Here is a 288,358-nt window from a genome sequence, read left to right as displayed (position 1 = left end):
TAAAAGAGCAATCAGAGGCGGGTTCAGGTTTTGAGGTGAGAGAGGGGGCGTAAGACCAAGCAAATCAGGCGAGGGGTTTGGGGGCGCCCAGGCCCCAAGAAGCTCTTGAATAAATGGTGCTAAATCCTGCATTCTCAGGATTTCCAGAATATATAACTGAAGCCATTTAAGGATGTTTATTTTTTGTTTTCACGTCTAGTGTCATATTTTCAGTTTTGTTTTTATTCCTCCATTTTAAGCTCACCTGGCCCGAAGGGCCAGTGAGCTTTACGTTATGGCGCGGCGCCGGCCGGCCGTCCGTCAACACTTTAAATCGCTACTAGTCATAGAGTTTTGTATGGAATGTAACCAAATTTGACCAGAAACATCCTTTGGGGAAGGGGAACAGTGTTTGTATAAATTTTGGCTCTGACGCCCGGAGGCAGGAGGGGCGGGGCCAAATAGAGGAAATAGAGGTATAAATCCTTTACATGGAATGTAACCAAATTTGGCCAGAAGCATCCTTTGTAGAAGGGGAACAGAGTTCGTGTAAATTTTGGCTCTGGACCCCCGGGGGCAGGAGGGGGCGGGGCGCAATAAGGGAAAGAGAGGTAAAGCTTTAAATTGCTACTTATAGAGTTCTGCATGGATTAACCACATTTGGTCAGAGTTTGTATAGATTTTGGCTCGGACCCCCTGGAGCAGAAAGAATGGGTCCCGATAGGGAAATTAGAGGTTAATCGTTAAATTCCTTCAAAAAAGAAACAATGATCCTAGCCTGTATTCAAAACATTACTTGGCATTACAATAACCAGGTGAGCGATACAGGCCCTCTGGCCCTCTTGTTTTACTTACATAATTGCAATACCAAAAATCTTATTATTTACATTATCTTCATTTAAATTTTTATTTCAGAACATTTATAACCCCGAAAATATGTCTTTATCACATGTTTATCATAATTTCAACTGAAATATATATATGGAAATATATCTCCATAACATAAAAAATCTATTTAAGTTAATCCTTAAATAACAATATTTTTAAGGTGTTAACGAGATTAAAAAGTGTCCGTATTTATCTGCAAAGTATTTCGTGTTGGAAGGTAAATACGGACTTTTATATTTGCGAAAAACATATGTTATTTGATATTTTGAATGTTATATTTTATTTTTACAAGACAAAAAAATCAATGGTTACATTATATAAACCATTTTTAAATCTCTTAATAATATGAATTTATCTATAATATATATTGTATCACACAGTACATATTTTGTTTCAAATCTTTGCTAGAGTGTTTAGTAATAAAAAGCAATTTCCTCTTGCAGGAAGAAAAAAAATACGTTTGTAAGGGCAAGGGTCTCTATGCCAAACACAATTATGAGGATATGGAAAATGCAGTAAAGGCTGTCCAAGATGGAACCCTTTTCAGCTGCTGAAAAATTCGGTAAAGCACGGTCTACATTGGGTGATAGGGTGTCGGGGAAAACAGACATTCATGCTAAAAGTGGTCGCAACAGTATCCTCCCTATCGACATCGAAGAAAAGATTGTCAACGCTGTAAAAAAAGTCTGAAAAGGGCTTTGGAGTTTCCCGTCGTCAGCTCCTTACAAAAATGGGTATTCTATGCAAAAAAGCAAAAATCACGGCTTTTTAGAAAATAACTCTATCCAAACATGTGTGGGACAGTTTGCGTCAAAGACATCCGGTGCTTACCCTGAGGAAGCCTGAAAAGCTCGGAAGCGTCAGGGCCCGGATGCTTAACCCCACAGTGGTTCAGAACTGCTTTGCAGATCTCGAAAAGATTGTAAGAGCTCTTAATTTGAACAATTTTCCAAAAAGTGTTTGGAACTGCGATGAAACCGAGAAAAACCTAGAACACACCGCAACACATGTAGTTGCCAGAAAGGGATAAATAATGTCGTTGGCAGAACGGGCAATGATCGATCCAACATAACGATCATGGCATGTGTCAACGCCTCCGGAGAGAGAATGCCGCCCATGCTCGTAGTACGGGGAAAGACAACCAAGTCTCTCTACGGCTTCAATTGTGACGAGGCTCCGCCAAACACTGTTTGGACATACCAAGAATGTGCTTGGATGAACGATGAAGCTGCAGAAAATTCGTTTGAAAATGTGTTCCTGAAGAACTGTGGTCCTGAAAGGCCACAGTTACTTCTTCTTGACGGCCATGGCTCCCATGAGTCTATTACCCTTTCAGAGCTGGCCCAGAGAAAACATTGTAATATTAGATTTTCGCCACATACGATCCACCTTCTCCAGCCGCTAGCAGTCTTCGGACCAATTAATAAGCAATACAATAGTATTTGCTCAGAGTTTCTTAGCTCTGCAGCTTTCAACATTGTGAACGATTGGACATTCCCTGGCATATTTCGTCAGGCGTGGTATCTTGGCGTAACCAAGGAAAACATTGTAAGTGGGTTCAGAGGTTGTGGGATTTCCCCATTGAACCGTGAAGCCATCCCTGTATCGGCGTACCTTCCGTCTGACCCTTTTGATAAGCCATTCCATGACAGAAGAGCCAATGAGAATTAGGGACCGTTTCAAGACTAGATGCTTAAATTGAATAAATATACCATAAGGACAGTTTGTGATACATTTGTCAGGTGCGCATTAGGATTTCTAGGTTTAAAATCAACTTTGCCAGCCAGTGTTATTCACTTCTCCTGTTTCAGAAAGAGTATCGTGTATCCAGATAGATCGTGTATGCCGCGTAAGGACATTTTTCGAAAGAAAGCTTGCATGTGTACTTGATTAGTTTTACGTCAGATATAATTCAAGAATTTTAAATCTCTGTTTGCATGACAAAGGTTTTCTATTTACAGTAATAATAATAAAAAAACATGATAATGAGTCGAAATCTAAATCTTCCTATTAGTGTACATATGTGCGGTGACTGAACCACTTGTGTTATACGAACCTGCAACTGAATATCATGGTTTCAATTTACGGTACAATATCTTGTCAACTATGTTTTTCTCGTTAGGTGCGACCACACCGAAATAAAATTTTTAGGACTAGGATAAACAATGTGTATTTTATTTCATTGAAAAAAAAAAATGTTCCACGGTAGAAGTTGATCCTCCGATATGCGCTCTATAAAAAATCGTGAAAACTCCTACTAAAATTCGCAAATCGCACGACTTTGCAACTTCGCTGTCGTGTTATAGATTATTTATTGGATTTAACAAAGTGCCTTTTCACAAATACTTTGTAGATCATTTATATACATGATGTAAAGTATTTAAACATATGTATTTAGAAACCTCATATTTGACATTTACTTTTTAGTTAACTTTGATAATGGTCACCTATACTAAGTCGAGACGGGCCGATATCACGTGTGGAACCATGCCTCTTTTTAATTTTCAGTGTTTGTTTTCTTATCTTTTTTATTTCCTGTATGTATAGGAAAATGTTTAGTCCGCTAAATCTGCCTCATATATCATAAGGCCTTTTAATTTTTGTCTAATATATATATTTGGCAAAAAAATACAACACCTAATTAATAATATAGACAGGTTTAGCGCACTAGGAAATGTGTACCTAGTCTAGTTTTGGTGTTCCGTCTTTGCATATTACAGAGTTAGTTCCCTTGCGCGTAGGTATCGATTGTTACGTCATTATTTTGTGAGCGCAATTCACGTCGTTTTCACCGAAATGTATGACGTTACGCTCGCAAATCGATAGCTACCTTCAAGGGTAGATAACTCTGTAATATGCAAATACAGATTTTTTTTCTCTTCACCAGGTCATCTCTTGGTCAGTACTTGGACAATTTTTTTCATCAAGCACTCATTGGAAATATAAATCATTTCTCTTTAAGATAATGTATGCGTCATATATAAATGTATAATGCCCGATAATGTGGTTAGAGATTCTTGCCGTGCCGACCATCCTGATCCCGCTGAAATTGTTATGGAATTCAGCCATTTTGGATTTTGAAAATTGAAGTTTGTTACCGCTGTGAGTACTGTAAAGGAATAGTTCACATTCCAGTGAAGCATGGCGTTCTTTCGTCGACAACAAACAACGCTTCTTTTAATATTAAATTTTTAATAACAAGGAAAAATATTTAAGAGACATTCTTTGATCTGAAAATAAGGAAAGTGTCGAAATTAAAAACATAAAATGATAAAAACATAAAAATGATAAAAACACATAATGATAAAAACATATATAATGGTTTTTATAATGAAACGAGAGACTCATTTCTGGTTAATGCGGGACTAAAAATTACGCACAAACATTTTATTTTCTATTTTAGTGGTTTGGTAGGGTAATTAGCGATAATGTGGATAGAAGACATGAAACTTTGCACCGTGCAAAGAAAGTATATTGTTTACCTTCATTTATACACCATAACACTTTTTCTCAGGAAGGAATGTTCAGCATCATACGAGTTACCTCCCATAGTCTTATTTCGCACTGGTCACAGGTAAAATCAAACCTATCCAAACGCTCTATAGTTACTCGAAATAGAAAACAAGATTTAGCGAAGATTCTTCACGGTGATTACACAATTGCTACTTCCAGTTACTATAAGACCCCCCCCCTCCCTCTCCCCCCCCCCCCCCAAAAAAAGTCCCTCGAAACATCAGGTTCATTCTTTCAAGTTATTGTGACATTGATTTTTAACTCAAACATAAATCTTATGGGTTTGGCTTACTTTAATGAACAGGTAATTTATTAATCTATAGTGTATCACAAGTTTTGTCCCTTAGTATCCTATTTTAAAGATGCTCCATCGCCGACAAAGCATAAACGATACTCATCATTTTAACAATAGTTGTTTACTCATGTAAATTTAGGTCTTATTAACACAAAAATAATAATATAAAATGGTTTGTTTGATTTTGATGGATGTTCGATCAGTACTTCCTTTCAGGGCATAGTGTCATGTCATGGACGTTATCTTAAAGTGAAATAAGAAGCCTTTCAATGGTGGTAATAGTGTAATGTACAATGTAAGTAACTTTTGTAATTAAAGAAAATTACTAATTTGTCGGCTCATGATATAGAAAAAATATCATATATCAGCGGTGTAGCATCTTTAAGCAAAGTCAGTATTCACACACACACACACACACACACATATATATGTGTTATATTTAAAGATGCTCCACCGCCGACAGAACATAAATGATATTCATCATTTGAACAATAATTGGTGTTTAATCGTATATATATATATATGCCTTATTAACACACAAAAAATAATATAAACTAATTTATTTCGCCTTTGGTGCATGAGCAAACATTACTTCATTCTATATATAAGATATAGTGCCACGGAATTTTTTCGGGATGCAATTTATTATTTTTTTCATATTTTTAACTTGAAGTAAAATTAGAAGCTCAAACTTTTCAATTGTGGTAATGGTGTAAAATAAGTAACTTTTGTAACTGAAGAAAAATACTAAATCGTCTGCTCCTGTTTTTGATAGTGAAAAAACACTATTTGTCAGCGGTGGAACATCTTAAAACTATTAATAAAATTTAAAATACTTGCTGTTTACTCTGTCGTTTCCTACTTTGTGAATTATACTCTATAAACCTAGATTTCAGTTCTACAATTCCTGATCAGATTTAGATACATATTCCCATTCTCGCTCCTTTTCATAGAGGATTCTATGACCGCAGACGATAATGTTTTGCCAAATCCAAATTCTGTTAGAGTCAACATGGTTACTTGGGCGTTCTATGGTATCAGCAAATCGTACAATTGGTTCCACAAGTATTCAGAAAAAAGTAAATTTGAAATATCATACATATATAATTACAAATTTCCCTTTCATTCCATCTAATTAATTACACATGCGAATCAAAGAAATGATAAAACATTTCTCTTAGGAAAACAATTCCCCGCATATACAGTGTAATCGAAATGCGCAAAAATCTTTAATGATGATTATAACAAATGGTAAATGGACGGACTTTGAAAAATGTGATTGAAAAATATATTATCTATGTATTCATTACTAGATATAAGCATTCTAATATATATTCATACAGATATGCATATACATTATTAAATTTCCCATCATGTATATAAACATTTGTTGATATATATGTACTTTTAATGTACTTATATACATCGTATTCAAAATGTTGTAATGTCTAGATCGTAAGCTCCTTCAAAGCATTGTTTTAAAACACAATTGATATGTACAACAATGGGTCACAGGTTAAATTATTTCGAATCTCTGACAGGATATTTGATATGATATAAAATTTGATTCGACCAAATACAGAAATATTTGTAAAATATTGTGAACCTAATACACGATAAATTAAAATGAAACACATTATTCTCACCTATGCCCTTCATTTCTTAAGGATTTCTTTGATGATTAATTAGACTAATTTTATTTTATTTGTTACCAAAATAGGAGAATATGCTATCGAATCTAAAAGCAAATATATATTTAAAACCCTGATTCTGCAATGGTAAAATGCGTGCCGAATGCTAATCAATGCGTGCTTGTGCATCATCAGAAGTCAGACTACACATCTTAATGATCATATCTACATATTTGTATATATTTACATGGGACGCCGCTTCCTGGTGGAAGCATTTTCAGTGATTCATAAAGCTAATAGAACCCGAAAATATATCAATAATAGAATTAAATAATTAATAAACATATTACAGGGCATCCTAAATTCGCCAGTGGTAACTGTCACTATCGTCATACCCACCATTTGATTATGTCGTAGCAAAACTGCAGGCAGTTCAGAGGAAAACAAGCCGACTAATCAAAGCCTAAAGAGACTACTTCTTGTGAAGATTACAAAAAGCGATTCCCATCTTCACAGCCACACAGCTAGCAACAATGTACCGGTATTCATTTCTTTTGATGTGCATCAAAGGACCAAACTACCTGTCTCACGTGTGCTGACACACAAAGCCTTCAGTTTTGCTATGAATTGTTTCTGGGGTGAATATAACGACAGTGATAGTAACCCCTTGAGTATCGAGGATGATTACAGGGTTATATCAGGAACTTAACTATAACTATGATAGAAACGTATCCGTAAGAAATTGGAAAATCAAAATTGATCAGAAATAGAAACATATTATAGGGCTATCTAGTGATAACTTAAAAAAATGAACGAAGTACACTAAATAAAAGTATAGAACCCAATAAAAAGGCTGGATATTTTTTTTAACGTTCTGTGGAAGTATTCAAGATTCATATTATACATGTTACACTTCCGCTATGTTCAAAACGAGAATATTGCAGGGGACCGTTTAGAAACTTTCTTTCTGTATATGCAATACTTAAATAAAGTTATAAGAAATAGTGCTATGGATAAGTATCAAGTTCTTGTGCAAGCTATTTACAGAACACGTTCGGATGCGCACCTTACAATTTAATACTCAAACCTATTACTATTTGTTAGTTTTCAGCAGTAATGACACAAAACCACACATTCTCCATTGCGCGTCCCCGTCAAACTTTGGTTGATGCCAGAACCAGGGCATATTTCAACAACTGATAAACACTATTTACTATTGTCAGGGCCAAAGTAAATATATTTTTCATGGTAGCATAATGATAATTACCTGTCCACCTTAGCATTTTGGCAACGGTATAAGTGCCTAATATGTTGACAGAGTTCTGAACACATAGAAAACATCATTTAGCAATGATGGTCAAAAATTAAATTTCTTAATAAAAATAGAAAATGAAATTGCTTATTTATGAAAAACATGTTTGATAGTAAGGCTTAAATGTAATTAATGGATTTTGTAATTGATGAAGAATTAATTTGATCGCAAAGGTTCATATAATTTGTAATATATGAAGAACTAATTTGATCGTAAAGGTTCATATAATTTGTAATATATGAAGAACTAATTTGATCGTAAAGGTTCATGGTATCTGTAAATGATGAGTCAGCAGAGTCAAAGGAAATCAATGAATCTTGAACTTGGTTTATGGACTTTTTGATTGATGAAGAACTAATTTAATCATAAAAGTTCATGGCATTTGTAATTGGTTCATGGACTTTGTAATTGATAAAAAAACTAAGTGGATCGTAAAGGTTAATATAATTTGTAATTGATAATGAACTAATTTGATTTTAAAGGTTCATGGACTTTGTTATTGACGAAGAACTAATTTAATCATAAAGGTTCTTACGATTTTGAATTTATGAAGAACTAATTTGATCGTAAAGGTTCATGGCATTTGTAACTGGATCGTGAACTTGGTAATTGATGAAGAACTTATATGATCGTAAAGGTTCATGACATTTGTAATTGGTTCATTGAGTTTGAAATTGATGAAGAACTTATATGATGGTAAAGGTTCATGACATTTGTAATTGGTACATGGATTTTCTAATTGATTAAGAACTTATATGATCGTAAAAGGTCGACGGATTTCCTATTTCTTTTTGTTGGCCTGTCCTCGACTACTAGCGGCCGGTGGTGGCGCTGCCCTCGGCGTCTTGCCGCTCTCCTTTTCCTGTAACTTTTGTTCTCGTTTAGCGCGTAACATTTCCATCTGTCTTTTTCTCTCCTCTCTCACTCTCTGGTTAGTCTCCTTCAAGCCATTCAGAAGTTGTGTTGTCTCAATCTTATGTTGCTGAAACAAACAAACAATAACCATTTAGAAAACAGAAAACATTATCAGATTAGAAAACAACGTCAGAAAATTGACATAAAATATAATTCTAGTGCACCTTGCCAACGTTGTGTTTCAGGTCATGTTAGCATAAAAGTGAAATTGTACAATCAATGGTTGTTGCATTTTAGAAAGCTTTTAGATAGAAATATACGCAAAAATGTTTATACAATTTATTTAAACTTAAAACGAGATTTTATATCAGAATTGTATATTATTTAAACCGTTTTAAATTTGAATCAGACTATTTGTGTTCAGCTGATGGAAACTTTATCACACAATAAAAATAATCAGAAATATGACAGCTACCACAATAACCACTAGATATGAAAATATTTTCCTATTTTTTTTAGAAAACAAAATCTTCAATATGAACACATAAAACTAAGTTGGAATAATTGATTGCTACCTCATTTTCGGCAACCTCTATTTCGACTGGTGTAAGCGACGTCGCACTTCCGTCGTCTAGTTTTTCTGAGATCGTATGTATCCTTTCCTGTCTCAAACTTTCTATATGGTTCTCGTGGACTAACTGTGACGTCTGTCGCGAAGCACTCAAATCGGGATTTGTACTGTTCGGGTTACCCGATTCTTGACCACACGGTGGTGACCTTTTTACACTGACAGCGTCCAGTTCGGAGAAGTCTTCATCGTTATGTTTCTTCTTTCTCCGAAGTTTATCCAAAAAGTTTGAAGACTTTTGGTTTTTAATAAATATTTTCCTTTTTAGTTCTTTTCTTTTGTGTGCTGGCAGCTTTATCCTGGACTGAGCATGGGAATAATACAAGGTGAAGTTATTTACCACGATAGGCACAGTAAAGGCAACCGTCAGAACCCCACACAGTACACATCCACAACCTATGATGTACCCTCCCACTGTCTTGGGTACCTTGTCTCCGTACCCTACCGTTGTCATGGTTACGAGTGCCCACCAAAACCCTATAGGTATGTTTTCAAACGTATCACTTTCGACATAAAAAATCACACTTGCAAAGATCAACACCCCAGTGAAAAGGAAAATCACCATTAGCAACAATTCTTTGGTGCTGACTTTGATGGTGTAAACAAGAATGTTAAACGCACTGTAGTGCTTCATAAGTTTGAATATTCTCAGAATCCTGACGGTCCTTAAAGCTAACATTGATTTGAAAAGCTGACTCGTACTGTCGTTCGGGTCAATGGTGACGAGAATAATGGCGATCAGATGCGGAATTAAACACAGTATATCTATCACATTCAAAGGCTGCCGTAGAAACTCAAACTTTCTTGGAGCAAAGAAAAACCGGAACACATACTCCGCTGTGAAATATGCCGCACAAATGTAGTCCAACACCTGCATCACGAGATGTGGTTTTGTGTCGGCGAATGAGTAGACGCCGTCTCCACCTCCTGTCTTTACACAGTAGTCCCCCACAGTGTTGAGAGACAAAGACATGCTAGACGAGTTCTTCTTGACGGCTCCAGTCACGGGTACTCGGAACCACGTGTATGTTTCCATGGTGAATATTCCAATAGACAAAACAACAAATGACATCGAGATGAAAGCGAAAATCTGGAAAAAAAGTATAAATTTAATCACGAAATTGATAAACAAGTTCTATGTGTGACAATGTTTGAAGAAACATACTTGTATTATATTCAGTCCATCGTTTGATTCTAAAGCCATATCAAAGTTATGTACAAGTAATACAAGTGGTTTTTTTATATTCTAACATGTAGGCCTATTTATTATCTGACAACGCAAATTGTAACTAGTGGACGGATATACTAATTGTGACGTTTCGATCAAATGCATTGTTCACCAGACATGGTATTGGAAAAGTGCAAACAAATAGACAATGCCTTTACTGATGGAAACTTTAAGTGCACATGCATTAATTGTAGAAAAGAAATCTATTCTTTCATTACTTATAGCAAGACCGATGTAGATAGCAATTTGTTGTGGATATTTCAGAAGAACTGAATAACTATACCATTTGTTTAGGATACATGTAACGTTATCGACTCAACAATTCTATCAATAAGATATTGGTTCAAATGAAATAAATAGCCTCATTAATTCCAATCTATATTTCTATATAAAACAGTCATTATAGTTGAATCAAGGATGTACTAAATATTTCAAATAAAACAATTTAATCAGTAAATAACAGTTTTGTTAATTTGATAGATTTGAGGGCCAAAAAGTCCCTAATAAAACATAATAGTCCTTTAACTTTTCCATTTTTAGTTAATATCGTCAAAATATTGACCCATGAAAATAACAAGCTACATGGTATATATATATATTTGACCAAGAATGCAGCCAACCTTGGCGCCTCGTGTTGAGCCTGGCTCCTCCATAAACTGCCACATCTGCCTTTTGAAGCGGTTGAGATTGGACGGTTTATCTCCCCAGGCATCTATGTCCATCTCCGTGGTAAAGTTATCGTCCAGGGCCGCCAGGGTCTCCTTGTGGTCCTTAAACTTACTGTAATGTCCCCAACAACATGGCTCTATGTCTAACTCTGTCAGACCCCAGAAATCCAGCTCCTGAAACAAGTTACAAATAAGGTACACAAATATATGTATTGCGCATTGTGGTTTAGAGCCAGTTTTTTTTTCAAAATAATTGTTTTGAGCTAAAACAATCAAATAAAATTTTATCAATGTTATCCTGCCAATGTGAAAGTGTACATGACATAATTGTTAAAATAGTAAGTAAAATTATTTTACGGCGTTTGATTTATGTTATCAGTTTTTGATAAATATTCTCAGCCTACGTTTTCTTCTTCGGAATTCTTCAACTTCCGTACTATAGCAGTAAACATAATCAATTTTCGATGAAGAGATAGTGTCTATGAAGGGTTTCTACATCATATAAATGTCATATAATAAAACAGTTGTCGTCCTATGTTTTCATGTCTCTATTTGATTAATCGTCTCGGTTTACATCTTCCTCTCAAGGCGTTCTTCAACTTCCGTGCCATAGAAATTAAGTGTTCCTGCTTGTTGTACTAAAATTTATTAACCCTTGAAAGTGTGAATCGGCTTATACATTCAAAAGGTATACCTAAGATACATTTTAAGAGATAAACCAAAACATCAAAACATGAAACCCTTTAAAATATAAAAAAAATATATTTGTACAATTATCGTGGGGCGGGCCTTTTTGTAGGGATATGAAGAATTTTCAACGGAAAGCTCTTCAAAAGCATGAACGCTTCTTAAAATTAGCATTTTCCGGCAATGCTTGTTTTTGAGAATTTGAAATATTGTATTCTTTTATGTACACTTTTGTGTAAAATCTCATATTGAATATGAAAACCTGGTTATTTTGATATTGAATTGATTAGTAAAATCAGATCATAATAAATATCTTGTCCACCTTTTCGGATCAGAATGATTCACGTCAGAAACAGACTACTAGATAGTTCTGCTACCAAATGGGAAAATAATTCAAATCAAGTAATATCTTATTCTTGCAAATATTACAGGAAAATAATTTTATATCAGCAAGTGCCAAAGCAAATCAACTCTAATACCTGAATGTAACTCAAACCGACTACCAGTTCATTCGGAGTACTGGTACTGCTACCCGGCATGGGTAAGATTGTATTCAAGTTCTCAATTTAATGCATGCATATTTTAGTGTTTATTAGTCTTGATGCCATCTAAACGCAATGGTTAAGATAGAAATCATGTTCTCAAATTAATCTATGCATATTTTAGTGCTTATTGGTCTAAATGAACGACTCTCAGGCTAATACACACTGATTAATTATTCACTAAAAGCTTTTAATTTCAAGTCGTAAAATGCATGACTGGCCTGGTTGTCCGACAATGACAAGTACATCAGTGCCAGTTCTTGTTGCTGCTTAAAATCGGGAATATAGAAATGTCAATGATAATTTTAGGGAAAATTCTAAAGACAGTAAAATATTACGATATAAAATACATGTAGCCATCACACTTATTATCCCTAAAGACCTTTAATAATTCAATAATGTTGTAAATGTGTGGTGTTATAGTCATGTCTGTTAAATCATATACAGTATAAGCCACTTTTTCAAGAACGTTGAATGATTGCTACCGTTGAATTGAATGGTATAGAGAGCATAATCATCGCATAGTTAATCAAATCAACTACTAACTCTTATATTGTTCCATTTACCTTGGGTATGTAATAACTTTCAACATTATATCTCAAAGTGTAGAGAAAAATACAAAAATAACAATTTGGATCATTGAAGAATTTGCTCTGGTGAAAAGTAAAAATTTTCGGATGAATAACTTTTTTTCTAATATAGATTTTTAGAAAAAGTTATTCATATCAAAGTTCAAAATTTAATATACAGTGTGCTTGATTTTGAGTTATTATGAATCAAAGATAGCGAGATCTATTTGACATAAATTGTAATTTTACCGGCATTTCAATGTTTTGAGCATACAGACGACAAAATAAAGAAATATTTTGCAAGTTGGTTGTCTGATAAGAATGAAAATTTTCAAAAATAATGTTTTCTTTAAGAAAATTAATAGTATCACACAGTAAACTCATTATTTTTGACCAGAACAGCTCCTAACCCCTAAATTTTTAAGATGAAACTTCCGCGGTTTTTTTTATTTTGGCAAATTCAACGCGTCACAGAAAAAAAAAATTGATGACTAACATTTCTAATAATTTATCAGTTTAAAAGAAAACGAATGGCAAAAATCAGTTGTTCTTCAATCAAAATATCTAGAAAAAAAAGTATTTCATCCTAAATATCATTGAAAAAGATGTTCATATTATTTTTGTTTTAACGGTTACTGTTATTATGTTCAATATCAAGAACATATAATGTATTACAATACATCAGGTAGCTTAAGCATTCGTGTAAATAACATCTTCTTACGAAAGGTCTAATAGATATTCGTGAAATAACATCTAAGGAAATGTGTATTATTGTTAGTGTAAATAACAACCTCTTAAGAAAGGTCATTGAAATGTTAGTGTAAAAAAAACTTCTTAAGAAAGTGAAAATAACAACTTCGTAAGAAAGGTCAATAAAATGTTAGTATATTTAACAACCTCTTCAGAAAGGTCAATAATATCCGTGTAGGAATATCTGTGATGGATTTCATTATATTTTTAATGTGAAAATGCGGAAATTATAGCAACTAAAGAAATACGTTATGCTCAATGATATATCAAAATTCCTACTGTTTATAAACTCGAATGTCTATGTAATATCTACAATATTCAAGCTATGGATATTTTAGTATTTTTTAAAGAAAGGTAATGGAATTATACTACATTGAACTTTATTGAAACATTATAACTCTATCTTGTCATGCATATTTCCAAATATGTCCACATGTAACACATTTTCATGTGTCTGAGTGAACCAATGAAATAAAAGAAATCTTGAATTCGTGAAATCAATCGATGATACTATCTGTGAATTATGGTATACACGTGTATACTGTATCAGTGTAATTAGACAATAAAGTAAAACCTGCTTTAGCGACCATCTCTGTATAAAGACAACCTGCTTAATAAGGCCACTTTTCTATGGTCCTAAATGACATAATTATACACAATAAACACTATTGAATCCGTGTATAATGACCACCTGGCTATAAAGACAATTTTCCCCTTTCATTGACTGGTCTATATAGAGAGGTGTGACTATATTAAGAGATAAAATAACCGTCTACTAGATGTAATTAGCAGTATGCATTGTATTCAATGCCAATTTCTCATATTGATACCCATACCACGGTATGGTTACGTTAAATCGATGCTATTTCCAATTGATTTCTTTCTGAAAACAGAACAAGCCTCTACTTCGTTTGTGTTAGATGATGAGATAGTAAATAAGTTTCCATTATCCTATTGATCCGTGCCTTGTTTTCCGGCAGCTTCAAATTATTTTATAATGTATTATGTAATACATAAGCAACACATCAAAGTGGTCATGAAATCACCTAGAGTGTCGAACACAGGAAATGTTACTCGTATGTCATTGTGGGATCAACTTGATGCTGATTACGTGCTTTAGTCGCTAGACCATGTTTCTTAATCTTGATTTATTGCATACGGACGAAAGAAAAAATGTAAAGCCTCTTTCCTGTTATTTTTTGAGAAAAATTTCAAAACTAAAAAATGATTATTCATAAAGAGATAATATAACGTCAAGAAATTTATGATTTTTTTGAAATGTGGGATACTGGTCGAAATGCTATGCTGTGAGAGAAAGGAAAACGCAATGCATTTAAAGTATGCTATAAATAGTGATGGCGATATCTATATAGAAGCCAAAAACCCCTTTCTCCCACCGTTTGTTACCCACTTTGAGGTTAAGGAGCAGATATCTTACTTTATTCTTGGCGTCGTTAATGCCATTCTTATGAGCTAGCTATGATAATAATAAATAGAGGATCTTACATGAGTGGCTACGTGATATGGAATTCATCAAACGAGTTCAACAATTTGATATGCCACGAGCCTTTAGGTGAGTGATATATCAGATTATTTAACGAGTTTGATAAATTTCCTGTCACATAGTCACGAGTGTAAGATTCTATTTATCACATAAGTTTTATTAATAGAAATATAAGTAAAAACTACATGTGACGTCATAATAGTGTTATTACACATGTGTCTTACGATATTTATGACATGACCGTATGACATGACTTAACGGGCTAATTATGTGATAATAATAATTTTCTTTAATGTGTCTCTTTGATATCGAAATAGCGAAATATCCCCCACCTTCCTTTATCAGTTGACTATACAGTGACGTGTAGATGGGAACAGATAAGACTCGGTGTCTCAAAATACCCAATTAACTGCCAGAATCATTGAAGTCCAATTATAAGTATCTGTCGGATTTTTTTTCTTAATTAAGAGTCAGACGAATGTTGGAAAAAGTGATGTTAGAAATAGAACTAAACAGAAGTCAAGATGGGAATTGAAATTGAAAAGATGGGAAATAATGATTCAAAAACTTCTGATGCAAATTCAAATAAACGTTGGACACAGCTAAGTGGGTCCTACTTTTTAAATGAACTGAAGTTAGTCGACATTGTTACGTCGTTGCCAGGAACACCATTTTACTACCGCAACTACGTGACGTTTTTCCTTCCTCTACCGAGAACGTTACGACTTCCGTTCAGTAACGACGTAACATCAATGATGACCAGTTGAAAAGGCATGTTTAAAACAACTGATATACCAAATTTACTTAGAAATCATTATAGTTTTTCAGGATATAGCATTTTTCTAATATGTCGGGACATCTTAACTACTCAGCCATCGCTGTAGCACTTCGATTGACGATCTACTATGACAAACACTGACCTATTGCTGAGTTTGTTCTGAGTGCGCACAAATTCATTCATTAACAAAAGAATCATCTATCAAGAAGACCCATATGGCATGTAAAATGAATGAGAGACAGCAGAAACATAACTTAACTAATATTGTTGTTTTTAAATTTCGTATATTTAATTTCCCTTAATGAACATTGAATTTTCTCTACATTATATTAATATTGATACATCGCTCGATGTAGGTGTTCCCTCAATAATCAAGTGCAAAGCAAACAAGTCAATCAGATCGATTTCTTTCTCGAATATGTTCCGCCGTAAAACGCAGTATGCCTCTGTTGAGAGATTGTCCGGCCATCAATACTATTGAACATTTTCTAGGATGTTTTTTTTTTGTTAATCGATTCCCACTTCTTCTCAATAGTGGTTTGATAATGTTTGGTGAATTAATGTTAGACTCAATCCCTTAAAGTGTTTTCAAATGATTGTCCAATCGAATTATTCTATATCGACATCATCCGCACTGATGGATTTCTATTGATTTATGGAAATATCCACAATAAAAGCCGACTTTGTTTCAGAAAACAGCATCCGTTTTGATCGTTAAAAAGATATTTCGACTTCCGGCGGATATAAGCTACGCCCCTATTCCAGAACAATGATAGAGTCTTATAAGAAGAAAAGATGTAACGAAATCCGAACATATTAAATGAATGGCGTGTCAGTATCGAATACGGTCGTATATCAGAGCAACATAACTTATATTTAGTAAAGCAACAGGTTATAGTTTAGATTAGATTATTCCCTACTTAATCTTCGAGAGAGAAAAATGGTTGGTATACACTTCACAAAAACACTACTATGTTGTGTGTTATATAATTTAGTGCCGAGAGATTAAATAGAAAATAATCTATATAATCTCTGTAAATATTGAGTTTGTTCAAGGTTGCGTTCTGTTGTTTTTTAGACGAATTACTATGTACATGTATATACAATTAGATTTTGTGTAGTAAGTTACTTAAGAAATGTGCGATTCAGTGTTATTTAATTCAGATTCAAAATATGTTATCATTAAAAGAAATTGACAAAAATAACTATATTAATTAGAATGACACCTGCTGCCCCTTTTGCATGATCGCAAAAGGCGACTAAATTTAGGATCTTATCTTTTCTCTTCTTTCTAACTGACTTTATCTTTCCTAATGCCTCCCTTGGCACCGCCTCACTTTTGGCCTTGAGTTGAGCGTTCGCCCCTGTGAGGAAGGCTCTGGGTTCTGTCCCCTGGCCGAGACACACCAAAGTCTATAAAAGTGGTAGTTTCTGCGCCTGCTTAGCGCTCAGCATACAGGGAGTGGGACGACTGGTTCGCCCGTTGTCAGTATAATGTGATTGGGTGGGGTGTGTTGCTTGGTGTCTTCGGCGGCATTCTTCAGTGATATAGCACTATAAAAAGGGCAGCAGTTCTACTATTAAAGAAGACACAACATGAATATACTGCAGTCTCCCAAAACAAGCACCTCACACAACATACAAGCAACACAATGCATACATGGGAGGCCGTCCTTACATGACCATAGCTGGTAATAGGACGTTAATTAATCAAACAAACAAACAAACAAACTATATTAAGTAAATAATTGTATCATCATTTATTTTATTTATTTGTTTTGAACAAATGTGGATGACTGAGTTGTTAAGAGAGAGTGGTTTAAGTTCGTCAAAAATAAAATAATGAAAATATGGAACATGGTGTGAGAGCCCTTCTACGAAAGGAAAATATATTGTTATTTACATTTTTATCAAAATGCCTTTTGGAAAAAAAGATTCAAAATAATTTAGAAAAAAACAGATAATCAAAGGACAATATTCTTACATAATGCAAACTTATCCTTTCTCTAATGAGTCACTGGCGTTTACCAATACATTTATAAAATAGTCTACGGCTGACGATGTTTCCTTATATAGTGAGAGATGCCGACGTTCCAGAATGAACGTAGTCAAAACATTTTACAAATGCTATTTATTTTAATACTTAATGAACTGAAATGGAGATAATCTGATTTAGGATAAAGATAGTATATAAATACAAGTGTACAGGCAATGCTTGACAGCCATTTGTCGTTTTCGGTTAATACATTCTAGAATGTAACTTGCTAATGTTGAATTATTCAGTGAATGTTTCACTTAATTATTCATTAACGTTAATGAACAAATGTTGTTTATGTAGGCCGGGCTATCATGAAGTCTCTTTGAGGTTTATTACCAACTCAGTGCGGCTGTTATCTACAGTCATTAAGTAACGGTTAGCTTAATGTACTTTATAAAATATCAAACTCGTTCAGTCAATTTTTTTTACAAAAATCTGACAATGCAAGTCAAAAAGCTTTCAATTTAGATTTAAAATATTAAAAAATCAGGAATCGTTAATGCGAAGACCGCCATTTTCTTTCTCACTCTCAGTATTCCAACGTGCTCGTCGACCCCCATTTAAAGTACATTGTACATGAATCATTATTTTTATCTAGGCGACACTCAATCATGCATGACATTGTTTGTGCCTAGAAATTGGTAAACATAAGAAACACATTATAGCCGGTTATTTACGCGAGACAAAATTTTCTCGATTTTATGTAAAAACGAAAAAAAAAAAAAAAACCCAACCCGGTTTTAAATGTTCGCAACAGGCTTTCGTGGTCTATATAATTCAAACATTTCGTAATATTTCGCAGAATAAAATTAATTTTCGCAATTTGACCGATATCTTGCGAAATCGCGAAAATATCATCCCTACGAAAATATTCAGTGATACTGTAAGTTTATTCTGAAGCATGCGTTCTCCTTTTTATACAGGCACCATTCACACATCTATATTCCTGAATAGTATAGAATACACTAGGGATGAAAGTGCCTAGTCATACTCAGTGTACATATTTACCATTCCTGGTATCCTCTGGAGTACGGACATCAATGAGAATAATATGGCACCAATCCATAAAAAACCGCCAGGTATCAAGTTCATATAAACACGAAATACGTCAATATTCTATAAACCATAAAAATCGAAGATTGCATCAACGTTTTATATGCCAAGTTTATTGAAAATCGGATTGAACATTTCTATTCCTGTTGCATAGGCCAATATTCTATTGACGGCACCATGACATCGAAAATTACATCAACATTGTATGTGCCAACATAAAAAATGGAGAATATGAATTTTTAAAAACGTTATATAAGTTATTCTACAAATTCATTCAGAAATTAGAGTTAATATAGGAAGACGATTTATGGTACATGTATGAGATTACACTTCAAGACTGTCAAGTTTATACTTTTAAGATCATTAAAAATATTCAGGTTTTGGATGAAACTTGCAGAAATTGTATTCTAAAATCCTGTTATTAAGAAATATTAGAACACAAATTCGCATGTATTGAAATATCGATTATGAGTTGTATAGAATAGGTTTAAGTTATTATTTTCAAATTAAAAGTGTATATAGCATATTATATATAATAAAGACTGTCTTCAACATATAATAACATCTTCTAAATGCTTCTTTCACTAATATCTTTACCATGCATTTGGTTAACAATGTCATGTAAGAAAACTAATTCGTACTTTGTGTAACTTAATGTGAAATATAAATTACATTTAGATTTAAAATGTCCATGTTACTCAGATATCAGAAAAAATGGAAACAACTATTAGATAAAAGTGTTAAATGATTTAGCAAAATGCATCAAAGCTTTTGCTAACGTAAAACGATCATTGTTAATTTAGCTATACCCTCTTAAATGTAGTACTGTATACATTTATGTAATGTTTTGAATGTCATGTAATGATGATGAATTCTATTTGTAAATGTCCCACTTGTCAGTAGACGCAAAGTCATTAACACTTGGACTTGAACATGAACATTCCATTATGATGCAAAACCGAGCACTATCGATGTTAGTGTATACAAACATTATAGATACGATAACTTCCTTATCAAATGCATGCTATCGGGTCAGGCATTGAAACTTCTAAAACTATTTAAATACTATTTCAGATTTGTTTATCAAAGGGCATGTTGATTCTGTGTAGTCATGACAACTTCTTAACTACCAATGTCCTTTTGCAAGAGAGTATATATTTATTCAAAGTATTTATAATAATAATGAACAGACGAGGACAAATTATTATCCATTTTACATACAAACAAAAGTCCCATAGCCTTTATAAATATAAATTAAATTCACTAAATGTCTAAATATTAAAATTCTTTTAAACATAATGGAGGCTTAATATACAATTTGCATAAAAGTCTTTCCGTGTACTGGGACAGCTTCTGTTTTACCCTTAGACTATCACGAACAAACAAGGTCACTGTGTGTTGTTCACAGATACTGAATTTCAACTCAGACGAAGTTTATCATAAATGCTGGTAAGAGTACTTTCTACCCCATCGGAAGAGATATCTGTCCTTTCCGTGAGATTTCTCTGTATTATCCAGGACCAGGGCAAGATAAACTATAGCCTGCACATGTAGAGCATATTCGGGTGATAAACCGGAAGTTGTAAAGTATCATATGCAAATAAACATTAAATATCACCATTGACCTTGTGTCCGTGCCGTGCTTTGACCAAATTATCATCATAGTCGGAATTCAATCTGCCTTCACATACTTTGTTGATATTTTTGTTGATATATTTACCACAAGAAAACATTGTTTAAAAATGCATTTGATACAATACACGTTAATGTTTCTTGGATTAAGTATTTCAAAACGATTTAGAGTTTTGTTTGTGGAACGACTTTTATAAAGGTTTTGACAAAGTAAAATAAATGTTCATTTTAATGCAATATTTGTCTTGCTTTTAAAAAAAATGCATATTGGTATTTTTTGAACAATTTTAAATTACAGGCTAGAAAGGATAACTCCCGACTTTTAGAGTAGGACATAGAATTTTTACCCTCATGAGAGTGAAACCCTCGGCACACTTCGGGTTAGACAATCGTGAATTTCCTACTAGGATTGGGATTTCTCCGTCCTACCATTAAGGTAGGGAAGTATCTTATTAATATTACACTGGATTGCTTACAAACATGGTAACTAGTCTGTGACATCTCTAGAACCGTACAGGTTAATAAATCATTATTCAATTGAAACAGCGATATGAGCCGTTTTCTTAAAGCCACGCCATGTAACAATATGTAGTTTTCAAATTATTTCCAAAGTTTAAAAAACAACACTTTTTTCTTATAAAACCATAGATAACATGCATGCGTCTTAATAACTAGCACGGGTCCATAAAGAGAAGGTTAAGGAGATAAAATAGTTATCCGATTACACCAGATTACTAGGTTTCAGACCAGCTTGAAGACGATGCAGGAAAATAGAAGTGAACAACAAACGTAAAGAGGATGAGATGTAAAAATAAATGATGATTAAATGTTTTAAAAAGGGCAAGTGTATAAAAGTCCAGATTGTAATCTAAATTAGGATTAAGCAGAACACATCAATGCATTTCGTTATTGATGTAGATTGCTATTGGATAGAAGACATATATTGTCAATGCCTGATATGTTATGTCTTTGGCATTGTCAATAAAATTGTCTGAAATTAAATGTCGTTATTGATATTAACGTTGGATTCTTCTGAGGTTTCAGTCCCGTTGAAGTCTCGTTTCCCTGTTGAAGTCTCGTTTCAACAAAGATATAAGAAGTTATGAGATTTTCAAAATAAAATCTATCAATATTTGTAGTAAGTTTCCAGTTGCAAATTTTGTCAAAAAATTACATTTCAATTATAAGTAGATTTTTTATACGGGGTTTTTAAGAAATGGCCCATTTGGCGGCCATTTTGAAATTGGGTCTTTTTTCGCTTTGAGTAGAGCCACAGTTTTACCATTTTTTACTGTAATTGTTTTTACTTAAATCATCACTGCGCCAGTATTTTAAGCTGTATCGAGCTAATTTTTGCTGTAAAGCTTTACTGCGTTCGTGGCAATTTAAATATTGAGCATTAATGTGTGGAAACATTTAAAGGTAATTTGAGCACTTTTATTTTTTACTCTAAATTACTGAAAAATAACAAATATTCAAGTGGGGCAAAAAGTAAGCACACGGACCCCGCATTTTTCTGCCTGATTTAGAAAGAACAAACCCTTTCCATGTTGATATGCAAAATATTAACAAAAGTTCAATACCAGAACTTTTTTTATAAATGGTTAGCTTTGGCAAAAATGGCTGAAAATGGTGCATTTTGTAGCTTAAAATTAAGGGGTAAGGGTAGCATATGTTGTTATTCTAAGAAAAATATTAGTCTTATTAGTCAAAACTGGTATATTTTTAAAGAGAATATTGGAAAATAAATTCAACAAACACCCATTCATATCAAACACTTCATTAAGACATTATGGCTTTAATTTCTTGTGTATATGACCAAAACGGCAAAATTCCCATAAAATCCAATATTTTGTCAGCTAGCTATCTTTGAGTGACAATAGCTCAAAAACGAGCACACGAAAATATGGATTTTTTTTTTCATTTTCTTTTATGGCATGAACTCCTATTTCAAAAAATCTATATGAGACAAAAAGTTTAATACAAGAAAATGTTGACTTCTCAGAGGAGTACATCCTTAAGAGACACCTTTATATCTAGATTGACATGTTTATGTTGTAATAGTGATTGCCACGAATGTTTGCCATTTTCAAGTCATTCATTTTTTGATTCATTACGCACTTTTACATATAATATAATTATATATATATACATATCTTTCTAGAAACAACATACGCCATTAAAAAGTATTTCCCAAAAGAATGTCCTTCGTTCAGTTATGCCCCTGGTCATTTCAAGTACGATCATACATATATCTAGTTCATGCATAACCTGTTCACTATATCTATACCTTATATAGAACACGGTTTGTTACATGCACGACACACCAATGGCGATTTCCCGAGAGTTTTTATTTTCATAATCATGTCAATGATATAAGAGGTTTTTATTCTTCACTATTACTGGCATGTTGCTGCTGTAAATCAGTAAGACTATCATTGTACTGATCAGCCCGCGTCCTAATGCGCCTTCCACGTACGTCACTGGTTACGGTCTATCGACCACAACCGCCTACCGGAACAAACACCAACCATAGATCGATTCAGAGACATGTTGTGTACCATTCCGCAGTAGAGCTGGCTGACAGGGAATGTTGTTATACCAAGACCATTTTATAGATCGTGGGATATATAATTAATGAATAGAATAACAGCCAAACCAAGTCGGATGTCCGATGTCCGTGGCATTGTTGACGAGATTTGTCAACAGACTGGATATGGATCTTTCATTTTATAGCGGTTATGAAGTTTCAGTAAAACAATATATACATCGTACATTTTTATATAAACAAGTAATTATTGTAATGGAGGACCATTACAGATGTCCCCCAAACGAACTGTGCAGTAGGAAATGATCACAAAGATCAGATTGTGTGATATATGAACAAATAAGATTTTATGGCAATGACAAGCAGCAAGCTTGCAAAATGAAGACATAAAGATACAACGTAAAATTTGTAATGACTTATAAAGTAAGTATTGAGGATCCTTCGTTACGATGGTAAAAGAGCTTAGCAACACAGCTATTCAAAGATGATGTCATGTTGTTCATCATACCTCATAACCATTGTGTTCAGATTAAATCTAAATTTCAACCAATCAGATGCCTCCATTAGGTAACCATGACAGCACAGCTTTTCAAAACTGATTCCATGTTGATAAGCATACCTCAAAACTCATGTACCAATCAGAGGCTTATATTTCGTTATCATGGCAACTGAACTTTTCGAAAATGCTGCCATGTTATTCGGTGTCCCAAATAACCACTATATCAAATTTTCATCGAAATTCCAACTCCAAAATCTCAAAACCGGAAATGGGCTCTGGCGGTCATCTTGGACTTCTGGTTGGGGAAAAAACCTTTATGCACAATCCCACACCCAAATGAGTATGTATGCGAAGTTTCGTGATAATCGTCCAAGTAGTTTCTGAGAAAAGCTGCAGAAACCCGCCTGGCGGAAGAAAGTGGAAGAAAAAATAATAAAAATAACAATATGAAGAAGAAAACACGGAGCAAAAACAATATGTCCCCCCAACTTTTGTTTGGGGGGTACATAATTAGACAGGACAACGGTAATTATGGTTTAATTGGAGGACATACGCTTTGTCACTATGCCTCATGATTTAATTGGAGTACCTGCGCTTTGTCAATATGCCTCATGATTTAATTGAAGGACAAACGCTTGGCACTATGCCACATGATTTAATTGGCGGGTAAACGCTTTGTCACTATACCTCATGGTTTAATTGAAGAACAAACGCGTTGCCACTATGCCTCATAATTTAATTGAACGACAAACGCAGTCACTATGTCTCATGGTTTTTTTGGAGGATATACATTTTGGCACTATGCCTATTTAATTGAAGGACATTCGCTTTGTTGTTATGCCTCATGATTTAATTGAAGGATAAACGCATTTTCACTATGCCTCATGATTTGACATACACTTTGTCACTAATCCTCATGATTTAATTGGAGGAAAAACGCTTTGTCACTATGCCGCATGATTTAATTGAAGGACAAACGCTTTGTCAATTTGTCTCATGATTTAATTGGAAGATATACGCTTTGTCACTATGCATTATTATTGAATTGGAGGACATACGCTTTGACACTATGCTTCATGATTTAATTGAAGGACAAAAGCTTTGTCACTATACCGCATGATTTAATTGAGGGACCGCATGATTTAATTGAGGGACATACGCTTTGTCAATATGCCTCATGATTTAATTGAAGGACAAACGCATTGTCACTATGCCTCAATAATTTTATTGAACGACAAAGGCTTTGTTACCATGCCTATTTAATTTAAGGACATAAACTTTGTCATTATGCCTCATGATTTAATTGTAGGACATACGCTTTGTCACTATGCCTCATGATTTCACTGATGACAAACGCTTTGTCACTATGCCTCATGATTTCACTGATGGACAAACGCTTTGTCACTATGCCTCATGAGTTCACTGATGGACAAACGCTTTGTCACTATGCCTCATGATTTCACTGATGGACAAACGCTTTGTCACTATGACTCACGATTTAATTGGATAAAACCTATTTCAAAATAATGAAGAGAAACTCTACATCAGTATACCTAAGTGAGTTACATCTTCTTTAGGGTTCTATCCTTGGGCTCCATGTGTTCGTATTTTTTATGATTGACATTGTTAAAGACATAAATGTTATTATCAAATTATTTGCAGACGACACTTCATTGTACATTGTTATTAATTGTTATTAATTCCCCAAGAACGGATGCTGAACGGATTTCAAATAATTTATCCCACGAATGGTAAATTTTAACCCTGCCAAAACAGAAACTGTTTTAATAAGTCGAAATTTGCTGCCAATATCCACTCCTACATATGTACCTCTTATGCACACTACTGTATTTGCTGAAGTTACCACGCATAAACATCTTGGTTTATTTCTTTTCTGGTGATAGTAGATGAATTGATCATATCAAATATATTCAATGTAAATGTCACCAAAAATTAATGTTTCAAGAAAATTCAAGTTTACACTAGATCGAAGAAGTTTCAAGCAATGTATTTTTCATTAATTCGACCTATATTAGAGTACGGTGGTGTTATTTGGGATTGCCTCACTAAATGTCTGATTTATTGAAAGATCTCCACTTAGAAGTAGGACTGACTAGAAGTCGGTTGACTAATAGAGTCAAACTACATATTTAAACTAGTTGACTGCCTCTAGAACAAAGACGCAAATGCCACAAAACGATCCATGGTGGAGCACCAATGCACAATAACTGTATTCACGACTACAATACACGTATTGGTTATAATTGTCCTCCTATTGCTGTCCTATTCTTTGTATTCCTTGTCGCACAAACCTTTATAGCAAATCATGTTTCCCCTCATTAACAGAACTTAGGAACTCCTTACCTAAAAATACTATATTAAAACGATCCATCAATTTAAAAAAAATCCTGTTTGATAATGTACACAGAGTTCCACCATTTTACTACTCGGGTAGCAGGATTGGGTAGATCCATCAATCGAGATTGAAAATGGAGTGTAGCTCATTTCGATATGATTTGTACCGTGGCAATCCTATCGATAAACCATTTTGTGCATGCTTTGATAATGGAGAGACAAAGGAGCACTATCTATCACATTGTAGCCCCCCTTCCTAAGTTTTTATCTAAGCCTTTGCTGCTCTTTCTATCCATTTTCATGTGAGTTGCTACTTATTGGCGAGAATTTATCAAAAGTGTTCAACATTTTGTTTTTATTCTATTTTAAATTTCTAACGATTTGAATAATGGTCTATATTACAGAACACTTGTCTGGGTCTCTTCACTCATACGTATTCTTGATACTGCATACATCATATTACTTGAATAGTATATGTATGAGCATCTCACCTCTCTGCTACCCTAACCCCATCCCTCTGTCTTCATATGAAATATTCTCAGTTCTGCTATTCTTTTGTTCAAATATTATAATAGTTTAGTTGTATTTCTGCATAGGATATGGTTTATTTAAGTTTTAAACTTGTTTCCAAATCCTATTTTTTCTTGTTTATACTTTTGACGCTTATTTTGTTATTTATTGTATAGGAAAAAGACATAAAATGTTTATGTTAATATTCCTTATGATTGAACTGGGGGACAAAACATCCGTCAAAAATTTAATACTTAAATTGTATGACAAAATCTTCGTCAATATATTTAATGACTAGGTTTCGCCACTACCCATATCATTCAAATTAAATCAGTAAAATTTGAGGACAAACTTAATACCTAGATAATATTAAGGTGTGCGGTTGATTTTCACATTAATTTGTATCATATTTCTCATATGATCCGTTAATGTATACGCACATTTTGATAATGATTTGTATGGAAATTCCAATATCTCTTCTTTACATAACCATACGACAGATATGACTTACAATCATGCCTTTTGCAGCAGCTATTTATCACAAACGAATGATAACAAGATCTGCACTAAATCGAACCTCCCCTACATGCTGACAGACCCAGTGTACTCTAAATACATTTTACCATTGATCAGAACGATTGACGAGAACAAACAAGAACCATTACATCGGGGATTAGTTTCCGTGCTTTTCAAAGCTATCGCACACCTGACTGGTATTCCAATAGAGCCGGCACGTAGTGCACGGTTCACTTCATTACGGGGGTATCAACATCAATAGCCCAATAAACTATTCACATATGGAATATGTACTATATAAAGATTCATTGATTTAATGTTAAAAAATTGTAGATTGAGTAATATAAATATATATGTAGGCGTGGCAGCTGTCTGGTCAGGTGTAATGTGAGTACCAATGTCACTTATAACTAGCGTGATTCGATTTTCATGTCATAGAAATGTAACTATGTAGCAGTTTTCCGTCAATATAATGTTAAAGCTATATACAGTAAGAGTATCAAGTTTTGTATAAACAGATGTAACAGACATGAAACTGAAATATCAATTTAACAATTGATATGTAATTTCATCACATAATTTCCCCGATATCCGGTGATTTCGTCCATGTAATATTTTTGCGTATGCCACTAGTGTAATATGACCTGGAGCGATTTTCATCGGCTGGAAATTCATGTGACGCCAGACAGAAACAATAAAAAGACGTCAGGAAAAATGACGTGACGTCACGATTACGAAGACGTTAGGACAAAATGGCGGTCGGAATACATTTTGACGTGAAATTCTTTCTTATGCTAGGTTTACACTATGTTCCCGGCAGCCACGGCAGCCCCGTTTCAGATCACCGTGGACAAAACGTGGTGACCGCGAGACAACGTGAGACAACGCAGAAGGACGTGATAGACAAACGTGAGCGGTCGTGATTACCGTGGATGCCGTGCCAGATTTTTAAAACTGTCAAAAAATTTGCCACGGCAGTCACGGTACAGATGGTGAACGCCACAGGACGTAATAAAACGGCATTGACGTAACAAAACGTAACAGCGCGTACGAGGCCGTAACAAAACTTCCAGACGGTCCGTGGTGGAACGGGCAGCAAGCACGTTCCCGGGAATCTCACGGTGATTTCAAGTTTTGTGACGTTCTGTTGCGTTTTTTCCACGTTTTACCAAAGTTGATGCAGATTGGCTGCACGTTTTGTGCCGTTTTGTCAAGGTTTGTCAAGGTTTTGACGGCAAGCCAAGGTGGATGATAACCGTTTCGATACGTTCTGTCAAGGCACATCACGGCTTGTAGCGATTGAAAGCCCGACGTGATACGGCGTGTTACGTCTTATTACGGTCTTACGTTGTAACCAATACCTGATGAAGTATCATTGCCTGGCCTGGTGCATTTTGCTACTTTTTGGAATTATTTGTTTTAATAGATAGAAATAGTCATTATCAAACACATTTAAACCATCAAATTATACGAAACCTATTATTGTAAAAGGCAGATTAAGTGATAACAATTACAGAAAAAAAAATGCGTAGAAACACTTGGCTATAATAATTATATATTTCTTTTAACACATTTTGTAACTAAACGTGTTTGAAATGACATTTTCGGCAATAAATATTGTTTCATTTGCTCCAAAAAAGCCCCGTAATCAAGCTTTCATCCTTAGTAAGCCTTGGCGGACCGTGAAAAACGTATCGGAGCTTGATCAAAACGTGTAAAACGTAGCAGACCTCATCAGATCGTAACAGGCCTAGAGAGAACGTAGTGGTATCCTTGATAGACCGTGCTAAAGCCGTAGTGTACCTTTAACCTCCGGGAACAGCACTTCCCTTATATCCACGGTCCACAACGTAATCCGTTAAAAGACCGTGGCAAAACTTCACAAGACCTAGCTCAACTTGAATACAGAGACAAAAAGTAGCCCAAAATTCCACGGCGCACCACGTTTCGGGAAAACGGGGCTACCGTGGTCGCCGGGAACATTTTGACGTGAAATTCTTTCTTATGTAGGTTTTCGTAGTTATATGATAAAAGTATCTTAAATTTGTGTTTCATTTCATATGAGATTTTATGAAACTCGTTTCAAAGTTTTAATTTTTGCTCGCAAAGGCCCGCAAAAAAAACACCAAAAACACAAAAAAAACTTCTTAGACTCGTTCATAAAATCTCACATAAACTAAACACTCATGTAAGATCTTACATGTATTAAATTTAGTATAAAAAATGACACAGATAAACAGTTGTAACTTGAAGTAAGTATACTATAATCAGAAGTATAACAGGTATAGGACTTTAGTTTCATTTAGTATAATTAACATAAACAGGACTATAACGAATAAATCAGTCATAGTATTCAGGAAATCGTCACGCATACGGATTTTTCTTTTTATCATCATGTAATATTAATTTTTTAAATTACATTTTTTTGCAGTGAAATGTAAGGTTTTACGGTGAATGTTAATGCGATATACTTCACTCCAGTGAAAATCGCTTTTGACCAATCGCAGCATTGACAGTGAAAATATCATTTTGATTGTTATGTTATTAGTTTATGCACAAAAATGACGTCATTTTTTGTGTAAAAATATGACGTTTGTTCACAAAACTGACGAAATAAACGTAATAATCGCAAGGGCAAATAAAATGTAAAATGCAAAGGCGGACTAACATTTGGCGGAAATAATAGTGATGGTCTTCTGTAAATGGAAGCGAAAAAAACAAATGTAATAAATAGAGTATTCATATTTCATCTCGTGAATATCAGTATTCATATTTCATCTCGTGAGGTTGAAACTTCTACATTTTTATCAAAGTTTCTACCTCACGAGATGAAATATAACTGGTATTCATCAAGAAACAGAATATCCTCTAATTATTTTCGACGAAATAGAAAAAGTATTGAATTCCATGCTTTTAGTGACTCAGTGTTCAAATTTTGCAAGGCCTTTCTCTTGGGATGGTATTCAATGTATATTGATAACAAATTCTGAAATATGTGTTCCGAAATTATTAGATTTTTTTGTTAATATACAATTATTTCATTTTAGCTTTTAAGGTCCCTAGCGTTAACAACCGTTTTAGGAGATATTTAAATAAACTTAATCTGGTTATATAGATATAACATTGACAACACATCAGAATTTAACTGTGAGAACCAGGCCTGGCAGGTATTTTTAACAAAATGGATTTCAAATAATCGTTTACTGTTTATTTCAAACCTTTATATATAATTACGTAGTATGACATTGGCAGACTGGAAGAAAATAATAACAATGTGAAAAGGGATGAATTACTTTAAACATAAAACGTTGCAAATAACGCCTGGTAGATATTGTAAATATATAAAATGAATTACAGTTACATTACCGTATAGTCATACTGTATAACCAGATTAAATAGCCAGTGTGTCTCTGGAATTAATGTTACATTATGCTGTATGGTAGTAACACTACGGGACTCAATAGGCCAGTTCCTTTGTCCGTGGGAAAGGAAGTGATTGATATTGGAAACCAATTAGGATTCTCCTACGCTACGTTATACAAGTGTTGTTAATGATATAAAAACTCTTTGGTGTTACATTTAAAAAAAGGACAAAGCGAAATAATGGCACTAGTTCCCAAACTAATACGGTACCATATTATGTACTACTGATTTACTAAATGCTGATCTTTCGAAGTATAGAAGTAATTAATGAAATTCTACTCTTTGGTGTTTAATCCCGAATATTAAAGCGGCTTATATTTACGTTGACAGACCAAATTACTATTTTAATTAATTTTAATTTTATTAATTTTTAAATTGTAAACATGGAAAACTATTTTAAAAGATACTATTTCATTGATCAAATCTTAACACTTTTCTATTGCGCAATAATTTACATATAATGGAAAATGTGTCAAATCTTTGGGCAATGTCCAGTAAAATATTTTACTTTCATACCAAGTTTTATTATTTTATTTTTAATTTTGAGTTGGTGTATGACATGAGAAATCTTTTGAAACTATCACTTGACTACCAGAAAAGGAATTCACTGAAAAATATCCTACGATCAGATTTTGATTATAATTTTAAAGGAACTTTTTTATATATAGTGTATTGATGTCTGTTTTACAAATTAGCGATATAATGCTTATATACCTTACACAAATCCTGCCCAAAGTAAGAAAATTCTTTGACTAATCATCAAAAACAGTAACCTTTTTATTAAGCATGTTCGTGAATTCTCATTTTTCCTAAATTGATTTTTCTTTTCAATCGATTAATTAAACGATTTCCAATAAATTAATATCCAATGGGTCAACATGTGTACTTATAGCCTTATACACTAATTAATTAATTTACTCATTCATTAAATTCATGTGCTCTACTTTTTCCTATAAACATGCCCCAGCTTAATTGGATAAACTGAGTATTATATGTGATCAGGTTACATTCCCCTAGAGTACTCCTATAACCATAGTGTCAACGGTTATAAATTCTGCCATAACTTTACACAGGGATCAGATATTCAGAGTGATCATTTCAGACCGAGGTACCTTGCATACGATTGGATGTCGTCTAACAATTATTTGAAATTCATTACGATGTGAACTGCGATAAGAGCTAGAGAAAGTGTCGTGTAAATTGTGATGGCGACATATGTGATAAATAGGTGATATGGATGATAGTATTAGTACTAGGATGATAAGTCTGGTGCTGTTTAGGAGGGCTTGGAAAGTACAATGCTAATAAGTTTAAAGTCTCCTAAACACCTAGGTGGTTAGATTCTGCACACATTCATGTGCGCCAGGCTGGTGTGAATCCCCAGCATATAGTCAGGGGCGTAGGAAGCGGGGTGGGGGGGGTGGGGGTGGGGGGGGTGAGGGGTATGGGGGGTGGGGGTGGGGGGGGTGGGGGGCAATTGCCCCCCCCCCCGTTCCGTAGGACGGGGGGGGGGGGCAAACGTAATTTTTAGCCCCCCCCCCCCCCATTTTGCCGAGTGAAATGTTCTAAAAATGCATATTTGAAAGAAAAAAGAGTCCTCCTGTACATATTTGCACTTCATTTTAAAATTTTCCGCTGCGCGGCGCGTTTCCTAAAACGTTCAAGCACGTAATGCTCAAACCTTTAATAATAAAAATTCAATATACTCGAACTACACTAAAAATGTCCACCAATGAATTATACTATTTCAAAAAATGTTTCTTAAAAAAAGAAAAATTACTTAATTTGTTTCTATATCTTCAATTCATTATTATTTTGAGTTACACAACAATGTGCCGATGGTGTGAATCCGGTATGTTCAGATCGAGCTGGGTTACAAAATGGTATGACGAAACTCACAAGTATCATTTCTTAATGCGGTTTACTTTAAATCGAAAAATTACCGTGAAAAGCTTTAAAATCATCAAAATACATTGAAAAACTCATCTCAGCCATTCCAAATCGTAATTTTTTTCTCGGGGGAGACCCTCGGACACCCCCCCCCCCCCCCCCCAACAAATTCTCTCGCGCTTTCGGCGCTTGCAAATTCATCAAAATACATCGTAAAACTCATCTGATCCATTATAAATCGCATTTTTTTTTCCGGGGGAGAACACAAGACCCCTCCAAACAACAAAATCTCACACCTTTAAAATTCATCAAAAAAACTCATCTCAGCCATTTCTAAATCTTAAATCCCCTCCCCCTCCAACACCAAAATCTCGCTTCTTCGGCGCTCCCAAATTCAACAAAATGCATCGTAAAATTCATCTCAGCTATTCTAAATCGTAATTTTTATTCCGGGGGAGAACACAAGACCCCACCCAAACAACAAAATCTCACACCTTCAAAAATTCATCAAAAAAAAACTCCCCAAAACACCAAAATCTCGCAAATTCAACAAAATGCATCGTAAAATTAATCTCAGCCATTCTAAAAGCGTTATGTTTTTCCCGGGGGAGACCCCCCCGGTCCCCCAAACACCAAAATCTCGCGCCAGCGAATCTCTCAAAATCAACAAAATGCATCGTAAAAACTTATCTCTGCCATTCTAAATCGTACATATTTTTCCCGGGGAGACCTCCCGTCCCCCGAACACCAAAATCTCGCGCCTTCGGCGCTCGCAAAATCATCAAAATGCATCACAATCATTTTAAATCGTAATATTTTTTTCCAGTGAACACCCCGGAACCCCCAAAGTCGCACGCTTATTTGCGTATTCATTAATTTCCTGTTAGCGACGCCACTGTCTATAGATGTGTATAAGGATTATATGTAATGATATATGAAAAAAGTATATCAAGTATCTCCTGTGGGTTCGGGGTGCGCGAGGAGGGAGGGGGTTACGAAATATTGAGCACCTTTGCCCCCCCCCCCCCCCCCCCCCCCATTACGTTTCATCTTCCTACGCCACTGATAGTTAACTTGAAGGTAGTAGTTTAACAGCTTGTAATCAAATCAATGGAAGATACTCAAAGTGTAATATGAAAGTGACTGGCTGTCGACACTAAAACTAAATCTTATGGAAAGTTCAAAAATATGAACGGGTACATCGCACAACCTAACTGATACCTTACCTGTGTTCGGACATGCAACTAGAAACAAAGCCTCAGAGGGCAACATGTAATTACTAAGAACGTACCTCACAGACAGCATGTAACTAAGAATGCATTACCCAGAAAACAAGAATGTACAAAAATTCCTCAGCATATAATTGGCAACATGTAATTTTAAAAGAACTAAACTGCCTGTCAACATGTAACTGAGAGATCACCAGGAAAAGCATGTAATTAAGAACTTACTTCTAAGACAGCATGTAACTTAAAGCTTTACTGCCTGTCATCAGGTAACTAATAACTTTCCTTTCAGAAGATTCGCCCCTCGAACAACATGTAACTTATAATTTAACCCCGGACAATATGTAACAAAGAGCTTACACTCAGGAAAACATGCTAAACCAACTCACCCCTCGGACGATGTTCCCACAAATGTTCTGGTCGACGTGTAATTCCTCTGTCCGGTAGTAGTGCAGAATCGAAATAAAGGCCCCTGCATGCCGATCGAAGAAGAATTCGTCCCTTTCCTTATCCCAGGATTCGTCTGCCTCCTGAAGGTGGGCTAACAAGGCTAGTCTTGTCCCCGGAATTCGTTCTAAAGTGGACACCCAGGATTCGAAAATCTCTCCACCGATATTCAACTTGACTCTTTTGTCAGATTTCTTGCTTTTTGAAGTTTCTCTGTCTCGTTTTATAAACTCCATGGTCGTTGAGATGTATGGTTAAAACATCATGTGTACATCACTGATTACCCAACACTTGGTCTAATAATCACATACTCACGACATCACATTTTCAAATATGAAGGATAGCGATCACATCTTCAAGAACAAATGCAATCTGCACCTGAAACAAAAATGTCCATATAGATTAATGAAGAGATTGTAACGAAGCATTGACGAATGAGACATTATATTGACATCAAATCCATCCACGTAACTACTTGTACCATAAAATTGTTTCAATCCCCGAATACTATTGCATATATTCCCAAACTGTGAAAATGTTTTATAAGGCTATTAATTGTTGAATAAAATCATAACATCAATGCCTTTATTAAGCTATGTCAATAGGCAGAAACATTGTTAAATAATGTTTATCTTCATAAAGCTTAATGCATGACCAGAATGTCTGTAAAACACTGAAATGGGGACAAACTACCTTGTAGTTCATATATATGATATTGTATTGGAATATTAGTTGATAAAGCAGAGAACTCACAACTTATCGTATAAAAACAAATCTTCACTATTGAAGCATTAAAACAAGCGTCATAGTAAAAATTCATATCGCAAAACTTTAAGTAACAAGTATATCCAAAATTTTAAAAATGTTAATATATAATATCCGAAACTATAAAACTATAGTACAGCATTGACCATTATATACTTATGTATTAGTAAATTCTTTATTTCAATGTAATATATGTTTAAAATTAAGAAAATATAATACGCTTTTTCAACATTTAATTATTTTTCAAAATATTAATATGTGATATCCAAATGATAGCTATGTATTGTGCGGAATTGACTATTGTATACTTCTATACTGATTAATAAGTTCCATAGATTTATAAATATAATTTACCTTTAACAAGTTTGGTAAACATGTTAAAATTTACAGAGTTTACATGTAGCATGTATGTTTGAAATTAAGAAATGTCGTATGCCTTTTCAACATTATTTTTTAACAAACGTATGCAATGCATTAATACCTAGATACAGTAGTTATATCCAATACATATTCAATATATTTAATTTTAAAGCAGTAACTCAGCATCTTTTATTTAAATGTATATCAATTTTGACCTTTCTTATTATATATTTTCTTATTCACTAAAAAACTCCAATCATTCATCAAAAGGTACGCACTGTATTTAACAATTTCACTGGTGTATTCCAAAATTGTGTTATTAATGTCTTATGTGTTATTTCTTATATCTTACATACACAAAAAGATCAAAAAGACCCTGAGTCAATACAATAGCAGAACAAACATAATCAATATATAACATAATAAGTTAAATTAATTTACCTGATTCTTATACCATTTGTTTCTTTAACCATAGTTTCAAAAGATGCCAAGCCAAAGGTATATAGAGACAACTTAGGACTTGGTGAACATTTTCCAGTTACATCCAGATATCAAAGATATTAAGAGATGCATGTCCACCCTCGTAATATATTTCTATAAAAATGATTTAGTCATTTTGATCTCGCCATTTGATAACACTGGATTGAATCAACATTTATGCGGGTTTTCACGTCTTGACACCTTCATAAAAAACTGTGATCCTACTATATAATCAACTAATTAAACCTGTGTTCGGTTTCACACATTTAAACGTCTTAATCAAGTAAATCTGTCTATAATTCCAAACGCCCAATCAGCATAATCCAGGATTATGGTAATATTGTACAATGAAGTTAAAACACATTACTCCATTAAAACGTTTCCGGTTATACCTCTTATCTAATAAATCCAGGAATTATCCAATGAAGTAACGCTGAGTTCGGTTTTACGCTCCTAAGCAGGACTATCTCTCAGTGTGACAGTACTGGACTTCATTCTACCTGCGTTTTACACGGTGAAATAACCCTAATGGAACAATCGAGAGATAATTGATATGATATAATAGTTCCACAATGGTGAAGTCGATACAATAGTTAGCTTATTGAGCCTTAATGTTGTTTTGACAACCAAAAGAGCGAGCATTACATGATGGCACCGAAGTGTCAGCCACTGTACCAAATACACCGTGACTGCTGATCAATTATTTATGCCTTCGTTTGACAAATTCAAGTGTTCGTGTACATTTCATACCGACCTGTTCATTTCATCCATTAACTGATGAAATGGATATCACCGAGTCGGTATAATAATCGAATATCTCGTATTCATTGTTTGTATTGTCAGTGATTCCAAGTTCACCGACGGCATAAAAACTGACCTATAAACGACTTGTAATAAGGTTTCATGCAATCGATTGATCTGCTTTTCACTGGATACTTCAATTTCATAAGAGTTTGTTTTCAATCTTCTTTCAGCAATAGAGAGCGTATTTGATATATATAATGGTTTTCAAACAGAGATCCAATCAACCAGAACGTATATAACAGGACTGTACCTTAAAGGCCCATTACCTTTCCAAAACGGCTTTTGATTTTTTAAATGGGAATGTAAAACGAGATCGATAATTTTGTAGAGTCACAAAAGTTATTATTTATCGTCAATACTACATTTATCATCATCTTCTGAACAATTTAATTAAAATAAATAAAATGTTAATCTTTATAACGCGGATCGTCTTATGTTTCCCGCCGTCGTCCTAAATACCGCGCGATAGTTGACTATCACTGCGCCAGACGTCAAAACAGCGAATTGACTCTCCACTGCTTTCATATATTACACAGCAAATCTTGCATATGTTAGGTGTTCGGAAAGGCAGTGGGCCTTTAAATATAGTTTGATCAGAGAATAGCACAATTAGGCTATCCTTTAAGGATTGACTTGATGTATTTTTATGCTATGATATATAACACAGAATTCTAAATGTACTCTATAAAATAAATTCAAGGTAATCCATATAATTTATTTTTTACCTGTAACTCTTACTTTTATTGATGGACTCTTTTCTCTTTGAAATCATTACTCTGCCTACCAATCAACCAATCAAATGCGGCGTTATAAATGGATTCGTCATTTTTACGCTATGCGTTGATAACATAGTTTTGAGCCAATGCAAATGCTTGTTGCAAACAAGATAAAATCATGGTGTTTATTCACTGTATCATTGTCATATAGTTCTATATTTAATGGCGTTTGTTCTGTGTATCCCGTCAGAATATGTCTGTAAGTAGTTGTAATGTTTTAAGCATTAAACTATCTTCCTTATCTATGGTCTAATAGATGCTCTTTATAATGCGCGTTAGCGCATTATGAGATGATTGTGTGCAAAGCTCTGGCATCTATATAAACCATAGTTGCCAGAGTAAGATAGTTTAATGGTTATATACATTATCAATTAATTTTAGGGTCTCTGTATTAAGATTGTTTAAGCTAGACCAGGAAAACCGTTTATCAACGATGGTTTAATCCACAGGATAGAACAGCATTAGTGATGTCATAATGGTCACGTTTTGGGTGTCAGTTATACCGTCATATACTTCACTTTGCCTTGTTTAGTTTATATAGTAGAAGTGACAAGTAAATGTAATTATCTCATTATAAATGGAGCCGATACCTGCTCCACAGGTTCTTAAATTATAGAAAACATATTGTCAACCCGTCAATGGGGGCGTATGTTCTACACAGAAATATATCGATTTTATTCGGGTATTTTTGTATCTGTATCATATTTCCCTGATCAATATTTTTCTATATTAGTTTGAAAATCAGTCAAAAATAGAACTGTTGTGGATATTCATTATAAGTCATTTGTGTGTGAAACGACTATCTCATTGTTTATTCTGTTCTGGATCATAATATGTGAATAGGTGTTGGTGTTTTTTTATAAATTGAGGGTAGCTCATTCTATCCTCGGTATGTTTATTAATAATCGATAACAATTTATTGATTTTTACTATTTATGCTTTTCAATGTTGATTTAACAGCATGATAACCGTGGCTTTGACCTATTATACACAGAAAATCATTCGATATACAAAATGTATAAACGATACAAACTTGTGTAGTTTTAATGCGGAATAAGTTGTAAATTACTTAATTACATTAATTGGTTAATTAAAATGTAGGTTGTAATTCACATATCAAGGCACATGCATATAATATCAGAATAATGTGCCCCATACCTTGAAACAATCATGCATATAAACATGGCGTGTGTATCCCCAATAATGTTTCTTACAAAATACCATGATTTTAATACATTCAAGAAATTTGATTTAAAACGTATTTTGAAGCCAGCACCCCTCTTCTGAGAACACGCACTACCTTTTTGGCCTTTTCTGACGGTTTCAGACGTCCAAGCGGTGCAAGAGCGATTAAAACCTAATCTTTCTTAGTACATATAATAGTAAAAATATCATTACTATTTAGATTTCTGTTTCTAACAGTTTTCGTTTCTGCCATAGTTCTATTGATTTTGGTAAAACTTGTGATTTCATCGGCATGTTTGTATGGCTTATTTGTTTTAACATGTAATAATATTTACACAGGGCCCCAGCTCACAGTAACAATCACATTAGAGAAATTCTTAACGCTACAATGGCTATCTCAAAATCTAATTGATTTCAGGCCTCAAACGCTAGTTTGTCATTACTCAGGTGAATGTGGACACGTGCCATTATGTTATATAGAAAAATAGAATAAAAATTTCTAATATATTGTTATCATTATTGACACAGTTAAGTATCTACATACGTCGATGGTTTTCTTATCTTTTCTTGATGACATATTACTAACAGTTTTTATTTTTATACATTTTTTTCTGTTAATGAACTATATTCGCTTCCACATTGTGCTAACAAACCTTGTATGGAACAAGGGACGTTCTCTCTCAGATATTTATTTTCCAACATCTCCGAATTCTGTTGAATTGTATTTTTGTTTAATGTGTTTTGTTGTATTTTGTTTTTAAACTTCAATAAATGTAAAAATGTAACGTAATATTTTGTTTCAAAAATTACCTATAACTGCTTTATCACAAATTTGTTCTATATATATTAAGTCGATATTTACCGTGCTAGAATCTAAATTCATTTATCTTACAATGCTCCATGTGTGACGACAAACATAGTATAGTAGTCAGGAAATGCAATTATATGTGCTATATTTAAGCAAACACAAAACACTATTAACATATGTTAAGTATGTTTCATTTTTATGCAGATATATTACGTTGTGTTATCGATATCAATCAGAAATTAGCTTCGGAGTACAATCATTATTAAAACTATTGATATGTGAATGAATCTCCATATTGTGATATTCCGTCTTCGTATATTACAGTGATACCTCCGTTGCGGAAACGTAATCATTGTGACGTCATTATTTTTGAACGAAATTTGCGGCGTTTGCTCTGAAAAGTATTACGTTACGCTCGCAAACATATGACGTAACAAACAATGCCTACCCACAAGGGCTGATAATTCTGTAATATGTAAATGCAGAATTCTATTCAACTCACCTTTTAAGGATTACGATGTCGAGAATGGTATTCCAATAAATTTTGAAGTCGAAAATCAAATGTGTATGTGAAGGTAAAGTCTCGTTCTAGGTTTAAACATCGCGAACACATTCAGTTTTATTAAGGTAAACTGAAGAAGGCGAGGAATCTAGAAATGGTTCTTTTGACGTACATCCTTTCTCCGATATTCTGGTTCCAGTACGTCTTTCGAACTCTGGAAATATGGTATGTTGTTTCTTTAATCAGACATTAAACTGTCCACTTTTCTAGGCGACACTTTTCTCCGAGAAAATAACGGTAGGTCCTACTTGATTATAATAGGACGTCCTTTTTAAAGAGGACAACACTGTCTTGGTTAACTAATGACTCTCCTACCTTGCTGATTTTGGAACGTCATATTGCAGTAGAATAGTATTGTTGTATACAGGTAAATTGTCGTCGCTATAATAGGATGTGTTATTTCAGGTGGAACATTGTCCTATCCAGGTGGTAATAATAGAGGTGATATTCCAGGTAGAAAATGCTATCCCAGCCAAGTAAACCACGTGTGAGCACCCTGCAGCTACATGTCCTGCTCGGAGACTGAGAGAACTAGTCAATTCTTCTGCCGTTAGATGTAATCAATTAAAGCGACGGTCGTTATTCAATGTACTGATGCTGAAGCCTGGCACAGCGAGGGACAGGCCTGGTCCAATACATAATGTTTTATTGTTGACAGTGGCACAAATTATGTAATGTTAATTGATCATTTTTTATTGATCCTTCGGAAGTGTGTCTGTGTAAAATATGAAATCATTATAATGTGGGATAAAAGAAGCCAAAACAGTATTAAATGGGAAACATTAATGTTGGAATCGATATCGGTAATTTTAAAATGTTATTATGAAATGTCTACAAAAGAGAAAAACCTCAAGTAGTTTACCTTGCATAACCGTATCCGTCTTTGCATATTACAGAGTTACCTCCCTTCCGGGTAGGTATTGATTGTGACGTCATTATTTTCTGAGTGAACTTCCAATCTCTGAACTTCACGTCTCTGAACAATCTCTCCTAGGATGCATTGCGGTCGCCACAATTTCAATGAATGTGGGTAGACTGGATTACCTACCTTAGTACCAATTCTCTCCGTTAGGCATCGCTCCTATTGTATTTTCGGAGCGAAACCTAGCGTTGAGTATAAAAACTACGACAGGCAATCCAGTCAATGAATGTGGGGACCGCAATGAACCATGAGAGAGATTGGTCTCTGAAAAGTATGACGTTTCGTTCGCAAACACGTGACGTCACAATCAACATCTACCCGTAAAGGCAAATAAATCTGTAATATGCAGACACATAATACATGTCAAGAAAGCACCAACTCAACTTTGGTAATAATCCAAGTTGTAAAATAATACCCATCCATGCATTGGTCAGTTCCCGTATATTAAGAACTCAGCCACAAAGGAAGAATGCATCTGACAAAACGGTACAAAAACATTGAATGTCAAATATGGCAATCAAACACTGTCACAGTAACAGTCAACAGGGTTGTGATAAGTAAATGTAAAATGTTCATTGCAAATGTACTATTTTACAAAAAAGTCTTTTTTTTTAGATTTTGATCCAATTTACAATCTGATAAAATAAAAATTTGATATCCATCATAGCAGTAATGATAAAAAAAAATATTCAACTATTTTAACAATTTCATGTTTATAGCAGGTTTTTAGTTATTTTAAAATTGTGTCTTCTACCCATTGCATGACTGTTAAAGGCGACTAAATCTGGGACCTCTTTTCTATATAGCTCAACATAATAATAATAATAATGGATTTGTGTCTCATGCTAAACTAAAAATCAAACACTATAAATACATCCTCAGGAACGCTTTCCTTCAATTTTCAAAGAAATCCACTTTCACATTCTACATTAAATGTGCTTACATCGGTTTTTGTTATCCTCTACAGTAATCTTACTTTTTGTTTGTTATATAATACTTGTAAACTCTTTGTCTTCTTCTTACTTCCAAATCAGTCTAAATCTTCCAACCATGGCCAATATATCAAGGCACGTATTGTATGTATATATATAAGTTCCACAATCCCATATAACCGATATCATTAATTAAAGATCGATCAAAACCAAGTACATCACCCAAATGGACATGTGAGAAAATAGCACTGAACCCAATTTAACCGTTCAATAAAATCTCAATAGGGTTTTCATGCTATATGTTTCATATGTAAACAGTGGCCTAGACACAATCAATGCCTTCCGTACAGAGATTTATTGGAATAAAACAATAATCTGTTGACATTGTTACTAGTGAAGTGGCCAGGTTACCATATCAGGCATGCTCAAATACACCTACAAAGTAAAATAGAATTTGGACTACTCTGAAAGTATTTTTGACATTAACAGTGCATGTAGTTATCAATAATTGGACGTGTATACGTTGTGTTCTATCAAATGTGTATTGTTCCACCTCAGTGAAAGATAAGGATATTGTTTTTCATTGTTGGATAAATACTGTATAATTTCATTCAATAAATCATCTTTATGGGGATATTTTTTCTTCGTCCGTTTTAGGATTCATGAAGCCTTCCTTCATCAAACTTGTTGTTGATGGGTTTGTTTTAACGTGGCTTCCTACATTATGCTCTGGTGCAAGTTTCTGTTTATAAGTCAAAAGAGTTTAATTAGGACGGCATATTTATGCTGTCATTCATTGATGTAATATTATGTAACAGTTGAAAGATGGAACTTTCATCAGTCAGACATATCATTTCTATATTAGCAACCTAAAATAGCGACTATCTGTGTGCCAATAGAGCAGAACAAATGGAACATAAACCAAAGACTTCTTAGATCGGATAGAAATCTACGATATCCCTTCATCAATAAAGCAGGTAGTGGCCTAATTATTTACAAACATCTTGCTAAAGATGATATAGACATTTATCTGGTGGCTTCACAACTCACGGTATTTGAATTTTTTTCACGGCAGTGCCTCGTCGGGTTTTCACTTCAATTCTATCAGGTAGGCTCCCCCCTTCCCTTCGGCTAGGTTTAATCTATATTGAACATTTATCATGTCGTAACTCTGGTGTATTTGGCATACAAGAACATTTCCCTCACAGTATACCTTAAGTGGTATTAGATATTTTTGACCATTTAGCTGTTACCATTTTCCCTCTTGGTAAATATTACCCGATGATAAACTTAGGCGGTGTCAGACCTTGATGCACAGCTATCCGTTACGAGGGTTGACATGGAGTGAAGAGAAACCAAATGATGAATTTATTATTTCCACATTACCATCGGTCTCCGAGGAGATATTGTTGACTATCAGTACCAAAGCAGAGTAGATATGTAAATGATTCAGTGTCTGGATCGATAATCTCCCTTGACAACGCTATCTATTGATTGGATAACGACAAATGTCATGTCACCTTTCGTTTTAAATACACAATGATATTACATTATATTATTATATCCTATTTTAATTATCGTGCATTAGTTAAATGTCATGAGGATATTGTTGTACAAATAGCTGTACAGTTATTTATGTTAATGTTACTATCATAACCAGTTCGTATTACATCGAAATCACGTAGACCACTATTGACTTCAGAAATTGCTGTTTTTATTGCTTTCCATAAAGTGTTGTTTTGTAGAAATCCGTGGTTTAATTTGATAATTGCATTCATTGGAAAATGTTATCGAAAGAAGTATTTTTCCACGATATTTTATCGAAATTAAAATAAGATTTGGCAGTACATACATCTTTCTTATAACCCCCCCCCCCCCCCCCCCCAAAAAAAAAAAAAAAAAAAATTTTACCGGAGTATAAAATGCAAGGACAAAGACTAGCATTCATGTTAGAAATTTCCATAATCTAAAAGACAAAATTCTTGACAATGTAATAATATTGATCATAGAACAATATTACTCAACTAAATGTAAATACCCGCAGCTATAAATCAAAGTTTAACGAGAGAGACTCTTCCATTGAAATCACAAAAAGGTGACTATGTACACAAAGGCTGATCCTACATTCCGTGAAAAGACAATTTTCAAATGCCTGATCTAGTGATAACAGTCTGCTGCGCACGTTTCAAAAAGGTGCTTGAAACCGGTGAAGTATGAAAAGTATGCAAGTTTGCTATGCATATGGCCATGCGTGTTAGAATTACATAAGTAGGTCAATAGGAAGATTTATTATATAATCCACCTAATATCCTGTGATTTCCAGTCATATCCGGTGACGTCATGACAGAAACAAATGACGTCAGGAAAAATGACGGGACAAAATAGGTGCCTCCAATGGACTTATGAAATACATGTAGACGTGAAATTCTTCGAAATGTAGGTTGTTGTAGTTGGGTTCTCGCCAAGGCTCGCAAAAATAGAAAAGAAAAAAAAAATTCTTATACTCGTTTCATAAAATCTGATATGAAAGGAACATCCATATAGTCCTATTTATATTTTTAATGGATTTTATCATTTAGTTTTTATGATCAGAAAATAATAATCTTTCTGAAAATGCGTAATCATTCGCATGCTGTGTTACCTACATTGTAGTTCAAAAACAACAGCTATACGAACGCTCGTCACTTGAATGTATAGCTTAACTTAACGATTGGTCTTGTGGAACGTGTGGTCCATACTTTGGTATAGTCTGGCAACCTATCCTAACATATAATAACATAATGCCAAACAATTTAAATGTTACGTATAACATATAAGCCTTTTGTTCACGTATTTTCCAATATAGTTCGATCAAAACGACATGTTTCGTTCTTCAGGTGGTCAGATGTCTGGTGGTGCTATTGGACTTCTCTAGAGTACACAGGAGCAGTTTCGATTTCATCCCATGGATAAAATTAATGCAATTGTAACCCAGATGATAAACTATTTATCAACGTGCACCGTAAAATGATATAACATCAATAAGGTCTTTGACATCGCATCAGAAATAGCACAATAGATAAATCGATATAGTGTTGATTTCGAACAGCCTTGATCATAATCATACATCCGATTTATACAACATAAATTCTAACAATAACTCAAACACAATGACTGACAATTACATCGGGAATATTACATTAAAATTCTAGTGACCTTCTGTAGCTAGATCCGTTTTGTTATTCAATAATATCATCATTTAGTCGCAACACATTAAAATTTTAATGCATCAAGATCAGCTGAACTTGTGTTCCATATAACACTTTGTAGAACTGCTTTGTATTGGATTTTTTTTATCTCCTTCACTCGTTGTTTTCCTAGAACTCATCAATTTTCTGAATAAACTCATTATTCACGGTGGTACAGTGTTTACCTCATCCGTTACTAGAAAACAGTGGCTGTTCGGCACAGGAAGTCAACATTAAAGAACTGAATACAACTGCGATGATACTGTGATACCACTGTGAGCATTGAACCTGGTCTAGAACCTACAAATCGAATCCTCACAGTTCAATCATCCTCGCCATAGGAATCTCATCAAATATTGCTATATATGTTTACCCGCTTTTTATACAGACAGTAAGTCCTTTGTTCTCTTTGAAATGAAGGACACATTGATAGACTTTATGTTCTCTTTGGTAGCCGGGTGCTAATGCCTATACAAGTCAGACAATCGATATCCTCTGATTATTTCAGAGAAATTTCAAACTAGAATTATTGACGAATCGTGATGGATGGTACAAAAGACACGATATATACTTGTGTCTTTGAGATATCAGATCGCACCATCACTCTACAACTATATTGGTCTGATGTGAATAAGATGGCATAACTTACTAACTCGCATATACATCAAAGTTTAAAATCATACAGAATGTGCACAAAATCAATATTTTTTTTGTATGTAGAAAATTGATCATTTGAATTATTTTCACTACTTTAATCAATTTCGTCAGACGTTAGTGTTATTGCACCTACATTTAAAGGGACATGAACCTAAATAAACCATGTAAATTTGAGTAAAATACATATTTAAGACGTGTCAGATACCTTACTAAGTAATATATTACAGGTATTGTGTAAATGTGTCAAATAAAATAATTATAATGGAAATTCCATCTTCCTGTATTTTGAGCCGGCCCGGTCGAATTTTGTAACGATAGTATAGAAGTGTTGAACTTTAGTGACCTCCCACAATGCACTGCACAAATATAAACAAAATGGTGGGTCAAAAACGTGGGTGAAGCGAACACAAACGAATTCTGATAGAAAACAGTGTACATTTACGTCAAGAGTCAGTTACGTACGCGATTTGAAAAGTAGGTAAATATAAATGGATCGCTGAAATGCAAGAGACGGGAGCAACTCCCCACTTTATACTTGCGTAATGTACATATGTGCAATAAGTCAGGAACCTCACTTCGCGGTGCCCTGTCGAATAAAAAGTCTCGTTTGACTTTTGACTTATCATTCTTACGCTATATATAAATCGTTTAATAACAAATATAGCTTAAACTTCATTTGTCAACCATCGTAAATTAGAAAATAATCTTAAAATGTGGAAAACAAATATTCCGTGTCATGTTAGCAAGTTTGTTAATTGTTCATTATAACCTTGCTTTCGGCCAGCTTTCGTTTTGTGTTCCAAAAATAGAATATGTCGGTCTATTTTTATCATTTTTGACGTAGGTATTCCCCATGTTTTCCTGTCGTTTTAGATAACCAATCATTGTGATAAAATATTCAATAAACATCTGAAAACCATATCTAAGCATACAGAACAACTTATTTAAGGTTCATGTCCCTTTAACAGTACCCTGACCTATATAGCTTTAATATTTTTATATACCTGTGTTATTATTTAATGTTTAGTAAAAAAATGTGATATTCGTTTCCATGATAATTAACAAGGGGAATAATGACTAGAATACTGAGCATTCGCTACACAAACAAGTAACATTGATTTGTAAACGATGATGATGTGTCTATAGAACAACTAACATTGTAGATAATAGAACACATTACATCCTATTTACATGTCATTAGTATGAGGCAGGGAGGACAATGACCCCGCTGTATGTTAGTGACGACAAATAAACACCTTGTCCAGGTACGTAATTGGTATTTGAATGACTACAGCGAATGTACATATAACGACTTTATGTTCCAATAGACTGTATTTTTTCACGTTTGAATTCACGGATTTATCTCATCTCTTAGGGTTCTGTGTGGTACTGTAAAACATTCAACAAAAAACTCTACGGTTTAAATTCAATTCAATTCAATTCAATTCAATTCAACTTCATTGCCCCTTACATTCTTACAAAATGGATCGATAGCAAAAATGCATGTACATAACACACAGTAGATCAAAACAACAACTTAAACATTTATCAAGCCAGCTTTCCTCAGTTCAAATGTCTTTTTAACACTTTTAACTACTTGTTCTCACTGTAGAGCTAACGGAACACTTAAAAATAACGTGGGTTTCATCCCCAATTTCATTAAAAAAATTGCATAACCGCAGAGGAGGGGGATCTTTTTTACCCTGTCCACCTCGATTCTAAACTGTGGTTGTTAATTCGCAGTTTTGCGAGCAATTATCTTAGTTCAAAATCCTTAATAGAAACATATGTTTCTTCCTTGTAGTTTTGTTTAAATTTACTTTACGCAAAAAATTATTGTTTTTATCTTACTTATTTATAAAACGGCATTGACATTTTCAAAGTATAAAGATAGATAACTCTTTCACAATTTTCGGAGGAGTAATTGCTGAGCGAAGGTCAAATTAGTTGTGAGGTATGGATTTAACACTACCATGTTGTGTAACTCTAATTAAAAGCCTAACCAAAAACCTGAGTTAAAACTGTATTATCTAAGTAGTTTTAGTACTAACTTTAATGACAGATGTATTTATTGATGAGTAAGTGTTACATTTCCGCACAAACGAACAATAAAATAAATTAGATTTTAAATGTTAATGCTCGCTTCGCAAGCGGCTATTGATATACGGATACTTATCATGATATAGTCATTGAACTGAAACAATCCATTCGTGTTCATTGGTGCATGAAGTTGTAAAATGAATACAAATCACATCTATTTACCATAAAATGCATGTCGAGCGCAATACAAGATTCAGAAGAGAGATATGCGACCTTTCTTACCAAAATTGATTTACAATTTATTTGAAAATGATCATGTAAATTACTGCAAATGTTTTCATTTGTATTTTCCCAAATATTACATGATCTTTAATTTACACACTTTATATTTTGTATTTAGTATTGACTGCCACTTTGTGATTTCTGTTATAATTTACTGACACTTTGGAAATTTTGTGTTTAAAAGTGACAGACACATTGCATGTTATGTATTATAAATGATGGCACTTTTGTTGTCGGCCTGAAATATACAAATTTTCACCTCAATTTCATATATAATTAAACGTCCTTTGCTCCATATGTCGTGCATTTCTTTAAGGTTCAATTATTTAAAATTAACAAACAAACAAAACTTACTAAAAGAAATACTGATAAATGTATGTGCATTGTGTATTAATAAGCGTCAATCTTATTAGAAAAATATATCGTGTCTGAAGGAAATTTTGTCGGACAAGACGCGTATCAAACATTGTGTGAGAAAACACAATTCATACTTTAACTCCTATTTGCTTCCCAATAACCGTACAACCGAAAAAAGACTTATACTCCATCGTATCCTCTATTGGTTCCGTCAACTATTGAGTAGCTAGGTGTTAGCTGTTGTCCTTGGTCTTTTTTGGGGGAAGCCAAGTCATCCACCATCTTTGTTTTGTTTTTGCTTTTTATTAGTTAAATGTCCCATTAACAGCCAGGTCATGTAAGGACGTGCCAGGTTTGTTGGTGGAGGAAAGCCGGAGTACCAGGAGAATAACCAGCGACCAGCGGTCAGAACCTGACAACTGACCCACATTGGATTCGAACCTGAATCCCAGAGGTGGAGGGTTTGTGGTAATATGTGGGGACATCTTAACCACTCGGCCACCGCAGCTCATCATCTACACAACACCAAAGACAGTGTTGATAGAATAGAAGCCCATCATGTGAACTCTGATAAGAAATGCGTATCTTTCGACGTAAGTATCGTCAAAGGAGAGTGGTATGTTATAGTTTATTTTGCAATTTATTTTGTCACCGGGGACTAGTGTCATAACATCATGTAAACTATATCAGTCCATCCTGAGTTTTATTGCTTGTATGTAAAATTTTAGCCCTGGGAAACTTTTTATCTTAGCATGTATACCTCATCATGCATATTACATCAAACCAAATTATAGGGAATATTTCCCAGTAACTGCCAGCAGTTATTTTGATGTTGATCGCCAACATTTATAAAAAATAAAGCAAACTTAAACCGAGCTTTAACATTTATTTTCAAAATGACAATAAAGGGATTTGCATTACAATGAGAACGGATGTCCATCATCACCGGGCGTCTACAGTAGATTGATTTCTCTTGTTTAATAGGATCCTGTAATTCAAAAGATTATATCACAATTAATGGAATATGTGTCCTAGGTCGCTTTCAATATAAAAAGTACATAATAACTCTCTATGATATGAATAACTGTATTTTCTTTATACCGGGATGTTTATCACATAATGTAGAAACTGATAGGGTTCTTACCTACTTTTGATTTGCGTCTGACATTAATGAAGGACATTCCTCCTCTGCGCATTCCTCCCATAGCTCCTCCTCCCATCATTCCTCCACCCATAGCTCCGCCTCCCATAGCTGCTCCTCCCGTCATTCCTCCTCCCATAGCTGCTCCTCCCATCATTCCTCCACCCATAGCTCCTCCCATAGTACCACCCATTGCCCCACCTCCAATAGCTCCTCCTCCCATCATTCCTCCTCCCATGCCCCCACTGGTCATTCCACCCATAGCTCCTCCCATAGCTCCTCCCATAGCTCCTCCCATAGCTCCTCCCATAGCTCCTCTTACCATGCCCCCACTGGTCATCCCGCCCATAGTCCCGCCTCCCATCATTCCTCCACCCATAGCTCCTCCCATAGCTCCGCCTCCCATTATTCCTCCTCCCATGCCCCCACTGGCCATTCCTCCCATAGCTGCTCCTCCCATCGCTCCGCCTCCCATAGCTCCGCCTCCCATCATTCCTCCCCCCATGCCCCCACTGGCCATTCCTCCCATAGCTGCTCCTCCCATCGCTCCTCCTCCCATAGCCCCGCCTCCCATAGCTCCTCCTCCCATCATTCCTCCTCCCATGCCCCCACTGGTCATTCCTCCCATAGCTGCTCCTCCCATCGCTCCTCCTCCCATAGCCCCGCCTCCCATAGCTCCTCCTCCCATCATTCCTCCTCCCATGCCCCCACTGGCCATTCCTCCCATAGCTGCTCCTCCCATCGCTCCGCCTCCCATAGCTCCTCCCATAGCTGCTCCTCCCATCATTCCCCCGCCCATTGCTCCACCTCCCATCATTCCTCCTCCAATTCCATATGTTGGTATTCCCCCAGTTGAGCGATAGAATGTCCAGCTGCTTCCCGGTATCATGGTACACATTCCGGCAGATATTCCGCTACCTATCCCGGAAAATGGGATTGCAGTACTGCTTATCATGCCAAAGTCATCACCACCAGTAATTCCACTTCCGCCTGCCATCATTCCATCAGTAGCCATTCCACTACCACCGGATATCATTCCGCTACCAGAAATCCCACCGCTGGTAATGATACCAGTACCGGAAGAGGCAGGGATCATTGCGCCACCGGATGCTCCTGATGATGCCCCGGATAAGATACTAGTCATTCCTGGCGAACCTGTGCCTAAAACAGAAACATTTATGATATTTACAATAGGCAATGGCGGTGAACATTGACCTTAACAGAAAACAAGTAAGAGTTGATATTTGCAATAGTCGTCGTTAGCAACCTTTGACCCTAGTAAGCGAAGATATTTAAAATTGTCATTGCTGATGAATAAAACAGAAAACAAATGTGTTATTTATAATAATTATGCATTAAAAGGTCAGCGTCATCCTCGATAATCCTGTAATGAATATTACGGCAGTGAAAGAAACCACTGAAATATTGAGGATGGGGCTGCGTAGATTTATTTAAAATTACTACGAAGGTAAACGTTGGTTATTTATTTGATATGAGACTCTTTTTCCTCCATTGGTATGTGTTTTGGAAGAACCGTTTGACTGAATGTCACCAGTTCATAGAAGAAAATAACTGTGCATTGTGAATAGTAAAATAATAAATGTCGAAATATGTCAAATTTGGGAGGGATTTGTTCATAGATATATATACCAACATTTTGAAATTTAGATTGCTCTTGTCCATTTTACTATAATTTAATTGTATGTGTTACGCTCATTTATATTGGTTAGTTCTTTGAGGTTAGTTTTCCATAAACCGAAAGAATTGTACGTCACGTATTGTGACGTCATACGTACAAAACTTTTTCGCGGGGAATTTTAAAAGCGGCACAATCATTGGCCAAATTGAATTATCGGAAAAGATATCAATGCGCCACAACTCGGTTTGTTTTATGGGAAAAGTAAGTAAAATTACTGATATTTATGCCTAATTAGTACCAGATTGAGTTATCTGAATTAAATTATAAGCATTATTCTCAATATCTTTTGGGGTTATAAAGTCATTGACACAAAAAAACAGACGGACATTCTTTTTCAAGACGTTTCGCGTCTATGAAGAATGTCCTTCCGTTTTTTGTCTATGACTTCATAATCCCAAAAGATAAGATATTGAGAGTAATGCTTAACTAATTCATAATTTCTGCGATAAATTACATGGTGAATTTGTCTTATTTTTTCTAAACTTCAAATATTAGACACTACTATTATTATTCATATTTTCAAACTCTTCGATAAATAATAAGATAGTTTATCTTTTTTTTTCAGAGCGTCAAATATTAGACATATTATTTTCATTATTATTATTTATATTTCCAAATTTTTCGATAAATTACCGAATCGTTTATATGTGTCAATGTTTGATAATTATAAGCTTATTTTCCCCTTCAGATGATAATTCCTTTACTTTCTACATGTATACAATTGATGTACAAAATTGACTTACCAATTTTACTGATAAAATACATACATGTAAAATTAACTATAGCTTTTTTATACATATGATGTGTATAAAATATAGTTTTGACCTACTTGTTACCATGACAACATATTTACAATATGTATAGATATAATTAGTACTCACCTCTGGCAAGGTCAACACATACTGCTGCATAGTAGAAGAGTACAACTAGTACCGAATGGCACCCCATTATCTAAAATTAGATAAATAAATAAATCATTTTTGTTATGAAAATAGCATTACCAGTAAAAATTTTATAAAATGCGATAATGACATCCTGATTACGGACGCTAATATAAGTGGAAAATATTTTCCGATTTAAGCATGAATCCCGACAAAGACAATGTCTGTGAAAATCAGCTGTACACATGACACCACTATACTTAAAACAATGAATGTACTGGTTACACATCAGTTTATAATAAATAACAGCAATGACATTACCATGGAAATAAGCAATTCATTTTCTAAAAAAATAAACACAATGGGATTCGAAGACAGAATACGATCTAATCACAGTTGGATTTTAAACATATGGGACAATTAGATGAATTAGGATTAACATATCTCTGGAATGGTACGATAATGGATGATAAAGTTTCTTATAAAATTATTGAGAATAGATCGTGCGATGTTTATATACAAGAACGAGTAAAATCCATTAATAATGCACATAAGAAGACTATTGCACGTTCAATGTTAAGTTCACATAATTTAAATATGGAAAAAAGTGAGATTTTGGAATCGTCAGGGAATTCAAAGGTTGTGTGAGGTATGTAATGCTAATGATATTGAAGATACTTTGATGTAAGAAAAAATATTTCAAATCATATTATTACAGAAGCCCTGGTGTGTTTAAGTTGGTACTTTAATTATCAACCGAGAATATAGGGGAATTCAACAGAAGAATGCATAGATTCTGCTTTAAAGCGACGAGATAATTTAATTTTGAATTTAAGATAATTAATATTAACATTTGCAAGATTTTAAACATGCATTATGAAACAATTGATTTTATGTCTGGTAAAATGGTTTAAATACATAATTAATAATATAATGTACCTGGTTTTTTATGCAAAATGTAGTTATATTTTTGTCTAGCACTAACTACTTTGTTATTGTATATGTTTATGTCAAATCTCCATAGTGATAAAACAAGGAAATAAGATAATCTGAATCTGAATACACAGTTAATTGAATAGGATCATCTACAAAACACTATTTCAAACATCGATGGGTCTTTCTATAAAGATATCGTAATGGTAACGAAGCTTACTATAATTAAACAATAATCATACGTAGTACTAAATTAATACTATACAAAAGTTTGCTTTAGTTATTACTTATTAAGGTAGCATTTAAATACCTTACCTAGCTCTCCGATAGACGTCCCGACAATGGTGACAACTCATTGAAAAAGAAAAGATTATTTATATGAACAAACAAGGAAGACATTTTCACAAACGTAATTTCATGCTGTATCGAAAGCATAAAACATCTATAAACATGCATAGATTCTGTTTTTCCTTCACCTTTCTGCCTACCAGACATGTTGACCCCGACTGAAACATATAATTAACTGAGCATAACTTTTAATATGGACAATTAATCCTTATCTATTTCATATGATTCATCGCATTTTAGTCGTTTTTGTTTCAGTCTAGAGACATGCAGTATACACGTGTAACTGTAAGCTCATATAAAAAGTGGCATTCTGCTACAAGCGATTCAATATATAAGTTCGTGCTGTACTTTTTACGTCCTTAATTGTCTTTTCAACATCAAGGGTTAAATGATAAGCAGATGTGTGGATACGCATTACATACAAGTCATTTAAGCTGGTGACAGACAGTGTGGTCTGATGAATAGCTAAAACCTGATTTCCTAGAAATATGTTTTTTTATGATGATCAGTTTCTTTTAGATAGTGGAATATCTTAAACAGCAGATTAATGTATGCATGTTTTTGAAGGTAACCATTGCAACTAGAGCGGCCATAGTAAACAACTGTCATTAAAGCTAAGTTGAGATATATATATTTTAAAAATCAATAACGTAACATCAAACACTCTATGTTTTATTACGCCAAACGTATAGTAAAGAGACACAAACATCCATCACAGTCATTATTTGTTTTATTTATGGATTTTCACATTTAGTCAGTCTAACTTTATTTTTTAAGTTATAACTATGAACTTTTCCACACAGACGATAAAATGTAAAAAAAAAAATCTGTTCCTTTGTTTTCAAGAAATTATTTAAATGTTTCATTTGACTTTGAGACAAGAGACTTTGGGAAACGAAAAATTTTGAAAATGCTGCCATAGAAAATGATCAGTTTCTTTCGGTGTACAAACATTTGAGAGGAAATAACAATAGACAAAATAATTGAAAACACAAATATGAAGTGTATGATTTAAAAAATAACACTCACGAACATTTCTATCCCTTGACCGTATACACAGTTCTCTCCTTTCTTTTATTGCAAGGATGACAATTCTTGTGCCACATTACCATGTCATATGCTGTTATTTACAATTATTGTGTCACATTACCATGTCATATGCTGTTATTTACAATTATTGTGTCACATTACCATGTCATATGCAGTTATTTACAATTCTTGTGTCACATAACCATGTCATATGCAGTTATTTACAATTATTGTGTCACATAACCATGTCATATGCAGTTATTTACTATTCTTGTGTCACATAACCATGTCATATGCAGTCATTCACAATTCTTGTGTCACAAACCATGTCATATGCTGTTATTTAAAATTCTTGTGTCACATTACCATGTCATATGCTATCATTTACAATTCTTGTGTCACATAACCATGTCATATGCTATCATTTACAATTCTTGTGTCACATAACATGTCATATGCAGTCATTCACAATTCTTGTGTCACATAACCATGTCATATGCAGTTATTTACTATTCTTGTGTCACATTACCATATCATATGCTGTCATTCACAATTATTGTGTCACATAACATGTCATATGCAGTTATTTACAATTTTTGTGTCATATAACCATGTCATATGCAGTCATTTACAATTCTTTGTCACATTACCATGTCATATGCAGTCATTCACAATTATTGTGTCACATAACCATGTCATATGCTATCATTTACAATTCTTGTGTCACATCACCATGTCATATGCAGTCATTCACAATTCTTGTGTCACATAACATGTCATATGCAGTTATTTACTATTCTTGTGTCACATTACCATATTATATGCTGTCATTTACAATTCTTGTGTCACATTACCATGTCATATATGCAGTCATTTACAATTATTGTGTCACATTACTATGTTATATGCATTCATTTACAATTATTGTGTCACATTTCCATGTTATATGAATTCACTTACAATTCTTGTGTCACATTACCATGTCATATGCAGTTATTTACAATTCTTTTGTCACATTTACATGTCATATATTCAGTTATTTACACTTCTTGTGTCACATTACTATGTCATATGCAGTTATTTACAATTATTGTGTCACATAACCATGTCATATGCTATCATTTACAATTATTGTGTCACATTACCATGTCATATGCAGTCATTTATAATTCTTGTATCACATTACCATGTCATATGCAGTCATTTACAATTCTTGTGTCACATTACCATGTCATATACAGTTATTTACAATTCTTGTGTCACATAACCATGTCATATGCAGTCATTTACAATTCTTGTGTCACATTACCATGTCATATGCAGTCATTTACAATTCTTGTGTCACATTACCATGTCATATGCAGTCATTCACAATTCTTGTGTCACATAACCATGTCATATACAGTCATTTACAATTCTTGTGTCACATTACCATGTCATATGCAGTTATTTACAATTTTTGTGTCATATAACCATGTCATATGCAGTCATTTACAATTCTTTGTCACATTACCATGTCATATGCAGTCATTCACAATTATTGTGTCACATAACCATGTCATATGCTATCATTTACAATTCTTGTGTCACATCACCATGTCATATGCAGTCATTCACAATTCTTGTGTCACATAACATGTCATATGCAGTTATTTACTATTCTTGTGTCACATTACCATATTATATGCTGTCATTTACAATTCTTGTGTCACATTACCATGTCATATATGCAGTCATTTACAATTATTGTGTCACATTACTATGTTATATGAATTCACTTACAATTCTTGTGTCACATTACCATGTCATATGCAGTTATTTACAATTCTTTTGTCACATTTACATGTCATATATTCAGTTATTTACACTTCTTGTGTCACATTACTATGTCATATGCAGTTATTTACAATTCTTTTGTCACATTACCATGTCATATGCAGTCATTTATAATTCTTGTATCACATTACCATGTCATATGCAGTCATTTACAATTCTTGTGTCACATTACCATGTCATATACAGTTATTTACAATTCTTGTGTCACATAACCATGTCATATGCAGTCATTTACAATTCTTGTGTCACATTACCATGTCATATGCAGTCATTTACAATTCTTGTGTCACATTACCATGTCATATGCAGTCATTCACAATTCTTGTGTCACATAACCATGTCATATACAGTCATTTACAATTCTTGTGTCACATTACCATGTCATATGCAGTTATTTACAATTCTTGTGTCACATAACCATGTCATATGCAGTCATTTACAATTCTTGTGTCACATTACCATGTCATATGCAGTTATTTACAATTCTTGTGTCACATTACCATGTCATATGCTGTCATTTACAATTCTTGTGTCACATAACCATGTCATATGCAGTCATTTACAATTCTTGTGTCACATAACCATGTCATATACAGTCATTTTCAATTCTTGTGTCACATTACCATGTCATATGTTAACATTTACAATTATTGTGTCACATAACCATGTCATATACAGTCATTTACAATTCTTTGTCACATTACCATGTCATATGAAGTCATTCACTATTCTTGTGTCACATTACCATGTCATATGCTATCATTTACAATTGTTGTGTCCCATTACCATGTCATATGCAGTCATTTACAATTCTTGTGTCACATTACCATGTCATATACAGTTATTTACAATTCTTTTGTCAAATAACCATGTCATATATGCAGTCATTTACAATTCTTGTGTCACATTACCATGTCATATGCAGTCATTCACAATTCTTTGTCACATAACATGTCATATGCAGTCATTTACAATTCTTTGTCACATTACCATGTCATATGCAGTTATTTACAATTCTTGTGTCATATAACCATGTCATATGCAGTCATTTAAAATTCTTGTGTCACATTACCATGTCATATACAGTCATTTTCAATTCTTGTGTCACATTACCATGTCATATGTTAACATTTACAATTATTGTGTCACATAACCATGTCATATACAGTCATTTACAATTCTTTGTCACATTACCATGTCATATGAAGTCATTCACTATTCTTGTGTCACATTACCATGTCATATGCTATCATTTACAATTGTTGTGTCCCATTACCATGTCATATGCAGTCATTTACAATTCTTGTGTCACATTACCATGTCATATACAGTTATTTACAATTCTTTTGTCAAATAACCATGTCATATATGCAGTCATTTACAATTCTTGTGTCACATTACCATGTCATATGCAGTCATTCACAATTCTTTGTCACATAACATGTCATATGCAGTCATTTACAATTCTTTGTCACATTACCATATCATATGCAGTTATTTACAATTCTTGTGTCATATAACCATGTCATATGCAGTCATTTAAAATTCTTGTGTCACATTACCATGTCATATGCAGTCATTCACAATTATTGTGTCACATAACCATGTCATATGCTATCATTTACAATTATTGTGTCACATTACCATGTCATATGCTGTCATTTACAATTCTTGTGTAACATAGAAATGTCATATGCAGTCATTTACAATTCTTGTGTCACATTACCATGTCATATGCTGTCATTTACAATTGATGTGTCACATAACCATATTATATGCTGTCATTTACAATTCTTGTGTCACATTACCATGTCATATATGCAGTCATTTACAATTATTGTGTCACATTACTATGTTATATGCATTCATTTACAATTATTGTGTCACATTTCCATGTTATATGAATTCACTTACAATTCTTGTGTCACATTACCATGTCATATGCAGTTATTTACAATTCTTTTGTCACATTTACATGTCATATATTCAGTTATTTACACTTCTTGTGTCACATTACTATGTCATATGCAGTTATTTACAATTCTTTTGTCACATTACCATGTCATATGCAGTCATTTATAATTCTTGTATCACATTACCATGTCATATGCAGTCATTTACAATTCTTGTGTCACATTACCATGTCATATACAGTTATTTACAATTCTTGTGTCACATAACCATGTCATATGCAGTCATTTACAATTCTTGTGTCACACATTACCATGTCATATGCAGTCATTTACAATTCTTGTGTCACATTACCATGTCATATGCAGTCATTCACAATTCTTGTGTCACATAACCATGTCATATACAGTCATTTACAATTCTTGTGTCACATTACCATGTCATATGCAGTCATTTACAATTCTTTTGTCACATTACCATGTCATATGCAGTCATTTATAATTCTTGTGTCACATTACCATGTCATATGCAGTCATTTACAATTCTTGTGTCACATTACCATGTCATATGCAGTCATTTACAATTCTTGTGTCACATTACCATGTCATATATGCAGTCATTTACAATTCTTGTGTCACATTACCATGTCATGTGCAGTTCTTTACAATTCTTGTGTCACATTACCATGTCATATGCAGTCATTTATAATTCTTGTGTCACATTACCATGTCATATGCAGTCATTTACAATTCTTGTGTCACATTACCATGTCATATGCAGTTATTTACAATTCTTGTGTCACATTACCATGTCATATGCAGTTATTTACAATTCTTGTGTCACATTACCATGTCATATGCAGTCATTTACAATTCTTGTGTCACATTACCATGTCATATGCAGTTATTTACAATTCTTGTGTCACATTACCATGTCATATGCAGTCATTTACAATTCTTGTGTCACATAACCATGTCATATGCAGTCATTTACAATTCTTGTGTCACATAACCATGTCATATACAGTCATTTTCAATTCTTGTGTCACATTACCATGTCATATGTTAACATTTACAATTATTGTGTCACATAACCATGTCATATACAGTCATTTACAATTCTTTGTCACATTACCATGTCATATGAAGTCATTCACTATTCTTGTGTCACATTACCATGTCATATGCAGTCATTTATAATTCTTGTATCACATTACCATGTCATATGCAGTCATTTACAATTCTTGTGTCACATTACCATGTCATATACAGTTATTTACAATTCTTTTGTCAAATAACCATGTCATATATGCAGTCATTTACAATTCTTGTGTCACATTACCATGTCATATGCAGTCATTCACAATTCTTTGTCACATAACATGTCATATGCAGTCATTTACAATTCTTTGTCACATTACCATGTCATATGCAGTTATTTACAATTCTTGTGTCATGTAACCATGTCATATGCAGTCATTTAAAATTCTTGTGTCACATTACCATGTCATATGCAGTCATTCACAATTATTGTGTCACATAACCATGTCATATGCTATCATTTACAATTATTGTGTCACATTACCATGTCATATGCTGTCATTTACAATTCTTGTGTAACATAGAAATGTCATATGCAGTCATTTACAATTCTTGTGTCACATTACCATGTCATATGCTGTCATTTACAATTCATGTGTCACATAACCATGTCATATGCTATCATTTACAATTGTTTTGTCACATAACCATGTCATATGCAGTCATTTAAAATTCCGTCTTTGGGGATTACAGAGTTATCTTTTTTTCGTCAAGGTATCGCTTCGTGGTCAAACAAGACGTCGATTTCTCAGAAAGAAATCTGACGTTACACTCATAAAAACATTACGTAACAATTAATCCTGTCCCAGAAGGGCAGATAACTCTGTAATATACGAATACAGTTAATGGAGTGTTACCATTAGTTTGGGGAATTTTATGTTGTAAAACACCATTCTAATCATGGATTTGTAATATCTGTTGTTAAAGATACTCCACAGCCGACAGAGCATAAATGATATTCCTCATTTAAACAATAATCGATGTTTAATAATGTATATATATATGTCTAATTAACTGAAAAAAATAATATAAAATAATTTATTTTGCCTTTGGCGAATGCACAATCAGTACTTTATTCCATATAGGATATAGTACCACAGATTTTTTTCGGGATACAATTAATTATTTTTCTATATTTCTAACATAAAATTAAATTAGAAGCTCAAACTTTTCAATGGTGGTAATGGTGTAAAGTAAGTAACTTTTGTAACTGAAGAAAAATGCTAAATCGTCTGCTCCTAATTTTGATAGTGAAAAAATACCATTTGTCAGCGATGGAGCATCTTTAAGGTACGACACTATAGAATAATAAAAAATGTTCCGATTTCTAATGTATGGTTTTATCTCATGAACTAAACAACTAATGTAAAGTTAATGAAAGTAAGAATTCAAAGCACAAGTAAGCTCTTTCTTTATTTCCCCGTTTTACCATCTATAGTAAACCTTGCTGCAGTTTGTTTTTCCTTTAAAATGAACAATACATTTGGTATTACTATACCAAACAGATTGCCAACATCATCTGCAGGTTTTCAAACGACTCCAATCTTTTAATCAAATTCAATTCATTTTAATTTGTTTTCCTTCGCGATCGATGTATAGATGTTTTACAACATTATACATTGTTTCGTTTATAAAACAGAACAAAAATGTTCCTCACCTTTCTAAATCACCCAATTGACATTGCATTATTGGTAATAAAATTTATTTATAGAACAACGTTACAAAATTCCTTTAGTCAGGTTCCAATTCATATCACAATTATTTCCGTTTATGAAATGATATAACGAAATGCATTCGTCTCACACTTCGACACATGTCAAAATATTTCCTATGTTTCTCTTTTTTTTATCTTATAAATCCTTCAAGCAAAAAAGTGTCGTTCAGAAAGTTATTCTGATTGATTTGATAATTGTACGAAAAGGTGAGAAAAAGAAGTATTGCTTTTTTGACATAATTTTCACTAAATCTATGTAAGACGAGCTTCGTATGTCAAGGTGATAGATATATACAAGTTTAACCTCAATCAGGTTACAGACACTGGACACTGAATGGTTGTTAGTGAATACACGTTCCGTACCAGGACACAGATAGTCGTGAGAGTGAAACAAAGCACACATGGAACGGGAACAATGGATATTTGTTAAAATTGTGTGCCAAGTACATTCTAATTCAGATCTACTAAATGAACTGTCACTATCTCTCTTTTTATATATATCATTAGATGATACATTGTAAACACAGGGGACATATCATTCATACTAAGCCATCCCAGGTGGAAGAATGTTGTTCATTGGGATTTCCGCTTGTCAGAGTGTTGACGTTTCCACGTTCAATAAAAAGAATATCATTTAATCCCTTACTTGCAATACAATTATCCTCAAAAATAAAACAAGCGAACTAAAACAAATCATATCGCGGTGTGTAATCAGACGTTTCTTTATGAATACGATTTCAAGCATTTTAATAATAAAAAACATATTTTCAAAATTATTACCTCACAAATAAGTATATAGTCCCATCCGATTAAGTTTTCTTTATGTGTAAGGATTTACGTGACGGGGGATGTTAAACGTCATGTTCAGTGGTAACAGATCTCTTATTTCGAAAACAAATCAAGCACATTGTTTTTATGATATATTGAAAATTAACTTTTCAGATTTTATTGGCCTTTTCTTTTCTCCAATATGTTTTGCGTTCTTATAACTTAATCGTCTTACCCGAATGACATTATGTCATGATATCCAGTAAATATGGTAACAGAAAACTAAACGTATTAAAGAAATAAACTCAAGTGGAATGCGTCATACTGACATCAAACAAGAATGATTTAATGAGAAACAATACAAAGATACACTAAAGGTCAGCCATCTTGTTGAATTCCGCGCCAAAATTGACCAAAATTTGCATAAAATTCCTATTATAAGATAAAAAAAAAATACTGTTAGTGATATTTTTACATGTATCGCGCCTCTACCTTCCGTTTCCATCAACAGGGTCAAAAGGTATGACCTTTATAAGCCACTACAATGTGGCGTTTACAGGGCCATACTCATCATCACACTAATAAATGATAACCGTAGTAATACATTTAATCAATATGGTATACCGCTGTTACAATATAATATTATATTACACTGTAAACGATATGACAAATCATCAACATTACATTCTGCAGCTCTTTTTATACGATAAAATCGTTGGGTATTGATGACAAGGTACGAAATCCTACCTTTTCATATCATTTTAGAGCCCTAATTGAAATGTAATTATTGAGTTCAGATTTTAAAGGAGCTATCGTTGGTTGTTGTATGAAATACAGATAAAAAGTCAGAACACATCAACTCATATTGTCGGAGTACCGAGGTGATTGTCTTTCCACACTGACAATGTTCCCTGTATTATCTATGGATTTACACAATCATAAATTGCAATTGCCCAATTTTATGTATAGATGGTAAAAAAGATATAACTGTCGTGTCATTATTTTTATGTACCATTAAAACTGACCGTGTTTCCCTCTTTGTTCTTATCAATATGTTGATGCATTCTTTCCTGTTACCTCTTGTCGAGAAATATCTCTGATCCATTGCTTTCTAAAAGGATCCGATTTCTCACAAATTCCACACCGGTAAATTATCCTGTATTTGCATATTACAGAGTTGTTTGTCATTGTGGGTAGGTATTGTTCGTGAAGTCATGTATTTGCGATTATAACGTCATATTTTTCAGAGAAAACGATGTGAATATCGCTCACAAAATAATGACTTCACAATGAATATTATCCATAAGGTATCAATCAGGTATATTCAATGAAAAATTGTAATAATGCATAGAATATAAGAAGAGGCAAAATAACTGCATGGAAAATGTTTGGATCCTTTGCATGAAATGTAAATCTGTAATATATCATATGATCTGTCGGTATTCCTGTGAATTCACCCATGACATTTTTTTTAAATGATACTAGTGTAATATGATGTAGAAATCTTATTAGTGTAATATGACCTGGAAATTATACTAGTGTAAAATGACTTGGAAATAATGCTAATGAAATATGACCTGAATATGATACTAGTGCAATATCACATTGAAATGATACCGGTGTAATATGACATGGAACGAGTGTAAGGTAACGATGTGAGTGAAGAATCTACGATTGACGGAGTGACGAATGGCTACCTCTACTACATATTGTGATACTTTGTTTTAAAATATTGGTTTTGAGATTAATTGATGCAAAGTATCTTAGATTTGTGTTCACTTCATATGTAAAGGTTATTGCATGGCTTTTGATTAATAAGGAATTTATTACACCCGGGCGAAGCGAGGGGGTAATAAGTCCCGAGTGACGAAAAATCATGCAATAACTGACTTCCTGCATCCTTCTTAACCTCGAATCGAACAAAAAAGACACGTTGATTTGAAAATTTTCACCTTTCCATCCCCATACCCCACTCTCTGATTGTTGTCTGTTTTATTTAGCTGTACAGGATCATCGTCGGAGACCCACGAGTGATCGCACTACACTACGCTACACTTATCAACGTTATATTAACGTTAGTGTATATATCGCCTGGGTTACCGATGATGGTACAGGATATGCTTGTGAGTACTTTTTCCGTACTAGAGAGTTCTTGGCTCAATGTTAACACATCAGTTTGTCAATACCCATCGTAAGAAGCACAAGGATGATTGTAATGTGTAGAGATAAAAACTTTCACTTTGCGAAATGCTGCACCAAAATGTATTATTGAATATGAGCAGTATGAAAAAATTGGATTATTATCAAGCTCTGTTTAACGAATCGAAGGAAAATGGTTGGTATATGAATTTATAAATTTTCGGAAGATCTAAATGTGTAAGTAAATTGTTTTTAAAATTAATTTCATCTGTTCAATTAATGGAATACATATATTAATTTCAAATTAATATTTCTTGATATAAAGGTTCCTAAAGAGTTAAAACTATCATATACAGCTATCATATGATAATTAAAAGAAATTAATTAATGAAGACTTTTGATGTTCATTTAAATTATTGCATTGTATCTTAAAAATCTTTTCAGCAATAGTCAGTTGGTCTATTGATTGACCTAATCATTAGAGCGAGATAGGTAATGATTTTCCCCCTTTCTTACAACAACTGTTACCATGGTCGACTGCACACATGTCCAGTCCCTTTCGTGATCATGTAATCCTGATTGGCCAAGAAAGGGTATTGTGGGTTGGCTAAACTGTGGTAGCAATAGATTTATTGGACACACTTTTCCTTTGTGAGAGTTTGGAAGTATGCAGTGAAGGGATGTTATGAAACTCTTCTCACAGATTTATCTTTTGTAACAAGTCCAGTAAAATAAAGACATCTAAGTCTTGTTTCATGAATCGTATATGAAATGAACACTCATTTACAATTAAGTCTTCGAAAAATTGAACGTTTATTTGTTGTGATTATGCAAAATCATGAAATAATAAACATGAAATTGAATTTGAGTAAACGCTATTATAAAACAATGATAGATATGTGATTACTCAGTTATTACAATTATCAGTTGTGTCGTAAAATTTCCATGGTGATTTCAAAATAACACTAAAATATATCCTTCGGAAAAAACCACTTAGTTATTCTGTCGATATTTTACCATGTTTCCACGGAAGTATTAGTAAGCAATAAATGTAAAGTTTAATCGGTTATATCACAGTCAGATAGACATTTTCTATATTGATTAGCATTTATTATGATTACTTTGAATTTGCGTTTTAACAGATATATATTTGGTGACATTATGATATTTCAGAGTGACTTCCCTTCGTGTCACTCCTTCAGTACTGACTGTGTGAAATGAAGTGAAGCAACTCTTGGAGATCAGGTTGGTTAAGTGCTATTTGATTTCGTATAACACAAAAAAGTAGCTTTCAAAACGAAAGCTGTCATTACTTTTACTGGTTCGTTCCATTCTCGTTGCTACACTGATTTCATTACTGTCGCTTGTAGCGGACGTCAAGTGAATGGCGTAACTATAATATAGTAAATGTATACATGAACTACTATAACGCAGTGATTTTTATGGCAATGACGTTTATTTATAATAATTTAACTGGTATTTATAACATGCACAAATCTAATGACAGGGGATTATAATTAGGCAATGCTTGTCTTCAACATCAGGGCGTCGTTTCTTTTCTGGTTGAGAGAAGTCCGTATCTCATTTTAATAAGAACCTGTAATGGAGAAAGTATGTTGATGTATTAGTTATAACATTATAACAGTTCCTCATACATCTGGTGTAGCCATTTTAAAACAATGTAGGCATAACGATATGGTCCTCACCCAAGTTATTTAAAGTGATTTTTAATTCTTAGATCAATGAACTACATCATAGTTACCTCTTTTTTTTCCACCTCTTCCGATGGTTGCTCCAGCTGAACCCATGCCACCCATTGAACTCATACCGCCCATTGAACCCATACCACCCATTGAACTCATACCGCCCATGCTTCCCATACCTCCCATGCTTCCCATACCGCCCATGCCTCCCATACCTCCCATACTTCCCATACCTCCCATGCTTCCCATACCACCCATTCCGCCCATGGAAGACATCCCTCCAGTAGCACCCATACCACCCATGCTAGACCAGCGTGCAGCACTTCCCATTCCGCCCATACCACCCATAGAGCCCATACCTCCCATTGAGCCCATTCCACCCATTGAACCCATACCGCCCATTGAAGTCATGCCACCGGTAGCTCCCATACCTCCCATAGCTCCCATACCTCCCATAGATCCCATACCTCCCATAGCTCCCATTCCTCCCATAGATCCCATACCTCCCATAGATCCCATACCTCCCATTGAGCTCATTCCGCCCATTGAACCCATTCCACCCATACCGCCCATAGAACTCCATCCTCCAGCACCACCCATACCTCCCATAGAGCCCATGCCACCCATTGAAGTCATACCACCCGTAGCTCCCATACCGCCCATGGAAGTCATTCCTCCCATAGCGCCCATACCACCCATAGAGCCCATACCACCCATAGATCCCATACCACCCATAGATCCCATGCCACCCATAGAAGTCATACCACCTGTAGCTCCCATGCCGCCCATGGATCCCATACCTCCCATTGAGGTCATACCGCCCATTGAGCCCATACCGCCCATTGAGGTCATACCGCCCATTGAGCCCATACCGCCCATTGAGCTCATACCGCCCATTGAGCCCATACCGCCCATTGAGCCCATACCGCCCATTGGGTATGTGGTGGTATAAATGGAAGAGATTACGGGTTGTCCTACGGACACTGAGTGACGTTTGTAGTATGAGGATGATCCGCCACTGATGGGCATTTGCCAGGGTACACTACTAGCGCTTCGACTGCTGTACCAATTAGAACCAGACATTGGAGACGTCATTGTTGACATTCCACTTCCGCCACCTATTGAAATGATCAAATATTATAATTCATTCTTAATAAGATACTTATGTTCTTCAACGAAAGGTTGTAGGCGGTAATATGGAAAGGTTTGATAGCTCAAAGCATAGTTTCTGTTTAATACAGCAATACATTTATAGCAATATTTTCGTTGGGGTTCCATCTGTTTACAGATGACTTACAGATTTCAAACTCATAAGCTATTTTTGTATGAAGTAATCGTTTCGAAACCAACATTAACTAAAGCAACTTAGTTTTAGTAACAGTGACCTTTGGGTTGATATATTGACTTCAAATTCAATTTCAAGTTTTGCTCCATCATAGGCAACCATTACACAAAGTTTCAACAAAACCAATCAATCAGTTCTTAAGTTCTCGTTTGAAAATAACATTTGCAAAAACAATCTATTTTAGTAACAGTGACCTTTGAGAGACAGTTTGACTGCACATTTATTCCCAAAACTTTCCCCCTCATAAACAACTATTCTAGGAGGTTTCAACATAATCTATCCCTCCGTTTTCAAACTATCATCGGGAAACCAATATCGGACAGACAGTATTAACATGTAGTTACTCATTTTAGTACAATATAATTTTCCGAAAATACAGGAATAGATAATAACATTCTGCTTTGCATTCGCATATTTTGTAACATCAGAAGTCGGTTTTTTTTCAATCTTAACATAAATAAAAAGTTAAAATATTGTTTTGTATAGTGTTATAAGGAGGAAGGATATGGAATATAGGACAATAAATACTTACCCCAAAACGTGCCAATTCCTGGCTGGGCAGCATAGCAGGCGAGAAGTACGGCCACAATCAGCAGCATTTTCTAAAAATAGAACAGGCCAAAGTAGTACATACCTTGTATGTTGGAATTGTGTAGGGTTATGTAGGTAAAATAGTTATAACAATTGATTAATGTCTCTTCAAGTGGTTAAAACTGTTAACACAAATGTGCACTCTCTCCAGCATTAAGTGTCATTATATTTAACTTCATTTCAGAACAATTTATGACAACACAAACATGACAGTCCACTAAATGTCCCATGTCATTAGGGCCGGGCATTAGCATTGTGTACATTTTATACGGAAAGTGCCATAGCAAATATACAAATAACTTTAGTATGATATTAGGTAAGCCACGTATTCTTTCAGCTATGTACAAAACCATTGTGTAGGTGTTTTTTTTCAAAATTAAAAAAAAAACTTAATCAGTTATTATCGGAGTGAGCGTTTTATACCATCGAGCTTTACATAGGTTTAATTAGAGTTCTGGTTGACGATTTGCTATTAAAAAATTACTGAACAACATTTTCTACAAAGTTTAGCGATTTTGGTTGCACTTATTAACATGGCCCTGATCATATTTATTTTCTTTAAGTCAATGTGTGAATTAAATGAACGATCCGAATAACGACATTTAAGCTTTAAAAATGCTTCATTTTATAGTTCAATAACAGAATCAGTTGATTAAATGATTAAATTAAATAACATCAACTGGCTTTATAAAATAAAACTTATTGCAGACCAAACCATGAAAACAAAAAATGATATAATTATAGGTTGAGATGTAACTTCTTAATATTAATCTACTTTCATCTATAACAAATATATTAACTGTTTTGAATATCATAATGCCATCTTTTTCTGATGGCGAAAAAACATTTTTGTTCCTCTGAAAATTGATAAAACTTGACTCCAACATTTATCTAATTATTCTAATTCAATGTGTTTAGATGTAATCGTTACCAAGTATTCTGAACAATATAAATATCTGTCGATGATAAATGAATTAAATAAGATAGATAAATGTTTAACAAAATAAGTCATTACCCTGAAGATCTTTACGATAACTACAGACACCTTACCTTGATCTGGAGGGGTTCGGATTGCCAGTGGAACTGTACCTGTCTCCTGGGCACCTTCGCCTTTATAGGACCCGACAAGGAAGGACCTCTGCAGTTATGTTAATTGCTACTTGTAAAATATCTGTCTGTAAACGTGTAAAGCAGTTGCATCGATGTAGCTTTTTGACCTGTGAGTAATGTTAATCATGTTTACTTGACAATGTAACAGGCTGGTTTCATTGTTGATTCATAGGTGAAATGTCAATGAAATAATGCAAATATAAAGATGACGTTAATATGCAACAGTTAATGTTTTTGGCTTTTGTTAAAAGAAACATCGAATGATTAACACATGAAATTTACAAAGAAAGGAAACGTCTGTTTGCTTTTTTATCAGGGCTCTCGAGGGAGTACTCAAACTAATGATGATTCATTTAACAGGACACAGCTTGACCTGACGTCATCAATTCAATCATATATCCTGTGATGCTAAAATATATTTCATTGAATGGATGCATCTCTGTTGTTTTGTTCAGTGATAAAATAAGTTATATTATAATACATACCAAAGGATATTTATGAATTTGTTTTTTCTTAACTATTATGCAAAATTATACTTAAATTAAAACATCTTAAAGACAACCTAACTGTTAAAGGTAGGTCGCAGTGACCTCATTTAGAATAAATGCCTATTACATGTATACAAAACGTTAAGACTATTTGGTGCCTAAATATTACAGTGATACCTGCGAGTATTATAATATGTATAATGATGTGTTACATTAAACAATGTCATGAATTTATTATAAGAATGCATTGAATTTGAGGAAACTGGGGCATAAGAAGACATGGTGGAGGTTAATGTATATGTATAATGTATGTTATTGCAAACTTAGATTCACTTATTTACCTATAACAGTTATCATCCTAGGAGATTTCATTTGAAAAATTAAGCACTCATTTGACCTTTGAACTGAATGTGTAAAGTTGACAGTGACCTGAGAGTAATACAGAGTATGACAACATTTGTTTGCTGATGCTTAAGAGATAAGAAAATACACAATGGGCAATAGGTATTTTTCAAATATAGGTCACTGTGAGCTTCTTTTTTATAGTATCATTTTTTCAGTTTTAACATATATTTTTCTACAGAAAATCAATTTATTTCTTTAAACTTAAAAAACAGATACGTATAATTGTCATATAGTCACTTGACTCATTCCACGTCCACCTTGCATACATGTAAATACTATTATTAAATATAAACAAGTTTTGTTTAGCATTTTAATTTCTCATTTTCATACTTAAATCACAAATATATTCATGGATTTTTATTGTAATTAAATACATTTATAATATATGTGAAATTACAACTTTTTGCTAATTTTGAAAAAGGAAATACACATATAAAGCAAAGGGAAGTAACTCTATCATAAAAAGAAGAAAGAAATTCTTTATCACAATTGTGATTCCTCGATAGATTTACATTAAATTACGTTGTTATTATTTGTATCTGTCTAAAATGTACACACAACCAAATTTCAAACTATCTTAAGTGATATTATTTGTATAAAAAGGAGATACTTGTTTAATACATGTATTATAATCATTATCATATTAGAAAATTAGTGCATGTAAATAAAAGTTGTAGTGACAGGGAAGAAAATAATGGATATAACCTTATCTTTTCTATACTCTCTGATTTTCTTCTTCCTTCCGTCTTCCTTGACACCGCCTCACTTTTGGCCTTGAGTTGAGCGTTCGCCCATGTGAGGAAGGCTCTGGTTCTGTCCCCTAGCCGAGACACATCATAGTCTATAAAAGAGTTAATTCCTGTTCCTGCTTTGCGTTTAACATAAAGGGATTGGGACGATTGGTTTACCTATTGTCAGTACGATGTTCATGTAGGTGTCTCCAGCGGCATGGTTCAGTGGGATAGTAAAATCAAAAAGTAAGAGTTGGGATGGGGCAAATTTGTTAGTCGACAAGATTTGTGTCTTTATTATACCCCTTTTATAACTCTTTTTGGAGACTGGTGGATTTGTTGAGATTGAGTTCATAACAATTTTTCTTAAAGTTGATGAAATAGGTGGGCAAATCCTCGAGTTTCATCGTTTTTCTTATCCAAATCCTTTATTACCGTACTTGGTCTACTTGACTAGAAGATGATCTAGTCATCAATTTTTGTCGTAGTCTTTCTACATCCCTGTGATAAAAGTAAATAGAAAAGCGTTGGTAGTTTATTTAGCCTCCGAGGTTTGTCATTATCTGTAATACGAATAAGAATTGATGTCACTGGTTTTTTTTTTTTTTTTAATTTCATCGGGATATGAAAAACATATTTGTTTTGCAAATTTTTGTGACTTCTTTCATGAAGAATGGAAGTCCACTAACCAATTTTATTAAAACTGAATGTTATACGTAGCAAAAAATAATGCAAAGCCTTGATATACGTTTAAAAATTCAAAAGTCCCAAGGGCCTGTGCTATGGCCAAATTAAAATTGCCCTGTAGATGTGTATGACAGGGTTCCCGTTTTGATCCAAAACAGTATCAAAATCATGTGTTACGTCGTCAAACTGTATTATTTTCTGAAGAGTATGAAAAATTACATATTATGATCACAAATATGTAGACAAAATGTAACAACAAAAAATTTGGCAACATTTTTAAGGCAGAATATGTCGAAATTTCGGGCGCTATTTTTGGCCATGTCAATTATTAACAAAGGGGATTCACCCACTTTCAGTTAGAGTGCACCAAATATATTTTTTAAAAAGTTGGCTCATTACCTGACGTAAATATAGTGAAAATTTTAGAAAAATCGTGGACCGGTAAATTTGTCGATTAAAGGTCCTAGTGAGGCAAGGTCTATTTTAGTAACGTTTCAAAATGTTATGAATATGCTTATTTTAGACCATTAATCACGAATCTAACGGTGTCAACATCAATATTTAATCCAATAATTATTTGTTAAGCTTGCTAAGATTTCAAATTGATTTATTTAGTAATATTTTGTAGAAAAATTAAGTTTTACACAATCAAAATTACAAACAATTTGAGTATTTTAAGACCATTATAAACTGTTTTGCATTTGATGTTGCTTCACTAACATGTCCCGTTCTAATAATTTATGTGTAATTATAGCACGCATTTAAATTGAAGAGAGCGGATATAATGAGATTCTATAATTGTGCGGTTTGAGAGTTACCAGGTTAAAGGGGTCAGTGTTACAAACCTAGTTCAATTATTTGCAGGGCTATACTAATATTTGATACAACACTTCATACTCCTGATAGATTGACCCTCATGTTGATTAATTCTAATAATTTAAAAACTTATCACTTTCACATCTTTATATAATTATTGTTTAAGATTTTAAGTTTAATTTGGTCAGGTAACTCATTTATGTATCATTGTTGATACATTAATGACAAATACTTCTTTAATTTGCAAAATAACTAACTGAATGTAGGCGCTTTTAATGATGAGAACACGTTAAAAATCGTCAAAACTTGATCTTATCTTCTTATCTGCGTTGTCAATAATCATATTTGAATTCCATGTCAGTATTATTTGATCATTAGAATATTAGATAGCTTTACATATACATTAGTTTTAGACACAAAAGAAAAAGGTTTTGGTCGCAGTATATGGTGTACATGTATATTCCAGTGATAAAGTGTGTGGCGATGGAACGTTTTATCATTTCATTCTACTCTGTATAAACTGACTTTGGACTTATATAATTACAGAACTTATATTAGTTTTATTAGTAATTCTGAAAGAAATCCTTATGAACATAAACACTGAGTTTCTATAAATGTCAATTGGGGATATACGTGTAGTATTAATCATACAGAGATAATGGAGAAATAGTCAAACAGAAAATGAGAGTGTCCGATCTAATTGGAAATCTACACATCTACTGTATGTTAACCCCAGCATTGTGTCATGTATAAATTAATTCATTTGGCTCCCCCTAACATGTATATTTCATAACAAAAAATACAAGATAAACAAACATAAACCATTTTGATTGATAGTAGAATGTGTTTTTGATACACAAAGATAATTCTGAAAAATAAAACTGTGGCCCCGAAAACTATTGACTATATTGTGTATTTCATTAACCATAAAAAACACAAAATCAAACTTCAGTAATTAATAATATTCTGAACAAACTAAATATTTAACTGCTAGGAAATATCAAATATGACAAATTTATTGCAATTTTGAAAAAAAATCATGTATAAAATTTGTGTTTGTTTTTTATCACATAAAAAACCTGAAATAGTGTGATTTGATGTTATTGCCAACATTTTGACAGCTCAGTATTTAAAAAACGACATTAAACATGTACAATATAGTATATATATGTGTGTGAAAATTGGTAAAAACTTTATCCTAATACAAAATAATCTTCTCTAACCAGTTTTTTTTTTAATTCAAATTTACCGGTCCACGATTTTTCTCAAATGAGTCAACTTTTAGAAAACATTTTTGGTGCACTAAAACTGGAAGTGGGTGAATCCCCTTTGTTAATAATTGACATGGACGAAAATAACACCTAAATTTCGGCATTTTCTGTCTTAAAAATGTTGCCAAAATTGTATATGTTACAGTTTGTCTACATATTTGTAATCATAATATGTAACTATTTATGCTCTTCAGAACACAATACAGTTTGACAACATAAAAGAAGATTTTGATACCGTTTTGGATAAAAAAGGGACACACCTACAGGGCAATTTTAATTTGGCCATAGCACAAGCCCTGGGACCTTTTGCACTTTTTAAATTTATTTCAAGGGTTTGCATTTATGTTGCTACATATAACATCAAATTTACATTGTTCCCAAAAGATGTCCTTTTATAAAATATGTTTAATAAACATGTACCACTATAGTGATCAATTTGTAACGCCAATGTCTCCATTGTGACGTCACGATAACATTGGGGTTTCGCGCCAATTTCGGATATTCTTTTTCATAGTGGTATGCAAAATATTATTGACCAATCAGAAAGCCAGATTTATAAAAACAAGGAAAAATTTATTATGTGTATATCAGATCATTTTGGACATATTTTGGGATGTAGGTACTGAGGGTCTTCTCGTTAATGATGTTTCCAGTGTGAGTTTACGGTTTTCATACTTTAATTCATGTGTGCTTTGTTATTTGTTTAATTTATTCTAGGATACGTTTAACACTTTTCTATTAATTTCTGATAAAAGTATTTTTGCATATTTCCCAATCAGGTTATTATTTATATTGTCTTTTTAGTAAGATAAATGACATAAGCAGGATTAAGATATTAAATCCTAAAGGTTTCCAATTTCAATTGGCCCCAAATAGTGGAAAAATCAGGTTTCCCATTTGAGACAATATCATAATTATACATAACTGAGTAAATTGTTTCTGATGCTCCATTACATTCTCCATTTTCGAGAAGTTTTTCTGTTTTTGTTTTATTTTTACCTCTGGGAAGTCAAAATTGTACTGTATTAATTTTTGTCATATAGTATATATGGAAATAGGAGTTCATTCCATAGAAAGAAAATGGAAGAAAGAAAGCATATGTCCTTGTTCTTGTTCTTAAGCTATTGACACTCGAAGATACCTATTGGTATAATATTGGATTTCATGACATTTTGATCATATACACGATAAATTAAACCATATTATCTTAATAGGTTCTTTAATGCGTATTAAGTTTGCAGAATTTATTGCACAGGGGTTCTCTTTAATAATATAGCAATTATGTTTGATCCTCAGAAAAGCAACATATGCTACGTCTACCCCTTTATTGTGAGATATATAATGCACTAGTTTAAACAGTAAAATATAAAAATGAAGAGACAACAGTGTATCTGCTTCAACATTATTACTTAATATTTCAATATCAAAGAACCTAGTGAATTTTTACTGAAAAAAAATAACCCATTACAGCTAAAAAGAGTGTCCTAATGATAATTTAAGTAAAAGTAATTGAAGAGTAAAAACAGGTGAAAAATTGGCACTACTCAAAGCGAAGAAAATCATTTTTTCAAACAGATCGCCAAATGGGTCATTTCCTGAAATCCCTGTGTATAAGCAATAGAAGTCTAATTTTTTGATAAAATCTGCAAATGGCATCTTGCTTCAGATATTGATAAATTTTATCATTGATGTAGATTGTCTATAAAATAGCTTTTGGGACTACAAGGATTTTTATCGTTGTAAACATCTTTTGTTTTTTCTGTTGTTTTATCCATTAAGGTCTTTCATGTTTTCTGTTCGAAAAATATTGTCTTCTTCGTATTGACCATACCCCATATTCGCCCCAATCAATTTAGCTTGAGATTTTCAATATTTGTTTTAAGTCAGAACATTTTTCAAAGATGTCAATAATGTAAAGACCTCTTTACAGATACTGTTTATCCTCATCCATTATAAGAGTCGAATCATCTGCATAGTGACTCATTAAATACTCATTGTATCAACTATTATCCCTGGGTCCAGTTTCTCGAACATCCATTTCCATAGGAAATCATTACAGATTTTGAGGAAGGTTCCTTAACTTAAGAATTGTTTCCCCTTTTTGTAATGCTTTTCTATGGGGAAATTTAAGTCATGAATGTTGATGAAACTGGGCTCTATATTATCAAGTTCATAGTTTAATGTAGACTTAAAATTTAAATAAATATAATGAATAGATATGGGACAAGGAAGTAATTACAACCGTGTGGACAAAACAAAATTGTCAAATTTTCGAGGCGATCTGCGCCTTTATCAAGACAAACAAAACGAACACGATTACATAATAGGATACGAACAGTAATGCGGAACAAAGTAGACAAATATTAAATTATACAGCACAATGGAGCGCCGCAATTTAACCTTCGGCAGTGGCTGCCGAAGGCCGGATCTACAAAAATGTATCCATGTTGTTCGGCAGAACACTAAAATATGATAAATAGATAAGGAGAGAGAGGATGCTTTTATCAAACGCCATGACTTACATTGAAAACAATGGCGAGGTACCATTGTGTTACAACAAAAGCTGTTACATCAGAACATAGAATTTCTAAAACACTAATCAATAAAATCACTTAAATCGAAGAAATACATTTTGTCTTTAAATGACCAATCGAATTCATTTTAAAAAACCTAATATTAATAAAATACGCGGTACATTAATATCCACTAATTTTCTAATGATGCCATGAATTGTCTTGTACACTACGAAATATATATGACCTTTTACAAACCTGATTAACTTGAACTTATGATATATGGTTTAAAAGGTTTAATACTATACTAACCAACATTCAAAAGTGAAACTGGCATCAATGTTTATGAATAGTTTGGATTTTCCTTGTTTTGGCTAACATTTTATAATCCTTGGGGTTAACATGTTTTGTAGGTAAGTGGGTTAATAGAGTTTAAAAGAAAATTTTGTATAGAACTTCACGGTAAAGCCACCAAGTCCTGGAGACCTACCATTGTTCGTATGTTTCAATGAATCAAAACATTAGGAATAGGACCATTCATGGAGATACTTTGTCTTGATATCAACTTATTTATATATTGTTATTAAAGAAAGCTTCCTGATTAGCCACGTCAAATACAGAACCTTTTGAGTTATAGAATTAAAAAAAAGAGTATTGTTCATTTACAATATCATTTAGATCACTTAACATATTGCCATTTTTTGTCAAATGCGTTTGAGTCTAAACCACAAGCATATTTGGCTCTTTTTTCAACCTTCTACATTCCATCCTACCTTTGAAAAGCAGCAAATAAAATTAGAAATTAAAAAAAAATATATGATAGGCAAAATTTAGCCCTTTGATAGTGACCTTATCAATGTTGTTTTTATCTTAAGATGCTGCATTGAATTATTGTTATATCGCATTATATCATGGAGGTAGAGGCTATTCTGCACACAGAACAGGTGTATTACATAAATGAGTCCCCATAAGTTATTTTTACTATATTTTACCTTTTTTCAATAGTTCTTCCTGAATTTCCGTATATGTCAATTTCAACAAAACTTCACGTACTCAAAAGCAATGCTATTAATTCACTATTCCAATTATTGTTATTTTCTCTCCGCTGACCACAATGGGAAAAACAAAATACAGTACATATTTACGGTGATGCAGTTTTGGGTAAGCCTATATACGTATAAAGCTTCGCAACATTTTTTTTATTGTTTATCACTTTATTTATAACCGGTGATGCAATATCATATGAAAATATATTGTTTAAATAATATTGTTTTCCATACACAAAAGTAGCTTGAAATTCATCCAAGAGTAAAGATATGATTTAGTTTATAAAAAAGGTTCACCTTTAGAACTCAACTGTACTTCTTCCAATTTTGAGGAAACTATAGAAAATGAAACACATTTATTATTTTAACACTTGATATCTACGACAATTCATTGCATTTTTTTAAAATAAACTGCCATACACGTTTCTATAAAAAGAGCCGTTAGTTTGATAGAACGGTCAGGTTAATACAAACATACTAGGTCATATATGTTTTCATAAACTGTCTGTTATTCTTCAATAAGCTCGTGTACAGTAAAACTCGTTTATAACGAATTCCAAAGGACATGGAAATTCAGTTCGGTATACACGGAGTTTGGTGTATAGATGGATCGAAATTAAATAATCAAACAATTTATTTTTTATACGAAAACATTGTACTACATTTTGTTTAAAAAAAACCACCTTAAATATAAAAGATTTTCAAATTCGAAGAAACTTCAGTACATTGTATATATTGTATTCACAAGCAAACAGCTTTCTTTGTCTCTCTTATAAAACCAAAACGTTTTTGTTTAAAACACCAAATAGATAAAGCTTGCATATGCGAAATAAGGTGAACGGACGCAAGAACGAGTTCGTTATGAACAATATATCGATATATTAGTTATACAAATGGACATATTACTAATATTATGTAGTTTCAGAATATTTTATTGACTGATGTTAAAGAAAATCGGAATTGGGCAATAGGCAATATGCCTATACACTCCCTCTCCTTACATATTAACAGTACATACAAATCAATATATATATACATAGATAATCTCAATTGCTATTTTTATTTAATGATGATGATATACTATAACGTCAAGCTAGATATTGATAAACATCATATACAAAATGTCTCCTAGTTCATATCATTACTAATAGAAAAAAAAGATTTTACAAGATATTCAACGAATTCAACGAAATCCATTCAACAAAATTCAGCGAAATACATTGGTATCCCTGACAAAGCACTGAACGTTAACCAATATAGCTTTATTAATGTTGATATCGTGTCTTTCAGAGCCATGTAAAAATGTTTGTGTTGTCAGTGGTATATCATTGTCAAGTTCCAAGATAGAATTAAAAAGGAGCCGTCTTGGGTTGACGTATAAAGGACAGTATAGAAAATAGTGTTCACAATCTTCGTTTTGAAATCCACACTGGCAGGCTGGACTGTCACTGAGATGAGAATTAAAGAGATCCGTATTAAGGTTACTAGCAAAATTTCTCAACTGAAATAATAAAATGTTTGACATACGATCACCATTAAAGAAATATGTATTTCCTGTAAAACTTTTGATGGCTCTAACAGATGACATTGTAGGAAATGGACAGGACGGTTCATTCCACTCGGTCATAATAGAAGTGAGGAAGCTGTTTTTTTATAACTGGGTTCTAGCAGCAGGAACATTTAATAATCTGTTACATGTATGTCGGAAATTGTAATTATCACGAATATTTAAAGAGGGTTGTAATAATTCATAAATATAAGAAGGGCAATTTTTATTAAAATATTAAAAAAGTTATATTCGATGTAGATGTCTTCGTTTAATAAGTGATACTTGGCCAGATTCTCTATAAATTATAGAGTGACTTGTTCCTCTTCTTAAACCAGTTATAATGCGTGCTGCTTGAAGCTAAATTGACTCCGAAATATCACATTCAGATTGGTTGCAATTATTATGTAATGCTGAAGTCTGGGTCATTTTTCATTCCATTATACATGTACATGAATATTCGATTGTTACTGTTGTATCAAGCGTCCGAGTGAAGACATGTTCTTCCGGATCGTTCAACTCTTTATCTTTTCTTTCTAATTTTGACTTTATACTCTTTCAAGGGCCAATGCTTTGGTAATCGGGATCACCGCTGCATCCTGAATTAAACAAAAGCTCTATGAACAGTCAAATGAATGTTGCAGTTAGTTTTAAAAACGTGCTTGACATCTTGTGTATTTGGTGTTTAATCTGTTATATTTTTTTTTATTAATATTCAAAACTTTTGAAATGGGATGAAATGTCATACCGTTTATCAGTGTTCCCTCTGTAAACAGTGATTTACGCGTATATCTGATCAAACATATCTGTGGTCTCCAAGCTTGTTCTTTACTCGACATACATATATAATTGATGTAATAAAAACAAACAATTTGCAAGCATTCATTAATTCAAACTATTTTATTCAAATTACGTCATTTTCGGTCGTCCTCATCATTATCACCTGAATACGCGGACCCATCCCATCCTCCAGATGAAAACGATCCCCCACTTCCACCAGAAGTACCATGTCTTCCTCCAGATGCCCAGCCACCACCGGAACCTCTGCCCATACCTGAATTCCATGAGCCAGATGAACCAGAACCACCGCTTGAGCCCCAGAGACCTCTACCGAATGAACCACCGCCACCCATCCCAGCAGATCCTTGTGAACCCCCTAAAAGTGCTTTTAAAATCATGGCGTTGGTTCCGGATCTACTTTCAGCCTGCTCCGCCCGTGAATCTATCATACTTGATAGAGCTTTGTAAGTTAATAAATTAGTTAATATATTATTTGAGTTGAATATTCCAGAACTGGCTTGGTTGCCTCCCTGTGCTCGTCCAACGGCAGAAGAGGTACCGTGAAACCCAGGTGATGAACCACTATTAAATGCATTGGCTGAACTTGAAGACCAACCACCATCCATTCCCCTGTTCGCAAATTTTCTATGTCCCTGCAAACCGTCATTTATTCCTAAACGATTATGCTGCATACTAGATGTAAAAGGGGCTCGATTTATAGCGAATCCACCACCAGTGAACCTATCATGTCCACCTGTTCCGAATCGTCCGCTATAGCGTTGCCACCCGTCGTAACCAATGTCCCTTCCATTGCCAATGTACATGCCGTTATTCAGGTAATAAACACCACCGTCATATAAACCAGTACCCATTCCGCTACGGAGCTTCCATTGATTTGGCCCCCCGTTGGCACCACGACCAAACATAAATCCATTTGGATTATATCCACTCATACGGAATCCCAGTTTACTACCTCCGCTTCCTCCCATAAATCCAGTGTTCCTATTCCACCTTTTACCACCGGTAAATCCTGAAGGAAATGTTACACCTCCACCAACACCACTACCTCCACCTCCTCCTCCTCCCCCTCCGCTTCCACCACCTATAATATCAACGGTGACACCAGAACCGATTCCCCCAGGAAATCCTGTGAAACCACTTCCACCACCACCACCACCACCTCCCCCTCCGCCTCCACCGCCAATAATACCAACGCTGACACCAGGTCCAACTCCTCCAGGAAATCCTGTGAAACCACTTCCACCTCCACCACCACCTCCTCCCCCTCCGCCTCCACCGCCAATAATACCAACGCTGACACCAGGTCCAACTCCTCCAGGAAATCCTGTGAAACCACTTCCACCTCCAGCACCTCCAGCACCTCCAGCACCTCCAGCACCGCCACCTCCAGCTAAAAGTATTCCGTTTCCAACGCTCATTCCAGATACATCTCTGGGTACTTTTCCGCCAAATCCTCCCATAGGAAAACCTCTAGAACCACTACCGCCACCACCGCCGCCGCCGCCGCCGCCACCGCCACCGCCGGCGCCACCAACTCCAATACCAATCCCTCTGCCACCCTGCATTCCAGTCGAAGGGATACCTGTAAGCCCACTGCCTGATGATTCCAACAAAGCTCGCAGACCTCCTTGTTTCTGAACTGGCGAACTCTGAGAACTACTTCTCGCATCAGAACTTCCGGTGGCACCCGCTCTTTGTACTCCACTCATATCGCTATTACTTTTAATGAAAAAATTGTTGTGAACTTGGGTGGGACTGCTTTGCGATTGTGGCAGAGGAGGCGGCATCGGTGGAAATGGCGGTGACATTTGGGGTATCTTTGGTGGTATTGGTGCCGGCATTTGAGGAATGGGCGGTGGCATTTGAGGAATAAGCGGTGGCATGGAATTTGACGGCATTATCATATTAGTATTTTGTTCGCTATTTTGCATGATTTTCTGAATGTTGGGACCCTGTGGAAATTGTTGTCCCGGAAGAGTCTGTGGTAGTTCATATATCTGTTGATAGACAGTCTCTTGCATATTTGGCAGTGTTGCATGTACTGGTATGTGAGAACTGAATCTGTTTTGTAACAGAAATTTACGGTCTTCAGGTATCGACGTCATGGCTATTGGTCGGATGTTTTTATCGACTAAATCTACAAAAGAGAAAGCGTGACCATTACATCAAAGCGTTTATAACGAAACTAAACGAAAGATAAAGATTGATAAATTAAACTTATTGGTAATGGAAGCTACTTTTGCTGTTTTGTTATATAAGTATAGGATTATGGAAACCCTTTTTAATACAGTTTTTTTATAGATATAACGTTCCATCCTCACTCAATTTTTAAAAAAATGGACAATGAAAAGAAAAGCATTCCAGAAAAGCGTCTATATATGACTTTGAAAAGGGTTTTTTTCTCACTCAGTTTAGCAACAGGTACGTATACGATTCCTTCAAAATAATCTTCACAATAATGTCCAACTTACCCGATAGTACTACTTTGGAGTCGACCATTGTGATGTGATATACAAAACATAGCACTAAAAGCAGGGATGGCGACGCTTCCCTAAAATATATAAAACATTTATTACTATCAATTCTACTAAATTACCAGATGAACTTGAAAGATGTTACACCGCTGACGAATGGTTTTTTTCTCTATCAATAACAGAATCAGATGAGTTAGTATTTTCTTTAGTAGCCAAAGTTACTTACTCTTTTCACTATTACCAAAGTTTGACTTTCTTATTTTCCTTTAATATAAACGTATTTAACACAATTAATTCCTTTGAAAAACTTCACGGCACTATGCACTATATTGAAAGGGGTACTGATTGCACAGACACCAAAAGCAAAACATTTTTATGTTTTTTTTATGTATTTTTTTTATTACACACACCTTAATGCAAGGAAAAGAGTTTCATAGCGAACAAGGATGTGAATAATTTCCTCGTTTCCTTCGAAGTATTCTCGTTTTAATGTTTGATTATTGTTTTTGTCGATAGCATTTTCATTCAATTTCTAAATTGTGTCGATATACAAAGATAAATGATGTATTTGATCTGATTATAGAAAAATCTCGCTATTATTTGTATAACAAAATCAAACATAGCGATATTTTTAAGACTTTTTCATGTAATCAATGGCCTTCAGCCATATCTCTAACATAAAATATTAAAGGCACTTCTTGGTAAAGATTTGCAAGAAAAAAATGTATGAAATGTATGAAAAAGTACGAAGATTGTACAATTGCAAATGTTAAAAAATGGAAAAAAGATCTAGGTTTTGTGATTTTAAAGTTTGTCGTATCTGAATTTCGGTGTTATATAGGTACATTGTATTTTACTTTTCAGTACGTAATTAGAATCTTTCGATTAATGGTCACTAAAGAAAGCATCAAATTGGAGTTTCTATACCAAGCTCAAGCTTTCGAAGTTATTATTATCTATTTGAATTAATTTGAAAATATAGCATCATTAAAGATGCTCCATCGCCGACAGAGTATAAACGATACTCATTATTTGAGCATTATTTGTTTTTAATCGTGTATGTATATGTCTAATAAACACAAAAAATAAAATAAAATAATTAATTTGCGGTTGGTGCATGTGCAGTCAGTACTTCATTCCATAAAGGACATGTTGCCAAGGAATGCAATTAAAATGTTTTGATATTTTTATCTTGAACTAAAACTAGAAGCTCAAACTTTTCAATGGTGGTAATGGTGTAAATTAAGTAACTTCTGTAACTGAAGAAAAACACTAATTTGTCTGCTCCTGTTTTTGATAGAGGAAATCTTTAATATTGAAATAATTTCAATGGAACAACAATATCGAGTAAGAATTGTTAGAAATCTATTTAATCTTTTTATTGTTTCTATACAAATCTTATCCGGAACATAAGCAAAATAATAAAATGCTTGATTTTAATATTTTCAAAACATTCGATGCATTAAAAAACACATCATTTTGGATATAAGATATTCGCGAAATTTTGTATTAAAACAAAGGCTTGATAAAGAGTAATAAAGCTTAATTGACTTACCTCATGTTTTCGCCTGGATCCTGCGACTAGCCTCACGAAAACACTGTCAAACTAGTGGAGAAGTTTTTTCTTTAATGCCATATTATAATGGTACAACAAAAACATTCGTGGACGTTGTTTGGGGCTGTCTTCCGTGTGTGGTGTAGATGTGGTATTTAGTTGGACGTGAGGTGATTTTAATCAAACGGAGACAGACATGACAGATAGAACAACTACACACATTTAAAAGACTGGTTAGCTTTCAGGGCATTCTAAATCAAATTCTAATATAACACTCAAACAAAACTCAAGCGTACAATACATTAACTAATTTCAAAGTTGTATAATCATTTATGATAAGTAAATTAAAGAAGCTAATTATGAACTGGTCGAACAAGGAACAATATACCCAATTAATGCCGTTTCTTTTAAGGCAAATAATGACAAATATTTCGCATCGGAATTGTTTACTAAAGAATAGCACATACTGTAATGATATTAGTCATAATTTCATGTTTCAGTAGAAAATCAAATTGAATTCTAATTATTTTGTTTTGAATTGACGTGGCGTGTAAATATCAACAGGTTTGTATCATTTATTGGTGAGGTACATGTAGTAGGATCCAGTAGTCTTTATTCAGTGAGACAAAGATTCCACGAGTCTAAACCTGAGTTTAATTAATTATTCTAAACAAATCGAACTATGCAAACATCTAGACCTTTATAAGATATTTTAAATATGATCTAATAATTCATGTCACATTCGTGCTTAAAAGGAACAAATTACGTCGCTGTTTGAAACATCGCTTCTGATTGGCAATAGAATGATTTCATAGAAATAAGTACATTTTGAGTTCATGAGATAATATACAATGGTTTCCTATTTAATAGATGTTTTTCTTTTACATATTGCTTTTGCTATTTATACAAGATTATATGATAATATGATTATATGATTAATGCGTTCGTAAACGCATGCTCAACTTGTTTTACGGTCAATAACCACGTTTGGCCTACTTCTATAATTGTATTACAAACTAGGCCCTATTTTGTCAACATTTCTTAACTTAAAATTTTCCATAGGAAAGCATTACAGAAGTTAAGGAAAACTTTTCTTTGTAATGTTTTCCGGTGGATATGTTGTTTTTTTTTTTTTTCTTCAGAAATTCCTTAAAGTTAAGAAATGTTCATGAAACTGGGGTCTGTTAGAGTTAATGTCAGCACATATCCATATTAGTATAGTTGGTCTTTGTCTTATCAGTGTGCTCAACATCTAGGCCTAAAATATACCTTTGTTATACAATTGTAGTGTCAGATCTAACTGCTGAACACACCCTGTATAAATTATGAGTCTGTCACAGAAACACCAGTTTCTACCTTAACACCCACTCGTTTGACCGTTGTAACTGGGATCTCGCTAGACACACACCATCGTTTTACTATCGTAACCTTTTCACGGGACTTTCAGAATGTAATACTTTAAAATAGACTAGATGTAGATTATAAACAGTAATGGCTATCAATGTCAGTGATCAGCATTCTCTGTGCTGTAATCATACAAACGTGCACCTTGAGATACCAGAACCAGGACTAGAAATGTCAGTTTTTTGTTTGTGTCACTCCATCATTGACGCGTCATTAGTTATTATGTCTATGTATCATACTGATCAGTGTGTGTCACTTAAACAAGATGCGTATGTTTAATGGACTTTCCGTGTCTTTTTAAACAATTAATAACCCAGTTACACTGGTAACGAAAAAGGAAATTGATGAGTATAAAATTTGATAATTCCTGATTAGCATGCTATAAATAAAATAAAAAGACTGACAAGTAGATATTTTTAAAAATGTTTTATATTTCTGTTTGATTTGATATCAGCAGAGTAAAAAGCTTACATTTAAGCTTTTTCACCAGATTTGCATCGTAATGATACAGCCTTTGTCTGCCATGTTATTTTTTTTTATACATTATGTAGTTAAGTCACTTTTAATCTATGTGGATTTAAACTTCATCATAGTTACACATGAAACGGAAGGAATGTTAGAATAGTGCGTAGATAATATTTACTGTCATTGTTTCATTTGTGTGTTTGTTTGTTTGAATAAATTAATGACCATGATCATTTAAAGGACGGACTCCCATGTATGTGGCGTGTAACGTGTATTGTGCATGTTTTGGGAGAATGCGGTATATTGGTATTGTGTCTTCTTGTACACAGGTACACCCCACCCGGTTACATTAGACTGATAACGGACGAACCATTCGTCCCACTTTCTGAATACTGAACGCTAAGAAGGAGCAGAAACTACCACTTTATTAGACAATAGATGGTGTGTCTCGGCCAGGGGACAGAACCCAGAGCCTACATGTACCTCCCATTTTAAAATCTACTGGGGTGATTGAAAATGTAACACATCTTTGATTTAGTGTGATTTTGTTCAGATATAGGACTTTTATGTAACATGCAGTTAAAACATAATTGTTTTGATTATATCAATAACGCAAACAGAAGTAATAATTTCATTATGTAAAATGCCGAACGTTATTCATCGGCTTCCACATTTTTTTTAATATGTATAAATTATCATTCTTACATTGTTTTAACAGACGTTTTTATAGTTGAATTGCTTTTATGACTAGTTTATGTACACATTTCATAGGCTTTAATATGAATTGGATTTATAATTGAGCGATATCTCAGTGGCGTAGAACAAGTCCATAAATTCAATACTTATATGTAGTATCATTGGTTCAATATAGCTATACCGATGTGAATACTATTGAAAGTCGTTTTTATCATGCAATAACAGAACTATACCTCTAGACCTCAAATTGCTCAAATCATTGTATTATAATGTACCGATATCTTTAATGGTCTCCTCTGTCGAAGTTTTAGCGTCACGGAAGTCTCGTTTCAACATTATTTTTTTTTTTTTTGTGATTTTTAAAACAATAATTTGTAGAATTTGTCATATAGAAAAATGGACTTCATTAGCTGGTAGAATGCTTAATACGCAAAAAAAAATAATTTGGCAACCAATTTGAAAAATAGCGTTTCTTACGCTTTGTAGAAAGGTAAAATTTCACCTTTTTTTAACTTCAAAATATTCAATCAAGGATCTGCTCTGGTGAAAAGTCAAATTATATAATAGAAATTCCAACCAAAGCTAAAATTATAATAAAAATAATATTATAATTATAGTATAATAGTATAATTTTGAGGTATTATTAATCAAAGATAGCTATTTGGCGTATTTTACCGGCATTTCACTGTTTTGAGCATACACACGACAAACTAAAGCAATGCTTTGTAAATTATTAGTCTGATAAGTATGAGTATTCCAAAAATTGACAAAACCAATGTTTTCATTGCAAAATGATATCAAACTCTCAACTCATTATTTTTGCTCAGAACAGCTGTATATGTTCCCCTTACCCACTAAATTTTGAAGATGAAAATACCTTGTTTTTTTTTTTTTTTTACAAAATTTGACAGATTTAACGCTTCAGAATGAGAACTAACTTTTTTTTATTTTGCAGTTCCAAAAAACAAAAATGTTGCTGTTTCTAAAACCATCATAAAAATACCAACCGTTTTGCTTTTGCTTTTGAACAGAAAAAAGGCCATAGCAAAGGTTAGTCAATAAAAAAAATATGTGAAGCATTGAATCTGTCAAAAATTGTTATTTTCATCATTTAAAATTTTGTGGTAAGGGTAACATTTAGTTTGTCGTATCTTTGGTCAAAACAGAGAAATTGCGATAAATCACAATTTGTATCAAATAGCTATCTTTGATTCACAGTAACTTAAAATAAGCACACGACAATATTATTATTATTATTATTTCATAATAAACTTTGGTACGAACTCATATTTCCATAACGTAAAAGACAAAGAAGAGATCGTCATAGGAAAATGTTTACTCGTCAGCACAGAAGATCATTAAGTTTGCAACTACATGTATACTGCAAAGTTACTTATAACTGATGCCTGATAATACATTAACTTGGAAAACATTCACTATGCCAAGAAATATAAGAGCTCAAAGGAAATCAAATTATGCACATGCGAGCCATAACATTGTTAACTGTCTCATGAGTTCGATGTCTTGACTTTTACTGATTCCTGTGGATATGTTTTATGAGTTATGTTCATTTGGCATGTGGAAGAAAACTTTAATTTGAACTTGATTGAAATCGTATGTTGTGACCAAGATCATGTGATGCTGGAAAGGAAGAAGTTTCAGTGCGGGTACGCGTACGTGATGCTGGAACGGGAGAAGTTTCAGTGCGGGAACATGTGGTGCTGGAACGGAAGAAGTTTCAGTGCGGGAACACGTGATGCTGGAATTGAAGAAGTTTCAGTGCGGGAACACGTGATGCTGGAACGGGAGAAGTTTCAGTGTGGGAACATTTGATGTTTGGACGGGCCAATTTCAGTGTGGGAATGCTGGGATGAACAATATACGAGTTGTCTTACTTTGATCAGACAATTTCCTCTTCTTTACTCTACTTGTACTTATTGTCACTCCCACAACGCATAACACAGGTAATGTTTACATAGTGTGTCAGTAGCAAACCTGAGGTTGGGTGGAGACTGTTTATTTTATATCACATTACATTAATCTCGTTTTAAATGTGTGTGTGGTTTTTACGCACATATCAATGCTGGGAAATCATATTATACAGTACATTGTATTGTATCTCAATTAATTTAATCTTTTATATATCTAATGTCCGTAGGTGGTTATTTTCGTTCTTTGGAATATTGAGAAATAATTTATTGTGCTAATGATATTGTCCCCTATATCAGTGGTTGTGTTGTCCACATTTTTACTCCTGGCAAACATTTTCCGTGGCGTTTGTTAATCATTTGCGTGCGTCCGTCGTTCACATCAAATTTGTGATGTATAAATGTATGAAAACTATATATACTGGGTATAAGAGTCCACATAAGTGAGTTTTACCTATCAAACCAGGTCAATGGCTCATACTCAGTTGGGGGAAAAGAGTTAATTGTCTGGACTCGATCACTGTACTAACCATTGCAAGACATTGAAACTCCATACTTCGTATTTGGGTCACCATATGATGTCTGTATCATATACCCAAAAGTCACTGGGTCACATTAGATTAAAGGAAAAAACTTTGTCATAACCCATCCTCCTGTACAACAAAACATTGGAAATTCATACTTGGTATCGTGTTAACATACGTAAGACGCTATGTCGAATACCAAAACTAGGTCACTGTGACCTATATTTTGACCTTTGACCTCAACTCAGGAAAATGATCATGTAAGTGTAATTTAAAATAGTTAATTAACAATGTTATAAGTATCTGGCGTTTAATCGTAAATTGCTTGGTACATTATTTATGTCCCACAGGATGTTCCTTTTTTACCCTTGTTTTTCCACAAAAGATACTCTATTACCTTTTTTCTAAGCAAAATCATTTCATTTATATATAAAGATTAGTATTCGAACATGTTTAAACAATATTGACAGTACCCTGATGACTAATGTACACGTACTTTAATCACTTACTTTTTTCGGAAACAAAATCTTTTTTTTTTTTGGAGTTTTTCTCCATTTCCAGTTTGTTTGTTTGTTTGTTTGTTTGTTTGTTTTTATTTTTTTACGTATGCATACTAAATCAAACATTTTTTTTGTAAAATATAACATCTAATACGACTAACAATTTGTAATCTAGTAAGAATTAGAATTTAAGGCGGAAAATATTATTATACAATGTGCATATTTCAAATAAATTCATTTTATTTCAATTTGAAGATCATTTTAAAAAGTATTCTCCATTTCACTATCAAATCTAAATATAATTTACAAGTCGTTCACTATGATATTAAGTAAAATCAGTCGGATATGTCATTACATAACATTTTTTTGTTTTGTTTTGTTGTGGCGACTGCATGTTTACACTTTTACCCCTAATGTGCCCCACGATTGCCTTATTTACATGTTTTCCAAGATGGCCTCCAGTTTAGGGTCAGAGATACCGTGCAAGCGTGACAGGATTGTTATCTGTGGATATTAATCAATCAAAGTGAGTATAGAACATACATCGTATATAATTTTAATTATTATTCGATTGGGTTTTGTTTTGTACGACCAAATGAGTCTCAAATCTCCAAGACTCGCCCTCACTAGGCCGATTGTGTGACACGTCCTAGCTTTTCGGTGCACGAGATGTTAAAGATGACGGAAATGGGTATCATTGTTGTTTAGCCTTAAATGTTGCTTGTCGAGGGTAAACTTTTATTTATTTGAGAGACAATAACGACAATATTACACTCGAATCCTATACATTGATTCATATTTCAGACAGAGGTCAGTAAACATGGTTTAGATACTTGCACTTTCTTCATCGCTCCGTTGCTAGCCTATCGTCGATCTGCATCCCGCTTAACTTGTTTGTGCCAATATTTTCGTTTCTACTACAAACTATGTCAACTTTTATCTGTGACATATGAAAGGAACATAAATACAACAATTTAAAGTGTAGTACCAAATAAAAAAGTGGCTTAAAAGTGACAATTCTGTCTTTTTAAATAAAACTTACCTGTGTAAACAATTTCAGTCAAGAGGCTCCCCACAGGGAAATTGCATAAAAAGTAAAAGCGAAATTTTAGTCAATTGCATTTTTTCTTGCTTTCTAAATTACTAATGACATCAGATAGGCCTATATGTCAAGCCTAATATTAATTCGTCAAAAATGGAATTTATAAATCTCTATTTTTTTGCTTTATAATTAATTTAATTTTCAGACCACTGATGTAGTAGTAATACATAAAACTTACACATGTACATTGGCTTTTTATTTTTTCCCCAAAAATATACAGGTGTCATGAAGAATTGAATACCTTTTTAGATATATGTAACGATCACATACTGTATACACGTATAATTGCTATTTTTTTGTTTTTATTATTTTTTTCACACAATATCGTTCATCAAAAGGACATAATCATATATACTATCAAATTCATATAAAGGACCTCTTTCACGAACAATGGAAATTTGCCCACGAACCAATTTTTCTGAAATTTTCACAATATTTACTTCAGGTATATATAAATGAGCTATTATTAAAGGGACAATTCATTCTACAAGAACATTAAAATTTATATATATCGGAAAACCCCCAGTTCTAATGGAAATTAGATCAGTCGGTTTTACTGTGGTATGTCAGAAAATCCCATGGTGGTGAAATGCGTGTGAAATGTTCAAACTCACTCGCTGTCCGCCATTACACATTGTGGTCGAATATCTTGTATGCCGAACCCAGTCCCTTGCTCGTAGAGTAATGCTACTTTTGTCTAGAACAGCTCAAATCGCTCTGACAGAAGTGTGTTTACCTTATTAGGTGAATTTTCTTGCCTAAAAAATCATTATATCACCTCCACAGTGGTTATGTAGTTCAATTGTTTAACGTGAGTGACTTTGGCTCGGATATTGGTACAGCGTACATATTGTACCTGCTTAATCGTATTGATCAACGATTTGTAATTACAACGGTATCAATTACAATACTAAACAATGACATGGAATTTGTCAATGTTTTATGTCATATGTTTCATAAGAAATGTAGAACAATACATTTATGCCATATTTTGCTTCTTGGTTATGTGAAAGAACTAGCGTGAGTGAATTGTCCCTTTAACTTTTTAGAAAATATTTTTGGTACACTCAAACTGAAAGTGGGTGATCAAATCACCATTGTTAACAATTGACATGGCCGGAAATAACACCCAAAATTCTGATTTTCAGATCAATATATTAAAGATCAGAACTAAAACAACTGAAAAATGAGTTATGAGACTTCAAAATAGAAATTCAATTGTAAAAATAATTTTTCTTTTAATAATATTAATTCTTTTATGTTATTCTTGGATTATTGATGATTTTAAATTAACAAATAGACTTGCATGTATATTAGTTCTATAAAGGAAAAATTTAAGAAGTTTAATTTGGATGAAATTAAATTAAAATTAACATCAACATATCATATAAATCAATCAAAATGCTGTAAGTTCATATATAAACATGTATATAAACTACTTCTGAGAGAGGAATAATACATTCAACAGATTCAGGTAGGAAAGTAATGTACCAGATCTTGACCTGTAAGTACCTCAATAATATTGCATGCAAATTCATGTACCTGAATAGCTATATATAGGTAGATATAGATTATAAACTCAAAAATGATTGTTAAAGCGTTTTGCTTTTGCAAGTTTAGGTATTTATCTTGGTTCTACTTCACTGACTAGTTTTGTTATACCTGGTACAGCTGACGTGAATTGATATCAACTTTCTCTGTCATTCTGTTCTGTTAGTCAAATATAATGTGTTATGGCCCATTGATGATCTGCTGGTGGATTATGGGCATGGCGCTCTATATGACGCTGAATTTGTCTATTCCCATTTTCAAACAAACTCTGAATTTAAATTTACAAACAAATTATAAAAGGTGGAAGTGGGTTTGACTTTATTTTGTTTTACGTTAACAGCCAGGTTATGTTCATTTAAGGATTACCAGGTTTAGGAGGTGGAGGAAAGTTGGGAATAGAGAAAACCACCAACCTAATTATATATAATGTCAGTGATAGTCAAATTGACCTAGTTTAACCTTTAACCTTTGCTCCTGTAGCTCTGGTTCACCATCAATACATGTACACAATAAGAACATATCTCTCTGAGGGAGCTAGGATACATGTATATTAGAAATTTAATCTGATACATAATAACCTACTGATTACAGATCTACATAAAAAGTGTTGACAGTGACTTGCAATTGGTGCAAAACAGAAAACTAAATATTATATATATAGTGCCAAATTAAGTATCCTAAATCAAGTGATTTTAACTGATTAAGGGCAAATTTCAGGAAATCTGCAACGAAGTTTGCTTTGAAGCTAGCTCCCTTATTTGAGCTAGCATATGTGATATGTATTTATATGTGTCTGTTTATTTTAGAAGGCTTTGGTATTTCCTGGTGTGTCTGTTTCCATTTGTGGAAACTCTTATCTTGGCCATTTAATAGTGCTAAATATATGATGGGAATTTGAATCGGTTTCATTTTCAAAATCGATAATTGGAATGTCAAAATTGATTAATTATCGATTATAATCAGTTTTCAAACTCGGAAAATAATTATGATGGATACTGTACTAAATGGGAACAATGTCTATAGGGTAATATAAATGGGCAAATTATTTAGTTGAATTATGATAAACAAATATTTCTTGATACAAATCTAAAGATTCAAGACCACTTTAAAAACATTCTGATTAATTGGTTTTACAAAACCGATTTTACAATCGATGATCATTTTTTTTTATTTTTTTTTTTTCAACTAATTTTCGAATTTTTTCGATCATCATCAGCCTATCACTAGTTATAGCTATATCACTGAAGCATATGCCTCGCCAGAGACACCAAATAACACACCCCACCCAGTCACAATATACATATGCCTCACCAGAGACACCAAATAACACACCCCACCCAGTCACAATATACATATGCCTCACCAGAGACACCAAATAACACACCCCACCCAGTCACAATATACATATGCCTCGCCAGAGACACCAAATAACACACCTCACCCAGTCACAATATACATATGCCTCGCCAGAGACACCAAATAACACACCCCACCCAGTCACAATATACATATGCCTCGCCAGAGACACCAAATAACACACCCCACCCATTCACAATATACATATGCCTCGCCAAAGACACCAAATAACACACCCCACCCAGTCACAATATACATATGCATATGCCTCGCCAGAGACACCAAATAACACACCTCACCCAGTCACAATATACATATGCCTCGCCAGAGACACCAAATAACACACCCCACCCAGTCACAATATACATATGCCTCGCCAGAGACACCAAATAACACACCCCACCCAGTCACAATATACATATGCCTCGCCAGAGACACCAAATAACACACACCACCCATGCCAGTCACAATAAAATACATGTAATGACAATGGGCAAAACAATGGTCCCACTCCCTTTATGCTGATCATCAAGTGAATGGTAATAAGCAGAAACTACAGTACTGTAAGTGGGGGCCAATAATATATAATTAGCTCAAAGAATCTAAAAGTTATACATGCATGGCCATAAAATTGTCACATTCGAACCACCTACACTTTAATTTCATGCAAACTAATTATCTGTTAATCTATTTGTTCCACAATTTGATCATTAAAACAATGTTATCATTGTTCTTTCCACTTAATTTATAATCATGCCCATCACTTTGTTTGTTTCCTTTATTTGGAGTGAAGAACGTATTAGGCCTGTTGAGACAGATGTACAGTCAGGGTCCATGGACGTGTATCAGTAATTGAATGTAGATTGTTATTCTATGTAACATATGGCACTAAGAACTGTCGTGTTTGTAGACCATTTACCTCTGATCAATTTCTTTTTGAAATTGAATTATTCATATATATATACGTATGATGTGCACAATAGGACTCTTACATTTCTGACTGTCTGCACACTAAACATTTATAAACATTGGATGAAGTACGTAATAAAACTCACGGAAAAAAACAGGATGCGACGTAAGAATCTTCACTGATAAAGGAAATGAGTCAGTGTCTGATGATAGTATCTGAAGTGTGATGTTAAGACTGTACAGATGAAATGATCAATATTAAATCATTTGTTGGAGTATGTACCCTAATAATCAAAACTCACGGAAGGACGTCATGAAGATGTGATTGTAATGAAACATTTACTGAAAACGACTTGGCCTCTGAAGTGGTGAGACGTACGTACGTACAGTTGGCTGTATGGTACATTATTCTATTAAAGTGATGGAAAGGATAAAATATATATACCTCGATATTCTTATCATTGAATGATGAGAACTTGAAAAATCTTTAATTACTTGGTTTATATATACCATAAACTTTGTAGAACTTTAATTACTAGATGTCAATATATAACAGTGTCATCTGTCCTTTCCAACATTTCAAGGTCATAAAGTAAGGTCAAGATTAAAAATTTTGGGTTATTTAGCTAGAGGTTATGTGGTCATTTGATAAAAGTACTGGTCATATAGTTTATAGTTATTAACAAGATTTTTGCACTTTAAATTACTAAATTAAACCTTTGTTTTTGGCATTTGATTAAGAAAAGCTTTTGTTTTTGATTGATATTAAGTCAGAACAAAAGTTCTTAAAGCTAAAACAAAAGCTCACCAAGGTAAACTATTTAATGTTAAAATCGGGCCCTAATAAGACAAAGTTAACACTGTTCTAGTCTAGTATAATGTCCTGTTATATAATATGTGCACTCTAATGCAGTTTCAAACATTTCACTACTGCATATATACCCGGTAATATTATAACCGGAAATGGTGGTGAGGGGATGGGGCTCTATCATACCGAAATAAAGTACAAAAAAAGTACACTAAAAAAAGGTCAAAAAAAGCATGCTTTTTTTGACTCAATTTGGAACCGAACTTACCTCCCGGTTCCAAAATGAGTCAAAAAAAGTACAAAAAGTACTAAAACAGGCTCATAAAAGCATGCTTTTAGTACACTCTATTGTTTTACACCATACAGAAAAAGTACAAAAAAAGTACTCTGTGGGGGGAAAAAAGTACAAAAAAAGCACACATGACCGTGGCATGTGTACTTTTTTTGTACTTTTTTTCATCCAGAAAAAGTACTATAAAAGTACAGTACTTTAATAGTACTTTTGAAGGTAGGCCAAAAAGTACTAAAATAGTACAAAAAGTACAAAAAAAGCACACTGTGTACTTTTTTTGACCTTTTTTCATCTAGAAAAAGTACTAAAAAAGTACAGTACTTTTTTTGACCTTTTTTTCATCTAGAAAAAGTACTAAAAAAGTACAGTACTTTTTTTGACCTTTTTTATCCAGAAAAAGTACTAAAAAAGTACAGTACTTTTATAGTACTTTTATAGGTAGGCCAAAAAGTACTAAAACAGTACAAAAAAAGTACTTTGTGTCGGGGAAAAAAAGTACAAAAAAAGCACACAGTGTACTTTTTTTGACCTTTTCTTTTGTCTAGAAAAAGTACAAAAAAAGTACAGTACTTTTTTTAGTACTTTTCTATGTAGACCAAAAAGTACTAAAACAGTACAAAAAAAGTACAGTACTTTTTTAGTACTTTTTAACAAGCTCAACACAAATTATAAACTGTATGAAAAATTTACTACTGATGTTGGTGGAAAAGTAACAAAATAATTAAGAATACAATATGAAAACCCAGGTGTACTCTTTCACTAATTTCAAATACTATGATAGAAATCTTATTTATTGATGGTTATAGGTGCCTCAGCTCACCTAGATGGACCTATTAGTATCTCTTATAACACAGAAAAAGTTTAGCAATGTTTTTCTTAAATGAAGATGCAATTCAAGGTTGGTTTTTTTGTTCAAATAGACTTGTCTTAGTTAGTGCAGTGTTTTTTATGTGACACACAATCCAACCAAGATGGACCCACACATCAAGTTTAATGATAGTACCTGGACATGGTAATGCACAGAAGAAACAAATAAATTAAGGGCCACACTCTGTTCAATATTTACAACACAGCATTGTATTCAGAGATAAAACATGTGTAAATTGTTGAACATTGGCATCAGGTTTTGTCACAATGTTGTCTACAATATAAATTTCAATATGTCAATGCAATGAAATCCTGTCCAAATCTTTTCCCCTTGATCACTGTCCAGTGCAAGTCCATTACATGCTGTTTTTCATTCCATTTTCCTGGCAGTGAAAGCCTGAAAAAAGACAAAGACTTGTGCTGGAACAATAATGTTTATGGATATATTAAAATGTCTTATTTTTTGTTTGGCTCAAATAAATCTTTGCTTTAATTTTATACCATGCCATGTGTATGTATGTAACAACGTAAATTCCTCCATTTATTTTTCGAAGCACCCGCCTATATGAACGTACAATGAAGCCAGATACACTCCACACAGGATTACTGAGTTTTAGTGTCTAAAATGGCATCCATATTTTTACATAATTGCTAGTAATAGCAATCTGAAACCAGGATAGATTGAAATATTTACCTGCAAAAGTGGCTTGATGACAGCTGTGGATTTTCAGTCTCTTTGATGAGGTGCATTCATTTTCAGTCATCAGCTCTTCTTCATAATTACTGTATTCTGAAAAGAAAGAAAAAAAATAGGATGTGCAATATGGATACAGTGTGAATGCATATGGTACAATAGTATACTCATAAAAAGTTCACACATGGCTAGATTAATTAATCAAAAATAAATTTACAGAACTAAATTATTTAGGTGTTTTTATGTACGCATGGCGCAGCGCCGTGCCCTTTTTACCTGACGCCATGCCTCGATCTATAACCCAGCCCTGTTTGTCCCCAGTACAGTTTTACTAAACTACCAAAATACCAGGCAGTCGCTTGATAATTATGTAAACAAAAGAGGTGTGACCACTCCCTGACCCCTGATCAACACCCCAGTGACCCTATTGCCATTCTGATAAATGACATTTTTCTCAGAGTGTTAATTCACTTAAATTGTAAGTCTCAATGAAATATTACTTAACAAAAAAGGAATGCAAAGGTTATGTTTAGATGGTAAAATAACTCTTTTTATAATGTTCATACATTGTGTATATCAGTCATCTTAAAATATTTAAATATTCACATGTTACCACCATCCTTTTATTAATATTTACCTGTTTAAATTAGGCATATTAATGTTATGTCTTTAACCAGTCTGCCCTCGATCATTATCACACACTGATCTGCAATTTGCCTGAAAGGAAAAATATGAGGTTATATATACATGACCTGATTGTATGGAAACACATGTATGAATGTGTATACACATTTAGATTTAATTGCAGGACTTCATTGACTGATGGACAGCAAAATGTAAATATGATAGGATTACATCATTGAAACATCATACCTTCTTGTCAAAAAAATGTCGTGAAAACAACGATATAATTGAATATGAGCATCCAAATCACACTCACATATTTAAGTTAATAATGTTATTTCATTACCCATGTTTTCAAGAAAACAAATATTATTTCCCAATCTAATTAATCACGATGAATAAAAGTAAAGTTTTTAAAAAAAAAAACATAAAATAAATTATGTACCACAAAACGAAATTGTGGACGATAATGAAGTGAAAATGATATGGAAAGTTCCATAGTTTTTTTAATAAAACTTGTGTCCAGATACAATTTGTTGGATGTTGAATTGATTTATAACATTTAAACCCCCCTGCCGTGTAAATTTTCTTGTGATTTGAAATTGGAAATGATGTTGAAATTTACAACTGAACGGCAATGAAATAATTGCCAAGTCCATTCAAAAAGAAAGCACAGCTATGTAAACAAAAAATGATGTCTAACTTATTTCATAAACTGGGTGTTTTAATTGCATCCAAATGCTTTCAGAACGAAGTAAACAAGTAAGAGAAATGAACTTACCGTAACTCCATCCTCCATCGGTACTGTGTTCACCAGCTAGAGTTTGAGGAGATCGATGGTATTGTAACAATAAACAAAAAATAAATAACCTCGTGTCTCTGTGCAAACATCCTACCTTTTTTCGATGTTGGCCCAGCAGCCAGTTATATTTGTTTGTTTACATTCTGCAATCAGCTGACAGACGTAAACAAATATGGCCGCCAGCCAGCTGTTTCACATTCTGTGTTTCCCGCTCAAATAATCACGTGACAAACACATGTGTGGCCGCTTACGTCTTTCACAAAGGAATGCTGTACTATAATATTTCTAAACAAAATCTCTCAGTTCCTCACGTTTTATTATTAACTTAGGACAAGGAATAAAAAAAACACGCAAACAAATGAACTGGTGTGCTGATAAATCCGCATTTAGTTGCTGTATTACAAACAGACACCTGTAGGCCTCTTACGTGATTCAAAAGAATGTTGTACGATCCTATCTTCTAAACCAAACCTCTTATTCCTAAATTTTTGTTGAGAATTTGTTATAATATATCAAAACAGAAAATATACGAACTATTATATTAATAAATCCACCTTTTGACGCGAGGTGTAAATCAATTTATAATCACGACAACAGAGTATTTGTAATAAGAACCATTTCCGGCATGTCGTGAAAAGATCGAGATTTTTATATAAAAAAAGATAAACAAAACCCTTGTTTTGGCATGGTTTGGAGGAACTTTTTAAAGTATCAATTTCATCGTTGTGATGCTTTGGAAAGATTATATAGTCACAAGCTATTTATCATCGTATAAGACCATGTGTCTGACCAGAAACATCCAGGCCTACGTAAACATGAGCCGTGAGTGTTTTGTTGGTTAGCCTACTATGATGTCCGAGTCGGTGTAAACAAATGAGTTGATAAAATTCCATTGACAAATTCATCTATGATAGCTTGTATTTCCTTTTACATATAAATCAGACCAATAGCATATTTACGTCAACAGTGTGTGCAACGGAGTATCCCCGGCATGTCTATTTGTTTTGGTTAGTTTGTTGAGATTTTATACTGAAACCATTTAATCATTATATGAGGATGGAAATACTTTCACAAACTATTTATTATCGTATTGGACCATGAGTCTGACCCAGGGGAGAGTTTTGTTAGGTCCGTGCAGAACGACTTATGTACATGTGTTGGCTTGTTTACCTGGTTGTAAATCGTTATTGTGTGTGAAACCACTGGTCAGAGACAGGCGATTTGTGTGTCAGTGTGCACGTGACTGTCGATAATTAAGACTCTAATTTTAATGCATCTTATGCTGATCACATAGGCATTGGTTTTATGTAACATATATGTACATGGGCCTAGTGTATACTACTACATTTTAACTCATTTAGAGAGAAAGGGAATTGGAAACACATTTCAATAATATTTTAAGGTGAACACTTATATAAACACATTTCAACAATATTTTAAGGTGAACACTTAAGTGATTAGAAATAATTTAAACATTTATGGTAAAGAAATGAAAATAAAAACTTAGCATTAAGAATGTAAAATTATTCAAAACATCATCCGCAACATTCACTTATTAAATAAACATCTTAATTACCGGTAGTTGAATTATATTTCTTTCTAATGTTCAGTTGTAAACAATTTTTAATTAAATATATAATTTTGTTAAAAAAACTCCCCCTAAAAAAAATTGGAGTAGAAAAAAAATCAAAATAAAAGTACACTGAAATGGTGATGCCTTATGAAAAATTCTAAGTCCCAAAAAAGTACTAAAAAAGTACACAACATTTTTCATACTCTGTGAAAAATTCTAAGTCCAAAAAAAAGTACAAAAAAAGTACTCTGAACATTTCTCATACCATGTGAATAATTCTAAGTCCAAGAAAAGTACAAAAAAAGTACTCTGCAAAATGACTAAGTCCCAGAAAAGTACAAAAAAAGTACTCTGCAAAATGACTAAGTCCCAGAAAAGTACAAAAAAAGTACTCTGCAGAATGTTTAAGTCCAGAAAAGTACAAAAAAAGTACTCTGCAAAATTTCAGAGTCCAAAAAAAGTACAAAAAAAGTACTCTGCCCTGATGGTGTGTCCGGAAAAAGTACTAAAAGAGCATGCTTTTTTTGTACTTTTTAGAAAAAGTACTAAAATATGTCACTAAAAGCATCATAAAAGCATGCTTTATTTCGGTATGGGATATAATATTATTATAAGTCTGTAGTACACTGATTACGCCACCATTTATTGCTGTGCTAAGATAACTGGCTGTTGATTTATAACATGATATATGTATTACGAAATTAAACCTCATGTTAAATATTGGTCTTATATATAATTACTATATACCTCTTGTTAGCACGAAGGTATTTATAACTTCCAAACCTCACGTTTGGTAGAATTACCCAACCTCGTATGATCAGATATTGTGAAATAGGTACTTTCAGTGCAATGTATACGTACTCGTCACTAGGTCACGTGCACAATGGCAAGAGACGGATGGACTCATGTGTGGGGGTGGGAATTGATTGTGTAAAGGGCTACAAAATTCCAGTATGTGTATTCTCTCCTATATATTACTAGTCCATTGATAAATGATACCAGGGAGAGATTAGTTTACTAATCACACTATATATGTGTGTCCTTAGCTTGTGTCACTGGTCTGGAACTCGAGTAAGTCACAAATTCACACACTATGATCATGACTTTGTAAGTATAGAGGTTTTAAAGCTAACTGGTGTATCCACTAAACACAAAAGTCGATGGAGATAGTCTTTAATTCTGTAATCTGTTGAATATATGAATGTTGCCAAAATTACATTAATAAATTTAGCTAAGTGATGCCCCACTCCTATGTTATTTTATAAATGGATCAATCGTGATTGCTTTGTTTTCATGAATTTTAAATGGATTGATTACATATCCCCCCCCCCCCACTCTTTCCCTCATCCCTTGGGTAATTCAACCAAAATGAAAGGATAGAATAATGGAAATTTAAAGCCAGTGAAATAAAACTAAGTAGTGCGACCCCTTTAGATATCAACTTAAAAGAGTTGGAACTGTAAGTAATTTGTATAGCATATTTAGTAGATAAATTTACAGTGTCAGAACACTGATCACAATAGACACATTGTATTGTAACAACCTATTTAATTTTTGTAATAGGATTACATATACAAATCATATGTATTAAGTTTGAAGACATTTTTGGCGAGGATCACCTCGCCATTGTGATCGTGGTTGCAAAATTCTCTTTCAGTCAATTTCCTCAATATGATTGGCTTAGAACTTGCTCGCAGATACTAGCGCTCCTAACGGCAGTGTATTCAACAACTTTGATTTTACCGGGAATTTTAAATAGCAAATTTTGAATATGAAAGTTACTGAAATAAGCGTATCTGTAATGTTGAAATAGGAGAAGTAGATAACTGCTTTCATATCCTTACCATATACACTATCCAAATGATCTTAGGTTGGAAAATTTTCACTTGAATTGTTTACAATGTATCTAGACTTTCCGTCCCGAAAATGTTGTTAACAATGCATGAAGACGTTTCGTCCCGAAAATGCTTCGCTTCGCCCCCACGCGTTTTGTCCCTACTAGTGACAATTATCCCGCAACGGAAAAAATGAAATCAATGTTTCACCTCAAACATCAAAATTTTTACAATAATGATTTTTGTAATTTGAATCATATTAGTTCGGGAGCAAATAAATCTCAGGACGAAATGGAGATTTGTTTATCACGGCTGCGTTATGCCACATGTGCGTGTAAATCCACAATGGAAGAAAGACAACTCTAAGAAAATTTAGGATAAACTTTGTAAACTGATCAAATAGCGCGTGAGAGACGATGAACATTTTCTAAATGTCCAAGCTGGCGTAATCTTCCAACTTACGGCAGTTAATAAGGTATGAATATTTACCACATCCATAATTATCGATAATTTTATAAGCACATGTATACATTATCAGATTATATATACATATTAAAGCACGTATAGAGGTTGTCACTAAAAACATTTTAGCCACTTTCATCACATGTAGGCCTACATGAGCTTGACGTTCTGATATGTATAACGTATTCAGTAAACTACGTAATTAACGAAGTATTTTTGGTCCGAATGACAAAAATCATACATAAAATGTTCGTATAACTCGAAGTGAGATTTTTTTGGACTACTTCATTTGTAGATCGATGAAAATGCCATTTTCATTTTCATAATTCTTCCGTAGAACGGCACTTAAAAAGCCGTTTCAATCTACAACAAACGTGGAGAAAACGGTTAAATGTTTAGCAATTATCCTGAGTTATATTTTATCAACAATCATCAGAGATTAGTAATTAAAACTTACATAAACATACTCCCGATTCTCACTTGCATTGTGTGATCACTCGAGCGGAACTAATCTCTACCACCTGGCACAGTCTTACAAAGGGGTGTTCTCTTAACGCCAACATATTTATCAACAACAGGTAGGTGTTGTTTTAGGAAACAATAGGAAGGCAATTATATACTGTTTCATATAAGCTGTCTTTATTTTCACCTGTAAAGTCACTTGAGATTTACCTGTATTTCAATCAGTATCATAGGTAACATTGGTGGGTTTTGGATAAAAATTCCTTCAATATATTCCGTATTATATACAACGTAAATTATTAATCAAAGATAATCAGTGCTTTAATATGCTAAGAATTAATATGGAGCTACATGTGGATTATTAAGAACGATGCATTTTGAGTTCCAGGTGAAATATTTTTTTACAAATCATATCTCAATTTTATCAGAAAAACAGGTTTCTTGATCAGTGTATATTCTAATGTAACAGTATTCTGTTTTGACATAGGAGTTCCAGTAGGGCTACATGTACATTCTTAGCCAACTTTCATTTCTTGTGACCGTGCATAGTTGCGCATGATTTCTCTTATCGCATAGACGTACACCGTGAAGTATTTGGTTAGGAAATGAGTGGAGAAAAACAATATCACAAAAGTTCAAATTAATATTGTCGGAAATTTTGACCTGTTGATTATAGTTTAAGTTGGTAATCTATTGAAGCCGACACAAACACACATTATGATGTTTTATAAACATTGGTAATAATATATCATTATGGTTTAATGCTCTATATGTATTTTTGATACAAAATATTTTTAGAAGTCACTTAATAATGTAAAAATACTAAATGAAATGAGATTGAAGACTGTTACTTAGGGTCTTAACCATATTCATTTTAATACACATTATAGATGTTTATGTTGCAATACTGGCAAAATTATTTCAAGTCCATATGTTGAAGGTCTTGTAATTCTCAAAATGTTGCAAACTTTTAGTGCTCAGAATACCAAATTAACAGTTTTCTAATTTTTTCTGTTTAAAGATTATAGTACATATACCAATTTGTATCTAGTAACAATGTTTGACCAAAATTCAACCATAGGAAAGAAATTTATATGTTATTTCTAACATGCACAAAAATATATAATTTTACTGCGCTGTTAACAGACAACAGTTTAATTATTGGGTGCTCTTTTGCTATAATGATATACAAATGTACATGTACATTTACATTATAATGTAACATCATGCTGATCTAGAAATACCATCTTAGGATAAGAAAGCAGGAAAATTATATAATTATGATAAATGATGCATCCTAATGCAACTTTCAAAATATATTGTATGTTCTGTTAACTTAAAAAGGTCAGTCAAGTACAAGTAAAATTTGGAAATCATATTTGACATAAATTCACTTACTCTTTGGTAGGTTATTAACGCAGATGTTACATGTACATGTACTATATATGTATATAAGGTTACTTAACAGACATATATGGAAGACCTTGTGGAAATATATCACTTTTCAACAGGCAAAAGGCTTATATTATTTCAAACTTTTAATCAAATTAGTGTTACACTAAGTTGAAACTGGATAATTCCTTTTTGGATTTTTTCTTTGATATTACTGAATGGTAAAGTTTCTTCCATGTGAAATAAGTTTCAAAGAATTTTGCTTGATTTTAGTATCAATCTATTGAAAATCTAATGAGATTTATACCAGAGATTTTAGATATATCAAGGAAATCTTTAAAATTCTTGAAATAAAATCATTGTGAATTTAATTTAATTTCATTCATAGATTCTATTGTTATATTTTCATAGATATATGTATCTGATATTAAATATGAACACTTATTGAAATGAAAATTAATCAATATACACTTAGATAAGTATCAACACAGGTAACTTTTACAGGTAAATTTACCTGTGGCATTGGGTCTGCCTTTAGGAAAAAGACTATAACCACTGTCACAACAAACTACCCTACAGCTAAATCCAAAATGTTGGCGTTCAGAGATACACCCCTTACAAATGCAATCACACAAAAGCCTACACGATCACTGTTTTTAGTGCGATTACATCTTTGAGTATGAACAATACTAGTTCTTTGAACTTTTTACTCGGCAAAATAAACTTATCACTGTGCCCATGCACACATGCATATGCATATACTTATACTTCTGTGTGCACATTATCAGATACATTATATGACAACTGCTGTATTACAATCAATTTATGAAGGACAAAACTCCAAAGAACAGGAGGACAAGAACAACAGAAAATAAATTTCAATAATATTTACTCTAAACTGGTATTGTTATTTATAAAAAAAAATGTTTAATTATATGATATTAGCCTTTTCGGTAATTACGCTGTTAATACATTTATTGTTTTCTTATGTTTTACAGAATGTCTACATGCAAGTATCATTTCAATTGGAACCAGTCCAGGAGAAAAAATGTGTGAACAAAATGAAAGAAATCATTTTCAACTGTGGTAGCTTAATACTGTAATAGTTTTTGATATGAAAATAATTACTATCATCATATTCAAATTCCACATATATAATACATTTAATGTTGTAAACATTTTTGATCCAAATAATTACCATCATCATCTTCATTCCATATATACAATACACATTAGTGTTGTGATTTGTGAATTTTACTTTAATATGCATATACTTGGTATTTGTTTATTTTCTATGACATCTACATGCTTGAAATAAAAAAGAATAAATAAAACATTAAATTTATAACACAATATGACATTAGTTGTTAATATTTTTAGAAAACATATTAAGATTATTGTTAATAATACACTAATCATCATCTTCGGCATACTTTATTCAAAATAAATTAGATATTAATTTGCATAACACAGGTTGTCTTATGTTTTAATTCCCTCCTTGACTATCAATCTTCTCTGATCACTCTGAAAATGGTGATTTTACCTTTTTCGGTCGCCACATGAACTGCCTTAAATCAATTATATCCAATGCAATGAGACAACTGCATTTATTATAACGCTGTAAGGCAATTCTGCAAGATCAGCTTACATTGTTAATTTACATTGAACATATACATGCACAGTATGGTACCTTATTTATATCTCCTTTCCTATTTTCAATATACCTTGATGACTTGGAATCTTATCTGGCGGAAAAAGAATGTTAATTGTCTGACAACTATTGACAAATTATTTACAGATAATATTGAAATGTATCCCAAACTTTTATCATTTTATATGGCAATGACACTGTTCTACAACAAATGTTAAACGGATTTGAATAATATTGCATTACATTATTGCATTACATGGAAATTATAATCTAATATATCAGAAAGATAAAAGTTGTAATATTCTCAAAACGTAAATTGGCCCAACAACACCAGTTTACGTTATGGGATATAGAATTATTTTGATAAGAAGGGTATACATATCTATGTATATTTTTTAACATTAATGGTAGCGTTTTTAAAGAAAAGGAAAAAACTGCTGAACAAACAATTAAATCAGTGTCTACTATTTTTAAGAAACAAAGGAATGTATCCCTTCCTGTTGATTTTAAACTGAAAATATTTTAGTCACTTGTAATGCCAGTTTTATTATACTCATCAGAAGTATGGGGATTTGAAAATACAAATATTGTAGAAAAAATCATTTGTTATTTCCTCAAGTTAAAAAAGTGTATAAAACAATTCATGGTTTATGGCGAGCTAACAAGATACCCAATTGATATTGGAATAAAATGTAGAATGATTACTTTTTGGCATAATGTATACTTAACATGAAAATAGACCAGACGTTTTTAGCTCGCCTATTCGAAGAATAGGGGGAGCTAATGTTGTCACCCCGGCGTCGGCGTCAGCGTTGGCGTCCCATTTCACGTTAAAATTTTTGAGCAAGCTTCTGTTTCGTCAATTGTTTAAGCTTAAGTCATCATAAATGTTTCTGATTTTATTTTCCTAATGTGTATGGATGCTGAATGTGATAATACAACCAATTTTGGGCCCTTTAGGGGTTTTTTGAGTCTGTTAATTTGTCATATTTCACGTTAAAGTTTTTGAGCAAGTTTCTATTTTGTCTATTGTTTAAGCTTAAGTCATCATAAATGTTTTATGATTTTATTTTCCTAATGTGTATGAATACTGAAAGTGATAAAACAACCAATTTGGGGCCCTTTAGGTTTTTTTTAGTCTGTTAATTTGTCATATTTCCATGTTTAAATAGTAAATACTTGAACAACAACTTCTTCTGAATAGGCGAGCTTTGCTGTTCTCCGACAGCTCTTGTTTAAATGGCTGTAAGATGTTTAAGATATTTGATCAGAGCTAGTTTAAATCATGTTTGGATATATCAATCAACTTGCTGTTTTACAAAAGACTAATTACAAAAACTTGTTAAAAGTAGACCAATTGACCAGTTTATTCAGAAATGGTATGACTATATTGATAAGTCTTCTTGAGGACTGACATATTCTATATTTAAGACATTTTGGCATAGAAAAATATGCCTCTTGTCTGTCTCTGCTGCAAAACAATACTTGTTAACTGATACTTTGGTCCCAGGAACTTAATGAGAATAGCAATTCAGAATGGATATTTTAATTGACATCAAATTAACAAGGAAAAGGTTAAAGATGCTATAAAGTCATTTGGCATATAACACCATAGGAAATATTAGAATGGGCTCCTAAGAGTTTAGTATATGTTTCTTATTTAACACCTTGGTGTCCAAGGAATCCTCAAAAGTCCAAACTGGAAGGAACACTAGCAAACTTTATTTCTTATTGTCCAAAAAAATGTTGACTTTAGAAATATATCCTCCAATCATTGAGACCGAGCCATTTAGTACTTTCAGTACTTTGATTCCTATTCTTTATAATATCAAAACCAAATATTTTAATGTTCCGTTTAGATACAAATACTTGTGGTGATGCCAGGTACCTTTATCGCCTATACTAAATCCTAGTTCTATAAAACAAGGAAACACTGCCCATTATTGAGATTTTAATGGGGGATAGAAAAAGAAGGGAGGAAAATTATTAGATACTTTTTGACAGTGAAAGTTTTCTGTAATTTCTAGTGGATATATATATACATTTTATGTGCATGAACACAACAGGTCAAGTCTGAATTGTTTCAATGATAATTATGGATTCTGTGATCTACAAGATATATAAACAGTCTATGTTATGACACAAGGAAGGTTATGATGTTAATTCTGTTTTTCTTATACATATGATTGAACGTGTATTACACATGTATATAATCCTCATTTTTAGCTCACCATTACAGATTATGGGCTCTTCAAATAGGCTTTCATCCAATACCTTCCATCTGTTTATAAATTATTCTTGTTATCGCTATTTGTCAGGAATTACATAGTAGTTTATAATAGAGGAAGAGATTTTTCTCAAAGTTTATGCATAGGTTTCCTTAGGACTTGATCTAGTCATGCATATATTGCATTTTAGGATTAATCAGTCTACAAGATGGCTGACAGGCAGTTATTTTAGACTTTCTAGTTTAAAGATGCTCCACCGCTGACAAATGGTATTTTTTTCACTATCAAACGATTTATTATTTTTCTTCAGTTACAAAAGTTACTTACTTTACACCATTAACACCACTGAAAAGTTTGAGCTTCTTATTTTACTTTAAGTTCAAAATATAAAAAAATAATGAATTGCATCCCAAAAAAATTATGTGTCACTATATCCTATATGGAATATAATACTAATTGCGCATGCACCAAAGGCAAAATGAATTAATTTATTATATTTTTTGTGTTAATCAGGCATATATAAACACGATTAAACACCAATTATTGTTCAAATGATAAATGTCATTTATGCTCTGTTGGAGGTGGCACTATTATTTCACAGAAAATGTTTATAAGGGATTTGTCTCGAACTTCAAATAAATGGACTCCCCATGGACCCTATATATATAGTTAGCTTTGCATAAATGTGATGAATTCAAGGGTATATTATATTATTCATATAAAGTCAAAATTTTCTGGAATGTTTGCATGTTAAAATACGCTAAGAGAAATTCTGATAACATGCTCAATTGACTTCAAAAGACCTCGCTCTATCTTTTGTCACTACATGTGCCTTATGGGTCAGTTTCTTGTAGGGGGTATTGATTCCAGCCAACCAATTCCAATGGTCAAATTAATTCAGCACAAGCTTAAGGCTGATCTTGACCAGTCCCGTCTCCAAGGCGATCTGCATCCTGTACACAGGATCTCAACTAATAGTATCAATAGTATAGATGTGAAAATAACCTCAAGGTACTATGTTATATTTAGTTGCTGAAGAAACCAGAGCAGTGTTATTCAAAAGATGTTATGATTGTTAGCTGTACTAGCTTGGCTATAGCTAGGTTTACCATAGTTATATATATATATGTATACAGAGAATTCAGGTTGAAATATCTATAGCTGCCGCTGTCACTGCATACGCTGGCTGTCGCTGTCACTGCATACGCTGGCTGTCGCTGGCATAGAGATAAGTTTACTTTGGGGAATATTGTCACCCTAACATTTACTCTGAGCCTTGAGTCTGATGGACATGATTATAGATACAATAAAATATCAGGGATCATGGCATAAACAACTGAACATTGAGCCTTGACATTGAAAGTTCATAATTACAGGTACAATAAAATGTTACAGATCATATCACAAGCAACTCAACATGATTCTGATCAAATTAACAGGCATGATTATATATATAATTATTGAGACATGAAATATAGTCGGCCACAAAAGCAAAATATCATGAGTCGGCTGCCACATCAGCAACCCCAATAAATATTACTCATGATCAATTAGTCTTCAAATAAAATTTATGATAGCTATGGACTATAAGTAGAGATTTTTCTTTTCTGTAACTAGCTATATAGCTCATACACAGGCTTCATATCCTTATTGAGATCAATTTTGTATCAGTCCGGTCAATTTGTATAATCTGTTGAAGCCTTGCTATTATTTGAAATGTCTTATAAAAATAAAATTGAATAAAAAGATAATACAAGCAACCGAGATTCCATACCTCAGTACATTACACTCCTGTAAAAAAAGATATTACTACTGGCCATATATAGGTCTCTGGTTTTGGAAAGAGAAATATACCATTGCATTAAAATTCACCTTCAATTGTGATAAAAAGTTTAAAGGCTTTAAAAATTTGTGTTTAATAAACACAATAGTATAAATTTCTGTGCAAAAATCAGCAGCAGTATATTGCTTGGTGTTTTTGGCAGCATGCTTCACTGATATAGCACTATAAAAAGGGCAAAAACTCCACTATACAAGAATATATAACACAAACATACCATAGTCTCCCAAAACGTGCACCTAGCAATACATACATACATGGGAGGTTGTCCTTACATGACCCTGGCTGTTAATAGGACGTTAATTAATCAATGCAAAAAAAAAAAAAAAAAACATGCTATAGGCTACTGCTGATAATAGTCGTAACATGTATATTTGCCAGGTGATCATTTTGTTTTGATGAATTGTAAAAAATTTCATTTCATGTACTGGTACACAATTTGTGAGTTACAAAGAAAATGCTATAAAAATTAATATCTTTCATATGATTAGAAGAAATAGAAGTAAAAGTCTTTTAGACTTTATAGAAAGTTTTTAGAATGTTTGCTTGTTAACAGATCTAGAGTTTATTTGTTTATTTTTCTATTTTCAGAAGCTCTATGGCTTGAAGGATGAAGTGACGTCTTGTAACAGATATTTGTAAAGTTGTACAGGTGAGGCTTAATTCTGATGTTTATGCTTATCCAAGAAAGTGAAAATAACTTTTTGCACGGTATAGATTCCTACATGAATAAAAAACATTTGATAGAGCATCTAATTTGTCTCTGTTGTCTACATATGAACACCTGTATGTTGTTTTCTGTCTTTGCATATTACAGATTTACCTCCCTTGTTTGGAGGTATTCATTGTGATATCATTACTTTGTGAGCGAAACCCCTATAAAATAGTTTCTATATAAACTCTATTGACAAAAATGCCAATAAATGAACTGTTCCGTTGAGCGGTCCAAAGAACTGTTAAAATCGACTTAAAATTTGCTGTTGGACCGGAATGACGTCACAATGGGGTATAACAAAACAGTTAATGAGTTATCGACTGGGTTCTCGGGCAACAGATGATTTGTTGGACCCTCACACAAACTGTTGCCCTCAGCCTTTGGCCTTGGGCAACAGTTTGTCTTCGGGTCCAACAAATCATCTGTTGCCCTCAACCCAAGTCAACAACTGTATATTGTTTTCTCTCAAAACTTAGATGTTACACTTGCATACATATGACGTCACACTCAATATTTAACCACAAGGGTAGATAACTCTAGTCTGTAATTTGCAAATACAGAATTGTGTATGATAGCATTACCTGATGGACATACTCAAGAACTTGATTAAGACTTATAATGGTAATACTTAGACAAAATGGATGATGTTTTAAGAATAATGCTTTAGAAATTTTAGCAATGATTGGCTTATTAAGATTTGTCAATGAGTATCTGCATGGTTACAGATTGACTTAGAATTATTAACTCTGTTTTACCATTCTAATCAATGTTCAAGCATCCTTAATGTCGGTCGTTTCCATAGCAAACAAGGATAAACATTTGTTTGGACAATTGAAGCTCTATATTTCGATCAATACAACATATGTAGAGCAAGGTATTCTCCTAATACCGTTTTTATCTGGCATGTGGATTAGACAGGGTTCATCGGGTGGCATTGATTGATGTACCTTCTGCAGTAGGTATAGATTTGTAAGTTAAATGCTTTGGAAACAACTGAATAATAAATGCTGTTACTATGTATGTAGTCGTCAAGCAAACTATCCCAAGAAAACAAAGAACTCTACCACTTATCTTGTTTATATATGTAATATACAGCAATTGTGTTGTATAATCTAGGAAAGATATACGTGTATAAAGATAAGTACACAGGCAATTGTTAGTCCTACATATAGCGACCTATCAAGGTTCATGTAAGACTAAATAAATACTTACTTATCAAGACTATCTATACAGACATCTACTCAAGCAAGGCCAGGTTTTATTAGTTAATTTGTCTACCGAAAGGGACGACTGGTTTCCCTATTATCAGTATAATAGGACTTAGGTGGTATGTGTGGTTTGGTGTTTTGGCAGCAAGTATCAGTGAGATACTATAGAAAGGGCAAAATGGACCCACTATCCCAAGGAGAAAAGACCATCAGTTATACTGCAGTCAAACAAACGTACAGAATATTCATTCACGTAACACATGCACACATGATTTCAGCTTCATCTAGAAGGTGTGAGGTTGGGGTGAGAGGGGGTAAGGTACTAGGATGATTTCAGCTTCATCTAGAAGGTGTGGGGGTGGGGTGAGAAGGGGTGAGGTACTATAGGATGATTTCAGCTTCATCTTGAAGGTGTGGGGGTGGGATGGGAGGGAGTAAGGTAGCTAGAATGATTTCAGCTTCATCCTTAAGATGTGGGTTGGGAGGGGAAGAGGGTAAAGTAGCTAGGATGATTTCAGATTTAGGGCTGTAACGAGTATCCGAGTACTCGAGTATTCACGAATTATTGAGAAAGATCGGATACGAGTATTTGTTACTCCTGATATTTGTGGATCGCGATCTTTCAAAAGCAAAAAATAATACCTTCTTTAATGCTGTCATAGCTCAAAAATGTGAAGGAATGTACACTAAAATCTGAATATCATCGATGTTTTCACTTTGAAGTAGACCAGAAGTACACAAGAGCTGCGTGAAGTAAAGCTAGCAACATGTTATTTTCGTATCCACGCTTCGATGCAGTGTTGTGAATTCTTCATAAAATAATAATGATAAAACATAATTATTGAATTCTAGAGATGTAAAAGATGATAATTGATTTCGTTTTCATTACGGGTCGGAAATATGTAAAAATACAAATATATTACATTAGGCTACTGAGTATGTAGATGTGAACCCCATGTCAAAAACGAAAGGTAGGCTAATTATGAGTCAAAATCATAAATCACTTGATTAAAAATAAAAACTATAGGCCTAGAACCAAATTAAATTGTAACTGCTCTTGCAGATTTAAACATTTTTTCTTAATCTCAATGTTTATTCTGTATTTGATCAAAATAAAAGTAACAGTGAAAATATTTTCATATGGTTATTTATGCCTTACCATGATGATTTCATGCCGTAATTGATGTGCAGTAGTATTTTTGAGATGACGTCATTTCAAAATTCAAATAATTTGATTTTTTTTTATAGTTACAGTGACTGAATCCTGCTGTACTTCACCTGTAACTCTATTGCTTAGTGATAAGGAATGTAAAATTGCTAAAAATGGTTTTTATAAGAGCATTATTGATTTATCAATAAAAACAGTTTCGACTTCAATTGAATCTTTTGCTTGTATCTAACTGGTGATTCGTGGTCCGATCTGTGAATCGTCAAACTCGAATCGTGGATCGGATCGGATCGCCACATGTTAGACAATCTACAGCCCTATTCAGATTCATCTTGAAAGTGTGGGGGTGGGGTAGGTGGGGGTAAGGTAGCTTGGATGATTTCAGCTTCATCTTGAAGGTGTGGGGGTGGGATGGAAGGAAGTAAGGTCGCTAATAGGATTTCAGCTTCATCTTGAAGGTGTGGGGTAAGTGGGGGTAAGGTAGCTAGGATGATTTCAGATTCATCTTGAAGTTGTGGGGGTGAAATGGAAGAGTAAGGTAGCTAAGGATGATTTCAGCTTCATCATAAAAGGGTTTAGGTGGAGTAGGAGTGAGTAATGAAGCTAGAATGATTTCATATTATCGTAGTCTATAAAGTGTATAGCAGTGGGTCAGGATGTATATTTATAAACACTTGTGTTGACCACTCTAAACATAAGTAGGGATATACTACAGTAAATCATTAGGTGTCATAGTGTAATATACCAGGTTTTGTATATTATGGTAGGCTATTTTCTAGTTTCATAATCGAAGGATGTGGAAATTCCTTTAGTTTTATACATATAGAACTTGATCCTGTTACTTTTTACAGTCACGTTTTGTGCCTTTCCCTTGAGAATTACCTGAAGCTAAAGTAAGTACTTGTTTGTTTGGTAGTCACATACCAACCGAGAAACAAACCAGGAATTCTGTTGACTGTATAAATAAGTCTTCTTTTGAATTCCCATAGTATTGATCAGACCTTATAATTACATACTGTACCAGACTCAACCCAACTGCGATAATTTGTTACAGAATGTGATTTTCTCTGATGTAGATATTTAGTCCCTTGTCAGTTTGTGTTGGTAGGGTAGGGATTGACAAGGGATGCTTATTCTTTGCCCAAATTTACCTCCCTTGTCCCCAAATTTTATCTCATTCCCTCCCAAAATTTTAACTCACCCCCTCCCAAACCTCATCCCCGCCCCATTCACCATAGTTTTGTGAACCCTAGAGTAGGTCTGTATCCATGGTCTCCATCAATTTTGTATGAGAACTAATAATTTACTGAGTGGTGTTGTCAGGGGTGATGTCTTTAGGGATGGTGTCGTTATATATATAATTAGGGCTGATGTCTTATTTTTGGGGATGTAATCTTTAGGAGTGATGTCATCGGGGATGGTGTCATCAGCGATGTTGCTGTCATGAATGGTTGCATGCTTTTATGCATTCCCAGTAAGGTTTCCTTCTGTGCCATTTCTCATGTTTCTTTTAAATATCTGGCTTTGGCCAGTCAAAATAACTTCCTTTCAGCAATATTGGGGTTTATGTATAATTAGTTAGTAAAAATTTGTTTATTCATCCCTGACCTGTTTACCACTGATAAATCATGACCTACTTTATGTTTCAGGTAGAAAGGATCCATTAATATTTTATTGACTTACAATTATGAATATGTAAAAGTTACAAATTATGACATAATTCTGTTTCAGGCAGAAAAGATTAATTCATGACCTATATAATATGAAAAATTATAACCTACTTTATGTTTCAGGTAGAAGGGGTTGAAAATGTGGCCAAAGAAAGAAAAACCTGTAGGTCTGTATATCTATTCATCTTTTATATCAATAACATTAGTTATATCGTACCAAGGCTGTACTGTTTGGTATACCCCTTCCTTCTATCCCCATTGCCACCATAAAGTGTACAAAAAGCTTGAGGTGGTTTTATAATTAGTGATGGGCCGATGATTAGAAAGAAAAAAAAAAATTAAAACTGATTATGGATAAAAATTTTTAAAACCAATTAATCAGAAATTTTTTAAAGTGGTCTTAAATTTTTAGATTTGTGTCCGCAAATTTCATTTATGAAAATTAAATTCAACTGAATAATTATAATTTGCCAAAATTTTAGGGAACTCATACTGCAGTAATATTTGGGATCATCAGGATATGTAAAGGGAATCAAATAATCAAATTAGCCCAAATAATGATAACATTGTGTCCCAACCTCATTCTGACTGTGTCCTGATAGAGTGACGTCTGTATAAGTGGTAGGCCAATGGTTTGTAACTACAGTTTCAGCTCACATGCTACTTACAATTGATTTTCAATTAGGAAGAATTTTCGCCCAAATTGTCTGCCATGGTGTTACATATACACGTATCATGTCTGTTTCAATATCACATCTGCATTATTATCTCTAAAGGAAGCCTTCGCCAGTGCTTCAGGACACGTTAGGGTGCTATTGAAATGACTTTAAAATCAAGTAAAATACCAGACAAAAGTAGAGATGTTCCTATGATGGGTATATATGAATAAATACAGCTGAACCTGCCCATAAAGATTAAGTCACCATAAAAAAGAAGAAAAAGATTATAGCTATCTAGGTAAGTGGTCTTTATACACAGGTAAAATTGTGTTGAAATTGACCCTTCAGAGAACAATGCTCATATACTTAGTAAGCTAAAGCAGGTGGTCTTTGTACAGAGGTATTTGCTAAAGCATGTTTGACTGTATAATATCTTCTTAATTGGAGTGATTCTTGAATTCAACCTACTTGTACAATACATAAATCTTCCATGCTCCTATAGAATACAGTTTGTTGTCAAATAGCCGCTGTACCTATGATCATTAGGTCATCTGACCCGAAGGATCAGGATGACCTAGCTAGCGCTATAGCCATCGTGTTTCCTCCGTCGTCGTCAGCTGTGCGCCTTGCGCCATTCGTGAACTGTTTACATTTTAAACTTCTTCTCAAGTTCTACCACTGCGATTTGGCTGAAACTTGCCTGAAATAATCATCACATGGTCATGACAAAATGTTGTTATTTTTCGGGTCAATCCGAAATCCAAGATGGCCACCACATTCACCATCTTGAAACATATTTTGAACTTCTCCAGTTTTACCAATGTGATTTTGCTGAAACTTGCCTGAAAAAATTCTGACATGACCATGACAAAGTGTTGTTACTTTTTGAGTCAGTCCAAAATCTAAGATAGCCGCCATCTTGAAAGCATATTTTGAGCTTCTTCTCCAGTTCTACTTATGCGTTTTGGCTGAAACTTGTCAGAAATGATATATCCTGACATGGTGTTGACAAAATGTTCCTGGTTTGATCCCAAATTGAAGATGGCGACCATGATACCATATCCAATTAAATTTAATTTGGGGGCTGCGGTGGCCGAGTGGTTAAGATGTACCGACATATTACCACATGCCCTCCACCTCTGGGTCGCGAGTTCGAATCCCATGTGGGGCAGTTGCCTGGTACTGACCGCTGGTAGGTAGTTTTTCTCCGGGTACTCCGGCTTTCCTCCACCAACAAATCTGGCACGTCCTTAAATGTTAATAGGACGTTAAACTAATTAAACCAAACCAAATCCAATTAATTTGCTTTATATGATTACTGTCAAGCTTAAGATAGTCAGATGACCATTAAGGCCCTTCGGCCACTTGTTATTCTTCAAAACAACATTGATGCAGAATTGGTTTCACACAGTCACCCCCCAAAACAATAACAGATGCTTTACTGGTACTGCCATTATGTGCTGTAAATTCTTTAATTGATCCTCCATCATAAACTGTAGTTTTAAAGTCATTAGATTTTCAAAGATTTTGGAGAAGCAGTTAATTGAATGGTTTTAATTGTTCCGTGGAGATATTTGTATTATACATTGAGGATCGATAAAGGAATCAATCTTTCTTGGTATGAGACATTGTCAGTTGTTATTGTAGGATTTAATGATACAATTATATTAAGGGACATATCTTTAGGTATGAAATCCCATGAAAAGCAGAATAAAACGGATCTGTTTGAAATCTGTTATTGTGATATGGAATCTGAAATTGTTTATAAACGTCAGACAGAAGCTCTTGTGTGATCTTCACAAGCTCAGTTCTTATACAGCTTTGTCAGAGAAAATCTCCCCTGGAGGACTTCAGAGTTGATGTGACAATTACCCCTGCTTAGTTGGCGCTTTATAATGATAGAATAAATCCTTCAGAGCTACTTAGGACAAGATATTTTCCAGATGGAATTTTTCCTGGCATTCCATTGTGGTACTGTAACACATGCATGGGTGATCTAGGTCCAAACAACAGACTTAATGACATCCAATATTATAATAATGATACAATATATAGACCTAACTCGATTGGTTTACTATATTGTAGACCTATAAGCTCACTCCCCATCTTGTGTGACTCTAGGTCCAAACAACAGACTTAATGACATCCAATATTTCATTTTATAAGTAAAAAATGATGAATTGATTCTTATTATGATACAATATATAGACCTAACTCGATTGGACTACTCACTCCCCATCTTGTGTGACTCAGTTTACAGTAGCTGTATAAGTAACTTGAGTGGACTACTCACTCCAATCTTGTGTGACTCAGATTACAGTAGCTGTATAAGTAACTTGAGTGGACTACTCACTCCAATCTTGTGTGACTCAGGTTACAGTAGCTGTATAAGTCTTGTGTGACTCAGTTTACAGTAGCTGTATAAGTAACTTGAGTGGACTACTCACTCCAATCTTGTGTGACTCAGATTACAGTAGCTGTATAAGTAACTTGAGTGGACTACTCACTCCAATCTTGTGTGACTCAGTTTACAGTAGCTGTATAAGTAACTTGAGTGGACTACTCACTCCAATCTTGTGTGACTCAGTTTACATTAACTGTATAAGTAACTTGAGTGGACTACTCACTCCAATCTTGTGTGACTCAGTTTACAGTAGCTGTATAAGTAACTTGAGTGGACTACTCACTCCAATCTTGTGTGACTCAGTTTACAGTAGATGTATAAGTAACTTGAGTGGACTACTCACTCCAATCTTGTGTGACTCAGTTTACAGTAGCTGTATAAGTAACTTGAGTGGACTACTCACTCCAATCTTGTGTGACTCAGGTTACAGTAGCTGTATAAGTAACTTGAGTGGACTACTCACTCCAATCTTGTGTGACTCAGTTTACAGTAGCTGTATAAGTAACTTGAGTGGACTACTCACTCCAATCTTGTGTGACTCAGTTTACAGTAGCTGTATAAGTAACTTGAGTGGACTACTCACTCCAATCTTGTGTGACTCAGATTACAGTAGCTGTATAAGTAACTTGAGTGGACTACTTACTCCAATCTTGTGTGACTCAGTTTACAGTAGCTGTATAAGTAACTTGAGTGGACTACTCACTCCAATCTTGTGTGACTCAGATTACAGTAGCTGTATAAGTAACTTGAGTGGACTACTCACTCCAATCTTGTGTGACTAAGTTTACAGTAGCTGTATAAGTAACTTGAGTGGACTACTCACTCCAATCTTGTGTGACTCAGGTTACAGTAGCTGTATAAGTAACTTGAGTGGACTACTCACTCCAATCTTGTGTGACTCAGGTTACAGTAGCTGTATAAGTAACTTGAGTGGACTACTCACTCCAATCTTGTGTGACTCAGGTTACAGTAGCTGTATAAGTAACTTGAGTGGACTACTCACTCCAATCTTGTGTGACTCAGGTTACAGTAGCTGTATAAGTAACTTGAGTGGACTACTCACTCCAATCTTGTGTGACTCAGGTTACAGTAGCTGTATAAGTAACTTGAGTGGACTACTCACTCCAATCTTGTGTGACTCAGTTTATTGTAGCTGTATAAGTAACTTGAGTGGACTACTCACTCCAATCTTGTGTGACTCAGTTTACAGTAGCTGTATAAGTAACTTGAGTGGACTACTCACTCCAATCTTGTGTGACTCAGTTTACAGTAGATGTATAAGTAACTTGAGTGGACTACTTACTCCAATCTTGTGTGACTCAGTTTACAGTAGATGTATAAGTAACTTGAGTGGACTACTTACTCCAATCTTGTGTGACTCAGGTTACAGTAGCTGTATAAGTAACTTGAGTGGACTACTCACTCCAATCTTGTGTGACTCAGTTTATTGTAGCTGTATAAGTAACTTGAGTGGACTACTTACTCCAATCTTGTGTGACTCAGTTTACAGTAGCTGTATAAGTAACTTGAGTGGACTACTTACTCCAATCTTGTGTGACTCAGGTTACAGTAGCTGTATAAGTAACTTGAGTGGACTACTCACTCCAATCTTGTGTGACTCAGGTTACAGTAGCTGTATAAGTAACTTGAGTGGACTACTCACTCCAATCTTGTGTGACTCAGGTTACAGTAGCTGTATAAGTAACTTGAGTGGACTACTTACTCCAATCTTGTGTGACTCAGTTTACAGTAGCTGTATAAGTAACTTGAGTGGACTACTTACTCCAATCTTGTGTGACTCAGTTTACAGTAGCTGTATAAGTAACTTGAGTGGACTACTCACTCCAATCTTGTGTGACTCAGTTTACAGTAGCTGTATAAGTAACTTGAGTGGACTACTTACTCCAATCTTGTGTGACTCAGTTTACAGTAGCTGTATAAGTAACTTGAGTGGACTACTTACTCCAATCTTGTGTGACTCAGTTTACAGTAGCTGTATAAGTAACTTGAGTGGACTACTTACTCCAATCTTGTGTGACTCAGTTACAGTAGCTGTATAAGTAACTAACTTGAGTGGTATAAGTACTGAGGACACTACTCCAATCTTGTGTGACTCAGATTACAGTAGCTGTATAAGTAACTTGAGTGGACTACTACTCCAATCTTGTGTGACTCAGATTACAGTAGATGTATAAGTAACTTGAGTGGACTACTCACTCCAATCTTGTGTGACTCAGTTTACAGTAGCTGTATAAGTAACTTGAGTGGACTACTCACTCCAATCTTGTGTGACTCAGATTACAGTAGCTGTATAAGTAACTTGAGTGGACTACTCACTCCAATCTTGTGTGACTCAGATTACAGTAGCTGTATAAGTAACTTGAGTGGACTACTCACTCCAATCTTGTGTGACTCAGTTTACAGTAGCTGTATAAGTAACTTGAGTGGACTACTCACTCCAATCTTGTGTGACTCAGATTACAGTAGCTGTATAAGTAACTTGAGTGGACTACTCACTCCAATCTTGTGTGACTCAGATTACAGTAGCTGTATAAGTAACTTGAGTGGACTACTCACTCCAATCTTGTGTGACTCAGATTACAGTAGATGTATAAGTAACTTGAGTGGACTACTCACTCCAATCTTGTGTGACTCAGTTTACAGTAGCTGTATAAGTAACTTGAGTGGACTACTCACTCCAATCTTGTGTGACTCAGTTTACAGTAGCTGTATAAGTAACTTGAGTGGACTACTCACTCCAATCTTGTGTGACTCAGGTTACAGTAGCTGTATAAGTAACTTGAGTGGACTACTCACTCCAATCTTGTGTGACTCAGGTTACAGTAGCTGTATAAGTAACTTGAGTGGACTACTCACTCCAATCTTGTGTGACTCAGGTTACAGTAGCTGTATAAGTAACTTGAGTGGACTACTCACTCCAATCTTGTGTGACTCAGATTACAGTAGCTGTATAAGTAACTTGAGTGGACTACTCACTCCAATCTTGTTGTGTGACTCAGGTTACAGTAGCTGTATAAGTAACTTGAGTGGACTACTCACTCCAATCTTGTGTGACTCAGGTTACAGTAGCTGTATAAGTAACTTGAGTGGACTACTCACTCCAAAGTAACTTGTGTGACTACTCACTCCAATTTGTTGTAGCTGTATAAGTAACTTGAGTGGACTACTCACTCCAATCTTGTGGACTACTCACTCCAATCTTGTGTGACTCAAGTTACAGTAGCTGTATAAGTAACTTGAGTGGACTACTCACTCCAATTGTCTTGTGTGACTCAGATTACAGTTGTACGCGTGTATAAGTTACTTGAGTGGACTACTACTACCAATCTCAGTGTGAACTTGTAGATGTATAAGTAACTTGTGTGACTACTCACTCCAATCTTGTGTGACTCAGGTTACAGTAGCTGTATTAAGTTAACTTGAGTAACTTGAGTGGACTACTCACTCCAATCTTGTGTGACTCAGGTTACAGTAGCTGTTGTATAAGTAACTTGAGTGGACTACTTACTCAATCTTGTGTGACTCAGTTACAGTAGATGTATATAGTAACTTGAGTGGACTACTCACTCCAATCTTGTGTGACTCAGGTTACAGTAGCTGTTTAAGTAACTTGAGTGGACTACTTCACTCCAAAAGTTTTTTTTTTTCTTGTGTGACTCTGGTTACCAGTAGCTGTATTTAAGTAAAATTGAGTGGACCTACACTTAACTCCAAACTTGTGTGACTCAGGTTACAGTAGCTGTATAAAGTAACTTGAGTGGGACTCAGGTTACAGTATCTGTATAAGTAACTTGTTTGACTCGGTTACAGTAGCTGTATAGTGACTTTACTCCTCCCTTACCACAGAGTGACTACTTACTTGAGTTGCTGTAATACTTACTCCAATCTTGTGTGACTGGTTTAGCTGTATGTAACTTGAGTGGACTACTTACTCTCCCTATCTTTGTGACTACTTACTTTCCTGTATGTAAGTAACTTGAGTGACTGACTACTCCCAATCTTTGTGTGACTCAGGTGAGTTTATACTACTATGGATCTACTTACTCCAATATATACAAGGTTTGAGTGGACTACTTACTCCTCCACTCATTGTGGACTCCAATGTATATAGTGTGACTAAATCCAAGCTTGTGTGACTTTACAGTATCTGTCCATTAGGACTACTTACTTTCCCATACACTTGAGTGTTTTCTATGACTGACAGTATCTCAGTAGCTGTGGACTACTTACTCTAATTTATGAATCATTCTGTACAATAGAGGGACTATCATCTTGGCAATTGTGTGACTCAGTTCACTAACAGGTCATCTGTACTACTTCTTCCTCCCTAAATACAAAAGTATGTATAGATAACTTTCAGTCTCAATCAACTTGTGACTTAACAGTCCTCCCTGGTGTCATACTGGGACATGTACTTACTCATGAATAGTACAGTTTTGGAATAGATGACTCAGACATAAAAAACTAAAATCTTTGTCTGAACTACTATAATTTTAGATCTGTTTATCAGTAGCATAATTAATTTATAACTTTATGTGGAAATGTGAATCTGGACTTCAAATACTCTTGATATAAATGTGTTTGACTCAATTCAATCAAATCTTGTGTTTGACTCAGATTTACTGTAGTAATCTAGTGTTACATTGACAGTACTTAATATTGGACTATTGTCTTGACCATGGACTGAAGTAGCTTAAACTCTACTTACTTGTTGTGTATAGTTACTGTAGCTATATAAGTAACTGTATTCACTGAGAACTTTTAGGATGTGACTAGCTTATCTCTGATAAGTTTCCACTATACAGATTAAACTTTTGTGTACAGTAGCTGTATAAGTAGACTCTGAGTGGGACTTACTCACTCCACAATTCTTGGGATGACCCAGTTTTAAATTAATAGTATAAGTAACTTGAGTGGATACTTACTCCAATCTTGTGTGACTAGAAAACAGTAGCTGTATCAGTACTTGAGTGGACTACTCAACTTCCAATCTGTGTGAATCAGATTACAGTCGCTGTATAAGAACTTGAGTGGACTACTCAAACTCCACATATTGTGTGACTCAGATTACTCAAGTAGCTGTATAAGTAACTTGAGTGAGACTACTCACTCCAATCTTGTGTGACTCAGTTTACAGTAGCTGTATATTATAAGTAACTTGAATGGACTGCTCACTCCATTCTTGTGTGACTTCAGATAACACGTAGCTGTATATAGCGTAACTTGAGTGGACTACTCACTCCAATCGTGTGGTGACTTCAGATAACAAGTAGCTGTATAAGTAACCTTGAATGGAACTACTCCACTCCAATCTTGTGTATGACTCAGATAAAACAGTAGATATATAAGTAACTTGAGTGGATACTCTATTCCAAATCTTGTAGTGACTCAGATTACAGTAGCTGTATTAGTGACTTGATATTGGACCTACTCACTCCTATCTTGTATCGACTTCAGATAAACAGTAGTGTATAAATTATAAGTAACTTGAGTGGACTACTCACTCACATCTTGTGTGACTCTGATAACAGTAGCTGTTTAAGTAAATTGAAATGGACTACTCGCACTCAAATCTATGTCGTGACTCAGGAATAAATGTAGATATATAAGTAACGTGGCGTGGACTACTTAACTTCATATCTTGTGGGACTCAGATTACCAGTCGATGTATAGGTAACTTGAGGTGGAGCTACCTCACTCCAATCTTGTGTGACTCAGTTTACAGTAGACTGTATTAGTAATTTGATGTGGACTACTAACTCCAATCTTGTGTGACTCAGTTTACAGTAGCTGTTTATAAGTAACTTGAATGGATCTACTCACTCCAATCTTGTGTGACTCAGGTTTACAGTAGCTGTATAAGTAACTTGACTGTGGGACCCACTCCACTCACTAAATCCATTCCTTGTGTGACTCAGGTTATAGTCTGCTGCTAATAAGTAACTTCGAGTGGAAGCTACTATCACTCCAATCTTGTGTGACTCAGTTTACAGTAGCTGTATAAGTAATTTCTTGAGTGAGACTACTCACTAACCAAATCTTGTGTGACTCAGTTTACAGTAGCTGTTTTAAGTACTTGAGTGGACTACTCACTCCACTCTTGTGTGACTCAGTTTACAGTAGCTGTTATAAGTACTTGAGTGGATCTACTCACTCCAAGTTTACTAGTGTGACTCAGTTTTCAGTACGTTGATGTATAAGTAACATTGAGTGGAACTACTCTCTCACTCGTTAATCTCGTGTGGAACTTCAGGGACTACTTACTCCAATCTTGTACTCAGGTTACTGTTAGATGTACTAAGTCCAATCTTGCGTGTGACTCAGGTTACAGTAAGCTGTAGTAACTTGTGGATACTCAGTAACTTGAGTGGACTACTCACTCCATATTCTTGTGTGACTCAGGTTTACAGTAGCTGTATAAGTAATTCTTGAGTGGACTACTTACTCCTCCAATCTTGTTGTGACTCAGATAACAGTAGATGTATAAGTAAACTTGATGTGGGACTACTCACTCCAATCTTGTTGTGTGACTCAGATTACAGTAGCTGTATAAGTAACTTGAGTGGACTACTCACTCCAATCTTGTGTGACTCAGGTTACACAGTAGCTTGTATAAGTAACTTGAGTGGACTACTTACTCCAAACTCTTGTGTGACTCAGGTTACAGTAGCTGTATAAGTAACTTGAGTGGACTCAGGTTAGTCAGTAGCTGTATAAGTAACTTGTTTGACTCAGGTATATAAGTAACTTGAGTGGACTACTACTCACTCACTCAGGTAAACAGTAGCTGTATATAAGTAACTTGAGTGGACTACTCAGGTGTACTTAGTTTATTGTAGCTGTATAAGTAACTTGAGTGGACTACTCACTCTCCAATCTTGTGTGACTCAGGTTACAGTAGCTGTATAAGTAACTTGAGTGGACTACTTACTCCAATCTTGTGTGACTCAGATAACAGTAGCTGTATAAGTAACTTGAGTGGACTACTCACTCCAATCTTGTGTGACTCACCAGTTAACAGTAGTGTATAAGTAACTTGAGTGGACTTCTCACTCCAATCTTGTGTGACTAGTACTACTTACTGTGTGACTAAGTAGTAGTGTATAAGTAACTTGAGTGGGACTACTCACTCCAATCTTGTGTGACTAGGTTTACAGTAGCTGTATAAGTAACTTGAGTGGACTACTCACTCCAATCTTGTGTGACTCAGTTTACAGTAGCTGTATAAGTAACTTGAGTGGACTACTCATACTCCAATCTTGTGTGACTCAGGTTACAGTAGCTGTATAAAGTAACTTGAGTAGCTGTATAACAGTAACTAAGTGAGTGGACTACTCACTCCAATCTTGTGTGACTCAGTTTACAGTAGATGTATAAGTAACTTGAGTGGACTACTCACTCCAATCTTGTGTGACTCAGTTTTACATTGTAGCTGTATAAGTAACTTGAGTGGACTACTCACTCCAATCTTGTGTGACTCAGATAACAGTAGCTGTATAAGTAACTTGAGTGGACTACTCACTCCAATCTTGTGTGACTCAGTTTACAGTAGCTGTATAAGTAACTTGAGTGGACTACTCACTCCAATCTTGTGTGACTCAGATTACAGTAGCTGTATAAGTAACTTGAGTGGACTACTCACTCCAATCTTGTGTGACTCAGATTACAGTAGCTGTATAAGTAACTTGAGTGGACTACTCACTCCAATCTTGTGTGACTCAGTTTACAGTAGCTGTATAAGTAACTTGAGTGGACTACTCACTCCAATCTTGTGTGACTCAGTTTACAGTAGCTGTATAAGTAACTTGAGTGGACTACTCTCTCCAATCTTGTGTGACTCAGATCAGTAGCTGTGTGAGTGGACTACTACTCCAATCTTGTGTGACCAGTTTACAGTAGCTGTATAAGTAACTTGAGTGGACTACTTACTCCAATCTTGTGTGACTCAGTTACAGTAGCTGTATAAGTAACTTGAGTGGACTACTCACTCCAATCTTGTGTGACTCAGATTACAGTAGCTGTATAAGTAACTTGAGTGGACTACTCACTCCAATCTTGTGTGACTCAGATTACAGTAGCTGTATAAGTAACTTGAGTGGACTACTCACTCCAATCTTGTGTGACTCAGGTTACAGTAGCTGTATAAGTAACTTGAGTGGACTACTCACTCCAATCTTGTGTGACTCAGGTTACAGTAGCTGTATAAGTAACTTGAGTGGACTACTCACTCCAATCTTGTGTGACTCAGTTTACAGTAGCTGTATAAGTAACTTGAGTGGACTACTCACTCCAATCTTGTGTGACTCAGTTTACATGTAGCTGTATAAGTAACTTGAGTGGACTACTCACTCCAATCTTGTGTGACTCAGTTTATTGTAGCTGTATAAGTAACTTGAGTGGACTACTCACTCCAATCTTGTGTGACTCAGTTTACAGTAGCTGTATAAGTAACTTGAGTGGACTACTCACTCCAATCTTGTGTGACTCAGTTTACAGTAGCTGTATAAGTAACTTGAGTGGACTACTCACTCCAATCTTGTGTGACTCAGTTTACAGTAGCTGTATAAGTAACTTGAGTGGACTACTCACTCCAATCTTGTGTGACTCAGGTTACAGTAGCTGTATAAGTAACTTGAGTGGACTACTCACTCCAATCTTGTGTGACTCAGTTTACAGTAGCTGTATAAGTAACTTGAGTGGACTACTCACTCCAATCTTGTGTGACTCAGTTTACAGTAGCTGTATAAGTAACTTGAGTGGACTACTCACTCCAATCTTGTGTGACTCAGTTTACAGTAGCTGTATAAGTAACTTGAGTGGACTACTCACTCCAATCTTGTGTGACTCAGTTTACAGTAGCTGTATAAGTAACTTGAGTGGACTACTCACTCCAATCTTGTGTGACTCAGGTTACAGTAGCTGTATAAGTAACTTGAGTGGACTACTCACTCCAATCTTGTGTGACTCAGTTACAGTAGCTGTATAAGTAACTTGAGTGGACTACTCACTCCAATCTTGTGTGACTCAGGTTACAGTAGCTGTATAAGTAACTTGAGTGGACTACTCACTCCAATCTTGTGTGACTCAGTTTACAGTAGCTGTATAAGTAACTTGAGTGGACTACTCACTCCAATCTTGTGTGACTCAGTTTACAGTAGCTGTATAAGTAACTTGAGTGGACTACTCACTCCAATCTTGTGTGACTCAGTTTACAGTAGCTGTATAAGTAACTTGAGTGGACTACTCACTCCAATCTTGTGTGACTCAGTTACAGTAGATGTATAAGTAACTTGAGTGGACTACTACTCCATCTTGTTGACTCAGTTACAGTAGCTGTATAAGTAACTTGAGTGGACTACTCACTCCAATCTTGTGTGACTCAGTTTACAGTAGCTGTATAAGTAACTTGAGTGGACTACTTCACTCCAATCTTGTGTGACTCAGATTACAGTAGATGTATAAGTAACTTGAGTGGACTACTCACTCCAATCTTGTGTGACTCAGATTACAGTAGCTGTATAAGTAACTTGAGTGGACTACTCACTCCAATCTTGTGTGACTCAGTTTACAGTAGCTGTATAAGTAACTTGAGTGGACTACTTGACTCCACTCCAATCTTGTGTGACTCAGTTACAGTAGCTGTATAAGTAACTTGAGTGGACTATACTTACTCCAATCTTGTGTGACTCAGATTACAGTAGCTGTATAAGTAACTTGAGTGGACTACTCACTCCAATCTTGTGTGACTCAGTTTACAGTAGCTGTATAAGTAACTTGAGTGGACTACTCACTCCAATCTTGTGTGACTCAGGTTTACAGTAGCTGTATAAGTAACTTGAGTGGACTACTTACTCCAATCTTGTGTGACTCAGTTTACAGTAGCTGTATAAGTAACTTGAGTGGACTACTCACTCCAATCTTGTGTGACTCAGGTTACAGTAGCTGTATAAGTAACTTGAGTGGACTACTCACTCCAATCTTGTGTGACTCAGGTTATACAGTAGCTGTATAAGTAACTTGAGTGGACTACTCACTCCAATCTTGTGTGACTCAGGTTACAGTAGCTGTATAAGTAACTTGAGTGGACTACTCACTCCAATCTTGTGTGACTCAGATTACAGTAGCTGTATAAGTAACTTGAGTGGACTACTCACTCCAATCTTGTGTGACTCAGGTTACAGTAGCTGTATAAGTAACTTGAGTGGACTACTCACTCCAATCTTGTGTGACTCAGGTTACAGTAGATGTATAAGTAACTTGAGTGGACTACTCACTCCAATCTTGTGTGACTCAGTTTACAGTAGCTGTATAAGTAACTTGAGTGGACTACTCACTCCAATCTTGTGTGACTCAGTTTACAGTAGATGTATAAGTAACTTGAGTGGACTACTCACTCCAATCTTGTTTACAGTAGCTTTATATACCTAACTTGATTGTACTATTCTCCTCTTTGTACATGTGACTCACCTGTCAGCAGCTGTGTACATTAAAGGAAACAGTTTACTGTCAAAGGTATGAAATATTTACTTATGAGGACAAAACAGGTGTGAGCTGGTGTGGTTTATAGGTACATACATATATAGATGTAGGAGACGAAGTGAATCAATAATTTACTAGTGAACTTATGTTTTTTCTGGGAGAGAGATTCAGTGAAACTGAAAGTGAGATTATGATGAAGAAGACTAACTGTTTGAATAAAATTGCATTATTCTTACAAATAAACTAAGAATATCAAGTTAGAAATTCTGAAAATCTAGTTGATCAACTTTCTGATTCACTAAGAATTGTGATATTTCAGATATAATAAACTTGTCTAGAAAGTGTCATGATATTTTATGGATATTTTTAATTTGTACTTAGCTAATTGAAGTTTGATTGACACATTTTGTTTGAAAATGCTATTTTCTCTAACATTCTCAGAGTTACGGGTTTCGCTTTTGATGCTGAAGTAGCAAGTTCTTTATGTGAATACCTAGAAGGAATATCTCAGGTTTAAAAAATGAAATCTAACAATAAGCTTAATATGTATTATAACTGGTGTAGCTATTTGGTTTGACATTTCTATAGCTGAAAAAATCAATATGCTCAGTACTTATATTGGAAAGATAAATTATGTCTGTCTAGTAAATCTGGGAATTCTTCATTGTCGACCACTTATGTGGTCTGTGCCAGTAAATCCACAGCTTGCTCATCCTCAACCAATTATCTTCCATTAGGAATGTGATTGACATGTCGTGTATATTTCTAAATTGTTGTTCTCCGGAGGATTCATACTAAGTTAAAAATCATAATGGAATATCACACCAGAGGGAGCTCTCATCAAATGGCAATGCTCCTCTGTTACCAAGGAATCACTGAAGGCATCGTCTGGTTCTGTTAAATACAAAAGTGATGTACCAAAGATGGTTTTTTCAGTCATCATTTTCAAAGAAACTTTGATAATGTTTGTGTCATAGGCTGAACATGGCTGTCATGTTTCATGAACTAGTACAGTTTAGGAATAGAGTCACAATAAACACCAAATGAAAAAAAACCTTTGAAAATCCAATGAATTTTAGGTCTGTTTATCACAAAGCACATTTATTCCATTATGTGGAGAATTCGCTGAATCTGTGGTCAAATCAAGGCTTGATTCCAATGTGTTAAATTGTTAGCAGTCAATTCAAAAAGCTGAATTTACACTTTAAATTTGAAGAGACTTTACTGAATCTATAGTTAAAGGACAATACTTCATGATAGTGGAGGATTGGCTGAATTCAGGATTACTGACAGCCAGTAAAGGAGGCTGCTTAACCTATTCATAAAATACTTGTAATGGAACTATTGAGGATTAAAGCTATCTCTGATAAGGCCACTTTTAAGAACCGGGATACAGATTCCTATTTTGTGCTCAGAGAAGTTCTCTTAGATAAGGTCCCTTCCCAACAGGACACAGAGATAGTTAATGTGACTGCTTTTAAGTGATGGTTATTGTTCCATGATTAGAAATGCCTGCATCTTGTTGTTGTTGTGATGGTGGAACAAGAGTCCAAGATATTGGATATGGTTGGTATATTTTCTTTATTATTTAGGATCTGTATTTAATTTGTGCCAAGCTTGATTTGCCTTGTCTTCAGCTTTTGAAACAATAGATAATGCTAAGAAATTTTAAAACATAACCTACATAGTTTTGCTGTTGTGTTGGCTTCAAGTGTTTAGATTAAAAAAAATACAACTTTTAATATTTTATCGTCTGTTGTCTTTTCAAGGTCCTTTTGTATATAGAGACATTTAAGTTGTTTGTGTTGTTTCATGGAGCTCGGTATTGATTGATGCTGAGATCAAAGTAACGACCCTATCTGTATGAATGTCAGAGTTTTTCTACTATATATGGAACAAATCTAGTACTATTCTATGTGAGCATGATCTACTGAATTGTATTTTATCAAACCTGTTTATATAACACTAATCACGGGGCCATGATGGCTGAGTGGTTACGATGTCCTGACATTACCAAAAACTCCACCTTTGGGTTGGAAATTTGAATCCCATGTGGGGCAGTTGTCAGGTACTGATTGATGGCCGATGGTTGGTACTCTAACTTTCCTCCACCATCAAACCTGGCACATACTTAATAAATGACCCTGCCTGTTAATTAATAGGACGTTACACCACGAACCAGTCAACTGCAAATGCTTAGAGTTACAAGTTTCCTTACCGTCAATTATTTGACTTGTAACGCAGCGAGAATTCCTCTACCGTGTATCGAAACACTTATCAACAGTGTGGCTATTTTTAGATTTAGTTTTCATTAAACAAAAGCTTGCTGAATTACAGACTGTGATTGGTCAATACCAGCATGCTGACAGGACGGCGCGAAACCGAAAGTAAACAGACCATCATTTTGATTCGAGATCATTAATTGACAGAAATGTTGACATCAACATCAATGGTCATCTTTATAAAAAGGGAAAAAACCGTTTAAACCATAACAGTAGGAACACTTGCATTCTTCTACGTGATTCAGGACTGCCATATTCAAAAATTTCCAAACAAACCTCTGTGTCGGACTCAACTTGTCACAAGATTGCAACGCATAAATCTAAAATAGCCACGCTGTTGATAGAGTGTTTCGATACACGGTAGAGAATTTCTCTCTGCGTTACAAGTCTTAGAGATTGACAGTAAGGAAGTTCATATAACTCTAAGCATTCGTAAATGACTGATTTGCATTGTAAACTAATAAAATCCAAACCCAACACCATTTATGGAACAACAAAAAAATGGTCTCTATATATAACCAAGAGATCTTGTGTTGAAATTAATGATAACATTTGTAACCAAAAGGAACCGATCTTTTAAAGCAAGTAATTGGTATACTGAGTTTGGCTATAAGGTGTATCAACTCATTAATTACCGTTACCATATTCAGCGTAATTAGAGCCAAGAGAGCTTAAAAATGGTGACAAATGGGGTGCTTGTTAGGAAACCAAAATCTTAGTCATCTTTTGTACTCATGGAACATTATTCTGTCACGTACAATAATCATAAACATATGCATGCCTTCTTTCATGTGAAACAATATATTTATGTTATGGTATGTGAAAGACTCATAAGTTTATACTCTTGTCATAATAGGAAATTCATGTAATAGAAGAATGCTGATGTAATAACCCTAACACAGTTGTAAACCTTTGTTTAATCTTTGGGTGGAGCTGTTTATAGAACTCAACTCTTTGTCCAGAAGAGGGGAGGGGACCTTGTAGGGGAGGGGCACTTATTATGATAAATACAGTATATATATGGCCCTCTACCTCTGCATTTCAAGTTCAGATTCCACCAACTGGCAGTTGCTAGCTATATTATAGGTACTGGCCGTAGCTTGATGGCTTGTCCCAGGGTACTCCATGACCAGCTTTCGTTCAGCTCCTAAACCTTTTGCATATCCCTTTTAAATGTGTTACTAGGATATAAAACAAACAAAAAAGAAAATGCTTTAAGATATCTGTTTTCTATCTGACAAAAACTCCTCATTATAGAAGTGAATCAAAAGAAAATGTTTCTGAATTTGTAGATTTTAAAGAAGTTTTATAAGCGATATAAATTATCATACAGTACAGCTTTTGTAGGACATTAATTATGTTTGATTGAAATAATTTGCTAATGGATTATTGTATTTTGATTAAATTTTTATCTTTTTCAAACTGTTCTAATTTATTACAAGAGCCTAGCAAAGGTCAAGCCAAATATGGATATTAACTTGTAATTAAAAATGAACACAAGCAAATATGGATATTAACTTGTAATTAAAAATGAACACATATTTATCGTAGATGAAACAAGTTTTAAAGTTATTTGCTGTTTATCAGAAAAATGTATTAAACATATAGCTACACATGTGATCATTTTCTACTTTGTTCTTTTCTGATTTCAGAATTGGAGAGGCATATTAGGGCCAATGACCCAGAAAACAATAAACAGTTTATGTATGCTGTAAGTAACTGTGACCTTTTATAAATCCAATTCAGTACTAGTTACGAGTTGTTTCAATATTTCAATAATTATAGACTGTTGAAAATGGAGATTCAGTTGAAGTTATATAATATATAAATACAGTCAAACCTCGATGTATCGAAGTTCAAGGGACCGTCAGAGAAACATCGAGACTTGGAATTATTCATGGTTGAAATTAGACCGATATTTTTTTTTAACATGATCAACTGTGATAGTTGTGTACATGTCGTCTCCGTTCCGTAAACTTTATAATCATTATATTTACCACAAACAAAACAAAATAAAAAAGAAGTATGCAATTAATCACATGTATTGCTATCGTTAGCAATACATGCATGTATATTATAAACAAGACTGACATGTACTAGGCCTAACCCATGTACATGTGTACGTTTGGTGACTATCTAACCGATGGTTAATATTACGGAATGAATATGAAAACGAAAACGTGTTGTAAAAACGAAACTAAAAAGGAGGAACCGAAAGCACTACAACACCTACAAAATACTTCGATTTAGAATGATCAATTTGCTCAAGTATTTATGCCAAAGTTTTGCGATATAAAAGTTTTGAGTATGAGTTACTAATAATGTGGCTCGCTATTTACCTTTCCGTAAATTATACAAACCGCTACCAATGGCGGCGGCGAACATCAAAAACGACTCACCGTATCTTTGCCGTACTAATGATTTAATAATGCAGCTTGTAAAAACAAAGCACTGGGTATCGGCCTGATCAGTGATATTAATTATCGTGATGATATCAAACAAGCAACACAAGCTGTCATAATCCCTATTGTCCAGCGAAGTTGCCGCCGCGAGACAGACAGCATGCCGCTGAGTATCGGCGAACACCTGATCTGTTCAGGTAAATTTTTATTCGAATCATCGAGTGTCAGTTACCTATGTTTCTATAACAAATGGTCCATGAAAAAAGTTCGATACATCGAGAACTTCGATTCATAAAACTTCGATTCATACAAGGGTTAGTTAGTAATGTTATATAGTGAAGAAATTTGGGACCAGACAAAAAGTTCGATATAGCGAGAAATTTGATTCATCAGAGTTGGAATCATCGAGGTTTGACTGTATCTCATATCGACTTAGGATATGTTTACATAGTTAAACTTTTCAATAAGATTTATGTTTTAGGCCATCATATGTAAACAAATGTTGAATTATTTACAGCTTTAATTTAATCATGATGATTTGTTTAAAGTAAGTTTTAGACAACCAGATTTATCACTATTTCTCTGAAAGTACTGACAGAATATGTGTTTCTATGTGTATCTAGGGTGTTCATTTGTTTGTGTCAGTACTCAGTTATTTACTTATAAAGGCCAAAGAATCAGCTTCTTCAAATATAAGTAATTATCAGAATTCTTCTCAGGCTGTTAGAAGTGGAAAAGATTTGTTTAGTCATTGGAAAGAAAAGAATTTTCTAAACATATGCTATCTACATTGAAAATTTGACTGTTTTCTTTACAAAAAACTTTGAATACTCTAAATCAACTGTCTTTCGCAGCTACTAAATTTTGCAATTTCCATCCGGTCATTTCAAGTATAGTGGCGGAGATTTTGAAAGTTTCATGGATTTAGAATTAAATTGAAATGCCTTTCAATTATGGGAAGATATCATTTTGCTGAGATAAACTTTCACAAGCTAAACTTTATCACAAAATTTGCAAAAATAAATCACTTGAGAAAAAATTGGTTGGCAGTAATTGAAATATAAACTACCTTTATTTTACAGAATAACTACATACGAACGACAAAGTACAATGTCTTCTCCTTCTTCCCTAAGAATATGTTTGAACAGTTCCAGCGATTGGCCAACGCCTATTTCTTGTGTCTACTAATCCTACAGGTGACTGATTCTATTCTATTGTTTTAATATGGCTATATTTAGAATGAAATTTCTCTGTAAAGTTGTACAATCGTATTGATATAAAATGTCTTGATTTGCATTGAACTATTTAAGAATGAATTTGCTTTGTTAATAGCTGAAATAGCAATAAGATGTTATCAGACAAGAACAAATCTGAATTCTAAAACCTAAATTCTCTGAATCTTTAAAATTAGAAGATATGAGTTGTAAAATGAACAGAAAATTTATTTATCAATTTGTGGATGAATTGTTATTGATTTTAGATTTGTTTGAAGTGGACATTGCATTATTAGCTAATATTGGATAACTGTTTGACATTTGTAGATCGAAATTTTGTGTAATATAAGTTATCAAAATATCCAGATCAAGCTGTTTGTCGAAAACAATACATGTTCATGTATCAAAGGAACCAGAAAGGCATAAGGCCAGTAAACAAAACTGCTTCAAATCACTACGATATTTGTCCATGAAATAGTGATTTCCAGGTATTACATGGCATACACACATACTTATAACAAGCAATGCAGTAAGAAAGTGTGTTCTGTCGATCTCTGATAAAAGTCTTACCTACAAATATGTTTAAAACCCATTCAGTAGTACATGATCTTGTAACAAGTCAAGGGAAAATTATTCACAATCCATTTATTGTAGTAATTTGTTGTTGCCATGGTGACAGTGACACATCTGGGGATATAAGGATTTATAAAAAAAAAAGTAAATCTTCGATTAATAGATTTAATGTTTAGGGTTTTGACCTACTACCTTGGTATATTCTTTGAGATGTTAAGTAAAAAAAAAAAAGACAAGTCACATTTTACAAAAAATCAATTGGCCTATTTTATGTAGCAAGATACTTTCTATAGCACTATGAGAATGGTTAATTATAGAATATAAACAATGTAGTAGATTTTTTCCTAGAAGATACAACATTTGTTCCTTAATTACTGTTCCATACCTCAAAAATATTTTTACATGCTTCATCTAGATGTTTAAATGATGATTACTATTCAGTTCAGGTTATAGCAATGACCCCACACATCAAGCTCTTTATAAACATCTGTTCCCATGGGTTGTTATCAGCTTTTACCATCATACACATATTATCGGCTTATTAAACAAATTGTTGATTTCCAATATTTATGAAAATTTTCTATACACTCACGTTTACTACACTTAGTGAATAATTCTAACATTATTATTAAATATCGAAATATTCAAAATAAAAATAAAATATCTAAAATGAAAGAGAAAGCTGATTTATGATAGAAAATGTTTTTTCATCAAAGATGCCCCACCGGCGACAGTGCATAAAGGATACCATTCATTTTAACAATAACTGATATATAATCGTGTTTATAAGTGTCTAACACACAGATGTATATAAAATAATTTGTTTTGCTTTTGGTGCATGCACAATTTTTGTAACTGAAGAAAAATACAAATATGTCAGCTTCTGTTTTTTGATAGAGAAAAATACCATTTGTCAGAAAGCACTGAAGGGATCTTTCTCAAATTTCATATGTAGGTTCCCCTAGGACCTAGTTGTGCATATTGTATTTTGGGGACTGATCGGTCAAACAAGATGGCCACCAGGCAAGCCATCTTGGATTTGATAGTTAAAAGTTTTGTTACGCGCTATTTCTCATAAAGTATTGAAGGGTATCTTTCTCAAATTTCATATGTAGGTTCCCGTAGGACCCTAGTTGTGCATATTGCATTTTGGGACTGATCGGTCAACAAGATGGCCGACAGCCGCCATCTTGGATTTTGATAGTTAAAGTTTGTTACCGCTATTTCTCAGAAAGTATTGAAGGGATTGTTCTCAAATTTCATATGTAGGTTCCTCTTGGACCCTAGTTCTGCATATTACATTTTGGGACTGATTCGGGTCAAACAAGATGGCCGACAAGCAGCCATCTTGGATTTTGATAGTTAAAGTTTGTTACGGCTATTTCTCAGAAAGTATTGAAGGGATTGTTCTTCAAATTTCATATTTGGATAACAGACATAGTAGATCGCATAATTTTTTGGGAATGATCAGTTATCAACAATGCCGCCAGATGTACTTTTTTTGCAGCGAAAGTTTTTTATTATTACCTAAAAGCACTGAAGGGATTTTTCTCAAAACTTTCAAATCATTATTTTTTCATATTTCTAATAGTGTTTGCAATTAATCAAACATCGCAAACAAAAATGAGTGGTAAGAAATCTTGTCGATTTTGATAGGCTTTAAAGTTTGTACCATAAATTTTCTCTTAAATTCAGTATACTTTCTCAAATAACAAGTCATATGTATTATTCACAATCCATTTATTGTATAGGGCATTTGTTGTTGCCATGGTGACCACAAGATCTGGGGATATTTTTATATATGAGGATATTGATTCAAGAGTGTTCAAAATAATCCCTATGCAACAGGCCACAGACGCAAGATACTTTCTATAGCACTATGAGAATGGTTAATTATAGAATATAAACAATGTAGTAGATTTTTTCCTAGAAGATACAACATTTGTTCCTTAATTACTGTTCCCTACCTCAAAAATATTTTTACATGCTTCATCTAGATGTTTTTATTGATGATTACTATTCAGTTCAGGTTATAGCAATGACCCCACACATCAAGCTCTTTATAAACATCTGTTCCCATGGGTTGTTATCAGCTTTTACCATCATACACATATTATCGGCTTATTAAACAAATTGTTGATTTCCAATATTTATGAAAGTTTTCTATACACTCACGTTTACTACACTTAGTGAATAATTCTAACATCATTATTAAATATCGAAATATTCAAAATAAAAATAAAATATCTAAAATGAAAGAGAAAGCTGATTTATGATAGAAAATGTTTTTTCATCAAAGATGCCCCACCGGCGACAGTGCATAAAGGATACCATTCATTTTAACAATAACTGATATATAATCGTGTTTATAAGTGTCTAACACACAGATGTATATAAAATAATTTGTTTTGCTTTTGGTGCATGCACAATTTTTGTAACTGAAGAAAAATACAAATATGTCAGCTTCTGTTTTTTGATAGAGAAAAATACCATTTGTCAGCAGTGGAGCATCTTTAAAATAGGTAAATTAAATTTTGCAAGTCCACTAATAAACATTTGGACTTCGTTATTAAGGTGATGAACTATTATACAAGTTAACTATTGCATACTTCCTTGTAGGTCCCTCAGGTGTTTTGCTTGCTGTATATAAATATCCACAGTGAACTGGACCAGACAATGCAATCATTGATATTTTACAATATTGTCAGATATTTAAGAGTTATGTATGAAAATGTGTAAATATTTCTTTAAAGAATGTCTTTTCCATAGAAGTCTATGAAAGCTGCAAAGCCCATGCAGAAACGACCATTATTGTGTACCTGATACTATAAACCAGCTTGTTTTCAAGACAACATAATTTCAACTTTTCATGCCTAACTTCTTTTTTGCAGTAATTTAATTTTATTCTACTTAAAACTGAAACTTTTTCGCGGTAATTCATTTTTTCGCGATTTCTAATTGTTTGCAATATAATCGAAAATTAATCGCAAACAAAAATGAGTTGGTTTATAGTATATTGGCTTTAATTGTAAATTTCCTTAAATTTATGGTGTATATATATATTGTTGTATAGGGCAAGATGGCTGACCAGCTGATTATTTAAATAGTACATCTCTAAGCTTGTTTACAGTAGATCTGGCAGTTTGTCTCTGGTATCCAGTTATTCAACAAGTGCATTTTGACTAGTTCTTGTATTGATCGATTGTATTCTAGAAACATTTCACCGAAATTCCATATTATCATACATGTCACCTTCTTTATATGTTGTCAGACAGGTTATATAAAAGACCAGTCGTTGACAACTTTTATTTTCACCAATTAAAGTTTCTGGCAGCTGCACTATTTTTATGTATATACATGTAATATTTAAAAAAATGAAAGATATCACATTTTGTCTTTAGGTTAATAAATGATTATTATAAAGAAAGATATTATAAATAATAGAGCACACAGAAAGTTTAATTTACATCGAACTAACAAGTGTATTACTTAATTTAAAAGAAATGAACTTGACAGATATTTGGTTATCGGTTCCTTAATCTACCAGGTATACGCTTGACCGAATTTTAATAACAAAATTGGAAATGACTTTTGATGAATAATTCAACATCCTGGCTTTATAATTCAAAAGCTGTTCCTTTGGAGGCTGTAGGGTTTGGATGATAGTTAAGATACTGTATAACCATGGTAACGCCAGCGATGGCAGTACCAGTGGTACATTGATGATATAATTGGTCACATTTTGGTAATGTAAGTCCGCATTGTGCTTCTACCCCAAAGGTATAACATCGGATAATTTCAGTAATTAATTTTCAGTGTTAAAAGCTGTGAAAATTTAACATATTAAGATTATGTGAAATGTGAAAACAATTACTGAGGAGTTATTAATTTAAAATTATTCTGCACCATACAAAATTGTTTGCTATGAGCATAATTTATCATCAATGGCAAGTCTTAATATGTAATATTTCTTTTATAGACTAGCCATTTATGATTTCAGAAAATGCAAAATGACCATGTTTTTTATTCAATATAATATTATATCATTTTGAAAATTAGGTTTCTTGAAAAGCAGGAAGCAAACAATATTTTTTTTGTTTTAAATCACATTTGCTTTGCATGATATCCTGTGCACATTTTTTGAGAATTTTTAAGCTCACTTAACAAGCCACATCATGCCCAATAGTCCTGATAGAAATTTGGAAATGTCTTCCTGCTTCAAATGGAAAAATGAAATTCTTTATCATTAGTTCTATTTGTAAAGGCATGGCTTTCCTTATCAGATACACAAGTTATATATAATTATCAGGAAGTGTTGACTCAGTAAACCAATCTATTTTCGTAAATGATTAGATTTTGTATATTTTACAGGTAATGAACGTTAAAAAAATTACGCGCTACAAAAATGTGTAGTCATATGCATAGAGAGTTTTTATGATTAAAATCATGGAATTTTGATAAAAATTGCTGTCAAAAACAGATGTGTCACAGAAATATAAAATTAAGCCGCCAAGGAAATATCAGACATGTGTCGACATTTTATCACACGTAGGTGGATTCTATGAAGCACTTACAGACTATATGTATACCATTTCTGTATGGAATAATGTGCACGATTTTATGTTGTTTTGTTATGCTAATTTCAATTTATATTTTATTTCAGATTCAAATTTATACACAACTCACTCATGCAAATTGATAGTTGAGAGGAATCCAAAACTTTATCCAGTTAGGCTTTTATCCAAAGAAAAAGAAATAACAGAAACAAATTTGTGTTGTGATTAATTTGATGCTCAGGCATTGTAAATTGATGAATTTGACACATGATTTGCTATAAATGTATGTGTAAATGTGTAAGTATTTTATATACTCAGGTGATTCCGGCGATTTCCTCACTGCCATGGTACACTACCCTTGTGCCTCTGGCATTTGTGTTAGGAATCACAGCAGTAAAAGATGCAGTTGATGATTTTGTAAGTTCCAGAAAGTTTGAAATCATCCCGGTGACTAGTCCTAACCTCTAAAATGGTTGAAATCCTTAATGTGATTTTGGAATCTCAACTGTGCTTAATTAGCTTATTAGATTTCTAATTTGTTTTATTTACTGTTAAACACCATTCAGTCACTGACAGCACTTTCTTTGACACTTCTATAATAATTGTCACACTAGACCTTATAGTGTAAACTGATGTCCAACATTTGAAAAACAAATTCTGATTTCGAAAAACAACAATGAGCTGAATATTAGTAGCAGTACGGTCAGTTACGGTCATAAGTACACATATTTCTTCCAATGTCTAATTTCAGTGCATACTGCTATGTATAAGGTCGAACAGATACGATCGGATTTGAAGCAGACAATTAAGATACAGAATAGATACAGAATAGATAATGTATGAGCAACAACTAGAACTCAGGAGTAACACATACCAACACGTTGATTACATATATCTAACAAAACACTTAGTCTGGGAATTACGTCAGAATCTTTCAACATGCTCAAAATCTTCCACCAAGTGGTACACTTATATTGCTGGATAAATGAGTCAACAGATTAGAATATTGGTCTTAGTACATGGGCCGCAGTGACCAAGTGGTTAAGATGTCCCGGCATATTACCACAAAGCCCTCCACCTTTGGGTCGCAAGTTTGAATCTCATATGGGGCCTGCGCAGTTGCTAGGTACTGACTGCTGGTTTTTCTCCGAATACTTCTGTTTTCCTCTTCAATCAAATCTGGCACATCCTTATATGACCCTGGCTGTTCATAAGCAAATATTAAGCTAAGCAAACCAAAGTCTTTGTACATCAGTCAGTGCTATATGGTACAGTGTGATATATAAAGGATATCAGCAAATGTGTTCCTATATAGATGATGAACCAAATTGGTTTTGACCTCATGCATCAGTCATGTTCAGAAATATCTGACATTCTCATTAAGTAGAATCTGGTTGTACTCATTGGATATTTTAATTAAGTAGAAATTGGTTGTACATATAGTTATCTTTGCTTAGGAAAGTTTGCTGATATCTATTTTTTCTTCATTGAAAATAAGCACTATATGTATACTTACTCACATTTTCTGATTTTCAATTTGGTTTTTTTAAACAACTCTTTTTTTGAAGGAAAACCTCATGCTTCTGCTTCTAACAATTTTGTGTTTTTCACTTTTTCACATGGTTGTGGTTTTTTATGATTTTTGATTGTTTTCAGATCTCTAACAGTAACAATATATACAGTAATATTATATTCCTGTACAACTGTACAATATCGTAATTCTACCTTATACAACACTGCTTTGTTAACGGTGCTTTATAATTAAGCAAAGGCGGATTTTGGTGGACAATTGGAAAAAATGCTCAACTTTTACTGAAATAGATATTTTAATGAAAGAAAGGAAATTAAATTAAAGATAAAGTAAAAATACATTAAATATACCATATGTCAATTTTTTCCTTTTCAGTATTAAAAAGGCATGATTTTTTTAAATCCAGTGTCTGAACTTGACCTTTTGTCCTCAAAAAACAAGAATCATACAAGTTATGTTCTGTTTGAGTGTGAAATACAATTCCAAAAAATGAACTGAAGAAATCTATCAGTGTAGCATATTTCATTTGTCCACGAAATATTATATAATGTGATGATTCATTATGCTTTGGACTCTTTCAGGAAGCAGCTTATGTGATAGTTTGCGAGCTTTTCCTCTCTCCATTATAGGCTTCAGCTAAGGTTCCTTTACTCTGTTTGTGATCCTGAAAGCAGCTGTCTATTTATTATAAGGTCTTCTGTGTTCAAGGACATCCTGACATGTCTTTGATTGAATTTAAGTATTTTACTTCCGATGACAAATTAAAACTGTCATGAACACTCCTTGAACAACACAATTTTGATTCTGATTGCATGTATTTCTGCAGATGAAGGGGTTTTGGAAATGTTTAATTTCTTTCTATGTAGAATAACCAAACAATTATTAAAATATTGATTAGACAATTGCTTCATGAAGTATTTTTCTAAATATTTTCTAAATGTACATTTATCAAAGATTTCATTAATTTATGATATTTTATGAAGTCCATTGATAAAATGTTCTAACCAAGAAAATATGGTGAGAATGGAAATTTGTTTTTCTTCAGATTTTACTGATACTAAGAAATTTTTTTATAGTTTTACCACAACATAGAAACACAGAAAGATAATCAATTAATAAGCATAACATGGCAGATTTCATATTTTCTTTATTCATAATAAAAAAAAAAAACTAAGGAAGTGACATGACAGTTTTGTAATTGTCTCCCCTGACGGAAGTCTTCGATGTCTATTAGGTGTTATATCTTCTAATGTTTCCCTATAAACCTCCGGCTACAGCTGATACCAGCGATATCCTCCCTGACGCCCCTCACCACCATCATCCCTCTGGTTGCTGTACTAGCGGTTTCTGCTCTCAAGGATGCAGTTGACGATTTTGTGAGTGAGGTTTTGCACTGATAAGAAGCATGAAGGCACTGCCTCAGTGCCTGGTTTATGTTTCGTTTGGGATCAGGATTGGTTGATTTGTCTAGTGAATGGCTAGGACATGCTTAGGCCTCCTATATCTAATCCTCTGTGGCTGACTTTGTACTCACTTATTTGTCATTTGACACATTTAATTTATTTATCTTTTCTTTGAATTTATTGATTGTAGATTTGCATGGCTAATCTAACCATAATAATTAAAACAAGCATTACGAATTATATCAAATATTATAACTCTTCATGAGATTGTGAATGTTTAACTCTTCATGAGATTGTGAATGTTTAACTCTTCATGAGATTGTAAATGTTTAACTCTTTATGAGATTGTGAATGTTTAACTCTTTATGAGATTGTGAATGTTTAACTTTTCATGAAATTGTAGATGTTTAACTATAGATGAGATTGTAGATGTTTAACTATACATGAGATTGTAGATGTTTAACTATACATAAGATTGTAGATGTTTAACTTTACATAAAATTGTAAATGTTTAAATCTGAATGAGATTGTAGATGTTTAACTATAGATGAGATTGTAGATGTTTAACTATAGACGAGATTGTAGATGTTTAACTCTACATGAGATTGTAGATGTTTAACTCTACATGAGATTGTAGATGTTTAACTTTACATAAAATTGTAAATGTTTAAATCTGCATGAGATTGTAGATGTTTAACTATACATGAGATTGTAGATGTTTAACTATAGATGAGATTGTAGATGTTTAACTATAGATGAGATTGTAGATGTTTAACTATAGACGAGATTGTAGATGTTTAACTTTACATAAAATTGTAAATGTTTAAATCTACATGAAATTGCAGATGTTTAACTATAGATGAGATTGTAGATGTTTAACTATAGACGAGATTGTAGATGTTTAACTATACATGAAATTGTAGATGTTTAACTTTACATAAGATTGTAAATGTTTTACTCTTCATGAGATTGTAGATGTTTAACTCTTCATGAAATTGTAGATGTTTAACTCTACATGAGATTGTAGATGTTTAACTCTACATGAGATTGTAGATGTTTAACTTTACATAAAATTGTAAATGTTTAAATCTACATGAAATTGCAGATGTTTAACTTTACATGAGATTGAAGATGTTTAACTATACATGAGATTGTAGATGTTTAACTTTACATGAAATTGTAGATGTTTAACTATACATGAAATTGTAGATGTTTAACTTTACATAAAATTGTAAATGTTTAGATCTGCATGAGATTGTAGATGTTTAACTATACATGAGATTGTAGATGTTTAACTCTACATGAAATTGTAGATGTTTAACTATACATGAGATTGTAGATGTTTAACTCTTCATGAAATTGTAGATGTTTAACTTTACATGAAATTGTAGATGTTTAACTATACATGAGATTGTAGATGTTTAACTTTACATGAAATTGTAAATGTTTAAATCTGCATGAGATTGTAGATGTTTAACTATACATGAGATTGTAGATGTTTAACTCTACATGAGATTGTAGATGTTTAACTCTACATGAAATTGTAGATGTTTAACTATACATGAGATTGTAGATGTTTAACTCTTCATGAAATTGTAGATGTTTAACTCTACATGAGATTGTAGATGTTTAACTCTACATGAGATTGTAGATGTTTAACTTTACATAAGATTGTAAATGTTTTACTCTTCATGAGATTGTAGATGTTTAACTATACATGAGATTGTAGATGTTTTACTTTACATGAGATTGTAGATGTTTAACTATACATGAGATTGTAGATGTTTAACTCTACATGAAATTGCAGATGTTTAACTTTACATGAGATTGTAGATGTTTAACTATACATGAGATTGTAGATGTTTAACTCTACATGAGATTGTAGATGTTTAACTTTACATAAGATTGTAAATGTTTTACTCTTCATGAGATTGTAGATGTTTAACTATACATGAGATTGTAGATGTTTAACTCTACATGAAATTGTAGATGTTTAAGTATACATCAGATTGTAGATGTTTAACTCTACATGAAATTGTAGATGTTTAACTCTTCATGAGATTGTAGATGTTTAACTTTACATGAGATTGTAGATGTTTAACTATACATGAGATTGTAGATGTTTAACTATACATGAGATTGTAGATGTTTAACTATACATGAGATTGTAGATGTTTAACTCTTCATGAAATTGTAGATGTTTAACTTTACATGAAATTGTAAATGTTTAAATCTGCATGAGATTGTAGATGTTTAACTTTACATGAGATTGTAGATGTTTAACTTTACATGAGATTGTAGATGTTTAACTTTACATGAGATTGTAGATGTTTAACTCTACATGAAATTGTAGATGTTTAACTATACATGAGATTGTAGATGTTTAACTCTACATGAAATTGTAGATGTTTAACTCTTCATGAAATTGTAGATGTTTAACTTTACATGAAATTGTAGATGTTTTACTTTACATGAGATTGAAGATGTTTAACTATACATGAGATTGTAGATGTTTTACTTTACATGAGATTGTAGATGTTTAACTATACATGAGATTGTAGATGTTTTACTTTACATGAGATTGTAGATGTTTAACTTTACATGAGATTGTAGATGTTTAACTTTACATGAGATTGTAGATGTTTAACTCTACATGAAATTGTAGATGTTTTACTTTACATGAGATTGTAGATGTTTAACTTTACATGAGATTGTAGATGTTTAACTCTACATGAGATTGTAGATGTTTAACTTTACATGAGATTGTAGATGTTTAACTCTACATGAAATTGTAGATGTTTAACTATACATGAGATTGTAGATGTTTTACTTTACATGAGGTTGTAAATATTTAAATCTACATGAGATTGTAGATGTTTAACTATACATGAGATTGTAGATGTTTAACTATACATGAGATTGCAGATGTTTTACTTTACATGAGATTGTAGATGTTTAACTCTTCATGAAATTGTAGATGTTTAACTTTACATGAGATTGTAGATGTTTAACTTTACATGAGATTGTAGATGTTTAACTATACATGAGATTGCAGATGTTTTACTTTACATGAGATTGTAGATGTTTAACTTTACATGAGATTGTAAATATTTAAATCTACATGAGATTGTAGATGGGCTGATTTAGGTTCTATATCTTCATTGAAATATTGTCATTTAAGTTGTTACTGGTATACTGAAATAGTCATGATCAGCTGCTACCAAAACATAGATAAGGGGAGGATAAATTCTCAAGGTTATTTTTCTAAGTGATGGTTTTAGGATGACATTAGAATTAAATTTAAAGGTTTTCTGCATCAGATGTTAAAGGTAAATTGTAGTATGTGGTGGTTCTACTGAAGGTCAGGGTCATTGTCATTCAAAGAGGTTATAATCATACTATATCATAGGTCAAGGTCATTGTATTTTATGGTTGAATGATATGATGATAAATATGATATGTGATTGAAGTTGATGATGTCCAAACTCAAAATTAGGGTTATTGTAGGTTTGACTCAAATTACAATCATGCAACTTTTCTTAAATGATAAAAAGATATTAACAATATCATGGTTGTTTCATTGGTTTGTAAATAGTATTCTTTGCTATGGTCTTACCTAGGATATCAATAGGGCCGGTGAGCTTATGATGTAAGTCTTTAAGTCGCTACTAGTCATAGAGTTCTGCATGGATTCTAACCAAATTTGGCCAAAACATCCTTGGGTGAAGGGAAACAGAGTTTGTATAAATTTTGGCTCTGACCTCCCAGGGGCAGGAGGGGCAGAGCCCAATAGGGGAAATGAGGTAAATCCTTTAAATCGTTACTAGTCATAGAGTTCTGCATAGATTCTTACCAAATTTGGCCAGAAACATCCTTGGGGAAAGGGGAACAGATCAAGTTTAAGAAATTTTGGCTTTGACCCCTTGGAGCAGAAAAAATGGGGCTAACAGGGAATTTCAAGGTAAATCTTTAAATTCCCTCAGGAAAGAAACAATGATCCTGTATTCAGAACATTACTTGGCATTACAAACCAGGTAAGCGATACAGGCCCTCTGGGCCTCTTGTTTGGATTGATCTTGCTAGAGGTTAAAAAAATATGGTATTCCTATTTCTAGACTACTAAAGCTAAATAAGACAGATATAATTCATTGAGTACCATTTAAGCCTCTTGTTTTGGATATCTTGTTTAGATACCAAATGTTGTAAGGTACAAATGTATCTGAGATTATTGACTTTGAATGATAAATTTGATTGATTTGTGCATGCTCCGATCAGATATCAATAATCTATCAGGGAGAAACGATAGACTTGGCTGAAATCTTTTAAAAGGCACGACTGATCCGGCATGTATAAATCATGTGAGAGCATGTGTTGTAAACTAACCAATGGCATGTGCTATAAATGCTAACTAAGGGCATAAAATCATTGTAAAGATTTTGAGAGAGGGCATGAAACCATAGTCTAATAAATCTCACAAGAGTTTTAACAGAGAAATGACAAAATAGATAATTGAAAGGTCTTGCATGCAGGTAGTCTTGGGGGTGATGAAACAGATATTGTTGTCTTTGAAGGAATAGATATGTTTTATAGAGCTTTTGATATTATTTTGTCAGACTGCTTTGATTACATATTGCTTTTGTCACGTGCTTGTCTGTGTGTAAATTCCAGGGAGGTCTAGGCAGACTGCGCAACAAAGAAATGTCAAGGATCAACGTTTTATTTCAGTGTTAAAGCTTAAATATTGTTAACTTCTCAGATACTTACTGAATTATGATGTTGAGGGGAAACAATTGAAAGTTGTTGTAGGGGTTTGCTATGTACTCTATGTATGATTCACTTGTGATGCTGCATGCTCTGTACACTAACATCTGTATTGTATTGGCCTATCTCATTGTCTGTCTGCCAGGCTTCTGCATTCTCTCTATACACAATCTAGGCAAGGCAAACAAATTCTATGTTTTCTATGACATCACAAATTTACTGGTATGAAAAGTATTGAACTAGCTTGTTAATAACCAGATTAAAGTTCATATTTGACAATATTGTTAATTTTGTCATGTAACGCTTTTTCACTAATTTAAACATTTGGAAAATGAGCCAGTTTTGAATTCATTTTTAAAATTAACAATAAAAATAATGAAAGTTTCATTGAATAAAGTTTGATATGATGAAAAGTGAATTAACTGTATGCATTCAAACTCTATTGTTGAAAAAAGAAAGTATTTTGTGAAATGTTGGTTACAGAGACGACATCGTAGTGATGGACAGGTTAACAATCGTCTGTCCTTTGTACTTCGCGACGGTAAACTGGTGGAGGAACGCTGGCACAAAGTTGTTGTTGGGGATATCATCAAGATGGAAAACAATCAATTTGTGGCAGTATGTAAAACTTAAATGATCAAACTACTTAAATCGATGATGGTCAAAGGACAATTAAATATTTCACCGATGTGTATCAATTATTTAACAATAATATATTAACATTTATAAATGATTGTGGTTTGATTTTGTTGCTAGGCAGCTACCTCACTTCTTTCTACGAGTAAGCCTGATAGTTCATGTTGCAATTGAAAAAAACATAATGTTTGACACATATAAATATTCCTGGTTTGATTTTGTTGCTAGGCGGACCTCCTTCTTCTGTCTACGAGTGAACCTCATAGTTTATGTTACATAGAGACTGCTGAACTTGACGGGTAAGTTTTCTTATACTGTTAAAATAATGAAATCTTCTCTAGTGATGATGATACTTAGGCTTTACCATGGTAACCTCATGGAAATAATAATGAAGGTTTCTAATTATTCAATATTCAGATATTTTAATAACTTGTAGGCCTAGAGACCTGATATTAATTAGGCCTGTAGCATGCTGGGATAAAAGGCTACAACATTTGGTCAAATAAATGACCTTGACCTTCATTCAAGGTCACAGGGTTAAGATAGTCTAAAATCTTTAAATCATTTTCTCTATAACTGGATGACTAAGTGATTTGATATTTTGTGTTTTAACAAGTTCATATAATTTGATATTTTTTATAACAGTGAGACAAATCTCAAAGTGAGACAAGCCCTGCCAGAAACTGCTGAGTTAGAGAATGATATTAAAAAGTTAACAGATTTTAATGGTATGTTTTTTTGTTTTTTATTTTATATATTATATGTATATATTTCTTTCCCCATAAAGTTCTTTTTTCTTTCGTACGGCAAAGACTTCCATAAAATGTATATCTACAATACTTAAATGATTGAATCCCAATGCTTTTACAACGAAAACATTGTGTATGAAAAAAAAATCATATTTACTAGCTTCATTTGAATCTGAAATATTACCTGTAAACCCTTAATTAATATGTGATATTTTTTCAAACCTTAATATGAATTGTTTTCTACTTGTAGCGGAGATTGTATGTGAAGCTCCTAATAACAAACTAAGTAAATATGAAGGCACAATGAAGTGGAATGGTAAGACATATTCATTGGATAATGATAAAATGTTACTTCGTGGCTGTGTCCTTAGAAACACGCAGTGGTGCTATGGTTTGGTGATATTTGCTGGTCAAGACTCAAAGCTGATGATGAACAGTGGAAAGTCTATCTTCAAAAGGACCCACATAGACCGGCTACTAAACATTCTCATTATAGGTGTAAGTACAAGGAATTCTTATTTATTTTTCTTATACAAGACCGGGTTATCTCCCATATCTGACAGGGTTATCTCCCATATCTGACAGGGTTTTCTCACATAGCTAGCCATGTAAGATAGAGTTGTCCCATGAAAGACAGCTATGTAAGATAAATCTATCTTACATAGCTGTGACATCACAATTGAAAAAACAATGAGATGACGTCATGTCAGCCAAAGTTGACATCATTTTTCTTCTATTTCGTCGCCTTTTACGATCATGCAATGGGTATAGCAGATGCAATTCTAACGCCCTACCTGAGACGATGGCAACATTGATGGTTCCCTTTAAATAACAATGGGCAAAGGACACATACTGTCTTATTATAACCTTAATGCTTATACAGTTTCTGGAATGCAACATGGCATTGTGTATTATGTTAAATCATAACTGTCAGTTTTATGTGTCCCACTGTTTCAAAACGGATAAGTAGAATTTCTGAAAAATATTATCTAAACATGAGTTTATGATGATAATTTCAGGGTTTGGTCGAAATACGCACCTCATCATCACATTCTAATCTAACAGTAAAGTCGGTAATATTAGACAGTGTACTCTCAGTACTTTGATATCATGGTTAAACAGGGGGTAGACGAAATAAACCTAAAAAAACGTGGCATATCCAATGATTCATCAACTTGAGCTGTTTATGGTGAAACGATGATAACCTGAATATAATTTTAAACATCAAAATTTTAGGGTACTCGAGTAGTGCCTTACTTATTCTGGTGCTCGAACGAAAAATTGAAAACTTCAAAAAGTCGTATTTTCTGTCAAAATTGATATTTACGTTCGATTTGTGATCAAATGATATTGGATACAGCCAAGTGTGTTATGTCGTTAAAAAGGCAATTTTATGTGGTATTTTTAATCACAAGAAAAATGTGATTTAATTGTTTTTACTATGACTTATGCCAGGTAAAAGGCCCAATGGACATTAAATTTACCAATGTTAATGTAGGGGGCGCTGTAGTCATAATAATGGTCCAATCGGGTTCTAAGTATTATAAACATATGTGTATTAATGCAATTAACTAATCTAAATTCAAAAATAAAAAATTTATCGTGGCTATATGCAACACCTCCTTTTGAAGAAAAATAATTTGATAATCTGTTTAATTTTTCAGATATTCATATTTTTACTGTCCTTGTGCCTAGCCATGACGATAGCCTGTGGTATATGGGAGACATACACTGGCCAACATTTCCAGGCTTATCTCCCGTGGGAGACATTTGTTCCAGGCACGCCTTCTAAGGATGGAACGGTCGCGGAGGGCGCCACTGTTATATCTATGCTTGTGTTCTTTTCCTATATCATCATCTTTAACACTGTTGTGCCCATCTCATTATATGTCAGGTGAGTCTATAGGAAATCTAGAAGTGTGTTTATGGAAATCGTTATATGATGTATCAAATTATTCATACCTAAACATAGATTAAAGGAAATCAACTGTTGTTAACTAATTAGTCAACCTGATATTAGTACCAGAATTTTAGTATCAATTTTGACACCAGTCCATATAAGGCCTATACATTTAATCGGAGAGTATTTTCCAAAACTGAAAGTAAAGACTTGGTTATACATAGCTTCAATATTTTTCAAAATGAAATATGATCACTTGTAAATAGAATGGTATATGTGTATTAACCCTGTTTTTGTATTTGTATAACAGTGTAGAGATATTCCGTCTGGCCAATAGCTTCTGGATCAATTGGGACGTAAAGATGTACTATAAAAAAGTAGACACACCTGCCCGGGCTAGGACTACAACTCTTAACGAAGAGCTGGGTCAGATTGAGTACATCTTCTCTGATAAAACAGGAACTTTAACACAGGTAATACTTGATACTATTTAACCCTTTAAGCGCTTGTCACCGCAAATGTCGTTCCGCTAGTATCGGTCTCGTAATGTTGGTCACCGCAAATGTCGTTCTGTTGACAACCTTTTTCACACGGCTCTTAGGTATTTCCCATCCACGTGTTTATAAATAAAAATGATTCTGATTGGTTGTTTAGGCCCCAAACTAGCATAACAGCGTGTATGTACTGATACTCTCGGCGGGAGTACTATGATATGCTATGTTGAACAGGCCCCGACAGCAAACGTAAACAATTCGTAAATTCCATCATGGCGGCCGCTTTTGACTCAGACTGGGACAGTGACGAAGACGATAATATTGAAAATATCTTCAATGAAAATAGTGACAGTTAAACTGAATTCAAAGGTTTTGGGCCCGAGTATATTGTTAGGAATGGAGCAGTAATTGCTCACATTGATATGGATGATTTCTCGCCCGAGAATGACGACGAAGACAACTCGGACAAAGCGGAGGGTTGGATGAAATCATCGGGGCCACCTTTTTGTGTCCCGTTTACAAGGGAATCAAAACTTATTATTAATATGGAAAATCAGGAACCTAAAGATTTTTCCACTTATTTCTAAATGACGATTTTTTAAATATTGTTGTCCAACAGATTTATATGCCGACCGCAAAATATCAAGGTCGTCAAGGAAATCACTAGCGTATCTTCGAGTGGAAACAGGTGTCACTCGAGAAGATGAAAGTATTTTTGGCGAGGGTCACCTCGCCATTGTGATCGTGGTTGCAAAATTCTCTTACAGTCAATTTCCTCAATATGATTGGCTAAGAACTTGCTCGCAGATACTAGCGCTCCTAGCGGCAGTGTATTCAACAACTTTGATTTTACCGGGAATTTTAAATAGCAAATTTTGAATATGAAAGTTACTGAAATAAGCGTATCTGTAATGTTGAAATAGGAATAGCAGATTACTGCTTTCATATCCTTACCATATACATCATCCAAATGATCTTAGGTTGGAAAATTTTCACTTGAATTGTGTACAATGTATCTAGACTTTTCGTCCCGAAAATGTTGTTTTCAATACATGAAGACGTTTCGTCCCGAAAATGCTTCGCTTCGCCCCACGCGTTTAGTCCCTACTAGTGACAATTATCCCGCAACGGAAAAAATGAAATATATATTTCACCTCAAACATTAAAATTGTTACAATAATGCTTTTTGCACTTTGAATCATATTAGTTCGGGAGCAAATATATTTCATGACGATATGGAGATTTGTTTATCACGGCTGCGTTATGCCACATGTACGTGTAAATCCACAATGGAAGAAAGACAACTCTAACAAAATTTTGGACAAACTTGGACTACTGATAAAGTAGCACGTGACAGACGGTGAACATTTTGTAAATGTCCAAGGTGGCGTATCTTAAAACTAACGGCAGTTAATAAGGTATGAATATTTACCACATCCATTATTATCGATAATTTTATAAGCACATGTATAAATATCAGAATATATCTATATTAAAGCACGTTCAGAGATTACCACTAAACCATACTTTTAAAACATTTTAGTTATTTTCACCACAGGAGCTTGACGTTCTGATCATATACATACAGCATATTCATTAAACTAGGTAATACTAAGTATAAATTTTTGGCCAAATGACATAAATCATATATGGAATGTTCATATAACTCGAAGTGATATTTTTTGGACTTCTAGATCGACGAAAATGCCGATTTCTTCTTCATAATTCTTCCGTAAAACGGCACTTAAAAAGCTGTTTCAATCTGTAACAAATGTAGAGAAAACTGTTATTGTTTAGCAATTATCCTGAGTTATATTTTACCAACAAGCATAAGAGATTAGCAATTAAAACTTACATAAACATATTCCCGACTCTCACTTGCATTGTGTGATCACTCGAGCGGAACTAATCTCTACCACCTGGCACAGCCTTACAAATGCAATCGCACAAAAGCCTACATGATCACTGTTTTTAGTGCGATTACATCATGTTAGTTTTTTAAATTTTTACTCAACAAAATAGACTTTACGCTTTTCATGATCAGCACCATAATTTTCTGTATAACTTATTAATTTACCACTGTACCCATGCATACGTGTGTATTTATACTTCTTTGTGCACATTTTATAACAACTGCTATAGACTGTATATTACAATCAATTTATGAAGGACAAAACTCTTACATGTAAGAACAGGAGGACTGAAGAACTGCGTGAATTAACTTCAATAATATTTCCTCTATGCTGGTATTGCTATTTATGATTAAATGTTTAATTATATGATATTAGCCTTTTCAGTAATTACTCTGTTAATACATTTATTGTTTCCTTATGTTTTACAGAATGTCAGCATGCATGTATCATTTCAACAGTCTAGGAGAAGAATTGTGTGAACAAAAAGAAGTATTTTTCAACTGTGGAAGCTTAATATTGTAATCATTTTCAATCCGAAAATAATTACTATCATCATCTTCAAATTCCTTATTGTGAATTTAACTGTAATATGATTTAAGCATATACCTGATATTTGTTTATATTCTATGACATGTACATGCTTGAAATGAAATGAAATGAATAAATAAAAGATTATTTAAATTTAAAACACAATATGACATTAGCTGTTTATATTTTTTGTCAAAAACATATTAAGCTCATCGTTCATAACACACTAATCATCACCTCCGAAACAATTTAATGAAAATCAATTAAACATTATTTGTATAACACAGGTCGTCTTATGTTTTCCCCGCCTTGACTATCAATGTTCCCTGATCACTCTGAAAGTGTTGATTTTACCTTTTTTTCGGTCACCACATGAACTGCCTTTAAATCAATCACACCAATGAGACATACATTTACTGTATTCATTATAACACTGTAAGGCAATTCTGCAAGATCAGCGAACATTGTTGATTTACCTTGAATACATTGTATCTACATGCACAATATGGTACCGTATGTAACAGGAGAGGAGAAAATGTAGCGGCAAGACCGGGATTCGATTCCGGGACTCTCCGAACACTAGCTGAGTGCTCTACCGACTGAACTACCTGGTCATCGATAATCGACCCAGTCCAGTCCCGCTACACTCCTCACTCCTTTTTTGAATACATACGAGACCCTTTCAAACACCACAACCGTTGGTTATTTAGTTGGGTGCCAATTCTGTAACAGGAGAGAAGAAAATATAGCTCTTCCGACTGAGCTTCCTGATCACCGATAATCAACCCAGTCTGATCCCGCTACAAATATTTATCTGGTTATTTTATCTTCCTTCCTATTTTCAATTTACCTTTATGACTTAGAATCTTACCTGGTGGAAAAGAATATTTGTCTTACAAATCTTGATAAATTATGCACACTTTGATTGTTGCAAGCTAAACTACGTATCCGCTAGCTGATTGCTGTTGATTGTTAATGATCTCAAACACACTAATTACTTATTGTGCCAATTTAAGTAAATATATTTTACTTTTTTCAAATATTCCTGATTACTATTCATTATGTAATATCTGAAAACATTGACATGTGCACGGAGTACGGCGGACCAGACCGCCGATGTTTTGGACATCTGCTAGATATTTCAGTTTCAGGTTACGGTGGCCAATAAAAGAAAACAAACACAATGCGGTTTTCATATGTTATTTCTTCTAAATACAACACTTTTTGTGCAAGTTGTCAAGCATTTATGGGGAACATTTTGCATTGAAATTGTCACCTTCATACATCGGTTTTGGGACTCCCTGGACATTGTTTTCCCCATTTTGTTGATGCGCAAAATATACTGATAGTAGATTTTTTAAGCATTTTCAGCCCTAAAAATTACCTGCGCAAAATTATACCAGTTTTTACGGTATATGATATTGGAATGTATCCCAAACTTTTTATCATATTATTTGCCAATAACACTGTTATGATATCTGATGGTCTACAACAAGTGTTACATGAATTTTAACAATATTGCATAACATGGAAATTAGAACTTAATATCAGAAAGATAAAAGGTACAACAACACCAGTTGATGTTATGAAATACAGAATTAGATTTATAAGAATTGTTTACATATCAAGGTACAGAAAATAATGTTAATGGTAGCGTTTTTAAAGAAAGGGAAAAAACCTGCTGAACAAACAATTAAATCGGTGTTTGCTGTTTATAAGAAATAAAGAAATGTATCTCTTCCTGTTCATCTTAAACTGAAAATATTTGATTCACTTGTAATGACAGTTTTATTATACTCATCAGAGGTATGGGGATTTGAAAATAAAAAATGTTGTAGAAAAATTCATTTGTAATTTTGTAAAACGATCCTTAAGTTAAGAAAGTGTACAAACAATTTCATGGTCTATGGTGAGCTTACAAGTTATCCGGTTTGAATTGAAGTTCGGATACAATGTATATCAATCAACTTGCTGGTTTACAAAAGAATAATTACAAAACTTGTTAAAAGTATACCAATTGACCAATTTATTAAAAAATCACATGGTGATATTGATAAGTCTTCTAGAGGACAGACATATTCTATATTTAAGACATTTTGGCATAGAAAAGTATGCCTCTTGTCTTTCTCTGCTGCACAACAATACTTGTTAACTGATACTGTGGTCCCAGGAACTTGATGACAATAGTCATTAAGAATGGATATTTTCATTAACATCAAATTAACAAGGAAAATGCTAAAGGCGTTATAAAATCATTTGACATATAACATCATAGGAAATATTAGAATGGGCTTCCATTTTAGTATGGGTCTCTTATTTTACACCTTGGTGTCCAAGGAATCCTCAAAAGTCCAAACTGGAAGGAACACCAGCCAAATTTATTTCTAATTGTACAAAACTACAGTAGTATTGACCTTAGAAATATATTCCTCCTAATATCGAGACCGAGCCATTTAGTACTTTCAGTACTTTGATTTGGTCTTGTTATAGCGATGGGATTGTCCATAAAACCGATACTTACTGGGCAACTGAGAACGTTATTTTTACTCCATTTTTCGGAGATAAAATGTCTAAAGATCGTTTCCAAAATATTCTCTCAAACTTACACCTGTGTGACAACGACACCTTCATACCTTTGTATATTATCGCCAGGTATTATTACCTGCTAATGACAAGGACTCTGATGAAATATCTACCTCCTGAATTAGTCCTTCAGAACAGGTAAACTCACAAGAAATGTGTGAAATAATAATCACAAAGTCAGAATTTTACAACATACTTAGTTTTATTTCATAATTCAACGACAATGTTTACCTGATCATAATAACAACTAGAGCTATGAACCGTTTAAACGTTCCCCAAATTTGCGTTTTGTTTGCGTTTGCGTTATTTCCGTTAGCAATCGTTTACCGTTTACAATCGTTTGCGTTAGAAATCGTTTTGCGTTAATCGTTAGCAGGACCCACTTCTGCTAACGTTAGCCACTAAAAATAGAACCAAATACCGGTGGGATGCTTTGAGGACGATCCGGATATGATATTTACGTGTTCACACATTTTATATCTGAAATATGTGGTTGAAATAAAATCAGTACAGTAACAAGATCGCATATATGACGTACACTCCTATCTTGTGAAAACGTTCTGAAATACTCGTATTTAAATGACATTTCAAAACTTCATGTAGATTATCACTTTTTTTATTATTATTATCAGAAACATATATCATATATATGTTTGTAGTTATTATGATTTCTGCGAAATGCAATTCAAATATTAACGAAACTGTCTTACAGAATATTAATGTCAAAAGCATTACATGTATTTTACAAAGAATCCACGACAACTGAAAGATTCCACAAAATGAAAATGTGCTAAAACAGATAATGAAAATATAAAAATGTTATTACAGACACCCTGCATAATATTCTTCTTGTTATGTTAAATATTATCAATGGACGAAGAACGCAAAAAAAAAAAAAAACTCAGGAAGATTTGTAAATAAATTCGTGAACTTTTAAAACCATTGATATGACGAACTTTGAACACGGGGAAATAGGTGAGATTTGCATTTACATGTACATATTTTTTGAAACGCAATTAATTAGTACTTGTATCTATAATGAAATTGAATAAAATGATGTAAAATGTTTGCAATGTACAGATGTATACATACTAACTACATGTAGAACATGTGTAGAGAAATTAGAACTGTGCAGGGGTACGTTTACAATTGTACCAGCCTTTACAACTATACTGTAACGTATGCGTGGTCAAATCAGGCACGGATATACAGTAACGTTTTAAGCTTATATCAATAAAAACATGGACAGTCACGGGCACCTTCATCACATGTGTTGGTTGTTATCTGTAACTGGAATCTTTTCTATTCCCAGCATGACCGCGCACACGGGGGTATTTTAACTTGTACAGGTATATAGGTCACGACTGGTGTTTACCCTTGTGTCGACCCCGCAGTAGCTGGCCACGGGCGGAGTTCACCTGTAATTAACACCTCCTTGGGAGGGAGATTAACTTTAAACCCAACTTACCTGTGCCCCATGCAAAAATGTACACTGTGACAGTACAATTCATAGATAAATATATGTACTGGATGTATTTCATAATCAAAGTTTTAGATGTGTTGCAATTATTGCTTTCTTAATAGAATTACGTTGAATGAATTATCTTACACTTATATAATATTGTGTGAAATAATTAATTTGCTAAACTTAGTAAAAATTGAAGAGTTTGCTTGATGTGAAATGTGATCAATAACTCATATTTCTCTTACACCAGTTTTACAAATAAACGTAAAAAATTCGTCGCAATGCAATTTTACAGTTATCTTCAGTGTACAAGTATATACATGTATGCATCTGCAACACTATCTTCATCGTTGTTGTCATCAATGATTATGCATAATTGACTTAATTTGAATAGATTTAAAATAACTGGAAGTGAAAATATTTTCATTCTTCATCTCTTTATTAGGATGCATATGAACGGTAAAATGAAGAACTGCAAATGGCGAAACACGAATTCAAATGTTCAATCTTTATTACAGTAGCTGTGGCGTATGTACGTGCATTTGTAAAATGTTACATGTACGACCCTAAAATTGATGTCTAGTCAATTGTAAGCAATGAGCTTTTATGAATGCACACCCTAGTAAAATATACAGCGTGTAATCCGTTATGAAAACAAATATTCCGAGAATACAATTTTCCCATGATAAGCGGAAGGAGCCTTTCGACGATCTAAAAAAATCACTGAAACTTGTGATTGATGCGGGAAAAACACTATAAGATGTTAATTATTACCATTGTTGATGTTATGAAACAGCGATAATAGAAATCAAACATATAGATGGAAATTTGATTTACAGCATTTTAAAATGTGTGTGTGTGAAAATGTTTCCATTTAAGTACATGTACCAGTATACGCCTGATCGCTTCACTAATTAAAGTTATGACATTGTGACGGTAATATTATCAATAAAGTGTTGTTGTAACAATTTGTTTGTTATTTCTTAAAATGTCGGACAAATATGACACTTAGAATAATACAATTCTCTCTTATACATACGGTTGTACAAGTAATTTGTTAAACGTACGTGTGAAGTGGAAACTTCGTATCGAGTACAGTCGTGTTTTTACTTCATTGTGTGATTATCAGTAAAGAGATGTTTGTAACTATTTGTTATTTCTTAATATATCGGGTAAATATGACACTTTAGAATAATACCATTCTTTCTCCATACATACAGTTGCACATGTCATTCATTTTGTGTAAACGTACATTTTGTACATGGAAACTTTGCATCGAGTACTGTCGTCTTTGACTTCATCGTGTCCATAAAGTTTTCATAAGCAAATGTTTATATGATATACAGAAACTTTAATCCCGAACATACTCCAGTTTTTCTTGTACTTTCGTTTGTATTTCAAAACATCAAAATCCGTACTTCATTTACCGTCAAGCCGTGTCCGTGATTATACCAATGGTATTTCCGGTTTATCATAGCCGATCATTTTGCGTTTTGCGTTAATCGTTAATCGTTAGCCGGTATTGCGTTAATCGTTAATCGTTAATCGTTAGCGTTAGCAATCGTTAGCGTTAGCTAACGGACGATTTTTTTTGCGTTGCGTTTGCGTTAGGCTGGGAACGTTAAACGGTTCAGGTACTGTATATTATTGTGATTTAAGTAAAGGGAAGACTTCAAAGGAAAGATAGGAAATCCTGCGTAGTTATTGTGACTGATACGTAAAATCAAAGTATTGAAAGGCCTAAAAGAATGTAAAATAAAGGAAATTTTAACTATAATGACTGAAGAAACTAAAAAAAAATCTTTCTAGAATATTTTTATTATTAATTTTTTTATTATTCCTGAATGTTCCAGTACACGCCAAAAGTTGATTTTTCTGACAACCCGTATTTCGAGTCAAGTTTTGAGTTTTATGACTCACAGCTTTTGACTGCTATTCGTAATGGAAACCGGCAGGCGCATAGGTTTTTCTACATTCTGTCACTCTGCCACACTGTCATGCCGGAGGTAAAAGATGGTAAGTGGACACTGTATACATAATGCTCTAACCATATACTGCTATATCTAAATAAAACTTATATTACGATACCAACCCTGTCTGACAGTTTTTAGTTAATCAAGTATAGGTGTGAATATGGCCTTTGGTAAATAAAAATAATGTGTTCAAGACAAGGCTGTTGTCTTTGGAAAGGAACCATTTAGAAAATACTTAAAATTGATCAATCATAAAAGGTTTCGGTTTCAGAAATGTGAAATTTTTTAGAATTTCTATTCACAAGTGAAATGCTACGTAACATTTAATACTGTAACATATATGATTCGTGATGTATAGGGGTTCATTCAGAAGTAAGTGACTACATGTACAATATAAGGTCCATGTAGTATAGGGGTTCATTCAGAAGTAAGTGACTACATGTACAATATAAGGTCCATGTAGTATAGGGGTTCATTCAGAAGTAAGTGACTACATGTACAATATAAGGTCCATGTAGTATAGGGGTTCATTCAGAAGTATGTGACTACATGTACAATATAAGGTCCATGTAGTATAGGGGTTCATTCAGAAGTAAGTGACTACATGTACAATATAAGGTCCATGTAGTATAGGGGTTCATTCAGAAGTAAGTTACTACATGTACAATATAAGGTCCATGTAGTATAGGGGTTCATTCAGAAGTAAAGTTACTACATGTACAATATAAGGTCCATGTAGTATAGGGGTTCATTCAGAAGTAAGTGACTACATGTACAATATAAGGTCCATGTAGTATAGGGGTTCATTCAGAAGTAAGTGACTACATGTACAATATAAGGTCCATGTAGTATAGGGGTTCATTCAGAAGTAAGTGACTACATGTACAATATAAGGTCCATGTAGTATAGGGGTTCATTCAGAAGTATGTGACTACATGTACAATATAAGGTCCATGTAGTATAGGGGTTCATTCAGAAGTAAGTGACTACATGTACAATATAAGGTCCATGTAGTATAGGGGTTCATTCAGAAGTAAGTTACTACATGTACAATATAAGGTCCATGTAGTATAGGGGTTCATTCAGAAGTAAGTGACTACATGTACAATATAAGGTCCATGTAGTATAGGGGTTCATTCAGAAGTAAGTGACTACATGTACAATATAAGGTCCATGTAGTATAGGGGTTCATTCAGAAGTAAGTGACTACATGTACAATATAAGGTCCATGTAGTATAGGGGTTCATTCAGAAGTAAGTGACTACATGTAAAATATAAGGTCCATGTAGTATAGGGGTTCATTCAGAAGTAAGTGACTACATATACAATATAAGGTCCATGTAGTATAGGGGTTCATTCAGAAGTAAGTGACTACATGTACAATATAAGGTCCATGTAGTATAGGGGTTCATTCAGAAGTAAGTGACTACATGTACAATATAAGGTCCATGTAGTATAGGGGTTCATTCAGAAGTAAGTGACTACATGTACAATATAAGGTCCATGTAGTATAGGGGTTCATTCAGAAGTAAGTGACTACATGTACAATATAAGGTCCATGTAGTATAGGGGTTCATTCAGAAGTAAGTGACTACATGTACAATATAAGGTCCATGTAGTATAGGGGTTCATTCAGAAGTAAGTGACTACATGTACAATATAAGGTCCATGTAGTATAGGGGTTCATTCAGAAGTAAGTGACTACATGTACAATATAAGGTCCATGTAGTATAGGGGTTCATTCAGAAGTAAGTTACTACATGTACAATATAAGGTCCATGTAGTATAGGGGTTCATTCAGAAGTAAGTTACTACATGTACAATATAAGGTCCATGTAGTATAGGGGTTCATTCAGAAGTAAGTTACTACATGTACAATATAAGGTCCATGTAGTATAGGGGTTCATTCAGAAGTAAGTTACTACATGTACAATATAAGGTCCATGTAGTATAGGGGTTCATTCAGAAGTAAGTGACTACATGTACAATATAAGGTCCATGTAGTATAGGGGTTCATTCAGAAGTAAGTGACTACATGTACAATATAAGGTCCATGTAGTATAGGGGTTCATTCAGAAGTAAGTGACTACATGTACAATATAAGGTCCATGTAGTATAGGGGTTCATTCAGAAGTAAGTTACTACATGTACAATATAAGGTCCATGCAGTATAGGGGTTCATTCAGAAGTAAGTGACTACATGTACAATATAAGGTCCATGTAGTATAGGGGTTCATTCAGAAGTAAGTGACTACATGTACAATATAAGGTCCATGTAGTATAGGGGTTCATTCAGAAGTAAGTGACTACATGTACAATATAAGGTCCATGTAGTATAGGGGTTCATTCAGAAGTAAGTGACTACATGTACAATATAAGGTCCATGTAGTATAGGGGTTCATTCAGAAGTAAGTGACTACATGTACAATATAAGGTCCATGTAGTATAGGGGTTCATTCAGAAGTAAGTGACTACATGTACAATATAAGGTCCATGTAGTATAGGGGTTCATTCAGAAGTAAGTTACTACATGTACAATATAAGGTCCATGTAGTATAGGGGTTCATTCAGAAGTAAGTGACTACATGTACAATATAAGGTCCATGTAGTATAGGGGTTCATTCAGAAGTAAGTGACTACATGTACAATATAAGGTCCATGTAGTATAGGGGTTCATTCAGAAGTAAGTGACTACATGTACAATATAAGGTCCATGTAGTATAGGGGTTCATTCAGAAGTAAGTTACTACATGTACAATATAAGGTCCATGCAGTATAGGGGTTCATTCAGAAGTAAGTGACTACATGTACAATATAAGGTCCATGTAGTATAGGGGTTCATTCAGAAGTAAGTTACTACATGTACAATATAAGGTCCATGTAGTATAGGGGTTCATTCAGAAGTAAGTGACTACATGTACAATATAAGGTCCATGTAGTATAGGGGTTCATTCAGAAGTAAGTGACTACATGTAAAAATATAAGGTCCATGTAGTATAGGGGTTCATTCAGAAGTAAGTCTACATGTAATATAAGGTCCATGTAGTATAGGGGTTCATTCAGAAGTAAGTTACTACATGTAAATATAAGGTCCATGTATATAGGGGTTCATTCAGAAGTAAGTGACTACATGTAACAATATAGGTCCATGTAGTATAGGGTTCATTCAGAAGTAAGTGACTACATGTACAATATAAGGTCCATGTAGTATAGGGGTTCATTCAGAAGTAAGTGACTACATGTACAATATAAGGTCCATGTAGTATAGGGGTCATTCAGAAGTAAGTTACTACATGTACAATATAAGGTCCATGTAGTATAGGGGTTCATTCAGAAGTAAGTGACTACATGTACAATATAAGGTCCATGTAGTATAGGGGTTCATTCAGAAGTAAGTGACTACATGTACAATATAAGATTCATACTGTATATGGTTTATGTACAGGTACCCTGGAGTACCAGGCCCAGTCTCCTGATGAGGGAGCATTAGTAGGAGCTGCCAGGAACTTTGGATTTGTCTTTAAGGTATGTTTGACAGATAGCATTTGGTTAAATTGGACACGGTTATTATATCTATACTGTACACATGCATCAAATCCTTGAAAAAATAGCTCACCTGAACTATTGCCATATCATGGTAAAGTGAAACCTGTCTAATCTGACATCCTGTTTATTTTGAAACTCATAGTGTATTCCCCTATACCAGTTTTAGTCAACAATAATATCTGAGTTTCAACAACCTTTCTTATCTGACCAAAATGGGTAATCCCCCATGGTGTCATATTACACAGATTTCACTGTAAATCAGTATCCTTAGCATTCTACTGGACTGTCATGTTGACTACTTTGATTATCATAAAAAACAGAAAGGGCAACTGGTTACACTGGTTACAGAAATGATCATTCCCTGTTCTCTTCTTGTAAAGTTTACTGTAAATAATCAGTTGATATTGAACTGATCAATTGTTCTTTCTTTGGGTTGATTTGAAACCCAAGATGATCAATTCAAAACACTTGCTTTGCTCTTTATGCCATTTACAAAGAATCTTAATGGTAAAACATTCTCACTTTACTACTGAAATCTTGATATTGATTGAGCTTGTTTATATTTACAGTCTCGGACCCCACAAACTATTACAATAGAGGTTATGGGCAAAGAAGAGGTCTATGAACTGTTGTGTATTCTCGACTTCAACAATGTCCGTAAAAGGATGTCTGTGAGTATAGTAGGATATTGTTCTGATCATGAAATGACTAAATTAGAGGATGTTGATGTTATACATATAATATGAAATATTTGTGTATACTTAATTTCATTCTCGAGACTCCAGGGGTTCCGATCACTTAAAAAATCTACACCCCTGGACTATCTTATAGTGAAATTGAAGGCAGCTCAGCAGAAAACATTTGACCAATCACAGGCTAGCAAAGATTTCCTTTGAAGACTACAGAGAGAGCGATGCCTAACATCAAAGCCACACAGTTAACCACAGTGTGCCGTTATACGGCTCTTTTGATGTACATCAAATGACTAAATTACCTATTCTATTCTGTTGCCTCCAGTTTTACTATGAGATAGTCCTGGGGTGTAGAGATCGTAAGAGATCGGAACCCCTGGAATATCGAGGATGACTTAATTTGTGTTTTAGAGCTTTGATATAATTTGTAGAAAGAAATATTCATGGTTAATATCTGATGGAGCAATAGTGACAATGATATACAGTAAAATCTAAATTTGTTGTTTTTATGTTCGTGGTTTCTCAGCAACAACAACAAACAAAAAAAAAAATTCTACACAACGTACATTTCATGTTATACAAGATCATCCAACAATTCTACAGCAAGTAAAATCATATCTTAGAAAGTATGATCTATTTCAAAAATAAAGGGGTTGGAAATTCCGCATGCGTTAGTCATTGTAATTAGATATTATTGAACTATGCTTGAAGCAGTTTTTATCAAATTTTTATTAATGTCTTGTTAGTATGTTACTCATTGGTGACGTTTTTTAAGGTCATCGTAAAAAAAGATGGCAAGATCATGCTGCTTTGTAAAGGTGCGGATTCTGTGATCTATGAGAGACTACACTCCAGCTGTAATAATGATAAGGAACTGACCACTCACCATTTAAATGTAAGTGATTCATTCCAACTGTGATAATGATAATGAACTGACCACTCACCATTTAAATGTAAGTGATTCACTCTAGCTGTGATAATGATATGGAACTGACCACTCACCATTTAAATGTAAGTGATTCACTCTAGCTGTGATAATGATATGGAACTGACCACTCACCATTTAAATGTAAGTGATTCACTCTAGCTGTGATAATGATAAGGAACTGACCACTCACCATTTAAATGTAAGTGATTCACTCTAGCTGTGATAATGATAAGGAACTGACCACTCACCATTTAAATGTAAGTGACTCATTCTAGCTGTGATAATGATAAGGAACTGACCACTCACCATTTAAATGTAAGTGATTCACTTTAGCTGTGATAATGATAAGGAACTGACCACTCACCATTTAAATGTAAGTGATTCACTCTAGCTGTGATAATGATAAGGAACTGACCACTCACCATTTAAATGTAAGTGATTCACTCTAGCTGTGATAATGATAAGGAACTGACCACTCACCATTTAAATGTAAGTGATTCACTCTAGCTGTGATAATGATAAGGAACTGACCACTCACCATTTAAATGTAAGTGATTCACTCTAGCTGTGATAATGATAAGGAACTGACCACTCACCATTTAAATGTAAGTGATTCACTCTAGCTGTGATAATTATATGGAATTGACCACTCACCATTTAAATGTAAGTGATTCACTCTAGCTGTGATAATGATATGGAACTGACCACTCACCATTTAAATGTAAATGATTCACTCTAGCTGTGATAATGATAAGGAACTGACCACTCACCATTTAAATGTAAGTGACTCACTCTAGCTGTGATAATGATATGGAACTGACCACTCACCATTTAAATGTAAGTGACTCATTCCAACTGTGATAATGATAAAGAACTGACCACTCACCATTTAAATGTAAGTGACTCACTCCAACTGTGATTGACAGGAAGTGCTTTAAAAATGCATATTACAGAAAATTACAGAATTTGCTAGATAATAAATGAGGATCTCTGTATTTACAGGAATTTGCTCAGGATGGCCTCAGAACTCTATGTTTAGCTGAAAAGGAAATCCCAGCAAATGTTTGGGAGAGCTGGAAAAAGAAACATCATGAAGCGAGGTAACCATTCGGTTAGAAATAGTATTTTCTAGGTCCTTATAGGCTCAAATAGTGCAGTACATGTACATGTAAGTTTTTACTAGAATATCTTTGTTAAGTACTTACCTGTGCGATTTCTAAGGGGGGGGGGGGGGGGGGGGGAACAGCTAAAATCCTTGATTTGTTCAACAGAAAGAAATATATGTTTTGGAATAGAACAAGAAATTAAAAACACTGAAAAAGAATAAACATGTCAGTAATCTGGCAAATATTGCCACTTTATAACAAATGTAGTGCATGGGTCATTCTACAGAAATTGCCACTTTTAAGCATAGCTAAATGGAAATTTAAAAAATTTAAAACTTGAAGCAAATCAATTGCTTTTGTCACAGTAGAAGGAATACATTGAATTTAATTTAAAAAAGGCTTGTATCACCGTTTTCATTAATTTTGAAATTATTACAAATTATGATATGCAAGGTCAGTGTCAGGCATGGGGTAATTGTAATCGTAATCGATTGTAATTAATTACATTTTCTCAGTAATCGACAGTAATCAGTAATCGAAGGCTATATCGATTACTTGTAATCGTAAGCGATTACAGTAAAATTTTACTGTGTAATCGTAATTACATTTCGATTACTTTTCAATTACATTATACCTATTATGAAGTTGAATTTAGCAGCCAGTGAAAATATCAATCCTGTTACTGCTTTTTAAATTACTAGAGAAATTATTCAGATAACTCAATATATAATCTTTATACTGTTTTCCATGAAATGTCAACATAACTTATCAAAGGATACTAAAAGAGCTCAATTAAAATAGATATAATGCCGATTTTTATCATTCTTATGTTAGGAATTGATTTTAAATTGAAAACTAGGATGTAACATTTTGGATATTTTTGAAAAATAATTGTCAAATGGTTGATCAAAAGCATATAGATTGTCAATTTTGTTCTCTTATTCCAATAAATGAAGGCGATAGCTCTGTTATGAAACTAACCATTTATCTTAAAAAATGGTATTGGTAACAGGAATGATATCCAGTAACAGGAATGATATCCAGTAACAGGAATGATAGATTGTACTTAAGTATCCTCATCTCCTTTCAAAAAATAGAAATATCTATTTTATTAAGTAATTCTTAATGTTAATTCTCTAGTATTGTAGAAAAAATGTGTACTTTATGCATAAATATGAAATTTACAATCAACCAAGTAACAGGAATGACACAGCTACACATGTCATTCCTGTTACTATTTCAAATATGATGGTCATACTCAAAATAAAACACACATTTAACATTGCTCTTCATAGAATTTCAATAAAATGGAAATTTCTTGAATAAGGTTCAATCATGATATACAACTTTCATCTTTTTATATCAGTTAGACTTTTTTGTTGCTACTTTGTCATTTCTGTTACCAAATGTCATTCCTGTGACCTGATTTCAATTCTGAATATTTTCATAGTCATACAGTTGTACAAATATTTTTGTTGCTATCATTTGGTTATGATTATTACTTATTTCAAATTAAGAATATTATTTGAACAAGATGATATTAAACTAGACCAATGAAAGTTAATTTTATAGAAATAATCATTCCTGTTACCAACTTCTTGTCATTCCTGTTACCATGGATGAAAAGTTGACCCAAACAACTTCTTATACATTACTATGCATTTTAAATTTGAAATAAAAACTTTTAAAGTCAAAACAGTATAATGATCAACAAGATCATTTCATAAACAAGAAAGGTATGGAATTTTTACATCTTAATTATCATTCCTGTTACCACATTGTGTAATTCCTGTTACCTTTTCAATGGTAACAGGAATGACAGTAACAGGAATGACTGAATCTTAACGTTTTCACTCATTCTAATATAACCTTCACATGTCATATCAAATTAAGTTATATTTCTCGAAAATATAACCAACTCTGAAAATTATAATTAATAGTAAATTTCATAGTTTATGTACATATACTTATGAGATGCCCATAGTAACAGGACTGACATGTAAAAGTGATTCTTTCCTTATCTGACTTTATCGAATCAAAATCCTCCCTAAAAAACACTTTCATCTACATCTAAAGCTTATTTTCTAGAGAGGGAGTGAATACACTACTCAGCACTAGCATATAACAGTTCTAAGGGAGGGGAACTTTTCTGTTATGGACAATTAAAGAACATTAACAGGAATGACTGCAATATTGCGGACAGATATAAATGCAGAAAAAATATGTATATAGAAAAATTCTTGTCAATATCTTTTATATTTTATTAAAATCCCTACATCACTGCATTTTATTCAAATGTGTTACCTATTTGTAGATTGTCTTATGAATATTTTTTTTTAAGCTTTAAAAAGTTATATAGCAATGCGGACATTAGAAATTGGTCATTTATAGGTGTTGAAATTGCTGTAAAATGAAAAATTTTAACAATAATCACATATGTCTTGATTTACCATTGAAGAAGACTTTGATCTACTGTTATTAAGATCAAATTACATTGCTCTAGCTGGTCCCTTTCTACAGGGACCAAAGCGGACAAGAATATTACTGTTCTGTAGAATGACCCACATTTTGTATCAGCCTTTTGTGTGACGTACTTCATGAACTTTAGTTAAACGATATTATACTATCATTACTCTGCATCTCAGAGGAGTTCACCTACTGGTAGTAAATCCTGAAATGTTTAAATTGTCATTGAAGAATGGCTTTCAACAATGTGACTCTTATTACTGATTGATTTGATGAAACTGACAGTAACATTAAAGAATTATTATTTTCATTTTCCTATGCATGAGTCTGAAAATCCCTTACTGTGTAGATGCTTATATATACAGGAGTTTTAATTTCGCCGAAATTACAGATTCACTCGAAGTTGTGAAATTTGATATCCCGCTTTCAAATTGTTTTACATGTTAATCTCTATCCATTGAATGATAGCAATGAAGATTCACTAAAAAATGATTCCCTGCAACTAAATTACAAACAGAAAATCTCAAAATTTTACACTTGCAAATTGTTCAACTATGCACTAATCCATTTGGTAGTAACAAATGAAATGGTCAATCATTGTATACCTTCATATTTCAGTACATCATTACAAGATCGGGAGGCAAAAGTTGATGAAATGTATGAAGAAATAGAGAAAGATCTGATACTAGTTGGAGCTTCAGCCATTGAAGATAAACTACAGGATGGGGTCCCTGATGCCATCGCCAATCTGGCCGATGCTGGGATCAAAATCTGGGTCCTTACTGGTGACAAACAAGGTACTGGCTCTGGAATTTTATAGGAAAGTGGGTCAGGGGTTTGAATCCAGGGCCTAAGAGAATTTTAGTGTAGTCGTTTAACCCATGTTCTTCTTGGAATCCTTTGAATTATTGATTATGGAAAGCTTTATAATTTAAGGAGATTTGATGTCCGTAGATCAGACCAAATTTGATCCTGAATGAATGAATTTTAAAGTGACTTTGCTCCAAACAGCTTCACAATTTTTTATTTGCAATCCAAACTAACCGTTTCTCTGACTTGTTGCAAGGCAGTTTCCTTGCAGTCCTAACTTTTTTGAAAATTTTATGACATACCATTGATAATCTGTTTTAAGAAACTAGATCAACTTTTTATGTTGTTCTTGTTTCAGAAACTGCTATTAATATTGGCTATTCCTGCAGACTGCTAACAGATGAAATGGAAGATATTTTTGTGATAGATGCCGAATCTTTTGATGAAGTTAAAAATCAAATGTCTAAGGCATTAGAGGATGTGAAAAGAATAAATCGTGAAAAGAAGGAAGCTTCTGATGAACATGATGTACGAATAGCAAATGGTGGTGAACAGTTTTATAATGGAGGAGTGAATAATGCTGTAGCAGACGACAATATATGTAACGAATTCGCACTGGTTGTCAACGGCCATAGCTTGGTAAGTCTACATAGTAAAGAATCACTTGTTGTCATCGGCCATAGCTTGGTAAGTCTAGATAGTAAAGGTTGTCAACGGCCATAGCTTGTTGTCATCGGCCATAGCTTGGTAAGTCTAGATAGTAAAGGTTGTCAACGGCCATAGCTTGGTAAGTCTATATAGTAAAGAATCACTTGTCTTCGACGGCCATAGCTTGGTAAGTCTACATAGTAAAGGTTGTCAACGGCCATGGCTTGGTAAGTCTAGATAGGAAAGGTTGTCAACGGCGATAGCTTGGTAAGTCTACATGGTAAATGTTGTCAACGGCCATGGCTTGGTAAGTCTACATGGTAAATGTTGTCAACGGCCATGGCTTGGTAAGTCTACATGGTAAAGGTTGTCAACGGCCATAGCTTTGTAAGTCTACATGGTAAAGTTTGTCAACGGCCATAGCTTGGTAAGTCTACATGGTAAATGTTGTCAACGGCCATGGCTTGGTAAGTCTACATGGTAAATGTTGTCAACGGCCATGGCTGGTAAGTCTAGATAGGAAAGGTTGTCAACGGCGATAGCTTGGTAAGTCTACATGGTAAATGTTGTTCAACGGCCATGGCTTGGTAAGTCTACATGGTAAATGTTGTCAACGGCCATAGCTTGGTAAGTCTAGATAGGAAAGGTTGTCAACGGCCATGGCTTGGTAAGTCTACATGGTAAATGTTGTCAACGGCCATAGCTTGGTAAGTCTACATGGTAAATGTTGTCAACGGCCATAGCTTTGTAAGTCTACATGGTAAAGGTTGTCAACGGCCATAGCTTGGTAAGTCTACATAGTAAAGAATTGTTTGTTGTTATTGGCCACAGCTTGGTTTGTTGTCAACTGTCACAGTTTGGTTTGCCTACATGGTAACAAATTTCACACTTTTTGTCAATAGTTACAGTTTGATAAATTACATAGAAACAATATAAAATAATAACGATTTCAGATTCCCAAATAATTATACAAAGTAACAAAGCTGCATTTAATGAGAATATTCCTGGCATTGAAGATTTATTATGCCCCGCCCAACGAAGTTGGCGGGGGATATACAAATGGGTTCCGTCTGTCCGTCCGTACGAATGGTTTCCGGAGCATAACTCTAAAACCAGTAGAGATGTTTCCACGAAACTTCATACACACATTGGTAGTATGGTCTAGTAGTGCCTTTTGCTATTTTAAGGTTTTCATTTTTTGCATTTTTTCTGTAAACCATGGAAACATTGCTGAAAATATCATATTTTTGTACCAGGTTCGTTTCCGCAGCATAACTCTAAAACCAGAAGAGATATTTCCACGAAACTTCATAGACACATTGTTCTTATGGTCTAGTAGTGCCTTTTGCTATTTTAAGGTTTTCACTTTTTTGTACTTTTTTCTGTAACCATGGAAACATTGCTGAAAATGGCAGATTTTTGTACCAGGTTCGTTTCCGCAGCATAACTCTAAAACCAGCAGAGATATTTCCATGAAACTCATAGACACATTGTTCTTACTCTAAAACCAGCAGAGATATTTCCATGAAACTTCATAGACACATTGTTCTTATGGTCTAGTAGTGCCTTTTGCTATTTTTAGGTTTCCAATTTTTGCACTTTTTCCGTAACCATGGAAACATTGCTGAAAATATCATATTTTTGTAGGTTCGTTTCCGCAGCATAACTCTAAAAACCAGAAGAGATATTTCCACGAAACTTCATAGACACATTGTTCTTATGGTCTAGTAGTGCCTTTTGCTATTTTAAGGTTTTCACTTTTTGTACTTTTTTCTGTAACCATGGAAACATTGCTGAAAATGGCAGATTTTTGTATTAGAATCGTTTCCGGAGCACAACTCTAAAACCAGCAGAGATATTTTCCACGAAACTTCATAGACACATTCTTTTTATGGTCTAGTAGTACCTTTTGCTATTTTTAGGTTTTCATTTTTTGCACTTTTTCCGTTACCATGGAAACATTGCTGAAACTATCATGGTAAATGGTAAATGTTACTTTGCAAAACTCCACCCATCTTTGTGTATATTGTCTAATATAAATGTCAAGGCTGTATACCTGATTCAACAATTGCAGCCCCGCTCTACTTGAATTATACTCCATCTTTCTTTAGCTCAACTTCCTTTTTCCTGTTTTTTTTTTTTTCATACACATAAGTCTCCACAATCAAACTTACTTCAGCTTTGATATCTCCATTGGCGGGGGATCTGAATGACTATGTCCTTGTTTACTGCTTGTAACATATTGAAACATACATATAATATGAATTAATGCAGTTATTAATTTGCTAACATTTTTTTTCTCAGATCCAAGCTCTGAAGCCAGAGATGGAGCAACTACTACTGGAACTTGGCTGTTCATGTAAAGCTGTGATCTGCTGTCGAGTAACACCTCTACAAAAAGCGTTAGTCGTTGACCTCATTAAACGAAACAAGAAATCTGTCACTCTGGCAATTGGTGATGGTGCTAATGATGTTAGCATGATAAAAAGTGAGTTTGACACAAAAATTTAATTCATTTAACTACCCCTTTTTTCCTCAGAGAAAATTTCAGAAGGAGGGAGGTGGGAATTGTTTCTACACCAGGTGGATCCATAGCAAAGGCAGTGATGAAATCTATCTAAAAACATCTGCTACATAATGTGTAAATTCTAGACAAATTTTAATTGGAGGTTGATACATAATATTTTTTATTGGGATGATCGAACAATGACTACATAAGGTGCAGGAGACAAATAAGTGTTTATATAAAGTGATCATTAAGACAAGTTCAATGTCTCTAATTATGTTAAGTAGGATAAGTTTTTATGTAAACTCTCTCATTTACAGCGGCACATATCGGTGTGGGTATCAGTGGCCAGGAAGGACTTCAGGCTGTCCTAGCTAGCGATTACTCCATCTCTCAGTTCAGATACCTCGAACGGCTTCTTCTGGTCCATGGACGATGGTCATACTTCAGGATGAGCAAGTTCCTTAGATACTTTTTCTACAAGAATTTTGCATTCACATTATGCCATCTGTGGTTTGCTATCTTCTGTGGTTTTTCTGCTCAGGTAGGTTTATCTGACCAGCACAATAAGTTATTTCTGATTTCTAAAATGTTGTTTTTAATCAAGACAATGCAATAACAGAATTGTAAATACTGTAAAGTTAATGAACTTCAGTATAGTCAAATTTTAACGCAAATGTAAAAAATAAAATGGAAATAATGATTTATTAACGCAGATAAGAATTAGTTCAATTCAAAGGTTTAATACAAGAAATTATCCAAAAAAAATGAAGTGCTGTATATGAATTAGCGCTTCTAAAACAGTGCAGAAAGCGCTAAAATAAACTACCACTAAATTAAATACATTTTACAGTATTAAGTTTTAATTATTAGTCTAAGAGTAATTTATTTTTCCCATCGATGAATTTAGAAATGAATTGAAATAAATTTACAATCTAGAAATATGTGTTGCTTTGAGTAAATTTGGTTGTAGTTTTAAATACAGACACAATTTAGTATCTGTAGCTGAAAACTTAAATTTTTCTACTGCATATAACAATCTTATCATTCAGTTTTAATTTTGAATTATCGTTATCGACAAATGTGAAATATCAAATGTTCAGACAATGAAACTAACACATTAGAAAAAGTGGGTTTGTAAGTTATGATATTTTTGTTTTTCAGACGTTGTTTGATCCTTATTTCATTTCCTTCTACAACCTGTTTTACACCTCAATGCCGTGTCTATTTATGGCTGCATTTGACCAGGTAAGGATGGCTCTGTATTCAGTAGTTACTAGGTAATGTCAATCTGTTCGACTTGTAAATGGCCTATTAACGGAACCAAAAAATGCCTTGTTCAATTGGAAAATAAAAAGATATGAAATTGGAAAACAAAAAATAGGAAATAGAAAGAAGAAGAAAAACAGATATGAAAGAAAAAAATACTATGTGGACAACTTGTGTGCAATGGCCTTTAAGTTTTTTTCTTTGTATTGTTTTGGTCAATTGTGTATATTCACACAAAAATGTAAACAGTCATAGTAATCAATGGTTCTTGGTTTGATAGATGTTTGACTTACATTGCATCAATAGTAGTTGTTAAAGGATATGTAAATTGTTAAATTGCCATGGTTTCCAATTCTCTATACGCCATGCCTTACTGAATAAATGTGTTTTAATTCATTTACAGGATGTCAATGACAGCTATTCACTGCGGTACCCAAAGCTTTACACCCCAGGCCTTTCTGACATGCTGTTTAATAAGAAAGTGTTCCTGTTAGGGGTCTCAGAGGGTTTCATCACATCCCTCATCCTCTTCTTTATCCCCTACGGAGTGTTCCACTGGGCTACCAACCCCTGGGGCACGGACCTTATCGATCATCAGTCGTTTGGGGTTGTTGTGGCATCAATTTTGGTGGTGGCAGTTAATTTACGGGTAAGTATGGAAAGTTGGTTGTGTTATAGAAGATGTCAGATAAGTTTGTTAAAAAGTTTTTATAGCAAACTGTAATCTTACTGCAATAATGTGAAAGGTGGGAGATGATGGAATCAGGCTCAATTAGCATCTGTAAATTCAATTTGTCTGGCTTACTAAGTTTTCAGTAGATTGATATATGATATAATATACATGTTCCTTATTTTGTATAATAACTTTTTGCTTTTAACCTCCATGAAAGAAGACGCTAATTTGTTTTATTGACCATGTATTCTCTATTTATTCACAGTGTGCCCTGGACACTTCCTACTGGACAGGCTTTAACCATTTTGTGATATGGGGGAGTATAATCCTCTACTTTTGTTTTATTCTGACCATGTATTCCGAGGTGTTTAACTACACATATATGGGCACGGCCTACCAGGTCTACTCTACTGCTAACTTCTGGCTTTGTCTTCTCCTCACCATCACCATCCTCCTCGTTCCTGTCATTGCATATCGTTTCTACTATCTCGACACCCAGCCCACGCTCAGTGACCGAGCTAGGCTCAAACAGCGTATCTCCAAGTCCAAATCGCGTTCAGGAGACATGGTTATGCGACGTCAGTCCACATTGCGTCGCAGCACAAGATCTTTACGCTCAGGTTATGCCTTTGCCCACCAGCAAGGTTTTGGTGAACTCATTACAAGTGGCTTGAACATGCGGCAGCGCGTTGAACAAAGTGAGGCTAGAAGTAACCCTGTGCAGTTAACTAAAGTTAAACGTATAGACAGTTCTAATAATTCACAAAATGGGAACAGCAACTCGGAAAGTTCGCATGTGAATAACGTGACTGAACATGATCACAACAGGCATGTAGTTTTTAGTGAAAAGCTGTAACAAAACAATCAATTACAGCAGGAAGCTGTGGGCATTGATGGAGAAAAATCTGTGATTTTGTAAATTTTAACTTGATTGTAGTATTATATGGTTCCACATGTATGCTATGCTGTTGATTGTTTTTTTAGAAACAAAATGAACATCGCAATGTTTTGTCTCCTTTAATACTGTACTATGTGTACAAATGTAGATGTATGGATGTTAGATTTTATATGGGTAAAGAGGATCACAGATCATCACTTCAGCCTTCACAACAAACGTACCTGGTACAACACTTGTTTGGGTAACCATAGATACTGCAAACCAACTCTATTTTGCATGCATATTTTTACAAGTTTCGCCTTATTAAAGGTAATTTCAAAACAGATTATCTCTGCAAATTATTAACTTTAATATTGTTAAAAGATATTTCAATTCAGGTTTAGGATCTGCAAAAATCAATATCTGTGATTTTGATTTGAAACTGAAATCGCGAAATTAAGTAGCCAAGAAAAAATTTGGTGTATAGTTTATCTGTATCTTCTTTCTGTATTCCTTGTCCTCTCATCAGATTTCATCTCTAGTGTTTCCATCCGTCCACACTGGATTCATCAGTGGTGACCAATCAACGCCACAAAGGTCATAAGGTCATAGCCATAGTTTCTTCACTACTGCCATGATACATTTTAAGAGTTTAATGTTATAGTATTCATCTGTTAATTCCAAATGTTTTACAATTTCTAAAGAATTTTTAAAGTTGAATGTATCAAGGAATGTTTAATTAATTGGAAAAAAGTAGTTTTGAAATTGTTTGAATTGTGTTTGTTTGATTCCATGGAAACTAACCATAACCTAGCCAAGTTGATTTGTTGTGTTACATCTACAATTATTCATCTCTGTAATGGTATGTCAATTTTGACCTTTTTATCAGCTGAACCATAAAGTTACCTTTTTTTTTGTCTTTTACAATTTCACTGATGAAGAAGTGAACAGGATGAGACATGATTTTACAACATGTATATCAATGAGGTAGCTGTGTTCTTAAAATATCCTGAATCTTTTTATTTCTTTTGACAATTTATATGTTTAACTGTGCCGAGAATAGCTGCTGTAATATATATAACCTGCTTTATACATACAGATTTCTACTTTGATCACTAGTCATAGATATCATATAGTGTTCATATTTCTTTATCATCTAGTAATGCTTTTGTTGCTTTATTTTCTTAGTTAATAGTCGCTTTTTCGTAGAATTGATTGAAATATTATTTCATACTTTGTCCCAAGAAGAAAACAAATTTTGGGAAAAAAATACATAATTGATCTTAAATCTAAAAATGTATCTTTATTTACACAATTCTCTCTAAAAAATTATTAGTTTCAAGTTTTCATTAGATTTAAAAGTATGCATATATATATATACATGTCAAATTGTTTACTATTTCCACTCGTATTTGGATAATGTTTAATAACTCAGTTGCTGAGTTTATTATAATACCAAGTTTTAAAAGTGAATTTTTTAACTAGTTTATCTCCCCATTTTTAGATTTGGGGCTTAAATCTGCCATAAAAGAGTCTTATTTTTATACAAAATATGACATACCGGTATTGTAGGGACCAACATCATAAAGCTCAATAAATATGGATAATTCTAATATTTTACAAATTGATGACAGTTATGTATAAAAATGTGTAAAACAAGACAAATTCTTGATAATAGGAATGCCTAAATCACATTATTTCTCCTAATGCACAAATAATAGCACTGTAGTCTTTCAATCATAGAATAGAGCTGAATTAAGATTGTTCTTGACTTAGTATTTATTGCTTACAATTTTAAAATTGTGTTGAAAATATAATATTATATAGTTTCATTCTAATATAAGAAGGAGTAACAAATCTATTGTTAATGAAAGTAGAATATTTAGGTGTTGAAATACAAATAATTTAGTGAAGATTATAAATATTGAATATTAAATATAGATAAACATTTGCTTCTTTGAAAAATATCTTCTCATTATCTCCTCTTAATAGGAAAACTACATTGTGAAAGTTTTGATTTTGACTCTTGATTTCCGATTGTGAAATTGAAAATATCATTCATTTGTCTTGTTTTAATATAATAGTTTATTGAGGTGTGTGTTAATTGACTTGACCAATAACTGCTCATTATTTATGCTGAATAGGATACAAACATCAGTACTATTGTTTATTTATTACTGTATTTAAGTTGTTTGTCTGGAATTAGATGAAATCTCTTGTGGAACAGTCAGTCCTTCCATTGAATGGAAAATGTTTTAATTTATGTGACATGAAATCTTTTAAAGATTCCCATTATTTTACCTGTTTTACCCTTACCTCTTTATTGTATATAGGATAGTAGAGCTACCCTAGTCTGCCCCATCTTGTCCAATGGTAGCCCTTGTCTATAATCCATCAAATTACCAATCTACTATTCTACCCACAACATGGTAATCAGTACAACTAACGAAGTGTGATTCACTCTCCTCTTTTTCTTACACCTTTTCTGGATTTCTAGAGTGAACCGCGATGTTATGTTATTTGATAAGATCATTTCACATGGCGCCAAGGATACCATAACATTTCCTCTGAGAAAGTTCAGCAGTGAGTGTTGAATTACACAATGGACCAAATTAATTTCATTCGAAGGGATTGAACTTATCCATCAAATATCAATATGTGAGTTTAATGTACTTTAAGCTAGCAAAATGGCTGAAGATCGACCATCTAGTTCTAACATTTCAGATCTAGATCTGTATCCCCTCAATTCCCCTCATGTGGTTATGCAAACTAATTCGATATATTAAATATCAACAATTTTCATTTGTGGGCAAAAAACCTAATACAATGAGTGTAACTTTAGATGTTGTGTTGGAATCATACACTGTTGGACACTGCCATTCAATAGATCTCTCATTGTTTTATTCAGAGCAAGGATCAAACTGTAAAGGAAATACTTTTTATTCTTAAGTTATCTATTTTTTTGTAAAGTAAATCTTCTAAAAAAAAGTTAATAAACCTACCCGTATACGAAAACTCATCTACTTTAGTATCTGAAAGCTTACCAAGATAAACTTACCCTTATATATTACCCAGATTTCCCAAAAGCTGGCCTTGATAAACTTAGCAGTATATGAAAGCTTTTCAAATAAACTTAAAAGTCTATATAAAGAAAGCTAACGTTAGATTAAGTTACCTGTTTATGAAAGCTTTCCAGATTAACTTACCTGCAAAGTCAGTATAAAGAAAGCTTACCCTAGATTAACTTACCTGTTTATGAAAGCTTTCCAGATTAACTTACCTGCAAAGTCAGTATAAAGAAAGCTTACCCTAGATTAACTTACCTGTTTATGAAAGCTTTCCAGATTAACTTATCTGCAAAGTCAGTATAAAGAAAGTTCACCCTAGATTAACTTACCTGTTTATGAAAGCTTTCCAGATTAACTTATCTGCAAAGTCAGTATGAAGAAAGTTCACCCTAGATTAACTTACCTGTTTATGAAAGCTTTCCAGATTAACTCACCTGTAAAAACTATGTAAAGAAAGCTTACCCTAGATAAAATTACCTGTTTATGAAAGCTTTCCAGATTAACTCACCTGTAAAGACTATGTAAAGAAAGCTTACCCTAGATTAACTTACCTGTTTATGAAAGCTTTCCAGATTAACTCACCTGTAAAGACTATGTAAAGAAAGCTTACCCTAGATTAACTTACCTGTTTATGAAAGCTTTCCAGATTAAATTACCTGCAAAGTCAGTATAAAGAAAGCTTACCCTAGATTAACTTACCTGTTTATGAAAGCTTTCCAGATTAACTTACCTGCAAAGTCAGTATAAAGAAAGCTTAACCTAGATTAACTTACCTGTTTATGAAAGCTTTCCAGATTAACTTATCTGCAAAGTCAGTATAAAGAAAGTTCACCCTAGATTAACTTACCTGTTTATGAAAGCTTTCCAGATTAACTTATCTGCAAAGTCAGTATAAAGAAAGTTCACCCTAGATTAACTTACCTGTTTATGAAAGCTTTCCAGATTAACTCACCTGTAAAAACTATGTAAAGAAAGCTTACCCTAGATAAAATTACCTGTTTATGAAAGCTTTCCAGATTAACTCACCTGTAAAGACTATGTAAAGAAAGCTTACCCTAGATTAACTTACCTGTTTATGAAAGCTTTAAATTTCCAGATTAACTTATCTGCAAAGTCAGTATAAAGAAAGCTCACCCTAGATTAACTTACCTGTTTATGAAAGCTTTCCAGATTAACTCACCTGTAAAGACTATGTAAAGAAAGCTTACCCTAGATTAACTTACCTGTTTATGAAAGCTTTAAATTTACAGATTAACTTATCTGCAAAGTCAGTATAAAGAAAGCTCACCCTAGATTAACTTACCTGTTTATGAAAGCTTTCCAGATTAACTCACCTGTAAAGACTATGTAAAGAAAGCTTACCCTAGATAAAGTTACCTGTTTATGAAAGCTTATGAGAGAGATATACCTGTATAACCTGATAAACTTCCATAGCTACTGTAGTGCTACTTAATGGTATAATATGTACTACCTTAATCCAAAGACCAAACCGAATCCAAATTTTGCATGTATATATTCTTATATGTTAATATTATTGGTATGTTATATTAGAAGAGATATCTCCCTTAAAATTACTGATAATGTTTGTTTAAATGGGTGACAGAAGGTATTCTATTATGTATATATGATGGTGACAGAGAGGGGCTTACGGGTATTTTGGACAGGTATAGAAATATTCTATATTTAGGTGAAAGTGAAATCAGTAGAGACAAGGTGAAAATGTAACGAGTTAAAAATATAATTTCCACTCTTGTAAAATCTGTGCAGATGAGCAAGTTTTATATATGATATATATATATGTAGGAAATGCTACAAATATTCATAAGTACCTACAAAATTTCTTAAGATCTTTAACAAATATATATAGATTTTTAAGAAGATATATTGTGCAATCCAGTTTGTAAATAGATAGATGATAATGAAATATAATATCCAGCTCTACACATGTGTTGCTGTAGGAGAGAGAGATTACCTAACATATAACTGTCTGTTTTATTGCGTTTTATGTAATAGCTAGATTTTCCACCATTTCTTTACATTTTGATTTGGAGCAATACAGAATATCTTAAGATGAAATATACATCATATTACTTTTGTTTGTAGAATTTTACTGCAGGGGCTATGTTTCAATAGAAATGGTCATTAAGTTATAAGCCTAACTCTGTAAAAACAGGATTTTGTTGCATATGTTTTGGTGAATAAGGGCTAGAGTTAGTTTTAATTTGGTTCTGTCCGTTACATATTGGATATAGATACCGAATTAGAGCAACTATGTAATCTCTTTTAAAGATGATTGAAATATCGCTAACTTTGATTTTTGTTGGAGACCTCTACTGAGGCTATAATTTTCTCAGATATAGATATAATGCAAAAATTATTCATAAATTGATATTTACATAAACATTTTATTAGATGAAAGATTTTTTTCAGGTTTACTTTCACAGATGATATATAGCTTATATTTAATTATTTCATTTGTTTATAATGATGTTTATTCCATATATAATTTTGATTTTACTGGAAATGTGTTCAGGTATAATCCAACATATCATAGCGTTAAACATACAAAATGTAATTAATATGTACAAATGCTCAGACTTTATTCTGATTGCTTGAGGTACTGCTGTATAGAGTATACATCTTGTTCAATGGTATTGTCATATCTAGAAATGTACAAAGCTTTTATTTAGCTGCCTTAAAACTGTTCTGCTGTATCGTCCTCGACAGATTATTCTGATTCTGTATGTTTTCTACAGTACATAGGACTGGGGAGTTTTAGAATGATTATATGTCAGATTGTTCTTGATTATTGTAGTTTCATATTAAAGCCAACTTTACCAAACTACGTGTATATTTAAAAAAATCTTTTCTCACCTCCTAAATTCTTTTCCTGTCAGAAGAGGTAAATTACATATATATCCCCAAGCCTATAAATTATAATCTGTGGATGATAAAAGCCCTATAACAGTCTGTAATTTAGACTTAATTCCTAGACGTTTTCTGATCACAATGTTAAGATCTATAATTTATCGCTATACACTAGGGATGTTACCATGTGCTCAATATTAATGATAACAGAGAGGACAATTGATTTTTAATGTCTTTTGGTGTTGATTAATGTCTGTAGTAATTAAGTTTGTTATGTTTCGTTACATGTGTCATTGATTGTTACATTAAGATGTACAGATTCACAGACATTCATTTCTTTTGTACAGAGCGTTATTGATATTTTCCTTTTATAAAATATCAATATTTTTCTCACAGAATCGACATTTTTATCTTATGTTCTATTTTACCTGAACAAAAAGATTGGTCTCTTAATATTGAGATTGATTGGAGTTAAAAGGGAAAGAAACTTTTTTTGTGTTTGGAATGATATGAAATTGAAGCTATGTCACAAGCTTATGTGCATTTAGAAGAAAAATGAAATTTTTAAACCTTTGTTTGTCTGAAATTATTTCATGAATCTAATGTTAATTGGAAAACACTTTCTCAGAAATAAGGTAACTATTGTTTATTGGCAAGATAATGATCTAAAAGGAGGTGCCAGCTTATAAGCTTGGTATGGGCCATTTTTGATAAGAAATAACTACCGATAATGGATCAGGGTAGATCAGAAAATTCTTACTAGCTTATACTATGATAAAGGTCAATGATGGATAAAATGATTCAGAAATAAGTCTTTGTATTTTATGCCAGATGTATATGAGATCAGTGATGAAATCACTATTTTCTTATGGCCCTTATAAGGTAAGAAATAATTAGGTCACTAAGGCTGTTTATGGTTCAGATTCATGTGGTTAGAAATAAGGTCATTAAACCCCACATGTTACCTAAGAAATAATGAAGTCACTAGCTTACTGGTCAATGATTATGATCCAAATAAGATGTAATCAGAAATTGTGTCTCTAGTTTGTTACAAACAAGATGCTGTCAGAAAGTAGGTCAGTAACTTGTTATTGACCCAATAAGATAAGAAAATAGGTCACACGCTTGTCATGAACCAGATGAGGTCAGAAAGTAGGTCACTAGTTTGTTATGAGATTTCTTCATCTTAACTACTGATATTGCATTTGATGTATTGAAAGTAACTCCCAAAAAAAACACAAATCATCTGGAATTTTTTCCAATGCTAAATAATTGAATTTGTTATTTCATGACATAGGTATAAAAAAAAAATTCAAAAAAAATGTCACTGAATTAGGAAATAGCATTTCTGTTTTGTAAACTAAAGGCCTATGTCAGATTATGAGGGAATAGCACTGCTGCACGACTACTAACTACAATAATTAGTTAGTTTCCTTAGATCAGACCTGTTTACAAATTACAATAATAACTACACCGGTTATGTATATAGCATACCCATTTAGGGAAATTATTTAATTGTTTTCTTGTTTTTACTATTGATGATTTTTTTTCTCTGTTTAAGAAGTTTGGGGTCAGTTGATGCCCAGAAATGTGTCTATGCATCTGTAGATAGATGTTCCTATTGTTTACTACAGAATTATTATATACTGTTACAGATCAACGGTCCAATGATTCTATATATTATACATATGTGATTATAAAACATTTCTTATGTTAAAAGCAATAAATTATCTATTTTTACCATCACTTATTGTTTTGTTCTCATTTCATCAACTCTTATGCACATCTATATGACTTCATCAAAATAATGGGTCATCCAGCAAGAAGATTTAGAATACATGTATTGAAATATACAGTCTCTAATTTCCAACTATTTGGCTACCGTAAAAACTTGTATAATTTGCGCACCAGTGTAATTTGCGCAGGTACTTTTTAGGGCTGAAAATGCTGAAAAAAATCTACTATCAGTATATTTTGCGCATCAAAAATTTTGGGAAAAAACGATGTCCAGGGAGTCCCAAAATCGTTGTATGAAGGTGACAATTTCAATGCAAAATATTCCCCTAAAATGCTTGACAACTTGCACAAAGAAGTGTTGTATTAAGAAAAAATAACATATTAAAACCGCATCGTGTTTGTTTTCTTTTATTGGCCACCTTAACCTGAAACAAAAATATCTTGCAGATGTCTAAAACATCGGCAGTCCGGTCCGCCGTACTCCGTGCACATGTCAATGTTATGAGATATTACACATGAATAGTAATCAGGAGCATTTAAAAAAGATTTGAATCTATTTGTTTAAAATTGTCACAATAAGTAATTAGTGTGTTTGAGATCATTAACAATCAACAACAATCGGCTAGCCGATACGTATGTTAGCTTGTAACAATCATATATAGCCTTTGTCGAGGAAACTTTCTGCAGCTTACTATCCAAGTCACCATCTTACTTTACATAACTGCATGGTAAACACTGCACACTATTCACTAGTAAGTGAATCTGTTGATGTATCCACTGGTAAGATGAAAATTTTATCTGATTATACGCCTTGCAAGAGGCTAACTTGGCCTGATGTCTGTTATAATTATAAAAAGGCTGTGTGAAGATGTTTTACTAGTATAAATTTCTTTGAAATTGGACCATGAACCAACCTGGTAGGCCTTCATCCACAGGAACAACATCAGAGACTTCTTTAACTATAAATACAAGTGAAAGTCATTTAGATGAAGGTTAACATAATCTATTTTACCAATCTTAGACCCAATACTTGGTGACTCCTGATGACTGTGATATGGCTGCATTCAACTTCTCATCTATGAGTTACTTCTTTTTGCATAATTACTCTCCTTACAGATCAAAATGGGATGGCTTTTGATATCTTGGGATGACTTGATGATAATACATTTGCTGACTTTACGTTAGGTATAACTTGTTGATATTCAATAGTAAATCTTAGATGATTTACTGATCAATATATGGTGACTCAAGGAAGGTTTTGATATTCTGTGTATTTGGGACGACTTATTAATAGTTGGTGACCTTGGGATAACTTGTTGGTATTTGTGACCTTGAGGTAACTTGTTGGTATTTGAGACCTTGGGATAACTTGTTGGTATTTGTGGCCTTGAGATGACTTGTTGGTATTTGGTGACCTTGGGATGAAATTATATTTGGTGACCTTGAGGTGACTTGATGATATTTGATGACCTTGAGATGACTTGTTGGTATTTGTGGCCTTGAGATGACTTGATCATATTTGGTGACCTTGAGGTGACTTGATGATATTTGATGACCTTGAAATGGCTTGTTAATTGTGTGACTCTTAGATGACAAACTGATAATTTTGTGTCTCTGGGGTCGATAATTTGTTTGTCAAATAATTTATTTTTCAACTACCTAGCAGACTTGAATTATTTAGTCAATTAGAGGTACAAGTTTTGTTACTGACCCCGATCAGATGCAGATGAGGTTATTAACATGTGCATTTCCTAGTTTCCTCATCCTATTATCTTATTGGTACATGTATACAGGTACAACAAAAGAACTTTTGATGAACACAGGTTTTTGTTTTCCTTTTTGATAAAATAATCTACAGGGAAAGCCAGACTATATTATCTTAATGCTTTTTACCTTAATTTAAAAACAATATTATATTTTGGATGGAAACATTTTTATTTTTATTTCACAATATATACAGCTATGTACAAATTAATAATAACTTCAGTAAATTATTATTTACATTAATTCACTGTGTCATCTGAGGACAACAATGATGTTTCCATTACAAGGCATTTACAGGGATGTGATGTAAGTGTCTTATTAAAGTGATACCTCCATACAGGTATACATAATGAGTTATAAGCTAAAATATAATGGTTGTACAAAATGAAACAAAAATATTTCATGATGAAAAAATGTTTTAAGGTTGTTATGGATGTTGTCACGAAGTAGCAACTCATCACTTTATAAAACCTTATTTTAAAACAAAATTGTTTTTAAGAACATGAATCCATTTTTCAATATTAGAGGAAAGCTCAAGAATATTTTAGATTCTCTTAAACCCTCTAATCTCTACAGACTATGGACAATGTGTAATAAGAATTCCATTAGATTAGTACTAAATAGGAATATTTATTTAATTTTGTACAATCATTACAATATCACAGACATTACAGGGACATATGTCCCTCAATTTATATATGTATTATATGTAAATGTCATACATCTGTATAACAAAATAAATCGGCCTGAACTTGGAATGCAACAATCTATTGGTACATGTACAATATGGTACCTCTTTATAACCAGACTAATTATGCATGTTCACTCAACCATGTATAAAGTTATTCAATTTTTCATAAATGTTGGCCCAAACTGCTAACTCAAGATGCAGTGAGCCCTGAACATGTCTGGATATAGTTAAACAAGCACTAGCAGTTATTGATAATGTTCATGAGTAAGCTTACCAAAACCTCTCATGTGTAAAAAAAACCTTATTCTATTAAGATGAGCATTAAATAAGACAGACAGGCTAGCTTTTAACAGTATTTAATATTTAGTTTAGTAATAATGAGAGCATGATACTATTGTCTGATCAAAGTCACACTTGGCTGCTCTTTAATTGACATGATTTGACACTATAAATAGAATTTAAATACTTCACCAACAGAACAATTTACTCATTATTTATCAACAGTAAGTAATACAGAAAACTAAAACAAGTTAATTTTAGTTTATTGCCACTAGGTCTCCTGAGATTTAATCCCAACGTTGCACAGTAAATTAATTAATTTATGAAAAGTAAGAAAAATACATGCAACTTACGACTGATAAATTAAAAAAATAAAACAATGTATTTCAGGACATCATATCATTTCGAAGTAATAGCAAAAATAATATTTTAAACCTTAGAAATATTTCTTCTTTATCTGAACCTACTTATACAAAGTAAACTTGTTGTATGTGTGGAAAATGTTTTATAGTTTCTTTTCTCTTACACAAGGTTGAAAGTAAAATAGATAATAAAAACTTTCCACCTTTTTTTAGAAATAATTTCTTTGTTGCAAAAGATCATTCATTAATATTTAAGAATGAAGAACATTTGTTGAATTGAGAACAGATGTGAGATTTGGCCGATCACTGCTTGTTCTGTTGAGCACTGCGAGCTGCCATAGCTCTGCGCATCGGATGAAGTTTATCATATTCAGGACTGTCCAGACAATCCATGAGTCGAGCTTGGTACTCGCGCTCGGCCTGCATACCAAGACGGAATTCCTCCTCCTCACGTTGCAATTCAAGGTCACGGAGATGGTTGTTGTACGCAATTTGTCCTGAGAGGTCCCGTTGATAAGCACGATTTTTATTCCAGTTCTTCTCCATTTTCTCTTGTTCAAGAATCTTATTTTCTTCAATTGTCCGTAGAAGTTCTTGGCGTTCTAATTCAGCTTCTCTCTGTTTCCTATCATTAGCCATTACTGAAAATATCAAGAGGCATTTTATCAAAACTAGGAAAGAACTGTCCAGGATGCAATACAGCCAAACCTGCTTTAGCATTCACCTCTGTATTAAAACCACCTGCTTAATCAGATCATATTATAAGGGTCACAAATTGTCAATTTGAACACAATGTGATCTTTGAATAAAGACCACATGACAATAACGATCATTTGTCTTGGGCCTTTGTGTGGTCTTTATAGACAGGTTTGACTAGTACAATTATGATTATTAATTAAAACACAATTAATACTTATAATGAATGTATATGTTATATTTTGATAAAATATGGGATAGATTGATAAAGCATGAAATATTACCACCATCATAATTTGTAATTCAATATCATTTCACCTCTCATAAAACAGCTATTACCAGTGGATAAAGCATTCATCTGCTGATTAGGCCTTGTTTGATTTTTTCAAAATTGATTTGAAATGTTCTTCGCAAAAATTAGATAAAAACACAAGAAATATCGGTAATAACAAAAAAAATAAGATACAACAAAAAAACATGGAATTTAGAATTAAAAAAACTGCCATCTTACTTTACTTCTTAAGTTTTTACACTGGAATAGTAACTAATGAAGTTCAGAATTTAAGAATTTTAAATGCTAGAAATTTCATCACCCAATACGTACATCTCTCCTGGATTTGCTGAGCTCTAACATTAAGGACATCCTCTAGTAACTTTTTACGAGCTTGTCTCTCCAGTCGCCATTGATCCAAACGTTTCTGCCACATTTTCTCCACCTCCTCATTGATAAGGCGCTCCAGTTCAACTTCCTTCACCTTTTCTTCCTCCATTAAGTTACGTAAATATTCACGATAACGTTTATCCTCCTCTCGTAGCTCTCGCTAAAATATTAAATTATCATGATCAGACAAACATTCAAAAGTCATTGTAAAATGTGATTAATTAAAATTCAATGAAGTTAGATAAAAACACTGTAGAACATAATTACATGTAGTTAATGCTCTTAAAAATTTAATGTATAATTAATATAAACAGTAAGTTTTCAAAATATTAAATCTATAACCTAAAGACAAAAGTTTATGACTAGAATCGGTCTATAATTTCATGCCTGTGGCAGTTTTGATACAATATGCGCGATGAATATAAAATTAGCAAGATAAAGTAAACAAAAAATATCACTGAAGACATATTGTAATTACGGTACATAACATGTAGGAGCTAAATGAATGAACATTACCTTTCTCTGTAGTTGTTCCATGGCCTCATTCCTAGACTCCTCCAGAAGCTGCTCCAGGATCTTGAGGTCAAAGGCCAACTGTTCCTGTTCTGCCTTAGCTTTCTTCTTCATCTTGAGTTTGAGAGACAGATCTAACATGTCACGTGTCTCCTGTTGTAGACGAAGCTTCTCCTCACGATTCCTTTGTTCCTCTAGTTGTCGTAGAGCTGCTTGTTCTCTCTGTAGACAATGCATATTGAAAAACATTATCTTCATTGTCAAATGTCTGATAGTTCTGGGTTTTTTTTAAACACCAAAAAAATACTTGTCCTAGCTGGTGTACATGTATATTGTATACATTTAGCAATTAAACATTACTGGTGGTTAATTGGGTGTTTCCACTGGAATCAGTGACTTCTTAACACCAGCAAAATACTAGACATGCATTCATTGACATTTCTAATTACAGTAATTAATTCAAAGAATTATTTGAATTAGTGAACCACGAAACTTGAAATATGTTCTGTAAAGGAAAACAAAAAATATTGATCAACCTTTTTCCTTCCTCAGAAACTTATTACTTTCTATCAATTCCTTTTCCTCCAAGCCTCTTTAACTACCGAGTAACTGCACTTCCTCCAACCTTATTAACTACCCAGTAACTGCACTTCCTCCAACCTTATTAACTACCCAGTAACTGCACTTCCTCCATCCTTATTAACTACCCAGTAACTGCACTTCCTCCATCCTTGTTAACTACCGAGTAACTGCACTTCCTCCAACACTATTAACTACCCAGTAACTGCACTTCCTCCAACCTTATTAACTATCCAGTAACTACACTTCCTCCAACCTTATTAACTACCCAGTAACTGCACTTCCTCCAACCTTATTAACTACCGAGTAACTGCACTTCCTCCAACCTTATTAACTACCCAGTAACTGCACTTCCTCCATCCTTATTAACTACCCAGTAACTGCACTTCCTCCAACCTTATTAACTACCCAGTAACAACACTTCCTCCAACCCTATTAACTACCCAGTAACTGCACTTCTTCCATCCTTATCAACTATCCAGTAAGTACACTTCCTCCAACCTTATTAACTACCCAGTAACTACACTTCCTCCAACCTTATTAACTACCCAGTAACTACACTTCCTCCAACCTTATTAACTACCCAGTAACTGCACTTCCTCCAACCCTATTAACTACCCAGTAACTGCACTTCTTCCATCCTTATCAACTATCCAGTAAGTACACTTCCTCCAACCTTATTAACTACCCAGTAACTACACTTCCTCCAACCTTATTAACTACCCAATAACTACACTTCCTCAAACCTTATTAACTACCCAGTAACTACACTTCCTCCAACCTTATTAACTACCCAGTAACTGCACTTCCTCCAACCCTATTAACTACCCAGTAACTATACTTCCTCCAACCTTATTAACTATATATACCCAGTAACTGCACTTCTTCCATCCTTATTAACTACCCAGTAACTGCACTTCTTCCATCCTTATTAACTATTAACTACCCAGTAACTACACTTCCTCCAACCTTATTAACTATATATATAACCCAGTAACTGCACTTCCTCCAACCTTATTAACTACCCAGTAACTGCACTTCTTCCATCCTTATTAACTATCCAGTAACTACACTTCCTCCAACCTTATTAACTACCCAGTAACTACACTTCCTCAAACCTTATTAACTACCCAGTAACTACACCTCCTCCAACCTTATTAACTACCCAGTAACTACACTTCCTCCAACACTATTAACTACCCAGTAACTGCACTTCCTCCAACCTTATTAACTATCCATTAACTACACTTCCTCCAACCTTATTAACTACTGAGTAACTGCACTTCCTCCAACCTTATTAACTACCCAGTAACTACACTTCCTCCAACCTTATTAACTACCCAGTAACTACACTTCCTCCAACCTTATTAACTTTATACCCAGTAACTACACTTCTTCCATCCTTATTAAACTTTATACCCAGTAACTACACTTCCTCCAACCTTATTAACTAACCCAGTAACTGCACTTCCTCCAACCTTATTAACTACCCAGTAACTGCACTTCTTCCATCCTTATTAACTATCCAGTAACTACACTTCCTCCAACCTTATTAACTACCCAGTAACTACACTTCCTCAAACCTTATTAACTACCCAGTAACTACACTTCCTCCAACCTTATTAACTACCCAGTAACTGCACTTCCTCCAACACTATTAACTACCCAGTAACTGCACTTCCTCCAACCTTATTAACTATCCAGTAACTACACTTCCTCCAACCTTATTAACTACCGGGTAACTGCACTTCCTCCAACCTTATTAACTACCCAGTAACTACACTTCCTCCAACCCTATTAACTACCCAGTAACTACACTTCCTCCAACCTTATTAACTATATACCCAGTAACTACACTTCTTCCATCCTTATTAACTACCCAGTAACTGCATTTCTTCCAACCTTATTAACTACCCAGTAACTACACTTCTTCCATCCTTATTAATTACCCAGTAACTGCATTTCTTCCAACACTATTAACTACCCAGTAACTACACTTCCTCCAACCTTATTAACTACCCAGTAACTGCACTTCCTCCAACCTTATTAACTACCCAGTAACTGCACTTCTTCCATCCTTATTAACTACCCAGTAACTGCATTTCTTCCAACACTATTAACTACCCAGTAACTACACTTCCTCCAATTCTATTAACTATCCAGTAACTGAACTTCCTCCAACCCTATTAACCACCCAGTAACTACACTTCCTCCAAACCTTGTTAAGTACCCAGTAACTGCACTTCCTCCAATCCTATTAACTATCCAGTAACTGCACTTCCTCCAACCCTATTAAATACCCGGTAACTGCACTTCCTCCAACCTTATTAACTACCCAGTAACTACACTTAATTCCCCCAACCCTATTAACTACCCAGTAACTTAATACACTTCCTCCAAACCTTGTTAACTACCCAGTATCTACACTTCCTCCAAACCTTGTTAACTACCCAGTATCTACACTTCCTCCAAACCTTGTTAACTACCCAGTATCTACACTTCCTCCAAACCTTGTTAACTACCCAGGAACTGCACTTCCTCTAACCCTTAATACTCACCAGTAACTGTGCTTCTTCTTCCTTAAGTCTCAAGGCTGTTTCCTTCTTTTCCTCCAGAGCAGCCATCTGAGTTCTCAGTGTACTCAGTACCTCAATATTTCTCTCATGGGCTGCCTTGGCATCACGTTCCTCCCGATCTGCCTTCTTCAGTCTGTCTTCCTCCCATAGTCTAGCATACATTTTGTCCTCTTCCTTCTTCTCTCTGTCCATCTCTTCCTTGATTCTCAGCTGTTCTAACCTCTCAGCACACACTTCATCTTGTTGCCGTTTGGACAATGTTGACCTTAATTCCTCACACTGGTTTCTGTAACATTTTAATAGATCATAGGTCAAATGCAATAGTTTTTCTCTTTTTGATCAATTTTATCTTTTTTCAATACTTTCTGTTATTTTTTTTATATGTCAAAAAAAATATGTATAACATTTTGATTAAAACAGAAAATGCTTTCATGCAAACTCTGTCTTTTGTCCCATGATATTGTTTATGGTCTTCAATTCTGTGAATTGGATTTTAGATTTTAATCATCAACTTGATCATCAGTTTACAAGTTAGTAAGGGGAATGCTTTTGTGTATGAACTGATGTTTTAAGACTTGACATTAAAATGCATATAATCAAGTATGTTTTCAGTCAAATTAACAGCTCAATAAAAAACAATTAGTCAAATCTGACTAAGAAGGTAGTAAACAAATGATAATTTCTCAATTCTAGAATTACCTGAACTGTTGGTCATATTTCTCTTGTACATATTCCAGACGTTCTGATTCGCGTCTGTCCTTTAAGTATTTAGCACGTTCTCTCATTTTGGCCTGTCTCTCTAATACTGTTTCTTCCTTTTCATCCATTTCTCTTAAGTAAGCAGCTTCCTCTTGTTGTAACATTTGACGCAACCTGACAACAAAGTATTGAATCTGCATTTAAATGGCAGGATCTTACTCATAATTAATGTCATATTGGAAATGTATTATTCTCTCCATAAATTAGCACCTAATGGTTCGATATGTATTAGCACATTGAAAGACAGTGACAGCTAAGCGTAAACATAAATTACATGTATAGTATTGCTCCATAGATCATTCTCTGTGATATAGCCAGTACTTTCAGCGGTACTGTAGCATTTTCTACAGTCCAATATCATCTTCAAATTGGCAATTGAAATGAAAAAAGATTGTTAACTTGAGCAAATTTACCTTTCCCGTCTATCTTGTATATTGAATTGGTTTGCCAACATCAGACCATCAACTCTTCGCATAGCAGTATTGATCTTTATCTTCTTGTCTGTAAATCTTTCCCATTCATTTTTCAGATCATTGAATTCCATGTATTGTGTATTTTTCTTATATTCTTGAAGCATTTCTTCCTTCTTCCTCCTTTCAAGGATAAGGTGCTCTGGGGGGCGGACATTTGGTGGCCTTGCTCGCTAAAAAGGAAAATTAATATAATGTGATATGCATTTAATTGTTAGTTTAAAATCACAAGAGGTTTAATTTCTCTTTAATTCACTCCATATGATATATGTTAGCATGTAGAACAATTTTTGGTTGATTTTAAGTTTTTAACCCAAAACAATATCATGTTCTGTTGTTGAATTACTCCCAACTAAATACCAATGATTGCATTAAAAGAGTAAAAAAAATCTGATCTGACGAAAAGTGTGTATGTGAGCCCTGAACAGTGAACAATAGCTATATGCTTGGTTAATAGAGTTACCTGTGCAATGGTGTATGACCCATTCAAGAACTATTACATGACACTACATGTACATTCAATTGTTCTCCTTTTTAAGCATTTGCCCAATAGTTTGACATACATCCCATATTTGGGTATTCTCTTGTCAAGTATCCACCTCACAGGCACCACATGTGTAACAGGAGGGAGTAACTGTAGCAGCCAGGCCAGGGTTCGAACACAGGACAGTCAAATAACAGCCAGATGCTCTACCGATTTAGCTACCTGGTCACCGATGATTAATCCAGTCCAGTCCTGCTACATTCCTTCCTCCTTTATTTAAGTCATTGCCTTTGAAGGCACAAGAACTCACAAGTTGACATATATAAATACCCTGCTAAGCATGCTTCCATAACACTTGTAACAGGCAATTTTGTAATAGGAAAGGAGAAAATGTAACAACCAGACTGGGATTTGAAACCTGGACCTCTGAATACTAGCCACATGCTCTACTGGACCTAGCAGACGACCAGTTTTCGCTGAGCACCAATTCTCGCCATTGGATCTGTATCTGTACGATTTCCACACAAATATAGTCAATAAAGCCTTCTTCTGATAGAAGTCACACTACCATGCGGATTTCCACAAAAATTGTCTCAAAATTTGTCTGTGATCATACAAGTACATATGCGATGGCAAGAATTGGTACTCGACGAGAACAAGTCGCTTGCCAGTACAGATTGAGCTAACTGAACATTGATGATACATCCAGTCCATTTCCTCAATACATGTAATATTAATATGACTGAAGGCAAGGCCTTAAAGGGCGCAGCCAGATGTTTCAGTAAACTATTAATTATGCAATGTTGAAAAGTCCAATGTATGGAAATAATGGAGCCGAATTTTCTGTTTATTTTTTAATTCATATATTCACACTCTATCCTTGTCCCCTAACCCCTATTTGAGAAGGAAATCCATATTTTATTTCCGTAACAGATATTCCATTTTTAGTCAGCTGATTATATTGAAAGTGGTCTATCACTTGAACGCTTGCAATTCAAATTTTCCGCAAAAACAAACGTATCGGAATATCTCTTACTAAACCCATTGAATTACACTGCAGGGGAAGTCACTCTAATCGCTCTTCACTAGGACGTTGCTTTCAATGTCACAAGTCAGAAAGCACCGGTAATTTGGGATTGAAATAATACGTTCGACTATACAGACATTGTTTATATGCTTTAGCATGGTATGTGTGTGATTATGGATTATCGGAGGACTGATGCGTGACTATGACTCTAGGAAAAAAGGTATACTATTGTGAAAAAATTACTTTAATCAAGTTGGGGGTAAAAATTCCAATATGGCAACTGTCGTCCCTTTCTCTGTTTTATAGTAAATATCCCGATTTTTAAAATGATTTTTCAAATCTCGTATTTTTCGAAAATAAATCACATGACTGTCAATATATACTCACCAGTCCATCCACCAAGTACAAAAAAAACAACGTATGACAACATCTATTTTTATTGAGTTGGCCCCCTGTGCCATAGCTCACCAATGACTAGGTAGATACCTAAATTAGTAGAGCATTCAGCTACAGTACAGTAGTGTTCCGAGGTACTGGGTTTGAACCTCGGTTTTCTCATATTCATGATGTACAACTGTACGGTTACAGTGCCAGAAATTGACACAGTTCAACATGCAAATATACTGCCTATCAAAAAATTTCGTTAGTTCTGTTGTCAACATAGAAAACATTGTACACTTACGATAGCGACGGAGTGTGGGGTGGGTCCTGTAAACTCCCGGGTCCTTCGGGTTCTCTGTGTGACCATCATCTTGGAACGTTGCAGTTAGGATAAGACTTATTAAATTAATTTATGACGTTTGTGTGCTCTCTTTGTTCTGTCGAAGTTATCCTCTGGTCTTAATCTTCGACGGAATGGACCAGAAATCTCTGTTATTTCGGCCTACCGTTGTTTACTTATTAAAGCTCTGTCAATCCATTTTGCCCCAAAGTATTTACGTTTCGAAGCTGTGACGTCACGTTGTCAGGAAGTGAGTCCCGAGACTTTTAACGAGATTTTGATTCTGACTTCCGGTATTTGATTCAGGCGGAATTTTCAAACTATTGTTGACATATATGAGATTGTGCACGATTTCAGGTAAATTGCTTTGATAGTTGGGACAGTATTTTTATATCAGATGGATTGAGAGCAAGAAAATATTGGGCTATTGCACAGTACTCGTGTTTTATTGCTGACTCTTGTAACTTGAATTTGGTCGGAAACTTCCTCTCTGGTCCGATACGTCCTACTCGATAGTCCGATGTAATCCAATAATATTAGATCTCGATATTGAGAAACTTCTGATGTGCAATATCGAGATCTAATGCCCGAACCCTATACGAGTCTTCGCAAGTTCCGCCCTCGAATTAGAGCGCAACTTTGACGCTTAATTACCAAGTGAAAAACTTACCAGAATGTCAAAAAACATGTATAGCGTGAATCAGTAGTTATCCATGAACACATCCTGGTATAAGAATAGGTATGACATAACATTAATCCACGGAATAATCACACATTTAAGAGCTGACCCATAGCATCGCTGTATAATCTAGGTTAATTCCTATTCAAATTTTCGTCACTTCCGGTTTATCAAATTATAGTACGGTGTATCAAATGGAAAGATAATATTAATAGTGGTAACCAAGGTTGTTTATATGCACGGAAACAAGTATTTTTTATTAGTCCTGATTGATTCTGGAAATATTTAAATAAATTAATGCATTTTAGTCGAAATACTGCAAAATATTTCATAGATAATGATACTTTTACTTTCCGTCACCATTCCGTAATTTGTAACAACCGAGTAAAAATGGCGACCGGGTAGACTTACAAATAGTGGTGGGGGTATAGAATAGAAATGTCTAAATTCGGTATAACAGTGCAATAGTGACGTTTTGAATTTTGGATTTAACATGATTTGGGATAATTCTTTCAGGCTATAAAAGGTTAGTGTGAACAAAACTTGAAATTTTGAATTTATATCGAGCCCATTTCTGCGCCGTGTGAATCCTGCCTTCGGATAACAGGTTGGGGACCATCCCGTATATGCAGGATAGTCCTGCATTTGAGTAATAGTCCTGTATTTGAGGGATAAATTTGTTACTCAAATGCAGGATTATGTGAAATGAAAATGGATAAAGTTGTTTTAAAAATTTGTATCAAAAAAGGGCGTCATCATTTTCAGTTACCCATATAACTAATTGAAAACTTTATGTATTTGTTTATGAACAATAGAATTCTATTATCTCACTTTGTAATAAAGTGACAATTTAGGTGCTCTCCATAGACTACAGTGTATAGCCATCAGGGAAATTTGGTGCAAATGTCATGGTTGATTGACTTTTACCTGTGTTCTATTTTTAGCCCCATAGTAAGCAATACAGGTGATTTTATTTGTGACTTTTACAAACATTTAGATGATGAAATTTGTTTCCATTTGAGTAATAATGTGGAAAGTTGTATTAGTGATGATGCCATATAAAAATTATGATGCCCTTTTTTGATGACAATGTTTAAATCAACTTTATCACTTTTCATTTCATAGAATCCTGCATTTGCGTAACAAAATTATCCCTCAAATACAGGACTATTACTCAAATGCAGGACTATCCTGCATATACGGGATGGTCCCCAACCTGTTATTAGGGTGTCTAAGAGGTTAGACACGACGTAATGATCAAAAGTGTCTCGTCGTGCTATACCTCTAACATTGTTGGAGTAACTCGATAGTCCGATCTAAAGTGACAAAAACTGGTTCGTTTTTGTTTATACGGAACAATCTGTTCGACCGTTGGTTAAAATCATTATTTCATTTACAAATCCTGACGGACCTGCAGTTTTTTATACAGACCTGTCAAGGTTCGTCTAAAAATCCTTCTTACTTATAAATCATTGAAACAATATAAGATCAACGGTAGCTACTAAATACTGTTCAGTTAGAAGGTGATACTGGTATCTTTTTCCGCTACAACAGTAGCTAGATCAACGTGTGCATCCACAGGGCCTCGTTACTAATGATGATAATATATACAAATTTAAATATATCGTGTAATGTATGAATATTACCTAAATACAGCTGTTTGTGTTGCTGCTCCATGGTCGTCGTCATCAGCCAGGTCCATCCATCTTCGATGGTTTCAATGTAACCTATATCTTAGAACTCTCTCCGGGTCAGTAGGAGTGATCAGTCCCTACTCTTCCATGGTTGGCTTCCAGCTACTCTCCCTCTGCGTATCCACAGCCAGCGGGATGCTCTCTCTGCCTCCTTCCGAAACTCTTTAATGGCAGTCTTCCTCAACTTCCCTGTAGGCAAATAGACGTGACCTTTCTTTTATAAATCATCATGATCATTAGTAACGATCGAGGCCCTGTGCATATATCTATTTACCTGTCACAGATAAATGAACATCTCTGTGATTACTACATGATTATATATACCCAATAAAATGTACATAATAATCAATGTAGGGTAATTGTGTATATCCGTTCCGTGTATGTACACTTTTATTTGTAAACAAACAACTTGGTTAACATTGTCAAAACGTATTCTGTATTTGCATATTACAGAATTATCTACCCTTGTGGGTAGGTATTGATTGTGATGTCATGTGTTTGCAAGCTTTATGTCACACTACTCGGAGATAACGATGTGAATTATTGTGCGCACATACAAAATAATGACATGTACAATCAGTACCTACCTGAAAGGGAGGTAATTCTGTAATATGCAAAGACAGAATAATAGAAATCGCCAAAACGGCCCTGTTCAGTACATTAAGCCTATCGGGTCAATTCACCCAGAGGCTCACAGCTGGTTGTGGGCGATTCGTCCTCAGTGTTATGAAGCAAGATGTGTTTTCGTCCCTTTTTTAGCTAGCTGATCATACAACATTGCATTATGTTTACACATTGTAGAACAAGTGATTTATATGTTTCTGTGTGTACAGAGCAGGTGTGTTACTTGCATTATATTGGTAATTCTCATAGACTAACTGATTATATATATACATAATTAGTTACCAATACTGGAACTAATTTTCAGATTAAAAAGTGTAACCAATGAAAATACATGGAAATATTTTATCTGTATTTGTCAATTAAATTAAACCACTTTGTAAAAGATGGATGTATGCTTGAAGAAATTTTCTCTTTAAAGTTGTATATCTGATAATTTTCACTATTAACAAACTGTTGTAAAACATATATATACATCGTGCATAAATATGCTATGGATACATTATATGATGCATGTTTCAAATCCATCAAAATACCAATATTCCATTCAGATAGCTATATATATATAGCTATAGAGGGAAAAAATGCCATGCCAAGGAATTATGTTATATCACAATTATATCACAAGAAGTGAGATGGATTTGTCTCTTGGGGTTTTAGAAGAATACATTGCGAATGCTTTTGTATTTGTGCACTGACCGTGGTAACATTGGGCGACAATTGATGATTTTCCTTTGATATCCACCTACACAACTTAACCTTTGGTGTAGTTTGCGATAGCCAGACTTACTGTCTTACTATTTGAAGCGGGCTGTCATTTCATGAGCTATCATATTTTCTTAATGAAAATTGAAGTATTTTTTCTAAATCTTCAATCGGCCTTTAACCAAAGACTAGACATTGTGAAATTTGTTATTTGGTTTACATTGGTGTTTCTATTGACTCGGTAAGACAACCATTTGTTGAGAAAAATGTCAGGTTTTTTTCCAGCTCATATATATAGCCATCTCCCATGGTGTTTAGTAGTTTAAAGAGACGGTGACAACATCCTCACTTATAAATCCTTGGTCATGCATTTCAAAAGAAGTCACAGGTCAACATCATGTTTAAACTTTTGGGTAATATTGGAAACCCTAATTACATCATGATCATGAGACCAACATCGGTGATGCCTTATAATTATAACTTCCTAGTCATATCATATGAACATCATCGGCAATACCCACATAGATCAAAATAGTTCTGATACTTCTGAGCTATTTTTAACATGTACACAAGATAAATCTATATTTGAATTCAAATATTGAATAAGGTTTTAATTTCTATCCTGCAAACACATTGATTTGAATATAAAAAAGAAAAATATACACATTTTTTTTCTTTTCATGATCAGTACATATATATATTTCAGTTTGATTTTTATAGGACAACAGTGAAATGAATGCTACATCATTAGACAGTCTGGCTGAACATTTTCAGCAGAAGTTGGACATATTGAGTACCATCATGGATTTGAGATGTGCAGATGAGGATGAAGATGATAACTACAGATCATTAATTAATGGTTTACAAACAGAACTGGACAGTCTGCAGGTGGTCCTCGGTCTCTTCAAAATAGAGGTCGAAAAGCAAGCAGTAAAGCTGAAGGAGAAACAGGTAATGATCAGGTTATCAGGAGAAAAAAGGCTAAAGCGAGTAATGATTATAGGTTATTAGGAGAAACAAAGCTAGAACAGGTAATAATTAAGTTATCAGGAAAAATAAAGCTAAAGCAAGTAATGATTAGGTTATCAGGAGAAATAAGGCTAAAGCAAGTAATGATTAGGTAATCAGGAGAAATAAGGCTAAAGCAAGTAATGATTAGGTTATCAGGAGAAATAAGGCTAAAGCAAGTAATGATTAGGTAATCAGGAGAAATAAGGCTAAAGGCTAAAGCAAGTAATGATTAGGTTATCAGGAGAAACAAGGCTAAAGCAAGTAATGATTAGGTTATCAGGAGAAATAAGGCTAAAGCAAGTAATGATTAGGTTATCAGGAGAAATAAGGCTAAAGCAAGTAATGATTAGGTTATCAGGACAAACAAGGCTAAAGCAGGTAATGATTAGGTTATCAGGAGAAATAAGGCTAAAGCAAGTAATGATTAGGTTATCAGGAGAAATAAGGCTAAAGCAAGTAATGATTAGGTTATCAGGAGAAATAAGGCTAAAGCAAGTAATGATTAGGTTATCAGGAGAAATAAGGCTAAAGGACAAGGCTAAAGCAAGTAATGATAAGGTTATCAGGAGAAACAAGGCTAAAGCAAGTAATGATTAGGTTATCAGGAGAAATAAGGCTAAAGCAATTAATGATTAGGTTATCAGGACAAACAAGGCTAAAGCAAGGTAATGATTAGGTTATCAGGAGAAATAAGGCTAAAGCAATTAATGATTAGGTTATCAGGAGAAACAAGGCTAAAGCAAGTAATGATTAGGTTATCAGGAGAAACAAGGCTAAAGCAAGTAATGATTAGGTTATCAGGACAAACAAGGCTAAAGCAGGTAATGATTAGGTTATCAGGAGAAATAAGGCTAAAGCAAGTAATGATTAGGTTATCAGGAGAAATAAAGCTAAAGCAAGTAATGATAAGGTTATCAGGAGAGACAAGGCTAAAGCAAGTAATGATTAGGTTATCAGGAGAAATAAGGCTAAAGCAAGTAATGATTAGGTTATCAGGAGAAATAAGGCTAAAGCAAGTAATGATTAGGTTATCAGGAGAAATAAGGGTAAAGCAAGTAATGACTAGTTTATCAGGAGAAACAAGACTAAAGCAAGTAATGATAAGGTTATCAGGAGAAATAAGGCTAAAGCAAGTAATGATTAGGTTATCAGGAGAAACAAGGCTAAAGCAAGTAATGATAAGGTTATCAGGAGAAACAAGGCTAAAGCAAGTAATGATTAGGTTATCAGGAGAAATAAGGCTAAAGCAATTAATGATTAGGTTATCAGGACAAACAAGGCTAAAGCAGGTAATGATTAGGTTATCAGGAGAAACAAGGCTAAAGCAAGTAATGATTAGGTTATCAGGAGAAACAAGGCTAAAGCAAGTAATGATTAGGTTATCAGGACAAACAAGGCTAAAGCAGGTAATGATTAGGTTATCAGGAGAAACAAGGCTAAAGCAAGTAATGATTAGGTTATCAGGAGAAACAAGGCTAAAGCAAGTAATGATTAGGTTATCAGGACAAACAAGGCTAAAGCAAGTAATGATTAGGTTATCAGGAGAAACAAGGCTAAAGCAAGTAATGATTAGGTTATCAGGAGAAACAAGGCTAAAGCAAGTAATGATTAGGTTATCAGGAGAAACAAGGCTAAAGCAAGTAATGATTAGGTTATCAGGAGAAACAAGGCTAAAGCAAGTAATGATTAGGTTATCAGGACAAACAAGGCTAAAGCAAGTAATGATAAGGTTATCATGAGAAATAAGGCTAAAGCAAGTAATGATTAGGTTATCAGGAGAAATAAGGCTAAAGCAAGTAATGATTAGTTTATCAGGAGAAACAAGGCTAAAGCAAGTAATGATTAGGTTATCAGGAGAAACAAGGCTAAAGCAAGTAATGATTAGGTTATCAGGAGAAACAAGGCTAAAGCAAGTAATGATTAGGTTATCAGGAGAAATAAGGCTAAAGCAAGTAATGATTAGTTTATCAGTAGAAACAAGGCTAAAGCAAGTAATGATAAGGTTATCAGTCGAAATAAGGCTAAAGCAAGTAATGATTAGGTTATCAGGAGAAATAAGGCTAAAGCAAGTAATGATTAGTTTATCAGGAGAAACAAGGCTAAAGCAAGTAATGATTAGGTTATCAGGAGAAACAAGGCTAAAGCAAGTAATGATTAGGTTATCAGGAGAAACAAGGCTAAAGCAAGTAATGATTAGGTTATCAGGAGAAACAAGGCTAAAGCAAGTAATGATTAGGTTATCAGGACAAACAAGGCTAAAGCAAGTAATGATAAGGTTATCAGGAGAAACAAGGCTAAAGCAAGTAATGATTAGGTTATCAGGATGAACGAAGGCTAAAACAGAAACAGCTAAATATATATAGGTTAGACCTAATAAATAATTACATTGATCATGTTTGTTGTCAGCCCATGAAGACAGCGAAGGAGACCCTGGTATCAGATCTTACTCACGCTGTAAATAATATTCCATCAAGGATGCCAAGACCAGTTCAGAAAGAGGTTGCCAGTGATATCAGGTATTTCATTAAGGTCTTTTCATGACAAAATTCAATCTTAGATTGATTATGTTATGATTTAACTCAAGGTTATGTATGAACACTGTAGACTAATAGATTGTACACTGGTAAATAAGTAGTCCTAATCTCATAAAATAAGAAGAAAGTTGTAATTTGACTGGGAAAAGTTGTAATTTATTTGGAAAGCAGTATTTTTTTCAAATTTTCAGTTACATTACTCCTAAATTACAACTTTTCTTATTTTACGAGTTTCGGACTTACCAGAGATGACCACAAGTCTTTAGACAAGTGCCATATTCCATTATCGGAAATGGACATGTCCAGGACATGTCCTGTGGCATCCCATAAATTACTACCGACTCGGATGAGTCTACATCTACTGGTATACATTATATGTATTCTGTTTCAATTTAACCATTGCATAAAGATTAGATGAACAATGCAGACAAAATCTTAGGTGACCGTTTCTAAATTGCTGTTTGATTGGTAATTTACATTTCCTTCTGTAAAACCACAGTACCAAATGCTATGAAAGTTTTCAGAAATCTTCCATTGTCAAAGGTTGACTACCTGGTATTAAAATGCGAATTGATATGTATATACTATGCAAATATTGTTCCTGACTTGCTGTTCGAGGCTACTGAATATACATGTATTGTATCATAACTCAAGTGTACATGTCTTTACAAATAAAAACTAACAAGACAAGTGAGTGATTAAAATTTGTAATTCACAGGGACAAACCAAAAGCCGATACAGCACCATGCAAGAAATCAACTAGTCAAATGGCTTGTAAGGAAAACCAGCCTCCTCGCTCCAACCACACAAAGAAGCAGAGGAATGTGTATATACCCATGTTAGACTATATTACAGTGAAAGAGTTTGAAGATGTTCCAAAGTAAGGGATGCTAGAATAAGATTGGTTCTTTTTTAAGCTGATCCAGGTATAAAAATCCTTATTAAGAAATATAAATGTATGGTCATTGGAGAGGTAGCTAGAAAGCCTTAAATATGCCATACTTATACTGTAGGTAGGTAAGGAATGGACACAGACTTAATGTTAAACATACTGAGTGTGAAAGAATCCACTGGTACTTATTTTTCTTTCTTGAATTTAGAATATATCTATAATGGCTATGGTGTGTTAGTAATTAGGGGTGAAACAGTATTTCGCTGTGTAGTAGAACAGCGGTATTACGTGCTCGGTTCGGTACATGGTATTGTTAACACAAGGTACAGTACATGCACCGTGAGTGGAAAAGTTTTCTATGGGTGTCTTTTTCACTCTACGCCGGTTACACAAGTCTGATAACAACGAGTCTCTGATTGGTCATGCGGCCGTCATTGTGACCCAATCACAAACCACCTTCCATAAAGTCAATGTTTTGACAGGAAATGTAGGAGGCATCATCCGTACATTTGGGAGATGCTCTGGCAATAGAGCATCGTACCGTTCTGCAGTTAGAACAGTTTGGTTTAAGAACGAAGGACGCAACGGCAGCTACATGCCGTTTATGTTATGTCGATTTTTCATATAAGCATGGCAATACATCAAACATGAACACACACTTAGTTAGAAAACACAACATCGGCAACGTGCATACTGACATCACACATGCTCAAGTCCAAGCACAAGTACTGCCAAAAAATCACAATGCCAGACGACAATATCGGAGATATTTTAAAAAAAAATTACCCTATAAATAATTGTAAATCCAAAAAAGTTACACAGGCAATTGGGGTTTTTATTGCAGTTGACATGCGTCCATACGTCATTGTTGAAAACATCAGTGGAAAGTTAGAAAGTGTTAACAGCTGGAGATATCGCGTGCCATCAAAAGGCCTCTCTTTCTTGTGAAAACATAGACAAACTTGTGTTTAAAAAAAAAAAATGTCATTCCGGACGATTTGCAGTAAAATTTTGATTTTTGAATTCAATAAACTTGGGAGTTGAACAGTTTATACTGAGTTCATTGCCTTATTCATCTCTTATCAGTTTTACATGTACCGAACCTGAAAAACCGAACAGTCCACTCTTTACCGCAATACGTACCGAACCGTGAAGTATCTGTACCGTTTCACCCCTATTAGTAATAGTAATTATATACCAGTTGTGCATTACACATTATAATTAGCTTTACTGGTAATATTGTTCTCAATCCTATACTACTGCTCCAAATCAACATTATTGCATGATCACGATGAATTACTGCTACACTTGTGTATATGATTACCATTTAGTTTTACCAGTGACTAGCTACTAGAGTTATGACCCTTGGTCCACCATTTATTCCAAGTTTGTACCACCAATTTCTTCCAAGGTTATGGTCTATAGACGGAGAAATCATGCTTCTTTGTCTATCGATCACAGTTTCTGCTTCTCTTATGTTTGTAGATGGAGAGCAGAACTTGATATAACCCATCATCACATTGTTTTTACACGATCATGTAAAGCATCCAATAGACTTCAGTTATCACATGGATGTTAGAGACCATGTTCCAAGCAAGTTTAAAAAACCATAATCAATATACAAAATATGGACAGGAATTTTTTGAGTAATGGTCTGTTATAATTCACTAAAATAACACAAGTGAACAATAATTGTATATTTACATGTATATGGAAGCAAGTTGATAAAGAGCTAGGAGAAAGGGGTTGTCTTACAGATCATATTAATTGGTTTATCCTATTTGATAATATAGGGACATCTAGGTAAAGTGGAAAAAAGTAGGTCACTGTTACCTACCTTTTGACATTGGACAGTACACACATCAAAGGAAAATAAAACTATAATGCCTACAGATGTAGATGTTTTTTAGATGCATTGATTGACGAATAAATCATATTTAGGTCAACAATACAGTGTATAAGGAATAAATACATTACAATTTGGTCAACTTTTATAATTCGATACTTTAAAAGACAAAGAAATTTAATCAGATGAATTCTGCTTAACTAGATACATCAAAGGACGGATGAACTATAACCAAGTCAACACAATGATGGATGAAATCAACAAAGCTTACAAGGAAAAGTATAAGATCCTGGCAATGAAGAGGACAACCCTTAGTGACGTCAACCGCAAACGTTACGAAAAATTCAAGTTACAGGAGACTAAAGAAACCACAGGTACACCAAAGACAGATAATGAAGGGTCCTACACTTTATAATTAGTTAGAAATAAACCAGGGTGTTTGGTTGTCCTTCCTACTTTTATAAGAAACAGAGGTTGATATGAGTTCAAGATTTGTCCCTGTTCTGTACTGCACATAATCTAATTAATCTACCAAGTGTTAGATTACTATCGTAATTAGAATTTATTTTTGAAAGTAATATGATATTTGAATCTATTTCTTTAATTTGTAATATTTATTTTTGTTTCAGGAGAACATTTCATTGTGGATGAAGATGTGAAAGAGTTTTCAAATTTAAAACTGGACAGTGTGTACCGATCTTTATTAACACTTTTAAGACATTGTGGCAGAATGAAAGAGATAAGGGGAGGGGGCCATACTCGCTACTCGTGTCTAGAAGTGTACTGACAACTCAACAGATAAATAAGGGGAGGGGACCATACTGACAACTCAACAGACAAATAATTATAAGGGGAGGGGGCCATACTCGCTACTCGTGTCTAGAAGTGTACTGACTACTCAACAGACAAATAAGGGGAGGGGGCCATACTGACAACTCAGAAGACAAATAAGCAGAGGGGACCATACTGACAACTTAACAGACAAATAAGGGGAGGGGACCATACTGATAACTCAACAGACAAATAAGGGGAGGGGGCCATACTGACTACTCAACAGACAAATAAGGGAAGGAGGCCATACTGACAACTCAACAGACAAATAAGGGAAGGAGGCCATACTGACAACTTAACAGACAAATCAGGGGAGGGGACCATACTGATAACTCAACAGACAAATAAGGGGAGGGGGCCATACTTATTACTCAACAGACAAATAAGGGGAGGGGGCCATACTGACTACTCAACAGACAAATCAGGGAGGAGGCCATACAGACAGCTCAACAGACAAATAAGGGGAGAAGGCCATACTGACAACTCAACAGACAAATAAGGGAAGGAGGCCATACTGACAACTCAACAGACAAATAAGGGGAGGAGGCCATACAGACAACTCAACAGACAAATAAGGGAGGAGGCCATACTGACAACTCAACAGACAAATAAGGGAGGAGGCCATACTGACAACTCAACAGACAATTAAAGGGAGGGGGCCATACTGACAACTCAACAGACAAATAAGGGAGGAGGCCATACTGACAACTCAACAGACAAATAAAGGGAGGGAACCATACTGACAACTCAACAGACAAATAAGGGGAGGAGGCCATACAGACAGCTCAACAGACAAATAAGGGGAGAAGGCCATACTGACAACTCAACAGACAAATAAGGGGAGGGGACCATACTGACAACTCAACAGACAAATAAGGGAGGAGGCCATACTGACAACTCAACAGACAAATAAGGGAGGAGGCCATACTGACAACTCAACAGACAAATAATGTGAGGGGGGCCATACTGACAACTCAACAGACAAATAAGGGGAGGGGGCCATATTGACAACTCAACAGATAAATAAGGGGAGGGGGCCATACTGAAAACTCAACAGATAAATAAGGGGAAGGGGGCATACTCCCTACTTGTGTCTGAAAGTGTACTGAAAACTCAGCAGACAAATAAGTGGAGGGGGGCCATACTGACAACTCAACAGACAAATAATGTGAGGGGGGCCATACTCACTACTCTTGTTTGAAAGCGTACTGACATCTCACTGTCAACAGACAAATAAGGGGAGGGGCTGATATATATAGAGGTATTTGTGTTATTTCTACTTGGTATGAACAGAGATATAAAGTTTACTTTAAGAACCATCAGAATTTATCATTTATTTGGACAACTTGGACCAATGGTTGTCTAAAGGAAAAAAAGTAAACATACCAGATTGGATCACTCACCAGACAAAAAGAGTATGAAATTTATCAATAATTTAGACCACTACTGATGTCAGCACAATTGCTAGTGAAGTAAAAGTGTATTTATCATTTGTGACAAAAGCCTTGGTTGATATGAACTCAAAGGGACGACAAGAACAAATTTTGAGATACCCGAGTGTTTGAATTAATCAAGTTCTCAAGTCTACTGCCAATCTCTTAACTTAATATATTTATGAAGTGATGTAAGCAAGGAAGTTGTCAAAATCGTCGATAAACTTGCAAAATTATTACTACAATACGGAAATATGTCCAAAGTATTGATTTATCAATATGACAGTAAACTATTCACATGCATACACAAAAAATGTAACAGAATCATATGAATAGCAGACATTATAACCTAGTTAACCGAAAGGACAGAGAATTCTATAAATATTATCTACCTTTATACCCTACAGAGATTACTATAAATGTTGACTACCCTTACACCATACAGCGACTTCAAAAGATATTGTCTACCCTTACATCATATAGAGGCGTCTATAAATATTATCTTCTCTCACAACATACAGGGACTTCTATAAATATTGTCTACAACATACAGAAATTTCTGTAAATATAGATGTCAATAAATATTGTCTACCCTTACAACATACAGGGACATTTATAAATATTGTCTACCCTTACAACATACAGAGACTTCTATAGATAATGTCTACCCTTACAACATACAGGGACTTCTATAAATATTGTCTGCAACATACAGAAATTTCTGTTAATATAGATGTCAATAAATATTGTCTACCCTTACAACATACAGGGACATTTATAAATATTGTCTACCCTTACAACATACAGAGACATTTATAAATATTGTCTACCCTTACAACATATAGAGACTTCTATAAATATTGTCTATCCTTACAACATACAGGGACATTTATAAATATTGTCTACCCTTACAACATACAGAGACATTTATAAATATTGTCTACCCTTACAACATACAGAGACTTCTATAAATATTGTCTTTCCTTACAACATACAGGGACATTTATAAATATTGTCTACCCTTACAACATACAGAGATATTTATAAATATTGTCTACCTTTACAACATACAGGAAACATTTATAAATATTTTCTACCCTTACAACATACAGGGACATTTAAAAATATTGTCTACTCTTACAACATATAGGGGACTTTTATAAATATTGTCTACCCTAACATCCAGGGACTTTTATAAATATTGTCTACCCTAACAACATACAGGGACATTTATAAATATTGGCTCCCTTTACAACATTCAGGTGACTTTCATAAATATTATCTACCCTTACAACATACCGGGACATTTATAAATATTCTCTACCCTTACAACATACAGGGACATTTATAAATATTGGCTCCCTTTACAACATTCAGGTGACTTTCATAAATATTATCTACCCTTACAACATACCGGGACATTTATAAATATTGTCAACCCTTACAACATACCGGGACATTTATAAATATTGTCCACCCTTACAACATACAGGAAACATTTATAAATATTTTCTACCCTTACAACATACAGGGACATTTAAAAATATTGTCTACTCTTAAAACATACAGGGACATTTATAAATATTGTCTACTCTTACAACATACAGAGACGTCTATAAATATTATCTACCCTTACAACATATAGAGACTTCTATAAATATTGTCTACCCTTACAACATACAGAGACTTCTATAAATATTGTCTACCCTTACAACATACAGGGACATTTATAAATATTGTCTACCCTTACAACATACAGAGACTTCTATAAATATTGTCTACCCTTACAACATACAGAGACTTCTATAAATATTGTCTACCCTTACAACATACAGAGACTTTTATAAATATTGTCTACCCTTACAACATACAGAGACTTCTATAAATATTGTCTACCCTTACAACATACAGAGACTTCTATAAATATTGTCTACCCTTACAACATACAGAGACATTTATAAATATTGTCTACCCTTACAACATACAGAGACATTTATAAATATTGTCTACCCTTACAACATACAGAGACTTCTATAAATATTGTCTACCCTTACAACATACAGAGACTTTATAAATATTGTCTACCCTTACAACATACAGAGACTTTTATAAATATTGTCTACCCTTACAACATACAGAGACTTCTATAAATATTGTCTACCCTTACAACATACAGAGACTTCTATAAATATTGTCCACCCTTACAACATACAGAGAATCCTATAAATATTGTCTACCCTTTACAACATACAGAGACTTCTGTAAATATTGTCTACCCTTACAACATACAGAGACATTTATAAATATTGTCTACCTTTACAACATACAGAGACTTCTGTAAATATTGTCTATCCTTACAACATAGATGCAGAGTGTCATTATACATCATGCCTCCATTATGAACCATGATCAATTCCAATATTACCGTTGTCATTGAATTTATCCCAGTTAATACGAGAAGTAGAATCTAATTGTTATAATGCCTCAATTTTCCTTCCTTAGCCTCTTTGGTGAATTTTAATGAGATCACCATTGCATATTCAGATATTTCCGGCATTCTCAGCATCCCGAGCTTGTTTATACGACAAACCCACTATTCCTTCCACGGTGCACTGTATGATGTGGATTTCCGATTGAGGTGTTGGGCTACTGTGTAGAAGCTGGTTTAATTACAGACTCATTCTATGGATTTTTCCACAAAAATGATTTAAAAACGAGAAAAAAAAATCAAACAAAAGAAATCTCTGTATGAAATGTATCTATTCCCATAGAAGATATTTTTGAAATAACAAAGTGTTACGAGAAAAGAAATTTAGAATAATCCTATATATGCATGTTTCTACAATGTAATTGACTTATTTTCTGTTTGATCTAAACAACTAAAATATACTTATTTCTTGTCTTTGATTCTTACTATTACTGCGCCAAATAACCGTGCAAGAGCACAAAGGGGGTCATTTTGATTCTGCAATTGGAATCGGGTATAGTGTGTTGTCCTTTGTTGAGTGAAGTGCCACTAATGTTATCAAACAAAATTGATAAGGCCAAGTATTTCTACGCAAATGAAGTAATTATGTAATTTTTCGCACGTAATAAGCTTTTGTCGTATACTTTGAACAAACGATATATATTTCTATTCATAAATATAAAGAAGTTTTGTCAAAAGTAAGCCATTCCATAATATGCCACGTGATTAAATACCTGTAGCGTATTTCGGTTCGTGATAGGCGGTAGGTGACCACACCCTTTTTTACATCCACAAAACCTTCCTGAGGGCCTCTAAATAATTAGGTTACTATTACATATACATACGTTGGTATAATGCCGTGATTGGGAGGGTCTTAAGAAATTGTGGGTCCTTTTATTTTTGTGCGTCGGGATGCATGCATGTACGCTTCCAAAATTGTTCAAATATACAGACGCTACAAAAAAAAGTTTCTTGAAGTTTGACTTCTGTTCATGAGCGCATAGCTTGCCTGCAATCATCGGCGTTGATCCATCAAACATTATGGCCCATGTACTAGCATAGGTAAAAAAAACAACCGATCTCATCGTCTTTAAGTACCACATAATCTGACGTATGATTGCGTACATAGTTTAATTAGTAACCTACTCTCAGATGTCGGGGAGCAGTCTATGAAACGGCAAGGTGCGAAATCTAGTTATTTCGTTGGTTCTGCGAGAGTTTAAATTGTCCAAATGCCATGGTCAGTATTTTTTGAGGACGATATGCTTTTTTGTGCTTTTGGCAAGCTCAATAATTCTTGTATGCTAATGACCCTATTCGTTGATCTCGACAAAAGCGCAATTATTACCGAGTCCCTAATGGACGGAGGCAGAATTGTTCGCTGTCTCGAAACTGCTTTTATTGTTTGTGTATTGGATCAAATCCATTTATATGTAACTTTAAATCCCTTTCAAACTGTTCTTTTACGTACGTAGTTTTGTATCTTTCTTTGCCATAAACTTTATAACACGACGCGCTCAATATGCAAATTACTTCTTATCATCCGGAATTATTTGCGTTATATCTTTTAGTCGCTAGGAATCGATTTTACCTGTAGGATATACACAATTGGCTTAGTGTTTTATCGGGCTACCATTATATATGTATGTAATAAATAATGCAAGATTAAAATGAGATGGTTAATCTAGGTTTATCTTGGCTGAGAAAACCACTTTCGGCGCTGACATTAAACTATCGCTGATCACCTTGATGGCCCCTTAGCGTACATCTGATTGGAGTTGAATGTGGTATTGTGACAACTCCATTCTGGTTTGGTTTAAGTTCGTTGCCAACATCTTCAGCAATAGCACTCAATCGCCTGTCAGATTAGTAATGATCTAGATTCAATTGGAGACGTTTGATTTCGACAGAATGGCGTGTGTTCAGACATAAAAGAGAACTGACGGTATATATGTAATTGAATTCACTAATGGAGGACAATTCATTTTCTTGTCAATCAAACGCCTTCTATAGGCCTACATCATCCTCCGTCACGTGATGTATAGTACTGGCATCAGGACGGACCGTCTGATGCCATGGTAACGTTAAAGTAAGACTAATGAAGGTTAAGTAAGGTTTTAAATGATGTAAATAAAAGACGATGCAAAGGTTTCTTGATATAATGAATACTGACACAGTCGAAGTTAAAAATTGATTTAATAGGAGTTGGCATGTATGAAAAGAAAATGTCCGATGAACTGTTAAAAATATAGACCCATGAACACCAAAAGAATGAGCGTTATTGGTGTCCGCTCACATAACATAAGTCTGAGTCTCCTAATCAGATGGAATGAGTGTTATATTGCTTCTTTATAAAGGTGTTTATAACCATGTTGTCTAATTCTGAACGTCAACTTAATCACATGGTGCGTCATAGGATTTCAATCATTTAAGACAAAATGCTTTACTCGATATTAGTGTAACTGTTGGTTTACCAGCACAGTGATAGTAAGGGCTAGACTACTGAGGATGTGTTAAGGTGTATTGCGATATGATATTAATCATAGTTATGTTATGATATGTCATTCATACATATTACACGAACTAGATATCCCTAGCATGTAACTTAAATACACAGATATACACCGAATAAAGAAAGGATAATATTCTTATAACGGATTAGAGAATGGGAGATAAATTATGGCGATTTTGCGGATACTGCGAACAGAACCGAGTCGTAATGAACTGGAGAGCTTAGCCGTGAAAATCGATAAAAGTTGTTTTACGGTAAAATCCCGCCGCCTAGGTGGCAGCTAACGGTCTAGGTTCTCCTACCATCAGGGCTGTGACAAGGAGGTTTAGTACTCTAGATCTACACACAAGGAAAACAACAGAATCAGTCTCTAATTACTGTGTTCTACAACCTATAAGCGGATTGCTTGTCGCCACAACTTGTTATTAGACGTTTTCTAAGAATGCGGACTCTTCCGAATACAGGTATATACGTATACGTGTGCTTTTATTTTATTCTCCTACACTATAGTCATATAGTCTCCGATTATTTTGTTACCAGATATTCGTTTTGCCCAATTTAGTTTATAAGCATAAATTTCTATTCCTATTTGGTTTGTTATCCTATATTCATTTGTTCATTTGTTCTCATTTGGTTTGTTATCCTATGTTCATTTGTTCATTTGTTCTCATTTGGTTTGTTATCCTATTCTCATTTGTTCTCATTTGGTTTGTTATCCTATATTCATTTGTTCTCATTTGGTTTGTTATCCTATATTCATTTGTTCTCATTTGGTTTGTTATCCTATATTCATTTGTTCATTTGTTCTCATTTGGTTTGTTATCCTATATTCATTTGTTCATTTGTTCTCATTTGGTTTGTTATCCTATATTCATTTGTTCATTTGTTCTCATTTGGTTTGTTATCCTATATTCATTTGTTCATTTATTCCCATTTGGTTTGTTATCCTATATTCATTTGTTCATTTAATCTCATTTGGTTTGTTATCCTATATTCATTTGTTCATTTGTTCTCATTTGTTTGTTATCCTATATTCATTTGTTCATTTGTTCTCATTTGGTTTGCTATCCTATTCTCATTTGGTTTGTTATCCTATATTCATTTGTTCATTTAATCTCATTTGGTTTGTTATCCTATATTCATTTGTTCATTTGTTCTCATTTGGTTTGTTATCCTATATTCATTTGTTCTCATTTGGTTTGTTATCCTATATTCATTTGTTCTCATTTGGTTTGCTATTCTATATTCATTTGTTCATTGGTTCATTTGTTCTCATTTGGTTTGTTATCCTATATTCATTTGTTCTCATTTGTTTGTTATCCTATATTCATTTGTTCTCATTTGGTTTGTTATCCTATATTCATTTGTTCTCATTTGGTTTGTTATCCTATATTCATTTGTTCTCATTTGGTTTGTTATCCTATATTCATTTGTTCTCATTTGTTTGTTATCCTATATTCATTTGTTCTCATTTGGTATGTTATCCTATATTCATTTGTTCTCATTTGGTATGTTATCCTATATTCATTTGTTCTCATTTGGTTTGTTATCCTATTCTCATTTGTTCTCATTTGGTTTGTTATCCTATATTCATTTGTTCATTTGTTCTCATTTGGTTTGTTATCCTATATTCATTTTTTCATTTGTTCTCATTTGGTTTGTTATCCTATATTAATTTGTTCATTTGTTCTCATTTGGTTTGTTATCCTATTCTCATTTGGTTTGTTATCCTATATTCATTTGTTCATTTGTTCCCATTCTCATTTGGTTTGTTATCCTATATTCATTTGTTCATTTGTTCCCCATTTGGTTTGTTATCCTATATTCATTTGTTCATTTGTTCTCATTTGGTTTGTTATCCTATTCTCATTTGGTTTGTTATCCTATATTCATTTGTTCATTTGTTCCCATTTGGTTTGTTATCCTATATTCATTTGTTCATTTAATCTCATTTGGTTTGTTATCCTATATTCATTTGTTCATTTGTTCCCATTTGGTTTGTTATCCTATATTCATTTGTTCATTTGTTCCCATTTGGTTTGTTATCCTATATTCATTTGTTCATTTGTTCTCATTTGGTTTGTTATCCTATATTCATTTGTTCATTTATTCCCATTTGGTTTGTTATCCTATATTCATTTGTTCATTTAATCTCATTTGGTTTGTTATCCTATATTCATTTGTTCATTTGTTCTCATTTGGTTTGTTATCCTATATTCATTTGTTCTCGTTTGGTATGTTATCCTATATTCATTTGTTCTCATTTGGTTTGCTATTCTATATTCATTTGTTCATTTGTTCTCATTTGGTTTGTTATCCTATATTCATTTGTTCTCATTTGGTTTGCTATTCTATATTCATTTGTTCATTTGTTCTCATTTGGTTTGTTATCCTATATTCATTTGTTCATTTATTCCCATTTGGTTTGTTATCCTATATTCATTTGTTCATTTAATCTCATTTGGTTTGTTATCCTATATTCATTTGTTCATTTGTTCTCATTTGTTTGTTATCCTATATTCATTTGTTCTCATTTGGTTTGCTATTCTATATTCATTTGTTCTCATTTGGTTTGTTATCCTATATTCATTTGTTCTCATTTGTTTGTTATCCTATATTCATTTGTTCTCATTTGGTTTGTTATCCTATATTCATTTGTTCTCATTTGGTTTGTTATCCTATATTCATTTGTTCATTTGTTCTCATTTGGTTTGTTATCCTATATTCATTTGTTCTCATTTGGTTTGTTATCCTATATTCATTTGTTCATTTGTTCTCATTTGGTTTGTTATCCTATATTCATTTGTTCATTTGTTCTCATTTGGTTTGTTATCCTATATTCATTTGTTCTCATTTGGTTTGTTATCCTATATTCATTTGTTCTCATTTGTTTGTTATCCTATATTCATTTGTTTTCATTTGGTTTGTTATCCTATATTCATTTGTTCATTTGTTCTCATTTGGTTTGTTATCCTATATTCATTTGTTCTCATTTGTTTGTTATCCTATATTCATTTGTTCTCATTTGGTTTGTTATCCTATATTCATTTGTTCTCATTTGGTTTGTTATCCTATATTCATTTGTTCTCATTTGGTTTGTTATCCTATATTCATTTGTTCTCATTTGGTTTGTTATCCTGTATTTATTTGTTCTCATTTGTTCTCATTTGGTTTATCCAATATCCATTTTGTTTTTCATTCTGTAAATTGTATAATTAGGATTTTAAAATCTCGTTTTGACTGAAATCAAACGTTTCATTTTTTATTTGGTCCTATTTTAAATATTGATTTTGTTTCCATGTCATTTGATACCACAAAATCACTCTACATTACATCACTTTTCATCAAAATGAATACTTATTATTGTAAAGGTTATCAAAGCGATCAAGTACGAAAACAGATTTTTTTTTAAATTATTTTGTCTGATAGAAAATGCACATTTAGTTCCTTTCTTTCCAAAATCAAACTTTTTTTTATATCACATTTTGTCAAATATTCATCCTTATTTTCCATGCGAGTATAAAACATGTGCCATAATATGACAAAAATATTATGCAGTTTTATCAGATTTCCACTTTATAACAAATAATTACAGTAACGTTTAGTGATCCAACACAGCGATATCAGGATGTCAGATATGATGCAATCATTAATTATTTTTTGTCTACATCAAAGTATCCGTATATCCCGGCTTGTTGAAGTTAAGGTAAACTTCAATCCTAAGTCCTTGAGATTTTTCAATTCCAATTTTCTAATATTTTATTGATAAAAAGCAAAAAGAGATATTGTGTCAGTAGTATTTGACATCATGCATTAAATTCTTTTTTTCAGAATCAGATTTTACTCGCTTGAGATTTTCTCAAATGTGACTTTCACGAAAGATCTTTACTAAATTTGAGATTGGTCTTGAGCTCAAATCTGAAACTGCGATAAATCTCTGAGAGTTTTGCACATCATTAGCCTGCAGTGATTAGTATAGCTTTCATCTCCGCGTCAGCAACACTTTGGTGCAGAAAAGTTATCAATTTTACAGATCGTTATCACTGACAATTTGTACATGTATTCGGAATCCGTTCCTTCTTTTTATTATTTTCAATCTCCAGAGTTGGTAGAATCTTCCCTTTCATTAATTCCAATTAAGCGTATCTGTTCGTGTCAGTGAAATAGTTTCGAGAAAACTCATTCCAGTGTTTTGGTCTTATTAGCGATCTTTGACCCTATTTCATTAACGTTCCTAACTGAAGTGAATTCCTTATTTTGAGTTCTCGATAGCATCTTAGGTTACGATGAACTTTCCATAATTTCTTCAAAGTTGCTAAGTTGAGAAATATTTATGTAACTGGGCTCAGTCGATCGACCCACCGCAGTAAGGTAGTAAATCTGGGAACCAGGCGCAATTTTCTCTTTCCCTTTATGTTCCTTGCTGAAAATGCCTTTGATTTTTATCATTACAAATAGCTGACATTTTATAGATTAAATTTTCATTTCTTGACAGTATCTTATATTTTATCACAAATTGTTGATTCATGGTTAGAATCGTAACGCTGTCATCGGGATGGCCTGATACCTCATGATCAATACTTTTGGTGAATGGTTAGGATACTGTGGTAAATGTATTGTGTGATTGTGATAGATTTATTTCACACTACTGTTAAAGACACAGAGCAGGACACAGGTCGCCAAGTCGCCGAGGACGAACGCTTAGTAAGAATAATGATACATTATAGACTTCGATAGCATTTACTTTAAATGGCAACCGTTCATCGTCATTTTACAGTGAAGTATACTGACAAGGTAGTCATTAAGTAAAAAGGGACGCTTCGAATTCAGATCGAATTCAGATAAGATTTGATTTTTTTTTTGTCGTTCCTGAAACAAACATCTTTTTGTATATTTTGCCTTCATATATAGCTAGCTACGAAACTACAAACAATGGACCAAGTTACTTCTGTTTTAAAAACTACAAAATAAGACTATATTGACCGAAACAAAGGTCCTTAATTTTTATATTAGATAGGTCTTTCTTTAACAAATGTCAAAAACATTCTCTATTAAGTGTGTATATTAATTACAAGAAAAACATTGGTCAAAGAACGCTCACCCTGATGAATGCAGCATTTGGGCAATGAAGTTAGTAAAGGAATATTAACTGGGTGTTTCTAAAAACTAAAAACACCGAGTCATTATGCTATATACTGAACATCACGTGACCATGTCTTAGCGAATAAAGATAGTGGAAAATCAGGGCATATCTAATATAGACATTTAAATTGCTGGTAGCAATCGAATCTGTTCCAATCCCAAATGCACTCGTCTAAAATTACAACTTGTCATGAGTGGCCCTGAGTGTTCAGATACATTGATCTTCCAAACACTTTTAAGTCACGGTGTCGGAGTGTTTAACGTGTTTGAGGCGATATAGATATGACAAAGTTAATACCATCGTCTCTCCTTCACAAGTTATGTCACCACCAGGCGTTGTCCTCGTATGATATTGCTTAATTGTTTCGAGGAGAAAAATCTACATATCACATTAATATGTGGTCTTTATGTGTAATATTATAAATTTCTTAAACCTATTGCTAAATTGTTGTACTAACTATGTTCATATGACATCTTATAAGTATTTACATCTGCAACCGTTATATTGACCTTCCCTTCAGCAAATAGTGTCATAGCTCTTCATTGGTCTTCATCAATCATATCTAACAATGATAGTTAACAATAGGCAGGGGAGGGAGGCGTTTTAAAGCAATCCTAGAAATCGAGCAAGAATTCCCGGTTGGACATCTGAGACGGATCAAAAACAGTGCGAACACATGCTTCCCCTTAGGGTAATCATCTTTATTTAATTAATTATTAAGAAGATTGTGTGCTCCGAGGATTGGTGTGATCGCCTCCATGCGGATGAAGGTCGAATAAACCATTAATTTTATATTGTGTTAGTATAATTAGAAGAAAAAAAATCATATTTTTGTTATAGAGATCGCTGTTACACTGATTAGTGACCACCATCTAATGTTTTAGTTAGGGATAGTCTGCTTTTGAGACATGCCTTATTTAATACATGTACGTGTTTTGTATGTTTAAATTCAGAAATAGTGTAAGACACACATTTGTAATTCGATAACCACTCTCATATGGCTTGGTAAAATCAAAACCATTGAACTGTAAGTATTGTAATATTTAAAATGTTAGTAACTTATAATGCTGAATTAGCATACCGGTATTTAAAGTTCTTCTTGAGTTGATTTCCTAATTTGCGTAGCGTTCCTTTTGTAACGTTCCCTATAAGGTAGCGTTCCTTTTGTAGCGTTCCCTATTGGGTAGCATTTCTTTTGTAGTGTTGCCTATTGGGTAGTGTTGCTTTTGTAGTGTTGGCTATTGGGTAGTGTTCCCTTTGTAGAGTTGTCTATTTGGTAGCATTCCTTTTGAAGAAATGCCTATTGGGTAGCGTTCGTTTTGTAGAGTTGCCTATTGGGTAGCGTTCCTTTTGTAGAGTTGCCTATTGGGTAGCGTTCCTTTTGTAGAGTTGCCTATTGGGTAGTGTTCCCTTTGAAGAGTTATCTATTTGGTAGCATTCCTTTTGTAGAAATGCCTATTGGATAGCGTTCGTTTTGTAGAGTTGCCTATTGGGTAGCGTTCCTTTTGTAGAGTTGCCTATTGGGTAGCGTTTCTTTTGTACATTGTAGAGTTGCGTATTGTGTAGCATTTCTTTTGTAGAGGTGCGTATTGGATAGCGTTCCTTTTGTAGAGTTGCCTATTGGGTAGCGTTTCTTTTGTAGTGTTCCCTATTGGGTAGCGTCATGTTATGCCATAAAATCGTGGAATATGAAATATTAGGTTTACTCAATAATACTTTCAGTTTCGAGCAGCCTTGTATGAATAACTCTTAAGAATTTTCCGGCTATTTTGAAGGGATTTCTGGTCAATTAGCTTTCGAGATGAGGAAGTTCATCGTTGCATTGATTTTCCGAAAAAAAATCAGCATTGGTCTTTGTAAGATCTACTAAATGATGTTGTTTCTTGCGTTAATGATCTTTATAGACTTGGACAACGTTTAATTCGGACTGTACTTCTGTCGCCAGGCTGTGACTTGATTTGTGAATCACTAAATAAGAAATTATTGGATACGGAACTCGTGTTCTCTGCAGTGTCAGCGGATTCCCTGGTGTCTATTGTATAATCACAGCGGCACTAGATTGACCAGAGGGATGACCAATGTAAGCCGCTTAGAAAGGTCGTGATGTCGCCTGCAAAAATGTGAGTGTCAATGGTTGGCAAGGACAGACAAATATATGTTTTTATTCAGTATCTCAACATTAGTGTTTAGTGAAAGAAAAATTAAACTGATATAACCGATTTTAGTGAGAATAGAAGCTTAATTTGCAATCCCCTTACTAAATAAGAAAACTTATCCCTAACCTCAATATTTCAACCAAAGAATTGGCACAGAAAATAGATAACTACATTCACGTCGTTTTCACTGAAATAAATGACCTTGAGCTCACAAACATATTACACCACGTCACAATTAGCACCTGAAAGTGCAGGTAACACTGTTATATACAAACACAGAATAGGACAAATTCGGAATGGTATGATTGACAAACGTCGATGTTAATTACATATAAGAAGAGACAGAACTATGCCTTTGTTACACACGATTTGATAATGTTTAGTTTGATGTTGTACAGAAGTCTCAGTGTATAGTCTACAAATCGACAATCAATCCTGTATTTTGACACCAATAAACTCTACAGGGCACACTGTATAAGAGTCTTAGTACAACTGGATCTTAAAATATCTACTGATTTATCTTAACAAATTTCAGTTTAACACCATATATGGTATAAAGAGATCGATACCTCAAATCGTCAAATAAATCATCGCCTTAATGCAGTCCACAGTCTCATATTATTGTTCAAATATATCTTACTTTCTCATGTAATCGCTGAAATATATATAACAGAATATAACATGATCGACGAAACGTTTATCACATGGCCTTATATCATCGAAATCATAGCCGAGAACATCTAACAAATCATCGCCTAATATATCTCACATTGCCTCATAGTATTGGTATATCTTACAGTGCCTAAAATACGGATGATGATATTATAATGATGATGATGATAAGGCCTACAGCAACATAATGTAATATCAAAGTTAAATTTATGTTGTGTCATAAATAGAAACAATAAAATTAAAATATATTGTGTCATCAAATTTATATCCTCTAACTGCTTGGATCAATTACAACAAAATAAGTTTAGATTCCAATTATTACAGCTGATTACCTTGTATTACAATAACAAAAATTATGATATCAAATATCAGAAATAAATATGTTCAGCTGAATTGTATTCCTACAGCAGCACAAGCGCCTGCTTTTTTTATATAATCGAACTGAAATAAGATATCACAAAAAAGTCACATGAGACATCTTAGATGTAGCGACTATTAAGTAAATTACCAGGATATTTAACAAGGTCAAACTTATCAATCACCACCAGGCAAACTGCCAAATATAGACATCATTTCAAATAACTGAACAAATATATAAGGCATTTCTTGCTGTTTGAATAGCCTAGAATATCAGTAGAACATATCCGTGCTCTATACAAATGTCGATATTATCATCCTCAAAACAAATTTGTTTGTCCCACGCAGACCGTTCAGGTAACAGTAATAATAACTTCCCTCTGGTCAAAAAAGTTACTAATGTTAAAACATGAATAGAAATAAGTGAAAAGTGGTATATCACAATTCAATATTATAAGTTACACAGTTTGAAAGTGACCTAATACGGAAAAATATTGGGTCTAAAATAAACTTGTATCGGGCGAGGCGAAGCTAGCGCGCATTATGAAGATTGGACCATAGATGCCATAGGAAGATAGTTTAATGCTTGATTACCAGCAGATCCAATAGGACTACGTGGATATATCTTTTTCATTTTCTCCTTGTTAAAATCAAATTTATCTTTCAGATTTTTTATAAATTCAAATTAATGTCGCGCATGCAAAATCATTCGTGAGCAATTGATTTCTGCACACTACAGAACAAGCCAGAGCACATCAAACAGAGAGCCATAATGTCCTGGCCACAAGACAGGCATCATAATATTGGGTTCTTTGAAATGAATCCGTACATTTCTGTGTTTGATATGACTTCGTGCTCTGTAGCTGGGTTGTGAAACCATGACCTATATTTTAGTGGCACGTTCCGTCGATTCGGTAAAGAGCGCGTGCTATTTAGGAACATACGGTTCTTACTTTGTATGCATTTCGCTTTGTTTGCTGTTACGTATACTTGATTGTATGACATTTTAGTGATCTATTTTCAGGTCTTGTGAGTTTTTGAGTGATTTAGATGCATAAAATATTCAAGACGTTTCAATTCCTGTTCTCCTGTTACAATAACAGTGCTTAAGATTCGCATCCGGTAGTTAATACACTGTGATTGGAGCCCAATCTCCTGTAGACGGTTGCTATGCCAAGCTAGGTACCTCCTACACACAACCTTTTGTCTTTGATTCAGGTGGCCGCTAGTAGATCCACGAGCACATTATTCCCGCCAAAGTGATCATCAACCAGGCCAGCAGACGACAGCGCGAACATGGTGTAACACTGCATTAAGAAGATCCTCGGCGTATAATGTTTTGAAGAGCGCACAGGTATACTATGTCATGCCATGCTAGTTATGTTTTCACGGTTTTAAGTACAAACTAAATGTATACTTTTTTTGCTAACCGCAGAATACATCGACGTAGTTAATAAAATATGTTTTTTTCTGCAATTGTATTCACACCTTTACTAAATTGTTGTAGACACTGTTCTACAATCAGAGATTCATTTCTTAATGGGTTTTTTCTGCGAATAAATTAAAAATCGAACGCTACAAATGGTCACTATATATCCCACCAAAAATCATACTTTGATGTGGGGAGTTTACTCAAATGAGATAGAGCCACTTATGAACTGCAAGCCTTGAACCATTCTTTACTTTAATATTGACTAAAATTCGTGCAACACTGGGCGATTTAGGCTCATTTACTAGTCTTCATTCGACAGCTGCCTCTTCAGAACTTCATTCAACATTCGCTGCATTCACTTATTCACTGTACTTCATTCAACATTTGCTCCATTTCCTTATTCACTGTACTCAACTCAACGTTCGCTCCATTTTCTTATTCACTGTACTCAATTCAACGTTCGCTCCATTCCCTTATTCATTGTACTCCATTCAACATTCGCTTCTTTTACTTATTCATTGCGCTCCATTCAACAGCCACATCCGTCCCCTTTACGTATTCACTATACTTGAGTTTGACTCTTATTCAACACTTGCCTCCTTTTACTGAAACCTAGAAGTCCATGAGAGGTCGTAATTTGTGTTTCTTCTTGTTCTTATTTAAGTCAGAAATGCGGTTTTCCGATCACGTAGCGCGTTTTCCATATAAGAATGAGATTGAGAGAAGAAATCATGAAATCGATATATCGTCGTGTAACTGATAGACAATCAGCAGGTACCAAAACGATCGGCTTCGTGATTAAAGAGAGCGCTTAGACGGCTTCCTATTCCGCTTCTCTAGATTGTTTCCAAAGATTCAATGTTAAAACTCATTAAGGTGTTTGACTTCAATCCAGTAGACAGTTGTTTTCAATTACGCAGGCGATATATTTCCCTGTGCTTGTTATGCGACTTCGGTTAATTAGATTTCTAGGCTAATTGAATGCCGTCTTGACCTTTGAAGCTGTACAAATTCGTATGAATTAAAAGCTTTAATAAAATTTTACAGTGCATCCAATTCAATAACAAGTTATGGTGCGTCCAACAATTTATTTTATTTGCGTCATTTAATTTACTTCAAATACATTTAAACTGAATTTATTTGATCACAAAGATGAAAAAATGAATTATTCATATTTGTTATCTTTTAAGTGCTTGTAACGTCAATATTTTTATTCTAGTTTTGTTTCTATTTCAATTTTCAATTTTAATTTTCTTTTATGTTTTTAAACAATATTTGTATTCTACATGTATTTTTGTTTCTGTTTTTTTTTTTTTTTTTTTTTTTTTCAATTTTATTTTAATATTTGTTATATACAAAGCGGCATTATTCAAAAAGGTTACGACTTTAATATTATTGAACCAAGCGAAGAAATGTCTATTTAATTTGAAGCTATAAGCGATGCGTCAATTCCGTTTACCTGTTAAACGTGTTGTGAGAATGCTATAGAAATATAAAGGGAGTTACAATATCCAAACACAGTAAACCACGGTTATAACGAACATCTGGGGACCAACAAAATCACTTCGTTATAAACATAGTTCGTTATGATACACTTATTACTGACACGTTATAGGAACATTGACGGAGAATCATAATTACTTCGTTATAATTCAACTTTGCTTGTTACGAGCATTTTCATTAACTTCATTAACTCAAAATTTTACCTGATCAGCCAATAAAGGAAAAAATGGCGTCGCCGTTTGCGACGTTGCTTCTGATTGGCTGAGATGACGGTGTTATTGGAACATTGACGGATAATCATAATTACTTCGTTATAAACAAAAATTCGTTGCAATTCGTGGTTTTTTTTATAACGTGTTTAACATGTCATTCTGTTTGATAGAAAATCTATTCAATATGATTCTTAAAAGCCGAAATGGTTGTTCTATCAGCGATTAATTGTAATGTCCTTTTTCATAAATCCTCAGACCAAATAAAAAAAAACTCGAATACATATTTTTTGCCGTATAAAAAGTGAATTGTGCACTCGATTCCCAAGCGAGCTCAATAAATCTGTATGACAAGGTCAACAATACCCCGACGACTACAAACCTGTTGTTATATGACCGCCATATTTGACCACAAGTTTCCCAATTTCTTTATTTATGTTTAACAAATGTGTTTGTCCCGAATTGAACGATGTCCTCAAAGTTGTTGGTCTGTTTCAACAGAGCTTTCGGTTAACCCAGATTGCCAAGTGTATTCAGCAAAAATAATTAGCTATCGTTTGACGTCGACTTGAGTTATTTTGTTTCATTTCCACAAACACATTTACGAATGAGATCACCATCAGTATCGTGTTTTCATTAACGCAATATCATGTTCCCGTGGAATTTCGTTCGTCGGTTCAACTTGTAAAACGTTGTGTGCATTGCCAGATTCTAATTTTCATTTTCAAATTATAATAGAAGTAGAATAAGTTATCAAAATTCTCTATGATGTAAAGCCTGGATTGTATTTTTGGTCGCAATATTGATATTTGCTTAAACCGGAACATTATTTGTAGTATAAAACTGTGGAAGAACTCGTGTTGAAATAAAACCTCTCGGATAACGTTATTGATTCACATGTGCAATAGTTTAATCTATACCCTACCTTTCGGACAAATGTTCATCCTAAAATATTTTTGAAACGTGCAAAAAATGGTTTTACCACTCGCAATTGATTTGGTTTTGTTATTTGAATCCCGCACTCTGCAGTGCTGCCATGGAGCACATTGAATAACGTCATTGCAATTTCCGGTTTATAAAACACCGCGACTGATGTCGATATCGGGTTATTGTAAAACATATTCTGTCAGCGAAGGACACTCAAACACACTTGAGGCGGGTAAGTTTGTGAATTGAAACTTTTAATCACCGGGCCGTGTGTAGCCTTTCTGGCTATGCATGGTATATATTGATATTTGTTGACATTTTACCCCCGCCCAATAATTGCACTTAGGTATTGTACTGAATGTCAGACACTTCCGATTAACCGCTAGCCTGCACAAACAGCTCACTTATCTGGAGAATTAATCTTGTTTTCTATCGATCTATCCTAGTTATTCCCCCTGGATAGAAAAATTCACAATTGTTTTTAACTTCCTTGTATATTCTCAAATAGCTTCTAATTAAATGAAGATTAATGGTTTTAAATCATATCAGATGCTTACATGTTAAACTTAAATTGAAGTCGCTGTTTCTAAAGGACCATCGATCCTAAACTATCGAGATGTCCCCCTTGTTAGCGCTTCATTTTTGGCTTTTTATCTTTATTGAGAAAGGCTCATAACTCTTTTTCTATGTGAGATATTTCGTACAGACTGATTATGAAGGCAGGTTTATCATACAATTATTTTTGTATTTCATTTCATCAAGTTGAGGATAAGAAACTTCAGTGACATCACATATTACACTATATGGATACATAGATAATGAAAGTTCGCTTTTGACTTCCAGACATTTTTTTCATTCGTCGTAATCACTATATAGGGCGTTTTGGGAATACGCATTGTTCAGCTACATATGTAGGCTTCTTCTTAATGCTTTATGCAATGACCTAAACAATAAGTCGTTGTTGGTTCAACAAAACATTATTCCTCTGTCTACATTGAAGAAAATGTGTGAAACCTTTCATGTTCCCTATTCCCAAGCGTGCAAACGTTTGCATTCGAGCTCTTCTTCGTGTTTGGAAGTAATGGTGATTCTCACCTCCTGTGATGTATGAAATGTCACGCAGACGACGATAAAAGTTGTTACAAGTCCATAATACCCAGCAATAAGGTCTTGTGTGTTCATACCCTAAGTGTTGTAGACTATATTGATAGTGGTTTGGTACATCAATATCTATTTATTGTCATACATATTTTTATCTATCATCTGAGCTTTTCTTTTACTTCAGAATAGTATAGGAATGAAGGTTTAGCTTGCCGTGAAAATATATAGAACAACTTCTTAGGTCGGATTATAACACTAACAAAGTTTTGTCGGAAATACCCGAGCAATCGTCTAAATATGGCGACACCTGTCATCACATGACACTGAAGGTTAGTGTTCCCTTAGCTACATACCACAATATGACCATGTGCTGATGCCCCAAGACTTTTAATGTGCCCCTAGACACCTGTTTTTCCATGACCCTTATTGTTGGTGCCCCCTACACACCTGGGTCCAGTTTCATGAATATTCTTTAACTTTAAGGAATTATTCCTTAGCTTAAAATTCTCAATAGAAAAGCATTACAAAAGTTAAGAAAATATCTTAAGTTAAATAGCCTTCCTTAAAATCTGTAATGCATTCATGTGGAGAATTCCAAGTTAAGGGATTCTTAAAGTTAAGGAATGTTGATGAAATTGGGCCCGCATGATCGTGACTTTTGATGAGCCCCTAGACACATGCCTTTATATGACCCTGAATGTTGGTGTTGCCTAGACACCTGTCCTCATATGACCGTGACTGTTGGTGTCCCACTGTATGCCTGTCCTCATATGACTCTGATTGCTGATGGGCCCCTAGATACCTGTTTTCATATGAACCTGTGTTGGTGTCCCATGGACACCTGTCCTCATATGAACCTGTGTGGATGTCCCCTAGACACCTGTCCTCATATGAACCTGTGCGTGGATGTCCCCTAGACACCTGTCCTCATATGAACCTGTGTGGATGTCCCCTAGACACCTGTCCTCATATGACCCCGTGTGGATGTCCCCTAGACACCTGTCCTCATATGACCCTGTGTGGATGTCCCCTAGACAACTGTCTTCATATGACTCTGAGTGTTGATGGGCCCCTAGATACCTGTTTTCACACAAACCTGTGTTGGTGTCCCCTGGACACCTGTCCTCATATGACCCTGTGTGGAAGTCCCCTAGATGCCTGTCCTCATATGACCCTGTGTGGAAGTCCCCTAGATGCCTGGCCCCATATAACTATGACTGTAGGTTCTCCTTAACATGTAATCCTTATTTATATGCCCCCAAATTACACTCTCAAATACACCACACCACATGTTTATATCGTTATTGATCGAAGGCTCGGTTCACAAGGAGCCTCCATCAAGATCAGAAAGGCAGATATTGCGTGAAATTTGAAACTGTCACGCATACAGTATCAGTGTGTTAGATGGAGTTCCAAAGGTGTGCTTTGCTGTGTTTCCATCTCGACGTCTATCCTACGCTTTAGAGCGGTGCTAATATATTAAATAACTTCTTCTCCGATTATTTCGCTGGAAGCCTCTAGAGAAGTCCATCGTTTCGACGGTTATAAAAGTAAGGGTTTTGTTTCTCAGTTCTGATAATCCTTTGCAATTTGAGAGGTGAGTTTTGCCGTTTTCATTCTGATTACTACCCTCGAAGGGGTTCAAAAGTAATGTCTATTGGCGATCCGTGGCGGTACACCAGTACTAATGTACAACGATATTATACCATGTAGGCTGGTAATATGTTATCCGATATATTCAATCCTACAGTGATCTGTACACGCCCTTTGTTTGGTGTATGCAACTCAATCTTGAACAGGATAACGCGTTGCTGTATTCGTACAATCCTCATCAATGTTGTATTCCGTATTTGCATATTACAGAGTTATCTGCCCTTGTGGGTAGGTATCAATTGTGACGTCATGTGTTTGCGAGCGTAACGTCATACTTTTTGTGATAAAGACGTGAATTGCGCTCACAAAATAATGACGTAACAATCGATACCTACCCGCAAGGGAGCTAACTCTGTAATATGCGGTAGACGGAACATACGGTAAAAAAGCAATACAATTGGTGCAACTATTCGAGGTTAACATTTCTTGCACGGAAATCGTTGGGATACTATTACCGCTGGAATATGTATGCTTAGTAGTGTACTTTATTTCATAAGTCATCGCATGTGGTCTTCAGTGATAGCTGTCCTAGGCTCGGTTATAACTGGAGCAAGGGCGTCAAGCCCCCATCAGTCAATTAACTTCAATGTTCCCAAGAAACCACTATGTAATCTAACAAGTTCTCTTCTAAAAAGCAAAATTGCTCTAAAATCTCATAACATTAGGCCTTCAAATGTTGATTTTTTATATTAGGATACAGGTAGTTAAATATGGAAACGAAAATGTGCATTTGAATGTTCATTTATATACCTTTTTACCTGAAGTAAGAAATATGATATAGTTATGTAAAGGCGATTTATTTTACCTTGACAATGAATATGATGATTTTGTAGGAATCACTTATTTTACCTAAAGTAAGGAATATTCTATACTATCGTTATGTAGAAATAATTCATTTTACTTCGATATGAAAATTATATAGGTATATATAATGAAGTATTTTGTTTTATCATAACAAGGCATATAGTTACATAAAAATTAAGTATTGGTTTTGCCGTAACAAGGAATATGATAGTGTTACGTAGAAATGAAGTATTGGTTTTGCCTTAACAAGGAATATGATAGAGTTACGTAGAAATGAATTATTTGTTTTGCCATAATAAGGAATATAATAGAGTTACGTAGAAATGAATTATCTGTTTTGCCATAACAAGAAATATGATATACAGTGTAGTTATGTAGGAATCATTGCTATAGTGCTTGAATACAGCATCATTGTGTAAAGGTAAAGTGTGTTTACACAGTCAACACGGTCTCGCCAAGCCTCTCCTTGACTTGGGGCGGCGGGGAAGATCAGATAAACGTTTGATGGCAGTATGACTAATTAATGTAAATGTTGCTGCCATACATAACCTCTCCGTGGAGTAGTGTACCTAGTACTGGAAGCACTGATCCGGGGTTGTAACTTACATTGTTACACTAATACATATGTACCTAGACCTCACAATCGACCTGAAAAAAGCGAGAATCTGTCTTACCATTTGTATCAATGACGATTTGGAGGAAATGTTATTTATTGTTGTTATTTCTTCCTTCCTTTATTGAAAGGAAATATATCAATTTAGACTTTCTTTCTCGCCCATCGTCATCTGTTTGAATATCGTCTTTTGTCCGTGGTCCGTCCTTCCGTCCATTAACAATTCTTATTGCCGCTATTTCGTAGAAACTGCTAAAAGGATCTTTCTCAATTGTAATGTAGGTTCTACTAGGACCCTAGTTGTGCATTTTGGGACCCATCGGTCAACAAGATGACCGACAGGACGCCATCTTTGAGTTTAATAATACGTTTTTACCGCTATTTCAGAGAGTACCAAAAGGATTCTTGTTGTACGGATCGACCCCCAACGTGGCCAACAGACAGCTAATCTTGAATTTTGATAATTGAAGTTTGTTACCGCTATTTCTCAGACAGCACTGAGGGGATCTGTCTTAAATTTAATATAATCCCCTTGGACACTAGTTGTGCATATTGCTTTTTGGGACGGATCGATTAGTAAGATGACCAACAGGGTGCAATCTTGTATCGATAACTGAAGTTTTTACTACTATTTTCAGAAAGCAAAGAAAAGATCTTTCTCAAATTGTATATCCGGTTTGTAGATGAAGTTTGAAAAGCTGAGAAAAGATCCCTCTTTACATTGATATAAACCATTATTTGGTGTGCATCTTTTTGAAATGTTGTCATTTAACACTGCAATTATTACATTCTCTGTCTTGTTTTCCTTCTTTTTTTATTGAAAATACGTAGAAATTAATTCGGGCGTTCTTTCTTTCTTTATTCTTTCTTCCTTTATTTCTATCGGCTAACCACAATTATTTGAATGAGAGTTAATATACTATAAAAGTCATCTTGTTTGATGATCAAACTAAAAGAGTTTTTAGGCCCTTTGTCATTTCATTGTGTCAAATGGAGAAATATGAATATTCCATGACTCACGTTTGCATAAATCAAAGAATCATATCTTTTGTTGATTCTGCTTGAGGTGCATTGGTTCGTAACAGGCGTTAGATGAATACATCCTAGTCATATATGGGCCTGGTGATGTGAACAAATTATGTATTTCTACACGAGGACCAAATATAACGTTACAATTATGAATCTATAATTAATTTTCTCTTTGTTTCTGGCTTTCTTATTGGCCTATTCATTTTTTTCATTCCACGATGAAGAAAAAATCCGAGAATGGCGCCGAAACCCGACGTTATTGTGACGTCACAATAGAAACATTGACTTTGCGTATTGATTTGGAAAAAATAATTTCTTGTAAAAAATCAATGGAATCGTACGTGTAAACGTATTTCATTTTATAAAGAAGCCTGGAAAATTAATTATAAGCATTGAAGTCACTATTTTTTAATTTCATCGGGTTATGAAATAAATTTTGTTTGCAAACTTTTGTGAGAATCTGCTACGCGGATACACACAGTTTGCAAACAAAATTTCTCTCATATCCCAACAAAATTAAAAAAAAAATGACTTCAATGCGTAAATATAGTTTAATGTTTTATTAGAGTAAACATTTACTATATATCTAAAGCACATTAAAGACATGAATAATCCCCATCTGACTAAGATTTATCATATGTTACTAGACAGGGACATCCACTGAGGTGTAAAGATAGCCTTCTACCCCCGCTTTATCTGGGTCTCGTGCTTAATAGAGCGGAAACACTACCGGTTTGATGTTTATTCTGCCTGATGTTAACACAGACGGTGATAGTCGCCTACAACCTATGTTAACAGTACTGTTATAAAGTACAGGCAAAAGGACGCGACAAAGATTGATCATTTACTATCGGTGTTTACTAACATACCGACATGCATATGACGAGAATGACGTGGGAGGTTCGGATACGTTTATGACATGTAACCAAATAGTATACAGACCGGCTTTCCTAGCCCTGGACGGAAAGGTGAGTGAGAGTAGTATAAGTTTGCTGAATGGTTGTAGCTTAAATCTATATAAATCTTAGGGTTTTCAGCGTTTGTGAATAACCCATTGTTAACATGTGATCGATTTTAAAGCGTCTTTTGAATAATGCATAAATAAATGTTAATCGTGTTCATCCAAGCGTGTCAACTATTTGCATCTATTTGTGCAGATTGTATGTAAATGCACTAAGACATCTTTATGTGACGATTATTACAAAGATTTGTTAAATGTCGACTAACCTATCACAGACTAACTTTGTTAGAAAATTAAAAACAAAATCGACAGTTATGACTAACTCAAAGGCTATTAAGGTTCGGTAAGAATGTAGTCGCTCTAAAACAATATAGGCTATTGTCTGATACCTGTAAGCATAATGTGGATTGTTCCGTCTTTACCTCACAAACTTTAAATATCGATTGTACTTTATTAAAATATAGAAAGCACTTTCAACATGTCGACAATCAGATGTCTGTGTTTGAATTAATAATGTAAAGTTGTTACCACGAGGGCTGGTATGCTTCGTTTAAGATGTTTAAAGCTACATTATCAATTTGATTGCAAGACATTGAAGCTGACAAAGTAAACCTCGTCTTATGATATGAATTAATCGTCACTTTTCCGCAGTTTAGAATACGAGTTTGCCGTTTCTGACTGACATTCTCAATTCAGTGTGTATGAAAATTTCAATAATCTTTTTGTAAGTTAAATGGGCGGTATGGTACACAAACTTGGACAGTGTAACGCTTTCTTAAACAGTTATATATTTCCGTGTAGGTCCCATGGGGTTATTATCACACGACTTTAAAGTGAATAGTCGGGCAAAGAAAACCAGTCTAAATGCGTTCATTGGCCTTCCAAAAGTTCTCACATATTAATACGACGGTCAAGTTCTGCTTAGTTTCCCAGTTCTGACCATTAAAGTAAAGAAAAGTTGAAAGCATTGAAAGCGAGCTGCGTGGAAATGTAACCACGGCTAGTGAGCCGGGAGGACGTTTAGAATTTCCATACTTTTAATTAATTTCTTCGTACGCAGACAGATTTTGACGAGATTTTATTTTTCCATTTCATAAGAAATTATACTGGATACATTCACACCGTTTTTACCGACTTTAGCCATCCTTGCCCGACTGTTCACTTTAAATATAATAGCAAATGTCATAACAAAGGGGCCACGTAACAAAATATTGTTTCCTGTCTGAAATATTCTTACTACCTTATAGAGCAGGACCTCTAGTTTTATTTTATAGCCCTAACGTCGGTCTCATTCATCCTCAACATGTTTCAAATATTTAAAGATATTTCTCGCATAGCTATGTGAATTTTTCACTTTATGTGAACACCGTATGTAGGGCAAGCTCGCCGCATTATTCAGGATAAACATGTACTATGTGAGAGAGAACGCGATACTAGCCCAATAACACTTTACTATTGTCAATGAGGCTTTTCCGATATGTGGCTACTGCATGTTGGAATCTGTAATATATATTGTCATATGTTATTTATTATATATGATAAGGCGTTTTTCATTTTTTGTTGTACAATACTTTTTATTTAATTACTTACGGTGTGAGGTTGGTAGATTTTTCAATTACTGTGTTCCTCCTTTCAGACATGAGTAGGAGAGCAAACATGTTGTATTATTGATAAAGGCGGGGTATGTTACACACGTAGTGGAATGACAATACCTCGCGACACAGTAAACATAGGCTGCTATCAGAGCAGCACCACAGTACCGAGTCTGAGAAGGCTCTTTGTTCGCTTAACCTGTCAAATCTTCGTCTGCAATACATGTAAACCCGGAAAAGGCTGTTTTATCAGATATGGTGTGATGTTTAACTAATACCTCTGTTCTTATGAAGTCTAACATTGATTGAAGTGAAGTTTTGCTGCTGGCTGTGAGCGTATTATATATACAATGTGTGTATTGATCGTGTATTTTACGTGTGATATATATTAACGTGGAAATCGTTGGATATATAAGAATCTGTTCCGTGATATCTGTGAGACGCTAGTAGTAGAGATTGAGATTATTCCTGTGGATTTCAGGAGACTGTACCAGGCGACAGGGGACTACTACAACTGTTACAACTGTGCCATGGGTTTAGGATTTCTGATTTCTGATGTATGAAGCGAGTATGGTACATGTAGTAACCTAAATCACCTCCAGCTTCTTATTGGCGTTGTTTTTATGTGAGTAAATCTTGTTCAGTTGATCAGTGTTCGATTTGAAGTGATGTATTTGAAGTGATGTATCTTTAATCTCATTTTAAATATGATTAATTGATGATTTTGTGGTTTTACGAGGAGGTTAAGACCCACTTAGGCCTAGTTCTAGCCATACCCAAGATTTAGGACTAACTTAAGGCCTAGCCTACATTAAGCACTTTGATGAAACGGATTTTATTCGGAAATGTAGTTACTCCCAACTAAACTTAGTCCATGACATAGACCATTTAGTGAAATCGGGTCCTAATTATGGAATGCAAATGATATATAAAGTTATTTTGGTTGTCAAGCTTTATGCCTCAACACTGATACAATATACATGTTAAAGGCCCACTACCTTTCCGAAACGGCTTTTAATTTTTAAAATGGGAATGCTTTGAAAAACATTGATAAAACAAGATCGATATATTTTGTAGAGTCCTAAAAATTATTAACTTACCGTTAATACTACATTTATCATCACCTTCTGAACGATTTGATTAAAATAAATAAAATTATTTTATTTTTCTTGAAAAACGCGGGTCGTATTATGTTTTATCGTAAATATTTTTTGTTAAATTCCGAAATTCAACACTGCACACTTATGTATAGTTTACTAAATTCTATATTTTTAAATGAATAACCAATTTCTTTATTAATTCCTTTGTTTGAGTCCTTCATTCACAGCATCTATGAGTGGCCTTGGCACTTTGATTTAATTACTTACGGTGTGAGGTTGGTAGATTTTTCAATTACTGTGTTCCTCCTTTCAGACATGAGTAGGAGAGCAAACATGTTGTATTATTGATAAAGGCGAGGTATGTTACACACGTAGTGGAATGACAATACCTCGCGACACAGTAAACATAGGCTGCTATCAGAGCAGCACCACAGTACCGAGTCTGAGAAGGCTCTTTGTTCGCTTAACCTGTCAAATCTTCGTCTGCAATACATGTAAACCCGGAAAAGGCTGTTTTATCAGATATGGTGTGATGTTTAACTAATACCTCTGTTCTTATGAAGTCTTACATTGATTGAAGTGAAGTTTTGCTGCTGGCTGTGAGCGTATTATATATACAATGTGTGTATTGATCGTGTATTTTACGTGTGATATATATTAACGTGGAAATCGTTGGATATATAAGAATCTGTTCCGTGATATCTGTGAGACGCTAGTAGTAGAGATTGAGATTATTCCTGGCGATTTCAGGAGACTGTACCAGGCGACAGGGGACTACTACAACTGTTACAACTGTGCCATGGGTTTAGGATTTCTGATTTCTGATGTATGAAGCGAGTATGGTACATGTAGTAACCTAAATCACCTCCTTAGCTCCTTATTGGCGTTGTTTTTCGATTTGAGTAAATCTTGTTTTTCTGTTGATCAGTGTTCGATTTGAGCTTCTCATTTTACTTCAAGTGATGTATCTTTAATCTCATTTAAATTAATATATGATTAATAAATATATACCGATGATTTTGTGGTTTTACGAGGAGGTTAAGACCCACTTAGGCCTAGTTCTAGCCATACCCAAGATTTAGGACTAACTTAAGGCCTAGCCTACATTAAGCACTTTGATGAAACGGATTTTATTCGGAAATGTAGTTATTCCCAACTAAACTTAGTCCATGACATAGACCATTTAGTGAAATCGGGTCCTAATTATGGAATGCAAATGATATATAAAGTTATTTTGGTTGTCAAGCTTTATGCCTCAACACTGATACAATATACATGTTAAAGGCCCACTACCTTTCCGAAACGGCTTTTAATTTTTAAAATGGGAATGTAAAACAAGATCGATAATTTTGTAGAGTCCTAAAAATTATTAACTTACCGTTAATACTACATTTATCATCACCTTCTGAACGATTTGATTAAAATAAATAAAATGTTTATTTTCATAACGCGGGTCGTATTATGTTTCCCGCCGTTGTCCTAAATACCGCGCGGTAGTTGATTATCACTGCGTCAGACGGCAAAACAGCGAGTTGACTCTCCACTGTTTTCATATATTACGCAGGCAATCTTGCATATGTTTGGTGTCGTAACCTTATTTTAGATCATCGGTATGCATTTTCTGGTGTTATTAATTTTTTTTTAAGAAATCTTTATATTTTGCTCCGGAAAGGTAATGGGCCTTTAAGTACGAAATAGCAAGCCAGATCTGATAACACAAACGTCGATGGTTGATAAAACATTTGAACATGTTATTAGCTGATAGCAATTTTCTTTGGTTTTTCATTGTAACTGTAGCTGGGTTTTTTTTTTGTTTTTCTTTTTTTTTTTTTTTATTTCGTTTGAACTCAAATACTAAAGTCATCTGCTCACAAATTAATTCCAAAGGATTTATGGTAAAACCTATGTGATTTGTTGAGTTTGACTTAATTTATTATCAATCTAAAGCAATTTCCTGTTGTATTCTCAAAGCAATTAATTGCGCTAATTCTTTATATTTACTCCTACTGTTTAGTGATGCAGTGGATCTTATTTCGTTTCATCACAGACTCTCTTGTCGCCCAATCACAAATCAGTTTCAATGTTTGCGGTGTCCATACAATTATGCCATTTATTATTGATCATTCGGTATTTTATGTACGTTTATTCATATTGTGACTCAACATATATATTTTAATGATACTATAACGCAGTCTCCAGGTGTTCAGATCACCTACAGTACTTAGTATGACTGTATCAGTTTCCCGGCATACGGTTGGTCATTTATGTGTTGGCTGTACGACATTTTGATACATCATCCTAAAGTTTTCATTGACACAGCCAATCACTCTCGAGTCACCATTTCTTAGTACATACCATCATGGCTTAGTTTTAGAAGTACGCGTCGTTTCAGTCTTCATTCTTGAGCCAAAGATTTCGGAACTCCCGGATGGGTAGAGGCTAGGACTATCGGTAGAATACCAGACAGTGCTACAAATTGGCCACCACGGCACAGCACAGCGGTTGGGACTTTTTCGCCGCAGCATAAAGATAAAGATTTCCATTCTTTCCTTTCTATAACGTAATATTCCATAAATTTGAAAATATGTTAATATTCGCTGCTTTGACTCGTCATCTTTAATGATGAGTTTATCGCTTCTTACATTTGAAACACATTTGGAATATTGATATATATTGTCATCCCCTATGCTCCTGTAAGCGTGCTTTAACTGTCCACGCAATTTAAGTTTAACTTGAACATGCCTACTGACAATGGCTATCTCATCATGCCTTATATATTGAAATGTAATTCTCCGAATTCGGTGTATTGAAATTCATCTACCCCTTTGAAACCGATATTCGTTTTAAAAACACAGATAGAAATAATCTAATTTGCTGTCTTCATGCAATCCTATAATCAAATTTCCTAACACCATATGAATTTTTTCCCGTGAATGTTATATAAATAATCCGATAGCTGACAAATTACCGGACCATCACGAGCGCTCTATTTGCGAAAAAGTGTAAAAAGGAATACTTCTATTTGACGTATTGACTAGGCCCAACTGGTTTAAAGCATGTAACGTGATACCAGTGACCTTTGACCATGTGTTACCGCTAGAGGCATGATGTTGAGTCAGTTAAGGTTGAGTGGTTTTTTTCTGGGCTTGCTCTCGATTTACTCTTCCATTATATCATGGAAAGTATTTACATTTTCTAAACTGTTATTAGACTAAAAACAGGCAAACCATTGCCGTTTAATGTTCTTGTGTTGTTTTGTCATGCGGTCGTTTAATATTTAGAGTCAATAGAAAGCGTGACAGGTTGAAGTAAAACAGGAGTTCCCGGAGAAAAATATTAACCTGACCGGCTGGGGACTCCGAAATGAAGGCTAGTGATATGATGGCGATACAACTTGATCCCAGGGCTACCTCGACTCCTTCATACAGAAACAAATTACCGAGCTAAATTGATAAGTAAAGTGTCTGTCATGCAAATGCTAGAGAGCCGTTCTTTACAAGATGTCGATACATCACTATACAGCTACAACAAGGAGATTGTATTTGAATGTCTATAACAACAAGGACAGTGTGTGTGTGAGATATCATCGCGGAGCAGAAATATCAATTTATATACGCAAATTGATTGAAACTCTCGCTTTACCGTCTTAAAAAGTAATCATAAACTTGGCTCGAGGAGAAAGAATAAATAGGGAAAAAAGAATGTCGGGCACGACATATTGGTTCGAGGAGTGAGAATGAATAGGAAAAACAGAAAGTCAAGCAGGACATATTGGTTCCAGGAGTGATAATGAATAGAGAAAAAAGAATGTCGGACAGAATAGAGACTTAATCAAGGATTACCACACCGATCTATGTGTTTAAACTATTTGTATAAAACCGCTATCAGTTCATCACTGAAGATATTGTATAATTTTACTTTTAATTAGTATACAGTAAAATAGACCTTCATGTCTATTTACCGTATATCATTGTATAGGAGTTTAACTTTAAATGTGTATGAAGTATAGTCTGTGTTTATCCTATTTTATTGTTTTTGCTTAACAGCTGTTATCCATAATTCCCGGAAAACAAAATTATGGAATGATGGTGGTTAACAATATATTAACACTATTAATTTGGTGATAATAGATGAAAACTGTGATCACGCATGATGTTCATCGTGAATGAAAAACAGGAAAACATTGTCATAGTGGTGGATGTTGTTTTGTGTATTGCTTTTAGTTGTGGAATTTTGAGGTCAGCCAGCACTGACGTAGTCCTCCTTCAATTTTACCTTCCGATCAGTAAATCATGATGTTTTACTGTCTTTGTCATGTGGATTGAAAAAGTTGCATTTGAAATTAAGGATACTTCATTGTAACTGGAGAGTTAGTCGATTTTTACCTACAACTTTACATGGACATCACAGATAATACCTTAAATCACCGAAACTCCAATTTATCTCAAACCATGCCTTTAATTGGGATTCAATTTTACAAATGTTGATTTTTCATTTCTATTGAATTCAGAAAAATTCCTTAATACATACACTTTGCTAAATCTAGCATTGTTGTACCTCTAGGCTGTCTGTCAATATCTCCGCTAGTCGTTGGCACTTCAAGTATTATTTACCTGATTTGACAGCACACAGCACGGTCGAGTGGAGAGTATACATGAGTTTGTATCTAATAAGCATACCTGTGTTTGTCAGGTACTTACTGGCTAACAATGAGGATATTACACTTCAGATGTAGACATAATTCTATCGGCTCTCTCCAAACTTACGTAACTAGTATTATACAAAAACGGGACGAACTCCTATGACCTTGGTTCATATAAGATAAAATTGACAACGTAATATTTCTTTTGAAATATATTTCAAGGAGAACTTTATGAGATTTTTAGATTTATGTCTGGTGATTATCAGAAAGACAACTTAAGGTCTGCACCAACAAACCAAACCTTGTACAGTGTAGCTTAAAGTTACAGTACTGTAATGAAAATTTTATATTACTGGTACAATACTAATGTACGGTTAAATTGACGTTTGGTTTTAAAATTGTGATATCGTTCATTCCATATTGCTATGGTGTTGGATGTGTTTTCGGTGACGAAAATGTGATGTTGTATACATAATCGTGATTTCAAATTTAACTACATAAATTACGACTGGTTGGATAATGCGAAAATAACATTGTTTATCCTTCGCAAACGTTTCCTTCAACGCCCAATCAAACGTCAAAAATCTTTTCAATATACCTGTTTATGAATCCCCATCAAAGGATAGCGTCTTTATGGTAAGTGATAGGTATCCCAGGTTACCAAGGCAACACGTTGTTAGAGAATAATTGATAAGGTCATAGGAGGTTTTGTTTGACAATATCATGTTTTCCTGCTTTAAAATATTACTAACGGATCGTAACAGTTTACTACGTATTATAACTGGGGCTTGTTTTCATAACAATTACCACACTATCATTCGAGGTCGATTTTTACGACATGACGGCCTAGATTCAGTTAATGATTATCGTATAAAATGATGATATTATAGTATTTTATCTATCATTAATAACTGTGTGTTATGTATCTAAGATTTTAAGATCTTATCGTGATCACATATACATACCGGTATGTATCATTATCCTTCAATGACTTAGCATTTTCCTCTGTACCATCGATGTAATTTAAGTATGACGTATCATATTCTTGATGATTAGATCATCATAAATCATTAGCATATAACATTGTCTTGTCTCATTATTATCATTAATTACAACGTTGCAAACAAATTTTTTTTATCTTTTATATTGACAAGGCGCTGTAGTATATTCTCAATACTATTGTACATGTTGTTGTGAGGTCATCTGACGTATATTTGCGGATTTTCAAAAGAGTTGAATGATGATTTTTCTAGTTATTCTTTATATTGTGCACATTATTCAAAATGTTAAATCACCCTACGGTGTAATTAATTCATGCACGAATAATTGCAGTATTATTGATTACTTTTGTTCACCTTTTGATGTTTATCTCTATGATAATGATGTTTTAAGTTGTTTTACACACATATGTATCTATACAAGTTCATTATAATAATCCACAAAATCCTGTTAAAATTTGTTTACAATATTTACATATATGGAAATTTCTTTACGCGGACACAATTTCACAGGATTGACTGTTCTGAACCGCTCTGATGTTTTACATAATTATGTATGGATAAAAGAGTAAAATCATTAAATATGTATTTCCGATAGATCAAGCGTAAACTTAGTTTGTTTGTTGTTCTTTGTGGAAAGTATTTAATGTACATTTGGTATAACAATAGTGCTATTGTACAACAGCTGTTTGTCCTTCGGTCAGGGACAGATATTTATAACACAACAGTCGTGTACTTCTATAGTCACATACAAATTTCACAACAAATAAAAAACTGGACGAGAAGTAGTACAGACCGTTCATATATTACATGTGATGGATATAAAAGTTTTGTTTATACGAGACCAACCAAGCACTGGTATGCTTTCTATATCCACAAGTACAGGAAGATTAAGTGATTTTATGATTAAATGTGTAAATTAAGTGATTCGAATGATTAAATAATTAAACTTAAAGTGATTCGGATGATTAAATGTGTAAATTCAAAGTGATTCGAATGATTAAATGGATACACTAAAAAAGTTATTCGAATGATTTACATGTAATTCTAAATTCATCATTGATTTATATAATTAACTATAAAGTTATTTGTGATTCAAAGATTTGAATGATTAAATTCTAAGACATCAGTGATTTCAATGATTCCATATATAGAAAGAAAGGAGTTTTTTGAAAATTAAAACAGGATGGTAGTAAATGCTGTGATTCAAAGTTAGTCATTTTGGAGTAAACGATGGTATTTTGGAACACAAGGCACTGTACTTTCTTGTCTATAATTAACACACTGACACGTCTCATCAAATTCACACCAATTGATGCCGTAGAAATATCTCCCACTGTCGGTGCCAACATTTACCAACCTAAAGATCATGCATACTCTTTGCCAACGACTATGTTATATGTTTTCCACATAACTTACACATTCTGTTTGTCTTTTTCAGTTACGATGTTGGCCCTATTTATGATAACGCTGCTCGAGCCTTATCGTCCATCCTGTACCATCGTTACTACTGAAGGTGAAGTGTGGCTTTAGCTTCAGCTAGACCGAAGACGAGACGTGCACCCAGGATGGAGTATGCAGAAGAAATGCACCGTGTCAACTTATAAAACTGGGGATTACTAGTTTAATAACCTACACCTATTGTGATTAACAGTTTTCTAAGTGATTGATATATTTCGAAATTTGTAACTATATTACATGACAAGGAATTGTATATAATGGTGTTAACTGAACGATACCTCTGCTGGGAGAAGTTTTATAACGAATAACATAACAGCTGTTTTACTGGAGAAAACAGAGTACGGTTACATGGATATACCATTACGTTACGTTGTGGATGCTTAGCTTAACAGCTCTGTGTGCATGGTCGAAATGATTATTACACCACTCGGATTCTGCATCAAGTTAAACAAAATCTCATAAAGGCGTGGGTCTAGTTACTAGTTTTAACACGGCTAGATAGTGCAGTGTGGTATGCGTTAGCGCGCGCTAGGGTTCGTCACCCGTGAATAACATCCAAGTGCAGTTCAAATTATTCTCCACAACAACAACAATGGCTGTTACCAGCCTTAACGGCACGGAGCAGACGATATCGGCCTTTGTGCAGGACATTATCAGATATGCTCGTCAAAAGGTCGAAGAGAGTGAAGCCGAAGCGGACATAAACAAAATGGAGGAAGGAAGTGATGGATCAGGGGACTTGACCACTTCCGGTCATTTGTGTAACGGGGACGCTACAGAAGAAGAGGTAAGCTTTGTCTTCAAAACAATACCACACACGCTCGCGCTCAGAAATGCGATACTAAGATACTAACAATATGCGTGTAACTCCATCTATAAACATGATATGAACACGCGTTAAATCTTGACAACACACCTGTTCTTGGAGGAGTGGGAATAGTATACAGTCACGAAGTAAGAGATAATCATATACTGATAAGCAACATCATAAAGCTGTCAGAGCAAGGGTATTTAATGTACTGCACTTCTTGTGTACATAGTGAATTGATTGATGTAGCTATGCTAATGACGTGTGTACCTATTGGGGGAATGTTTTAATTGGCCTATTTACTTCTCTGTGTATTATTAATATGGTCGCTTCCAATTTTACTAAGTAAGCAATAATACTTTCATTTGTTGGATTAACAGGATTCGTGGTGACATTTCAGCTTCAATAGAAGCACCCACCGCTGTCCTGATTGCCAAAATTAGCACCAAAAGTTTTAGATCGCTTTCACTTTTACTATGCGAAGAATATTATTGAGTATCGTACTCATTTGTTGTATTAAACATGATACATATTATAATGTCAGCTTTAAAAGAAGCACAAATTTAACCGCTATCTTGAGTTACAAAATAAGCACCAACTCTGTTATTCTACTTAGGTATCGATCATTGATACTTTCCACGTTTACTTAGCTGTAGTTACTGTGAATTTGCATTTATATATATATATATATTACAAAATTATCTACCCTTGAGGGTAGGAATTGTTTGTGACGTCATTTGTTTGCGATAGTGATATCATACATGTCAGTGAAAAGTTTAGCTTGCAAAATAATGACGTCATAATGGCTACATACCTGCACGGGAGGTTACTCTGTTCTATGCAAACACGTGAGAAGACTTCTCATTAAAGATATTAATCAATATTATCAGCAAAACTATGTAGTTTATTATAGATCTATAGAGGTCCCCTTTTTAATTTCCATAATACTAATGGTATCGTTATGTATGGCCAATGTCAACTTGTGCTAGTATCTTTTTAATCTTACAATGGATGGAAATAAAACCAATTCAATCACAGCAATGCATTTTAAAACTGTACTTCCATACCTCTTTCAAAATGAAATGTACATGTAAAATATAAAGTGATGGAAGTTAAACCATTGTATGGAATTTATGAGATCCCATCGGGCGAGAAATGAATTGACGTGTACCGAGACAGAATGCACACAATCTAGTCCTTCCATCGATAACACAGTTACATTTGACCATCTTCACCGGCTAGCTCCCCATCATCAGGATAATGAAGATGTGATCGAGCCTAAAATGTCATCAAAAGAAGATTTGGGTCAGAGCGGGCCCATAAAGTGAATCAAATTCTTCCTCGAGGGCGTGTTCTGAAATAGATTTCAATTTTCAGTGATGAAGTAGTCAGATCGATGATATCAAGTCTGGACTAGAATTCAAAATATAACAGCCAACTGTCTCCCTCTGTCAAATACTCAGTTCAAAAACAATTATATCTCCTGTTACGTACAGTATTGTCAGCAGATATCTGTGTGGTCACCAGAGAACTGCCTAGTTCGGTCAGGAATGTTAGGGTCACCCTAGAAATTTTGTATCCTAGTTCGGTCAGGGATGTTAGGGTCACCCTAGAACTGTTTTACCCTAGTTCGGTCAGGGATGTTAGGGTCACCATAGAACTTTTGTATCCTAGTTCGGTCAGGGGTGTTAGGGTTACCATAGAACTTTTGTATCCTAGTTCGGTCAGGGGTGTTAGGGTCACCATAGAACTGTTTTATCCTAGTTCGGTCAGGGGTGTTAGGGTCACCATAGAACTGTTTTATCCTAGTTCGGTCAGGGGTGTTAGGGTCACCATAACAGATTTTGCAATCCTAGTAAGGCTCACCAAAGCAGCCATTTTATAGAGCGGTTAATTAGAATCATCATAAATACTTTCACCACGTTTTTTTCCTTCTCAAGAACGCCTCCTATTCGAGATGGTGTCGTTTAACCATATTCCGGTAAACTACGTTTGTACATAGTGTATGGAGATCTGACCAACAAGTCATCTTGACCTTCCCTGAATGATGCAGCCAGCTGCAGGTTATCAACTTTCTTGGTACACTACAGTACTGATGACAGCATTGACATTTATATATGTGTATATGTAGAAATGCATTGACATTTATATATGTGTATATGTAGAAATGCACTGACATTTTAAAATGTAGGTTGTAATGCTGTGTTTTGTTGTCGATAGCTTTCATACCTGTGATGCTACAATAGAGCAGCGTTGAGATGATGTTAGATTGAAACCTAGCCGATAGAAATAGCATCCCCCGTATAATGGTGGCTTGTATCACGATTCACATAGCTGCGACACGTAACCTCCCGAGAGAACCATTCAGACACGCCACGGAAAAGCTAAAACAGACCTATAAAATATTTCATAGATTGGAGATAATATGAGTTTTATGATTGGTAATAAAATATTTCCAAAGATGAATTTACTAAAAAGAAGCGATTTGAGGGTTTTTTTTCAATTAAATATGGAAAATTTAGGAAATAGAATCATGAGTCTATTTTGGAAATACCATTTCTGATGATACTTTCCCCACTGACCACGGATGTTTTTCTAAAATAATATTGTGCTAGTCTACATACAGTGTATGTTTTAAATCCTACCTGTGCCATTCACTGCAGTTTAATTTGCCTAAAACCGATCCTTGTCTAATCCGGATCCATATTTCCATATTTCTCCAATAATGGTATCATATTGTTTCTTCTTTATTAATGGTAATTAAAAACTGTATTATCCAGAAACCTGGCTCTACCGGTCAAATTTGCTGGTCTGTACATCGAAGGTCAAATATGGTGGTCTGTACATTGAAGTTTAGCTCTCATTGCTTAAACATTCAAAGTTTGCATTTTTATTCCGCAAATATTTTCTCCAATAAAGCGTATATCAATGGAGTAAAATAACAAAACAGATCATTATAGTTATTATAAAGTCTGGTTAATGGTGATTACATTGGCTTCTGACAGATATACACAACTGTCACCATAGACCCCTGGCCAGGAAGCATCGCCTGCGGTCGCTACCTTTAAACATTGGTTTACATTCCACCTCGACTAATGTTATAAACATTATTTCCACTGCAGCCAATCTGTGTCCGAGTTGCATGGTTATTTGGAGTTTCCTCACACAAACGTGGGCGATAATGGCCAAGTAATTGGCCCAATCCGATAGAGACTTGATTCCCTTGGAGGCAAACATATCATTGTTTTTAGATGACAAAATAATTTCATGTGATTTATTGTTCGAAGATTGCGTGAATAGAGTAGTGATGTTGTCATTTTTCTGACATGGAGTAATAAAGGTTAAACCCACAGCGTCAAATTGGGATGGTCTAATTTACAAATGTTATAATTCACAATAACATGATTGTTATTTACACGATACTGTTTTGTTTCAGATCCAGAATAAAGGATTAAGTTCAACACCCGCGAATAACGATGTTGTTACTGACCAAAGTCACGAGGAGGTCAAGGCTGTCGACGATAGTACACAACCAGAATGTCCAAACAGCGTGACTGAGGATCAATTAATTGAGGCGGAAGCGGAAGTGGAACAGATCATTGCACCACGAGCGGAGATTGACGTCACAGATCTAGACGATCCGGAAATAATCGAAAGTCAGGATCAAAAGGATCCATTACCTTCTGAAACAATCCCTATCACGACAAACAACGAAAATGACGGTAAATATAAACGCTGCCATTGACGAAGACGTTTAAAAACAATCGAAATCGGACATAATCGATGATACTTAATACTCCCATTACTACCTATAGCTAGAGTTGACCTACATTTTATGTTATATGTCATCAACAACGCTCAGAGCATTTATTCCTCCGGAACGTTCGGTTCTTCTCTTCTTTAACGTGTTTTCCTATCGTTTGCCCATGTTCATTAGACTATGTGAGCCAGTATTGGATGTCATCTGCCATTCATTTACTCCTTTTGGGACACCTGGTGCATTCCGACTTTGGTAAGGATTCTGTTTTAACTATCTATAAATTGCCCCTGGTCTGTAACTTTTGTTAGGATTCTGTTTTAGCTATCTATAAATTGCCCCTGGTCAGTAACTTTTGTTAGGATTCTGTTTTAACTATCTATAAATTGCCCCTGGTCAGTAACTTTTGTTAGGATTCTGTTTTAACTATCTATAAATTGCCCCTGGTCTGTAACTTTTGTTAGGATTCTGTTTTAACTATCTATAAATTGCCCCTGGTCAGTAACTTTTGTTAGAATTCTGTTTTAACTATCTATGAGTTGCCCCTGGTCTGTAACTTTTGTTAGGATTCTGTTTAATTACCTATTTCCTGCCCATGGTCAGTACACTTAAGTTAATATTCTGTTCCAGTAAAATTTTGCCAGCCTGTATCGGAGTGTGGTGATCATGTTGTCATGTGACGCTAAGTGGAATCATTTGTTATGAAATATGAAATAATGTTTATGCAACAGCTTTGTGGCATGTAAACAATTCACGGAACTTTATGAACTAGTTGACATTACATTTCGGAATGTGAATATATAGTTTGTTATTTTACATCATCTAACAACAAATACACAGTCAGTGATTAATAAAAAGAATCTACTGGTGACGTTAACATATATATATATTTTTACAGACGATAGTTCAGGAACTATGCTATAAATATATACATGTCATCAATAAGGAATGAAGTTCAGGAAAAAAATATGTTTTGTCATTATAATACAGTTACATTCACTTGTACACGTTGGGTTTTTCCTATTCATCATTATACTGTTTCATTTTGATTTCAACAGTTGAGAAAGGACTGTACACTTACTTTTTTCTTTTTTTCTTTCTTTTTTTTTCTTTATTAAAGTGTAGTTTTTGTACTCCTGCGTGAATTTTGCTAGATAGTATCCAGCATCAAATAGATGCCCTTCCTTCCTTTACCTCTGAGCGTCATACACCTCGACACCTCGAGAAACCCTACCGATTCTATTTACACTCTTCCTGTTTACCGCCAAAGGGATATTTTCCAGTAATTATCCTGAAACATACATCTGCAGGTTTTCAGCTTTATTACATCCCAAAATCAATAACCGATTGATCTTTTCCTCATTTATATTCATTGCATTCAGTGTGACCTTCTTATCTGCTTAAATCTTAGCCCAGAAGTTCCTGAAAGTCCCACTAACCTTTTGGAAGGTTTATCTTTTGTAAGGCAAGCTTTCGATTACTGATCAGATAAAAAGCAAGGGATCAATACCATACGAACTGACCGATTAAGTTTGGTCTTGTGTCCGTTAATTACGTTAGGGCTAGATGAAGCAAGTATAAAGTCGCTGATAGAAGAAGCTTACTAAATCATAAATATAAACAACATCCGCATTGTACGGATTTGTATTCAACACAAACACATCTTTCTTGGTTTGTATGTCGTGTAAATCACAAAGGAAACAAAGATCAGGGTCAATTTTCAGGCGTTTTCACATTTAATCAAATCAAAATTAGGTCAAATGAACTTATTTTTTTTCTCAAGGTGTAATTTTCTATCAAGATTAATAATCTTAATTATCTTCAGAGTTTCTTTATTAAAAAAACTAATGGCTGATTTTGTTAGGAATCCAATCAAACAACATGACAAAATAACTTAAAATTGTGAATAAATTACCTAGAAACCGATAATCATTGATTAGAATCAATTAGCTAGAAATGAATATATACATATACAGACGTTTTACTCAATATTACAATTATCTATGTTTTTTACCTGTTTTACCTGTGTTGGTATTGACGGTTTACTCAATATTACAATTATCTATGTTTTTGACCTGTTTTACCTGTGTTGGTATTGACGTTTTACTCAATATTACAATTATCTATGTTTTTGACCTGTTTTACCTGTGTTGGTATTGACGTTTACAGAGGAGGTGATGGTTGTTTTTGACCTCATTTGCTTTACCTGTGTTGGTATTGACGTTTTACTCAATATTACAATTATCTATGTTTTTGACCTGTTTTACCTGTGTTGGTATTGACGTTTACAGAGGAGGTGATGGTTGTCCATCCTAATGGACATACCCAGACCGTGGTTGATTACGTTAATGACATCATCGAGGCAGCACGGAAGCGCGCGAGCGAGGAGACGGCGGAGGATCTTAACAATGTAAGTAAAGCTTATGGATAATAGCGTCCACATTTAATTTATTTACGTCAGTGTTACATCTTCTGAGTGTTATACAAAAAGTTTTATTGACAACAATTTTGTAACTTCATCTCTCCTTCACTTTCCGATCCTTCTATTTCCCCCTCCTCCTCCTCCTTCTTCATTCTCTTTTCAAATGTTCTGTTCACCTGCTGTTTTTCTCCAGATACTGGGGTTTCCCTCCACCACATCAACACAACACACCCTTTAATGCCTCTGTCTTTTTATTGGACGTTAAAAACCAAAACAAAAAACAATCTACATTGTAATCACCTTATTGTGATATGAAAGTTATTAGGGGAATATTTGTCCTCTGAAGATTGACAAGACTGTTAACGAAACGTACTATCGGAGATCTTCAATCGATTGCACTAAGCGATGCTATATCTATCACTATGATGGAAGGATGGCGTAGTACAACCAACTATAGGTCTCCGACGAAGAACAAAGCGTCGTCTGTTTTGCTTCATTGCTTAATTTTTCAGTTAACTTATTTTGACCATTTACTAACGATTGCCAAATACTAGCCTCGTTACACTGTGAGAGTTCTGTATGACTACTGGCAAAGCCATCAACACTTTGTTTCGTACAGCGTAATAACTGTTGAAAAGGTCGGATCTATTTTTGGTGTAACATTTTACAGCTATTTCCTCACCAGTAACATATTAAAACAACGGACGGGCCTAGGAGTATTGTGTAGGCTAGGTCTCTGTTGTCTGATGTTACCTGGACTGTTAGGGCGCTGGTACATCAGTACGAATGTATTTCTGATATAACAGCTGTCATTGAACAGTTGTTTGATGAAAGTTTGCTTTTGGCTATATTCGTCACCAGATCTAAATTAACTTATAAAACCAATAACAAAAGCGAAAACTAATTTTGTTTACTACTTAATTAGACACAACATAGGCGTTATTGATAAAGTTTATTAGACACATTTCCACCCCGTCTGTTCTAATTAATTAGTGCTATATGAATTAATTAGAAGCTTTCACTCTTCCAATTAGTAGAACAATGCTGCACTATTTTAATTATAAGGATGGGTTGCTGTGACCTAAAGATGTACATAATAATGTGTTATTATAATCACTCTGGTAGGATTCACATATGGCCAAGTTAGGTTTTTACAGCTACAATGATATGTAGCAGTTTATGATATTGCAATGATATATAAGTCAATAAGAAATAACGAGTAAACTTATCACGAATATAGTAAGCATGAAAAGAAGACATTCTGATGTATTATACTTTCACACGATAATAACATGATTCATATTTTGTGTATAAATGATGAATCGAAAATTCTATATAAACTTCAACGCTGTTTTGACTTCGGAATTAAAACTGACATTCATTTGTGATACAAACATGATAATGATAATCCCTAGCTGCCTAAGTGTTCTCCACCTCCTCGTTTTAGATAGTTTGTTTTGATATTTTTCATTTCGGTTTTTGCCGTCTCCACTAATCGTAAGAATTACTCTTATTTTCACTGACATGTCATCTAACTCATTCATCCCTGAAATTTCACAATGGACTGGTCTAGTCTTTGATTTAGAAAAGTGTAAATTTGTCTTCAAGTGTGAATGCGTTAAGAACAAAACAGCTGTTTATTTCAATATGATGATAATCAGGTTTGTCTTTTGGTATTTTTTCTTCGATGACAATTATTGTTCGTCCATTTTTTCTTCGTACACGAATTCATTCACCGATATTCCTCATCACTCCGTAAACAATTCAATAAACGGATTGTCACAGCTGGAATAATCTTCCCCTCGAAATACCGCCTCAAGCGTGGCACACTATACCCCAGATTAATCTTTTAGTCGGGAATATATAGAAAAGTCGGATACTGGAAGACTCGTTTTCGGTTTTGTAATTATACTTTTGTAGCTTGTAGCGACTATAAGCAATGGGATTACCTCCCGTCTGGATTCCGAAATAAGCTATGTGTAAATGATACATGAGGCTTGACGTCATAGGCAATACGATAAGTCGCCTAAAGACAAAATGTTATATAGACGCTTCCTTATATAGATCCTCATGTCTGGGTATAAATTAAAATGAATTCATTACATGTAATTGAAATATATTCTTTAATATAACATGAAATATGATTGAAATGGATATAACTCGAATGCTGATCCGAAAAACTCGGTCATCCGATAAATAATAGAACATCGACAGACAAAGAGATAACACCGGAAGAAATTAATTGTCCATAATATCAAATATATAGCCGGTATTTGCATCAGAAAGCTTGGTGTCCTTACGGAAGCATTCGGTATTGATATGCACATTGGATATAAGGTTGGTTATTTTCAACAGTGAGCAATGGTGTTGATTCTATCACCACAGGACACCATCAGAAATACCATCCCTATATAATCTTAAATACGGGAATCTTCACACTCAATTATCTAACCAATTACATCTACACACTGATATTTATTATAACTAAATAGGACCGTAGAGACTAGCATAAAACTCGTGATTTTAGTAATAAATGGATAAATTAACCCAAAAGAAAAAACATATAAAATTTGCCTGATGACTAATGTTATTATGGTTCACATCAAGCATAGTTCCATGTTCTGAACCCAAATCGTCTCTAATTCCAAAATTTATAAAACTTTTCCAAAACTTTTTCGTCTATGAAACACACTGCTAATCATTCGTAGTTAAGCACGTGATACAGTAATGTAATTAAATTAGTAAAAGTAAGTGTCCGTTATTGATATAAAGAATTCGTTTAATGTAACAACATGCAATGGGGTGTTTGTCATTCCGGGCTGTATAGTTCTGAAATTACAGTACATCTGATAGAAAGAGACCACCTTGACAATTTGCACATACACCATTACCCATATGTAATCTGTACGATGAGCCGTGTGTAATGTTGACAATATCTTATAATGATTTATGACGGTCATTGACCTTGTCCAGTGGAGACCTCCATATCTGTGAACCATAGTCGACGTTATAGCCTGATAATGTCCTGGGTATTTACAATATTTATTACAACAAACAGGGACACTCGGGAAGGGGCAAACAAACGGTCATTTTTAAAATATAAAGGAAATAGTGTAATTTTTAAAGTTCAAAACAAATTTGGAACTTAGAAATCAATTTCTTATAAGTTTGTTTCGTAAAACTGATGGAGACAGCACCAAGAAGCTAAAACTGTATTTTAGCGTCTTTTTCCCCATAGGTTCCTCTTATACAAGTATCCTATCCTATCACCTTCCATTTATTATCGCTTCAGCATTAACCATTCAGTTTCTGAGGTTTGAAATTAGATTAAAATCGGAACAATTTCGAAGGCAAAAGAAAATAGATCTTATTACATTACACCGTGAATTGATACCTAAATTCTTATTAGGTATTTTTATATTTTGTTAGGGTTACATTTTCTATAAAACTTCTATGATAAGATACAATATACATGGTGTTAAATACTTGGCCATATTTTACTTTTGGCTATTTCGGGCGCAGGTAAAACAAGCATAAACAATTATTGAACTGCAAATCGATGGACATAACACTCTCAAGAACTATATCTCTATAGAAAGGCGACAATATAAGTGTTTTTATGATGTGAAAAGCTGGACATTGACTTAGTGGGTAGGTAAGGTATAAAAGGAGACATAGCATGCATCACTGTAGCACTTTCTGGAGTTGTAACAGTGGTAGAAAAGAGAGACACTATTTTATTGTCTCATAAGACACCAATATACAATAAGTTGTATACTAAACCCTAATGACGAGTCAAGTAAATTTGGATGTCAATAAGACGTTACTTATATAATGGTTAGCATTCCCAGTGGCGTAGGAAGATGAAACGTAATGGGGGGCAAAGGTCTTCAATATTTTGTAACCCCCCCCCCCCCCCCCGCCGCACCTTCAGGAGGAGATTAATTCAACTCCCAACCATATATGTTCAGTAACCAGCAGCTCGCCAGCGAAAACGGACTGCAGCCCAACCAGTCACTCAAATCTATTGTTATATCCCAACCATATATGCTTTATGTACATTTTTCATCAGTGGGTTGCTAAAAGGAAATTAACGAATACGCAAATTGGCCAAATTAGCGTGTGAGCGTCGAAGGCGCGAGATTTTGGTGTTTTAGGGGTCTGAGGGTGACCCCCGGGAAAAAATATTGTAATTGAGAATGGCTGAGATGAGTTTTACAATGTATTTTGATGATTTTGCGAGCTCCCGAAAGTGCGAGATTTTGGTGTTTGGGGGGTCCGGGGCCTCCCCCGGGAAAAATATAACGATTTAGAATATCTTAAATGAGTTTTGATGAATTTGCGAGCGCCCGAAAGCGCGAGATTTTGGTGGGGGGGGGGGGGGGGGGCAGCCCCCCGAAAAAATTACGTTTTAGAATGGCTGAGATGAGTTTCACGATGCATTTTGATGATTATAAAGCGTTCTTAACATGGTAATTTTTTCGATTTAAAGCTACCTGCATTTAGAAATGATAATTGTGTCGTCATAAAATTATGCAACCCTACTCGATCTGAATATACCGGCTTCACACCATCGGCACATTGTTGTGTAACATAAAAAATGAATTAATTGTCTCGCTAAGACATATAAAAAAATGATCTTTTAAGAGACATTTTTTATATAGTACATAGAATCCCTTGATGGACATGTTTAGTCTAATTCGTGTATATTGAATTTTTACTATTTAAGGTTTGACATTATGTGCTTGAATGTTTTAGGAAATGCGCCGTGCAGCGGAAAATTTTCTAGAATGAAGTATGAAAAATGTGCAGGAGGAACCTTTTTTCTTTCAAATAAGCATTCCTACGCCCCTGATTCCAATATCTCCTTTTTTATATTTTCCCTGAAATGTTACCAAATGAATGCGTTCTTTGTCACCTTCTCTTATAAAGATACACATAGATAAGTTTTTGTGTCTTCTACAGAATCAGACAGCATCGCCTCATTACATATCTTCTTCATAGGATATAGGCCATGTGATATCATTAGGGGCAGTCCGCATTAATGCACACAACATCAAACAGTTACGATAGCCAGAAGCAGATACCTAATGACCTATATATCAAGTACACAACGTATTTTTGTAAATATAATACATAAACACACATTAATGAGTTCAACAAACATTTGCGAAGTTCATCAAGGATTCGAATTTGTTGATTAATGAATTAATTGAAATTCCAGCTCAATCAAGTATTTATGATTACTCCTTATCGAGACTGGTAACATCCTATCACACATTCCACCTCAACCCTCACAAAAAGAGGCAATGCTCATGTTTATGACCTCATTTTAGCTAGATAGATGTTCCCGAATCATGTCCTACATGAAGGAATTCACAAAATAATAAGTAATTAAGGTACATGTATTTCAGTATTTAATTGTCTGAATAAAAATACATTTTATGGATTTTATACACAATAAAAATACATATAAAATACATATACATGTACATGTAATTATTAATCTTATAGTATCCTAATATTTGGTTTGCAGGGTTTTGCTTAAATTTTCCCTCACACAGCTGTCCCGTATTACAAACTTTGGGTCAATGATTCTGGACCGATATGACACGAGCTCGGGTCGATGATTCTCGATGCCGCGCTGTATGTTTAATCCAATATCATTTAGCTAGATATCCCCGAATGGTCAATTTATATACGCCTTCAGTTAGTTACGCTACTTGTGGGTCAATTTCCAGCCGGACACAGACTCATTGCGAACGTAATAAATGTCCGTAGTGGTCACTGTGGTCAATATTTCGCCGTCCACTAATGGGTCGAGGTAATAACAGCTACTTCGTCACTCTTGACTGGTTAGTTCAAGTGTTGGTCGGAGAGCCTGAATGTCTTATCAATCACTTTCTTGTACACAATATTAGTTGTGTCGAAGGGTGAAAAATGAAGGTTACTTGTTAAACACAACTATATCATCATGTTTTGGCGATATAAGTTTGTTACAACACTGACAATGTTATTTATATAGTTTTCCCCTTATTAACAATGCTTATAGTATTACTGGCAACTTAAAAGTCTAGCAGTTTCCATTAATTACAATGCTGACAGTGTTAGTTAATTAAACCTTGTATTTCGTTTTAGCGGTATCCCTTACTTACAAGGCTTATATTGTTACTGACAATATATTCAATTTTAGCGGTATCCCTTACTTACAAGGCTTGTATTGTTACTGACAATTTATTCAATTTTAGCGGTATTCCTTAATTACAATGCTGACAATAATAGCTATTGAAAACTTGATACGTTTCATTGGTACCTACTTCCTACACCACCGACAATATTACAGAAACCCAGTCAGACTTAACTTATTTACGTCCGTATCATGTTGTCTAATAGTGTTCCTACTGTTAGTACACTTGTACTCAAGCCATCATAAAACAATTATCACCTAGTTTTGTGAGGCTATATTAAATGAAAGCATTGTTGCTGAAATCAGGAACTTGATACACAATGTCATTTTAAGGACTTTAATATTTCAGGAAAATACGTTTACATACGTTACTGCTAATTAAAAGTTATTCAACAGAATGCATAACAAGTCAATGTTAATTTATATATAGGTGTTTTGAAACGAAACTTCATTTATATATATATAAATAATTCAAACGTACTGGAATTATTTCAGATAAAAACTCCGTTCTTATAAGATAGATATAGAACCATTGTTTCAGATGATAATTATAATGATAGGGATTAACTCATCCTAATAACTATGACCTAAAATTTGAAAAAGAATTTGAATTTGCTTTATTCAGACATCAAAGAAAGGAAAGAAAAAGAAGAAATCAGGAGATGCAGGTGAGTGTGGTTGACAAAGAATATGATTTTCTACAAGATTTTGAAGATGAAACAATCAATATCCTTCCATAAATTATGTAATAATGTATTCCTGTTTCGCCTTTTTAAAACATTGGGATATTCATTAGCATTCAATTCCGTCTTTGTATATTACAGAGACTTACCTCCCTTTCGGGTAGGTATCCATTGTCAACGTTCGAAAAAACATGACGTCACAATCAATATCTACCCACAAAGGTAGATAACTCTGTAATGTGTAAATACAGAATATCCCAAATGAAAACATACAGAGGTTAAAATGCATCGATGAGAGACCTGCACCAACTTGTGTTAAACTCTTCTAGAGAAAATCGGATTCTCTTAATGTGATTGATTGCTTATGAAACTGGGGGTCAAAGAGAAAGTATCGATCTAACATCAATCTAGAACAATAAAAAAATCGAAAATACTAAATAGCATGTGTTTTAAATTAACGTTAACATGCCATTTTATCAGGATTTTACGTACTTATTGATTTTATCGTTGAATTCCTCGGATAGCATATGATAGATTGTTGTTATCCTCCTCTATAGAATTACAGGACTAAGTCGACCTGATTGCTTCCTCTCATCCGTGTCTTACTAATTGTCCACATGTCTTTACCCACAAGGAACTCGTAATCACCTTACGTCGTTGTTCTCCGTATGGTCATTCCCGAGGTAGACACGACTATTCACGAATGCAATACCAAGACTCAGTAGATATACATTTTGATGAAAATTTGCATACGTTTTAATATCGACATCAACACATCACCTTAAAATACTCCATTTTTTTTGCATTTGATGCTTAACCATGCTTTAAAATGTAACCCATTGCATTCTGTCGTACGATTCAATTGTATTGTTAATTGTAATATTTTATGTGATCAAGTTTCTGTCTTCTTTGTGTATAAAGGATCACGACGAGGTTCCAGTCGGACTGGCGCAGTTCGAGTACTCATTTCGAGGCTCTTCCGGGTAAGTTCGACAACTCAACTTCAATAGCTGCTCTCTTATTGTCGATTCCCCTTTGAGTTCTGTATTGGACGCATCTTGTTCTAGTATTAGGGCACCAGGACAATAACCAAAGGTTTGTGGTGTTCCCAATGTATAAACCTTCCGTTACATTAACAATGATACCGTCTGATTGTATATGATCCCATCAAACTGGACTGATAATGCGATATATGGAAATCGGGGGACAACAGCTAAATAGCTATCATTTGTTATCATGCTAATAAGCGACTTAATAATTTTCCTAGTTCGATAAGTTTGTCACACTCGCATGAAACATATATTTTCCATTGCGTGGATAACCACGTGAGCATTGTAAAATGAAATGTACATTCCTGAAAATTTCACATCAAGTGATGCCGTCCGTTTTCTCTATCAGCAATCGATAGTAGTGTGAGATATACTTGATTATCCTGTCAAACCAGACACGTTTGGTAAGCCATCTTATTATTGAATGTAAATATCACCATTCATCATTGTCAATATGAGGTATCCCAACATCGACATTCAGGATTCCCAAGGCTCCTCTCCTACAAGCGAGAGCAAACAAACTAAGAAAAACACGGGACTGTTTCAGTGTAGTAGGCTTAGAAACAAAATACGTTAGTCAAAATTATTCGTGTACTACAGACTTCATCATACAACTAAAACGTGTTATATATGTTGCTTCCATACCGATAAAAAAAGTACAGAGCCAAACCCAATAAAAACTTATTAATTTAATCATGCTTTGGTCTTATAATGGTAAAATTGCGTTATTCTATATCTGGTAGCATTATTTGTGATAGGACATGTGTTCCCATATATTTTTTAATTACATGCGTATGTTTACAGTGACAAATGTACGCTTGTGTTGTTAGTCAAAGACACTCCAACACATTTTTGTGAAAGAATGTTTCATATATACATATTGATCCATTCGTTTCTAATGCACAGTATGTGGTTGAAAAAATCACTTTACCTTCAAAAGCAGCAACTAATATATCATATTGTATTTAACCATATCTTTCAGACAAAAATCGTTTTTATGAAAGAATCACTTACATAATTCAACAAAAGCTCATGTTCTATAAGATTTTGCTTCATCGACCTCATCTTCAAATCAAATTTAGGCCTATCCGAATTAAGTCTGGATCTCAGATCAAGTCAAAAATTTCCAACAGAGATACAAGGAATGGGTAACTACATTACCCTTTGAGATCATTATGGCTTTAGTTCGGTCGGCGAGCTTACGTCATTTTGCAGCAGCCGTAGTCCGTCTGTCAACTTTCCCTTTAAATCGCTAATAATCATAAACGATTTAGTAGATGTTGATCCAAATTCTGGAAAAAATCAATATTGTTGGATTGAAATACTTCGGTACAGATTTGGTCGTCAACATCCTTTGTTGAAATGCTACGATGTGCTTGGGCGGATCTCATTGAGAATTAAGCATTTCTTAAAAACCCTCTCTCCAATACCTTTTTTAACTTGCCTTTTACATTTTGTGTACGATTGAACTCATCCGATCGTATCTTTTGTTCCTGTACCACAGTGGTGTTATATTATTTCAGATGCGCTATTTTCTTTTACAGCGCGACGATAACGACCACAACTCTGAAAGCAGCAACGGTAACTCGCAGACAGACAAGCCAGAACAAGACAGCACAGCAATGGACAAGGCTCCACTAAAGAAAACCAAATCCAACAAGCGACATAGTTTTAAAAATATTTTGTTTCAAAAGAAACAGAAATATCAAGTTTCAACTGAGGCATTAGCCACGGACGATAATTCAAGAGAAAAAATAAAGAAAAGACAAAAGGTTAGCAGAGCTAACAGTTTCGGGAAATCTCTCCGAAATATTCTTTCGTGTTCATCATCTGTCACCACTGTGTAAAATATCATCGTGTCTAAACATCCGTACTTTCCATTTTTCACAATATTGTCTACGTGTCTAACCATCCGTCAGAACATTGTCTATGTGTCTTACCATTAGTCAGAACATTATTTACGTGTCTTACTATCCGCCAGAGCATTGTTTACGTGTCTTACCATCCGCCAGAGCATTGTCTATGTGTCTTACCATTTGTCAGAACATTGTCTATGTGTCTTACCATTTGTCAGAACATTGTTTAAGTGTCTTACCATCCGTCGGAACATCATCTACGTGTCTTACCATCCGCCAGAGCATTGTCTACATGTCTTACTATCCGTCAGAAAATGTCTTACCTTACGTTAGAACATTGTCTTTTTATGGTCCGAACACTGTTAATGACCATCATACAAAATTGTGTTCATGTTTTGTTGTTATGAATATTACTTAACCGCTTCAAATTCCACAAATTCTTCCTCAGTTTCCCTCTTTCACGTGCTATAATGAGACGGCATATCATAACAAAGTGAAGTAAGGACAAGGGGAGGTAACAGGATATTCAATTCTGTACTACTGAGGAATACTTTATGACGTAACTATAAGTAAAAAGTGTGAGAGAGGAGTGTTTCATGCATGCGAATTGTTTTAAAATGTATAAATTATACAGTGTATGTATTATTTACAACAAATATAGATAGTTTACTCAGAAATTTGAGCGTTTTAAGAAATAATGTAATCTGTTTGAAAAACTCGTGAGATAGAACCAATACTTATTTTGTTTGGACTTGTCAACTATATAAGATAAAAACAAATCAACTTAAATGGGATTCCAAAAATACACATGGTTTGTTACTTATAAATTGCATTATCAATTTATAGATGTATATATTCCTAATGATGCATGAGTTCAGAAAGATATATTTTTGTACACAAATGATACTTTTAATCATTGTAGAAACAGTTTAGGTGACTGTATCGGAATACGTTTTGACTTGGCTTGGACTGTTAAGTATATGTTAAGGTTGAATTGTTATATTTTTCAAATCATTCAACGATTTTTATTATTTTATTTCTTTTTTTTTGTTAATTGACCTCGCCGCTTTTAAAATCCTCATTTTCATATTCTCATTAATTCTTCTTTATTATCGGATTAATATAATTGATAGTATTTGTAGTTTTTTTGTACCAATGGTAGACGAATCAATTTTAACACATATAAGTATCATGCGGATCATTTTCCCTTAATAATGAGACTTTGTCCTGACACTTATGCTTTAAGTCTTTAACGCCGTTCGGAAGTTATACATAGTATCAGTAGTAGCTGATATATCTATTATAGTAAAGAAAATGTCTATATTTCTACGTTTTTATTGACAAAGGATTCTCGTATAAATCTTACAATAGTGTTTACTAAAACTATGGGATTGTGTAATTGTGTTCTTTAAAAAGGTTGAATACCCAGCAGGATACCTAAATATCATTTGGGTATGTACAGCTACGGTATGTGAATCATTCAAGGTATTTAACGTTATTCCATAAGTCAACCATGGGAGGTAACTCTGAGTAAACAACATCGCTAGCGAAATCAGCGACATACTAACCTTGCATTTTGGTGTCCATATCGTGTGATTGATTTCACAGAATCCCTACATATCACGTGTTTGTGTGACCTTGACCTTATATTGAAGTAATCATGTATGATAATGCCATTCCATCAAGCCAGTCCGGCAGACGTTTTCAAACATCTTCATATATCAATGACATTGTAATACGATGTATGTCGTTTGATGATTTCTAAGGCGATCTAAGAAGCCTTTTTTTACCTCCAAACTTGTCATTTCGGAAGACCTTCGACCTTGTCATTTCGGAAACCCTTTAATTCATTTTCTAGTGGAAAATGAGTACGTTATCTGCCACTTTCTACCGCATATAACATGATGTTATGTTTTGTAATTTAGCGCCTATGGTCTGGCAGGCTAGCGCTATGTTAACTGATGGAATGAAACAAGGGGAAATTACTCTAATAAATCAGAATATATTTTCTGGACATCCAGATATATGATAAGACAAATTCATATTGGTGAAAATTGAAATACAACAAGAAAAACTTTGGACCATTTTAATATAATTTCATTTTGAAATTTTAATCAAACAATTATGATTAAAATCTGCTATCATTAGGACTATTAAAATAGGTTTTAATTCTTTCTTTGGTCATATTTTACATAATTGATTATACATAAAATGGCTCAATCCATGTTTCTATACAGTAGTGTAATGGATACTTTGTGATTTATGCGGAAAAGAGACCCTGGTATCTCTATACACCGCAGACTACAATATGTCTTTTTTCCCTACCTGCGCTATGTGATTTATGCGGAAAAGAGACCATGGTATCTCTATACACCGCAGACTACAATATGTCTTTTTTCCCTACCTGCACCATGTGTTTTCCAAAAAAAATGTTCAAAGCATTATTATGTCTTCACGAAGAATAAAATGTTGTTTTCGAAATAAAATAAATGTTAAAGTTTTTGTCATTTGTGGATCACGGAAAATAATGATGTGTCATACTGTATAAGATTACTCAGTGGTCTGAACTGTTGACAATCATCCCATTTTAACCATTTCTCCCGAAGAACATATCAAACACAATTTTTAAAAATCATGGCGACGAAGTCATCTCCACACGCGCAGAAAAAACTACACCAAATTAAGGTATGGTGCATACTCTGAATATATAATACGATATATATATCATATTACACTGAACAGATCAATACGCACAGTTAAATCTAGGTTAAATCTATGTGACGGGTGCATGTATATATCATCAAAAACATTGACAGTCAAGAAGTAAGGTGTGAAGTAAAGTAAAACAAAGAACAAGAGGGAAGTCATATCGAGCAACACAATTCGACAAATGAACAGATAAATGCATTTAGTATTTTATATACTAAGAAAATATATCAAGTCGAGGTAATATTTCGCCGAAAAAAATAGACACGGAGAGTTAAACTAGGCTAAGAAAATATAATCTTAGAACATTTGACATCAAAATAGGTCGGAAAATTTAGTTATAACATAATTTTGTTGATGTATTACTCTCAAAGGAAAAACAATCTGTGTACAGAAAGTTTTGTTCTGTGGTTGAAAAAATTAACTGAATGATTTTAATATTTTAGCAGTTTATGTAAACGACATTGTAAAATAAGACAATATTTGAAGAACAGCACTATGCAGTAAACTTAGTTTTTGATGATAAAGGCCAATTATGTTTTAAATATTTTAAGAAAGATCTCTCCAAAGGAGTTATCCACCTTTGTCTAATGCTACAAACATCGACAGACAACTCTTTCTGAGAAATGTCACATACGAAACTGTATAAATATATGATAGAGACTATCGGAAAACACATATACAAGAAACAATTGGATAACTATATCGGATAGCTCCAAATTATTTAATTATTCAGTTTTTGATTCCTATGTAAGTCCCGGCATGCCACATTTTGTTTGTCATCAGACATACTTTAGGTTTTGGTATCTAAGGAAATTTTTTTATCAAGATCCATATCTTTAATAAACGTCAATATGAAGCTGTTACTGGCTGGAACGGGGAGTTTTAATGGAATTATTGACTTTTAATGAGAAACTTACATTTCGACATTCTACCTAATTTCTAACCAATGATCCAGTTGTTCAGTTCAAAAGACGATTAAAGTAATCACATAATTAGTGAACTCTTCATTTCTCATTTGCTGCAGAATCTGTGGTTACATCTTCTCTAAAATGGCCAAGTATATAAAAAATGGAATGTTTCAAAAATTTGTAAAATTTTAATTTAGTGTTAGATATTATTATATTTTAAATTAAAAATTGCCGTTAATGTATCGTCTGTCTAATGAGCTTTTGAACGACTGGACCATTTTTTATGATAGAAACTGCTTTCTATGATCCGAATGAGATTACAGTCGATATGTCCCAAGCAAAAGTTATTTTCGTTATCACACATACATAAGTGTTTGTTTCTCCATCTAATTTAACAGCGTATGTAAGTTTATTTATGTATATTTCATAACATTTATAACTTCCATTATTTTTATACTCCATATTATTTACAATAAAACTTGCATACGTTGTTGAAATAGAGAAACACAAACTATGTAAATAATTAAAATTATAAAAAAGCTTCAAATCGAGGAGAAAAAACATTACCACATAAGTCGTAACTTCTATTTTCTTAACCTTTGAACTTGTTTACCATTTGATCTTAATATATTATTTGACATCATCTTTCTCCTGCTATTGTACAAATATAGACTGCTTATACTTCCCTGTGTGTTTTCAGTATTGGTTAAACCACAACATAAAATTCTAAAAATCAATAGTGTCGGATGTTATAGCCTGATATAATGATAAAACTGTGTAACCATATTTTCACTGTTTTATCTCTTTTTAACATAGCATTAAGATAATGGCTTAAATCGATAAAGCTAGCTATAAAAGGTTAATTTATACATATAGGTCTGCGTCATTGCAATCGTCTTTTAGAAATCACTTCATGAATATTCAAAAGCTCTTATTTTGGTGGGTTGCTTTATTGTTTTGTTATTTTTATTTTACTTTTGGGAATTAATAATCACAATATTAATCTTTTTTATGGTTTTTTTCTTACATCATTGACAACTTTTCCTGTTTGCAATTGTAGAGTTGAATTCCTTGTGGTGTAGAAGTTTGTCAATAAAGGCTATTGTATGAGGTCGAGGGAATTCTTATGGCCTTCAGTGATCAACAACAAGCATGTTCGTGAAATACTTGAAACAGAATTCCACATGCAATTGATTTCCATTTTTCTGTTCCGATGAAGAAGAATTCGAGAACAATTTTCAATACTTCAGAACCATTGTTGATACATTTTGGAAGATACTCGTATGATCTAATGCCGAAGGGTGTCACTAGTACCCCCTGCGAGATGGTATTCATGACATCATGAATATTCATGAATAATTCATGAACTTTCAAGAATATTAGCAGATTGTGGTTCATGAAAAAAAGTTCATGAATATTCATAAAATGACTGTCATGAACTTTTCATGAAGTTTTATGAATTAATGAAACATTCATGATTGTTCATGTGTCAAGAATTATCCATGAAGTTTTATGCATGACTGGTATACATTAAAATTCTTCAAAATGAATGAAAATATTCCTTTAATTTTTAAGAATTTTAATGAATATCAGTTTTTCATAAAACTTCATGTATGATTCTTGACATGATATTTCATTCATTTTGATGAATTGTAATGAAAATCCACTGAACTCACATGACGTGTCACATGAACACGTGAGTCTCATGACTTCTATATATATTTCCCGCCAAAAAAGTCACAATCCAAAATGGCTGCTGTAACTGCTGGCGTGTGGAAAGGGAAACATTATTCATCTTAAAATGGAAATTTTGGCACATTAGTGAACAGATTATTCCATTCCTAGATTTCTTTAAGCAAAAATGGACATTATACCACATTACCACATTACAAACATGTTCAAATTTCGAGATATTCTATAGAGTTGATAGTAAGAGGCATTGTACATGTGAATATAATATTCATGTAAGTGATATCCTGGAATTTAAAAAAACCCAGGTCATTTAAGTTCAATCGTTAATTGAAAAATCCGTTAAGATACGAAACAAATATGCATCACCAAAAATTGAAATTACTTAGTAGCGCACAGTAATCTGACTTTATAACTCTGTGTTGATAACCATATTATTCAGTGATACAACGTGCTTAATTCATCATGTATTACTGTGATACAAGCTGTGACGTCATACATTGTTGTTTAGAGTACTAGGCTTCAACAAGTGGTACTTAGGAGCCGAACTCCTTACCACTGAAGCAAATGACTGCTTCTGTCTGGGGTTATTAGATTGCCGCCTCACAAATCGGAACTCTTCAGAAACTACCAGAGAACGACGTCATTAGCTGTTTATATGAATGTTAAAAATGTCAAAAGCTGTGATTCTTTATGAAATATCACGACCACGTCTTGGAGACGGCGATCAATATATAACACAATCACTTAGTCACAACGAACCAATACAAACTCACCAGAGAATGACCCTACCAAGGTTGATATCACTGTCTTGAAGGATGTACACTCCAATAGCTTAATCGCACCACTCTTTACTGTTTTGAGCTGAAACTTTCACATTTTGCAGGTACTTATGTTAGTTAAATATTTGCAAGATAAATCATGAAATTCCCTAAAGTGGTTTTCTGAGTGTACAAAATAAATTAAAGATTACGATTTCATTCGAACTTTAAAATCAAGGAATTTCCACAAAAGAAGCTTTAGACCTATACATTAGATACATTAAGATTATAAACCAATATCCATTTGCGAAATTTCGATTGTTTATGTACAAACAAAATATGTGGCAAATTCATCGCTACACATCATTATGATGCAATTTAGAGCATGCTTAAAGTGAACAGTCGGGCAAGGATGGCTAAAGTCGGTAAAAATGGTGTGAATGTATCCAGTATAATTTCTTATGGAATAGAAATATAAACTTTCTCGTCAAAATCTGTGTGCGTACGTAGAAATTAATTTAATGTATAGGAATCTTAAAACGTCCTCCCGGCTGACTATGTCCGTGGTTACATTTCCACGCAGCCTCGCTTTCAATGCTTTCAACATTTCTTTATTTCAATGGTCAGAACTGGGAAACGTAAGCAGAACTTGACCATCGTATTATTATGTGAGAACTTTTGGAAGGCCAATGAACGCATTTAGACTGGATTTCTTTGCCCGACTATTCACTTTAACTGTTTGTGCTCAAACTTAGCATCGAAATGTCATCAAGGTTAAAAAGAACAAGATAGAACAAGATACACAAGATTAAAGGGATAAAACATATATTTCGGTAAATGAATAAATTACACAAAATACGGATGTCTCGGGGGTTTTAATTTTCAAACTTCAGAAGGCTCTGCGGATTCTACTTTGGGAGTACTATCACCGGTCATAGTACAGGATATAAAGTTACGGATAGAATTCCGGAACCTAGCTAACCGTTGGTTTCTTATTTCAGAATCTCTCCTAGGTATGTCGACCGCGATTCCGGAATCATCCGACATTAGACGAGTCTTTTGTTTCTTCGGAGACGGTGTCACGTGACGTGGTTTAGAGCAGGTGGCCTCCTCGCTTTCTTTCTCTTCTGTTGTGAAAGTGTTATCTGAAGGTAGAAAAAATGTTCAGGAAGTGTAAAAATGAAATGATCAAATCAATATTCATATTGATGTGCAACGTGTTTCTATTGGCAAATACATGCTGTTTGAGTAAGTGGATTCATTTTCTGCCTTATTCTGCCAGATGTAATTTCAATTTAATTAAAGAATGCTGACGCTGCCACCAGCACATGATGGCGAGATAATGGTGTTTCACTTCAATAATTGATAAAAATTAAGCATAACAGTCATACGCACTCTCACGTCTTCATTAAATGATTGCAAAAGACGGTTGCTTTAATTATTGATAGTTGTGCTAATCAAAGGGAGATTCATCTATAATTACAGAACAATTACAGAAATTGTTTGAAGATTCCAACAGAAAAATTAAGTGCTGTGAACACGTTCTGTTCGTAGCGTCAAAGTCTGACAAATCTAGAGATGGCATTACTCACATCATTACAGCGGACTTCATTTGAAAATGATGTTTGCTCTGCCATCAACATACCTGAATTATATTTTCCCTTTTTTAATTTATTGAGTAGATATTTTTGATATTGTGCGAATATATTAAATTACCAAGACTATCGCATTTACGCATTTAAACCAGTTTACCAAAACATTCCACAAGGCACATATGCATTAATATTGTGTAATATAAAAACAGAAACAATTTGAACCATCATTTGAATTTGCAACGGTTAGCAGAAACCATGACAACAGGCTTTTTATTGACTGATTTATGAGATTTGGTTGTGATCCACGACAAACCTCACCTGAACTTTTTCTCTTCCGAAAGAAATCTACGATGCTCCTTTTCTCTTCGTTTCCTTCCGAGGACTGACTTGGGCGTCTATTTGTGGCTTTCTGAATAAGATTAAAACATTTAATTCAGTTGAACATAGATGGGATTGGTAAGAGGATCCAAGCATCAAGAAATGCTGAATATAGCAAAAAAAGGTCCACTTATCTCGAATTGTTAAGCCAGTTTTAAAAACAACCTTTTCCCATTTAAACTGCAATATTCAAAAAACCTTTTTTTTTCTGTGAAGAGTTGAAACTGTATTTTCATCCTCAAAATTTAGCGGGTAGGGGGTAACATATACAGTAGTGCTATTCTGTACAAAAGGAACGGGATGGCAGTGTGTTACTATTATTTTCTTAAAGAAACCATAGGTTTTGTCATTAGACAACCAATTTGGAAAATATATTTCTCTATCTACTCGTGTATATGGTCAAAATGGTGACATTTCGTTATGCTCTCGCATTGCATTGTGATTAATGACAGTTCAAAATAAAGCATAGCACCATAGTTTATCTATTTCATTTTCATTTTATTAAGAACTCCTATGTAATAAAATCTTTATTGGATTAAGAGAAAAGTTAGTAATCGGAAAATTCTGACTTCTCAACAGAGAAGATCCTAAACATTATCTTCCTCAACAGAGAAGATCCTAAATATTATCTACCTCAACAGAGAAGATCCTAAACATTATCTACCTCAACAGAGAAGATCCTAAACATTATCTACCTCAACAGAGAAGATCTTAAACATTATCTACCTCAACAGAGAAGATCCTAAACTTCATCTACCTCAACAGAGAAGATCCTAAACCTTATCTACCTCAACAGAGAAGATCCTAAACATTATCTACCTCAACAGAGAAGATCCTAAACATTATCTACCTCAACAGAGAAGATCCTAAACCTTATCTACCTCAACAGAGAAGATCCTAAACATCTATCTACCTCAACAGAGAAGATCTACTAAACTTTATCTACCTCAACAGAGAAGATCCTAAACATTATCTACCTCAACAGAGAAGAGAGATCCTAAACATTATCTACCTCAACAGAGAAGATCCTAAACATTATCTACCTCAACAGAGAAGATCCTAAACATTATCTACCTCAACAGAGAAGATCCTAAACATTATCTACCTCAACAGAGAAGATCCTAAACATTATCTACCTCAACAGAGAAGATCCTAAACATTATCTACCTCAACAGAGAAGATCCTAAACATTATCTACCTCAACAGAGAAGATCCTAAACATTATCTACCTCAACAGAGAAGATCCTAAACATTATCTACCTCAACAGAGAAGATCCTAAACATTATCTACCGGATTTGTCCAATGTGTAACCTTACGTTTAAGGACAAAAGACTCTCCGATATTGAACCTATCCTGAGCTAAGGGATATAGAGGAATGCGGAATACACGAATAATGAATTTTTAAACAATATCAAGAACACAAGGTCTAACGAATATAAGAATTAATGAAGTATGATCATAAAAGGCGCCTAATTTTAGAATCTTATCTTTTTTCTTCTTCCTAATTGACTTTATCTTTCCTAATGCCTCCCTTGGCACCGCCTCACTTTTGGCCTTGCGTCGAGCGTTCGCCCCTGTGAGGAAGGCTCTGGGTTATGTCCCCTGCCCGAGACACTCCAAAGTCTATAAATGTGGTACATGTAGTTTCTGCTCCTGCTTAGCGCTCAGCATACGGGGAGTGGGACGACTGGTTCGCCCGTTGTCAGTATTATGTGAACGGGTGGGGTGTGTTGTTTTTATATTTTTGGTTTCTTCAGAAGAGCATTATTTAAATGTAGTAACCATTATGAAATATATGATTTACCATAAGAGCTGTTCTGACCGCCATTAATCTGCTGAGAAACGTCCAACCGGCATGTGTATCACTCTCCTCTTCACCATGGTCCGCCGCACATGCGCCATCTGTGGTCACGTGACATGATAACATGGGGTCATCTTTGCCTGTTCCAGGATCTGTAATGATTTAATGCATACGGAATTAATATTGACATTTTATATGTAGCAATAAATCGTGCCTTTGTATATTTGTTGTTAAAATTTTGTGACAGATAAATGGATAACACCGTCGGTCTTTTGGTGAAAAAATTTACGACTGTGACCTAGAATTTGGTCTAAGTAAACGTTCAGAATATCTTCTGGCTTGTAGAAATATGTTCATTAAGTGAAAATGGCGGCCATTGGGCCAGTTTTATAAAGCAGCAATAATGTCGTTTGTCAGAGATAATATGCTCTTTCGGTTAGGATAAGTATGTTATTATGTCTGCGTAGGCGCTCAATATAACGTTAACAAACGCACTTGAACATCATTTAATCGCGCTACTATATACCGCGTTATGTTAATTCCAATGCCATAATCGTTATCCCGATAATCGCATTGGGAAACTGTTGATGTGAATATTAATTCATCATAGGATAAAATGCATTTGGATTCTTATGGAATAAACATTTTATCAAAATTCGTGGATAAATACCTCCCAAGATAGTATTAGTTCTTAGATTAAACGATAGCTTCATTGGTATGATGTTTCAGAGCCTAAAACCGCGGAGGTTGCGTGTTCGATTCCATTACAGCTATCTATCGTGTCATGGAAACTTTGTCCTGTATATCTCATTGTCATTACTCTCAAGAACGGGACCAAGCTTTTTAATAATTGATAAGGACGGATCTTGTGATCAAACACATCTGAATGCATACCTTGTTAGTGGAAAGGTATCGCTATCTGGGCACATGGTCACAGTTTAATCAACCTCCCTTTACATACCAAACAAAACGACAGTAGAAAAATTGTGAGATACCAGAACTAAAGGGACTTATTGTTTTGGCTTGGTTTGATATATTAGGTTTAACGCAATATTAACATAATAAATATGATTGCTTTAGAAAAAAAACTATGAATGCTTTCAGAAAAAAACCGCATTTGAGATAAATATGAGATAACATGTCATTAAAATCCTTAGAACCAGCAACTAACTCTACACTGTCTTAATACATGGTAAATATATAATGTAATCATTAATATTCCATCGTAAATGGTGTTTTTGATTATCTTATTAATAAAGCACAATATATCAAACACGCTGTGTGTTGTTTAGATTTGAATTTCCTATCGGAATGGTATTCCGTTGAAGGTAATCATTGATCTTGAATACGGGTATTTTGAACATTGATAACAATAAATTGAATATTTCTTTTTATCATAGAAAAGGAATTTCATTCTAGCATTAAAACTCATAACCTGTCGACATTGCGCTCCGTTGATGGTAATCATTTATTATGTATGCAATTATTTTAAACTTTGATATATATTCAATCGAATAAAATTTATGTAATTCATATTCAATTAGGAATTAACAAATATATTTTCTGTTGTCTTTAATTTCCTAAATAGATGATAAGAAAAGCTTAATTGGAGATCAATACAAGTAGACATATGGAAATGTCATTTCAGCAGGAAATGGATAAAGAGACTGAACCATGTTGGCAGTTGTTCTACATTTTGGCCAAAGCCGACCATTTCTGTAGTGACAGTCTCATGATTCACCAGAGATCGACCACAGGATAGCTCTGTTCCACATATCAGGTCGCGGCAGACGACATTTCTATCTGTACGATAATACGGTCGTATTGGCATGGTTTTCTCCTCAATTATCTATGAGAGACTTTGCCATAGGCCCGCGATATAAATCAGCAGAGAAGCGCATTTTGACAAGGTAATTGGAATTGCTGGGGAAATTTTCTTCTTTATGTAGGAATTAATGTATAATTCTAAAATGCCGCCCGATATCCGGGATTCATTTTCCGGATTATGTTGGGGTTATTACAAGGGCTTTGTGGGGGACAGTGAGTACGCCAATACTACTATTTCCTGAAATAGATCGTCGTGTCTAGACTCTAATCACAACCACACTATTGTTACAATCATAATAAAATTACTAGCAAATTCTAAATTCGACTTAAGCAACCTCCTTAATGAACGCGAAAAATCATTTTAACTTTGCATTTTACCACCAATAAATGAAGCCGTAATTTAAGAGCCACTTTGTGATTTACCTTGTCCTGAAAACCTAACAGCATTGTCCACACCTTCGTCATCATCAATGCATGTCTCCTGGAATCGCACAGCTTCCAGTCTGGTGGATTGGTTTGACAGCTGCAGAAGATAAAAGTTGGATAAGACATTCAGTGGGTATGATTTATTTATAAGATATACCATGATGTTGTTTTGATAAGATAATAAAATGTTCTGAGCCTTAGGCGAATGTCTTTATTACTCACATTTGAGATAAATTGTTGAAGTATCAAAGTGTTCCATTATTTATAAGAACTATATTCGGATAATTGTGTTGGTATCAGACTCTTTCAGATAAAATTGCGATATAGGAAACTCAACGGATAAAAACCTTTGAATAAAAGATTATTTAGATCTACTGCCAATATACGAAACAAGAAACAACAGAAAAATGTCGCCTTTTGTAATCGGTACTTATTTAGCGTTAGAACTCGCCTGGCATGGTAATATAAACCACGCAAGAACAGGAATGCCCAACAGAAAGATTGATGCTTTTCAACAAACCCCACTAACATTTTAGAGATTAACATTAATCTACGTTAGTCTTCAATTTATGTTCCGTAGTGTCACTATTATATCGTGTTCCGTCTGCCTTCCAGGATAAAGATAGAAATCAAAGACTTAATTAGATATAACGACAAACAACATCTAGTCCTCCCAACTAAACTCATTATACTTCTATAAGCATAGAAAGGGAGTCATTGTTGACTTAAAGATCGAACGACTCGACAAACAGAGATTAACACTAAATTTATAATTGTGTTTTCGTGCCAATTCCCTGGAGACAAAAAAAATCTTTTTTAGCCTGTTCAAGATTAAATAACGTGTATTTTTTAGTTGTCATAAAACTTTTATCGATTTTGTTCCAAGGCCAGTCACATTTTTCATGCAAATGCTTGATATCTTTGGCAAATTATATTAAATGACTCTTAAGATGATGCTGAATCCTCCGATGGAGTTTTTCAAGAGTTGAAGAGTTCTATTTCCGCTTTTTATTCCCTTCAATATCCTTCTTTTAAAGGAGCGTTCTCTCCTGTTTGCATTATATGTATGGTTTTATACAACAACATGGAACGACCTGGTTTGATAGTGAGGCTCTCTTACAACGAGGAATGTGTTGGTTTTGCTTTGCTGGTTTTGTACAGAGAAATAATGATTTGACTGACAAGTTTTAAGTCTGCTGATTTTTGTAGAGCTATTGATGGCTTAATTCACCGGACGATGTGATCAATATGTGATTCTGGGCGCCATAACCTAACAGTCGTTCATCGAACTGAAGGTGAAACCTGTGCTCTTCAGAGTCTGAATGTCAATCAATGCATATTTCCCCTCGGTCACATAAAGAATTCTTTCTTACTGCTGCAGATAATGTATAGCAGGTACCATACCACAAACCAAATATGTCAGCTAATTTACGATCAAGAAGAGATTTTATACCGACATAAATAATGTCGTACAGCCAGCATATTAGGCCCAACTAAATCTCTAAGAAGTCTTAGTCGTATTAGTTTGATTTGCCATGCTTTTAAGGAACCTTTCCGGCGAGCTTTCAGTCTCGTTGAAGTCTCGTTTCAACCTTGATCAAAGAGTTGTTGTAATTTTCAAACACTAATCGTTTCTATACGAAGAGTTCCTATTTTTAAAATTGTCAGAATTTACACTTTTTACAAGAATTTTTAGGACAATTTGGCTGTCATTTTGAAAATCTGTGCTTCGTACACTATTGAGGATTTTACTTCAAATCGCGACAAGATCAAGTTAATTTCTGCATTTGTGGTCTAAATTTGTTAAAGGTCGTCAACTGTGTGTTGAATGAATCTTCTACTGTTTTATTAAACTTATGTAATGTCCTGTGTATAAAAATTGATTTTGAAGAAATAAAAGGTCTATTGTGATAAAAATATGAATCATCTGAGTGTGAAAATATAACTTAATGGCATCTTCTTTTTAAAATTTTATTGAAGTATTTTTCAATTTTTAACAAAAAACGCTGAAAAATGATAAATATTGTAGTGGGGCAAAACTTCGCTGATCTCCAATGTTCATACCAGGTTAAGAAAGAGCAACCTTTTGTTTCAATTAAGCTGCCTGATTTTAGAAAAAGTTGCTCGTCTGAACGTTTGAATGAAGTATTGAATCTGTCAAAAATTGTGAGAAATAGCGTTGAGATTATGGGCAGCATTCTATTTTGAGCGGATATATGGATAATGTATAGTGCCAATTAGGACGCTTTCAAAGAAAATGTTTGTTATGTCAATTCAACTACAAACATATTTATCAAACAACCACTTTGGAAGATATTCTTCAGCTTGTTCTGTGTATGGTCTAACAGTGAAATTCATGTAAAATTACACATTTTGCTAACTGACATCTTTGATTTAGATTAGTTCAAAATCAACTAACTACCATCTGGTTTTTCTTCCATATATATCCTGAGTATGCACTTTTTCCCCAAAAAAATCTATATATAGAGAAAAAAAGTTATAAATAGGATACTGACTTCTCAAAAGAATTATCCTTAAAGATGTTTGGGATGTGATGACTAAAATATATAGCCTGTTTATTCCACATAAGACACATATACAGATCAGTATAAAGGAGTTAATGAATATGCCTGATCACATTCTGTCGACCCGCAATAACAGGTAGGCTTCACCGGATGATTTAATCAATAGCCTGGGTTTTTTGTAAAACCAGAACTCATTGACATCTTTTTCCTCGCCAATATTGACTTATAAACCATTGAAAACATCAATTGGAATGGTAGAAAAAATTCTCCAGGCAGTAGTTTAGATTGAATTAGCGTCCTTTGATAAACAAAGAATCAATACGGCGACATGTGATAATATGTTCCCTCCCTAAGGCTAATTGTGGCCGCTACACTAATCCAGGCCTGCTAATCCTGTTTTGCCATTATACTGACAGTGATTTGGAGGAGTGTGTAACAGAATAAACAGGATATACAGAAAGTACATTGGACATGTTTAGAGTGCTGTACCTGTCACCTTAACAGGACAAACATTTATCGTAGCTTAATTAAGGACGAAAGGATTATCAGAGTAGATTCTGAATTACTTAGTTAAAGTGAATAGTCGGGCAAAGAAAACCAGTCTTAATGCGTTCATTGGCCTTCCAAAAGTTCTCACACATTAATACGACGGTCAAGTTCTGCTTACGTTTCCCAGTTCTGACCATTAAAATAAAGAAAAGTTGAAAGCATTGAAAGCGAGGCTGTGTGGAAATGTAACCACGGACATAGTGAGCCGAGAGGACGTTTTAGAATTCACATACTTTAAATTAATTTCTTCGTACGCAGACAGATATTGACGAGAGATTTTTATTTTTCCATTTCATAAGAAATTATACTGGATACATTCACACCATTTTTACCGACTTTAGCCATCCTTGCCCGACTGTTCACTTTAAGGCCACACCAAATAAATCAGTTGTTCTTCGGAAACCGAAGAAAATAATTGGGAGCGAGCGAGCGAAATTTGTCTATTTTTAATAAAATATCAATTTTCGGATTTTCAGAGGCGAAGGGATCCAATGTCATACGAGCGCTAATTTTTTGGCATTTTTTTCATTTAAAAATATTTACATTGAATTAATTACAATTATATTAATTTTGCACCCTTTCATTAAAAAAATAACTAAACAGCAATGTTATTAAGAATAAATAAAAACAAAACACAAACAAATTTAAATGATTCAACTGAGCCCCAGTTCAAGTAAAAAAAATAATCAAAATGAAGAAAAAAACCAGACTAACTCTAGGCCAAAACTTTGATTCGCAATTAGAAATTACTGGTCTTCAATTATAACGACCCATGATTCGAAGGACAGATCTAATTTCATCGATGAAGATGCCTGCCTTTCAATTCTATTATACCCTTATTCATTTCAATATATCTGTTATTGGAGAAAAAATACTAGCCTTTACATTGAATTAATTAACATTCAACTGTTTAACATTTTTCACAATTTTGTATAATGAAGCAATATACTTAATTTCCATTTCATCATTGGTTTATATTTTTTTATTTACTATTGTTAATTTTATTATTTTATCACATTTAGACTTTAGTTTAAAATCTACATCAAAATTCTGAAAAATTAATCCCCTTTAAAAACACATGATCCCGATCTATTATTACAATTACCCAAAATGGCGGCCATTACGATTGCAAAGTTTGTGACGTCCATGGATAGATAGGCCTATTAAACATTAAAGACGTGAGTAAATCATTTACAGTTGTTAGCAGTCCCTTGAAAGGTTAGATGATTGTTCAATAAGCAGCCGATCGACCTCAGACTCAGTTGTAATACGGCTTACGTTACACACGTGAATGTATGACTGACTGATAATTAGGACTACTGATGTTGGTCAGAGAGTGTTCACACCTCTTTGTTTACTTCATTATCAAGCCATGACCAGTGCTTCACTGCTTGGTTTGCAGATATAGCTGGGATTAGCGGATTTAACCGTATGGAAACGTCTGAAAAAAAGTTTGAAGGTGCGCTGCAATGTTTTTTTTTTTTTTTTTTTTTTTTACTTTTTTTTTCAACTTAGGAGCGAGTTTCCCGACGAACAACTGATTAATTTGGTGTGGCTTTATGAACAGTTTGATGTCCTTTTATAGAACTAGTAGTATGAACAATTCGTAACTGATAAATAGTTGATCTTTAAGTTGGTAATACATGTTGCAATATTCTGCAAACCAAGTTATGTTATATTATGTTATGAAAAAATTGTGAGATAAAATCGCCTGCGAAATACGTGTGATAAAATCGCTCGCGAAATCCGTGAGATCAATCGCCCGCGAAATCCGTGTGATCAAATCGCCCGCGAAAATCTGTGAGATCAAATCGTCTGTGTATTCCGTGAGATCAAATCGCCTAGAAAATCTGTGAGATCAAATCGCCCGTAAAAAATCCGTGAGATCAAATAAGCCGGAAAAATCCGTGAGATCAAATCGCCCGCAAAACCAGAAACCAGTGAGATCAAATCGCCCGCGAAAAACCATTGAGATCAAATCGCCCGCAAAATCCGTGAGATCAAATCGCCGGCTGAAATAAGTTAGTATATGGAATTTAAAAAGCAATTAAAATATCCGTATACAGTGATATTATCCCGAATTTGCTGCGTCAATGCAGATGAGTAAGTTCGCGGAAAATTACATTAAATTACAATATCTCTACAAAAGATAGCATCTGCTACATGTTTAATAATAAGTGTCTAAACTAATAGATACATGAACGTCACGACTACAATGTTCTATTGGTGAGAGATAAACCAGATATTATATTTACAGATAGATTTGTCACATTTGTTACCTTTGTTTCCTTTGTCTTGACACAATTGTTACCTATTCACTAATTGGGACGCGTTAACCACCCAAATATATATTGGATTCAATCTAGTTCTGCTTTATCAAGTACAATAAACTCATACAATTTGAAACTATGTCATAGAGCTACTCCTGCAATACAGCAACAAAGTAAAAGTAAACATACTGCCGTTTGTGAAGTACGTAATTATGTTAAATTATCGGGGTACCCAAGAAAACTATTTCTTGTGTATAAAGAATTAATTTTGGACACAGATTTTGGTAAAGATCAAACAAATTATTGTGAATATTTCAAAATGGCAGGTTATTCAAATGTTGTGTTCCAATAATTCAGTCCATGTAAAATAGTAAAAGACTCTTTCACATATCGATTATAGTATTATACTCGAGAGTCACAAAATGTAATAAAACCCGAGGCTTGCCGATGGTTTTTCAACATTTTGTGATCCCGAGAGTAGAATATCCCTATCCATCATATCCATAAATGAAAGAGTATTCTTTCCTCATATCTCGGTGCTTTATTACACTTTTACAATTAAAATCGCCCGTCAATTTTAGAAAACCACTATTGCAAATATATTTTCTGAAAATAGTGCTAAAAATATCCAGAAAATTCCACAGTGCCGTCAGCCCGTCACGAAATTGTGTTTCAAGGTAGCCATGCAATACAGCCTCAGGCAACAGGAGTGTATTGCAAAAGACCAGCTAGTATTACACGTGTAGGTATGAGAGAAAAAGTATGCTTTCATTTTTGGATATAAAGTACGATGATACTTACCCTCGGAATCACAAAATATTGTAAAACACTCGTCAAGACTCGGAATTTACTACATTTTGTAATTGTTGGAACATATAACAGAGTATGATATTCTTACTTCGGTATCATAAGTTTTAGTAAAGTCCTCGACAAGTCCCCTCGTAGTTTATTACATTTTGTGACCCTCGAGTAGAATATTTCCTATCCAACATACATACCTATGAAAGTCTAATATTACGGTACAGTTGAAACAAAAATATTATAACACGATTTGCTACATTGCAAAAGGTCTTTAGTATAACGTTCACAAAATTTTCAAACATGCTCCGACTTTTTTGGGGTTTTTTCTGTTTATTTTGTTTTCATTTTTTAATGTGCAAGTATTGTATTCCTCCAGTTGAAAATGGATGCATACATAACATATTTGTAGTGATCCAAATTGCTTTATTTAACGTGTTCCTCAAGTTGTCCATGTGCTACGTATATTACAAATTCTCAAATAATGTTATTTAAACTTTGGTAGGCTTTGATGTTATATAATTAAATAACCAATTGGCTACAAATGCTTCCGTAAACCGTTTGTCAAATCACAAATGTGATGGTGGTATTATATCTATACTTTCTCCCGATTTGTCCCGGACTAGGTGGGTTTCCTAGATGGAGTTGTGTTGGTGACTATACATTGAGTGGGGTTAACTTAGACAGTTCAATTGTTAAGGTAGCCAGTTGTTTGGTTTCTTCCTTAAAGTGTTGACGACATCGCGTGTCTGGTTTTTCAATGAATCCCTCTATATGCAAATAAGTAAAATTCAAGTCCGTCTGACAAATGCCACTTGTTGCTGTTGGTCTTCCTAAAGCACATATCGATCTACGTTCTCATTTAATAAGATTTGAGTTTGGGTCTGGGAGAAGAAACCCTTCTCTCAGAGAAGGTATAAGATATGCAAAACGCATGTGTAAACTCCTTAAAGACAACGTTGACAAAACGACAAAAATCGTTTCGGCATCGAATGATTGCCTGGTATCAAATTTAAAATTCATAAATGGGCAGAAGAAAGATTCAAAACCCCCTCCTTAAGTATTTTTACTCTAATTTGAGTCAATAAAACAAAAGAAGGCTTCATCGGAACTTTATTCTGCTTCCTCTCATTTTCGGATTTTTTTTTCCAGATGAAATTTATATTAAATTGGTTTTGAAATATGATCATGCTCATACAAATACAATGTCATCCACTATGTATGAATGCTTATAAAATTAACAAAGCATTATTATAACTTAAATAGCATACCCAAATTCTCGTTTTGTGAAAAAATGTGGCCAAATGCAATTTCTTCAGATTCGTTTTTTTCATCACCAATCTTGAATTAAGAATTTTCAATATGATTTAAGTTACACGTGAGAAGGGACTACGTTTCCTTTTTTGGAGTTTCAACAGTTATTGAAGTGAATGTGGGGATTTTTGTCAAAAGACTATATCATTTCGTTACATTTTTATTGGTTTAACGTCCTATTGACAGCCAGAGTCATACAAGGACGTGTCAGGTTTGTTGGTGGAGGAAAGCCTTAATACCCGGAGAATACCACCGACCTTGCTTCTGCCTCACATGGGATTCATCCCAGAGGTGAAGGGCTTGTGGTAACATGACATCTTAACCACTCGGCCACCGCGGGCACAGATTACATCACAAGTATATGTAGTATCTCTAATAATTATAAACATACATTTTCTATAGTTCTATTTACTATTTCTAATATAATGAACACATGAACAAATAAACAAAATCCTACATGTAACTTCACTGGTGTTTATGCAATGGATGTAATACACACTCAAGATAATAAATTATCATCGAAAGGGACATACTTTGATGCAAAATGTAAAAGTTAAAATGTGAATGATAAGAAACAATTTCCATAATCAAGCTGGATAGAAAAATTGGCATTTTTGTCAACCTTCTTGAAACTTCTTTACCAAGCTACAATTGACATTCAAAATTCTTATCCGCCGTACAAGGACGGCATCACAATCGTAGACATCAAACTGTGTAACATTTTATCACTGTCTTCCTACAGGAATCTTGCTTACTCAACAGTAAACACTGTAAGGCAGTTAAGAAAACGCTATCTATTCCCTGTAGCATAAAGCGAGTCACGACAGCAAAAATAACTTAAAATAAAGGTTTTATACTGGTATCCAACACGACTGGGTTCTCCAGAATTCCCGATAGACAAGCGACACACTGGGCTCTATTTTAACACCACGCCGAACTGTGCAGGTATTAGGGGATGTCTCAAATGTTAAAAAAATTCTTTACTGACTTTTAAACAAAAACAATGCAATAATATTTTAATGTTGCTATCTGTCAGTCAATATTTAAGGATTATTTTGAATAGATTTTTTATGTCACATTTTTCTCACTTACTTTTTTCGTCTTTCTACATGTGAAAAACAAATTGTTGTTTTATAATCTTTCTATTAACTTTCAAAATGATATGATTACATTTTCGCTACCACACTAAGGGATATTACCAAACTGTGCAGGTATTAAGGTAAGTCTCAAATGTTAAGAAATTACAACTTTGAAAGAGCCGAAGTATGATTGTTGGCACAGAATTAGAATTGTTAACAAACTAAACCATTTTTTCTCTTATTCATTTCACCTTTCTAAATGCGGTAACATATACAGGGTGTCCCAAAAGTATGTCCTGAGTTTGACGGTTTATAAAAAATGTTTTGATAGACGGAGGAATTTGATAAACAACGATAAATAACAACCCGGACAAATATCTTTTTATACATCATATTTCGCTAATTTTGCGATTTGTTCAGAAAATCAATAACTTTCATTTAAAGAATGGGCGCGACATGATGAATTCTGTCCCTGAAATTCCACACCAACTCACAATTCTGTAAATCTACTTCCTAGAGATGGACTGCATACCTGGGTGACATTTTCATAACATTTCTTTACTAATTAAAAGTAGGGAATTTTACAACCGCACTCTAGAGTTCAATATCTTTAGCCTCATGAGTCCTCATGGTGCTAGAAAGTCACAAACATGTGACATCATCGATTATACAATCATTTCTATTATGACGTCATCACACAAAATAATGATGTAATATGTACATGTGTACCCAATTAAGTTTTAAATTTGGATGCTCCTACTTTTTAAATTTGAATTTTCATAAAAAGTTTAGTATTACAAATGTAGAAATAAACTAGTATTTTTAATCTTTTTGTTATCTTTCATAATGAATTTCTTTTTCTTCAAAATATTGAATAATAGCTGCTGTTATCAGAACCCACAGACCAAATGTGAATATAGAATACAATATGGCTCATTCTAAGCTATCTAAAATTCATTAAATGAATAATAACAAGATCTTTAACCACATGTCTCGGAAGAGGAGCGTTCATTGACCCATTACGTCACCCGACACGGTAACCTATCTCAAACCCGCCCATGTCATAATCTCCTAATTTCATGGTAACGCCGGGACTACATTAAGCATCTTTATTCGGTAAATAGGTAGAAATGTCTTGTAATTTAAGACTTCCTCGTGAAAGATAAAGTATATCATCGAATTCATACCTTAAATGCCCTGTTGAAGCCCGTTAAAGGTTTTGCCACAAATAAAGCTACATGTCGTTATTGATTTCACCCTGACTACCAAACTTACTTCACACTTCGGCAGCATGGTAACCATAGACCGGTCAATACGAAAGGGATATAAATGCTTTATATCTTATCGATATATGACGAGGAATGTTCATAAGAGTTAGACCGATAACCTTGAAAGATGCTATTTAGTGACGTCATTAGACAAGAACATAACAACGAATGGAAAATTCTCAAAGAGAAAATGAATGAATAATATACAATACGATAAAGTGGTTATGAAAATGAAATACATGTACTAACAATGTCGCATTTTTCATCATAATTTGATACTTATTTAAGATAGCAACATAACCTGGATTTAACCTAGTTTATAAGCAGACTTTTGTTCCTTCGGAACATAGACTTTTTCCTATGGTAAATGTTACTTACATCAAACTACTTTATCTTGTTCCCATCATTTGAGCGAATTCGAGCCCGGATAGTAATTTTCCAAACCAGTTATTAGTTTATTTCATCTGATATATTTGAGAAACATGTGAGATTTTTGGGTTCATTTTTAGTTTTTAGTATCATTAAGGATTATATATATGTCTATGATTTGTTCTGTTTCACTTGCATCCAACATATCAAATTACGTATACCGAGTACTTCCGAAAGGTGTAACCTCCTTACCTTTTTATTGCCACAAAATAAGCCGCATACCCTCTAAAGTTAAATTCTCTACTACTTCTCTATCAGACATAGGCGACTAGGCTAAGATTCCCTTGCACAGTAGTCTTCTATTCTTTATTTTAGCCATGTGTTAGAATGATAACAGCAGGAATAACCTCCATTAGATCCCAAAATGTCAAAATTACTTTATAGAACATTATTTCACCAGACAGTACCCTTGTTGTGGATCGTTAACAATAAATTTCTATCAAAGACGCTATGTTTATTACGTCACTTGAACCGTATATATATAGATTATCATCAGAAATGATTATTTAAAGCGATGCTAAGCTTTTAACAACGATAAATATTTGAAGTCCATAACGAAAATCCTTATTATTTTATTATGGATGAATTATTTCCACATGTACGGTATATGATTTGGTGTTAATACAGAATCCGTGTTGGCTTAATATCATGAAACATTTGTTAGAGGTGACAATTAATACTTCCACCGACAGAAACATTGGATATTAAACCAATCAACCTTATGTTTAATTCATTGTAGCAAGAAACGTTAATAAAGAACATTAGCTCGATCGTGTTGTTTTTTGTTAACCCTACCATGCATCAGATATAAGAGGTTTCCTTACACTCTATTTAAAATTACTGTTTGTTCTTTTAAAAGCGTTTCAATTAAACCTTCTCTGGATAAGGCATGATTCCTGACCTAAAACATTTAGTTCCCAGACTGTCAGGTTCTCAACTGGTATCATCCATTTGTATGATACATCGGATCTAAAAACAACTTCTAGACTAATTTACTGCCAGAGGTCCGCGAGTGAATAAAATATTTCCGAAGGGAAAATGGATTTCGACATATTTATCTTTTATCCAAGATAAGTCTCATCAATTATTGCCTGGACATTAGCAAGCTGAGGTCGCCACATCTATTCTATAGGGAGACTTATACCTGAGGCTTAGCAAAACAGCAAACTCGCTGTACACTGCACGCAACACCAACCAACGGGGAGTTCGACAAAAAGACAGGCAACCCTTTGTTCACCAAGTTTACAATTATGATGGAAATATATTCCGAAAATAGGACACGATTATACATCCCTATAAAAGCAAATTATGTAAATCAGTGTATGCCATTCGCATCATTACCGAGAACGAATTCTTAACTATCTTTTGGTGTGAAAGGTTGCCTTGGGGACTGTCTAAGGAGATATTGTTATTATAGATATTCATTATTGGCCTTCGCGTCAATCTTCAGCAACAGTTGTTATCAACAGGGCGTGTTTTCATATCACTATTGCTGATAACATTAATCTTCTGTTGTAAATTTAATTCGCCCGTGTGATATTGTTGCATGCGTCACGAGAGTAATATAGCATTTGTGATGTTAACAATGATGTGGTGTTAAGGAATAAAGATAGAGGAAAATAATGTTGTTTTATGAAAATGCATGTTTTCTGGAATATTAACAATATTCCATTGGACATCATTGCATTTTACCCTTTTTACACGCCTTAAGATTGCTTCTTAAACTTGCATTAATGTTATCCAAAGGTTTGAAAATATTATTTTTGTTTTATAATGATAGTGAATATCCTCATTAAAAGAGTTTGATGTATTGCTAAATTTTCACTCAGAAAGAAACAAATAGAAATAGAAACATTACAACACGGTTTCCTATATAATGCCTCCAAATTATCGTCGGATTTTATGTTATTTTCATATGGCTATCAAATCGAGTATTATTACGAATCGACTGGTCTAACCGGACAACAACGGGTAGCGGAACAATGTAGCGGTATTGCATGCCATTTCTGGTAAAAAGGTGCTCTAAAATAAGAATGGCCACCCAACTTCCCTAGAAAGGTTGGCCAAGATACAGGGGTTATCTCGAACCATTTGAAAGAATTTGTGTTTGTTTGTATTTTTATCTCAGCACGAATGATTTAACTTGCAATGTCAGATTTAAGTATGAATGCGCTAAGAATATAGTAAGAATATCGAATTAATTGAAAAAAAATGATATAGACTCGTAAACAACTCTAGAAAAGCAGATATTCCGAACGAATGGCAGTCAGAGCAATATAAAAATAATCAACAATAGATACACTTTTATATCGAACCTTAAAGAGTAATGTGAAAAATCATGAGAAAACCCAATTTTAAATATCCACTTCTCAAATCTGACAGATATCATTAATTAATTTCGCCTATTTTGTTAATAAAATGACAAAAAAAATCTCCCGGGAAAAAATAAGAAAACATAAAATGTTTGCGAAAACAATTAATTCAAAACTTGGCATGACTTTCATTGTTATCAATTACTTCCAGTGCTTTTTAAGGATTAAAGTCTCTTTCTGGTGGTTCTATCGAAGGATAAAGTTGAGTAGGGTATCGATATTTGGAATGGAAGCGGTCCATGAAACAAATATCGATACCCTACTCAACTTTATCCTGTTGTATATAGTTATTATATTGTTATTATATTGTTAGCGTCCGATTCAAACCGCCTGTGTCAAGGAGGTGTGACAAACAGAGAGTTTCGATCACTTGAGTTCTACTTAATCAGTTCTTCATGTTTGAAATTACTTGAATACACGGATGTTTACATAGTTCCATGTCATTATTTCCAGATTTTGGAAATTTTCAAATGTATCGGACGTCGTTTCGAGGAACATGTACAAACACAGGTAGGCCCACTACTGTAAACGTTTACCGCTCTCAAAATGTTAGCTTATATTTATATTGTTGTTTCAAACCTTCAATAAATATTAGAGATATCTATTACAAGTATTGTAAAGCTACAGTTGTAGGATTCCGTTTCATTGATTTCGAAACACCCAAACGTACATTGTGTATGTAAGGCCTACTCTCGTCGATTCACAGTAGATAACGTATAGGACTTGTCTGTCCCCCGAGGTAAACAAAAATGCATTGTTTTGCTAGGTCGTTTTGATAAAATTTATCCAACTCAAAGACTGATGTTGTCCTGACATAGCTTATCCATTTGCGTACAACCAAAGATGTTAAAAATACAAATAGGATGTAGATCTACATGTTGTAGCGAACAAAACAGACTCACCGACACACAACATGTGCAAAACTGTACATTGTAGCCACGGAAGCATTGCTCAAAGAGGTACGGTAGTTACATAAACAATGTAACTTTTCTAAATTTGTATTTACACACGTACATGTATGTATTCAAACCTATTTTGATACATGTACATGTTCATCGAACGTACGTTCGGTACTGAAAACACCAAAAGTTTCTGATTTGGACCATCATAAATTCATCCGCGCGGCTCCAAATTGCGCGTGGCATACTCAATCTGTCGAGATTAAAGTTGAGTAGCCTTTCGTTAAAATTAACGGGGTTTATACCAGGCATGGGTAATCGTAATCGTGTAATCGTAATCGATTGTAATTAATTACATTTTCTCAAGTAATCGACAGTAATCAGTAATCGAAGGCTATTTCGATTACTTGTAATCGTAATCGTAATCGATTACAGTAAAAATTTACTGTGTAATCGTAATTACATTCAAATTACTTTTCAATTACATTATACCTATTATGAAGTTGAATTTAGCAGCCAGTATACTAAGTTTAGAAAGTGTAAAGTTCAACTTGTCTGCTGTAGTTCGACTAAAACTGAAGATAAATGTAACAGTGTTTAGTATTGTTTATAAAAATCTTTTTATATTTGGTTTTCTGATGAACTGTAAGGCTCAAAGAAATGTCAAAAGAATTGTCTATACAGGTATACTTTACAGCTAATTTTAAGTTTCACCAGTGTGCCCATGGGCATAAGAGCATATTGTATTAAACAATGGAAAGCATTGTTTCCATAAAAGTCAACAGGTATTGACTAAGATCAATTCAGTTGTTTCAGGGAGTATGTCCTCAGATTTCCAATGAACTTGTTGTTTTAGGAAACAATGAGAAGTCAATTTTATTTGATATTCCCAGTAGCTCTTTTTACCTGTACAGTCAACCAAGATTTATCTGTTTAACTCAGAAGCATAAATCACATTTTTGCCTTAAAAAAATCTGTAAATTATATACTTGATTCATTTTTATATATTTAAATTGCATTGCATTGTAAATGAAAATTACAAATATAAGAAAAATTACACTACTACAGGTTTCCGCTTTCTCACTAGAAGAATCAAGAATTAGATTTCAGGTTTAAAATATCTACTTATTGTGTTATACCGTCATCTGCAAAATGCAGGTCATCAATTAACCACATACGGAAAATGCACATGGTCATTTCTAAGACACACCAGTTTAAAAAGCATGATGAATTTGAAACTAAATTAACAGTTAACTTAATTCTAATGAAACTATTTTATATAAATATAACTGGTTTTGGAATGCTATCAAATCGTAAAAGAGAAAAACTGAAAATATTGTGATAGAAGATAAAATTTAATAAATCAACTAAATATGTAATCGAATGTAATTGAAAGTAATTTTAATTACTTTTTGTAAAGTAATCGATTGTAATCGATTACAGGTCAATGGTACCTGTAATCGATTATTAATCGATTATTAATTGATTACAGCGTTTTCTCCCTAGTAATCGATTATTAATTAATTACATTTTGAAGTAATTGTGCCCATGCCTGGTTTATACTATCAATTCATCACTGACTGTAAAAATTAGAAGATAATCTTGTTCCAAGAAGCTTTGATAGACGTGTTGTTTGTTATAAAAAGGTAGACGTGCTAGTTAATATCTAAGTCACGAAGAAATGGAGCAATGTTGGTCCTATTATAGATTAATTCTTTTTTACGTCATTAGGGCGGTTGTTTCCGGGTGATGAGGTAATGATTCAGAATTATTCCGGATAATTGTGACCGAGGAAGGTATCAGGATATTAGCGTGAAGACCCTTTAGCTTGTTATTCCACAAGACTGATACGTCGTCACTCCTTCACCATTCTAAAGCATAGCACTCCTCAGCTCTAACCACCGGAGGCTTTACGCTGAGATATTATCTATATACTTTAACGTCTTAGATCGCTATATTGGTTTATCAATATTACTTGAACAGTCGCTATCAAATTATCCGTTGCCTTTATAGTGCAAATAGTTCTAAACAGGAACTATCTGGGCAGGTAACTAAAAACCTTAATTCACTTTACATTGAATCTAATGTTTCTTTTCCAAAGCTAAATCCCATCAATTGCCAAAGGTTTAGTGAACTCATTCAGCGCTGAAATTTTATAATGAAATGTTCCAGCTTTAAAAGTTCAATAATGTCTGCAAGGATAAATTAGTTAACAGACTAGACTATTTTAAAATCTATGATATTTCTTGATATTCCAACAGGAGAAAATATTACATGATACTTTTATAGAATTCTTTGAGGTATGCTGTACACTACGAAGTTTGTTGTAATCTGTTATCTTCTATCTTATTGGAATAAGGAACAGGGTAGTTTCATTTAACCATGTACGTAACACGAAATATAGATTAATTTCTAAATGAACAATTAATTCCTAATATTTTCCACTGTCACATAACAAAAACATCCTGTATCCAAATGTCCTATCCATCAGAGAAAGTGCTATTTGTATATATATATATATATTACATTATTTGAGAGGCTGCCACCAATTAAATGTTGTTTTCGTCAATATAATATCTGCTTCATGTTTTCGTCAATATAATATCTGCTTCATGTTTTCGTCAATATAATATCTGCTTCGTGTTATCGTCAATATAATATCTGCTTCATGTTTTCGTCAATATAATATCTGCTTCATGTTTTCGTCAATATAATATCTGCTTCGTGTTTTCGTCAATATAATATCTGCTTCGTGTTTTCGTCAATATAATATCTGCTTCGTGTTTTCGTCAATATAATATCTGCTTCGTGTTTTCGTCAATATAATATCTGCTTCGTGTTTTCGTCAATATAATATCTGCTTCGTAATTCATCTGGTTGCAGTTTCACTTCAAAAACGAATCACTGAAGATATTTGTGGCCTGGCAATCATAGATATTTGGTAAACCATTTCTTTTCAACTCTTTATCAGTATCTTCTTATCACGAATTTTTACTTTCAAAACTGAATATCCTGAAATAATATCAGTGATAACAACACTTTGTTTATCCAACTTAAATTCGACATTTTTCATACATGGATTAGTGCGGACCTACCTAGGTTACATGACTGTCAGATGGGAACAATTCCGTCTGTGCATATTACAGACTTACCTCCCTTGCAGGTAGGTATCCCATTGTGACGTTATTATTTTGTGAGCAAAACTCACGACGTTTTCTCTGCAAAGTATGACAATATTCCATTTGATATGATTGCTGATGCTTTCACATCTTGAGCGTTTCTTTTAGGAAAGACTTGAGCTCTGACCCCTGTCAGAGACAAACTGACATCTATTACAACAGTAGTCAATGACACCGTAAATCTATGCTCAGCATTAGGTGAGTATGATGACTAGTGCTCCATGGCCAGTTCTTAGTATAATGTGACCTGATGTGGTATGCTGTTTGGTCCTCAATGCAATGCTTCTGTGAGGAAACGCTATGGCGTAGAGAATAGTCTCGCTATTACAAAGGGACATAACACGAGTATACCAAAAATAAACAAGTACACTCTCAATCAGTATCCTAATCACAAATAAGACAAATGTTGTTGTTATCAGGACGTTTAAACAAAATTAAACCAAAAAACCCTCTAATTTCTGTTTGTTCCACCTTTTGCCATTTCATGTTCCAATAATTCTGTTTATATAAGTCTTCTTTATTTTTGTATTGATTTTTTTTTCATCATTCTCTTTTTTTCTTTCTTAAATATTTCCTAATTCACTGTTTATATATTTTTGTATTTCTTGGGTTGTTTTGAGATGTCCCATAACGACCATTTGATCTTTAGTAGTTACTTAATGTTATATATGCTGTCTCAAATTCGACTGACTTTTGAGATGTCCACTGATAAGCCTATCTTTTATTTGGATTTTGAAATGTCCACTGATACACCTATTTTCTGTTTGCTTTTTGAGTTGGTCCCTAATAAGCCTACCTTTTGTTTGGTTTTTGAGATGCCCAATGATAAACATACATTTCTTATTTTTGAGATGTACCCCTGATAAACCTATCTTTTGTTCGGTTTTTGAGATGTCCCCTGATAAACCTACCTTTTGTTTGATTTTTGAGATGTTCCCTGTTACTCCTACCATTTGTTTTTTTAGATGTACCCTGATACACATACCTTTTGCTTGATTTTAGATGTTCCCTGTTACATCTACCATTTGTTTGGTTATGAGATGTACCCTGATACACCTACCTTTTGTTTGGTTTTTAAAATATCTCCTGTCCTGGTCTTCTTTTTGCCTTTCAGTTCTTTTCCTTCATATAACCGGACCTGGGCTCCAATAACGAGCTCATGCACGTACTCCTTAACACTCTGTGTCCGTCCGTCCGGATGGACAACAATAGTCCGTTCGTCCAGCATGTTAACAAGGAATGGTTTTATTACACAGCACTGTCCTAACACCACGATTTAAAAACGCACCAAATGTACTCCTAACTAAACCTGTTATGAACAAAAGTTAAACTCTTTTCAAATTTCTTAGTATATCTGGTGACGATATTTCAGAGTCTTTGGACTACCAAAATCACAACCGGACGTCCATATCCTTTTTATAGATTTCGACTGTCCTCGAAATTATGAAAACCAACCAAATATTATTCTAACACAACATTTTGTAAGTTTCGTTCATCTGGTAAGATAATCTAGGCTGAATAAGCGATCATGCGTGTATTCTGTATTGCCAATCATCCATATAAAAGTCCGTTGAGTTATCTCAATGCAAAATGAGACGGTGTCACACAACGTCAAACGAGATGATGTCGCACAACGGTGGTGTCACACATTTCGTGAATGATCGATAGTCGCAAGCAATGACAACTTTACAAGCTCCTTTACGTATAATTGCACAGATCACACGCAATTCATTAAAATTATATCATCATCTGTAGAGCGAAGGTGATGAAAACTACAAATCGATCGTAGTTCTGACACAGAACCTTTTTTCCAACGTGTTAAACCTTTCCCACACGACGAGAACGTCTTACGGTTTTCCTTATCTACGTATTCGGCGCATTGAGCTTCATTAATTCAAATTTGCAAGCTCTTTGCATTCGATTGCTGTTCTCTCCGATTTTTATCGTTTCCATTATAACATGTTACGTCATCCATCACGCAATTAGCGAGTTCCCAGTCCGTCTCAGAGCTTAACAATGCCAAAGAGGAATGTTAAAAAACAACAACTATTCACAACCTATTGTGTGTTCTGTGTAGTTACTCGCTCTAGTAGTTAAAACCTGTAAAAGGATAGTTACCTCGCTCATTGAATTAGTAGTACGTAAAGCAATCGATCTAACCCGCGCTCTCTCTCTCTCTCAAGTCCTTCAATATTTAACAACAGTACACTTTAAAACAATTTCCCTGAGTATAACAAAAATCACATCCAAAAATCGAATAAAATATCAACCCAAACTAGCCGGCAAATGGAACAGGGGATTACAAAGAGAACTGTCTGGTTCAGCGTCATATATAAGTACAAAGATTGGTGTGTGCGCGACACACTCGGACACAGCCAAAAGCTATAAGGTTGTGTGTCTCAATAAAGTCGTTTATATTCCTTACGCGGGCTGGCCTGGTGTATACCAACAGTACGTGTGCTGCAATATTTCCACTAATTCCTGAGATCTAAGGGAAACTGATTGCGTAGGTATTCATCAAGCAATGGAACAATTATATCAGATTTCCTAATATGGTGCTGATATTTTCTCTAACGACAGAAATCTTCCATCAGAATTAAATCCATTCCCGTCGCTGAATAGCAGCTGGAGCCCATATAAGGTATAATGGTACGGATGTTCAGTGCCGAGGGCCGAGGGCAGTATTTTATCACGATTCCAAACCTCGCTTGGCTGCTGTTCACACTAGAAATCGAATAGTAAAACACTGCAAGGTTTCTTCTACACGATATAGATTAATAGCATGGTAACATCATAGTTTAATGGTTTACTATCATCCAAAGATTCAACGATGCGTGCTGAGAATTCATAAAAATCCGATACAATATCGCTATTAAAGTATTGTTCACTCAGAAGCAAATTTCACCAAGGAATTCTTTGCATACCAATTCACAATCTAGCACACCGTTTGTGTAAAGTTTCAGTACACAAACTATATATAAACATCCAAGGGACATCTTCAAAATTGACAGTCAACGTGCATAATGTGTAGCTAGTGTCCAACACAAATGGTTTTTAAAAACACATTAAAGAACGCAAGGACGGACGACAATGTGAATGCAATATCAAATAGAACTTCCCGGTTGCGCAACGCAACCTATGGCGGATGGTTAGAAAAATTTCCTCTGAAGATCGGCTGATCTAAATCGATCATCAATCACACTTTCTTTTACATTTTTCAGTGACATATTTTGGTAAAAAAAATGTAGAACTGGTTATATTCTACCATATTTTTCGACTTTAGGCTGATTTTATGGACATATTTTTGCACTTAGAATAGGATGATTTTTGTTGCATTTTACTGTCAAGTGATTTTCAAAAATCAAAATTGGCTACCACCTGATCCATATTGATCTAAATTACCTTTTCTTTACATTTTTCATTGTCATATTTTGATATAAATGTAGTACATCATCATCATATAGACATCTGGTAGCCAGCGTTGTCCACACAACCGCCACAAACAGGGAACCCTGCGAGACTGAGAGTCACAGCAGTGGTGGTCCAGATTTTCTGTGTAGCCAACCTGTCTCTTTCGCCGGCGAGGGAATTTGGTCTCTGAGTAACATTTTTATATGTTCAGAAATACATACATATTTATGGAAAGGAACAAACATGCGATTTATTCAGGCATGTTCTCAACCCGTGACATGTGCCCTAACATACTCCCGCGTATCCCCTATCAATCTTAATCAGCAGTGCAGCGCGCGGGATTTACGTGGATCAATAAATCAGGGGAAAAGTGGGAACACAGGTAGTCAATTTCACTGTGACAGCTAATGGCAACTTCTTAGAGAGAATATGATCCCGGAGGGGGTCCAGCAAAATTGGCTGTACCTATTACAGGTCGATAGCATGGAAGGCCAAGGACGACGACAATGTGAAGCAATATCAAATAGAACGATGAAGAGGAACCTGAATTATCGGAGAGTGCCAATATCATCCGTCAGTTATTAAACTAAATTATGTGATTAATATAAATAAACCACTTTTTTATCGCAGGCCAAGGACTGTCTGTCTTATAAGAACACGGCAATGGTCTTACCTATTGGTTGGTAACATTTCCTTTGTAGTTTCTACAGCTATTTTGAAATGTTAGAGTTACATGTAGCTGGGTTCAAACTAAATTATTGATTTTTAGTTTTTAAGTGACTGTCTCACATACTATGGACCTGTACATGTCACCGGCGTCTACAGAACTTCCCGTGCATCCTTATTGTAAGCTACATTGTACGCCGATCATCCTCAGCAGAGTAGCGACATAGGCATTGCAATACATATTTAACCGTATTAAGGATAAAATCTTAGGAAATAAAGCGTTACCGTAGGGGTCTCTCTGGGTTATTTGGAGCATTCTTCTCACGAGGATGTGTCATAATAACAATATATCATTTTTATAAACATTCCTACTGTTTTAGAATTTTATCATCTGCAAATCAGTAAAACAGATGTAGCGCCCATCAAATATGAAG

General features: G+C 34.1%; 10 protein-coding genes and 1 long non-coding RNA gene across 16 annotated transcripts; 4 read left to right on the top strand and 7 right to left on the bottom strand.

Annotated features, from left to right (window-relative positions):
• The first annotated feature begins 1,944 nt into the window (after positions 1-1,944).
• Positions 1,945-2,538, top strand: LOC138332621 (uncharacterized). Its single transcript, XM_069280622.1, has one exon. It carries the CDS (start codon positions 1,945-1,947, stop codon positions 2,536-2,538), a length of 594 nt encoding a protein of 197 aa, XP_069136723.1.
• A 1,534-nt stretch (positions 2,539-4,072) lies between these two features.
• On the bottom strand, positions 4,073-40,211 carry LOC138333464 (potassium voltage-gated channel protein Shaw-like). The gene is made up of 5 exons (XM_069281849.1): positions 39,645-40,211; positions 33,907-34,342; positions 10,950-11,171; positions 9,049-10,191; positions 4,073-8,600 (listed from the first exon to the last, which is right to left on the bottom strand). The coding sequence occupies exons 2-5, from the start codon at positions 34,198-34,200 to the stop codon at positions 8,400-8,402; spliced, it is 1,860 nt and encodes a 619-aa protein (XP_069137950.1). The 5' UTR covers positions 34,201-34,342; positions 39,645-40,211; the 3' UTR covers positions 4,073-8,399.
• An 8,215-nt stretch (positions 40,212-48,426) lies between these two features.
• LOC138332620 (uncharacterized) lies at positions 48,427-51,909 on the bottom strand. The gene is made up of 3 exons (XM_069280621.1): positions 51,843-51,909; positions 49,270-50,423; positions 48,427-48,636 (listed from the first exon to the last, which is right to left on the bottom strand). The coding sequence occupies exons 1-3, from the start codon at positions 51,907-51,909 to the stop codon at positions 48,427-48,429; spliced, it is 1,431 nt and encodes a 476-aa protein (XP_069136722.1).
• Positions 51,910-65,072: 13,163 nt separating this feature from the next.
• Positions 65,073-68,408, bottom strand: LOC138332772 (uncharacterized PE-PGRS family protein PE_PGRS46-like). Its single transcript, XM_069280737.1, has 4 exons — positions 68,310-68,408; positions 67,201-67,270; positions 65,383-66,441; positions 65,073-65,217 (listed from the first exon to the last, which is right to left on the bottom strand). Exons 2-4 carry the CDS (start codon positions 67,265-67,267, stop codon positions 65,207-65,209), a joined length of 1,137 nt encoding a protein of 378 aa, XP_069136838.1. The 5' UTR covers positions 67,268-67,270; positions 68,310-68,408; the 3' UTR covers positions 65,073-65,206.
• A 10,378-nt stretch (positions 68,409-78,786) lies between these two features.
• LOC138332619 (uncharacterized) lies at positions 78,787-82,707 on the bottom strand. The gene is made up of 3 exons (XM_069280620.1): positions 82,703-82,707; positions 81,145-81,224; positions 78,787-80,810 (listed from the first exon to the last, which is right to left on the bottom strand). Exons 1-3 carry the CDS (start codon positions 82,705-82,707, stop codon positions 78,787-78,789), a joined length of 2,109 nt encoding a protein of 702 aa, XP_069136721.1.
• Positions 82,708-88,616: 5,909 nt separating this feature from the next.
• Positions 88,617-181,157, top strand: LOC138332618 (phospholipid-transporting ATPase ID-like). Its single transcript, XM_069280619.1, has 25 exons — positions 88,617-88,745; positions 109,259-109,319; positions 113,552-113,595; positions 130,926-130,984; positions 132,758-132,871; positions 138,337-138,435; positions 140,827-140,925; positions 146,197-146,331; positions 146,578-146,648; positions 146,995-147,077; positions 147,349-147,596; positions 148,763-148,992; positions 149,309-149,486; positions 157,835-157,997; positions 161,400-161,479; positions 162,070-162,171; positions 162,968-163,087; positions 164,123-164,220; positions 167,311-167,489; positions 167,861-168,141; positions 170,455-170,638; positions 170,977-171,200; positions 171,821-171,904; positions 172,329-172,574; positions 172,864-181,157. Exons 3-25 carry the CDS (start codon positions 113,568-113,570, stop codon positions 173,452-173,454), a joined length of 3,696 nt encoding a protein of 1,231 aa, XP_069136720.1. The 5' UTR covers positions 88,617-88,745; positions 109,259-109,319; positions 113,552-113,567; the 3' UTR covers positions 173,455-181,157.
• Positions 94,132-97,439, bottom strand: LOC138333461 (uncharacterized). The gene is made up of 5 exons (XR_011209982.1): positions 97,204-97,439; positions 96,436-96,515; positions 95,799-95,894; positions 94,569-95,501; positions 94,132-94,519 (listed from the first exon to the last, which is right to left on the bottom strand). It is a non-coding gene; the product is annotated as an uncharacterized lncRNA (long non-coding RNA).
• A 1,918-nt stretch (positions 181,158-183,075) lies between the features above and the next one.
• LOC138333462 (cilia- and flagella-associated protein 53-like) lies at positions 183,076-192,979 on the bottom strand. The gene is made up of 7 exons (XM_069281844.1): positions 192,692-192,979; positions 190,442-190,671; positions 189,969-190,142; positions 189,252-189,555; positions 186,118-186,336; positions 185,545-185,761; positions 183,076-184,885 (listed from the first exon to the last, which is right to left on the bottom strand). The coding sequence occupies exons 1-7, from the start codon at positions 192,758-192,760 to the stop codon at positions 184,548-184,550; spliced, it is 1,551 nt and encodes a 516-aa protein (XP_069137945.1). The 5' UTR covers positions 192,761-192,979; the 3' UTR covers positions 183,076-184,547.
• Positions 192,980-193,005: 26 nt separating this feature from the next.
• Positions 193,006-204,860, top strand: LOC138333463 (SKA complex subunit 1-like). Of its 4 annotated transcripts, none has more exons than XM_069281845.1 (6): positions 193,006-193,087; positions 197,150-197,380; positions 199,847-199,956; positions 200,693-200,854; positions 202,917-203,086; positions 203,342-204,860. In XM_069281845.1, the coding sequence occupies exons 2-6, from the start codon at positions 197,162-197,164 to the stop codon at positions 203,497-203,499; spliced, it is 819 nt and encodes a 272-aa protein (XP_069137946.1). In that variant the 5' UTR covers positions 193,006-193,087; positions 197,150-197,161; the 3' UTR covers positions 203,500-204,860. The 4 variants fall into 4 exon arrangements, with proteins under 4 accessions (XP_069137946.1, XP_069137948.1, XP_069137947.1 ...); XM_069281847.1 differs by having other exon boundaries at positions 193,033-193,087; positions 197,136-197,380; XM_069281846.1 differs by lacking the exon at positions 193,006-193,087 and adding an exon at positions 193,303-193,935.
• Positions 204,861-210,292: 5,432 nt separating this feature from the next.
• On the top strand, positions 210,293-257,560 carry LOC138333460 (RNA polymerase-associated protein LEO1-like). 3 transcript variants are annotated; one of them, XM_069281843.1, is made up of 8 exons: positions 210,293-210,419; positions 219,502-219,637; positions 238,289-239,095; positions 242,553-242,838; positions 245,165-245,283; positions 252,108-252,150; positions 253,087-253,148; positions 254,759-257,560. In XM_069281843.1, exons 3-8 carry the CDS (start codon positions 238,901-238,903, stop codon positions 255,059-255,061), a joined length of 1,008 nt encoding a protein of 335 aa, XP_069137944.1. In that variant the 5' UTR covers positions 210,293-210,419; positions 219,502-219,637; positions 238,289-238,900; the 3' UTR covers positions 255,062-257,560. The 3 variants fall into 3 exon arrangements, with proteins under 3 accessions (XP_069137944.1, XP_069137941.1, XP_069137943.1); XM_069281840.1 differs by lacking the exons at positions 210,293-210,419; positions 219,502-219,637 and adding exons at positions 228,323-228,522; positions 230,589-230,732; XM_069281842.1 differs by lacking the exons at positions 210,293-210,419; positions 219,502-219,637 and adding an exon at positions 228,323-228,522.
• A 4,385-nt stretch (positions 257,561-261,945) lies between these two features.
• On the bottom strand, positions 261,946-286,471 carry LOC138332770 (uncharacterized). Its single transcript, XM_069280736.1, has 5 exons — positions 284,908-286,471; positions 267,163-267,262; positions 264,916-265,064; positions 263,051-263,141; positions 261,946-262,282 (listed from the first exon to the last, which is right to left on the bottom strand). Exons 1-5 carry the CDS (start codon positions 285,073-285,075, stop codon positions 262,020-262,022), a joined length of 771 nt encoding a protein of 256 aa, XP_069136837.1. The 5' UTR covers positions 285,076-286,471; the 3' UTR covers positions 261,946-262,019.
• Positions 286,472-288,358: the final 1,887 nt, after the last annotated feature.

This window comes from Argopecten irradians, chromosome 10 (genome assembly GCF_041381155.1).
Source record: "Argopecten irradians isolate NY chromosome 10, Ai_NY, whole genome shotgun sequence".
Taxonomy (NCBI): Eukaryota; Metazoa; Mollusca; class Bivalvia; order Pectinida; family Pectinidae; genus Argopecten; species Argopecten irradians.
Note: the sequence above shows the minus strand (reverse complement) of the source record. Positions and strands in the feature narration are given on the sequence as shown.

Bases quoted from the DNA above. Each gene is read 5' to 3' on its own strand.
- LOC138332619 (XM_069280620.1), bottom strand. The intron at 80,811-81,144 runs GTAAGTTGGACA...TCTCTTTTGTAG, and splicing joins CTCCAAAGTAGTACTATCGG to ATTTAGTCGATAAAAACATC.
- LOC138333464 (XM_069281849.1), bottom strand. From the start codon at position 34,200: ATGGAGTTTATAAAACGAGACAGAGAAACTTCAAAAAGCAAGAAATCT. The intron at 10,192-10,949 runs GTTGGCTGCATT...CTTTTTTTCCAG, and splicing joins GCTCAACACGAGGCGCCAAG to ATTTTCGCTTTCATCTCGAT. The intron at 8,601-9,048 runs GTAGCAATCAAT...TGTTTGTTTCAG, and splicing joins TAGAGGTTGCCGAAAATGAG to CAACATAAGATTGAGACAAC.
- LOC138332772 (XM_069280737.1), bottom strand. From the start codon at position 67,267: ATGCTGCTGATTGTGGCCGTACTTCTCGCCTGCTATGCTGCCCAGCCA. The intron at 66,442-67,200 runs GTAAGTATTTAT...TCATTTCAATAG, and splicing joins AGGAATTGGCACGTTTTGGG to GTGGCGGAAGTGGAATGTCA.
- LOC138332620 (XM_069280621.1), bottom strand. From the start codon at position 51,909: ATGGGGTGCCATTCGGTACTAGTTGTACTCTTCTACTATGCAGCAGTA. The intron at 50,424-51,842 runs GTGAGTACTAAT...TTTCTGTTTTAG, and splicing joins ATGTGTTGACCTTGCCAGAG to GCACAGGTTCGCCAGGAATG. The intron at 48,637-49,269 runs GTAGGTAAGAAC...GGTGTTGTGTAG, and splicing joins ATGTCAGACGCAAATCAAAA to ATGATGAGCTGCGGTGGCCG.
- LOC138332618 (XM_069280619.1), top strand. From the start codon at position 113,568: ATGTGGCCAAAGAAAGAAAAACCTGTAG. The intron at 113,596-130,925 runs GTCTGTATATCT...TTCTGATTTCAG, and splicing joins AAAGAAAGAAAAACCTGTAG to AATTGGAGAGGCATATTAGG. The intron at 168,142-170,454 runs GTAAGTCTACAT...TTTTTTTCTCAG, and splicing joins TTGTCAACGGCCATAGCTTG to ATCCAAGCTCTGAAGCCAGA.
- LOC138332621 (XM_069280622.1), top strand. From the start codon at position 1,945: ATGGCATGTGTCAACGCCTCCGGAGAGAGAATGCCGCCCATGCTCGTA.
- LOC138333462 (XM_069281844.1), bottom strand. From the start codon at position 192,760: ATGATGGTCACACAGAGAACCCGAAGGACCCGGGAGTTTACAGGACCC. The intron at 185,762-186,117 runs GTAATGTTCATT...TTAATATTTTAG, and splicing joins TGGAACAACTACAGAGAAAG to CGAGAGCTACGAGAGGAGGA. The intron at 184,886-185,544 runs GTACGTATTGGG...TGATATTTTCAG, and splicing joins TCAGCAAATCCAGGAGAGAT to TAATGGCTAATGATAGGAAA.
- LOC138333463 (XM_069281845.1), top strand. From the start codon at position 197,162: ATGAATGCTACATCATTAGACAGTCTGGCTGAACATTTTCAGCAGAAG. The intron at 200,855-202,916 runs GTAAGGGATGCT...CTGCTTAACTAG, and splicing joins GAGTTTGAAGATGTTCCAAA to ATACATCAAAGGACGGATGA. The intron at 203,087-203,341 runs GTACACCAAAGA...TTTTTGTTTCAG, and splicing joins GGAGACTAAAGAAACCACAG to GAGAACATTTCATTGTGGAT.
- LOC138333460 (XM_069281843.1), top strand. From the start codon at position 238,901: ATGGCTGTTACCAGCCTTAACGGCACGGAGCAGACGATATCGGCCTTT. The intron at 242,839-245,164 runs GTAAATATAAAC...TGACGTTTACAG, and splicing joins GACAAACAACGAAAATGACG to AGGAGGTGATGGTTGTCCAT. The intron at 253,149-254,758 runs GTAAGTTCGACA...TTTCTTTTACAG, and splicing joins TCATTTCGAGGCTCTTCCGG to CGCGACGATAACGACCACAA.
- LOC138332770 (XM_069280736.1), bottom strand. From the start codon at position 285,075: ATGCTGGACGAACGGACTATTGTTGTCCATCCGGACGGACGGACACAG. The intron at 267,263-284,907 runs GTAGGTGTATCA...TATCTTCTGCAG, and splicing joins TTTTAAAAACCAAACAAAAG to CTGTCAAACCAATCCACCAG. The intron at 262,283-263,050 runs GTGAGGTTTGTC...TTCTACCTTCAG, and splicing joins TCGGAAGAGAAAAAGTTCAG to ATAACACTTTCACAACAGAA.